This window comes from Heterodontus francisci, chromosome 17 (assembly GCF_036365525.1).
Source record: "Heterodontus francisci isolate sHetFra1 chromosome 17, sHetFra1.hap1, whole genome shotgun sequence".
Classification (NCBI taxonomy): domain Eukaryota; kingdom Metazoa; phylum Chordata; class Chondrichthyes; order Heterodontiformes; family Heterodontidae; genus Heterodontus; species Heterodontus francisci.
In genome coordinates, this window is record NC_090387.1 from 38579109 (window position 1) to 38792682 (window position 213574).

Genomic DNA, 213574 nt, shown 5'->3' on the forward strand with positions numbered 1-213574 from the left:
CATCTGTAAATAAACTTGTTTGAACAGTAGTGGGGTTAAATTGGACCTCATAATACCTGTTTTTCAGATCTATTCGCAGCACAATTTAATGAGATCTTGCAATATTTACAGATTAGTTGAAGAAATTCGAAGGACTGTCTAAATTTTTTAACAAGTTGAGTAATCGCCCGGTCTTGAGGCCTCCAACAACTAGGCACCCCACCCATCTTTTAGCTCTTTGATTTCCCCCTCCTCCCCCATGACACCAACCACCAGGCATTCCGAGGCCCCAATGTCCCTGACAGGAAGCCCACAGCAGCTGAAAGTTAGGCCACTGACCTTGTGCTGCCTCCTTACACAGCACCATCTTCATTATGATGAGGTCCAAGGCACAATATCTGGGGCTTCTCTGACCTCACCATCTGTGTTTGGGGGAATAACATGGGGGGAGGGGCAGGCGCCCAAATTTAATACCCAATATCTATTACCAATTTGGGTTTAAGATAATCTCCGGTTCAGTGGCATCAGTGGTGTGAGACCCTCACTTTGTGGGAGTTCACTCACATTGTCCTAAGTGTGTAGTTACACAATAGTTGAGCCTGCCGAATGTAATAATGGAAACCCATTAGAGCCTGAATTGGATAGTCACCTCTTGCACATGTATTTCTTCAATCCCTGAAGAAATTCTAAGTTAACATTAGGTGAGGTGAGATTTGATTTTAATGGTTAAGCTGCTTTATTTCATAGGCTAATGTACAAAGTCATGATCAGATTCATTTAGTTCAGCTGAATTGCTGACTATTAACAGGCCATGAGGAAACAACAGCAATGCTAGGTCATGAACCTCTTATTACTGGCCTAGAAATTGGATTGTCCTGCACAAGGTTTGCTTGCGGCTAAGTATCCAATATGGCAGGCGTGCTGACCCTCTTCTGAAATTGAGCTGTCCCACATGATAAACTCACCCAGCAACTCGTAGCACTAACAGACCATTGTTTAGTTGCTAATTTGGCACTTCAGATTGTTGGTTAACCTGTGGGGTTGTTTTAGGCATGCGTTCTCCCTGCCACCACCCTCGAATGGAGGAGGATCCCCTTCCTGTTCACTACCTGAACCAAGGCCTCTAAGGAAGCATCAGGAATTCTGGGAGAACGATCTTCTGCAGGTCGAGCAGCCATCTCTTTCCTTCCACATGCTTCCCTGCTGTCTGCATTAAGATGCGTGGCTCCCTTTAAATGGGATATGAGAACGCCAAACTCCAGGTGTGCAGCTAACAAGTAGCATAGGTAGCACTGGTCGCGTGCCTAACATAATGAGCATGCAGCTCAAATATTGCATGTAGAATGTTCATCCTGTGTACCTGTTTTCAGGTACATTTGAATTTCTAGACCCTAAGGACGGTATTTTATGGGGTCTGGAAGAGCAGGAAACGTAGTGGGCGGAGTGACTTAATGAGACAGGAATCAAACTTTCTTTGTTACGATGGTGGTATCATGCTGAGCTCCCACCTGCCAAAAATGAGGCACATTAATTTTGCCACATGGACATTAAATTTCAAATTGTTGCTGGGAAGAAGAGAAGGCCTGTTACAAGGGCTGCCACACAATTGGCTGGAAGATATTTACATATCAATAGGGACAAGAGAGGTTACTCCCCTTATCCATTTAACCCACAATGGACTTTGAGCACCAGACATTGAAGGCAGGGAAGCGCATTCTAGGCCCTGCTCAGATGATACAATCCACAGAGCCAAGACGTGGTCACACCAGCTAGTCAAATGACTAATGTGCTTGGCAACCTGGGGTTTTCTGAATGGTACGAACAGTTTGAGAGTGTCTGTTTGCTCCTGGACTGAAAAGACCTCTCCTGGCTGGCTTGCCACAGCCTCTCTTGTCTGCTCCCATCTCTTTCTCACAGAACTCCAAATCGACTGAAGACACATGAATCCCAAGAGAGAAAAGTCTCCTACAGCAAACAAGGTTTAAGAAGAATACTGGGCCCCAACGAAAAGCAAGATCGACCTACAATCAAGGACTCTACAGTGAGCTCGAAGATCTGTAACAAAAACTCTCTTCAGAGATTGCCTCAAACATTTCCACTTTATTTCTTCTGCTCTGTTCTGCCTCTATCTGCATGTGTGTATCACATATGCATGCCAGTGTGGGCGTATTGTGTGTCTGTAGTCATTAACCGAATTAGAGTTTTAAGTTTAATAAATTTCAATCTTTCTTCTTTACACCTAAGAAACCTGTTTGTGCTGGTTTCTTTACCTTATAATTGGAAAGCGGTGAACAAGGATTCACCAAGGGGGAGCTAAAGCCACAGTGTGTTTAAAATTAAATCTTGTCAGGGTAAGACCAGATGAAGGCTGAGAGGGAACCAGAGACACCTTTCTCACCGGGTCGTAACAGCAGGTTGAGAATCAAAGGTTACATCAGCGTCGTCTTTGTGGCGGGTTGGTGCTCATGCCGTCGCATGGTGGGTTCCAACTTTTAATGCATTTGCATGCCACAAATACTCAATACTAATTGCAATTAAGTCCAACTTTCCAGATTAACGAAGGGGCATTTGGGAATCTCATGGGACCTGCTTCACGGTCATTTGAAGATGACATGCAACAGTCGGCTTTGTGCTGTTGTGTCTGAGATCAGCAGTTTACTTTGTTGAACTCAACGGCGTGAGGAAGGGCAACAAGAGAATGGCAGTTTGGCTGGAGGCTCGGGAACGGCAAGGGCACAACAGGTGGGGGTTGTTGGAGTCGGGTGAATGGAGGAGTGCCAGAGGGATCCAAGGGAGGACAGAGGGTGGGATCAGGTGAATAGAGTGAAGTGGGAAGGGTCTGGTATACTGTGTGTGGTGGGGGGTGGCCATCAATCAAGGAAAATGAGAGGCCTAAATAGAGGAGTCAGTAGTGTCCATATTGGCGTCCTATGGGTCTAACTCAGGGTGCTGGCTGGCAGAAGGAATGATCACAGTCACAGGGGGAGTTTGATTCGGTGGGGGTGGGCGGGGAAACGGGTCCAGTCAGATTGGGATAAGCAAAGGTCTTGTAGGTTGAGTGAAGGAATCTGACAAGAACTCAAAGGATAAGGCGGGGAGGGTCTAGGATCAGAGAGGGCACTTCGACGGGGATGGGTATAGGCTCAGGGCGAGAGAGGCTACGTCCAATTGGTTGATGAGGGTCCAGGGTAATGGGTGTGATTGAATGGTTAAAGAGGGAAGGCGCAAGGTGGTATTGGGAGGGTCAAGGGTGATGGGAACATGCGTAAGGGTGGCAGGAGAAGAGTGGAGGGTCACAACCTCAAGCTGAAAGCTCATGCACCATTTTCTCAGAATGTCTCAAGACGCACGTGGGGCTGCAAAGATTGCAGATTGAATTGGGAGGAGGCCAGAGTGGGGTGGGTGGAGTTATGTGTCTGGACAATGGGAGGAGTCTAGCAACTCACTGCTCATCAATTCTATGAATGAAAACAATGGATAAGCACGTTTTCATTTCACTGTCAGTTTTATATTGGAATAACACCCAATATTCTTGGAAGCTCGGAAGCAGGAGGAGAGGATGTTGCTAAGGAGGGTTCGTGCCACTCAGCAACAGAGGCTGCAATGACAGCAGCAGGCAGAACAATTCACAAAAGGAAGGGCCAGCTGAGCCTACATGTTCAGCCATGTCCTGAAGGCTGACAAATACCAAACTGGACACTAACTTAAACATTCATTAAAGACTGATCGCTGACACTCAACATCATTACTTCCACATTAAAGGCAATGTTCCATTACCCCCTCCATTACCCTGCAACCGCAGGAGGTGTAATACCTGCCCATTTACCTCCTCTCTCCTCACTATCCAAGGCCCCAAGCACTCCTTTTAGGTGAAGCAGCAATTTACTTGTACTTCTTTCAATTTAGTATACTGTATTTGCTGCTCACAATGTGGTCTCCTCTACATTGGGGAGACAAAATGCAAACTGGGTGACCGCTTTGCGGAACACCTCCATTCAGTCCGAAAGCAGGACCCCGAGCTTCCGGTTGCTTGCCATTTCAACACTCCCCCCTGCTCTCATGCTCACATCTCTGTCCTGGGATCACTGCAGTGTTCCAGTGAACATCAACGCAAGCTCGAGGAACAGCATTTCATTTACCAATTAGGCACACTACAGCCTGCTGGACTGAACATTGAGTTCAATAATTTCAGAGCATGATGGGCCCCCCCATTTTACTTTTATTTTTAGTTATTTTTTTCTTTTTTCTTTTTTGTGTTTATTTTATTTTAGCTTGTTCAATTTGTTTCAACTGTGCCTACCCACTTTTTTTTCTTTTTTGTGCTTGTGGCTGTTCAGTTTTCAGTCCATTAACATCCTCTCTGCACTAATGCTTTGTCTTTCAACACACCATTAACATATTGTTTGCCTTTGCTTCATGACCTTCTGGTGAGCTATTCTGTGACCTTGTCCTATCAACACCTCTTTTGTTATCTCTTGCCCCACCCCGCTTAACTTGCTTAAAATCTTTTACATTTCTAATATCTGCCAGTTCTGAAGAAGGGTCACTGACCTGAAATGTTAACTCTGCTTCTCTCTCCACAGATGCTGCCAGACCTGCTGTGTATTTCCAGCGTTTCTTGTTCTTATTTCAGATTTCCAGTATCCGCAGTATTTTGCTTTCATTATTCTGCTATTAGCACTCTCTCTCTGGACTCATGCTTTGTCTATCGCTACAACTATTTAGCACTCTGTTTACATTCTGTTTCATGAAATCTGTCATTTAATCGCTCTCCCCTCCATCCAATCACAGTCCTTCCTTCTCGTTCTTCTTCCCCCTTCCCCCCTCTCACTTGCTTAAAGACTTACATTTCTAACTTTTGCCAGTTCTGATGAAGTCACAAACCTGAAACATTAACTCTCTTTCTCTTTCCACAGATGCTGCCAGACCTGCTGAGTATTTCTGACACTTCCTGTTTTCATTTCAGAGTTTCAGCATCTGCAGTATTTTGCTCTTATTTTAGTGTTTAATTCACTGCAACTTCTCTTCCAGGAATGCCTACCTTGAAGAAGTTCTGCTCTTCTCTCCCACGGGATTTCCGTTTATCTCTTTTACCTTGCTCATCTTCATTGCTTTCCATTTCCCTCCTGGTGCGCGATAGGGTTTCTGCTAAAACTCATTTTCACAGCCACATTTCCTTCCTCAGTGACTGTCTCCGGCTCTGACTTATTCCACTTGGAATCCAACTGAAGTTTCACCCTTTATGTTTCGAATCCACCCAGGATTACAGGTATCTCCAAGACATATAATGTTCCTCGGACTGCTGTTCTCACCTCATCCTGAGATCCACACTCAGTGCCATGCACCGCCACATGTACACACTTGACCTCTCTCCAGCAGCACCGACTCTCCCTCTCTCAAAGCTGTCCTGCTCCACAGTTTCATTTCATCCTTCGCCTTTCTGACGCATTCACAAAAAACTTTTTCTCTTCCTTTCAGGTGTTAAGGAACACAAACTCCAGTAAATCCTAGGTACCAACGCCCCTCCAGATCTTTCTTCCCCTTCCCTTCCCCTAATCTCACCACTTGCCATGTATTCACAATACCCTCTGACCTTCCCCTCCCTGACGCTGAACGATCTGTACTTAGCAAAGGACTTAGTTTTACACCCTTACGCCCCCACCTCAATGAATTTCACACTCAACATGATGTTGAGGTTTTCTTCCATCGCCTTCGCCTCTGGGCTCACTTCTTTGGCCAGGAGTCTTCCCTCCACCCACCACCAACGCCCCTCCCCACACCGACCAGGGGACCCATTCACCCGTCTCCAGTATTCTCCCTCCGCCTGGGCCCCTCCCTCTGGCCTCTTACCTGCTCTTGATCTTTTCATTGAAAACTGTCGGCGTGACTTCGGCCGTCTTAATTTCCCTGCCCCCCTCACTCACTCTAATATCTCTCCTTCTAAACTTGGTGCACACCGTTCTCTCAAGTCTGACCCTAACATTCTGATCAAACCCACTGACAAGGGTGGTGCTGTTGTTGTCTGGCACACCGACTACCTTGCAGAGGCTGAGTGCCAACTCTCATCACTTTTTCCTACCTCTGCCTGGACCATGACCCCACCACTGAACATTGAGCCATTGTCTCCAGGACTGTCACTGAACTCATCTCCTCTGAAGATCTTACCTCTACAGCTGCCAACCTCATAGTCCCGCAACCATGCATAGCCTGCTTCTATCTCTTTCCTAAAATTCATAAACAGGACTGTCCCGGTTGACCCATCGTTTCAGCCTGTTCCTGCCCCATTGAACTTATTTCCTCCTATCTTGACTCTGTTTTTTCTCCCTTGGTCCAGTCTCTTCCCACCTACATCCGTGACTCTTCTGACGCCCTACGTCATTTCAACAGTTTCCAATTTCTTGGCCCTAACTGTCTCCTCTTCACAATGGGCGTCCAATCTCTCTTCACCTCCATCTCCCACCAAGATGGTCCGAGGGCTCTCCGCTTCATCCTTGAACAGAAGCACAATCAGTCCCCATCCACCACCACCCTCCTCCACCTGGCTGAACTTGTTCTCACATTGAACAACAACTCCTTCAACTCCACTCACTTCCTCCAAATAAAAGGTGTTGCTATGGGTACCCACATGGGTCCGAGTTATGCCTGTCTTTTTGTGGGATATTTTTTTTTTAGATTAGAGATACAGCACTGAAACAGGCCCTTCGGCCCACCGAGTCTGTGCCGAACATCAACCACCCATTTATACTAATCCTACACTAATCCCATATTCCCAACAAACATCCCCACCTATCCCTATATTTCCCTACCACCTACCTATACTAGTGACAATTTATAATGGCCGATTTACCTATCAACCTGCAAGTCTTTTGGCTTGTGGGAGGAAACCGGAGCACCCGGAGAAAACCCACGCAGACACAGGGAGAACTTGCAAACTCCACACAGGCAGTACCCGGAATCGAACCCGGGTCCCTGGAGCTGTGAGGCTGCGGTGCTAACCACTGCGCCACTGTGCCGCCCTATGTCGAACATTCCTTGTTCCAGTCGTACTCAGGCCCCCGTCCCTATTGATTGTATCGGCGCCGCTTCCTGCTCTTGCCCTGAACTGGAAAACTTTATCACCTTTGCTTACAATTTCCACCCTTCTCTCACCTTCACATGGTCCATCTCCGACACTTCCATTCCCTTTCTCGACCTCTCTCTCCATCTCTGGGGATAGGCTCGTTAGGGTTAGAGTTAGGGTCCACTACTATTTATTATAAGCTCACCGACTCCCACGGATATCTTGACTACACTTCCTCACACCCAGCCTCCTGTAAGGATTCCATTCCATTCTCCCAGTTTCTCCATCTACGACGCATCTGTTCTGATGATGCAACCTTCCAGAACAGCCCCTCTGATGTGTCTTCCTTTTTCCTCAACCGAGGATTCCCCCTCACTGTGATTGACAGGGCCTTCGACCGTGTCCGACCCATTTCCTGCACTTCTGCCCTCACCTCTTCTTCTCCCTTCCAGAACTGCGACACGGTTCTCCTTGTCCTCACTTTCCCCCCATCAGCCTCCACATCCAACGGATCATCCTCTGTCATTTCTGTCACCTCCAGCATGATGCCACCACCAAACACATCTTCCCCTTCCCTTCCCTGTCAGCATTCCGTAGGGATTGTTCCCTCTGCGACACCCTGGTCCACTCCTCCATCACCCCTGACATCTCTTTCCTTTCCCACAGCACCTTCCCATGCAATCACAGGAGGTGTAATACCTGCCCTTTTGTCTCCTCTCTCCTCACCATCCAAGGCCCCAAGCACTCCTCCCAGGTGAAGCAGTGATTTACTTGTACCTCTTTCAATTTAGTATACTGTATTCGCTGCTCACAGTACAGTCTCCTCTACATTGAGGAGACCAAGTGCAGATTGGGTGAACGCTTTGCAGAGCACCTCCACTCGGTCCGCAAGCATGATCCCGAGCTTCTGATTGCTTGCCATTTTAATTCACCACCTTGCTCCCATGCCCACATTTCTGTCCTGGGCCTGCTACAGTGTTTCAGTGAACATCAGCACAAGCTCGAGGAGCAGCACCTCATCTTCCAATTAGGCACTCTACAACCTTCTGGACTGAATATTCTGTTCAATAATTTCAGAGCATGAGCCCCATTATTTTTTGTTTATTTATTATTTTTATTTTATTTTACTTATATATATATTCTTCCTTTTTAATTTTATTTATTTGTTTTTTAACCATGTGCTAGTCTTAAACTTAATTTTCATGTTTTTGCTTTTGTACAGACCTATTCATTTATTCTGCCATTAGCACTATCTCTGGACTCATGCTTTGACTTTCTATTTAGTACTTCATTTGCATTCTGTTTCATGACATCAGTCATTTAACCTCCCACCGTCCTATCACAGTCCTTCCTTCTTGTTCTACTTCCCCCCCACCCCCTTTCACTTGCTCTAAGACTGTTACATTTTTAACCTTTGCCAGGTCTGATGAAGGGTCGCAGACCTGAAACATTAACTCTGTTTCTCTCTCCACAGATGCTGCCAGATGGTGAGTATTTCCAGCACTTTCTGTTCTCATCTTACACTTATCCTGGCAGTTCAGAGCAGGTCATTGACCCATTTCCTACACTGCACCCACGTTCTCAGATGGACCCCATGGTTGCTCACTTCCTTCCCGGACACTTTGTTCAGGCAGAAGTGTCTTTTGGTGCCATTTGAGGGAAAAACCACCTCTGCCTTTCCCTAACAGCCTGCAGGGAGGTATTGCTGAACTGTGGGGCACGTCTATGTCTGCTCATTGGATGTGATTGGGGGAGTTCAATGACAATAAATAACAATATGGAACTGAATGTGGGGGGAGAATTTTTGGTGGGGGCAAGGGACAAGATCTGTTGCTCGGAAAAAATAGATAATTGACTAAGGGCATAGAGTTGGGCAGCAAAGTTGTGGCCATGATGCTGAGCCTCCCTGTTTGCCCAGGAGGCTCTTTTATAGCCCGGCTATACCTTCTGCAATGTTAACTGACAGCGGCTTTCACCAATTTAAAGTTTCCTCCAACGCTTGATCGCACGCGTCTGCCATGCCCGCGACCGGCTCTTTATATTTTAATGTTAATCGCATGGGAACCGGCTTCCAATACAAAAGTGCCCACTTCCACTTCCACCGTTGGGAATGATGGGCCACAAATAAAATGCTGCCCCAAGTTTTTTAACTTGTCATAATACGCTATGCTTTAAAAAAAATTAAAATTATTTTTCCAAATCTTTCCTGAGGAAAGAATGATCCAAAAAATCCTGAAACGTGACATCACCTGTTTTAACAGTACATCTGTGGCACAACAGTGACCCAGTGACCCTCGTGCATTTGGCTCCAACACTGGAGTAAATATTTCGATTGGTTACATGATTTCACAGCCAATGAAAGTAACCAATTAGAAAAGGGGTGGAGATGCATGATGTCTTTTCTTTTGTATTGCATGGAATTTCATAACAGTTGCCAGGTCCCTGCAAAAGAGGAAGAAACAATAAACTTATATCCTGCACAGCTTTCCCTAACTGACACCGCACAGTTTAATGTTTCTGCCAATATCAAGTACGAAAATAGTATGAATGATTATGGAAATGAATTTGCCCAGATTTTTGAGTGGTATAAGCATGTGGAGACTATTTAACCACCTCCACCACCATCCTCATCCTACCACCACTTTTCTGCTGATTGGATGGTCAATTTTTCAGGCAATTATTTTGGCAGTACCATTTTCCAATGTCAAGTACCTACAGCAGCAGAATGGGTCTCCCATGGGAGTCCCCCTATTACAAGCGGAAGATGATGGGAGCTGTTCAAAACAGTTTAATTTTGTACAATACAGAACCAGTTTATAGCCCCAGGGGGCAAGAGCTCTACTTGCCAAAATAAAAACAGCCATGGATGACTAAAAGGGTAAGAAACAACATAAAACTAAAAGAAAAAACATGCAAAAATGCAAAAAATAGCACAGATCCTCACAAATGGGAGAGATACAAAGAACAGCAAAAGGTGACAAAACAGCAAGAGCTACACAAAGTGAGTCTAAAAAGAAAATTTAGGGGACATCAAACCAATACAAATTTTTAAAAATTTTATCAAGAAAAAGAGGGTGGTCAGGAGCAATGTGGGCCCCTTGACAACTGCTAACGGTGATGTTGTCAATGAAAATAAGGAAATGACAGACATGTTGAATAATTACTTTGTATCAGTTCTTACAGTAGAGGAAGAGGTCAGCAAAAAGGCTAATGGAATGTTGACCTCTATATCTAGAGGATTAGAATACAAGGAGGGAGAAGTCATGCTTTAGCTATACAAAGCCCTGGTTAGATCAAACCTAGCGAGCTGTGAGCAGTTCTAGGCACCACACCTTTGGAAGGATATATCGGCATTGCAGAGAGTGCAGCTTAGGTTTATCAGAATGATACCTGGACTTCAAAGGTTAAATTATGATGAGAGATTACACAAACCATGGTTGTATTCCCCTAGAATTTAGAAGGTTAAGGAATGACTTGATTGAAGTTTTCAAGATATTAAGGGGAACATATAGGGTGGATAAAAAGAAATTATTTCTGTTGGTTGGGGAGTCTAGGACTAGGGGGCTTAGTCTAAAAGTTAGAGTCAGACCTTTCAGGAGTGAAATTAGGAAACACTTCTACACACAAAGGTTTGGAACTCTCTTCCACATACAACAATTGATGCTAGATAAATTGTAAATTTTAAATTTGAGATTGATAGATTTTTGTTATCCAAAAGTATTATGGGATATAGGGCAAAGGAAGTAGGTTGCAGATCAGCCATGACCTCAAGGATGACAGCAGACTGGGCTGGCTAGCTGACAGGCAACAGCAGGGGAATTGGTGGAGTGGCAGTGGTGAGAGGACAAATGCTGTCAACCTGAGAGAAGGCAGCAGTTTTGCCATGCCATTGACACTCCCCAGGGTGGCGCCTCAGCAATCCTAGCAATAGCTTGAGGGCAGATTGCTGGACTGCCATGAGATCCTGCAAGCCCCTTTGAACATTGGCTTCCACAGCCATGATAGCAGCAGTCTGAGTGTGCGTGACCACAAGCTGAGTTTCCATGGCTTTAGTCTGAGCTTCCACAAGCAGCATACACACAGGTGGTTTCTACTGGTGCTGCAATGGAAGCTGAGATGTCAGCTATCAGGCTCTCCATTATAGTAGGGTCCACAAGTGTGGTCCTGGAGTTGGCCACCAATTCCATACTGGAAATGATAGACTTCAAGCTCTGTGCAATGCTGTGTGCAAGGTTGATTTGGACTCCTCCTTGACTGTGACCATAGATTTTCTGGCAGGCCTTCCAATCCACCAAGCATTTCTATGTGCATGCCAATCAGCATTTTTCTGTACACCATCCCATCAAAGTCCTCATCTGAGTCCTCTGGAGCAGAACTCATGTGCAACTTTACCCTTCAGCATGCTGGCGCCTCTGCTACCCTCTTCCCCTGCCCTGACTGCAGGCCACTCCTGCCAAGTATCTCACCATATACAGATCCCACCTCTAAGCTATCCTCTAAATTATGCGCAGTGTCAGTACGTGAACACGTGGCTGTGAGTGTCAGAGCGAGTGACCGTGTTTCTTCATCACCAGGGTCTTCTTCCTCTTCCACATCTTGCTCCTGCCTGGGTTGTAGTAAGGGAGGTGGGGAAGCAAGAGGGGCATCCTTATGCCATCTATAGTTTGTACACCAGAAGAGCTTTTGGGATGAGAGGGAAGTGGAATGTGAGAAGAATGATTAGGTATGAGTATACCATCATCTTCGCTGGTTTCAGCCCCACTGATGGGTACTGCCACAGACATGGCACCATCTCCTCCATTGGGGTGCCAGCCCCTCCCGATTAGGTGCTGCTGCCTCCAGCTGTATGTCACTTTGTTCCGCAAGAGAGAGGGAAATGTGCCAGTGAGTGTGGCACAATGTGTTTGGGTGATGTGTCTGTCATGGTTAAATGGCTGGCAGTGTGTACAAACTGTGAGCTATGAGTGTGAGGTTTACAGTAATGCTAAGTGTGTGAGGGTGAGGTGAAGCTATGAATGTTAGTTATGAGTCATGCTTGACAGAGATCATTGGTAGGTGAGTAAAGGAGGTGTGGTGCAGTGAGCAGTGTGACTAATGGTGCAGTTAGTGGGATAGTTTGAGTGCTTCCTGCATTGGAAGCAATGTGCGCGGGTTAGATTGTGCATCGCAATCCCCTCACCCATTTTTGGGCCTTTTCAAATTTCATGGCCAGGATGCCCTAAGAATCTTCACAGCCAAAGAATTACTTTTGGAGTGTAATCATTTTTGTTACATTGACAAACACGCCAGCCAATTTAGACACAGGCCCAGACCCCCAGTCCCTCAAACAGAAATGAGCGAAATGACCAGACAAACTATTTTGGTGGTGTTGATTGAAGGTTAAATATTGGCCAGGATACCAGGAAAAATTCTCATGCTTTTCTTTGAATAGTGCAATGAAGTAGTTGAGACAGCCTCATCTGAAATAGATGTCTCATCTGTAATGGACCATTCTCTTAGCACTGGAATGGGGATTGAAGCACACATCTGGCTCAGAAGTAAGGATGATACCAAACAGCCAAGTTTACATTTTTACATAGAAATAGAAGAATTGGAACTCAGATTTTCCCATTGGCAGCAGAATTAGGTTACTTCTACCAGTAACTAGTTTTATTGTAACTGTCAAATTTAAATATGGAAATGAACACCCACTAGTGGTGGAATAGATTCCATCAGAAAATGCTAAACACACCTAGTGAACATGAAGAAGGACACTAGTCGATAAAGGTAAATAAGACATTGTAACTACCCCACAACACCGTTCTAGGAGCTGCACCCTACTGAGATCATGTGATAAAGTTAGGTTTATTGTTCATAGGAAAGCCATAGGGATTAGGACATGAAAGAAGTATGAAGTGAGAGAACAGAGGAAGGCTGAATGTCATGGAGAGCTTAGAATTTTGTAAAATCTCTCAGAGTATCAAAGCTTATTGGAATCAATATTTGTTTGGATATGAAACCACACAATTCCCTAATGTAGAGTTTAGCATAAAAACCAATTAGGATTGCCACTAGTCCAATTTTGGCTCGTTGTGCTTTTGAGTAGTTTGTCAGGAAATTTCTAAAATGTTAATTGTTGAGGGGTGAATTTTGTCACTGTCTTCAGTGTACTGGTGATGCATCAACAGCGCAAGAGTTGACAGAAAATGGTAGAAGCCATTTCTGCCCAATTTCCACCATTAAATCGCTCTTGCCAGGTTTTGCCTACAAGTTCTGACTGACATCATTTCTATTTGTCAAGGTGAGAGCCAGTTTTAGGATTCTACACTCGTATGCACTCTGGTAACTTAGACTGAGATTTATAAAGTGCAGTAGCTGGCAAGATCAGCTGATCAAGGTGGAGCATTTTGAGACAGAATTCTGCAGCTGGAAAATTATTTCATAGAAATGATAAATATTTACAGTACAGAAGGAGTCCATTCAACTCGTCATGTCTATATGAGCCAAAAAAGAGCTATCAGCCTAATCCCACTTTTCAGTTCTTGGATTTGTAAAACATTTTTTCCATTCTGCCTACAGAAATGAGGACTTGCTTCTGACTGCTGTTTACAGAACTAGACCACTGGCAGATTCTTGTCCCCACAACCTTCTAATGTAATGAGGGCTTCTTGGGAGAAGAAATGGCATTCTGTATTTCATACCCTTTGAGCTGAATTTGTACTTCAAATTCATTTATTTTATTTCATATGTGAAGTACGTTTGTGTACAGAACTCTTATCTGGGTAACTATCCCCATCCTGCCCATATATCCTGCTGGTCTTTCTCTCACAATTTTTGACTCATGGTATGGATTTTCCCCTCCCACCAACTAACTGGTTTAAATCTTACCCCACTACCCTAATTTACACTTTCCAAAAAGGCATGGGTTCCTCTCCAGTTTAAGTGAAAACCATTCAGTCGGTACAGTCTTCTCTGGCCCCAAAAATGGTTCCAGTGTCCTATGAATCTGAAATTGTTCCTTCTACACCATCCTTCCAGCCATGCATTGACAAATGTAGTCTTCCTCTCCCACTGTCTGGTCCAGCGCATGGTGATGAGAGTAATCCAGAGATTACTACCCTGCAGGTTCTGCTCCTTAATCTAGAATTTAGCTTCTTTAAATCTCTACTCCGATCTATGTAATTAGTTCCAATGCAAACAATGACCTCTGACTGCTCGCCCTCCCATTCTACCTTTTGTTCTCGCTCCATGAAGTGTGGAACCCTGGCACCTGAGAAGCAACTTACCATTCAGGACTCTGGGTCACATTTACAAAAGAAACTATCTACCTGCTGACTAAAAAGTGTCCCCACAATCACCATTCACCTATTGTAATGACCTGGACTGTTTTCCCAATGGGTAACCTTTGCTCGACAGTGCCTTGTAATCATGGTTACCCTCCCCTGTGTCACCCTGTTTGTCCACATCACTAGTACCTAAACAAGCATACGTATTAGACAAATCCAGCTCCATCCTCACTTGTTGCTTCCTTTCCTGTCTGCCAACAGTCACCCAGTATCCCTTGCCAGCTTCTCTACCCCTAGCAACTTGTGGGGTGACCATCCACTGGAACATTTGCCCCAGAAAACTTTCTCCCTCTCATACTCCATCAGAGTATGTCCAGTTGATTCTCAAGCTGTGTAACTTTCTACTTAAGGAGAGCAACCTTCCTACACTTCATACAGATGTATGCACCCTGCATGGTATATGTTGATATGTTGGCATGGTGTCAAAGCTGTCCAGCAATCTGTCCTCCAACACATTGTTAGGATTGCTGAGGTGCGATCCCAGGAGAGTGGCAGTGTGTGGATGACAGCATCTGTCCTCTCACCACTGCCACACTGCTAGTGCCCTTGCTGCTGCCTGTCAGTCAGCCAACCCAGACTGCTGTTGCCCATGCTGAGGTGGAGCAGTTTCCCCAACTGAAAGTCAGCAGTCTTCTACCAGCCGCATGACAGTCACTGGGGTAGCACTGCTTAGGAGAACTAGGCCAGGCAAAGGGATATGGAAGCCAGGCACGAAAAGCATGCACAAGGGTGATTAGTTGACTTGTGTATGCAATAAGGCATTGGTTTTGAACTTTTGTTTCTTGGTGGCTTTTATTTTTGCATTGCGGCCAAGAGAATGCTGCGATGATCAGTAACACAGGGAAGGTAAGACACGGGACTGTTGGTGATTGAGGAATTGGTGTTGCATTCACTAGTATTGCAGTCAGATGAGCAAAGGCTATTGTCCCTGACAACATCCCAGCAGTTGTACTGAAGACTTGTGCTCCAGAACTGGCTACGCCCATAGCCAAGCTATTCCAGTACGGCTACAACACTGGCATCTACACGACAATGTGGAAAATTGCCCAGGTATGTCCTCTCCATAAAAAGTAGGACAAATTGAATCTGGCCAATTACTGCCCCATCAGTTTACTCTCAATCATCAGCAAAGTGATGGAAGGTGTCATTGACAGTAGCACTTACTCAGCAATAACCTGCTCACCAATGCTCAGTTTGGGTTCTGCCAGAGCCACTTGGCTCCAGGCTTCATTACAACCTTGGTCCAAACATGGACAAAAGAGTTAAATTCCAGAGGGGAGGTGAGAGTGACTGCCCTTGACATCAAGACAGCATTTGACTGAGTGTGGCATCAAGGAGCCAAGCAAAATTAAAGTCAATGGGAGTTGGAGGAAAACTTTTCACTGGTTGAAGTCATATCTATCACAAAGGAAGATGGTTGTGGTTGTTGCAGCCCCAGGATATTGCTGTAGGAGTTCCTCAGGGTTGTGTCCTAGGCCCAAACATCTTCTGCTGCTTCATTAATAACCTTCCCTCCATCATAAGGTCAGAAGAAGGAATGTTTGCTGATGATTGCACAATGTTCAGCACCATTCGCGATTTCTCAGATACTGAAGCAGTCCGTGTCCTGCAAGACAACATTCAGGCTTGGGCCGATAAGTGGCAAGTAACATTAGCACCACACAAGTCGCAGGCAATGACCATCTTGAACAAGAGAGAATCTAACCACCTCCCCTTGATGTTCAATAGTATTACCATCAACATCCTGGGAGTTACCATTGACCAGAAACTTAACTGGACCAGCCATATAATCACTGTGGCTACAAGAGCAGGTCAGAGACGGGGAATTCTGCAATGATTAACTCACTTCCTGATTCCCCAATGCCTATCCATCATCTACAAGGCACAAATCAGGAGTGTGATGGAAGACTCTCCATTTGCCTGGATGAGTGAAGCTCCAACAACATTCAAGAAGCTGAACACCATCAAAGACAAAGCAGCCCGCTTAAACGGCACCTCATCCATGATCTTAAACATTCACTCCCTCCACCACCAGCACACAGTGGCACCACATAAAAGATGCACTGCAGCAACTCACTAGGTTGCTTTGGCAGCACCTTCCAAACGCACAACCTCTACCACCTAGAAGGACAAAGGCAGCAGACCCATGGGAACACCATCACCTGCAAATTCCCGTCCAAGCCACATAACATCCTGACTTGGAACCACATTGCCTTTCCTTCACTGTTGCTGTGTCAAAATCCTGAAACTTCTTGCTTAACAGCACTGTCGGTGTAACAACACCACACAGACTGCAGTGGTTCAAGAAGGTGACTCACTACCTCAAGGGTAATTAGGGAAGGGCAATAAATGCTGACCTTTCCAGCAATGCTCATATCCCATGAATGAATATATAAAAAAGATCATGGGCAGCCAGGCAAGAAAGGGCTGTGCTGGTTTCCTCCTTCCTGTTTCCTCCTCCTCTTTCTCATTCTCCTCAGCTGGTGGTAAGGTCTGTGCCCTCATGATGGTGAAATTGTACAGAATGCAGCAGATCTCAACAAATCTTGACATGTATTCATCCGAGTACTGTAGAGCTCCTGCAGAGAAGTCCAGGCAGCGTAAGCATTCTTTAAGCCACCGCAATGGTCCACTCTGTCAGATATTGTGTGGCAGTATGGCTTTTGTTATAAGCTTGGTGCCCATGTGTGTGTAGGCTGCATACTGGAGTCATGAGCCATGTGGTCCTTTTCACTCAATAGCCACCCTCTGGTTTGTCATGATGGCTTAAAAAACAGATGGTACAGCAGCCTGCCGCAGATTGAAGGCATCATGGCTTCTGCCAGGGTTCGAGGCATTGCCTTGCATCATGCATTATGTATAGCTGCAGACCAACTGAATATTGAAGGAGTGAAATCCGTTTGGGTTGCAGTACACCTCAGAATTGACATGCTGTGCCCGCAAAGTGGCATGTGTGCAGTCAATGGCACCCTGCACCATGGGAAAGCCTGTAATTCTCACAAAGCCAGATACTTACTCCATCTGCTTGTCTTTAGCAAGAGGGAATGAAAAGTTTTCAGCTCTCTTGGAGTGCAGAGACTCAGTGACCTTCCTTATGCAACAGGGGATGGTGAGCTGAGAGATGTTGCAAATTTCGCATGCTCCAGCCCGGAAGAAGCCAGCCACATAGAAGGTATGGAGGCATAACATCACTGCGGCACAGAAGGAGTCTATTCAGCCGATCGAGTCCATGCCACTCTCTGTACAGCAATCCAATCAGTCCCATTTCCCCGCTCTATCCCCGCAGCCTGCAAGTTTATGTCCCTCAAGTGCCCATCCAATTTCCTTTTGAAATCATTGATTCTCTCTGCTTCCACCACCCTCATAGGCAGCAAGTTCCAGGTCATTACCACTTGCTGTGTAAAAAAGTTCTTGTTTGCATACCCCCTGCACCTCTTGTCCAAAACTTTAAATCCATAGTCCTTATACTATCAGCTAATGGGAACAGCTTCGCTTTGTCTAACATATCTAAAATCGGTCATAATCTTGTACACCTCTATCAAATCTCCCCTCAATCTCCTTTGTTCCAAGGAGAACAACCCCAGCTTCTCCAAACTAACCTTGTAGCTAAAATCCCTCATCCCTGAAACGATTCTGGTTAATCTGCACCCTGTCATGTAGGCCCCCACCTGCCAAGAATGAGGCATATTAATTTCGTCACATGGACATTAAATTTCAAATTGTTGCTGGGAGGAAGAGAAGGGCCTGTTACAAGGACTGCCAGACCTTGACTGGAAAAAAACATTTACATACTAACAGCCATTGAAGTCAGGGAAGCGCATTCCATTCAGACAAATTCAGACACACACAGGATTGGACAAAGTCAGCATTGATTTACGAAAGGGAAATCATGCTTTAAAAATCTACTGGAGTTTTTTGAGGATGTAACTAGTAGAACAGATAAGGGAGAACCAGTGGATGTGGTGTATTTGGATTTTCAGAAGGCTTTTGCTAAGGTCGCACATAAGAGGTTAGTGTGCAAAATTAAAGCAATGGGATTAGGGGTAATATACTGGCATGGATTGAGAATTGGTTGACAGACAGGAAACAGAGAGTAGGAATAAATGGTTTTTTTTCTGGGTGGAAGGCAGTGATTAGTTGTGTACCACAGGGATCAGTGCTTGGGCCCCAGCTATTCACAACATATATCAATGACTTGGGTGAGGGAACTAAATGTAACATTTCCAAGTTTGCAGATGACACAAAGGTGGGGGGGGGGGGGGGGGTGGGGGGGTGGAATGTGAGCTGTGAGGAGGATGCAAAGAGGCTCCGATGTGATTTGGATATGTTGGGTGAGTGGGCAACTGCATGGCAAATGCAGTATAATGAGGATAAATGTGAGGTTATCCACTTTGGTTGTAAAAACAGAAAGGCAGATTATTATCTGAATGGTGATAGATTGGGAAAGGGGGAGGTGCAACGAGACCTGGGTGTCCTTGTACACCAGTCGCTGAAAGCAAGCATTCAGGTGCAGCAAGCAGTTAGGAAAGCGAATGGTATGTTGGCCTTGATTGCAAGAGGATTTGAGTACAGGAGCGAGGATGTCTTACTACAGTTATACAGGGTCTTAGTGAGACCACATCTGGAGTATTGTGTGCCGTTTTGGTCTCCTTATCTGAGGAAGGATGTTCTTGCCATGGAGGGAGTGCAAAGAAGATTTTCTAGGCTAATTCCTGGGATGTCAGGATTGACGTATGAGGAGAGATTGGGTCGACTAGGCCTATATTCACTAGAGTTTAGAAGAATGAGAGGGGATCTCATAGAAACCTATAAAATTCTAACAGGACCAGATGGGCTAGATGCAGGGAGGATGTTCCCAATGGCTGGGGAGTCCAGAACCAGGGGTCACAGTCTCAGGATACAGGGTATATGCCATTTAGAAACAAGATGAGAAATTTCTTCACTCAGAGGGTGGTGACCCTGTGGAATTCTCTACCACAGAAGGCAGTGGAGGCCAAGTCATCAAATATATTCAAGAAAAAGATAGATATATTTCTTAATGCCAAAGGGATCAAGGGATATGGGGAGAAAGCGGGAACAGGGTACTGAATTAGACGATCAGCCATGATCTTTTTGAATGGTAGAGCAGGCCCGAAGGGCCAAATGCTCCTGCTCCTGTTTTCTATGTTTCTATTCCCTGCTAAGATGATACAATACACAGAGCCAAGACATGGTCAGACCAGTTAATCACATGACTTACCTGCTTGGCAACCTGGGGGTTTCTGAATTGTATAGTTTGAACTGAGAGCCAGAAAGCTGTTTGCTCCTGGACTGAGAAGATCTCTCCTGTATGGCTCCCATCTCCTTCTCACAAGCCTCTGAATCCACTGAAGACACATGAACCCCAAGAGAGAAAAGCCCCTTACAGCAAAGGTTTAAGAAGAATACTGGGCCCCAATGAAAAGCAAGATCGACCTACAAACAAGGACTCTATAGTGAGCTCGAAGAACCGTAACAACAACTCTTCAGATATCGCCTCAAACCTTTCCACTTTACTTTTCTTCTGCTCTTTTCAGTCTGTATTTGCACTTGTATATCGCGTATGCATGGTAGCATGGGATGCAGCGTGTATCCACAGGCGTTAACTGAATTAGAGTTTAAGTTTAATAAATTTCAACTTTTCTTCTTTAAACTTAAGAAAGCCTGTTTGTGCTGGTTTCTTTGCCTTATAATTGGAAAGCAGTGAACAAGGATTCACCAGTGGGGAGCTAAAAGCATAGTGTGTTTAAAATTAAACCCTGTTATGGTAAGACCAGGTGAAGGCTGAGAGAGACCCCTAGACACCTTTCTCGCCGGGTCGTAACAAACCTCTCAAGAACTTCACATCCTTTCTAAGGTGTGGTGACCAGAACTGGACGCAATACTTTAGTTGTGGCCTAACCAGAGCTCTATAAAGGTTCAGCGTAATTTCCCTGCTTTTGTACTCAATACCTCTATTTATGAAGCTTAAGGTTCATATGCTTTGCTAATTACTCTCTCAAAATGTCTTGACACCTTCAAAGATCTATGCATATGAGCCCCGAGGTCCCTCTGTTCCTGCACACTCTTTAGAACAGTGCCATTATGTTTATATTGCCTTTCCCTATCCCTTCTGCCAAAATGCACAAGCTCACATTTCTCTGTAGTAAATTCTATCTGCCACTTGTCCACCACAGTTCATGGCCATGGTCATCTTCACAGCTACTGGCAATGCCGTCCACACCCTGCTCTGAGGCTGCAGTTGTGGCTGCAGCAGGTGGTAGATTTCATTGAGGACTTCCTTATTGAAGCACAGGTGTTTGACACTCTGAAAGCACGTCTCCTGTCCCCCTCCTCCTCTTCTCTCTTCCAGAAGTTTGTTTTCTTCTGTGTTGCCTCTGCTCAATCTCTCTGTCAAGCTGTAGACAAAGGGGGATGCAACTACTGTACCCATGCAAGTGGTTTGTGCAGACTCTTTGAAGTCAGTACAAAGTCCTTCAGCACGTGCCACATCACTCCCTGTAGACTCACCAACTTTAAACAGCTCTGGAAAATACTGAAGATTGCAAAAAGAGACAGTAGAAATCAATCAGCAACTAACCTGAAAGTAGTTAATGAACCCTTTAAACGGAGGTGAGTGGGATCCTTCCTGCTGCTGAATGTGTGTGTGGAGTGAAGAGATGGTGTTAGCTGGAGTGTTGAGCTCCAAAATGGCAACACTGATGCCAAATCAACATTAAACTCTGACTGATGTCACAACCTGCCTACTCTGCATTATTCTGCCAGATGCTCCCTGTATGCGTACTAACAACCTCACCAAACTGGCTTCTGGTGCGGCGAGCACAAGAAGTGTGCGTGCATGCTATGGTTGCCATTTTGGAGGCAAAACAACAATTGTAGCTGCAAAACAGTGTGCTATGGAGTGAAGTAATCTGAGAATGTAGTGATAGAGCCAAATAGTCTTCATTGCTTCCTTGCTTATCATCCAGATTGCTGTCGCACTGTTTTTAAGAGCTGCACTGTGACATGCACCTGTGTTACACAAGATTTATGTCAGTGATTACTCCAACAGTTATGCAAACGGGCTGACTTAGGGAATTTTTAGATAAATATGTATCCAGGTCACCAACGGTTGCAAATCTTTTTTCAATGAATTTTCTTCATCAAGCAAAGAAAATATCAGCAGAGAAATTTTCTGCATCCTTGCCCATCACCAGCATGTGTTGGAAAATTGCAGGAAGAAAATTTACCCTCAGATCTCAAGCCGTGTGACTATTGCTGTCCCTGACCATGTCCCCGGCCTGTTTACTTTTAAAATTGGCACAATGTACTGCCCTTATCCATATCGTTTTTTTCGCAACTTTGTACAATTCAATCCTTGGGTTGTGGAGTGCAAAACCTCTATTACTGCATTCTATTAACATGGGAGCACTGCCTTTCTTTTGGATCAAAGTTTTGTGTCTAACCAAATGTAGACTTTGTTTCAAACAAGTATGACACAGCTCAGGCAGATGATCAATTTGAATGGATGTGTAATATTGACCTGGAGCATTCTAACATACTTTTGAATATAGTTAGAGAGATAAGTGTGAAAAAGAAAACTATTAACCAAAATACAAATTGACAATTTCTGCTGCACCTCAAAATATTCACTTAGGTGACTGTCATGTTTCAGAATTTGTGATTATTTGTCTCAGGAAGGCTTTCAAATTCATTTATATCTAAAAAAATAATGTTGTTAAGGTAAATTCATCGCACAAGAGATTAAATTCACACAACATACCCTGAATCTCAGCTCAGCAAACCAAGCACTGGGAAGAAAGAATTTGGAACGCAGGCTTTGGTGGGTGTGTAAAATGGGCAATATATGATTGGTTAGTCAATAGAAAGGGAAATCTGGCGAGGTACATAATGGGCAATGGATCCAGTATCACCCATTTTATGCCAATGCCACACCCTCAGTGTGTTCCAATGTGAACAAAACACATTTTGAGGCTAATGTTACCAATCACAAGATAAAGAACAAGGGACATTTTAAGTTGCCTGTTTATACCAAAGCTGCTACTGACTTTTTTTACTAAATTGCCAAAGCAGTACATTTCTCCAAGACCTTGAACAGATGTTATTGTGGTCCAGAGTTGGCTACTATGCCAAGATGAACAAAAACTCTTTGTCTTTAAAGCAGGTCTGAGTGCTTCAAACTTATTATACTGACAAAGAATCAGATTTATTTCTGTAAATGCAAGGTCAGAAATAAGGGCAAACTGATGATTTTATAGCGTACTGCATTCCCTATCAGTACTGTGCAGAAGCTTATGCAACAAAGATTGTTCATAAAAGATCGTGCCAGACACATGGCTTGAGTTCTGAGTGTAAATTCTCCACGTCATCACTATGCCATAACTCCAGAGTTAAGAATTCCACTAATGTGAGGATAACTCAACAGATTAAAACCTGGATGTTATCCGAACCAATATCCAGAAGATATAAATCTAGATGACCAGCATATGACTGGTTTATGTGCAAATAACAATCCTCTGTTAATCGTGCCCCCTAAAGGTTTATTTGAATTTGTGAGTACATTGTTTGCAACAATGGCTGGAATTCTGTCCTCAGGATGAAGGTCATGGCGGCAACCCCAGAATTGGGTGCCATTTCCGTTTTGCTGATAATTGGCTGTCGCATGTGACCTTGCGGTGGCTTTTTGTTTTATTCGTTTCATGGGATATGGGCGTCACTGGTCAGGCCAGCATTTATTGTCCACCCCTAATTGCCCATGAGAAGGCAGTGGTGAGCTGCCTTCTTGAACCACTGCAGTCCATGTGGGGTTGGTACACCCACAGTGCTATTAGGAAGGGAGTTCCAGGATTTTGACCCAGCGACAGTGAAGTAATGGTGATATAGTTCCAAATCAGGATGGTGTGTGACTTGGAGAGGAACTTGTAGGTGGCGGTGTTCCCATGCATCTGCTGCCCTTGTCCTTCTACGTGGTAGAGGTCGTGGGTTTGGAAGGTGCTGCCTGAGTAGCCTTGATGCGTTGCTGCAGTGCATTTTGTAGATGGTACACATTGCTGCCACAGTGCATCAGTGGTGGAGGGAGTGAATGTTTATGGACGGGGTGCCAATCAAGTGGGTTGCTTTATCCTGGATGGTGTCGAGCTTCTTGAGTGTTGTTGGAGCTGCACCCATCCAGGCAAGTGGAGAGTATTCCATGAGACTCCTGACTTGTGCCTTGTATATGGTGGACAAGCTTTGGGGAGTCATGAAGTGAGTTACTCGTCACAGGATTCCTAGCCTCCGACCTGCTCTTGTAGCCATGGTATTTATATGGCTACTCCAGTTCAGTTTCTGGTCAATGGTAACCTCCAGGACGTTGATAGTGGGGGTTTCAGTGATCGTAATGCTGTTGAATGTCAAGGGGAGATGGTTAGATTCTCTCTTGTTTAAGATGGTCGTTGTCTGGCACTTCTGTGGCGCGAATGTTACTTGCCACTTATCAGCCCAAGCCTGGATATTGTCCAGGTCTTGCTGCACAGATTTCTACACAGACTTCAGTATCTGAGGAGTCACAAATGGTGCTGAGCATTTTGCAGTCATCAGTGAACATCCCCACTTCTGACCTTATGATTGAAGGAAGGTCATTGATGAAGCAGCTGAAGATGGTTGGGTCTAGGACACTACCCTGAGGAACTCCTGCAGTGATATCCTGGAGCTGAGATGATTGACCTCCAACAACCACACTAGGTATGATTCCAAACAGCAGTGTTTTCCCCTTGATGTCCATTGACTCCAGTTTTGCTAGGGCTCCTTGATGCCATACTCGGTCAAATGCTGCCTTGATGTCAAGGGCAGTCACTCTCACCTCTGGAGTTCAGCTCTTTTGCCCATGTTTGAACCAAGGCTGTAATGAGGTGAGGAGCTGAGTGGCCCTGGCGGAACCCAAACTGAGCATCACTGAGCAGGTTATTGCTAAGCAAAAGCCGCTTGATAGCAATGTCAATTACACTTTCCATCACTTTACTGATGAGCGAGTGTAAGCTGATGGGGTGGTAATTGGCTGGGTTGGATTTGTCCTGCTTTTTGTCTACAGGACATACCTGGGCAATTTTCCACATTGCTGGGTAGATGCCAGTGTAGTAACTGTACTGGAATAGCTTGGCTAGGGGCACGGCAAGTTCTAGAGCACAGGTCTTCAGTACTATTGCCGGAATGTTGTCAGGGCCTGTAGCCTTTGCAGATCCAATGCCTTCAGTCATTTCTTGATATCATGCGGAGTGAATCGAATTGGCTGAAGTCTGGCATCTGTGATGCTGGCGACGTCAGGAGGAGGCTGAGATGGATCATCCGCTCAGCATTACCAGCTGAAGATTGTTGCAAATGCTTCAGCCTTATCTTTTGCACTGATGTGCTGGGCTTCCATCATTGAGTATGGGGATCTTTGTGGAGCCACCTCCTCCAGTTAGTTGTTTAATTGTCCACCACCATTCACGACTGGATGTGGCAGGACTGCAGAGCTTAGATCTGATCTGTTGGTTGTGGGATTGCTTAGTTCTGTCTATCGCATGCTGCTTACGCTGTTTAGCATGCAAGTAGTCCTGGGTTGTAACTTCACCAGGTTGACACCGCATTTTGAGGTATGCCTGGTGCTGCTCCTGGCATGCCCCCCTGCACTCTTCATTGAACCAGTGTTGATCCCCGGGCTTGATAGTAATGGTAGAGTGGGGGATATGCTGGGCCATGAGGTTACAGATTATGGTTGAGTACAATTCTGCTGCTGCTGATGGTCCACAGCGCCTCATTGATGCCCTGTTTTGCATTGCTAGATCTGTTCGAAATCTATCCCATTTAGCATGGTGATAGTGCCACACAACATGATGGAGGGTATCCAAAATGTGAAGATGGGACTTCGTCTACACAAGGACTGTGCAGTGGTCACTCTTATCAATACTGTCATGGACAGATGCATCTGCGACAGGCAGATTGGTGAAGATGAGGTAAAGTATGGTTTTCCCTCTTGTTGATTCCTTCACCACCTGCCGCATACCCAGTCTAGCAGTTATGTCCTTTAGGACTTGGTCAGCTCGGTCAGTCGTGGTGCTACCGAGCCACTCTTGGTTATGGACATTGAAGTCCCTCACCCAGAGTACATTCTGCACCCTTGCCACCCTCAGTGCTTCCTCCAAGTGCAGTTCAACATGGAAGACTACTGATTCATCAGCTGAGGGGTGGAGGGTGCGGTAGGTGGTAATCAGCAGGAGGTTTCCTTGCCCATGTTTGACCTGACACCATGAGACTTCATGGGGTCCAGAGTCAATGTTGAAGACTCCCAGGGATACTCCCTCCCAACTGTATACCACTGTGCTGCCACCTCTGCTGGGTCTGTCTGGCCAGTGGGACAGGACATACCCAAGGATTGTGATGGTCGTATCTGGGATATTGTCTGTCAGGAATGATTCGGTGAGTATGACTATGTCAGGCCGTTGATTGACTAATCTGTGGGACAGCTCTCCCAATTTTTGCACAAGCCCCCAAATGTTAGTAAAGAGGACTTTGTAGGGTTGGCAGGGCTGGGTTTGTCATTGTCATTTCCGGTGCCTAGGTCGATGCCTGGTGATCCGTCTGGTTTCATCCCTTATCGACTTTTTCACGGTTAGGTACAACTGGATGGCTTGCTAAGCCATTTCAGAGGGCATGTAAGTGTTAACCACATTGTTGTGGGTCTGGAGTCACATGTAGGCCAGACCAGGTAAGGATGGCAGATTTCCTTCCCTAAAGGCCATTAGTGAACCATATGAGTTTTTGCGACAATTGACAATGGTATCATGGCTATCATTAGACTAGCTTTTTAATTCCAGAATTCAATTAAGGAATGCGAGGTGTGGGGTCTGTCCTATTCAGGAGCGCGAGGCTGTCCAGTGCTGGGACTGAAGCGGGAATGAAGGCAGCGAGGTCGGCATCAGCTGACACCATGACAGGTGCTGGCAGCATATTAAAAGGGCTGCCAGCACTACATCTATTGCTGCCTGAGCGCAGGCCTCCATCCTGCTCCTGCTGCTGTTGCTCCCCTCATTGTAGACTCAAACCAACCAAGGACCTCACTGGAAGGCCACAGCAACAATGGCAGAAGGAAGACACCGAGCTGTCCCACAGTCAGCGATGCCTCTTTGCAGGTTCTCCTCCAAGCTGCAAGGGCAAGGTGGGAGGTCCTCTTCCCCAAGGACAAGAGGAGGAAAGGGCCCCCGCCTGACAAAGCAAGCCTGGACAGAGATCGCAGAGAAGGTCAGTAGCTGTACGGTCACCCTTAGAACATGGATCAGTGCTGCAAGTGCATCAATGACCTCATTCGGGCTGCCAAGCTGAGTACTTCATACCTCTTCTCCATTTGGAGCTTGTATGTGGTAACACAAGAAGGGTTGTATTTGGTGCAGAGGGACTGACCACCCAGTTGGTGGCAAGGGTGTGAGGCAGCAGTATTTCCTGTCAGAGGCATGGCTGCATCACGGTGAGAGGCACCCGTCTGTCTTTGTCAACCCCAACAAGGTCCCTCAAGAGTGGCTATAGACAGGTGACATGTATGTGCCCCCATCATTGACTGCTGGGTACCCACCAGCATTGACATTGAGCTTGTCTCTGTGGGGAAACTAACAGTCTTCCTTCATGTGCATGCAGGAGAAGATGGCACTCAACAAAGAGAGAGCCAAGACCGGCAGAGGGGTGCCGTACCTCCAAATCCTCATCCTCATGGAGGATGCGGCCTTGGAAGTGGCAGGGCACCAAGGGAGCTGTGCAATTGCTGATAGTGAGACAAACATGTCAACCCAAGAGAGTGAAAGAATAAGTGCGGGTGCACAGGGGTGCAAAGGACATACACAAGACATAATGCTCATGTGACCACCACTGCACACATGGAGCTCCACAACAAGCATGGTTGGGATGAGGAAATGGGAAGCCCTTAACCCTTACATGTTTATGTAATCTCTTGCAGGTCAAGGTCAAGCCAAGGCACATCGAGTTCGGGAGACCCGGGGCCAACCGGCCATCTCTGAGGAGGAGGAGGAAGGATCCTCAGTGGTTGCAACGCCACATCATTCCCTTGCACAATCCACCAGTGCAGATACTCTCGCATCAGGGGGTATGCGCTTGTGATTAGATTCAGGGTCACAAGCTAATGAGCACATCACAGATATGCCCAAGCAGCTGATGGAGGCTGTGACAGCTGAGGCCATTGACACTCGGAGGACTGTGGAGGGGCCAGTCCCATGCTGAGCCCTAGGCTGATGGCGTGCTTCTGGAGTCATCCCCCTACCAGGCATTGAAAACTACAAAGTATTATGAGAGTTAGTAATAAGTAACTTTCTCCCCTCACAATTTGTAAATTTGAAAATCCTTGTATTGACATAATTAGCTGACAACTGGCAGGAAATGTAAAACTGTACATGTCCACAATTAAAAGTTATTGTTACCAAAGCTGAAAGTAGAAGTGCAAATAACAATCAACAGCTTTTAAATGGGCCATGAACTGCATAAAACAGTAAGTTAACCTTTGTGAATTTGTTTGAACAGGATGAAATTTCCCCTTCCCCCTTGTTTAAAAAAATCTACTGCCACCAATGTGGAAATTGGAGCCATGTAAAGCCATCACCAGCAGGCCACATTTATATGCTCTTTGGTTCTGGTAAGACTGACACTTGCAAACTAAGCTCATGCTTCGCTCATCTGAAAGCCATTGATGTTTCTCTGATAGGAAGTTCAATCAACCTCCTGTCTACTGAAAAGAATGTAGGTTTCGCTACTCGTTCTCCTTGACTAGGCTCCCCCAAATTGATAAGAAATTTGGACCATCCCAAATAGAAAAACGCCAGAATACTGGTATTTATTTTGGATCCCTCCAGCACTGATATGCCAAATGGCCTCCTTTTTCTACTATAAACATCTACAGCTCTGTTTTACAAAGCACCTTGGAATTGTTAATACTTTAATGGTTCTTGCAAAAGTTCAAGTTGTTATTGTTAAACACAACACAGTGCACAACTTAGGAATTTAAAAACAAACCCTGAGATTTAGCAAGAGAAAAGGAACAGGCTCAAAGCTGTGACATTTACCTTGACTGAGATTATAGTGGACAGAAATTTCAAATACAACAGAAATATTCTGTATTAAGATACAAACTGAGTTAGAACACGCAATTTTTGAGCAAAAGATGTCGAGTGGTGTTGCAAAAAAAAAAAATCCAACATCTGAAATCTCTTTGCAAAAGCAAATTTGGTTGAAAAAGTTTGCAGAATCAAAGTTAGAAGTTCCAATTTTATTTGTGTGCTGCCCACATTGCAGTGTTAAGAATAAGTTTTATTGGGCTGCATCTCTAATACATAACTAAAAAAAGCTAAGAAAATAGTTCAACAATGAGAAGGAAAATGAATAATATTTGCTGGCATTTCCAAATTTTATTACCTTAAATATTCCAACTTTACAGAGCAGTATCTTAACACTTGGAAGCATTTGGTCATTCAGTTACCTTGAAACTTAGGCTGAATTATAGCAGTCCTCTAGGGGCAGGCAGGACATAAGAACATAAGAAATAGGTGCAGGAGTAGGCCATTCAGCCCCTCAAGCCTGCCCCGCCATTCAATAAGATCATGGCTGATCTGTCCCAGGCCACAACTCCTCTTTTAGGCTTGCTCCACATAACCCTTGACTCCCTGAGATTTCAAGAATCTATCTACCTCCTCCTTAAATACATTTAGTGACCTAGCCTCCACAACTCTCTGAGGTAGAGAATTGCAGAGATTCACTACCCTCTAAGAGAAGAAATTCTTTCGCATCTGTTGACCCTTTTTCTCTGTAGGGTATCAACTGACACAACAGACGAAGAGACACTAAAACCAAAGTCTTGTATAATGTCACTTTATTAGTACTAAAATCACTTAAAGTATACAAATGCTTACAACAGTTTTATTTAGACACCAAATAAGTACAAGTTTCACTTCTTGTACAAGATACTACCCGTCAACACAGCGGTGATCAGTCTCTTGTCACAGTTGATCACTGAGCCTCCAGACTCAGGGTCCTGCCTTTGAGAGTTGTTCCCGGGTTGTCGCTGAGAATACCCTCCAGTGTTAACCCTTACATATTCTTTGAAGGCTCCTTGTTCAACCCATGACTCACATGTTCTTGTTTTGCACAAATCTTCAAGCATTATCTCATCTTTGGCAAGCATTAGCCATTTAGCCACCGGGACAGAAGTCCAGACTTGTTTACAATAACCGCCATTCGTTCCCCTATATCTGTTCCTCTTTTATCTATTCTTGTTCAACAGTCTCGTCTAACGGTCATGTATCCCTAACTACAAGATTCGACATGTCTGTTTGCTTACTTCAGCAAGTTCTGCGCTTATCTTTAGCTGCCTTAGAGCATGCTGGGTTTTAAGCATTACTTGACCAACTTTTCAGGGCCTACACATCTCAGTTTTAAATGCGTGTCCCCTTATTCTGTAACTATGTCCTCTAGTTCGAGATTCTCCCACCAGTGGAAACATCTTCTCAACATCTACCCTGTCAAGCCTCCTTAAAATCCTATATGTTTCAATCAGACCACCTCTCATTCTTCTAAACTCCAACGAATAAAGGCCGAAACTGTTTAGCCATTCTTGATAAGACAACCCCTTCATCCCAGGAATCAGCCTAGTGAACCTTTTCTGAACTGCCTCCAATGCTAGTATATCCTTCCTTAAATACGGGGACCAAAATTGTACACAGTACTCCTGGTGTGGCCTCACCAACACCCTGTACAGCTGTAACAAAACTTCCTATTTTTAAACTCCAATAGCAATAAAGGCCAAAATTTCATTTGCCTTCCTAATTACTTGCTACACCTGCATGCTAACTTATTGTGTTTCATGTACAAGAACACCCAGATCCCTCTGTACTGCATTATTTTGTAGTTTTTCTCCATTGAAATAATAATCTGCCTTTTTATTCTTCCTACCAAATGATGACCTCACACTTTCCCACATTGAACTCCATCTGCCAAGTTTTTGCCCACTCACTTAATCTATCTATATCCCTTTGCAGATTCTTTGTGTCCTCATCACAACATGCCTTCCCACCTATTTTTGTATTGTCAGCAAATTTGGATACTCTACACTCTGTCCCTTCCTCCAAGTCATTGATATAGATAGTAAATAGTTGAGGCCCTAGGACCGATCCTTGTGGCACCCCATTAGTTACGGCTTTCCAGGCTGAAAAAGACCCATTGATCATGACTCTCTGCCTTCTGTGGTTAACCAATCTTCAATCCATGCCAACACATTACCCTCAATACCCTGAGCTCTTATTTTGTGCAATAACCTTTTTATGTGGCACCTTACTGAACGCCTTCTGAAAATCCAAACACACTACATCTACCGGTTGCCCTTTATCCACTCTGCTTGTTATATCCTCAAAGAACTCTAACAAATTTGTCAAACATGATTTCCCTTTCATAAAACCATGTTGACTCTGTTTGATTGCAGTATGTTTTTCTAAATGTCTTGCTATTTTTTCCTTAATAATGGACTCCAGCATTTTCCCAATGACTGATGTTAAGCTAACTGGTCTATAGTTTCCTGCTTTCTGTCTCCCTCCTTTCTTGAATAGGGGCGTCACATTAGCGATTTTCCAATCTGCTGGTACCCTACCGGAATCCAGTGAGTTTTGGTATATTATGACCAATGCCTCCACTATCTCTGCAGCCACTTCTTCTAAAACCCTTGGATGCAGGGCATCAGGTCCTGGCGACTTGTCTGCCTTTAGTCCCATCAGTTTGTCCAGCAGCTTTTCCCTCATGATAGAGATTGTTACAAATTCCTCCCTCCCATTTATACCTTGCTCATCCAATATTGTGTGGATGTTTATGATGTCCTCCACCGTGAAGACCGATGCAAAATATTGGTTTAAATTATCTGCCATTTTTCTATTCACTGTTATTAATTCCCCAGTCTCATCCTCTAAGGGTCCCACACTTACTTCAGCTACTCTCTTCCTTTTTATATACACATAGAAGGTCTTACTGTTTGTTTTTATATTTCTTGCCAATTTACTCTCATAATCAATTTTCTCCCTCTTTATTAGTTTTTTAGTCACCCACTGCTGGTTTCTAAAAAATTTCCAATCCTCTGGCCTACCACTAGCTTTTGCCGATTTGTACACCTTTGTTTTTGATTTGATACTCTCCTTAACTTCCTTTGTTATCCACAGGTGGTTCATCGTTCTCATTGAGTCCTTCCTTCTGACCGGAATAAATGTTTGCTGAGTGTTATGAAATATTATTTATTTATTTTTTATTTAGAGATATAGCACTGAAACAGGCCCTTCGGCCCACCGAGTCTGTGCCGACCATCAACCACCCATTTATACTAATCCTACACTATCCCCATATTCCTACCACATCCCCACCTGTCCCTATATTCCCCTACCACCTACCTATACTAGGGGCAATTTATAATGGCCAATTTACCTATCAACCTGCAAGTCTTTTGGTGGTGGGAGGAAACCGGAGTTCCCGGCGAAAACCCACTCAGGGACACAGGGAGAACTTGCAAACTCCACACAGGCAGTACCCAGAATTGAACCCGGGTCGCTAGAGCTGTGAGGCTGCGGTGCTAACCACTGCGCCACTGTGCCGCCCGGAAATATCTGCTTAAAAGTCTGTCACTGCTCATCTACTGACTTTCCCTTTAGTCTATTCTCCCAGCCCACTTTAGACAACTCTTTCTTCATACCTCTGTAATTGCCCTTAAGTTGAAGACACTAAATTGAGTTGCTCACCCTCAAACTGAATTTGAAATTCTACCATGTTATTATCGCTGCCCCCAGAGGATCCTTAACTACGAGATCTCTTATTAATCCTACCTCATTACACATTACCAAATCTAAAATAGCTTGTTCACGGGTAAGTTCTGCAATGTATTGTTCTAAGAAACAATCCCTGATGCACTCTACAAATTCATCTTCCATGCTACCCTTGCCAATTTGATTTTTCCAGTCTATATGCAGATTAAAATTACCCATGATAATTGCAATGCCCTTCTTACACGCCTCCATTATTTCCTGATTAATATTTTGTCCTACAGAGAGGCAACTCCTCGTGGGGGGCCTATAGACCACTCCCACCCATGATTTCTTTCCCTTGCTATTCCTTATTTCCACCCAAACTGATTCTGCATCATGATCTATTTCACCTATATCATTACTCACAACTGCAATGATCCCTTCCTTTAATAACAAAGCTACCCCACCTCCTTTTCCTTTCTGTCTATTCTTCCAGAACATCAAATATCCTTGCACATTGAGTTTCCAGTCCTGGTCATCCTGTAACCACGTCTCTGTGATAGCTATCAAATCATATTCATTTATTTCTACCTGTGCCGTCAGCTCATCTATCTTGTTACAAATGCTATGTGCATTCAGATAAAGAGCCTTAAGCTTTGACTTTTTACCATTTTTACCTACTCAGGTTCTAATTTCTGCTGTACTCTTTTCTTTGTATTCTCTGCCCCTTCCTGTAACACTCTGATTAATGTATGTCCCTTCATTACCCTGCACCTCTGCTCTCTCATTATTTATCGACTTTTTAAACTTCCTTTCAACTAAAAAAGTAAAAAAAGGATAGTGGAGGTGGCCCATAAAATAGCGATGGACGGTGGGGGGTGGAGACCCTCTTGCCTTCCTGATGCAATTCAATTTTGTCAGGAACGGGAAAGGCCGAGGCCCTTACGGTCTCTTCCCGCCACTGCTGGTATTTTACCAGTGGCTGATGAGTGACCTGCCATGTGGGGAGGCTGCCCAACAACACCAGGTGACCTCCCTGCGGGCTGAGGGTGGGGTGGGGGGTGCCCTCCTGCTTAGGCAATCTGTGACCCACGCGCCTGCACCAACACCCATCTCCCACCCTCAACAACCATACCACTCTTGCCGGGGCCTGCCTGACTGGCCTCATCAAGCCTGCTCCACTTACCTGCACTCTGGGCCTCCAGCGCTGCTCCTGGTCCTGGCCCTACTGCAGTACCAGCAGTGACCACTGCTCCCAGTGGCACTGCTGGGACTACTGAGCTGTCAGACCTATGATTGGCTTGCATCTCGGAGGTGGGGTCCCTGTCCTTAAAGGGACAAGTACCCCTGCGCCAGGCAATTAATGGCCTGAACACCATAAAATGCAGCTGTCTGTCCCCAAAACAGTTGGGGCGGGGTTTCCCTCACCTTTCTGGCCTTGCATTGGGACCCCTGCCACTTGCATAAAATTCAGCCCATATTATTTATGTTCAAGACATTCCGGTGTGTACCATTCCCATGGTGGCCACACAGTCATATCCTGTCTTTTCTCTTTATTAACGCTGACTGTCTTGCTGTATCTGCCCAGCATTATCTGTTTTTTATTGGATGTTATCAATATTTGTAGTTTTGTCTTTTTCCTTTATTTATCAAGCTAGCCTTGCTATTTACAGGTACAAGAGACCGCACAAGCGAAGTGCCATTTTTTCCCTTTGCCATCCTAAAGTTGAGTCGCATCATAATTTTGTTGAAATTAGTGAAGATAAACAGTTCTTGAAAATAATTCACAATTTAAATCTGTTCTTTTCAAAATAATAAAATAAAACTTTTTCTGAATCACATGACATTTCTATGCTGCCCATTATCCTCAGCATCAATGGACACCTTACAATGTCATAGCTCTGTAATTCAGCACCAGAAATGAGTTTTCTTTAAGTACATGATATTTATTCTTGATTTTTCTTTTCTGTGAATGATGTCTCTCTTCCTGAAAATGCTAACTCCTTTCTGGGATACAGTTCCATGGGAACGAGGCATCCTTTAGTACTTTGCACAAGTAACCGTTATTCAGTATCAGAAACTTTTGGCAGGCTTGGTATTGGCAGCAGTCGGGCCCAGGGTCGGGGTGGTGTGGGATTGGTGCGTGCACCACAGCCAACTCGTATTCTGTCTGCACCTTATCACCAGTGTTACGCCCAGGTGTGAAAGGGGTCTAGGGTTCCCTCTCAGCCTCATCTGGTCTTACCCTAACAGGGTTTAATTTTGAACAGACTTTTTTTTTTAGCTTCCCCCTTAGTAAATCCTTCTTCACTAACTTCAAATTATAAAGCAAAGAAACTAACCAAACAGGTTTTCTTAGGTTTAAAGAAAAAAAAAGGTTGAACTTTATTAAACTTAAACTCTAATTCGGTTAATGTCTACAGTTACACGATGTGCCCATGCTAGCGTGCATAAGCGATACTCACATGCAGATAGAGACAGAAAAGAGCAGAAGACATAAAGTGGAAAGGTTTGAGGCAATATCTGAAAATGGTTTTGGTTACTGTTCTTAGAGCTCGGTGTAGAGTCCTTGATTGTCGATAGGTCTTACTTTTCGTTGGGGCCCAGTTTTCTTCTTAAACCTTGTTTAATGTAGGAGACTTTTCTCTCTTGAAGTTCATGTGTCCTCAGTGGATCCAGAGGCTTGTAAGAAAGAGATGGGAGCAGACAGGAGATGTCTTCTCACTCCAGGAGCAAACAGTCTTTTCTCAGTTCAAACTCTTTGTACAATTCAGAAAAACCCTGATTGCCAAGCAGGTTAGTCATGTGACTAGCTGGTCTGACCACGTCTGTTTGTGGATTCTCTTGTCTTAACTGACCCTGGAATGTCCATTGTGGGTTATATTGGAGCAGGGAGTAGCCCCTTTGTCCTTCCAAGCACTGTCTGTTAGTATGCAAATGTTTTTTCCAGCCACGGCTGATCCGTTTAGCAAGTTATTTCCTCGCTCCAGCAACAGTTTAAAATCAATGTGGCGGGGGGTCTCCCTGATACCAGACACACATGCACTTCACATCTCACAAGTGCCAGGCAATGACCATCTCCAACAAGAGAGAATCTAACCATCTTCCCTTGACATTCAATGGCATTACGATAGCTGAATCCCCCACTATTAACATCCTGGGGGTTACCATTGACTGGAAACTGAACTGGAGTAGACATATAAATACCGTGGCTACAAGAGCAGGTCAGAAACTAGGAATCCTGTGGACAGCAACTCACCCCATGACTCCCAAAGCCTGTCCACAATCTACAAAGCATAAATCAGGAGTGGGACGGAATACTCTCCACTTGCCTGGATGGGTGCAGCTCCAATAATATTCAAGAAGCTCGATACCATCCAGAATAAAGCAGCCGGCTTGATTGGCACCCCATCTATAAACATTTACTCCCTCCCCACTGGCGTACAGTGGCAGCATCTACAAGGTGCACTGCAGCAATGCACCCAGGCTCCTTAAACAGCACCTTCGAAACCCACGACCTCTACCACCTAGAAGGACAAGGGCAGCTGATGCATGGGAACACTACCATCTGCAAGTTCCCCTCCAAGCCAAACACCATCCTGACTTGGAACAATATCGCCGTTCCTTCAATGTCGCTGGGTCAAAATCCTGGAACTCCCTTCCTAACAGCACTGTGGGTGTACCTACCTCACATGGACTGCAGCAGTTCAAGAAGGCAGCTCACCACCGCCTTCTCAAGGGCAATTAGGGATGGCCAATAAATGCTGGCCTAGCCAGCGATGCCCACAACCCATGAACGATTAAAAAAAATAACTCATGCAGAGGTTACCAGATAATGATCAGCTGTGAGCACTCTGACTGATTTTCCCCTTCCTCCAAACTGAGGCACTGAGGCCAATCTATCTGGAATCTGTAATTTGCTGAAATGTCTCTGAAGCATTGTAGAAATTATTTTTAAATTAAAGATGTTTTATAAATGCAAGTTGTTGTTATCTTAAAATGTTTTGGCCGTTACGTTCCATACGTTCAAATATCAATAACCTTTTTTCAATAATTTATTGTGATTTCAGCAGCAAACCAAATTGTTGGGCTTGCGTATTTAAGGAGAAATTTCACTGATAAGAACAGTATTTTCAAAGATTTTAGCCCTCCACTGAACCCCTCTGTTCATTCATGTCAGTAGATTACCAAAATCCATTGAGTGGTGTCCTCTTCAATGAATGATGATATAAAATATGAATGGCAGAACATGGAATGGAATGACCACTAAAAATTTTAAAGATGAGGATCTCATGATCAAACTCAGTGAGTGTCCCAGCTGATTTTGGGGGACCTATTTCCACTCCTCTTTTTTCCCTTTCTTTTCCTCTTCCTCCAGAAGTTGACTTCTTTTGTGAGGCACTCATAAATATCCTGAATGGCCTGCCACTCTCCCCTTCCTCTACCTACTATTTGATCTAATGAATGCCTCCTCTATCCCTCTCCTGTCCAAAATGAATATCCAAATGTTTCATGCTCCCTTTTCATGTTCTGTATATGACATTGCATTATTAGCCACGACCCAAGGTAGATTTTTAAAACTAAATAAGGAAAAGGTTTTCCACTGGCTGCTGATTTGTTTTAATGTTCTTTAAATGTTGACAAATAAAAAAGAGAAAAACTGAAACTATAAATTTAAACAACTTGACATTTCAGAAGCCTTGCAAATTATTAACTTTGCAGTGGAAAATTACACCATTCTTTTATTGGTATTTGTTTATTAAGTAAATGTTAAAAGAGGCACTATTGTCAACTGAATAAGGTAATCTCGGCTCATAGCCTGCCTCTATTGAAATGCACATCATGCAATCTGAGCACACAGGCCACACTTGAAACTAGTGTTTTTTAAAGCATGCATGTTTCTTGATTTTTGAGGGCTTTGTGTTTCAGAATCAAAGGTCACTTTTATTCTTAAAATAATATATTACCCTGTAAACATGGTTTAAAATAATACAGCGTACAGAACAGTAATAACATATTCCTATTTGTAGCACACTCTGACTCGGATTTTTTGCTTCAGAGCTCCTGACACATGCCAGGAATGCATATCAAGAAATTCAGTCATACCAGCCTATGATTTTCCAACCTTCTATTTTAATGGCCAGCAATTCATGGGCCAATGGTGCAAGTTTTCCTGAAAAGTGCTCCTGACATATGCCCGGAGTGCAGAAGCAGAAAATCCTAATCTTTTTTCTTTGCATGGGCAAGGAGCTGTCAATTAATCCCTTTTCCCAGAAGCAAAAGACATCAAAAGATATCTTTCACAAGTAAATAACGCTGTCAATCACAATAGACTTCAAAGATCTAAGGCTGGTCTGTGAGAAACTGTTTCCAACCAACCATGTAGATAGTTAGCAGGAATGTCTCAGTGAAATGCTAACACTGAGAATTTTCTAATTAGAACTTGAACATATGAAGAACCTTGAAAAACCTTGCAGCCTTCTGCAGCCAGTTTGATTTTATGACCAAATGTGCTGACTTATGTGAGGCATCCAGATTGGTATTTACTTTAAAAGTACCTATTTTAATCTCAGAAATACCAAAGAGAAAAGGAACAACAAACCAGCAACAAAGCACTCATTTTTGTCACACTGGACAATGGTCTCTAGTGGACTCTCTTCTTAAGGCTGAGTGCAGGTCTTTTTTGAGGGAACCGTAACCTAGAACAGTAACGTAAACAATGCACACACAACCAGTGGGATCATGGTGGAACTGCGTTAGCAGAATGTTAAAATAATAATTCAGATGCTTGGACTGAGGGGGGAGGGAGTGTTGCAGTATAGCGGTGCCAAGATCTTAAGTGTCATAGTAACCTAGTAAGTAATAAATAACTTTGCCATTTAAAGATGCATTAGTAAGGTGGAGAGGAGGCCCAGCTGTATTGGGAGAGCCAGATTTGGCTCCTCCGTACCCAAATCCTCCAAAATGGATGTAGCTGAACTGGTGCTTGCCATTGTCAAACTGAATGGCATTGAGGGCATTAAGGGGACATGGTAAACTTTGGCTTCTGTTTTCTCTTCCTCATAGGGATCAATAGAACAGGAAAAAAAATGTTAGAATGCTAGCAGTAAGATGTTACTTGAAACAAAGCTTTAACAGTAAGATAATGTGGCAGTAAAAATGAGTTCTGTAGCACCACTGGTGTCAGTGCTGCAGCAGCCCAGAGGTTCTGAAAATGGCGGCTGATTCGCTTCTGGCCACCTCCGGCATGGCCCTTGTGGATCAGCATGCTTGGAAGGACGATAGCACAGGTGATGTTGTGGAGGATGCAGCAGACCACACTAACTTGGAGACATGCTCTGGCATGTACTGGAGGCTGCCACCCCCGCACCCCCCATTCTACCACCACCACCACCCACACGAGGTCCAGGCATTGGAAGCATTGCTTCAGTACATGGATGGTCTGCCCCATGATGTTCCTGGTGGTTCTATGGCTCATGTTATATGCCCACTCTCTGCACATGGTCGGGTGGCCGAGGGGGTTCATCAGCCATGTATACAGGGGGTAACCTTTGTCCCCAAACAATCACTTGCTGGTTGTTCTTGGAGGTGTGCATTAAGCAGCAATGGCAGACTGCCTCAGAATGAAGGCATCGTGGCTGCTGCCACGTTAGTGGGCATTCACCAACATAATGTACTGTGCATGGTCGCACACCAACTGCACATTGATGGAATGATAGCTCTTACAGTTGCTGTACCTTTCCCCATTGACATGAGGGGCCTGCAGAGCCACGTGTGTGCAGTCACTGTCTCCATGCATCAGTGGGAATCCTGCTATCCTGACAAATCCAAGTGCCCACTCATTATGCTTCTGCCTGCTTAGAGGGAACATGATGTAATCACCCCTCTTGGGCCTCCGTCCCCTCCCAGATGTATCGATGGACAGCCTGCTGAGAGATGTTGGTATGTCCATTCAAGGGAGGCACTCCACCCATGGTCATTTAATTATAAAAGTCACTTGGCCCTCGGTAGCCATCATATGCAGCCTTTTTAATGTCCATTGTTGTTCATTTAAAAAGTCAAATTTCAGTTCCAGAAGATTCAATGTTGAGTACAGTCTATGCTTAAAGTTTGAAATAGGACATGCCTTTACTGGGCATGACAGTAACTAAGTCTGCCCTGCAGCAACACGGGCATGTGCATGTCTCAGAGATGAAAGATTCTGACTTGCTTTGTTTGTCACCCATTGAAGTTGTACCAAGTTTATAGTTAAGTCTTTATGCCATATGTTGTATGCAATTTAGTTAAAGAAGACATATTCTGCAAAGTCTTACCTCAAATTTTTCTAATTTTCTCTATGATCTATAGACATGGGAGATTGCATTCAGTGGTGGTGCCACCTCACCCCAGGCATTTTGGAAACAAGACCTGATAGGAAGATTCCCTTCTGTTCCAGAGAAGGTAAAGCAAATTTTGCAGCTTCCTAGGCAGCACCTCGAAGGCAGTATCCTCAAATTGAGCAGTTCTGTTCCTGTGCCTTCTGTCTGCCAATGTGCACCAAATGATTTTGATTTTCAATGCCATGCCCCTTTAAATGTGGACAGCTGATCCTTTAAGAGCTTCAGTCCCTCTTGAAATCCTATGCACACAATTTGTGCAGGGAGCATATTAAATGTATTTAAATGTGCTTGCCTTGCACCTTCTGCAGGCACAAGGATAGTGATGCAATGCTAACGAGGCAGGAGTGACCTTGTGGCGAGCCCAGGTGGAGAGAAAACCGTCATTATTGTTTTTTCATCTTTTAAAATATTTATTCTTTCCATTCTTGAGGAGCTGGGTAAATTCCCTCTTGTATATACCATGGTTTATATACCATGACAAAGTTGCCAATTATATACTTTTGGAATGGGCCATATGCTTTCTCACCTCCTATTTGTGCTGTCCAGATGTCGATGGAAAAGTTGGCTATTTTTGGAGGCCCATAATGCACCCAACATGTACCGTTTTTGAGAGTTCACCCCTGTAGTCAGCAGTTTGAGAAATGTTGAAATCCCTATCAGTAGCTTGCTTTTGGTGGAACTTAAATTATTTTGCACATTGTTTCAAAAGGTTTATTCTCGACAATTCAGGCTGATAAAATCATGCTGGCTTCACCAACCACCACCTGCCCCACCTGTGGCAAGAGTATGCAGATCCAGTCACCTAAAGACCCACAACCCTGGAGTGGAAGAAAGTCATCCTAGTTCCCATGCAGGAATAGTTAACATGCTGAAACTATGCCCAACAGAGATTTGTGACAGTTTTCCCATTTTTAGGTGCTGGGATTATGAGTTCCTTTGGGGCTGGGATGGGTGCAGGTGGTACCCACAATCAAAACAGCAAAGATTGGACTCATTTTTGAGACTGGTTCAGGCCTGCAGCCTCATGATTTTTTTTACCTTAGAATAATTACGTGGGAAAATTGCCTTAAATTAATTCTGCCTGAAAAATTAAATGTAACCAAGATTTCTTGAAACTGTACCCACTCTAGCCCACCTCCGCTTCCCCCAACAGCCAGCCCATGTTCTTTTCTTTAGTTTAACATCTGTCATTGGGAAATTGTTAGAATCCATTATTAAGGAAGTAATAACAGGACATTTAGAAAGTCAAAACGCAATCCATCAGAGTCAGCATGGTTTTATGAAGGGTAAATCGTGTTTGACTAATTTGCTAGAGTTCTTCGAAGCTGTAACAAGCAAAATGGATAATGGGGATCCTGTAGATGTAGTATATCTGGACTTCCAGAAGGCATTTAATAAGGTGCTGCATGAAAGGTTAATACACAAGGTAAGATCACATGGGGTTAGGGGCAATTTATTAGCTTGGATAGAGGATTGGCTAACCAACAGAAAACAGAGAGTTGGGGTAAATGGGTCTCTTTCTGGTTGGCAAGATGTAACTAGTGGGGTGCCACAGGGTTCGGTCCTCGGGCCGCAACTATTTACAATATATATTAATGACTTGGATGCAGGGATAGAAGGTACTATAGCCAAATTTGCAGATGACACTAAAATAGGTGGGATAGTAAGTTGCAATAAAGAAATAAGAAATTTACAAATGGATATGGATAGGTTAGATGAATGGACCAAAATTAGGCAGATGGAGTTTAACGTGGATAAGTGTGAGGTTATCCACTTTGGTCGGAAGAATAGAAAGGCAAATTATTATCTAAATGGAGAGAAACTTCAGAGTGCTTCGGTGCAAAGGGATCTGGATGTCCTCGTGCATGAATCACAGAAAACTAGTATGCAGGTACAGCAGGTAATAAGGAAGGTAAATGGAATTTTGGCATTTATTGCTAAAGGAAGAGAATATAAAAGTAGGGAAGTGTTGCTGCAACTGTACAAGGCATTAGTGAGACCGCATCTGGAGTACTGCGTACAGTTTTGGTCCCCTTACTTGAGGAGGGATGTAGTTGCATTGGAGGCAGTTCAGAGGAGGTTCACTAGATTGATTCCAGGGATGAGGGGTTTGTCTTATGAAGAGAGATTGAGCAGTTTAGGCCTTTACTCTCTAGACTTTAGAAGAATGAGAGCAGATCTAATTGAGGTATATAAGATGATTAAGGGGATTCACAAAGTAGACGTAGAGAGGATGTTTCCTCTGGTGGGACAGTCTAAAACAAGAGGTCATAGTTTTAGGATAAGGGGTAGCAGATTTAAAACAGAGATGAGGAGAAATTACTTCTCTCAAAGGGTCGTGAGTCTGTGGAATTCACTACCCCAGAGTGCGGTGGATGCCGGGACATTGAGTAAATTTAAGGAGGAGATAGACAGATTTTTAATTAGTAAAGGGTTGAAGGGTTATGGAGAATGGGCAGGAAAGTGGAGTTGAGGCCGAGATTAGATCAGCTATGATCGTATTTAATGGCGGAGCAGGCTCGAGGGGCTGAATTGCCTACTCCTGCTCCTAGTTCTTATGACCTTATGACCTTAGGCAGTCCCTTGGAAATGAGGTTGACTTTCTTCCACTCCAGGGTTGTGGGTCCTTCGGTAACTGAATAGTCCAATTCTGGATCTGGACACTCTGCCACAGTTGGGGCAAGTGGTGTTTGGCGAGACAAGAGGATGGGATACTCAAATTTCCAAATGCTCTTTCTGCTATGACTCACTAGACCATGAGCTTGGTGCCAGGTTTGAGGTCTTTGTCATCAAACACTCTTTTCCTCAGACGACTGAAGGCTGTGCTGGCACACTGGAGGCGATGCTGAGTTTCGCCGCTGATGTCTGCCCTTGCTGAGAGGAGGCTCCCAAGGTATGAGAAGTGATCCACATTGTCCATTGGTTCGCCATGAATCTTGATAGTCGGGGGCAGTGTTGCACTGTAGGAGCAGGCTGGTAGAGGACCTTTGTCTTCTGGATGTATAGCTGAAAGCCCATTCTTTCATACACCTCCGTGAATGCATTGACGAGGGTTTGAAGCTCAGCCTCTGAGTGTGCACATACGTAAGCATCATCAGCGTACAGCAGTTCGATGACAGAGGTTGGAGTGGCCTTCGTTCTGGACTGGTGGCGTCGTAGGCTAAATAGTTTCCCACTTGACCTGTAGAGTAGATACTGCAGCAGGGAGCTTCATAGAGATGAGGTGGAATGTTGCGGCGAGGAAGATGGTAAAGAGCGCTGGTGTGATGACACAGCCTTGCTTGACATCAGTTTGCACTCGGATTGGGTCAGTGGCAGATCCGTTAGCAAGGAATACAACAATTTTCTCCGGGCAGCCAAATTTGAGGAGGATGTTCCATAATCCCTCCTCGTTGATAGAGTCGAAGGCATTTGTGAGGTCAAAGGCAGCCATGTATAAAGGTTGCTGCTGCTCCCTACATTTTCTTGGAGTTGTCTTGCTGTGAAGATCATGTCCACTGTGCCTCTAGATGGACGGAATCCACATTGTGATTCTGGTAGGAGCTCTTCAGCCACAGGGAGGAGGCGGTTGAGAAGGACTCTTGCGATGACCTTCCCTGTGGCGGACAGCAGGGATGCCCCTCTGTTGTTACCGCAGTCAGTCGTCGCCTTATTTGAAAATGGTCACAATTATGGTGTCCTGGAGGTCCCCTGGCATGCTCTCCGCCTTCCAGATGAGGGAGGTGACACCATGTATTTGTGTCAAGAGGGCCTATCCGCTGTATTTTAGAATTTGGCGGGAATTCCATCTATGCTGGTGGCCTTATTGTTTTTTAGTTGTTGGACGGCCTTTTCGATCTCATGTCGGGCTAGGGTTGTGCTGAGGTCGTGGTGGGTAGCATGCTGTGGAATGTGGTCGAGGGAGTTCACATCAAGGACTGAGTTGTGATTGAGGAGATCTTTGAAGTTCTCCTTCCAATGAGCACTGACTGCCTCTCTGTCTTTGATCAGTGCCACTCCGTTCTTTGCTCAGTGGGGTAGGTCCTTGGGTACTTGGGCCATAAGTGGTCTTGACTGCACTGAAGAATGCACACATGTAATGGCTGTCAGTGAGTTGCTGTACTTCCTGTGCTCTTTCAGCCTACCAGCTGTTCTTTAGGTCAGGGGTATTTTGTTGAACCTCGGCCTTCAATTATCTGTATACCTGCTTTTTAGCCCTCAAATTTTGGTGATGCTTCCAGTTCAGGAAGGCCTTGTGCTTGCTATTTAGTAGCTCCTGGATCTCCTGGTTGTTCTCGTCAAACCAGTCATGATGTTTCCTGGTCAAGAAACCAAGAGTATCTTCATAAGTGCTGATTATGGTAGCTTTGAGGGCAGACCAGTCATTGTGCACATTCTGTGGTTCCTGTTCATTGACCGTCGCCAAGTTGCTTGTAAGAAGCTGCCTGAGTAGGTCTTTCTTCACTGAGTCCTTGAAACCATCGACATTTTCCTGCGGCAGTGCTTCTGCTGCCACTGCTGTTTTTGGACTGCGATAGATTTGGTGATTAGGATTAGGTGATGGTCGGTCCAGCAGTCATCGGCTCCTATCGTGGCACGGGTGATGCGAACATCCTTGTGGTCCTTCGCTCGGATGATGATATAGTCAAGCAAGTGCCAATGCCTAGAGCAAGGTCTTGTATTTGTCTCTCTGGCGAAATAGCGTGTTCGTTGCCGATGGCAACTTTCTTACTTTTGTCATTTTTATATTTTTACCAGTTCAAATTATTGCACTTTCGCATCTAAAAAGACCAATAACTAGTATGCAATGTACATTTTTAAAGCCCTTCACGGAATTATGAAGCACTAGTAATAACAAATGATCTGAATTATGGTGACCTATTAAGACAATTATTTGCTGCTGTATTCATTGCTCAACTTTGATTACCTGAAAAATGTATGATAAACTTGTTCAGTATCTTTATTTTACTTAGTAATGACTAGAATGACAACATTGGTGCACACTTGTTATCTTCACTTTGTTAGCTGTTGATGTATATTTTCCAAGGATTCAAAGCCCTTCACAGATTTACAAACAATATGAAGCAAAAATATGCGAGTTATACTATTTTGTATAATCTCTTAAAATCGGACCAATGAATTTTTTGATCTGAATCGTTTGCAGTATTCTTTCATGAGATTCAATGCCTGCAGGTGAAGAAATTTCAAGGGGTGCTATAGGTGTTGGCTGCAATGGAACATCAATTTTCACTTTGACTGCCTTGAGTGTCCAAACCGAAAATGCAAAATAAAACAGAAATCATTGATTGACAGTAGGTGTGCTTTTAGAGGTTATGATAAGTAGAAATGTTTGGCTTTGGGAAAATGGCTTCTTGAATTTTATGAGGGCATGTTCTGGCTGTCATGATTTACATAGGATATGAAGAAGGGTGCTTTTTGTATTATCATGTGATTAGAGTAGCATTTAAAAGAGAAGTGAATAGAAAAACATATTGTGGTTGACAGAGAATAGGACAGAAATGGTCCAAGGAAAACGGGAGTGAAACTGGAGAAGAAAAAGCTTTGTTTTGTGTGTAATGGAAAAGGCCATTTTGTGTAAGACCCATACTGCCTGGCAAGAGGAAAAGTAGGTCTCGATAACATCATGGTGCATTGTATATTGGTAGGTAGAAGCACTTCATGTAACCAAGCCAACACATCAACAAGGGAAACATTGAAGGAGGGCAGATTTAAGGTGCAGCATCAATAAGTGCATGAGGAAGCTATTTGCGTAGGTAATGGCAATGCCACTGAAAGCGAGGCTTTGTGAGGCAGAGTGTGAGGCTGGGTTTGTCAAAGAAAAAGAAACGTGTATCTATATAGCACTTTCACAGCCTCAGGAAGTCCCAAAACGCTATACAATGAAGTCAATGAAGTACCTTTGAAGTATTGCCACTGTTGTAATGTAGAAAGATGGCAGCCAATTTGCACACAGCAAGCTCCCACATACAATATGTTCATGATCAGATCATCTGTTTTTGTGATGTTGATTGAGGGGTAAATGTTGGCCAGGACATTGGGAGAACTCCCCTGCTTTCCTTCGAAATTGTGCCATAGGATCTTTTACATCCACCTGAGAGACCAGACATGGCCTCAGTTTAATGGCTCATCCAAGAGACAGCACTGCTGTTACAGTTCAGCACTCCCTGAGTACAGTACTGGAGTATCAGCCTGAACTTTTGTGCTCAAGGGCCTGATTTTAAAATTGGGGTCGGGAACCCAATGCCCGGATGAATTCTGGGTCCCGACCCCATGCCTCAGCTGCACCACCCATGTGACTTTTTAAAAAATGTAAATGCCCTAATTGGGCAGGAGGCAAGCTTGGTGCCCAATTAGTGGCACCAGGCATTTGCAGGAGGCTGAAGGTGCCTGCCTGTCCCCAGTGGCAAAGGCAGCCATAATGGGGGCTGTGGCTGCCTTGTTGAAGTGAGTAGGTATCTTCTTACAGGGCCAGCAGCATCAACGAGGATGAAAAGGGCCATGCAAGAAAAATGACGTTTCAGTGCTAGCACTGGTGCAAGAAGTTCCATTCAAAAAAGGTTTTACAGCAAAGACAAATAGACTTTATTTGGTCCCCTGGTGTACCTGACAGCTGTGCACCAGACTTCAAACTAAGTCTACACGTTGACACCTGTGTGAGGTCCCGGCATGTCGCCAATGAGGCTGTCAACTACCGCAGCACAACTGGAGTCTTGAATCAGGGTGTGGACAGCACGACCTGTGGCTGTCAAGGTCAATGCAACACTAAACTTTTAGATCACAGGGTCGTTCCAGACTGCAGCAACATGCCGCAGTTTTCATCATTTTTCATTGCACCATTATATCAGGGAGGTGATCAAGGGCCTCTGCACCAAGAAGATCACCAAAAGGCAGAGCGAAGCAGATTGAGAGAACACTAGCCTTCCTCTGTATTTCAGGCTTCCTCAGGGTTTAACAAGTCATAAACTGCACCCAATTTGTCTGTGTACTCCCCGCCCACAAGCCTGGCATCTTTCTCAATAGAAAGGAATGCCACTTCCTGAATGTGCAGCTTGCTTCCAATCACAGGCAGTGCATCATGCAGGTCTGTGCTGGGTTTTTGGCAGCAGCTATATTCCTGTGGCAGTCCTCTGTGTCATGTTTATTCCAACCAGGATGGCTGATTCCAGACATGGTTCATGTCTCTTGTCCATAACCCAGGCATAGATACAGAGCATGTCTACAATGAGAACCATGCTGCCATCAGAAGTGCCATTGAGCAGAGCATTTCAATTAGCAGATAATTAGCTGGTGGCACATTCAGTGATGACAACTTTTGTGCTTTAATTACAACATTGACCATGAAAAATGCCAGTCACAAAAGACGCATGCTTATTATCTTAACATGGCCTGATTTCAGATGGTGAGACAAAAAATATCTGTTCACATCAGTATTGGCACATTCAACAGGAAGCATGACAACAAAGCTATCTGTTTCCCTGAATTTGTTAATATTTGTCTTTGACACAGTTGGTTTAGTCAACATCCTACTCAAAAGTATTTTGGTTTTTCAAAAGTACTCAAAAATAATTCCCTGTCCACAGATTGAAAGTGCTAGGCACTTTCATATATGTGAGGCAGGGGCCGTGAGGCAGAGTGTGAGTCTGAGTTTATCATTATTGATGGTAAAGGCAGGCTGTTATTAGGCCAGTAGACTGTACAGAAATTACATTTATTGTAGGTTGCAGTATTGGGAGTCAGCAATATGGTGACAGAGAGTATTGTTGGTGAAATCCATGAGAGGTTTATTGAAACTGGGAAGCTGAAATGCTTCAAACTGAAGCTACACATTGACATCCATGTAATCTGTTCACCAATGGTTACATTGCTTCCCTCTGGACCCAATAAATAAAATTCAAAATGTTTTGCTATCATTTCAAAATTATTAATATCATCTGGATAGTGATTGATAAATAGTTTTTATTACTTCAGTCTAAATAAGAAACTACAAAATAGCATAGAAATTAAAATATTGTATCACCTTTCATTATGATTTTCAGTGCAACAGGTGATACATATATATTGTAATGGCACATTTAAACTTCCAACATATACAAAAACAACAGGTGTTATTTCAGATGTTAACTTGCTTGAGCTATTTGTTTCCTTACTTAGACATGACCTTTAAGAATCTGCACAGGCAATTAATTTCAGCTGCAGATTTCCTATATTACATAGAAGATACAATATAGAAACAGGCATTCAATCTAATTGGTCTTTGCCAGTGTTCATGCTCCACATGAGTATCCCCCCCACCTTTCTTTCTCAAACTCCATCAGCATATCCTTCTATTCCTTTCTCCCTCATGCATCCTTATCTGTATTTCCTCATCTAAGTTATTTCTACTTTGCCATTACCCCTCTTTATTTATTTATTTCAACTAGAACAAAGAACCAACAGTTTTAGTGTCAAAGAATGTTTTTCTGAAAAACATCTTCCAGCATGAATCACTTCAAAAGAGACCAATGACCAATGTTCCCTCTAAGCTGCAAGACCGCATGACTACACAGCACCCCAAAAGTTCTCGCACAGGCCAAGTAAAGGCCTGTTCAAGTCACAAAAAAAAAACCCGACCTGAACCCAATGGAACCACATCGGACCCGAGGCCCTCCATTTTCCCCCCGCGCCCAACCTGACCCGACCCGACCCGAGCCTGACCCGACCCGAGCCTGACCCGACCACTGGAATATTCCCTTTACTTACCTTGCGACTCCCAATCTTCAGGAAGCTGCAGCATGAGCATGATGATGTCATGGAGACACTCACTCATTCACTGCGCAGACTCAAGAGTTTCCTTCTTTGACGTCTCCGACTCCCAGCTCAGGTAAGTTTTTAACTTTTAACACTTACCTGCAATTCTTGCTGTGTGTGTCTGGCCCGACCCGACCCGAGCCCGAAGGCCAAACCTGGAAAAGCGGCCCAACCTAACCCGAACCCGAACCCAAACCCGACACATGTTGTTGGGTCCCGTAGGGCACGGGTCGGGTAGCAGGCCTTTAAAGCCAAGCGCATGTCAATCCCTTTAATTTACCACGTGTGCACAGCTGCACAAAAGAAATTTAAAGGGTCCACACTCAATAAAATCAAATTAGAGGGAAAATTACCAATGTCTGGATCCCATTGAGCATTTCCCTATATTATTGCAACCCTTGTGTGAATCTGCAATTTTTAGAAATTCATTAAATTGTCTAAATTATAAATTGCGTGTCTATACACTTCCGTCAAGCGCCTCAGGCAATAACCATATATCTTTCAGGCTGTTCAACCCATTGATCTTCTTTTGTGAAATCAGGGTGTTGCATTTACATGTAATATAGAGATTACATTTCCTGAAATCCTCTACTTTGCCTTTTACATAGAAAAAGGTGTTTCTTTCAGGCCAGGAACCAACAGCTACTTCAACTTCAGACCTCATGTTAGGAGGTTTTGTATCAAATTGTTATAATTTTTTTTCCTGAAAAAAAAATCTATAAAGAGACACTAGTTAATCAGAAAGTCCATCTTTTAAAAGCATCAGATTTTGCATGGGCTTTCTGCCAAACTTGCAAAATTCTTCAAGCAAGTTAATTTTCTAGGCTAATGTGCCAGTGCATAAGGAAAAATATAATTGGCCTAGTTAATTTGAAAAACTATTGTCCACCCCGCTCAGAGAAAAAAATGTTACACAATCACTGCATTCAGAGGGATCTGGATACATCACTTCAAGAATGTCCTTAAAAAAGCAAGTATGAGCGTTTTCAAAATATACTCAGATGAGTCCTCTTCTTGCTACACTGCCATTAACAGTTCAAAGTGAGGTACATTTCACTCAAAGTCTCTGGGATTTGGTAACAATATTGTGAACTGAGTCTCCTTAACCTTGTAACATAAGGCAGGATGGGTCACTTACCAAATCTCTTCTTTATCAGTGCTTCATCCCGGACTCTTGGGTCACCAAAGAAAGTTTCTTATAACTTCTGATTAAGGCATGATATTTGTACAACAATACTGATTGATTACATAGAAGGGGTGCCTTCATTATGGGTAGCAATCTTATGTACACTAACTGTTCCTGACTGAAATGTTGGGTCTGTATTTATCTGGTGAGAGAAGGAGATCAAACCATGAGGGGAGAAATTTCCCTGTTAATCTTGTTCCTTGCAATAGCTGGAGTAATGTGTGCAGTTCTGGTCACCACACTATAGGAAAGATGTGATTACACTAGAGAGGGTACAGAGGAGTTTTACGGGAATGTTGCTTGGACTGGAGAATTTTAGTTATGAGGAAAGATTGGATAGGCTAGGTTTTCTTTGGAAAGAGGAGGCAGACGGGAGACCTAATTGAATTGTATAAAATTATGAGGGGTCTAGGTCGAGTGGATAGGAAAGTCCTATTCCCCTTGGTTCAGTGGTCCATAACCAGGGGACATAGATATAGGTTAAGAGGTAGGAGGTTCAAAGGGGATTCAAGGAAAAGTTTTTTCACCTAGAGGGTGGTGGGGATCTGGAACTCACTGCCTGAAAGGATGATAGAGGCAGAAACCCTCATAACATTTAAAACTTGGATATGCACTTGAAGTGTCATAACCTACAAGGCTACGGATCAAGAACTGGAAAGTGGTATTAGGCTGGATGGCTACTTGACAGCCGACAAGTATGATGGGCCGAATGCTATAAATTTCTACGATTCTATGATTTTATTCTACGACTGTGCACAGTCAGGTTATGGCTTCCTTTTAGAACATAGGGGTCGCTGTTAACAGCCCACTTGGTGGAAATTTTGTGAGAGGGCTGTTAAAATGGAGTGGGGGATTTACCCACTTCTTTCCCGCCCCGCTCCAGCTGACTGTAATTTTAAGATTACCCAATACAAGCTTGCAGAGTCTTCTTTAAATATGCAGATCAAGCTCTGCTGGCGATATCAGATGCCTGATTACAATATTAACATGAAGCCTGTGAGGGAGACCAGTGATGGCTTCCACACCAAACCTAACCTATGGAAACATGAGCTGGGGCCAGAAGATGCTGTGTTTTAAATCTTATTTTATTTACACTATAAGTCAGGCGGAGCAGAAGGGTTCTGCCAGGTCGTACAAGGAAACCTTAGGTCACCCCTATCCCGTATTTCTCCCATTTACTCCCCCATCCCCCAACTGAGACCATACCTCCAGGTCCCCGGTGCTGGCCTCCTGCTGCCTGATTTTAACACCCCGGCAGCCTGTTCCCACTGATTTGCCGGCCGTTTTGATTGGGAAGCCAGCATGTGGCATGCTGAAGTATTCATGCCAAGCTTGCCAGACAGGCCAGCCGCTCGCTTTGCTGCATTCTTTCTCAGGAGTTATCAAGCTCACAGTTTCTGTGTTCAGCTATAATTGTTTGGCCATGTACCCACAGAGAGTAGTCTAAGGGTGGGTGCTAATGGAGCACTTGAATTTATATAGCAACTTTAAGATAGAAAAACATTCCAAGGTGCTTCATAGATGTGTATTCAAAAATATGGGTGCAAGCTAAAGAAGGAGATATTAGGAGCTGTGAACTAAACTTTTGGTAAACTTAGGGTTTTAAGGAGGATGCTAGTGAAAGAGATGAAGAGCTGAAGGGTTTTAGGGAGAGAATTCCAGAATATAGGATGTAGGCAAATGAAGGCACAGCCGCCAATGATGTGACAAAGAAAGGAGGGTGGAGTTTGGTGGGAGGTCATTTGTAGGGCTGAAGAAATTTCAAGGCTATGAAGGGATTTAAACAAGAAGATGTGATTTAAGACATTAGGGAACTGTCCAGCTATGCAGGTCAGCAAGGAAAGGAGTCATGGGTGAACAGTACTTCGTGTGGGATGAGTAAAGATCTGCTGCAGAGCTTTGGATGACATGTTTGATATGCCATGGAGGATGGGAGATCAACCAAAGCAGCAGAAATAGGGCAGAGGTGGACAATGGGGGGAAAAGTAGATAGTCTTTGTGATAGAGATGATATGGGATCAGATATTCAGCTCGGGGTCCCTAAAATGCAACGGTTGCAAACTGTCTGGTTCAGTTTGAAACAGTGGCTGGGAAGGGAGATGTAATCGGTGGCTAGGGTATGTTGTTGGTGACATGGGCTTAAAATGATGGTAGCTGACCCTATGTCGTTCGAAGATGAGGCAAGAGGCAACAAGTAAATGAAGAAGAGGAGGGAGCCAAGGATAAATCCTTGGGGGATCCTGGATATGACAGTATCTGGGAGGAAGGGAAACCATTAAAGTTACAAGCACACATATCTAGCATGCCATCTCCAATTCTGCAACTCCTCTAAACTTGTAAATAGAGAGGAATACTCATACAGACAAGTCACTATGAAATATTCTTGGGAAATAGAGGGAGCTAACAGAGGTCGTGCAGCTTTGAGAGGCTGATTGTAAATTCCTATGTGGTAAAATAGCTTAGTAATATTGTAAAGAAATAGTAAAAAAGCAGTAAAATACATGGAAAAATGCAGCGGGCTGAATTTTACTAGCCCTCTAGGGGTGGGCGGAAAGGCAGTGGGGGGGGCATAAATGGCGAGGGAAGGCATGGGGGTAGAATGCAATTTTATCAGCGGTGGGGTGGTCGAGGCCAATTGAGGCCCTTAAATGGCCAATTCTACCAAATGTGGCGGGGATGCGGGGAGGGTGGTGGTGACCCTCCACTGTGTTAGAGAAATCTCCAAGCCTGTTTGTGAAGAAGACACTGAGACTAGGATGCTTTGGTGGAGATTGTTTATTGCTTGTCACAGAGCTTACTTTTGCTCTCCAAACAACACCCCCAGCCAGTGCTGGCTGGCTCTTCTTTATATATACACATTTGAATACAATTAACTAATTAACACCCAACATCTGTTCACCCTATTATCTTGAACTACCAGGTATTTATCATCCATTGACAAAACTTCAGACCCTAACAGATTCCCCCCTTTTTTCTTTAAACTAATTACATATATATATATGTAAGAAAAAGAAATGTAAAATAAAATAATGACACATTTTCTTTACATTATTTATCATTAACTTTCAACAGTACCAGTCATTAACATGCTGTATATTCTGCCCTTTAAAAAAACCTGTTTAAAGAAAAAGCAATCTTATCGTAAAAATTTTTTTCCACCTTTTCCTAACTTATTATAACACAAGATGGCCTTCTTTGAGGACATCCAACAATTTCTTTGAACAAGCACTTCTTAGTAAAACAATCTGACAACCCTGATGACTTGCGTCAACCCATTTTATTTTGGAAATTTATACTCACGAGATCAATCCTCAACCTCTTTTCTGTGACACTTTTTGTGGAATGGACATTGTCTCAGCGAGAATGGTTATCAATGTAGCATTCTATAAAACTCTTCTCCGATTGCCCTTTATATAAGAGTTCCTTTAAAATACTCGATAAATACATACCCATATCTATCGCTTCTATCAGTGCAGGTGTCTCAGTAGCTGAGTTGCTTTTAACTATCCTCTTTATTTTCTTCGATTCCCAGGCTAACAGACAACATTTATCATTTCTACCCACCAAAAATATAATGAACCCTGGTGTGTTCGAATAACCAACGGGAAGATTAGCGTGTGAGGCGTCACTAAAAATGACCAATTTCATCTCTTCTGGTCACCCAAATGCTGGAAGCTTGAGTGTACATTTATCAAAACTCAATCTCTTCAATGTCTTATTTGCTTTCAGCACTTTCCCAACAGTAGCATGTTTCAGCATGGTGCTCAATTCTAATACATTATAGTAAGCATCCGGCCTAGTTTGTGTGCACAACCAGTTCAACTGCCTGATTAAGCCCCTTAACTGGTCTAATTCTTCCTTGGTTCCAGAGTCTTCCTTTTGTGAGGATCTGACCTGATTTATTGGGATCCTATTAACATTCTCTAGGTAAGGCTGTTGATTTAGGGTTACCCCCAACTTAGTCTGCCTAATATTCGACCCTATATATTTAAAAGCTCCGGAAGCCTGACTTCCAATTTTAAATTCCTGTAGAACTTTATCTACCACAAATTTCTCAAATGCTTCAGATCCTCCGCACAGAAAATCATCCACATGCATCAAGAAAATGCCTGCTAGTTTTTCTTCATAGTACCAATAAAACATTGCCAGATTCACCTTTAGTTGAATTTTTAGCTTTTAGTAGGATGGACCTGACTGAAAAATACCACAATATAAAAGCAAAATACTGCAGATGCTGGAAATCTGAAATAAAAACAAAAAGTGCTGGAACTACTCAGCAGATCTGGTAGCATCTGTGGAGAGAGAAGCAAAGTTAACCTTACAGGTCAGTGACCTTTCATCATTCTGAAACGTTAACTTTGCTTCTCTCTCCACAGAAGCTGCCAGACCCGCAAAGTATTGTTCAGCACTCTGTTTTTATTTATGAAAAATACCACACCCTGGATGCATCATTTAGCCCATAAACACACTTGTTTAGCTTCCATAATTTCCCTTCTATATCTCCAGCTTCTTTTGGTGGCTTTGAAAATATTTCCCTTTGAAATTTCGCCCCTTGCAAAAATGTGGCTTTGATGTCAATGGACTTACATTCCCATGAGTGTGTCGCTAAAAGGGCTAGGAAAATCCTCAAACTTGCTTTTCCTGCTGTTGGGGAGTCCACTCTAACTTCCTGGTTGCCTAGTCGTTCCTCAAATCGCAGAGCTACGAGTCTGGCCTTCGCTTTATACTTACTATCGGAAAGTACTTTATTTGTACAGATCCATCTATGGGACAATGTTGGTTGTCCTTTATCTGGCACCTCCATGTATACGCCAAACTCTCTCCAACTGACAAGCTCTTTTTGCTTGACATCCTTTATCAATTTACCATCTAACTTGTTAGTAGCCACTAGAGCTTCTCTATCGTAAGGGCTCCTACTTCTTGTGGCGCCCCTCACCTGCTCTCTGGTCCTAGCTCTAGTGAAACCATATGCCCTACTCGAGTTCCTACCCCTTTCTGGACTACTGCTACTCGACCTGTCCCTCCTACCAGCAGACTTCCTTTTCCTTGGACTATGATCATTCTTCAGGCCCACTGGCTGAACTTACACTGTATTTTCCAGCCTTCCAAATTTTCACTTCCTTCTGCCAATCTAGAGGTCTGATATCCTGTCCCTTGTCTAGCACATTAAGCCAATGTTTGTATTTTCCTGTGGCCTTTCCTGCCCTTCCTATAATGGTGGCATCCCTCCATTCACTAATCCCTTCTGGCATATATGTCACTCTAGTCTCAACTTTTGGCAGTTGACCTTTGGGATAAATGGCCTTATCTGGATCTTCACTATCGCTTGGTCCACTCTTGGTCCATTATCTGCCACAATCACTCTGTTGCTCGCAAAGGTCCGACATATAGGGACTGGTGGGGATGTGGTAGGAATATGGAATTAGTATAGGATTAGTATAAATGGGTGGTTGATGGTCGGCACAGACTCGGTGGGCCGAAGGGCCTGTTTCAGTGCTGTATCTCTAAAAAACAAATATGTGCATGCGAAGTACATGGTGCACCATCAGTGTCCATCATTTCATCTGATTCTGTCAATGTATAATCAGTGCCAATAAACCACAAGGAATTTACTCTAACGATTTGGTTGCCAAGTTGAAAATCACCATTTCACCATCAGTGCCTATAACTTTTCCTAGGCCTCTCCATTCTTTCTGCCCTTCTCTTTTGTTATACACCATATCCCCAGTATGAAAATTCCTTTCTGATGGCCTGATCTGATACCTCAAAGCTCTCTCGATTTTTTCTGAAACCTTTGCCTTAATAAATGCCCTTCTCCCTGCATGCATGGCATTCAAATGTTGCGCAAAAATTGAACTAATTGTATCCCCTCTAAAGCTGGGTGTTGATCCCACATTACCGAAGGTATTTTCGGATTCCTGTCATAAACTAATTGATACGGGCTGTAGCCCCCAACCATTTGAAGCGTATTTTTCGCATGTACTGCCCACGCCAGAGCAGTAGTCAATTTACAATTTTGTTGGTTGGCTAAAATTTTTCAGAGCATTTCGTCAATCACAGTATGATTTCCCTCACAAATCCCATTACTAAAAGGACTTTCTGCTGCTGTGTGCATTGCTACAATATTCATATTTTCACACATACTCCTGAACTCATCATTGGCAAATTCTCCTCCATTGTCAGTTAGAAACCTAGCCAGTGCTCCCAGTCCCGTTCCTATCCACCTTTCCATTATCTTGCCCACTGTTACTTTTTTGTCTTTACTATAAATTACCATCGACAGACTGAATCTAGTCGCCACGTCTATAAAGTGTAGAATAAAAATGTTTCTTCTTTATCCCATACCTTCAAGTCTATCGCTACGTTTCATTAAATTCCCTTGCTAATGGGAGACTCACTATGGGTTGCGATGGTGTCCTTCTGTATTTTTTACAGAGATCACATTTTCCACTATTATCTTCGATAGGTTTAGTGTAGTCATCATCTACTACACCTGCATCTTTTAACAGAATCTCCAACCTATGACAAGATGGATGTGCAAACTGTCGATGTAGTTTTGAAATAATTTGCCTTTTCTACTTTAAATCCCTACCCCCGGATGCCATTAATACCTCTTTAACATTCTGCTTAGAGATGTTAGGTCTCGCTCAAGGGATACAATAATGTCCCGACTGTGTATACCGCAAAGCTACAGATTTCCCAAAGACAATCGCCTTAACATGTTTCATATTCAATTTCATCTGAGCCTTTTTCATAGACGGTTTACTTAACAACAAAGGTATATCACTGGATGCTATACCTGTACTAATAAAATGATTTACCCTTGCTATTTAACATGGGATTACCACTGTTTTTAGTGATTTCAACGTGTTGTCATCCCCAAATCTGAAACAGGTGGAACTTTTGTATTCTTTGACCTTATTTCAGTCTTCCTTACTTAAAGAATCCATGTAACAGTTTCATCAGTCCACTCCACATACGTACACCCACTGTCTAGTACTGCGCAATCGAACGAATCTCCGACTAGGGCACTCATTACTGGACTGAAGCTTCTCGTGACCAGTACAATTCCTTCTGATTGATCAGTAGCGTCATCCTCGCCTTCCGAACCTTCCACATCATGTGTCATCTCAAAAACCCTGTTATTCCTTTTTGGAAAATAGTGATACTCAGAAACACCTGTTGACCACCCCTTCCTGGGGTTCATCCTTCTGCTATAATTACCCAATTCCTGCCGTCTGTTATTCTCATTCGTTTTGTGTGTGTTTCTCCTTTCGTACTGACGCTTGGGCCACCTCTGCCCCGACAAAATTCAGCTTACTGCATGTCCTGGAAGCAGGTGCAGGGGAATCAAGGTACGTTAACAGCAAGAAAGGAAATAGCCTCCCTGCAGTATACATTTTATATGATTGTTGAGTGTTTGGAACATTGGAAAGGTATTCCAGTCAGATTATGGGGCCCAGCTCTAACTTAAATCTCTTCACAGTCTTTAATGAGACCAGCACTCAACATGTATACAGACCCTTTGTACTATATGTACTTCTGGCACATTCTGATGTGCGGCGGCCTCAGAACCCCATAATGCAGGTGCTGGCATGCTACTAATGCTGATGATTGCATCATCGATACTGGTTTTGTTTTGAAATGCTATGCATGCACATAGTCCAATACTCCGAAGTTTTGTGACATTATTTCCATATCTGAATAGCTCACTTGATTATATCCCATTGCTTAAAAACGTATATGAAAAAATATTTGGAATCTAGAAATATAAATAAAATACTAATAACAACATTTTAATATGAATGCTCAAATAAAGTTATTTTTAAACTGTCAACTGACCCAACCAATGCATAGTTTTGGGGAAATATAAGCATAGATCTCGATTTGATGGTATTTTCAGATTTAAAGAATTAACTCAACCTACTGATTAAGAAGGTTACACATATGGAGCATAATCTTGCCCCAGTAAGCCACACAATGACGTCTACATCTGCTGAGACTAATGCTCTTCTGAATCCGTCTGACAGATCCTAATTAAATTGTGCACCACAAACAGAATGTCACAGGAAGGAATGGGCTTGGTGTGTGACTAGGCAACACACATAGTACGAGCTTAACACAGATGGAATAAGCTTACAGCAGTAATAATTACTGAAGAAATCAATGCACTGTAAGTTTTAACTTGTTGAGTACTGTACGATAGCACTCCAAGCAGATCTAACAGTAACATGAGGTTAGAATTCAGAATTCTCTCTTCTTTTAAGTGTATTATCAATGCATGCTTCATGTACTCTCTGCTTTGTTTTTAATGTGATCTGTAATCTTTGGGCTGATCTTTTCTCCTGGCGCTATTGCAGAGAGCACCAGGAATGCTTTCTGCCTCACTAATATCCTCAATGCTTGAAGTTCTGGAGCTTTATTACTGTTTTATATTGTTATACCATCTGTATAGTACTAGGAACTAATTAGCTAGGAACTAATTGTTATGTGTAAGTGTTCCAGGGGGCCACATTCATGACTGCCTGGAGAGTCATGTGACATGGAACAGGAAACCAGCCTAAAGCAGTCCTACACCAGGCAGCATGTGATGGCTGCATGATTAAACAAAGAGGTCAAGCCTTTCCAAGCTTAAAGTGTGATTATTTCCAACATCTGGGAACCAGAAAACAAGAAGACATAACAATTATCATACATTTTAGGCTCACTATTGTGTGCAGGGCCAGACAGAAAAGGACATTCAGGTGCTGCTTGTGCCTTAAAAATACCTGCAGGCTCAGTTAAAGTCCCATTGGAAAGTCAAATTGAATTTGATTTTTGGAGGTACTGGGGCATGATATTGACCTAGACACTTTGTTGTTCAGTTCTTAATTGAATGCATGTGTGCCAGAAGCTGCATTTTGCCTCTCGGTGGACTTCATATTGACTTAAAATTCTATTCCCTGTGAATCAGTATGCGTTGCTGTACCATGGCTGGGATAGCAGCAGCACCCTCAGTGGCAGTCTGATCTGCCCTGCAGTCTACCTTGGAGGGAGCTGGTAAGAGGATGCCACTGAGATGTCAAGCAGTGGATGGAGGAACAGTGGAAACAGATGTGGGTATGAAAAATGATGCTGCAGTAATAACTTTTAATTAAAAATAAAGCCCTTTTTGATTATACTGGTACGCACATGTTAAATGCAATGATCGGAAATACAGAATTCAAACTGAAGAGTTACAAAAATGGACTTTTCCTTTAAAAAGTGGACAATGTGCTGGAAAAATGGCCACCAAAGGTCAAAAGACCTGCCCCTGTATATCCAAACTGTCTTACTGTCTGGGAAAAACAAAAGGATACATTCCAAGCTAAGCGGTGTCAATTACACTCATCCTGAACCATCAAGAGACATTTTTGAATTGAATGGGTTTTTCTGAAATAAAGAAGGTATGAAGTAGCCACATCCTGGGCTATTGTGGGTCACCAGAGGGAGAGAGAGCTATGTCTCCCAACAGAGGCAAGATGTGAGACCATTTTGACTTTAGAAGTAGCTCTCTGGAGAGAGAGAGAAAGACCCAGGAGAAAAAATCACAAAAGTCTGTCCAGCTAAGAGCTAGAGGAAATCCAGCAAAAGCCAAAGGAGGTGCCCTGATGTGAATTCTACACTTCAACTTGTGCAGCAGAGAACTGAAAGTATTACCTTGTCTTTAGATTGAAGACCCAGCTATCTGAGAAATCTACAAAACCCAGGCCTGCAACTTCAAAAGAGAAATTGACCTTCAAGAGGATTCAACAGGTTTACTGTGAACCTGAAAATCTATCTCACTTCAAACTACTTACCCCATTTCCTCTCGATCTACCACTTCTTGTGTGTGCGTGTGCGGTTGTGACCATTTCGGGAATGAATATTGCTCAATAAATAATCTTCAATTTTAAACCTACAAGAAAATCTGTCACTGTCTGTTTATTTGACAAATAAAACCAAAGGGTTAAAAACCCTAGTAGCAAAAAACACTTGCTGTGGTCAGTTGGGAGTTGAACAGTGGGAACCACATACACCCCTTACCACGTGGCCGTAACAATACCAACTGTCCCTTAAAACAGATAGCACTTAAGTGGGAACTCAGGAATCAGTAGTGCCAAGTTTTTTTTTATGGGATCAGTCAGCCCCTGATCTGTTATTACAGTAAATTTGTGTGCAAAGCCTTCTGGCATCTGTTTGCATCCAATTCACCTTGCTGCACCCTCTTGAGGTGCAAACATCAATAAAGCTATGGGGGAAGTATAAAGGCTAAAGCACAGGAAAAGACATGCTGGTGCAGCAAGCCAGTCCGGTCCAATATGGTGGATCCTGAATACACCATTAACCCCACCCCCTCGCAGCACTTAAGCTCCTGGACCAGGCAGAAAAATAAAGAAAAGGCTTAGGCCAATTTAGGGAAAAACTTTGGAAAATTTTTCTGCAACCCCTGTGGGTAATCAAGGAAGCTGCAGGAAACTACGGTGACTGGTTCCATCATCCTCATTAGATTTGAAGCAGGCTAACACGATACCTATATTCAAAAAGGACAATAATGGAACCAATCATCAGAGGTAAACTAAAAATTATATACTTCAAAAAAAAACTTAATTGACTGTAAAGTGCTTCGGGACACACTGAGGTTGTGATAGGCTCTTTGAGTGCAAGTCCTTTTCCTTCCTCTATTTGTACAATAATAATCTAATATACAACAGACAATTGTAACTCAAAAGGAAACAATTCTGCCTGATCAACCTCCTTGGCCTCCTTGAGTAAGTGACATCACATGTGGACTGTGGTAAGCACTCTTACATGGTACATCCTGACTCCCAAAATACACAGGTATTGATAGAAAAGCTCATACAATAATGAAAATGTTCTTGTTTGCTGTTGGCTTGTGTGTTTGATTTGAAGTAGCCATGCTTATTGCGATACTGTCACTGCAAAAAAAATGCAAAAACTTCTAAAGTACCAAAATATTAGCAGATGTGGTGAGTACAGCAGATGTTCCAGCATGAACTTGGAAAGTAAAACACTGCCTTTTGTTATTTAAAAAGCCAGTAAGGTTTTGAATGACCTTGTAAGGGAATTACACATAATCCAGGCATTAGTTATGGCCAAATGCTACCGTGTTCTTTCTTCTAGTTCCAACCTTTTCCTTTTAGTTTTTCTCCCACCAGCTCTGGATAGACTAATGAGGTAGATGAGTGAAACTGTCTTCTTCAAGTATCTTTTCTTTGGTTTAGTCCAATTCGAGGCATGCTTAACTCTGGACTTCTTTTCCCATATGCTTAAAATACCTCTTTGATTGGACTTGCCTAAATTCTATCTGATTATTTGTAGATAAATCATCAGCTCCCAGAAACAGAGTGGTAGTACTTGAATCTCGCATTCAACTGACATCGGGAGGGAGGCATTTGTAACTACGAGATTTTCCCTTGTTGCAATTTGACACTGAGGTGAACCTCCTGCTCTTTCTTTACCACCAGCAATGACTGTGTTGAAATATTTCCAGAACAACACTGGTTGGTTATTTGAATCACAAAAGCTGTCTATGAGTAAAATAAACCAAACAGTTGGTCTGCTGCCTGCCAACAGGATTACCAGCCAGCAGCTTTAATTCTCTTTATCGCATTCATATTCATTAGGAAACATTTATGTTGTTGCTGACCAATTGATTCTTTCAGACTTTTTGAACTTCACAGTAACTCTATTTCGAAAGCTTGATAGAATTTTTTAATTAAGTTCACTTTGCAATTACAATTCAGAACAATTAAATTTAGTAACACTACATTTGTAGTAAGTAGTAACAGTATCATAGTAACTATTTTTTCCATTGATCATGCATACTTAAAGGCTGAGGACACTTCAGCCATGATTTCCTATTGGGAATGGCAACCTTCTAGAAAACATTCAACTTTAATTTTTTTTTGTTTAGCAAAAATGGTGATAAACCTCTGTAAATTCTGGTGCCCATATTCCCACCAAGTCCTGTTCACCCATCACCTCTGTGCTCGCTGACCCTCATTAGCTCCAGGTTAAACAACACCTCACTTTTAAAGTTCTCATCCTTGTTTTCAAATCCATCTATGGCCTCACCCCTCCCTAGCTCTGTAATCTCTTCCAGCCTCACAACCCTCTGAGTTATCTGCATTTCTCCAATTCTGGCCTCTTCAGCGTCCCCGATTTTAATTGCTCTGTCTTTGCTGGCCATGCCTTCAGTTGCCAAGGCCCTAACTTCTGGAATTCCCTCTCTAAGTCTCTCTGCCTCACTTCCTCTCTTTCCTTTTTTAAGCTACTCCTTAAGACCTCCCATTTCAACAAATCTTTTGGTCATCTGTCCCAATATCTCCTTATGTGGCTCTGTGTCATATTTGTTGGATAACACTCCTGAGAAGTGCTTTGTGAAATTTTGCTACATTAAAGGTGCTATATAAATACAAGTTGTTGCTGTTAATAACAAAATACTAAAGCCGGGTGTGGCGGGAAGGACACTGAACTATAAGTGCACTAAATGAATGGTGTAACTGATCATGAAGGCAAGTATGGTCTCTGCTAGAATGAGTTAATCCTTAGGAGCAGTAATTGTTAATTCTACCCATTTGGAAAGGAAGTTGCTAAAGAGATTTTCAATAACATGTGCTTGTCATGCATCACGAACAGCCAATTCACTGCTGAAGACTATGGAGAAAACATTATATTCATTTGATTGTTAACATGGAGTTGGAAATAATGCACATTGAAGTAGACATGTTGCAGCCAGCGAGGCAGTCAGGTGTTACAATTAGTGTCAATAAATTTGGGAGAGGAAAATCAGCCAAGCATCAAACACCTGATCATTACTCGCGGAGGTACATAGATGTGGGATGTAACTGTCTCAGCTGCAATTGTCTCCTCACAGTTAAATTGCTCACAAACACTTGTCAAAGTTCAATCATAAATTTGCCCACTTCAGCAAATTATTGAAGGGTTCCCAGTGCCCATGAAACCGCAGCAAGAAATCAATGCTTTCAAGTGTACAGGGGGAGAGGAAAGAAAATTGGCAGAAAAAGGAGGGGAGAATATGTGACTGCAGGTAGTTTCTTAAAATGACTGAGGACTCATTAAAAATACAAGACAGATTCCCTGGGAAACTTTCTGAATGGCATCATTAAATAAATGCAGGCTAAGTGAATGGGCAAGAACATGGCAAATGGAATGTAATGTGAATAAGTGTGAGGTGAAAAAACAGAAAGGTAGAGTATTTCTTAAATAGTGAGAGGTTGGGAAGTGTTGATGTCCAAGAGGATCTGCGGGTCCTTGTTCATGAGTCACTAAAAGCTAGTATGCAGGTACAGAAAGCTATTGTGTACAGTTTTGGTCTCTGTATCTAAGGAAGGATATACAGGGGCGGCGCAGTGGTTAGCACCGCAGCCTCACAGCTCCAGCGACCCGGGTTCAATTCTGGGTACTGCCTGTGTGGAGTTTGCAAGTTCTCCCTGTGTCTGCGTGGGTTTCCTCCGGGTGCTCCGGTTTCCTCCCACATGCCAAAGACTTGCAGGTTGATAGGTAAATTGGCCATTGTAAGAATTGCCCCTAGTATAGGTAGGTGGTAGGGAAATATAGGGACAGGTGGGGATGTGGTAGGAATATGGAATTAGTGTAGGATTAGTATAAATGGGTGGTTGATGGTCAGCACAGACTCGGTGGGCCGAAGGGCCTGTTTCAGTGCTGTATCTCTGAAACTAAAACTAAAACTTGCCATAGAGGGAGTGCAGCAGAGGTTCACCAGACCAATCCCTGGGATGGCGGGATCGTCCTAAGAGGAGAGATTACAGAAACCGCGCATGTATTCTCCAGAGTTTCGAAGAATGAGAGGTGATCTCATTGAACTTTACAAAATTCTTACAGGGCATGACAGGGTAAATGTGGATAGGATGGTTCCTCTGGCTGGTAAGTCTAGAACCAAAGGATAAGGGGCAGGCCATTTAAGACTGAGATGAGGAGGCATTTACTCAGAGGGTGGTGAATCTTTGGAATTCTCTAACCCAGAGTGCTGTGAAAGCTCCATTATTGAGCATAATCAAGACAGTTCTGGGCACCACACTTTAGAAAAGACTTGAGGGCATTAGAGAGAGTACAGAAAAGATTCATGAGAATGGTTCCAGAGATGAGGAACTTCAGTTGTGAAGATAGATTGGAGAAGTTATGACTGTTTTCCTTGGAGAAGGGAAGGCTGAGAGGTGATTTGATAGAGGTATTCAAAATCATGAGTGGTCTGGACAGAGTAGATAGAGAGAAACTTTTCCCACTCGTGAAAGGATCGAGAACGAGAGGGTACAGGTTTAAAGTATTTGGTAAGAGAAGCAGAAGTGACATGAGGAAAAATGTTTTTACGCAGACAGTGGTTAAAGCCTGAATGCACTGCCTGAAAATGTGGTAGACGTAGGTTCAATTGAAGCATTCAAAAGGCAATTAGACTTTTAGATGAAAAGGAAGAATGTGCACGGTTACGGGGAAAAGGCGGGGGAATGGAACTGAGTGAATTGCTCTTTCGGAGAGCTAGTGCGGACACGATGGGCCAAATGGCCTCCTTCTACACTGTAACAATGCTGTGATTCTGATTCTGTGATCACTATATATCATTACCAAACCTCTCAACTGCTCCAATGCTACATTGCTGTCAGTCTTTGATCTTTGATCAGCTACAATTATCTGTATTAAACATTGGGAATGAGTGAATATTCACTCATTGCAGTATACTTGCTTCTGAATCAGGTTTTGGGTTTCAGCCCCATTCCAGACACTCTCAGTGAATGGGGATGAGAGTTCCAGTCAGTGAATACTGGTTTGGCATCCAGTGGTGTACTCATGTCTGATAGGAGCGGAGTTGTGACTCCCTATTGCCTCTAGCTAGTTATCCCAGTAGGGAGCTGTCAGTCAGGATAACAAGCTGTACACAACTTCATTATGAAAACAACCAGTATCTGTTAGATGGAAAGCGGTAGAAGAAATGGGCTCCCTCAAGTGCCATTAGGTATGGAAGAGAAAAAGAAACATTGGGAAGACTGAAGCTATCTTTGGCTCCCAACATAAACTCTCTGGGAGGAATTTTATCATGGTGGTAGGGGCCTCAACATCTGGAAAAAAGCGATGCCGAGATCCCCGTGTTGCCTCTTCTCCGGACGGCCTGCCAAATTTAGTGCCAAGCAGGCACTTAAGTGGACAGCGGCAGGCCTTCCACAGGATCAAGGACCCCGTCTCTGGAAGTCCTATCCTTGGAAAGCTTCTGGCCAATCAGAGGCCTCCAGCTGCAGCGCCATCGCACCTACCCGAAACTGAGGAGCGTCATTGGAATGAGGCCTCAGGTAGATCGGGGGGGAGGGGTCTCGCAGGATGGAGGTCACGGCAAGGTTGGCAGCAAGGGTGGGGGCTGGCCCTCAGTGGGCCCCTAACTTCCTGATGCTGGGTCCCTAGTTCAGGCACTAAGTACCTTTTAACGAGGAACATCCCCCGCCCCCAGAGCCGGGAAGCAGCCCGGGTGCTTCCCATGCAGCGACAGGGTCATCTGCCGCACATCTAATTATGGCTGCGGTGGGTAGGGGCCCTTAATTGACGGTTAATTGCCCAGTTAAGGGCTTCACTAGGCTGTGGGGCAGGAAGGCTTCTCACAGGCCTTCCCACCCTGGACCATATTTTTGCGGAGGCGGAATGGTGGCGGGGTCCCTCCCCACCACCATCTCACCCAATTTTATGCTCTCACCACCTTCAAACCTGCTGTGGGGGGAGCATAAAATTCCCCCTATAAATCTATATCATTGAGAATGAATCCAACCTCCTCCCCATTCATTGTCTCAGGCTGAACCACACTGTTAGCAACCTTGGCATCCTATTTGACCATGAGCTGAGTTTTCAACTCTGTATCCTCTCCATCCACAAAGACCAGCCAATTCCACTTGTGTAACTTTGGCAGCCTTTACCCCTATCTCAGCTTATCTGCTGCTGAAACCCTCATTTATGCCTTTGTCCAAACACAACTATTCCAATACTCCTCTGGCTGGCCTCCTATCCTCCACCCTCTGCAAACTTCAGCTCATCCAAAATTTTCACCCATCAGTCCTGTCCTTATTGAACCATATTAGCTCTTGGCCCCCATTGCCTAAAATATAACGTTCTCATCCTCGTGAAGATTTTGCCTTCCTACCAGCACCTAAATATCTTATTTTATGGTTTATATTTTTAACTGTGCCTCTTTAAAATGCCTTGGGAATGTTTTTCTACATTCATAGCACAATATAAATGCAAATTGTTATTGTTGTGTGAAAGAATTAAGGCACTGAAGGTGAAACCATTATTTCTAGCTATTAAAGATGTCAAGGGATATGGGGATAGTGCAGGAAAATGGCATTGAGTTAGAAGATCAGCCATGATCTAGTTGAATGGCAGAGCAGACTCGAGGGGCTGAATGGCCTACTCCTGCTCCTATTTTCCATGTTCCTATGTTGTGAATGAATTGGAAGACAGTGCATAATCTTCTGCTCTTAGAATACTTGCAAACGTTGGGACCATATTCAGATTCTGACCTCACAAGTGCCAGAGGTGCGTCAACAGGGGGGGAAATCTTCTGCAAGGTCCCCAATTAAAAGGGCGCCTCCACGTTTGCCATCCAATTAAGGATGGCGTGCGTGTTCCTGAGGCAGGAGCGTGGGAAAGCATGGCCCATCCAATGGAGGCTAGCAGCCCCCATTCTGAGACCAATGGGAGCACTACTAAGGGCTGGAATGATGGAGCAGTGGTGAAGCACTGCAGCCGCTATTAGTATCTGTGGAGCAGATGCAAGATTAACTGCATATATCCATTTGAGACATCCATCTCCACGATTTCTTCACTGTGGCCATCCTGCAATAGGGGCAGACAGCAGCCTTGCCATTTGCTGTCAGTGAGCTCTTCAATAGTCTCAAAAGTAAAGAGGCTCCAACCTCCCGCTGTGAGATTGCCTCCTCTCACCTGCCAGGGGGCCGACACAGTGAAGGGAAGGGTGGGGGTCCATGCACCACTTGCAAGATCTCATGGCACTCTTTGCTCTCTGTATACTGCTTAATTGACATTTAATTGAACCTAATTGCCTAACCACCACTGCTGGGCGGGTAGATGCTGGCCTGTTGACCTTACCTCCGGCAAGATAGTTTGGAGGCAGTAACGCATGGGAAGCTGACTTAAGCAAAAATTTCAAAGGTTGCTCCTGGTCCCACCTCCAAACTCGCCTCTGCAGGGCCAGGAAGAATCCACCTACATAGACCAGACTATTGATGCAGTAAGCACATTTTCAAACAGAAGGACGGTCTCCTTTATGAGAGCTTGCCAAAGTATTCTCAGAGTTGGCATGAGGTTCTGTTCCAGTTCCTTCTAAAATTCTTAATTTGCTAACTGTTTCTACAACCTGCCTTCTCCAGCACCTCCAAAATGATGCCGTTTTGCAAAGCATGGAACAGCATGGAGCAAGCTACCATGATCCTTAAAATCTTAACTGGTCTATATTTTGGGATACTTTCAGATGATCCAGGCACCTGAAGTGCTGTTTCAACATGCCAATAATGTGCTTCATTATTACTTGGGTGGGTACTGACACCGTATTATTTCTGTGGTTTCTTGTTATCTATAGAAGCTACAGAAATGTCAATTTGGTGTCCTGTGATACCAAACAAATGTCAGGGGCAATGGCTACAAATGATAGCTACCCTGAGGTTTGCCTTTCTGCGTCAAATATTGGTAGTTACTATAAACTGCCTTAAAATTTGGGCATTGCGATAGGTGTCTGGGTAGCAAGCATTAATTTGCATAATCCAGTGCTGATGGTTGCAAGTCATGTTGACCGTACAGTGAATGTAATCTTTTTAGTTTCTTGTAAGTGGTGGGATTGTTCAATGGAAGACGTACGAGAGAATCTTTAACCCCTATGCTGTTCAGAAATAATGACATTCAGTAAAATTGCACAGCCCTCTCACGGTGTTGCCCATTATCTGTGGGGATAAAATTGTTTGCTTGAGCAAACAAGATATAAGTTGCTTTATCATCTACGTATTGTGGATTGACTAATATGGATGATGTCAGCAATGGTGCTCTGGAATGATCAGGAGGCATGGAGGATAAAAGATTTTGTGTCCTTCACAGTGATATCTGTAGAAATGCTTGGCTGCAGGTGATGTTGCAACACTTTGAATACTTAGTTAAGTATTCCCTTGTTATCTGCAGTTTACACAGGCATTGCATGTTTGATAGATGTAGTTATGTTTGTCTATGTCTGTAAAGGATACCAACAAGTGTGTACAAAGTGCCCCTAGTGCAGTCTGACAATCTTTATGTGTCAGCCATGGCTCAGTTGGTCGCACTCTCACCTCTGAGGCACAAGGTTCCAGTTTAAAGTTCCATTCCAGGGCTTGAGCATAAGTATCAAGGCTGACACTCCAGTGCAATACTGAGGGAGTGCAACACTGTTGGAAGTGCCGTCTTTTGGATGAGACGTTAAACCGAGTCCCCGTCTGCCCTCTCAGGTGAAGATAAAATATCCCATGGCACTATTTCAAAGAAGAGCAGGGAAGTTGTTCCCAGTGTCTTGGATTTACATGGGGAAACTCATTGGGCTGGATTTTAAGAGCCCGCTGTCACTCCTAGTGCCAAGCTCAAACAATGGCAGCCCACATGCCGAAGAGCCGCTGTGATCTCCTGCACGGCGGCTCATTTAAATAGCTGGGGTGGCCCACCCCCTCCCCTCCCCAATCATGTGGAGGAGTGGGCTGTCCAATGTCAGCAATGCATCAGCTGCCTGTGCTCAGGCGCTGGTGCCATTTTTAAAGGGTAGCTGGTCCTGCCGGCATATTTAAATTTTTAAAGATACACCCCCCTCAAAATTTATCAAATAAAATAACAATTACATTAACTATTTGCCCTACCTCCCAAAATACTTACTTTTTAAATCTGACCTTTCCACCGCAGAGTGCACAAGGTTTAAAGTTCATCCCTTCCCACCACCCCCTAAACTCATTATGTTTATATGACTCTGTCACTATCCCTCCCCCCACCCCCCGACATTGGAAATATTATCTCGTCCCCCCTCCCGACCAGTGTCACGCCAACTTTCCCCAGACGGGGAATTGAAGGCGTGGGAGCGCTGGCTGCCGCACTGAGGATCACAGTGGGCCCAGAAGATTATGGGTAAGTTCATTTAAATTTATTCATTCCATTGATTTAAATATGTAGAAGCAGGTCCCGTCGCCCAGCAGTAGGAGGGCCACGACGGAGCCTCGCGGCCGCCGGGAGGATCAGGAAACGCCCTCCTGGCATCGAGCTCTGTGGCGGGCCTCTGCCACAACCATCTTCCAACCCCCCAACCCGCCACAGAGTCCGAAACCGTGGGCTTGCTAAAATCCAGCCCATTCTGTTACTGCTAATAAAATGGGGGGGAAAATGCCACTAGTCCTACAATTGCCCCAAAGGTACCTGAACATAGAAGTGACAAAAACAAACCAAAAAATGAACACAAGAAGAAAAGCTAACAGACCGGTATAAATTCTGTTTGCAGTCTTCAAGCAGATTGCTTAAAACCAATTCTGGTAGCAACTCAGATCCTGTTACATGAAGGCCCATCTTATCGAGGCAACTTGATGCAACAGCAATATCCTGGTTGCAACACCAGGAAATTGCATGAAGGTTGTTAATGTTATGGGGCCTCACTTACAAATGAGAACTATCAAACTGGTGAGTGAATGCAGGTGGAATCAAAGAACAAAGAACAAAGAACAAAGATAATTACAGCACAGGAACAGGCCCTTCGGCCCTCCAAGCCTGCGCCGATCCAGATCCTCTCTCTAAACATGTCGCCTATTTTCTAAAGTTCTGTATCTCTTTTCTTCCTGCCCATTCATGTATCTGTCTAGATACATCTTAAAAGACTCCATCGTGCCCGCATCTACCACCTCCGCTGGCAATGCGTTCCAGGTGCCCACCACCCTCTGCGTAAAGAACTTTCCACGCATATCCCCCCTAAACTTTTCCCCTTTCACTTTGAACTCGTGTCCTCTAGTAATTGAAACGCCCACTCTGGGAAAAAGCCTCTTGCTATCCACCCTGTCTATACCTCTCATGATTTTGTACACCTCAATCAGGTCCCCCCTCAACCTCCGTCTTTCTAATGAAAATAATCCTAATCTGCTTAACCTCTCTTCATAGCTAGCGCCCTCCATACCAGGCAACATCCTGGTGAACCTCCTCTGCACCCTCTCCAAAGCATCCACATCCTTTTGATAATGTGGCGACCAGAACTGTACGCAGTATTCCAAATGTGGCCGAACCAAAGTCCTATACAACTGTAACATGACCTGCCAACTCTTGTACTCAATGCCCCGTCCGATGAAGGAAAGCATGCCGTATGCCTTCTTGACCACTCTATTGACCTGCGTTGCCACCTTCAGGGAACAGTGGACCTGAACACCCAAATCTCTCTGGACATCAATTTTCCCCAGGACTTTTCCATTTACTGTATAGTTCACTCTTGAATTGGATCTTCCAAAATGCATCACCTCGCATTTGCCCTGATTGAACTCCATCTGCCATTTCTCTGCCCAACTCTCCAATCTATCTATATTCTGCTGTATTCTCTGACAGTCCCCTTCACTATCTGCTACTCCACCAATCTTAGTGTCGTCTGCAAATTTGCTAATCAGTCCACCTATACTTTCCTCCAAATCATTAATGTATATCACAAACAACAGTGGTCCCAGCACGGATCCCTGTGGAACACCACTGGTCACACGTCTCCATTTTGAAAAACTCCCTTCTACTGCTACTCTCTGTCTCCTGTTGCCCAGCCAGTTCTTTATCCATCTAGCTAGTACACCTTGGACCCCAAGCGCCTTCACTTTCTCCATCAGCCTGCCATGGGGAACCTTATCAAACGCCTTACTGAAGTCCATGTATATGACATCGACAGCCCTTCCCTCATCAATCAACTTTGTCACTTCCTACAAGGGGTGCTTAATAAGCCAAGAATATCCAGCCAGTTCTGGGCGAAGCTGATTGGAAAATCCAGGGTAACAACTAAAAATCACTTTAAATCTTTTACTAGTTTTCTTTTGACTGACATTAAGTGGTTCTTCTATGTCTTCTTCTGATATTCCTGAATTTTTTTTTTCACATTCTTCTGTAAAAACAGAGGGGCAAAATATATGCTAAACATCTCTGCCATCCCTTTATTCTCTTGTAAGATTAGTGACCCCATCCTTTCAAAAGTTGCCTTTTTGCTTTTGAAGGGCTTATAAAAAAACAATGTTTGACCCTTTATGTCAGATACTGGTCTTTTTCGTAATCTCAGATCTTTTATTTTCCCTTTTGCTTTTTTTTCTATTTTTGGTATGTCTCCTTTTTCAAATGAATTAAGCTTTTTTTTTAAATCTACCTGCAAATCTCATTTTATGTCTTCTTCTGCTTGCAGTCCTGTCCACAGAATGGCATGTAAATATGGTGCAATTTGACACTTAATCAGTGTGAAGTGATTCATTTTGGAAGGTTGAATTTGAATGCGGAATACAGTCTTAAAGACAGGATTCTTGGTAGTGTGGAGGAACAGAGGGATCTTGGGGTCCATGTCCATAGATCGCTCAAAGTTGCCACCCAAGTTGATAGGGTTGTTAAGACAAGGCGTATGGTGTGTTAGCTTTCATTAACAGGGGGATTGAGTTTAAGAGCCGCGAGGTTATGCTGCAGCTCTATAAGGCCCTGGTTCGACCACACCTGGAATATTGTGTTCAGTTCTGGTCGCCTCATTACAGGAAGGATGTGGAAGCTTTAGAGAGGGTGCAGAGGAGATTTACCAGGATGCTGCCTGGACTGGAGGGCATGTCCTACGAAGAAAGATTGAGGGAGCTAGGGCTTTTCTCATTGGAGCGAAGAAGGATGAGAGGTAACTTGATAGAGGGGTACAAGATGATGAGAGGCATAGATAGAATGGATAGCCAGAGACTTTTTCCCAGGGTGGAAAGGGCTATCATCAGGGGGCATAATTTTAAGGTGATTGGAGGAAGGTTTCAGGGAGATGTCAGAGGTAGGTTCTTTACACAGAGAGTGGTGGGTGCCTGGAATGCGCTGCCAGCGGTGGTAGTAGAAGCAGATACATTAGGGGCATTTAAGCGACTCTTGGATAGGTACATGGATGATAGTAGAATGAAGGGTTGGTAGTTAGTTTGATCTTAGAGTAGGTTAGAGGTTCGGCACAACATCGTGGGCCGAAGGGCCTGTACTGTGCTGTACTGTTCTATGTTCTATCACAATTTTAATTCTAGGGCATGAGTGCATTGTGTGGGGGCCAGGACAGGTGGGAAATACCCATGATGGCATCCGCGTGAGGCCTGGGCCATCTTAACATATGGGAATCATTACCATGGTGGAGGATGGATTCCTGCCTGAACACTGTGAGAATCACAAGGTGGCTGGGAGCAGGATTTTGTGTGGTCGGAGGCTGCTGGTGGGAACCTGAGGGAACTGTGCCAGCACTCGGGAAAGTGGTCAGACAGATAAAGCAGGGGCAGGGGAAAGCCTAGGTCATCTTGCAGGACCCAAAGGAGCACACCTTAAAAAAATTAAAATGTAAACTTTTCTGGGCAACTTCTGGTCACGTGCTACTGCTTGCTGCTAGGTTTCACTAGTGGGTCGGGCACTTTGTGCAACTTGCAAGACCCGGGGTTACAATGGAGTCGGGGTCCAAATGATGCTATCAGAAATAAAACATCTTAGTGAGACCCCTGTCTGCCTCTGTCAGCGCATTTTCAGACTCCAAAATTAGGCTGTTAAAATGGCAGTGGGCAGAAACGTGCTAGGCACACAGCGAGAAGCACCTGACAGGCATTTTACCCACTTACCTGCCCTGTTCTCAACAGGCTGGGAAGGTTACAATCAACACTTTAGAATAAAAGGTTTTCATACCATTATTCTTGTCCACTTAACATCACATAAACAATTGTTTCATAATCTCCACAGTGGAACAAATGCTTTTGAATTTATGAAAACTAGTTTTGAATATTCAGGTTCAAGATGACTTGTCACATCATATACAGTTACTCAAGCATAAGGCTAATTTGAGTTTGGGATGACAGCAGCGTGGGAAATTGCTTTTTGTATTTGTGCATTCATATAATTTTGAAATACTTGTAACTTTTAATTTTTAAAATGAACGCTGCAAACTTCTTCAAACCTGGACAGCTTTGGAATGTAAAAAAGCACAAGGTCTAAGAAAGTAGGGATAGTTGGTCATATTTTTATTAAATCAGATATCAGAATTACAGTCATAACCTTTCAAAGGCTGAATCATACTCCTTGTCACTTTGGCATGCAGAACACAGTTTTAATTATTTTTATCAGTCCCTATGCATTTCACTGGAAAAATTTATTCTTGTTTTAAACATTCGAGCAGATTTTCAAAGAATGGAAATGAACATCAGGTGATTTCTTTAATAGGTGGCTGATCAGCAACACCAGTGTTTTGTGTGGGTAGAAAGTTGAAAATCTACTCCTTTTATTTTGCAATAAGGGTGAGAATATTTGGCAAAACATACATTTATATTTTCAATCAACACAATGGTAGGATTGACTGCTCTGCACCCAATGCTGCTCTCTTATTAGTTGGTGGGAGTTGGCAGCAATTCTGCCACCATTTCCTCCTCAGACATTGTTACCAACAAAGGTTCCATTCAACAACCTGACTGAGAGCTTCTGGCCCCTTGTGATATTTAATACAATTGAGTTTAAATAACAGTCAAGATCATATTTTTAAATAGCCTTTGCATGGGAATGTAGAACTAGCAGTTCTACCAGGAGATCTATGACAAATCCATGAATAAGGCATTCTGTACTTCTATTCATTTTCTACTAAAGACAGGCCGGATTTTATTCCGGCGACGGGAGTCCCAGTGTTGGGCCAGAAGGTATGGGAGACTGCACCTCGGCCCTCTGTCGGACCCCTGTGGCTGTTCCAGGTGGGCAACCAATTAGCTGCCCACCATCAGGGATGCCATCCCTCTAAAGGACAAGCTCCCGCCTCCAGAGTTACCAGTCAATTGGAAAGCTGGCAGCTCTGCAGTACTGGCAGTGCCACCGGGAGCAGTAGGCCCTGCAGTACCGAGGAATACATGTTAAGTGTTCTGCTTGTGAGCTAACATTACGTGACAGCCTCCCCTTATACTAATCCCCTAATCTGCTGCTTTCATTTGAGCAGAACAAAGACAGTAGCAGCTGCATAAATCAGGAGCAGTGAAACATGGAAAAAGTGAAGAGTAGTATAAGACAAATCATTGTCAAAACTGGGGGGCAATAAACCTTTGTATAAGAAGTATTAACAGCCAATGTGTTCTTTTATATAAAATTAGGGTGTATATATTTTAATAAAATCAGAACTTATGTATTTTTTTATTCCTTCCACAGTGACACTTTCCCAGATCCAACAATTAATCCCAATTGCAATACATTGTTTATGAAGAACATGGAGGATATCCACTATATGTCCCATTTATTCAGAAGCCAAGAACACCTTGTACAGGCTAAAATATTATTCAGACTTATTTACAAATCAATTAATTCACTGAAGCAAATGCAAAATACTATTAGTGATTTGCACTCGATATGACAGGGGTGATTAAATGTACTCTGTTTATCCAGTATCTTTTGACAAACTCTTGGAAAATATAATCGCTCATGGTAAATAGGTAAGTGCTGTTTGTGGAACTCCATAGATCTTTCGTAACAACACAAGGAAGAGAAAACTGTTACACATTGCAATATTCCATAAGTTATACATTGCTAAAATCAATTCATTCAAACAGTGGCCAAATCATGGACCAACACTTAGATCTATCAGGTCTGGGACTAAACTATATGAGGGTAAGGAGGTATAAAATAAGAAGACCTTGTTGAGGTCAATGAGAATATAATTATCATTGCTCCACCCCCTGTAATATCAATGGCGATATCCAATTTGTTAAATTATTGCTGCTTTGATCATCTCTGCTGCTAAGACTGAAGCAGAGAGATACTTGTGACCTGCTCTAAGATTGTTTTCACTTAAACACAAATGTCTTTTTATGGAGTTTAACCAACTTATTCAGTTAATTTAAAAATAATTTTCTTTTAGACAAGCTAACTGACTGGAAAGTTTTCTGTTAAATGGAAGTGAAAGTCATTTAGTTTTGTGTCTATTCAATAATCTCTGGCCAATCACTAATTTTAATATAGAGTATCGATCCAAATATGTGATTCTTTCAGAATTCATGTTGATAAATGCATTCAATTCCATGTCAATGGGATCCTTCATTAGTAAATATTTGTTTGAGGGAATAATTCATAGTATCATAGAATCATGGAAATTTACAGCACAGAAGGAGGCCATTTGGCCCAATGTACCATGCCAGCTGACAAGGAACCATCTAACCTAGTCCCGCTTTCTGACGCTTGGTCCATGGCCTTGTAGGTACAGTACTTCAAGTGCATATCCAAGTATGATTTAAATGTTTTAAATGGAGGGTTTTTGCCTCTACCATCCTTTCAGGCAGTGAGTTTCAGATCCCCACCACCCTCTGGGTGAAAAAACCTCCCCTTGAATCCCCTCTACACCTCCTACCTCTTAATCTAGATCTATGGCCCCTGGTTATGGACCACTCAACCAAGGGGAATAGGACCTTCCTATCCACTCTACCTAGATCCCTCATAATTTTATACACTTCAGTTAGGTCTCCCCTCAACCTCCTCTGCTCCAAAGAAAACAACCCTAGCCTATCCAATTGTTCCTCATACCTAAAATTCTCCTGCCCTGCAAAATCCTCATGAATCTCCTCTGTACCCTCTCGATTGCAATCACATCTTTCTTATAGTGCGATGACCAGAACTGCAATGCAGTACTCCAGCTGTGGGCTAACTAGTATTTTATACACTTGCAGCATAACTTCCCTGCTGTTATACTCTGTGGCTCAGCTAATAAAGGCAAATATCCGTATGCCTTTTTGACCACCTTATCTACCTGTCCAGCCATTATCGCCGTATATTGCCGTTCCTTCACCGTCACTGGGTCAAAATCCTGGAACTCTCTTCCTAACAGCACTGTGGATATACCTACCCCACATGGACTACAGCGGTTCAAGAAGGCAGCTCACCAAGGGCAATTAGAGATGGGCAATAAATGCTGGCCTGGCCAGTGACGCCCACATCCCATGCATGAATAAAATAAAAAGCCACCTTCAGGGATCTGTAGATATGCACTCCAAGGTCCCTCTGTTCCTCTACAAATCTCAGTATTCTACCATTTATTGTGTATTCCCTTGCATTGTTAGTCTCCCCCAAATGCATTATCTCACAATGCTACAGATTGAACTCCATTTGCCACTGTTCTGCCCACCTGACTAGTCTATTGATATCTTCCTGCAGTCGACAGATTTCTTCTTCATTATCAACTACATGGCCAATTTTTGTGTCATCTGTAAACCTCTTAATCATACCCCTACATTCAAGTCCAAATCATTGATATATACAACAATAAAAGTAAGGGACCTAGTACTGAGCCCTGTAGAACCCCAATAGAAATAGTCTTCCAGTCACAAAAACACCCATTGACCATTACCCTTGGCTTCCTGTCTCTGAGCCAATTTTGGATCCAACTGACCACTTTTCCTTGGATCCCATGGGCTTTTACTTTTGTGACCAGTCTGCCATGTGGAGCCTTATCCAAAGCCTTGCTAAAATCCATATAGACTGCATCGACCCTCATTGTCATCTCCTCAAAAAAATTCAATGATGTTAGTCAAACACAACCTTTCCACAACCTTTCTTTGGGGCGGCACAGTGGCGCAGTGGTTAGCACTGCAGCCTCACAGCTCCAGGGACCTGGGTTCGATTCTGGGTACTGCCTGTGTGGAGTTTGCAAGTTCTCCCTGTGTCTGTGTGGGTTTTCTCCAGGTGCTCTGGTTTCCTCCCACAAGCCAAAAGACTTGCAGGTTGGTAGGTAAATTGTCCATTATAAATTGTCACTAGTATAGGTAGGTGGTAGGGAAATACAGGGACAGGTGGGGATGTTTGGTAGGAATATGGGATTAGTGTAGGATTAGTATAAATGGGTGGTTGATGGTCGGCACAGACTCGATGGGCCGAAGGGCCTGTTTCAGTGCTGTAACTCTAATCTAATTTAACAAATCCGCGCTGACGTTCTGATTAATCCGTGTCTTTCTAAATGAAGATTTATCTTGCCCCTCAGAATTTTTTCCAACAATTTTTCCCATTTCTGAGTCTAGACTGACTGGCTTGTAATCACTCGGTCTATCGCTTTCTCCATTTTTAAACAATGTCAGCTGTCCTCCAGTCCTCAGGCACCACATCTGTAGCCAGAGAGATTGGAAAATGATGCTCAGAGCCTCCACTATTTTTTCTCTTGCTTCCCTAAACAGCCGAGTATAAATTTCATCCGGGCTTGGGGATTTATCCACTTTCAAAGATGTTAAACCCCTTAAATATTTCCTCTCTATGTTAATTTCTCTATGTGTCTGCATGGGTTTCCTCCGGGTGCTCCGGTTTCCTCCCACATGCCAAAGACTTGCGGGGTGATAGGTTAATTGGCCATTATAAATCGCCCCTAGTAGAGGTAGGTGGTAGGGAAATATAGGTACAAGGTGGGGATGTGGTAGGAATATAGAATTAGTGTAGGATTAGTATAAATGGGTGGTTGATGGTCGGCACAGACTCGGTGGGCCGAAGGGCCTGTTTCAGTGCTGTATCTCTATAAAAAAAAAATTTCATCTAATATTTCACACTCCTGCTCCCTGATTGCAATGTCTGTATCATCCCTCTCTGTGAAACCAGACACAAAGGGCTGAATGTTATGCTCTCCCCCGTGGCAGGTTTGAAGGAGGGGAGAGCATTTAATTGGGTGGGATGGCTTCCCACCTCCATCCCAATTACATTCATGGCAGGAAGGCCTGTGGACGGCCTTCATGCCCTGCCGGCAATTGAGGCCCTTAAGTGGGCAATTATTGCCCAATTAAGGGCTTCATCCCACTGTCGCCAGTGTTAGTCCAGGGGCGGGCCGGTGGGCCTGCCGCCACACGGGCAGCATGACACGCAAGCCCATGCGGGTTTCTTGCCGGCTCCTGGCAGGAGGGGAAATGGGGGGTGGGATCCCTTGTTCAAAGACACTTAGTGCATGACCGAGGGACCCTACATCGGGAAGGGGGGGCCCACTGCGAGCCACCCCACTGCCCTTGCTTCGGATCCCCCTGCACCCCCTCCTCCGTGACCCTCACCTCATGAAACCCCTCCTGCTATGACTCACCTTTGGCCTGCGTCCCTCAATGAAATGAGGTCTCAGATGTGTGCATTACCGGAAGCAACCATCACCCCCACAGTGGCGCTGCTCAGTAAAAGAGCTGCTGGCATCTGATTGGCCAGCTGCTCCCAACAGTGGGACTTACGTCACAGGGTCCTTAGTCCCGGGGAAGGCACGCTGTTGCTCAGTTAAATGACCGATTGGCACATGATGTGATGGGCCTTCCCGCAAGAGGCGACGTGGGGCTCTGGCCAGCTCTTCAGTCGGTGGCTGAGACCCCCGTCGCCGAAATAAAATACCGCCCAAGGTATTCATTAAGAACCATATGCATGTTCTCTACCTCCACACACAGGTTACCCTTAGAGTCCCTAATAGGCCCTACCCTTTCTTTAGTTATCCTCTTGCTCTTCATGTATGTATAAAAAACTTTGTGCTTTCTTTGCTAATATTTTTTCATGCTTTCCTTTTTAATTTTGCCCTTACACATTTTATACTCCTTTAGGTTTTCTGCTGTATTTTTGTTTTAGAGATACAGCACTGAAACAGGCCCTTCGGCCCACTGAGTCTGTGCCAACCAACAACCACCCATTTACACTAATCCTACATTAATCCCATATTACCTACCACATCCCCACCATTCTTCTACCACCTACCTATACTAGGGGCAATTTACAATGGTCAATTTACCTATCAACCTGCAAGTCTTTGGCTGTGGGAGGAAACCAGAGCACCCGGCAGAAACCCACGTGATCACAGGGAGAATTTACAAACTCCGCACATGCAGTACCCAGAACCGAAGCCAGGTCGCTGGAGCTGTGAGGCTGCAGTGCTAACCACTGCACCACTGTGCCGCCACTGGTGGTGTAGATGCCGGGGTCCATCCTAAGCTTCACTTTTTTTTCTTTACCCTCTCCTTTAAGCCTCTTGACATCCAGGCTGCTCTGGATTTGTTAGTCCAACCCTTTTTAAGGGAACATACTTGCTCTGAATCCTCACTATATCTTCCTTGAGTGCCCTGCACTGATCTGACACTGATTTGCCTTAAGGTATTTGTTTCCAGTCCACTTTAGCTAAATCACATCTCAGCTTAGTAAAATTAACATTTCCCCAATTGAGAACTTTAATTCTTGGTCTACCTTTGTCCTTTTCCAAAACAACTACCCTAAGTCTAGCTGAATTATAATCACTTCCACCAATTTGCTCGTCAACTGATATCCCTTCCACCTGCCCAGCTTCATTTCCTAAAACTAAGTCCAGAACCGCCTTCTCTTGTTGGTCTTGCTACATACTGGCTAAAATCTCCTGAATGTATTTTAAGAATTCTGTTCCCTCTGTGCCTTTCACACATGTTCTATCTCAATTAATATTAGAGTAGTTGAATTCCCCCACTATTACTGCCCTATTGTTTTTTGCACTTCTCAGAGATTTGCCTGTATATTTGCTCTTCTATCTGTCTCTGACCGTTTGGGGGTCTTTAGAACACACCCAGCCAGTAGTGTGATTTTCCCCTTTTTTGCTCTTCAGTTCAACCCATATGCCCTCATTTGATGATCCTTCTACCATATCATCCCTTCTCACAGTTAGAATTGTCTTTAGTCAATACTGTGACTGCCCCCCTCCTTTTTATTCCCCTCTGTAGCCAGGAATGTTGAGCTGCCATTCCTGCCCTTCTTTCAGCCTTATCTCACTAATAGCAATAATATCATACTCCCACATGTGGATCTGCACTCTGAGCTCAACTGTCTTATTCCCTAGATTTCTTGCATTGAAACATATACCATTTAGCAGTGCCAAACTCCCTTATTGTCCATTTTCTAGCCTTTGTTTCCTCTGCCTTCCAAACACACTTACTAATTTTCTGCTTTCCATTTTGAATTTTCCTTCTCTCCCTTCTGAATCTACTCTCAGGTTCCTATCCCCATGCCAAGCTAGTTTAAACCCTCCCCAACAGTACCAGCAAACCCCGCTATGAGGATATTGGTTCCAGTCCCGTTGAGCCGCAATTCATCTGACTCGTACAGGTCCCACCTCCCCCAGAAGCATTCCCAATGCCTCAGGAATCTAAAGCCCTCCCTTCTGCAGCCATGTATTTATCAGCTCTACCTTCCTACTTCTGTACTCTCTAGCAGCTGGCTCCGGGAGTAATCCAGAGATTACTACCTTTGAGATCCTGCTTTTCAGTCTCTCTCCGAGCTCCCTAAACACTGCCATCAGGATCTCATCCCTCTTTCTGCCTATGCCATTGGTGCCAATATGGACCATGACCTCTCGCTGTTCACCCTCCCCTCTCAGAATGTCCTGTAGCCAATCAGTAACATCCTTGATCCTGGGACCAGTGAGGCAACATACAATCCTGAAGTCACGTCTGTGGCTGCAGAAGTGCCTGTCTGTTCCCCTCACAATTAAATCCCCTATCACTATAGCTCTTCCACTCTTCTTTCCCGCCAGCCTGTGCTGCTGAGCCACCCATGGTGCTGTGGACTTGGCTGTGCCTGCATTCCCCAGAGGAACCATCACTCACCAGTATTCAGAACTGAGAATTGAATACTGGTTGGAGAGCGAGATGCACTCAGGAGATCCCTGCTCTGCCTGCCTGGTCTTCCTTGTCCTTCTGGCAGTCATCCATTCCCTCTCTGCCTGCACATTTTTAAGCTGTGGGGTGATCACCTCCATAAACATCCTATCCACAAAACTCTCAGCCTTGCGGGCACCCTGTCGTGACTCCAGCCACTGCTGAAGCTCCAACATTCGGAGCTCGAGCTGCTCTAGCTGGCGATGTTTCCTGCACATATGATTGTCCGGGCTACGAGGAGTGTCCAGGATTTACCACATGGCACAGGATGTGCATTCCATGGGGCTGAGGTGCTCTGCCATGCCTTTACTTTCGAGACCATTAACTAGAAATATCTACCAGCTACTCATCAATCGGCTCTTTACCTGGTTGTGATGTCACGATAGCTGTTTTGCAGATGTTGCTTTTGTGGTTGGTGATTTCGCTGGAGGTTCTCTTCCCCGCTTTCACTCCTTAGCTGCTGTGCTCAGTTTACACCCAGATTGCCGCCGCTGCTGCCGATGAGTCTTTTTGTGAAATATGAAATCGGTCCATTTAAAGAGTTAAGATGACTATGAGAGACCATGTAGCTGCAGCTGCTCTGAATTTAAAGACAGGGATATCTGAGAAATTAAATATTAAATAATGACTTCTTGGCAGAGAGGCTGGAATAATGTGGACATTGACATTGGAATTGGCAGGTGGGAGCAGGGACAAACTTGCCAGCACATTGGGGGCACACCACTTGAGTGCCATCTTGAAAGTGGCAGTAGTGTAAATAGAGCAGGGTGGGGTGAGATGCCCTGGAAACTAAGTGAAGCTATCTGCCATGGGCCGCATTCACTCAGGCTTCGAGACCTCCAATGAGGAGCAGCATCAGAGAGGGAGGGAGCTGCAGCTACTGGCTGTGGGCAGCAGCAACCTGTGGGCCAACAGCAGCATCAGCCTTGGAGGGGGAACACAGGAGGAGAGTGCAGAGGGGCAGGTAACCAGCCTCTTGTATGCAGAAGCAGTAATCCACCAGAGAGGGTCTAACATCAGAGGCTCAGCTTCCTGCAAATGTCAGAGCTGCAGTATCACTGAAGATTGAGCCTGTCCAGGGAGGTGGTCACAGAGCTGTTTGCCATGATGGAGGATGAGTTGAGCCCTATGGGAAATGGTGGCCGCCCAATGCCTGTGGAGCTTATGGTTACCATGGTGCTGAATTTCTACACCTCAGAATCTTCTGGGAATATGTGTAGGATCTCCCGGTCTGTGGCTCATCACTGCATCAAGATGATCACCAATGCCATCTTCAAGAGGGCCAACCAGTATGTGTGCTTTTGTACTGTTGTGGACGCTCAAGCTGGGAGGGCCATAGAGTTGGGGGCCATTGCTGGAATCCCTCTGGTGCAGGGTGTCATTGCATATATGTGGCCAACAAGGCTCCCGTGGACCAGGCAGCAGTCTTCATCAACAGGAAGGGCTTCCACTCACTCAATGTACAACAGGTCTATGACCACCGTAAATGGATCCTTCATGTCTATGCAAGGTTCCCGGGAAGCAGCCATGATGCATACATACTAAGGCAGTCCCAAGTGCTAGACCTTTTCAGGCCCCCCTCCCCCCGGGTGCCTTCAAGAATGGATACTGGGTGATAAAGATTACCCACTGAAGATATGACTACTGATGCCAGTGAGGAATGAAAGCACTGATGCAGAGCAGGGATACAACATCTGCCACGGGACAACTCAAGTGACCATGGTGCAGGCCATTGGGCTTCTGAAGATGCAGTTCAACTACATCAATGCTGTGGAGTCCTTCAGTATGTCCCAGCAAGGGTCTCGCACATTGTGGTGCTGTGCTGTGCTGTGTACAACCTGGCGCTACAGTAGGGAGAGGCTTTGAGGATATCATGCAGCGCGATGCTTCCTCTGATGATGAGCATATGGAGGAAGATGCTGGCCAGGCGCTGCATGATGAAGAACCCCAGGGACCAGTGTGCAGTTCTGGTCACCACACTATAGGAAGGATATGATTGCACTGGAGGGGGTTCAGAGGGAATTCGCCAGGATGTTGCCTGGGCTGGAGCATTTCAGCTATGAAGAGAGACTGGATAGGCTGGGGTTGTTTTCCTTAGAGCAGAGAAGGCTGAGGGGGGACCTGATTAAGGCATACAAAATTATGAGGGGCATTGATAGGATTGATAGGATGAAACTTTTTCCCTTAGCGGAGGAATCAATAACCAGCGAGCATAGATTTAAGGTAAGGAGCAGGAGGTTTAGAGGGGAATTGAGGAAAACTTTTTTCATCCAGAGGGTGGTTGGAATCTGGAACACACTACCTGAAGGGTTGGTAGAGGCAGGAACCCTCACAACATTTAAGAAGTATTTAGATGTGCACTTGAAACACCATAGCATACAAGGCTACCGGCCAAGTGCTGGAAAATGGGATTAGAATAGATAGGTGCTTGATGGCCAGCACAGACACGATGGGCCGAAGCGCCTGTTTCTGTGCTGTATAACTCTATGACTCTATGACCACAGGCAAGGCACAATGTGATACAATGGGCCGAAGGGCCTCCTTCTGCACTGTAACAATTCTGTGATTCTGTGGTTCTGTGATAAAGCTACAGCCTTCTGCAGCCCTGTTGCTGCTTCCTTCATTTCCCTTATCATTTACCTGTAACCATTAAGACAGAAGACAGCAACATGGGGAATGCATTGCCCTCACATGGTGTGGTCTGTCTCATCACACCCTTTGCTGAAGGCCCAGCGGGCTGCAAGAAATGATAAGATTCTTCTTGCCTTGCAACATTACACATTTATTGCAGGAAAGAAAAGATTGTAAGGTAGCGTGCATTAACAAAATTTAAACCTGTGAACCCTAAGAGCCCCCTGGTAGTTAATTGGCTGGCTGCCACTGAATCGCATTCGCTTGCACTCCCCTTTGTCTGAGTGACAGTGGCTCCCCCTTCCAATCCCGGCGGCAGGACCTTGGGACCTTTCGCAAAATTCAGAGCAACATGTCCACAACTTTAGAAACCAAAATAAATAACCTACCTGATTTGTGGTAACGTCGTGAAATAGGCCTCACAGGTCAAATGCATGCTTTACTAAACCAGAATGAACAGTGGAGGACTCATGCAATATTTCAATATTTAAAGTAATTTAAATCAGAATTGATAGCAAACACTGTTGCAGGATCCTTACTATGGAGTATTCTATTGAGTTCTCCAGCTAATTGTGATATAACTTTACCACTGGAGTCTAATGGTCTAATTTAAGGCATTAGAGGTCAAACATGTCATTTCAGGCCATTAACACTGTTAATTTACAGCCCAATACTGTCCATCAATTTGTCTGTTTCCATCTCCATAAACAAAATTTGTTTTGGTTAAATTTCAGACGCAAAATTATCTTTTGTTCATGTTAATCAGACTAGACCAATGAGGCACTGGTGAGGGCTAACATGAACTAATGACCCATAAAATCTGGATTTTAGAAGCTTTCCCCTGAGTAACTGTTAAGGGCCTTGGATTAGGCCTGTAAAATTGGCTGCTGTCTCACCCTGAGGGAGAGGATTAAGGTCTGCTGACTGGTACTTGCTGTCAGGGGTTGTTCATAACACAAAACACTCTTTTTCAAGCCATTGCACTGATTCCTTTCAAGTATGGAAAAAGTTTCGGCAAAAGTCATTGCATGATTTATTAGTTCCAAGTATATAATTCTAAATGTTAGTGCCTTTTTAAAAATGATTAAAAAATCATGTTTGATCATCTAATCTGAATACACTACTCATCTCAAAAATACTTACTTCAAACCAAAGTAGTTTACAGCACAACAGGAGGCCATTCAGCTGGATCTTTGCTAGAGTAAAGTAACTGGAATTAATTTCTCAGGCTATTGTGTGTGATCCATGAGAACATTTCTGGTATAATGTTGGCTGTCATGAAAGGTTTAGAAACTGATTCAGCATGTTGTTATAACATTGTGAGAATGGAATGTCCACTATATCCTTCAAAATACACAATTCTTATGCAAGCATCTGTGCAGAATGATTTCCTGTACTTTTTCACAAATAGTGTTTAGGGTTACTGAAATTCTTATGAAATATTTTGACATTCTAAGAGTGTTCTTCGAATGCTTAAGACATGCAGGGGCCAATTATTGAGTGAGCAGTTACTTCATCAGAGCATAAGTGCCTTGTAGTACATCACATTGACAATGTAGTCCAGAAGGGCTAGACATCAATCGCATCCGATTTCCTGCATGTAGTTCTGGAGTAATGTCAAGGCCAACTTTAAGTCGTCGTCCATCCATGTAAAAGTTTTATTTAAAATGTGTGCCTCAAAAAGAAGCACAGCTGGAGTGTAATAGATCATAAAGATAGATGGAGATTAGTCCTGATGAATCTCCACCCATTTTATGCGAGGAAGTATCTAGTGGCTTTTTGCATCTGGTAGTACAAGCTCCCACCAGAAAATGGAGGGAGCTTATAATAAGTAAGAAATTATGTCATTTGGACCTCAATGCCAATTTTTGGCCTTTACCTTGGAGGCAGATCTGTTCTTGGTGCGCTCGATATAAATTGGAAAGCAGAGAAGCAAGGCTTTTAAAGGGTTGTCCAGCAACTCCTAGGTGTCTTTAAAAGTTGCTTTTTTTGGACTTGACAACAACCTATATTTATATTGCACCTTTAATGTAGTAAATGACTTAATGCACTTCACAGGAGTGTTATCAAACAAAATTTGACACCAGGCTACAAGAGGTTATGTCTCCTTGTCCTGGATTCCACTAACAGTGGAAAATTTTCTCTCTAGCTACCATATCGATACATTTCAATATCCTAACAACCTCAAACAAATCACGCCTAAATCTTCTATAGTCCAGAGAATACAAGGCTAGTTTTATGTAATCTTACTTCATAATTTAACCCTTGTACCCCTGATAACATTCTGAGGAAACTGCACTGCACTCCGTCCAACAACAAAAAAGCAAGTTGTATTTATATAGCATGTTCAACATAGTAAGAAGTCCCTAGGAGCTTCAAAGGAGCATTATAACCCAAAATTTGGCACCGAGCTATGTAAAGCAATATTAGGGCAGATGGCCAAAAGCTTGATCAAAGAAGTAGGTTTTAAGGAGCGCCTTAAAGGAGGAAAGAGAGGTAAAGAGTCGGAGAAGTTTAGGGAGGGAATTCCAGAGGTTAGGACTTAGGCAGCTGGAGACATGACAACCAATGGTGGAGTGATTAAAATTTGGGATGATCAAAAGGCCAGAATTAGAGGAGAGCAGATATCTCGGAGAGTTGTGGCGCTGGAGGAAATTATAGAGATAAGGAGGGGCAAGGCCGTGGAGGGACTTGAAAACAGGGATGAGAATTTTAAAATCGAGGCATTGCTTGACCGAGAGCCAATGTAGGTCAGTGAGCACAGGTGTATTGAATGAATGGCCAATATATCCTTTCTAAGGAGTGGTGCCCAGTTCTGTACAAAGTAATCCAGATGTGGTCTAACCAGGGCTAACATTCCATTAGCCTTGTTGATTATTTCTTTATCCCCAACTACTACATTTTAGTACATGGACATTTGTGTACATGGACCCTAAATCTTTTTACACCTCCACTATTCCTAGATTTCCATCATTTAAAAACATAGTCAGACCTATCCCTTTTTTTGCTCCAAAATGGATGTCCTCACATTTACCTGCATTGAAATTCATCTGCCACATTTGTGCCCACTCACTTAAACATAGGATATACAACACAGAGACAGGCCATTTGGCCCAGTCTATGCTGGCATTTATGCTCCACTCAAATCTCCTCCCATCTTTACTCATCTAACTCTATCAGCAAAACCCTCTATTTCCATCTCCCTCATACACTTGTCTTGTCTCCCCTTAAATGCATCTACACTATTTGCTTCAGCCACTCACTGCATGAGTGAGTTACACATTCTCACCACTCTCTGGGTAAGGAAGTTTTTTCCGAATCCCCTATTTGATTTCTTGGTCACTATCTTATATTGATGGCCTCTAATTTTGATGTTCCCCACAAGTGGAAAATTTTCTTTGTGTCTATCAAAACCTTTCAGAATTTTAAAGACCTCTGTTAGGTCACGCCTTAGCCTTCTCTTTTCATGGCCAGTTCATCCTCTCCTGATAGGTATACCCCTGCATTCCTGGTATCATCCTTATAAATCTTTTTTGCATCCCTTCCAGTGCTTCTATTTCTTTTTTTTTGACAATGCCTCTGTAATTTTATGCTCCTGTCTACACTACCTTCTATGCCATCCATCTTTGTGTCATCGACAAACTTGGACAATTGGCTCTCTATTCTGTTATCTAAGTCATTAATAAATAGTGACTAGATGAGGCCCCAGCACAGATTCCTGTGGGATATCACCAGTCACTTCCTTCCAATTCGAGTACATACCTGTTATCCCTGCTCTCCATATCACCTAACCAATCTCCTGACTAGGTCAATAATTTGCCTTCATTTCCACGAGCATTAATTTTAACTAACAGTCTCTTATGTCGAACCTTACTGAATTCCTTCAGGAAGACCATACAAGATACATCTATGGAACATTTTTGTGTCTACTATTTTAGTAACTTCCTTAAAAAATTTGTTTGTTAAACATGACAATACATGAGAACATAGAACAAGCAGCCAAGCTACAAAGGTCATGCACGCACATTCAGACATTCTGAAAAGAAATTCAAACAGGGCACAATTTGCATCTGTTTTATCTGGATTGTGGACAAATGCCACTCTTGAAATTGCAACAAGGCTGAAGCAAAGCAGAAAAGCTTCTGAGGTGGTGACACAAAAGTGGCAATGTGCTCACCTCCTATTTTACCCTGCCCAGTTTTATAAATGTATATTTTTAAGTTTTGTAAAGAGTGGTTGTTATGAGTCACAATTGATTTTTGATTTTTGCACCATGACAAAGTAATATACAGTTTGGTAGAAATTGACACATGTTGCATCAATTTGTCTGGCATAAAATGGGCAATACTAATTTAGCAGTGGAATAGTCTGCACCCAATCTTTGTAGGTGTTGGCCCCATCGCTAAATAAAAGGGGCCCTTTTTTAGGTGTCCTTGGTGGACAGAATTTTGAAACAGAGGCTGTACACATAAAAAGCAGATGGTTTTAAACTATGCCCATTGTTGAACCCAAATCACTCACAAGCCTAGAGTGCACATTCTTCCAATATCAGTTGATTGATTCTCCTTTATCCTGCAGGTTATCTCTTTCTCATTGCCAACCCCTTTGCTCCATCCATTAAATTGCACAATTTACCACATTATCTTGCTTTATAATTTACCCTATTACTTTGCCTTGTAACTTACACCAGTCTCCAAAAATAATTACAGGATATAGATCTTTCTTTGTAAATGGAAATCCTATCTATGAGTCCTAGAATCAGTAACACTGTGATATTGGGTGGTATTTTATGAGTCCCATGGCGTCTCCGACAGCAGAACTGGAAGTTGGCGGCACTTCTGCTTTTGCCCTTTTTGCCATTTCCCACATGATCATAAATGTAAATTAATGTTTCAGAGGTGGGCACAGGAGATACGTGCAATCGTGCAGCGGGGACGGATTTTCATTGGTGGAACCCGCTGTCATTCTTCAAAGCATCATTAATGCCACGGCTATAAATCATTCTGCATTGCAAGCCTGGAGGATCCGTAACCTGCGCGTTTTTGATCGATTGCTGAAGATAATAATTAATATTGCTGTTCTTTTTTTGCCCTTCCTCATCCTTTGCAGTCACTCCCGTCCCAGCACTAACTCCCACTTAGATTTCAGTTTGATCACCATCACCACCCACACCCATGTCAGCCAGCAGGCAGTGTCTCGCCCAACGATGCCTCCCTGCAGGTTCTCCTCCAGGCTGTCAGGGGAAGGCAGGAGGTCCTCTTCCCAAGGGGTGGATCTGAAGACCCTCCCGCCTGACTAAGGCAGCTTGGACAGAGGTGGCAGAGGAGGTGTCAAACCGTGAGGTAACAGGGAGGACCTGGGTGCAGTGTCAGAAACAGGTCACTGACTTGCTCAGATTGGCGAGGGTAAGTGATGTTGCTGAAGCTGCACTAATGTTTTTCTTCTTGTCTCCAAGAGTGTGTTTGTGACAGTGGGCAGTCAAAGCATGCATTTGATTGTGTGATCAGCCTTGGTGCTATATACCAAATGATTCTGCAGAATGTGTCAGACTGGCTTTTTTTATGTGCTTGGATTTATCGTCCGAATGACAGTCCAGAATGAGTGATGTCGATGTATGTAGACAAAGGGTGTGGGGCATCATTTGATGTATCATGAAATCAGCATTTTCCCCTGCAGTATAAACAGACCCATAACCAAAGGGAGTGGACCAAGACAGGTGGAGAAGTGTCAGAATTAGGAGTCCAGCAGATGAGGAGGCGGCTGGAGTTAGCTGGAGAGGAGGAAGGAAGAGCCATTGCTGATGGTGAAGCAGGATCATCAAGGGGTAAGAATGAAGCGACAACTTTATTGTTGCAGCCATATGTGAACACAGGAGGAACGTGTGCAAAAGTGTCCACCTCATGCTGTGATGATGCTTAATGTGCCTCTGTTTCTTTATCCATTGCTGGTACCTGCACTCAAGCAACGGAATTCCGTGAGGCCCAGGGCACCGCCTCTGGGGAAGATGAAGCCCATGCCCCAGAGAGTGCACCTTCACCTGTTTCTTCTTCCACTTCCACCAGTGCAGATACATCCACACAGTCTGTGGGGGGGGTGGGGAGTTGACATTAAAAGCAGGGTCACAATCTGGTGGGCATGACACAGACATGTCCCAGCAGCTGAGGGAGCATGTTACAGCTGGGCCCCCTGACAATCGGAGGACTGCTGCAGACGAGGCCCCTTCTCAGCCCACGCTGATGATGACCCTCTGTTTGATGGTATGAGAAGTCTGCTGGAAGTGCAGCGATCTCATGGGAAAATATGTCAGAGATGCCTGAGGTCATGCATGGGAGTCCATGCAAGCCATGACACCTGCCATGTCCCAGTCATATGAGCACACATGGCTTCCTCAGTCAAGAGTTTGGCAAATCCATGTCGGGTCTGGTTGAGCACTCGACCATATGCACTCTGACCTGCACTCCATTGCTGTAGCCAGGGGCTCTATACAGCAGAGTCTAAGCGAGAGGGGGATGAGGAACCTGGACGTCCCGCTGGGAACCCCTTCCCCTCAGGGAGATAGGCAGGTGCATTGTGCACCCAGATGGAGGAGGAGCGCATGCCAGCTGTCCTGGGACCTTCCTCTCAGGACACACCCAGGGTAAGAAGCATCTCATCTTCCCCCCACCCCCGGCATTGACCCCCTTACCTCCAGCAGGCAAGCCCAAGGGGACGCTCAAGCACCAGTGTCAGAGAACTCCAGTAAAATGGAGCCCTCAAGGCCCCATTCCTCCAGAGGATACCCACCATGGTCATCCGGGGAAATGGGGCAGCACAATGAGCAGACTGCCTCCACCCTGTTAGGGTTGCACCAAAACGTAGTTGTAGGAAACATAAAATGAAGCAATTATGAGCACAAAGGTAGCACAGGTGTTTAAAATAGTGTAACTGACAATGATAATGCTTTTGAATACATTTGATTTAATCTTTGATACATTCTTGTATATCATTTGAAGTGGTCGAGCTGAAAAGGATAATGATTATCATTGGCTTATGGCTGGCATGCATTTATGCATACACAGCGTTTTTGGAGATGATCATTGTGCTGTTGTCTATGAAGTTTGAGCCTTCCCTCTTCAATGCTGGCTGCTTGTTGCTTGAAGATTTTTCATACTACTCCTTAGTGACATGCCTTCCAATGTAAGATCTGTAGGCTCACGTTTACATGCCTTGAATAGGGGCTGTTGTGGCTCCATTCTAACCCAGATCCATTTTGATGTGCCGGTCAAATCAAAGTGCTGTAATGGTGTAGCACCCTCTGATCGAGGCACTATTTCCATTGAGACGCAGGCAGTTTTCTATGAAATTTAGAACATACAGGGCATTATGAACATTTTCACTGCAGGTTCAATTGTTGCTGGTAAAGGAGGCCTGCTTCTATATTACAGCAATGATTTAAGTCACAGGGTGTGTGAACATTTTTCAAAGTTGCATTTTCTTTCTCCTTTGACCTTTAGCCTCACTCTTAGCTGAAACTTGCAAAGATAAGGTTCTGTCTGATGTCCTTTGCACGTCTTTCCATGGCCCTAACACACATAAAATTCTCATTTGCATTATTGACATCCTCAGGCTCTTCATATTTATCCTCATTTGAGGAGGACTGCTGCTCCTCCATATGCAAAATTTGGCCATGAAGTGCCCCTCCAGGCTGGTCAAAGCAGTGGAAGCGCATTTTCAGCAAGCCAATGGTGTGTTCGATGATGGCTTTGGTGGATGTGTGAGCAGCATTGTATCACTCTTCAGCTGCGCTTTGGGGATGATGCATGTACAAAGGAGTAACCCTGTCACCCAGGATCCAGCCGTCAATTTGGGCTGGAGCTTCTGCAGGAACTAAAGGGTTAACCTCTGCCATGTTTTAACTGTTGGATGATTCTATGTAAGTTATGGTCTGATAAAACTTACACGAGATGCTATGCTTTAATTTAGAATGATTTCAACTGATGTTGCGGTTATGCTCGGGAATAGTTATACTCTGTGTATATATATGTATATAAATATCAATGTATTAGGTTAGACTCAGACCAAAGAAGTTGCATCATTCCAAGCAGAAGGGCCACCCGCGCATCAACACGAGCAGAATTTCTCACCCACAGCTGTTACAAAAATTTCTAAATTCACTTGTAACAGCCCTTCAAAACACTCCCACAGGGGATGCTGAGACCAAGTGGGCCCACATCAGAGACGCCATCTATGAGTCAGCTTTGACCACCTACGGCAAAAGTGCGAAGAGAAATGCAGACTGGTTTCAATCTCATAATGAAGAGCTGGAACCTGTCATAGCCGCTAAGCGCATTGCACTTTTGAACTACAAGAAAGCCCCCAGCGATTTAACATCCGCAGCACTTAAAGCAGCCAGAAGTACTGCACAAAGAACAGCTAGGCGTTGCGCAAACGACTACTGGCAACACCTATGCAGCCATATTCAGCTGGCCTCAGACACCGGAAACATCAGAGGAATGTATGATGGCATGAAGAGAGCTCTTGGGCCAACCATCAAGAAGATCACCCCCCTCAAATCTAAATCGGGGGACATAATCACTGACCAACGCAAACAGATGGACCGCTGGGTTGAGCACTACCTAGAACTGTACTCCAGGGAGAATGCTGTCACTGAGACTGCCCTCAATGCAGCCCAGCCTCTACCAGTCATGGATGAGCTGGACATACAGCCAACCAAATCGGAACTCAGTGATGCCATTGATTCCCTAGCCAGCGGAAAAGCCCCTGGGAAGGACAGCATTACCCCTGAAATAATCAAGAGTGCCAAGCCTGCTATACTCTCAGCACTACATGAACTGCTATGCCTGTGCTGGGACGAGGGAGCAGTACCCCAGGACATGCGCGATGCCAACATCATCACCCTCTATAAAAACAAAGGTGACCGCGGTGACTGCAACAACTACCGTGGAATCTCCCTGCTCAGCATAGTGGGGAAAGTCTTTGCTCGAGACGCTCTGAACAGGCTCCAGAAGCTGGCCGAGCGCGTCTACCCTGAGGCACAGTGTGGCTTTCGTGCAGAGAGATCGACTATTGACATGCTGTTCTCCCTTCGCCAGATACAGGAGAAATGCCGTGAACAACAGATGCCCCTCTACATTGCTTTCATTGATCTCACCAAAGCCTTTGACCTCGTCAGCAGACGTGGTCTCTTCAGACTACTAGAAAAGATCGGATGTCCACCAAAGCTACTAAGTATCATCACCTCATTCCATGACAATATGAAAGGCACAATTCAACATGGTGGCTCCTCATCAGAGCCCTTTCCTATCCTGAGTGGTGTGAAACAGGGCTGTGTTCTCGCACCCACACTTTTTGGGATTTTCTTCTCCCTGCTGCTTTCACATGCGTTCAAATCCTCTGAAGAAGGAATTTTCCTCCACACAAGATCAGGGGGCAGGTTGTTCAACCTTGCCCGTCTAAGAGCGAAGTCCAAAGTACGGAAAGTCCTCATCAGAGAACTCCTCTTTGCTGACGATGCTGCTTTAACATCTCACACTGAAGAATGCCTGCAGAGTCTCATCGACAGGTTTGCGTCTGCCTGCAATGAATTTGGCCTAACCATCAGCCTCAAGAAAACGAACATCATGGGGCAGGATGTCAGAAATGCTCCATCCATCAATATTGGCGACCACGCTCTGGAAGTGGTTCAAGAGTTCACCTACCTAGGCTCAACTATCACCAGTAACCTGTCTCTAGATGCAGAAATCAACAAGCGCATGGGTAAGGCTTCCACTGCTATGTTCAGACTGGCCAAGAGAGTGTGGGAAAATGGCGCACTGACACGGAACACAAAGGTCCGAGTGTATCAGGCCAGTGTCCTCAGTACCTTGCTCTACGGCAGCGAGGCCTGGACAACGTATGCCAGCCAAGAGCGACGTCTCAATTCATTCCATCTTCGCTGCCTTCGGAGAATACTTGGCATCAGGTGGCAGGACTATATCTCCAACACAGAAGTCCTTGAAGCGGCCAACATCCCCAGCTTATACACACTACTGAGTCAGCGGCGCTTGAGATGGCTTGGCCATGTGAGCCGCATGGAAGATGGCAGGATCCCCAAAGACACATTGTACAGCGAGCTCGCCACTGGTATCAGACCCACCGGCCGTCCATGTCTCCGTTATAAAGACGTCTGCAAACGCGACATGAAATCGTGTGACATTGATCACAAGTCGTGGGAGTCAGTTGCCAGCATTCGCCAGAGCTGGCGGGCAGCCATAAAGACGGGGCTAAATTGTGGCGAGTCGAAGAGACTTAGTAGTTGGCAGGAAAAAGGACAGAGGCGCAAGGGGAGAGCCAACTGTGCAACAGCCCCAACAAACAAATTTCTCTGCAGCACCTGTGGAAGAGCCTGTCACTCCAGAATTGGCCTTTATAGCCACTCCAGGCGCTGCTTCACAAACCACTGACCACCTCCAGGCGCGTATCCATTGTCTCTCGAGATAAGGAGGCCCAAAAGAGAGATTAGAACTAAGTTATGGGCTTTGTGTTTAGAATCATGTTGTTAAATGTGCAGTGTGTATTGGTATACTGTAGTGGGGAGATAGTGAGAGATGGTGTTTACTGTCACAACAATAACAGAAGTAGTGTTGCTACGAGACCGGATGCCATTCTGCACTTCAACAAAGAAAGACTCAGTTACAATAAGGGATAGACTTGTAGGCCTCAAAAAGGATGATAATGCAAATAAAAATATTCAGAGATCATTCAAGACTTGAATTGACAGCAAACATTCCCCATTATGTGACAATGACTTAGGCCATCAAGCTGTCTGCAGAGACAATGTACAATGAGGGTAGGGTCATATCTGCTGTAATCTGATTACTATAAATGAATCAAGAAGGGACAATGTACTGAAGGTGAGGTCATATCTGACTAATCAAAGGGTTAAGGTGGACTATAACCTAAAATGGAAGGAAAGAACCCCTGGAGGGGACCATAAATGGCAGGTGCTGGGACAATGCGCGGCGCACCAATTCAAGAACAAACCAACCTACAGTCAAAAGAACACCTCAAGAAAGAAGACAGTGCCACAGCAGCTCAGAAGGCAAGGACCGAGGACACCCTATATTGTGCTGTGTAACTACTGCTGTTGGTTAAGCATTGCTTGTATATCCTTGCTGTATTTGATAAACTCTCTATCTTGATTAAGAAGCCAGAGTTTGTACCTAGTGGGTCAATAGCTCGACAACATCCCACCTAAACACAGAAAAAACTTACACTTCAAAAATGCCTGGGAGCTGTGAGTTTCACAAAATGTATGTGTGGTGACAGCTCCCTGAGAAATGAGAACAGACCTGCATTATTTTTCACCTGTTGTCGCAGTCCAATTGACCATTCAAAGAGTGAAAGCCTTTGCTATTAACAAATGCAGCAGGCTGATCCCAGGGAGCTCAAATGGCCACAGAAGTACAGTCAATCATCCCTTGCACACTAGGGAAACGAGCGATGGCGCCAAAGGCAACTGACTTCCCCTTCTACTGGGAAATAGATTAAATCACTGTCATGATGGAATAGGGCATTGGTCACCTCTTTTATGCATCTGTGAGTGGCAGCCGTGAGATGCCACATATGTCACCCGGTGAGTCCTGGAAAGCACCATGAGCAAAGAAGTTGAGTGCAGCATTCACATTGAGGGCAACTGGCATGAGATTCCCACCAAAACCACATGGTTGCAGGGCCTGCTCAATGATTCTACATATTTCATTGACCATCTCACATGACATCCACCGACATCTCTGACATTGCCTCTCTGATATCTGAAGGTAGTTTGCCCTTGTCTGGAGGATGCGATGATGTGCCAGCGCCTGTCTCTGGTAATATCTTTCCTGGATGGCATCATTCTGAGCAGCCTCATCCTCTTGTGCTAGCTGCTGCTGGTGTTGTGGCATCATCAGCTGAGGGGCAAGAGCCCTCCTCAGTTGCATGCTCTCCTCTTCTTCCTGTGGTAGCAGAAAAGCTGGGTGTACGAGACCCATGCTTTTGCAGCTTTGCAACTGTTGAAATGAGCTTTGCGTTACAAATCAACCTTGTTTTGCCATTCAACTGCAAGGAAGTAATGAGCAGATACGTTTTACGCGCCAAACATTGCACCCAGCCAGAAATCCCACCCATCATTATTGATCACCTCCCAATCGATTTGCAATCCTTGACTGGCCAAATAGTTCGCAGTATCATTTGGCAAAATGGCGGGTGTAAAATTACAGGCAGGTTTCTCCACCTTCCAACCCCCTCCTGCCACCTTCCAGCCTGTACACATCACCCTTGACCCACCCAATATTACCTTACACCTTCCCTCTGTGATCATTGAACCTCCCCCAATTACCTTGGACTAGATTACTGTAAATTTATTCATGCCATCCCTGCCCCCTGTTCCAAATCCCGTAACCATCGAAATGCCAACTCTTACCTTTGATCCTCCAAAAATCCACCTCGATATCATTGCCAAGCCCTGTTCCCTCCCTATGATGCAATAGAATACCCAGACCTAAGTCTTGACCCTTCCATCTACCAAATCCAACTGTCCCCTGACTGTGACCATTCTCTCTGCCAGCCAGAACCCTGAGTTTGCCCCCACAGAACTAAAATATGGACTCACCCCTCCCTTTAGGCTCCTTATGACCATCACTTTAATTTGATGCTCAAAACAAACCTCCAGTCCTCAGCCAACTGCAGCATCAACAACAACTAGTACATACCCTGGACGCTACACCCCTCCCACCCCTGTTCCTCCACCCACCCGAGAATGCAACCTATGTCCTCCTCGGCTACCCTCCCCTGCTCCTCCTGTCACCCAAGACCAGCCCGTGTCCTCCCCACCCGCCCCCCCATGCCTTCCCTGCCTCCGGCCTTGCTGGTGCTGAACCTGGAGCCAAACATCCATTCCAATGTTGGCCTTTCAAGTGCCGAAGAGTTCAAGAAAGAAAACCACTGACCACAGACACAAGTACACAAAGCCGACTGCTGCAACACCACCTTTAAATGAACGTGAACTGGCTGCCACTTAATCTGGCAGGTTGGACTTAATTTAAAATAACTATTAGGGTAATGAGTATTCATGCTATGTAAATGTATGGAAAGCTGGAATCTGCAACAGGACGGGGTGAACCCTGACACGCCGTTTATCAGCTCATGCCTAATTAAATCACTCCATCTGCCAGGAATGCCGCTTTTACAGGGCCCATAAAATTCCCCTCATTGTGTCTCCCCAACTACAGGAAGTGTCTTTTTTTTTAAAAACTTATCAAACTGCTATATTTCCTTCAGTGATTTTTTTTCCAATCACCAGAAATATCCTCAGCAAAGCTGTTGTGATTGTTTTTGATACTCAAACATAAACCTTTCCCTGTCCCCATGCTACATTTACTGTTTCCTATAAGTTTATCACAATGCATCCACCCCAGCTTTTAAAAATGTTTAAGGGTTGGATTAGTTCTACCCTTCTAAAATCTGATTTTTACATGTACCTGTTTTTATCATTCATTTTCTTTGGGAGGGAAACGTGCCCTTTCCCCTCCTTCCTTCTTTCATTCAGCTCACTGCCAACCGTTTCCACTGTTTTAATCTCTGTGTTCAGCATTTCATTGTTTTATTGCAGCTGACTCTTTTTTATTTTAAGAATCTGATGGTTGTTGCAGAATTTACCTTGCGAGAAAAATAAACTCAACAAAGACCAAGCCGAACAAAAGCTTGTCTTTTATCAGTCAATCGGTTTCAGTTCTTAGTTCCCCAAAATCTGGCTCCTGATCAAATCGCTTGTTCTTTTCTCAGATTAAACAATCTCTCCTTTCATTTTCTTTCCCTTATTTAGTTTTCTTTTTCACTGACGCCTGAGTAATTAACAGAACAGCTTTTGCTGAGTTTGTATTTCCATTGAGGCCTATCCATTGAACACATCTGACCTCGTATGAAACATATGTAGGCAGATAAGTACAGGGCATAACTACTGGTGCAAACAATGCCAGCTGTAGTATAGGTGTTCCTGGAGAATCTATACAAATGGCTTTGAATTAGTTCACTTCCATCAGCGATTGTGTGTGTGTGTTGGTTAGACATATATTTTTGCATAATTTTAGTAAAATAAATTGAAGATATGTTGTGGCAGTCTAACCAAAGTAATTCTTGGCAATGCATCCTGCTATTTGAGATGCCTAAACTGGCATTGTGTGTTGTGTAATATATGCAGATATAAAGTGAATATGTAGGCCTCAGTTGATGAAACGCTGGGTAAATGCACTCATCCCCTGTGATATGAGAACGGGGGTGTCCCAGTGTACTCAATTGGCTGTCCTGAGCTGAACTCCAATAAGAGTGTCGCCAACATCTATTGGAAGAGTAAAATAAAGTCAACAGGATTCCCACTCCTGTTTGGCATCCAGTGATCCCAGCTGGAAAACACATTTGTGCAGACATCACATGAAGCAGGATTATGTTGTCGATGGTGCAACTGAATACAGCACTGCTTCTTCTGGCACAATCTATTTATGCAAAGTTGTATTTTCAGCAATGACATCAATGAAAACAAGGTACTGAGCCAGGATGAATATTGACCATGACACACACATGTGCTTGTCGAAGATAGCTCTATGTCTTGACAGAATTGTTAGTTATCATCGGCAACAAGTTTCACATTAAGTAAGTAAAACAAAAATAATAATTATACATATTTTATTGTATAACTAATTTTTATACAGAAAACATATTAGTGTTGTGTTACAGGGGGTCCGTGGAATGTTTATAATATTTTATAAATACAAAAAGGGCAAGAGAATAACTAAAGAAAGAAAAATGGCTCATTTGGGATTATAAGGGTAATCTGTGAGTGGAGGCAGAGAATGTGGATATGGTTCTTAATGAATACTTCATGTCTGTTTTCACAGAGAGGAATGATACCGACATTGCAATCAGGGAGGAGGAGTGTGAAATATTAAATGAAATTAACAGTGTGAGAAAGGAAGTATTACGTGCTTTAACATTTTTCAAAATGGGTAAATTCCCAGACCCGGATGTCAGGTATCCTAGGCCGTTAGAGAAGAAATAACAGAGGCTCTGACCATCATCTGACCATAATCCTCTTTGGCTACAGGTAAGGTGTCAGCGGACTGGAGGACAGCTAATGTTATACTAGTGTTTAAAAGGGGAGAAAGGGATAAACTGAGTAACTACAGGCCAATCAGCCTAACCTTGGTGGTGAGGAAATTATTGGAAAATTATCGAAGGGACAGGGTAAATATTCATTAGGAAAGACAAGGATTAATCAAAGACAGTCAGCATGGATTTGTTTAAAGGAAGGTCATCTCTGACTAACATCATTGAATTTTCTAAGGAGGTAACAAGGAGGGTTGGTGAGCGTAGTCCATTTGATGTAGTCTATATCAATTTTAGCAAGGCTTTGGATAAGGTCCCATGTGACAAACTGTTCACGGAAGTAAAGGCCCATGGGATCCAAGGCAAAGTGGAAAGTTGGATCCAAAATTGGCTCAGAGGCAGGAAGCAAAGGGTAATGGTTGATGGGTGTTTTTGTGACTGGAAGGCTGTTCCCAGTGGGGTTCTACAGGGCTCAGTTCTAGGTCCCTTGCTTTTTGTGGTATATATCAATGATTTGGACTTGAATGCAGGGGGCATGATTAAAAAGTTTGCAGATGATAAAAAAATTGGCAGTGTGGTTGATAAAGATGAAAATCTGTTGACTGCAGGAAGATATCAATGGACTAGTCAGGTGGGTGGAACAGTGGCAAATGGAATTCAGTCTGGAGAAGTGTGAGTTAATGCATTTGGGGAAGGCTAACAAGGCAAGGGAATACACAATAAATAGTAGAATACTGAGAAGTATAGAGGAACAGAGGGACCTTGGAATGCATGTCCACTGATCCCTGAAGGTGGCTAGACAGGTAGATAAGGTGGTCAAGAAGGCTTAGGGATACTTGCCTTTATTAGCTGAACCATAGGATATAAGAGCAGGGAAGTTATGCTGCAAGTGTATAAAACACTGGTTAGTCCACAGCTGGAGTACTGCATGCAGTTCTTGTCACCACGTTATGGGAAAGATGTGAGGGCACAAAGGAGCCTTACGAGGATGTTGTCTGGACCAGAGAACTTTAGTTATGAGGAAGATTAGAGAGGCTAGGGTTGTTTTATTTGGAGCAGAGGAGGCTGAGGGGAGACCTAATTGAAGTGTATAAAATTATGAGGGATGTAGGTAGAGTGGGTAAGAAGGCCCTATTCTCCTTGGTTGAGTGGTCCATAACCAGGGGGCATAGATCTAGAGTAACAGGTAGGAGGTTTAAGTGGATTCATGGGAATATCTTTTCACCCAGAGGGTGGTGGGGATCTGGAACTCACTGCCTGAAAGGGTGGTAGAGGCAGAAAACCACAAAAGATTTAAATAGTACTTAGATATGCAACTGAGGTGCCATAACCTACAAGGCTACGGACCAAGAGTTGGAAAGTGGACTAGGCTGCATGGCTCCTTGTCAGCTGGCATGGACACAATGAGCCGAATGGCCTCCTCCCATGCTGTAAATTTTTATGCTTCTATGGCAGTGGTTGGAGGGATGCTCAGAAGTAAAAAGGTTGAGAACCCCTGGTCTGGATCTATCTACTCATCTTGTGAAAAATGATGGAGCAAAAAGCTTTTTTTTAAAAAGGCGCATCGCACCTTCAAATACCCCAACAAAGAAAAGTAAAAATCAAAATCCAATAAAATCTCTTTAAAATAAATTAACCAAATGACCTGTGGATTTAATATTGGTTGATTGGCATCCTTCCATCTACAAAAGATGATGGACATGCAGCAAACAATCCATTTAGGTGGAGTGTTTTCTCTTGGTGCACCTTTGCTGATGGCTGTGAAGGCCAATCCTTGAGAGTCAGGTTCTGCCACAATTGTCACATATGAAGCTGCTAAGTGACGCTGTGAGTTGTTTTCTGTGTTGGTGCCTGTTGCCAACCTGCTGTAGTCACTGGTCATCGTGGTAGTGCACGCCAGTTCACAGGATGTGTCGCCATTTCCCTCTTTCGCCAGCTATTGACTCTCAGGTGTGACAGTCAACATTTAGGCCCTTCACATCATGCTTGCAAGCATCCTTGAGGTGGAGCTTTGGGTGCCCCACTGGTTCTCTGACCCCGACTGCCTCACCATACAGAAGGTCCTTGAGTATGCGACCATCTTCCATCCCGTGGATGTGTCTGATCATCCAAAGCTGCCTCTGTTTGATTCACGCCAATACATTTGGGAGCTCTGCCTTTGAGACGACTGCCACATTTGTGATTTTATCCTGCCAGGATATACCCATAATGTGCTGCAGACAGCAAAGATGGAAATTATTTAGCTTCTTTTCCTGGTAGCTGTAAGTCACTCATGTTTCACAGCCATACAGTAAGATGCTGAGAAGACAGGCCTTGTAAAGCATCAGCTTGGTCCTAAGGGTCAGCTTGGTGTTATCCCATGTGCATTTCGCAAGTTGGCCAAAGGTCGCAGCTGCTTTCCCTATGCGTGTATCAAGCTCTGCATCACGGGACAGACTGTCTGTCACCATGGTCCCAAGACAGCAGAATTTGCTAACTACTTCCAGTGGGGTGTTATTTAGTGCGATCAGGAGTGGAGATGCAACACCTGTCCCATGATCACGGTTTTCTTGATACTTATATTCAAGGAGAACAAGTTCCAGGTACAGGAGAGACAGTCCTTGAGTCTTTGTAGCTGAGTTTCCGTGTGAGCGACTAGCACAGCATCATCAGCGTAGAGGAGTTCTCTGATCAGGACGCAATATGTTTTTGTCTTCACTTTCAGCTTTGATAGATTGTAGAGCTTGCCATCTGACCTAGTGCGCAAGTAGCCTCCTTCCATATCTGTAGGGAAGGCGAAGGTCAGAAGCATGGAGAAGAAGATGTCAAACTGTGGGGTCTAGGACACAACCCTGTTTCACTCCATTTTTCACTCCTAAACTGTTGGAAGTGGAGCCATCAAACTGTACAGTGCAGTGCATGTTGTCATGAAAGGAGCAGATGAGACCGAGGCGCTTTGGTGAATAGCCAACTTTTCCCAACAGACACATTTATTGAATGTGCTTTGAATACAGCAACCTAGCATGCAGCACCTCCCTGAGGAGAGTGTGGAATGCTACATTTGTTTCAAATACTTGCTGCAAATCCTTATTCCATCAAGGTGCCACTTATGTTAAGATCTCAAATCATATAAATATACTGTAGCTTATTTTGTGTAATTTTTTTTCTCTTCATCTTTCTTTGGACTTTCTACGTTGTCCACCATTCTTAAGTAATTTCATGTGACTCATTTCCCAACCTCAAAATAACTTGAAAAATACATGCATTCAAATTATTTTTATAATGAACCATATAAAACAGGTTTTATAAGCAGCACAGTATATTAAACAGAAGACATTATTTTGATTTGCTAAGTAGAATATAACTCAGTGTTAACTCTAACTCACGTAAATTTTACCCATCATTATATGGTGTCAGAAGTGCTGAAGAAATGTTGGAAAAAGCTGAGTTGAAGATTTAAACATGTGAAAAGAACTGTTTAAAAACTGTCTCCACCTAAACAAATGCAATTCCTAACTGGAAATTGATTTTCCACTTATATTAAAGTATTGAAGAAACTTGTTGACATTTGTTATTTGGTGATCTGAAGGAGCGCTAACTTATGATAGAATTGTGTTGGAATGAAAGGTGGATTTCGGTAGTTTAAGTTTGTCAAAGAATGAAATGTATTAAAAGCCTTCTGTACATCATTTGAAAATTCAGTGACTGCACATGCCATTTGTTAATGCATCAGCTCTGCAGGAGAATCAAAGGCAAACACATAAAACTCTTGAATGCTATTCAGGTCAAAATCTCTTTTATGAACAGTTAACATTTTGGTTTCTGAAGGAGGAGCTGATGTTAAGAATGTGACTTGATACCAATTTCCAAAACCTGCTTAATTAAGCACGAGAGAGGTCTGAAGGTAAATGTGAATTCATTTGTCACTTACAGAGGTTCCATACATATGCTACTTGTTAACAGCTGTCAAATCCTGAAAACAATTGTTTAAGAATGCTAGAAACCTCAGTTGCTGTAAATCTGAAAGAAAAACAGAAAATACTGGAAACACTGAGCATGCCAAGCCGTATTTGTGAAGACCACAGAGACCAATTAATGTTTCGGGTGCAGCTTCTTTTTCAGAACTGTTTTGAGGAAAGGGTCACAACTGAAATGTTAACTGATCTGTCCTCACCACGAATGCTGCATGATCTGCTGAGTATTTCCAGAATTTTCTTAAAAGAAATGTCATTACATTTGCAGAAGCAAACTATCTTTAATCTGACCTCTCCCCTCACACGAATTTACAACTTTGATACTTAATCAAAAGTCCAGTATAATTGGTATTGTTGATTGGAAATAATAGCATCAACAAATCTATAATTAATGTAGAACTAGTTAAGCTTCCATGTCATTGTACACAGTGAGTCAAAATTAAGTGTAGTCTTCAGGTATGGTAGGATTGGAGGGCAGGGGATAATTGAAGTAGGGTAGGCAGATGTAATTGAGCCATCATTTAAAAATCACTTTTTATATAATATTTGATTTTATAATATTATTCATAGTGAAGTGACAATTTGGAGCAGAGGGCAGGATTTCCTGTTTGGGGTCCAGGCACAAGAACCACATCTTCAGAAGCCCGATGGCCTACTCAATGGTTATCTTTGTGAGAAGATGGCTTTGTTTGTAGCTCCTCTGTGCTTCCATTTCAGGGTCATTATAAAGAAGTGAGTAGCCATCTGGTCTAGGGATATCCCTTGTACCCTAGAGTCCATCCACAGAGTTTTGATTGTTGACATGAAGAACTGCGACACCTTGGATTGCCGGAGGATTAAGGCGTCATGGCAGCTGCCAGGAAGGCAAGCGCACACATGCACGAAGCTCTTGTTGTTGTCACATACCAGCTGAACGTTTCCGAACTGGAAGACCTTCCTATTGACGAATCTCACTGGCTGCTCACTCAGCGCCTTGATGACCACATGGGTGCAATCGATGATAACCCTGCACCTGCGGGAATCCAGTAACGGCGGTGAATCTCACTACCCTTTGTGCCTGCGTTTTCCTGTCTGTTTGAAGTTGCATGTACTGCCCAGCTCTCGTAAATAGGGCATCAGTGACCTGCGCGACGCTGTGCTTGAGAAACGTTGCCAAGGTCCGCTGCTGATCCTTGGAATGAGCCAGAGGTGAAGAGGTTCAAAGTCACAATGACTTTAATGACTATGTGCAGGGCATGGCGAGCAGTACTGTGAAGTCTGAGGTCTTCCTCAACGAGAGAACAAATCTCAGTTACCATCTGCCTGGACAGGTGCAGGCTCCTGCGGCACTAATTCTCTGACATGTCCAGGTAACTTCTTCTTCGGCGGTACACTCGATGCTGAGGGTATTGTCTTTGTTGCCTTCCTGCCCCTTGTTCCTCTCCTCTGCCCTCCTCATGCCCAGGGGTCTGTATCTGCTCCTGAGGATGTTGATCCTCATCACTATCGGCCCTATCTCGAGTACCTTAATCTCATGCCTGGCTGTTGCCTTGCTTGCAGTCAGCTGCACTTATATTGCTTACTGGACCCCCATCTTATGGCCCTACGATGCCTGGAGGGTTATGACCCCTCCACTGACCAAGTGCACACAGAGCACTTGCTCTGCTCACCCAACGACACTGTATGTCAACAGATGAATGTCCTTCTCAGCTGTGCACCCTTTTATCGGCTCACCTAATTGAATGGTGCGGCTATGACTGGCTTCTCGCTGTGTTGCCGCCTCCTTCTACTTGGACTGTTCTAGATGCATCATGGATCCCGTGCCTTCCCTCAAAAATTGCAAACTGGTCCTTAACGAGCTGACAACAAGCTCGTTAACAAGCTTAATTGGACACTGATCCGACTCAGGCGGGTTGCCGGGTCCCGTCTTCCACCCTCACCCCAAGCAAAATCGCTGACCATCAGAACGGCGTTGGGAACTAGCATGGTGGGCAGCGGTGCGGAATTACACACCTTCCTGCTTCTCCTCCTGCCCCCATATTGGGGCAAAATTCCAGAGAAATAAAATTGGTTGGAATTTCTCTACAGCAATGGCTGTGAAATATTGAGGTGCTACAGAGCCACCATTGGTTGGGAAGGTGTAATTATGGTGTGTTTGGTTGGTACAATTCATTCAATTCGTCTTAATTCATTCCATCTTCGCTGCCTCCGGAGAATCCTTGGCATCAGGTGGCAGGACTGTATCTCCAACACAGAAGTCTTCGAGGCGGCCAACATCCCCAGCTTATACACACTACTGAGTCAGCGGCGCTTGAGATGGCTTGGCCATGTGAGCCACATGGAAGATGGCAGAATCCCCAAAGACACATTGTACAGCGAGCTCGCCACTGGTATCAGACCCACCGGCCGTCCATGTCTCCGCTTTAAAGACATCTGCAAACGCGACATGAAGTCCTGTGACATTGTTCACAAGTCGTGGGAGTCAGCTGCCAGCGTTCGCCAGAGCTGGCGGGCAGCCATGAAGGCGGGGCTAAAGTGTGGCGAGTCGAAGAGACTTAGCAGTTGGCAGGAAAAAAGACAGAAGCACAAGGGGAGAGCCAACTGTGTAACAGCCCCGACAAACAATTTTATCTGCAGCACCTGTGCAAGAGTCTGTCACTCTAGAATTGGCCTTTATAGCCACTCCAGGTGCTGCTCCACAAACCACTGACCACCTGCAGGCGCTTACCCATTGTCTCTCGAGACAAGGAGGCCAAAGAGAGAGAAGGTTGGTACAGTCTACATTGTAAATATGGGCATAGAAATTAAAAATAAAATAATTGACTAGCTGTCAAAATCATTGGTAAAAGATCCAAAGGTGTTGTTGTGATCTGGAAAGTTCTACCTAAAAAGATGGTGGAAGCTGATTCCAAAAATAATTTTAAAAGGGAGTTGGACAGGTAATTGAGGAATGAGGAACTGACGGCATTACAGGCAAAAAATGGGAATGTGGAACTAAGCACGTCTGCTGTTTCTGTACCGTAAGCTTCTATGATACCAAGTGTCCACAGACATACATTTTTAATATATTAAAATTTTAGACAGATTAGTTTTCAAGCACAAAATTTAAATTGATCAATTACAGCCTTGGTTTTCATTCCCAGCTATCATTATTCTCTGCATAGAAAGAAGAACTTACATTTATATAACACAGTTTGTTAGTTTTCCATGTATGCAAAAGAGTAGTGATTGGGATTCCCATGTTTTTTAATTTTAACAAAGTGTACAAGACATTAAATGGCTAATTTATGGTGAATAAACATCAAGGAATCCAACTTAGCATGTTGCCCTGCATATTATCGCTCTGGAATGTTATATATTATACTTCCCTAGCACTGCCTCAGCCCCCATTTCAGTGTGAACTGATTTTTTTTACTTCAGTAATGTCTAGCTCTCTCAGATGTAACAATGTCTCACTTTAGAACCAATGATAGATATGGATTTGTGTCTGTGAATTGTCAGTTCCCAATCTCAGTTGGGGTTTAAGAGGAGGCTAAATTTCCACATGGCGTAGAAAAACAAAAGGTGCCACACAAGTGTACCTACAGACTGATGATTGCAGTGAAGAAAGATCTTGCATTTATCTCGCACCTTTCATGACCTCAAGTTTTTTACAACCAATTAAGTACTTTTTTCAATTAAAGTTACTGTTGTAAAGCAAAAAAAGGCAGCCAATTTCTGCACAGCAAGGTCCCACAGACAACAACGAGGTGATGAACAGATCATTTGTATTTTTAGTGATATTGGAGAATTCCCTTGTTCTTCTTCGAACAGTACCATGGATCCTTTACATCCACCTCAAAGGTAGATGGGGGCTTTCTTATTTGAAAGGCACTCCCTCAGTACTATACTGAAATGTCAGTGGTTGTCAAACTGGGATCCGTAGGGACTTTCCAGGGGTTTGCAAAATAATCCGAATAGTAAGATTCAGAGACTTTGAGAAGACTTTTCCAGGAAATCAGCTTAGCTGTTTTTATCTATAGATCTTCAAAGAATGACCAAAGAAAGTAGTCCAGAGTAAGTGAATGAGTGATGGTAGGGGAGTGTAGCTGCCACATGTGAGGAGGGGAGTGTGCATGGAGGAGCACTGGGAGTGGCACAAAGATTTACAATGTAAATAATCATCTGATTTTCTTCTGATTGCTGCTAACTTCGTGTTGAACATTGGAGCAGAATTTACTGAATTGGTTTAAAATGCCAGTGAGCATAGTTTAGGTAGGTTATTAAATGTATCAGCTATTGTGTCTATCAAATACTTTCATTAATATATTGTATTGGAATTTAGATAGGGGTGACTAGTGCTACCATTGAGCCAAGGATGACATATTGAATAATATTAATTACAGTTAAAAAAGCATCGAGAATTTCAAAGTATGCAGTGATTTGAATTCACTGTCTTTATTCAGGGAATTCAACAATGGAGGCAACAACGTGACCCCTCGCCGGTTGGCGGCGCTGTGGAGAGGACTGAGCGCGAAGCCGCAGGAGGGCTTTCTCTGCGCATGCTTGATATTTCTATTGTTTCTCTGATGAATTGGAAAGCCGAGAGGGGCGCAGGCGGTTGGATTTATAAACATAAACGGTTAAGCAGTGATGATGGTGTTTGACCCGGATGTGTTTATATGTGTGTGGCGAGGGCCTGACAGCATGATATGAGCTGCGAACGTGTAACCGGCGAGCAGTGAGGGAATAAAACGTTTGGGAGGGAGACACCATGGGCAAAAAGAGTAAAAAAGACAAGAAGGGAAAGGGAGCTGAGAAAACTGCGACCAAAATGGAGAAAAAGGTCTCCAAACGGTCAAAGAAGGAGGAGGTGAGGAGGGAGATTTGGTGAGAGGCCTGGAGTTTGTGGAAACTGTCGCTTCACCCCTGTTTTCAGGCCTCAGACGACTTTTATTGTCGTTGGCAGTTATACTTTTGAAAAAAAAAACACCCATTTGTCCTAGTATTAATTTAAAACTTATGAAGGCGGCGGTGGAGGTGGGGAGGGAGTAGATGGAATCAAGGTGTGTTTAGGGGGTCCACCAGGTTTCTATCTGTCCATTACCAATGTAAACAGTGTTGTGAGCACAGATGCTTTATACATACACATGCATTTATTGTCTTATCAGCACTTTTTTTTCTGTTGCTGTCTGTAAACTAATAAAAAAAAATCTGCAATGGCAATTACTGGTTTCCTTTTAAGGAGCTGATCCTGCCTTGAGGTCAAGTGGGCCCCAGGAATATGCCAGTATTTGCATGGAAGCTCCAGACACAAAGGTTTGAAACTACTGGTTTGAGTTTATTGGCTCTAACCCAGCTAGACGGTGCCCTCTTTATACTGCCTGGCTCCAGATTGACCTCAACACCAGGAGAGAGCTCTGAAGCATTTAAAGCAACAACAACAACTTGTGTAACTTTTAGGTTCCAAAATGACTCTCAAATAGTTTTAAACTAGGAGTTTGGTATAAGCTCCTCCAATGGCATGGTCTGATTTTGGAGTTACTGTTCATTTTAATGATTTGTAGTAGAAACTGTACAAGATACTAGTTTGTCCTCAGCTGGAGTATTGCGTTCAGTTCTTTGTGCCTTGCTTTAGGATGGATGTGAAGGTGTTAGAGATAGTGCAGAAAAGATTCACGAGAATGATTCCTGGGGTGAGGAACTTCAGTTATGAAGATAGATTGGAGAAGCTTGGACTTTTTTCCTTGGAGAACAGAAGGCTGAGAGGAGATCTGATAGAGGAATTCAAAATCATGAGAGGTCTGGACAGAGTAGATAGGGAGAAACTGTTCCCAATTGTAAAAGGAACGCGAACGAGAGGGCATAGATTTAAAGTAATTGGTAAAAGAAGCAAAAGCGACATGAGGAAAAACTTTTTCACGCAGCGTTTTGTTAAAGTCTGGAATGCACTGCCTGAGAGTGTGGTGGAGGCAGGTTCACTTGAAGCATGCAAAAGGGAACTAGACAGTTATATGAAAAGGAAAAATGTGCAGGTTACAGGGAGAAGGTGGGGGAGTGGCACTAGGTGAAATGCTCATTTGGAGAGCCAGTGCAGACACGTTGGGCCGAATGGCCTCCTGTGTTGTAACAATTCTATAATTCTGTAAACTATTTTGCAGTAAAGTGAGCGGCATTGTAATTGCACCTGTTGGATTGCAGCTGCCAGGTTTTGAGAACAGAATCATAGTTGCAGATGATAAAAGACCTTTTGATCCATCAAAGGTCTTTACTCCAGTAGACTATCTTGACATCTAATTATGTTGGGAATAAATCCTTTTTTTTTATTAGCATGATTGATAAATTATTCCCAATATTACTGTTGAGTAAAGGAGTTCTAGTGGAAATTACTAAAAACGTAAATAGAATATAAAAATGCAATTTTTAAAATAGTTTTACACTTATGATATGGTAGCATCAGTGATAAATTTTATCAATTGCAAAGTAAACTCCAGCTATCTAATTCCATCCTTGTCCTTCTCCCTATCCAATTTTGGACCTGGGCAAGTCACAATGAAATTTCAGAAAATTATCCTTCATACCCAAGATTATTTGAAATTGTACTGAAGTTATAGTACCCAGCCTCATACCTGAGTTTTGGAGACACTGTTTGTGCATCCACTTGTGCAAATGAAAATCAGCAGTGACCAGATCGCTTCCTCAAGTTTATCCACTGGTATCGCTGCTGTAAGTGATATTGTTGTACACTGGGAAAAATTCTCACAAGATTGGGAATTCCTGCAAACATTGTGCAGCCATGGCAATCATGGCAAGAATTCCAGCAAGTAAGAACTTGGGAGAACATAAACGTAAGAAATAGGAGCAGGAGAAGGCCATTGGCCTCACCGAGCCTGCTCTGCTATTTAATAAGATCATGGTTGATCTGATCTTGGCCTCAACTTCACTTTCCTGCCTGTTCCCTATAACCCTTGAGACCCCTAGAGTAGTGCATCAGTAAGGGGATTGATAAAAGAGAAGCTGGGAGTGACACTTCGATGGGGGAAGGTGCTTTCAACACTTTATCCCTCTTCAGGGACTCATGTAGTTATGTTTTTTTTCGCTGCAGTACATGCAAAAGACTGGGGGACCGGATAGCTCAGTTGGCTAGATGGCTAGCATGTGGTTCAGAACAACATCTATAGTGCGTGTTCAATCCCATTCCAGTCTAAGTAAGGCAATGGGAAACCACCTCATATACCCTCTTCCCTAGTCATGCTCATCTCTTCTGGTTGGAGAAAAAAAGAGAGAACCTTTCCTTGGGCAGACCACCACCACCAAACAAGCAAAAGAATGCTTGATATACCTGAAACTTAGGGCAGAAGGATCATTAGATTCTTTTTTTCTCATAAGTTTCCAGCTTTTTCAAGTTGTTGGACTGGTATAATGGATGGACTCAATGTAATGAAAGAAACCTGAATAATATTTTCTTTGCACTAGAAAACAAAGTTTGTATTGTTTCTAATTATTTTTTCCCAAGTACCAGTTTCTACCAAATCTTTAATGATATCTTAACTTTACTTGTGTTTCTTGTCCAATTTTTTCCCTTTGATTTTCACCTGTAATTTTGATGCTAAAGATGAACATGATAAAATCCCAGGATTTCTGATTTGGTGATTTAAAAAATATCCGCTAATGATCCTTCGTGCAACGAGGACATCGCTTGTCATTTTCAGCATATCTACTTGTTTTCATGGGTCATAAACTTATATTTCCTGCTGTTTGAGAGTTGTCAGTTTTTTTGAAGCAGTTTGTTTTATGGTTTAAGTTTTCCATGTATGCAACAAAGGAATAACTGGGATTATCATGTTAATTTTCCAAAGTGTATTATCACTCTGGAATAATATGACACTATACTTCCCAAGGAAACCCCTTCCCTCCCCCCCCTTTGTCAACTGAAGTTTTTATAATTCAGTGGTGTCTAGCTCTCTTGGATGTAACAACATGGCCCACTACAGAGTAAATAAATGATGTGGGTTTGTGTCTGTGAATTCTGTTAGTTTCCAATCTCAATTGGGATTTGAAAAGGAGGCTAAATTTCCACATGGCATAGGAAAAAAAGGTGCCGCACTTGTGTACCTACACACTGATAATTGCAGTAAAGAAAGAAAGAACTTGTATTCATATACAAAGGAAAAATACTGTGGATCTGAAACAAAAACAGGAAATGCTGGAAATACCCAGCAAGTCAGGCAGCATCTGTGGAGGGAGAAATAAAGCTAACATCTCAGTTTAATTTCTTTTCATCAAGAACTGGAAAAAGTTCGAGATGTAACAGGTTTTAAGCAAGTACAGAGGCAGGAAAAAGCGGAAGGGGAGGAAAGAATGAAAGAGAAGGCCTGTAATAGGGTGGAGGGCAGGAGAGATTGAATGACAAAAGGGTTGATGGTATAAAAAATGTTGAAAATACTCAGCTGATCTAGCAGCATCTGTGGAGAGGGAAACGTAACGTTTCAGGTCGATGACCTTTCATCAGTACAGCTCTGATGAAAGGCCATTGACCTGAAATGTTAACTGTTTCTCCACAGCTGCTGCCAACCTTGCTGAGTATTTCCAGCATTTTCTGTTTTTATTTCAGATTTCCAGCAACTGCAGTATTTTGTTTTTGTAAAGGGATAATGCTGCAAGGCAAAACAAGGACGATAATGTGACAAGTAAGTAAACAAAGGATGGAAATAGTAGAATTGTTACCAACAGCTGCTGTCTGAAATAATGGGGGCAGTGGTTATGATCTGATATCGTTGAACTCAGTGTTGAGTCCAGAAGGCTGTAAAGTGTCGAATTGAAAGATGAAGTGCTATTCCTTGCGCTTTGAAATTCATTGGAACAGTCTAGTTCGAGGACAGAGAGATCATTGTGGGAGCAGGGCAGAGAATTAAAATGATAGGTGACCGGAAGCTTGGAGTCACCTTTGCAGATTGAACGGAGGTGTTCTGCGAAGTAGTCACCCAATGTGTGTTTGGTGTCCTCAATATACAGGAGATCATATCGTGAGTAGCCCTCCCCTTTCAGCATTCCAAAGGGACGCTGATCCACTATTCAGTCCCCAATATCCCCTCCCCTTCCCATGGCACCTTCCTGTGCAAGCACAAGGGATGTGACACTGGCTCTTTTACTGCCTTCCTTCCCACTGTCCAGGGCTCCAAACATTTCTTCCAGGTGAAAAAGCACTTGTGTTTCTTTCAGTTTAGTATACTGTATTCACTGCTTACAATGCGGTCTGCTGTACACTGGGGAGACCAAATGTCATTGGGTTACTGCTTTGCAGAACACCTGTTTCGTCTGCACGTGTAACATTAAATTTCGGTCACCTGTCATTTTAGTTATCCGCCTTACTCCTACTCTGATCTCTCTGACCTCAGCCTCCTACACTGTTCCAATGTAGTTCAACAAAAGCTCAAGGAATAGCACCTCATCTCTCGATTAGGCAATGTACAGCCTTCTAGACTCAACACTGTGTTCAACAATTTCAAATTGTAACCACTGCCGTTGTTTTTTCGGTCAGCAGCTGTTGATAATGATTCAGCAATTCACATTTACACCTCTTCCACACCCATCTTGGTTTCTTCACTTATCTCAATTACTGCCCCCCCCCCACCCCCATTTTACCTTGTATCAATATCCCTTTCGTCATTTAATTCTGTTTCTTTCTCCACAAATGCTGCTAGACCTGCTGAATATTTCCAGAATTTTATGTGTTTACTTGCATTCATTTAGTGCCTTTCATGACATCAGGGCATCCCAAAGTGTTTTACAGCCAACTACATCCTTTTTCTTAAGTGTATTTGCTGTTCTAACAGCCCCGACAAACAAATTTCTCTGCAGCACCTGTGGAAGAGCCTGTCACTCTAGAATTGGCCTTTATAGCCACTCCAGGCGCTGCTTCACAAACCACTGACCACCTCCAGGCGCTTATCCATTATCTCTCGAGATAAGGAGGCCAAAGAAGAATGAAAGAAATGCAGCAGCCAACTTGTGCACACCAAAGTCCACCCACAAATACTTGAGATAGTGAACAGATAATTTGTTTTACTGATTGTTGGTCAGGGGTCAAATATTGACCAGGATACCAAGGTGGAATCCATTGCTCTTCAAAATAGTGCCACAGGACCTTTTAGGTCTATCTGAAAGAGCAGGCGGGGTCTCGATTTAACATATCCAGAAGACCGCACCTCTGACCATGCGGCACTCCATCAGTACCGCACTCAAATGCAATTTTAGATTATATGCTGTAGTCTCTAAAGTGGGATTTGAACCCACACCTTCTGTCTCAGGCAAAAGTGCAAGCTCTGAGCCGAGGCTGACACTTCATAGTATGGTCATTTACCTGAGAGCATGTTAGGTCGTGCTGGAGGAACTTAACAAAAGGAAACCTGTGTTAAGTTAGTCTGGAATAAATCTGATCTGTTGCGCTTTTTATTCCTTTATTGCGTTTTCATTTTGATAAAATAATATTGTTCGTGCTTAATCATATTGCAAGTTGTAGTTGAAGTCCTAAAAAGCAAATTTTCTAAAGAAATTCTGTTTGTTTTACTCAGGAAGATCTAGAAACTCTTATAGCTGAATTCAGACAACTTGATGCAAAAAAGACCCAAGTAGCAGAGGTGGCCTGTTCTCTTCCTTTGCCACGGTAAGTAATGCAAAGAGACAAGTCATGTTCTTCGATGCCACTGACAGGCTAATCTAAAGCACAAACCTTTGTGTCACTGTTTTCATTCTGAACAAATTACTTAGGTTAAAGTACTACATCACTGCCTTTCTCTAAAATCAGTTCCAAATAAAGCAACAAAGGAATAAGAAAAGGCTATTCAGCCCACTGCGTCTTTCTGGTCTTGTTTTAGAACCTGATCTGACTACTAAAGGAGAAGGCTAACATAAGGAAGTACTTTCACTCCATAAAGTGTAATAGCAAAAATGCTTAGAACAACTACCTTGAAGGACATAGAATCATAGAATTTTATCGCACATTAGGAAGCTATTTGGCCCACCATGCCTGTGCTTCCTCTCTGAAGAGGTATCTATTCAAAACCATTCCTCTGGCCTTTTCCCATACCCTTGAATTTCTTTTCTTTTTCAGATATTTACCCATTTCCCTGTTAAAGGGTATAACGATGTTGTGTTACACCAGTGTTTCTGGTAGGGCATTCCGTGCCTGAATGGACCTTTATGCAAAATATTTCTCTTAACCTTCTTTCTTTTTGTGCTGATCTTAAATTTATACCCTCTAATTATCAAGACACTGGATAGTGGAAATAGTATCTCCTTACCTAACGTAACTAAAACCCTTTAATGATTTTGAACAACAAAAATTACCTCTGATCCACAGCACAGAAACAAGCCATTCAGCTCAACTGGTCTATGCTGATGTTTACACTCAACGATTCTCATCCCACTCTACCCCCATATCCTGCTATTCCCTTCCCCCTCATGTATGTGTCAAGCCTGCCTTTAAATGCATCACTGGTATATGCTTCAACCACTGCATATGGCATCGAGTTCCATATCCTCAACGATCTACTTGCGAACAAATTTTTCCTAAATTCTTTATTTGATTTGTTAGTGGCAAATCTCATATTTATGCCCCCTTGCACTGGACTCAATCCACCAAGTGGAAACAGTTTCTCCACATCCACCCTGTTGAACCCTTTCATAATTTTAAAGATCTCTATTGGTTCTCCTCTTAGTCTTTTTTCCAGAGAAAATAGCCCCAACCTGTCTATTCTTTCCTGAGAGTTGCAACCCCTCAGTTCTGGTAAAGTTCTTGTCATATCTCTAAAGCTTCTCATCCTAAGTATCATCCTCATGAATCTCTTCTGTACCCTTTGCATGAGCTTGATTTCTTTCCCAAAATGGGCTGTCTAAAGCTGAATACAATATTCTAATGACAATGATTTGTATTCTATTATTGAATTTCCATTTTCTCATGGAGACCCACTAATTTGAGGCTCTTCCTGCATCCAGAGCTGCTCTGGTGAGTTAAGTAATTATGGAAAAGTATCTCTTTCTTTTGGGCCTCCTTATCTCGAGAGACAATGGATACGCGCCTGGAGGTGGTCAGTGGTTTGTGAAGCAGCGCCTGGAGTGGCTATAAAGGCCAATTCTGGAGTGACAGGCTCTTCCACAGGTGCTGCAGAGAAATTTGTTTGTTGGGGCTGTTGCACAGTTGGCTCTCCCCTTGCGCCTCTGTCTTTTTTCCTGCCAACTACTAAGTCTCTTCGACTCGCCACAATTTAGCCCTGTCTTTATGGCTTTATGGCTGTTAAGTAATTATGGAAAAGTATCTATAATGTGGAAATCAGCACATGCCTGAAAACATTTCTACTAAATCATCTGGCTCCTGGTCAAGCGACATCTTGATTTTAAAATTCTCATTTTTGTTTTGAAATCTCTCCATAGCCTCACCTCTCCTTATCTCTGTAATTTCCTCCAGCTCTACAACCCTCCGAGATATCTGCTCATCTAATTCTAGCCTCTTGTGCGTCCCCGATTTCAGTTGCTCCACCATTGGTGGCTGTGCCTTCAGTTACCTTGGCCCGAAGCTCTGGAGTTCCCTCCCTTATCCCTCTCCACCTCTCTTTTCCTTTAACACACTCCTTAAAACCTACCTCTTTGACCAAGCCTTTGGTTATCCTTATGTGGCTCGGTGACATATTTTGTGTTATATTGCTCCTGTGATGCACCTTGGAACATAATATAACATTCAAGGTGCTGTATAAATATAAGTTGTCGTTGATTAGGTGTTCTTATACAGTAGCATTTACTTTTGTGTTGGCAATTTTCAGTGATTGTGGATCTGTTGCTTAAATCATGACTTTTAAACCTTGGTTGCATTGCAGTCTTCACTTTTTTATAGCACAATAAGTTTGTGTTGGGCTCCCCATTGTTTTCTGCATGTGAAAAATTTCAAGAGTTTGGATCCAATTACTTGCTCATTCAACATTAAACCCAGCTGGAAACGTCAAAGTGGCGCTCGAAAGAGGGTTTTGTTCACGTTTACATTATCAGCTTTGTATAACCGAATCACAAGGTTAGGTGAATCTCATTTACTTTTATCCTTTTACAGGGAGGTGCAGATTTTGCAGAAGATGGGGACAACACTGAGAGTGAGCCAGAGGGATTTAGCTCTTGTATTTTAAGCTCCCTCAATCAATGCTGGCAAGCATTCTCAGGAATGAAAGGGAACACTTTATTGTCGAATGGTTCAGCAGTAAAAACCCAGACAAAAAAGGAAGTGGTTTAGGAAAGGTCCTGATGTTGAAATTGCTCTGTTACACTGTACAAAGCATGCATTGTCTTGTAGTTTACTTCCCTGTGGTCTGATTGGTGAGTCAAAAAGCAACAGACCCGGCATCTCCAATGGCAAGATCAGAATCTTGGCTTAGTTGGTGGAAAAGTAAGAACAATATTGTTTTCAAAAAGCTCCATAGTGAAAAGCTGATAATGATGGCAAAGCTTCTGAAACTCGGAAAAATTATGTATTAACTCAGAATCACTACAGCATGGGAGGAGGCCATTTGGCCCACTGTGTCTGCAGCAGATCTCCAAATGACCAATTCACCTTGTGCCATTACCCTGCCTTCTCCCCGTAGCCCTGCACTTTCATTCTTTTCAGGTAACAGTCTGATTTCCTTCTTAATGCCTTGATTCAACTGGCCTGCACCACACTCCCAGGCAGTGCATTCCAGACCTTAACCATTTGCTGCGTGAAAAAGTTTTTCCTCATGTCGCTTTTGGTTCTTTTGCCAATTACTTTAAATCTGTGCCCTCTCATTGTCTATCCTTTCACAGGTGGGAACAGTTTCTCCCTATCTGCTCTGTCCAGACCTCTCATGATTTTGAATATCTCTATCAAATCACCTCTCAGCCTTCTATTCTCCAAGGAAAACAGTCTCAACTTCTCCAATCTATCTTTACAACTAAAGTTCCTCATCCCTGGAACCATTTTCGTGATTTTTTCTGCACTATCTCCAATTCTTTCACATCTTTCCTAAAGTGTGGTGCCCAGAACTGGATGCAGTATGTCAGCTGAGGCCGATCTAGTGTCTTATACAAGTTCAACATAACCTCCTTGTACTCTATGCCCCTATTAATAAAGCCTAGGATACTGTATACTCTCTCAACCTGTCCTGCCACCTATGCACTTATATACCCAGGTCCCTGTGCTCCCGCATCTCCTTTAAAGTTGTACCCTTTATTTTATATTGTCTCTCCATGTTCTTCCTACAAAATGAATCACTTTGCAATTCTCCATATTGAACTTCATCTGCCACTTATCTGCCCATTCCACCAACTTATCTATATTCTTTTGAAGTTCTACACTGTCCTCCTCACAGTTCACAATGCTTCCAAGATTTGTATCATCTGCAAATTTTGAAATTGTGCCCAAAGTTGTTTGTAAAAATGTAACCTTCTACAAATGTGAAGAAATCAGTCTATTTGGGGGAACATTTCAAATTGACTCTAATGACACTCCCAAGCCTGGAGGGAAAAAGCTCAAAGAAAGGGTGATGGTGATTTTGTGCTGCTTAGGCAAGCGTTGTGCCATGGTCTTTGGTAAACCTTTTGGAGCTGATCTGTTAACAGAAACAATAAAAATTCCCTAATGACATACTATTCTATGATTGGCTGTAGAAGTGAAATGTAGAACTTGGGCATCAATGCAGAAAGATTGCTCAGGCCATACTAAATTTTCTCAGGAGGCAGCCATCTAAATCACCCTAACATTATTTTGCTATTAGCATGCACAGTGCATTAGGGATGAGTATCACAAGATCTTTTAAAATACATTATTTTGTGTTGTACTGATTTCATTATGATGACAATGTGACTGCATTTCAATTTATTTTGTAAACTTCAGGTCATCCAAAACTCTGCTGCCTGTGTCCTTACTCACGCCATGTCCTGTTTGCCCATCACCCCCATGCTCGCTGACCTACATTGATCCCAGTCAAGCAACACTTTGATTTTAAAATTCTCATCTTATTTTCAAGTCCTGCATGGCCTCGCCCCTCTCTCTATCTCTGAGATCTCCTCCAGCCCCACAACCCTCTGAGCTATCTGGGCTCATCTAACTCTGGTCTCTTGAGCATTACCACTTTTAATTGCTCCACTGTTGGTGGCTATGCTTCAGTTGGCCCAGGCCCTAAGCTCTGAAATTCCCTCCCTAAATTTCTCCGCCTCTTCTTTCCTCTTTTAAGACGCTCTTTAAAACCTGCCTCTGACCAAGTTTTTGGGGAACTGCCCTGATATCATCATCTATGGCTTGGCATCAAATTTTACTTTAGAACACTCCAGTGAAGTGCCTTGGAACATTTCATTATGTTAAAGATGCTGTATAAATACCAGTTGTTGTTATTCAGTGATGGTGATACTGCTGCATGAGCTCCATGTGATTGTGACATACGGAGAGCAGTTTCACAGGCTTGAATTGTGAACCACTCCTATAAGTGTTTTATTATTTATTCTTGGAATGTGGACATCGCTGACAAGTCCAGTATTTATCCTAGTTGCCCTAAGTAGGCTGGCTTCTTGAAGCACTGCTTTTTAGCAGTTTTTTAAATTATTTGTGGGATGTGGGCATCGTTGGCTAGGCCAGCATTTATTGCTCATCCCTAATTGCCCTTGAGAAGGCAGTGGTGAGGTGCTTTCTTGAACTGTTGCAGTCCTTGGGGTATAGGTATACCCACAGTGCTGTAAGGAAGGGAGTTTCAGGATTTTGACCATGCGACAGTAAAGGAACGGCGATATATTTCCAAGTTAGGCTGGCGTGTGGCTTGGAGGGGAACTTGCAGGTGGTGGTACTCTCATGCATCTGCTGCCCTGTCCTTCCCGGTGGTAGAGGATGTGGGTTTGGAAGGTTTGATACAACTGTGTGTCTTGCTGGCTGACCAACCACATTGGTTTGGAATGGAGTCACATATAGATCAGATCAAGTGAGGATGGCAGGTTTCCTTCCTGAAAGGACACAAATGAATCACTTGGGTTTTTATCACAGTTCAGCAGCTTCGTGGTCACATTTACTGATACCAGCTTTTTATTCACAGAATTTTTAAAAACTGAATTCACATTCTCAAATTGCCATAGTGGGATTAATTGTTAATCCAAGCCTCTGGAATATTAGTCCTGTAAAATAACCACTACATTACCCTACCTGCAGAAGTAGTACTTTTCCTTACAGAATGATCAAAAGGAAAGGAGGTAACTGAGGGGAAGTAAATCACTCAATCACCTGGAATAACAGAGGAGTTCAACTTGCTAGCACACCAGGGACATTCAGAAATTGGGGCAAGTGCTGTCAGGCATTGTAAATAACACAAAGTCAGTAGTGATGATGAGGATCAAAGTGATGAAACTGCCATCAAAATTGAACATAATTTGTCAATAAGCAAGTATTAACAAGAAGGGTCACTGACCCGAAACGTTAACTCTGCTTCTCTTTCCACAGATGCTGCCAGACCTGCTGAGTGAATCCAGCATTTCTTGTTTTTGTTTCAGATTTCCAGCATCCGCAGTATTTTGCTTTTATATTAACAATGTTGTACAGTTTTACACTGAATTCTAGAGAGAAGGAGCCTCTTGAAAATGCAGACAAAAACAAAATTAATGTTTTATTTCTTTAAAAGTTCACTTGGTTCAGAGGTAGTATTCTTGCCTCTCAATCAGGTTGTGGAATCAAGCTCCACTCCAGGACTTGAGAACATAATTTAAGCTTATAGTTCAGTGCCGTATTGAGGGATCATTGTTGGAGGTACCATAATTTGGATGAGGTGTTAAACTGGGATCCTGTATGGCCATAACAGATCCTATGGTGCTATTTGAAGAAGAACATGAGTTCTTGGCTAACATTCATCCTTCAACACACCAAAACAGAGTAATAAGTTGTACATTTCATTACCCTTTCGTGGGACCTTGCTGTGCACAAAATTAGCTGCTGTGTTTGCTTACAAAAACAGAGTACACTTCAAAAGTAATTCATTCACAGCATACAAAAAAACATACCAGTGACATTTTTAATAAACAAATGTTTTAACACTTTCTCTTATTTTAGAATTTTATTTTTTAATACTTAACAACAGATTTTTAATAAAAATGTGCCCTGAAATCCTTTATGAATGAACATAATCTTTACTACAGTACATCATAGATTATGGAACCAGCTCTGAGGTCCTAACAGCTACCCTTAATAATGGATTGAGGTATGCAGTGCCTCCAGTGATGGGAGAGTGTAATTACAGCCCAACAAGTTTTCAGTAAAGGATTAGATTAGATTAGATTAGAGATACAGCACTGAAACAGGCCCTTCGGCCCACCGAGTCTGTGCCGAACATCAACCACCCATTTATACTAATCCTACACTAATCCCATATTCCTACCAAACATCCCCACCTGTCCCTATATTTCCCTACCACCTACCTATACTAGTGACAATTTATAATGGCCAATTTACCTATCAACCTGCAAGTCTTTTGGCTTGTGGGAGGAAACCGGAGCACCCGGAGGAAACCCACGCAGACACAGGGAGAACTTGCAAACTCCACACAGGCAGTACCCGGAATCGAACCCGGGTCCCTGGAGCTGTGAGGCTGCGGTGCTAACCACTGCGCCACTGTGCCGCCCATAAGTTGGAAGAACGTGTCTGCAGGCACACTACTTTATAGATTTGGCTTTATTGATTCACCACCCTACCTGGATTCTACTATACTAATGTTTTCTGGTTTGCTGGCTCTGGAATGATATTTAGTTCCTGTATCTGTATGGAGCTGTTCTCACTCACGCTCAACTGTGTTGCAAGATTAAATAGTGTGCCCCCACAAGGTGAGAGCATTCATTAATGAGAATAAAGTAGTGTTATCTCTTGTCAGGTAGGAGATTTTCATTTAGTTTTTGAAATGATGCAGATGAGCAAGTATTTTGTATTGAAATTACATTTTTCTACTTAAAGCAGAGCTGGTTGTAAAATGTGATCTGAAAGAAAGAACTTGCATTTATGTAGCTCCTTTCATGACCTTGGGATGCCCCAAAGCGCCTTTCAACCAATGACGTATTTTGAAGTGAATTTGTTGACTTGGGAAACAGTGGCAGTCAATTTGCAGACAGCAAGATCCCATAAACAGCATTGAGATACATGACCAAATGATCTGTTACAGTGATGTTGGTTGAAAGATGAAGATTGGCCAGAAGATTAGGACAACTCCCCTGCTCTTCTACAAATAGTACCAGGGGATCTTTTATGTCCACTTAACGGGCTGACAGGGCCCCAGTTTAACATTTCATCTTAAGTTTGATGTTTTCGGTGCAGCACTCCCTCAGGACTACACTGAAATGTCAGTCAGTTAACTTGCTCAGGTCTGAATGGGTATGAATGGTGTAACTGCTTGGTTTGTAGAATTACTAGCTACTTGTGCTTTTCTTCAATAGTAGAGTCAGTATTGTTGGGGGGGAGGGGGGAGTGGGTGTAATACTTTTATCATGTGTTTTTTAAAAAAAGAATCAGTTCTCAGCAAGCAGGACTCTACCTGTTTGTTTTCAGTGGTGAGTATTTAGTTCATCTCCCTTATTTGCTGATGGTGTTGTAGTTGTTAATTGATATGAATAGTGCTAGTGAAAAATGAATGTTTAAGTAGTGGATTTACAATTGGAAGTGGGAAATTGATGCAGCTGTTACTGTTTTTCACTGGTAGTAAATCCACACCACCTGCTGATTGGAAAATCCTTGCTACACATTAACCCAAAGAGCTTCAGACATGTCATTTCCATTGTGTTAACTCTGCTGCATTGTTTTTTGAATCCTGGTAGCTATTGCAAACTATTACTAACCAATGTGTCATTTATATTCATCTTATTTGTTCAAACTAAACAATGATGTTTTACGGAGTGGATGCAGAGGTAGTGTGATGGGGGAGAAGGGAAGTCAAATCAAGTTTTGAGCATTTGATGTTTAAAAATAACAGTAGTGAAGCTCACTTTTTAAGGCAGCGAAAAATCCATTGTTGTCAAAAAATGCCTTGCACTTCATCAGACTTCAAGATCTTGATTTTTACAACAACAACGTACATTTATACAGTGTTTTTAACGCAATAAAACATCTCAAGGCCCTTCACAGGAGCATTATAAAACAAAATATGATACCGAATCACAAAAGGAAATATTAGGTCAGATGACCAAAAGCTTACTCGAAGAGATCGGTTTTAAGGAGTGTCTTAAAGGAGGAGAGGTGTAGGGCGAGTATCCCATAGCTTGAGACCTAGGCAACTGAAAGTGCAGCCATCAATAGTGGAGCAATTGAAATCATTAAAAACAGGAGGACAGAATTAGAGGAGTGCAATATCTAGGAGGTTTGTGTGGCTGGAGGAGATTGGAGAGATATCGAGGGGGGAGGCCATCGAGGAATTTGAAAACAAGAATGAGAATTTTAAAATCAAGATGTTGCTTGACTGGGAGCCAATGTAGGTCAGCGAGCACAGGGGTGATAGGGGAACGGGACTTGGTGCGAGTTAAGATACAGGTAGCAGAGTTTTGGATGACCTCAAGTTTACGGAGAGTAAAATGTGGGACACCAGCCAGGAGTGCATTGGAATAGTTAAGTCTAGAGGTAACGAAGGCATGAGTGAGGGTTTCAGCAGCAGATGAGATTAGACAGGGGTTAAGTTGGGTGATGTTACAGAGGTGGAAATAGGTTTAGTGATGGCATGAATATGAGGTTGGAAGCTCATCTCGGGGTCAAATGTGACACAAGGTTGCAAACAGACTGGCTTAATCTCAGACTGTTGCTAGGGAGAGAGATGCATTTGGTAGCTAGGGAACGGAATTTGGAGTGGGAACCAAAGACGATGACTTCAGTCTTCCCAATATTTAATTGGAGGAAATTTCTCATCCAGTACTAAATATCTGATAATTTAGAGACAGTGGAGGAGTTGAGAGAAGTGGTGGAGAGGAGAGCTGTGTGTCGTCAGTGAATGTGGTACCATTATTCAAGAAGGGTAGTAGGGATGAACCAGGTAATTACAGGCCGGTGAGTCTAATATCAGTGATCGGGAAACTACTGGAAAACATTCTGAGGGACAGGATTAATCTCGACTTGGAGAGGCAGGGATTAATCAAGGATAGTCAGCATGTCTAACCAATTTGATTGATTTTTTCGAGGAGGTGACTAGGAGTGTAGATGAGGGTAAAGCAGTTGTTGTAGTCTACATAGATTTCAGTAAGGCTTTTGATAAGGTCCCGCATGGGAGATTGGTCAAGAAGGTAAGAGCCCATGGGATCCAGGGCAATTTGGATGCAAAATTGGCTTAGTGACAGGACGCAGAGGGTGATGGTCGAGGGTTGTTTTTGCGATTGGAAGCCTGTGACCAGTGGTGTACCGCAGGGATCGGTGCTGGGACCCTTGCTGTTTGTAGTGTATATTAATGATTTGGACGTGAATATAGGAGGTATGATATACAAGGGAATATACAATGGATGGTACGACCATAGGAAACACAGAGGGTCAGAGGGACCTTGGGGTGCTTGTCCATAGATCACTGAAGGTAGCAGCACAGGTAGATAAGGTGGTTAGGAAGGCATATGGGATACTTGCCTTTATTAGCTGAGGCATAGAATATAAGAGCAGGGAGGTTATGATGGAGCTGTATAAAACGCTAGTTAGGCCACAACTGGAGTACTGTGTACAGTTCTGGTCGCCACACTATAGGAAGGAAGTGATTGCACTGGAGAAGGTGCAGAGGAGATTTACCAGGATGTTGCCTGGGCTGGAGCATTTCAGCTATGAAGAGAGACTGGATAGACTAGGGTTATTTTCCTTAGAGCAGAGAAGGCTGAGGGGGGACCTCATTGAGGTATACAAAATTATGAGGGGCATAGATAGGGTAGATAGGAAGAAGCTTTTTCCCTTAGCGGAGGCGTCAGTAACAAGGGGGCATAGATTTAAGGTAAGGGGCAGGAGGTTTAAAGAGGAGTTGAGGAAAAATTCTTTTCATCCAGAGGGTGGTTGGAATCTGGAACACACTGCCTGAAAGGGTGGTAGAGGCAGGAACCTTCACAACATTTAAGAAGTATTTAGATGAGCACTTGAAATGCCATAGCATACAAGGCTACAGGCCAAGTTCTGGAAAATTGGATTAGAATAGATGGGCTTGATGGCTGGCACGGACACGGTGGACCGAAAGGCCTGTTTCTGTGCTGTATAAGTCTATGACTATGACATGTGAAAACGGATGCGTGTTTTCAGCTGATGTTATTGAGGGGCAGCATGCAGATGGAAAAGAGGAGGGGACCAGGGATAGATGCTTGGGTGCACCAGAGTAAATGGTATGGGAGCAGGAAGAGAAGCCATTACGAGTGATTCTCTGGCTACGATTAGATAGAATGGGACCCGGTGAGAGCAGTCCCACCCAGCTGTACGACAGTGGCTTTGGAGGAGGTTGGTGTGGTCAACCATGTCAAAGGCTGCAGACAGATCGAGAAGGATGAGGAGGGAAAGTTTACCTTTGTCACAGTCACATAGGATGTCATTTATGACTTTGATAAGAGCTGATTCGGTACTGTGGCTGGGGTGGAAACCTGATTGAAGGGATTCAATCGTGGAGTTCCAGGAAAGATGGGAACAGATTTTGTTTTACGCGGGGCAGAACGGATTTATGTGAGCCTTGGAGCGGGTGACATACCTGGATAAGATTGGAGATGTGGAAGCCCTGCCAATCTTATTGACTGGTTTATTTTAAATGAGGCCCTTTCTGTCCAGAATGACTACCTGGCTGGTAGGCAGGAGTTGGAATGTACCGGCAGGAAGCTGGAGCCAGGAACCTATGGGAATTGTCCCTGACATCGTCAATGGTGTGGGATGGGGGCAGGGATTTTGCTGTTCTCGGTGGGACAGGGAGGCTCGCGTAGCAGTCGGGGGGTGGGGGCTCGGGGGTAGTGGGGAGGCTCTGGTAGTGATTGGGTTGAGTGGGAGGCTTTGGTAGCAATCGGGGACCGGAAGGAGACTCTAGCTGCGATCAGGGAGTGGAGGGAGGCTCTCGCTATGATCAGGGATTGTCAGTGTGCGGTGCTCTGGCCACGATTGGGTGAGGCACTGATCATCATCAGGGGGTTGTGAGGCTGTATGTGGTCACAATCGTGGGCGCAGGGAGGCTCTGGTTGAGATCAGAAGGAGTATTGTGGGGGCAACGTACCCTCTTTTTTTTTGTCATGGATGGCCTATTCATTTAAGTGTGGAGTACTTATAAATTTTTTTGCGTGGCTCTGCATGCATGGTATCTTAAAGGGCACAACTTCTGCGTGGTAACTTTCGAATTTCTGGCTTGCTGTGTGGCTGTGCACCCTAGAGGTAACATTGGTGGGGAGGGGCGGGGGGCATGTGCTTCTGGCTAGGAGGCCTCTGGCTGCGATTGGGGGAAGAGGGAAGCTTCTGGCTATGATGGAGAAGGAGGGTGGGTTCTGGCCTGGATCGGGGAGGAGGGAGGCTCTGTGTGGGATCACGGGAAGGGGGGACTCTCGTGATCGAAGGGTGGTTTCAGCCGGCAATTGGGAGAGGGAAGCATGGGGCAAGGGAGGCCTAAGGCTTCCTTGTGAGGCCTGGAGCTCTCTGGCCTGACATGGAAGCTGTTGCTGTTCTCCCACTCAGGTCTTCAACTAAAATTGCAGATCATGTCCTGATGTCATCATATGCATATTTAAAGCAGGACCCCACATCCTGCGGGTTCACCACTCGTTTGCTCAGAAGAGCAGATTAAGATCAGGACATGAGAGGAAGGCAGTGGAATCAGAGGCGGCTAGTGGCTTCCCCCCACCCTGACTTCCACCAGGTGGGGCTGTGAAAATCATCCAAGTATCTGAACTCTAGAGTTTTCTGAAAATGTTTTTGTCTTCGAATCCTTATGTCTGTTACGACTAACTTTGTTTATAAGAGGGTGCATTGAGCCAAACTAATTCCTTCCCTCTGGAGCAGTTTGGATATTTGAGCTGTGTTTTATATTGTGATGGGATGCTCACCCTTCATGGGTGGCCAAAATGGAAAGCACGCCATTTCCCAGTATTATCGTTCTTCATTTCAAGGAGCATATATATTTGTTTTGCTATTGTAAATTTAAAATTTTTTTTCTTTCTTTGTTTTTCTGATAGGTTAAATGGATCATTGTCACCTTACCCTGAGAAAGATGAATTAATCCTCTTTGGGGGTGAATATTTCAATGGTCAAAAGGTAAAGTATTTCATTGTTTTACAAAAAAGTTTTGGGACTTGCCTCGGCAGTTAATATTTGTGGTGGTGGATCAATAAGAAAGAAAGATCTTGTATTTATATAATGCCTTTCAGGACTTCAGGGCATTCCAAAGTACTTCACAGCCAAAGATGTACGTTTGAAGTGCAGTTGCATTGTAATTTAGGCAAACGTGGCAGTCAGTTTGCACACAGTGAGGTCCTGCAACCAGCAATGAGATGCACGATCAGATAATCCGTTTTACTGGTGTTGCTGAAGGGATACATTTTGGCCAGAACACCAGGCGAACACCTGTGTCATTCTTCAAATATTTCAATGGGATCTTTGTGTCCTTCAAAAGGGAATTGGATAAATATTTGAAGGAGAAAAATTGCAGGAATAAGGGGAAAGAACTGAGGAGTGGGACCAGTTGGATTGTGTTTTGAAAGAGCTGGCACAGACTCGATGGGCCGTAAGGCCACCTTCTGTGTTGTATTATTCTACAATATAACATTCACCTCTGAAAATGCAACAGTGCCTCAGCACTTCATCTAAGTGTCAATCTAAGTCTCTACAATGAAACTTGAACTCAGAACCTTCTGTTTCAGAGACAAGAGTGCACCATGGCTGATCAGCAAGGGGTTATAATGTTAGACTAAATATTTCTAGAGTTGATGAGTGCAAAAAGGACTAACTTTTTCTCTCGACAAAAGATAATTAATAAATAAGTCTTGTCAGAAATACTCAAAACGTTGGTATACCTTAACTTCCAGTACATCCATATAATCTTCTAAGGAATGGGGAATGAAAGAGTTTTTGGATAAGTCAAAATATTGTCTTACTGCAGAGATGACAAGTCATTTCATTTCAAAAATAGTTCATTGTGTGAAACACTTTGAGACATGATATAGCAGGATATCAGTACAAATATTATGACTATGTTTAATATTTGGGCAATTCACTTAAAATATGAATGCATCTCCAGCTGACATTTGTGAAGGTGTTACAAGTGATGGAGTCTCAGAAAGATTTGCTTTTGAAGAGCTGTGGAAAGGCTGATCCAATACTATAGTCAGTGATTCCAGCTGTTGATGCAGCAGTTTCCAAAGAGTCCCTAATAATGAGCAATATCTGCTAGTGTGCTGGGAATAGACCAGATGAACTATTTTAAATTTTATGAGTGGTGTACATTTAGTCATATGTAAATTGTTGAAAGTAAGAGTAACCCAAAGAAAGATCAAGCTATATAAAGCATTTATAGCACCTTTCATGACATCCCAAAATGCTTTACATCAATGAAGTACTTTTGAAGTATAGTCACTGTTGTAATGTAGGGAAATGTAATATGTTTCAGGGATGATTTGGAGTATATTGTTTTCTGGGATAGGAGTGAGTGGAAGGAAAGACTGATGTTAGAGGATAGTTGTAAAATAGCTTGGTGTAGTTAACCAAATTGTCCTACAATTGAACTTTGAGGAAAGATGGGAAGATCATTTGGCTTGGTGAGGACGGGGAGAAACCTATTGGTCCATTCAGCCAGTTCCACATAATTATGATGTCTTGTGCATCACAATAAGGTACACTCTGCATTCTACTTGGAAGCTTGAACTCAGAACCTTCTGCTTCAGAGGCAAGAGTGCTGGGAAAGGTGAAAAACCATATAAAAAGCCAGGCCAGGGGAAAAATATCTGGAAAATTTCTTTCCGACCCCTTATGGCAATCAAAACTAATGCTGTAGACCACTCTGGTCCTGATTAATGGACCTAGTTCTTGTACTAGGTGACTCCGTTCCAATCAGACACCGGTCCAGTTCTCACTTGAAGGAATTCAGGAAATCAGCATTCACTGCACGTTCCACAGATCGACTATTCTCTCGGAAAAGAACCCCATTGTAATATTTAACCTAGTTCTACCTGTATGTAGCTTAAGATTGTAATCCTTGATCCTCCCTAACCTATTTAGTTGAAACAAATTGTCTAGACAAACACACACTAATCATTATGTTAGAAACCTCGATCATATCACCCCATAGTCTATGCTTCTCAAGTGTTTAGACCCAGCATTTTGAGCCTATCTTGGTATCTAAGGTGCTTTAAATTGGTAATTAATCTTGTGGCTCTCCTCTGCACCCTTTCCAAAGTCTCAATATTACCCATCCTGTGGGGAGACCAAAATTGGACACAATATTCCAACTGAGGCCTAACCAAGGTCTTGTACATATGCAAAATAATATGCTTTCTTTTATGGTGAATTGTCCTGTATATTAATCTTATCACCCTATTCACTCTAGCTATTGCTTCATGGCATTGGTCATGAACCTTTTAAGATCTGTGCACTAGTAAGCCAAGACGTTTTTTCTTTCTCCATGAGCTTTCCCTGCAGGGTGTATGTGTGTTCAGCGTTTGCCTTGCCCATGTGCTTAACATTGTACTTTTAGAAATTAAACAACATTTGTCAGTAACAAGCGCAATCCCTAGTGCATCTAGAATAAAAGCAAAATACTGCGGATGCTGGAAATCTGAAATAAAAACAAGAAATGCTGGAAATACTCAGCAGGTCTGGCAGCATCTGTGGAGAGAGAAGCAGAGTTAATGTTTCGGGTCAGTGACCCTTCTTTGGAACCAGTTCCGAAGAAGGGTCACTGACCCAAAACGTTGACTCTGCTTCTCTCCCCACAGATGCTGCCAGACCTGCTGAGTATTTCCAGCATTTCTTGTTTTTATTACCCTGGTGCATCTAGATCTGCTTGTAGTAGCCCTGACTTGTACATATCTAAATATTGTCTGCAAACTTGCAGATCATTTCCCCAACACCTACAGCTAGATCATTTATGATCCTGAGCTGAGCTTGCGGCTCCATTTTCTCTCCATCACAAAGACCATCTCCATGTTCTCACCCAATTCCGCCTCTGCCACAGCTCATATGCTGCTGAACACTCATCCATGCTTTTGTTGTCCAGAATATACTATTCCGATGCTCTCCTGGCCTCCCATCTTCTAACATCCATAAACTTAAACTCATCTGCTGTTATCCCAACTCACAGTTACCCATCACCCCTGTCCTCACAGACCTGCAGTGGCTCTCAGTCCACCTAAGCCTGGATTTAATATTGATCATCCTCATGTTCATCTCCTAAAAATTGGGAAACAAATTGTGACTGTGCTTTCAGCATCTCGACTCTAAGCTCTTGAATTCCCTCCCTAAACCTCTTCACTTCTTTCTTCTCCTTTAAGATGCTCCTAAAAACCTACATCTTTCAGGCCAATTGTTTAATCACCTGTCCTAATGTATCCTTCTTTAAATTGGTGTGAATATTTGCTGACGTTCATGTGAAGTGTTTTTGCATATTATAGTACATTGATAGTGCTATATAAATTCAGTTGTTGAAAATAAATTCCAGCATTAAAATTGAATGGTTCTTGGCCCATGAGAAATTTCTAAAAGAGGATATAAACATTTGTATCTACCTCTTGCAGCTCGGTGTGTCCATGGTGGTATTGGTAGGAGTGATTGCCGCACAGTACTTGCGAAGACCAAGAGCTGAATTTATGGGCTCCCTAGAGATGGGAATGAAGGCTGGTGTGGGGCCATAAAATTGCATTGGAATGTGGGGGGACGGTGGGGGTGCGTGCGGAGTGCCTGTCGCTTTACCGTCGTCTTGCTGACGCCTTCCAGTATACTCCGGGGCAGGGAACACCAAGAACTGCCTTCCCACCCCAGGACAATTGAGGTCCTTAAATGGCCAATTAATGGCTACATGGGCCTCTTCCCATCTCCAGCTCAATTTCATTGAAGGTGGAGGGGCCTGTTGCCGCAAAGAGACACCGCCAGTTAAAACCTGGCAGCCCTTAGAGTTGGGGGGCGGGGTGGTGTTGCTCCTTTGGGGGCAACCCAGGCACCCCACCCCGCTGGTGATTTCTGCCCCTTCCACCCCAGGAAGACACCCACGCACCGTCCACTAACCCCACCCTCACCACATGCCGGGGTTGGCCTAATTGGCCTCAGCGTCTCCGACCCCACTCACCTCTCCCTGATTCTTCTCTCTCCTCATTACTGCAGGGCGTTCTGCAGTACCAGCAGTGGCCACTGTTGTCAGTGGCGCTGCTGGTACTGCAGAGCTGCCGGCCTTTCAATTGACCATGAAACTCCAGTGAGGGTCTGAAGGAGGGCTTAGGCAGGGTCTTACCCCACCTTCCGGCCTGTCGCCGGGACCCCTGTCGCCAGAACAAAGTTCAGCCCAAAGTCTTGTCTTTACATTGGTTGCACCATCCATCATATCATGTGGTACTACCACTGTGCGAAGTGGGATAGATTAAGAGCAGCTCTGGCAGCTCTAAACTGGACATCCATGAGGCACTGTGAACCATCAGCGGGCAGCAGAATTGTATACCACCACAATCTAACCACATGACTAGGCATATCCTTGATTTCTTTATCATCATCAAGCCAGATGTCCAACCCTGGTTCAAAAGTGGGTGTGGAAGAGCACAGAGAAGAGCACGTCCACATGTGAAAATGAGGTGCCAACCTGTGAAGCCACAACAGAGAACTATATCCATGCTAATCAGCAAAAGCAACATGCTTGAGATAGAGCGAAGTGATCCCACAAACAACAGATCAAACCAAATGCTCTTCAGCCCTGCCATATCCAGCCATAAATGGCAGTGTACAATTAAGCAATTAATGGGAGGAGGAGACTCCCTGTCCTCAGCAATGGTGGAGCTCACCCTGTGAGTGCAAAAGACAAGGCTGAAGTGTTTGCAGTCATGCTGAGCCAGGTCCAGAGTGGATGATCCTTCTCTGTTTCCTCATGAGGTCCCCACCACGACAGATGCCAGTCTTCAGCCAATTCTGAACAATATAATGGTGTGCATGTTCAAATATTGCAAATAGCTTTCACAGTCTAGAAACATTGTGATGAACTGATGTCGGAAGCATCTTTAGGGAAACCATATTTTGACATTACAAGTTTATTATGGTCTGAGTCATTGTACCTCACTTCTAAGAGTTCAGCTTGATTCCAAAATTAGTGATTTAAAAAAAGGATCTTGCATTTATATGGTGCCTTTCACAAGATTAGTTTGTTCCAAAGTGCTCTACAGCCAATCAAGTACTTGTGAAGGGTTGTCACTGTTGCAAAGCTCCACAAAGAGCAATTTGACAATGACCAATTTTTATTTTTGTGATGTTGATGAGGGATACTATTGGTCTGGACACTGGAAGAACTCTCTTGCTCTTCTTTGAAAAGAGCCATGCGATCTTTTACGCCCACCTTGGAGGGCATGCAGAACCTCGGTTTAAAGTTTCATCTGAAAGATGGCATTTCCATAAGTACAGCATGGCTGCTTGTGCGCGTTGTACATTGTATGTCTAGAACCGTCATTATTGTTAGTTGTGAAATTTCCAGCCGAAAAACAAATGCTTGGTATGTCAACACGTGCTAAAAATATAAAAATAGTTAAAAGCAGCAAGTCGCATTTGTCACGTGTGCCACAGGGAGCAGCCAAGTGGCATTACTATAATCTTCCCTTGACATTCACCCTCTTTCTGCATTTCTCATTTGTCGTCTCATAGTCTGTAGGATTGAGAAGTGACTCCTTGTTGAGCAAGTGAAATGGAGAAATGTCAGAAATTACACATTCCTTACATACATCATTCCATACATGCACTTCATACATTTGACAGTAAAATCTCCGCTCAACTGAACCAATGTACTAAATTTCAATTAATAAATCACAGAATTACAGACTTGTTGCAGCACAGAAGGAAGCCATTCAGCCCATCATGTCTGTACCAGCTCTTCTAATGAGCATTTCACCTAGTACCACTCCCCCGCCTTCTCCCTGTAACCCTGAACATTTTTCCTTTTCATATAACTGTCTAGTTCCCTTTTGCATGCTTCAAGTGAACCTGCCTCCACCACACTCTCAGGCAGTGCATTACGGACTTTAATCACACGCTACGTGAAAAAGTTTTTTGTCGTGTCACTTTTGCTTCTTTTACCAATTCGGGCAATTAGCATTCAGCCTTTGATTTCTATTACTACTCCTGAATGCCTGACTGTGTTTACTTCATTGACTGGGAACAGGCGATACATCCATCAGATATGTCATCTGATCAGGTCCTTTTGTAAGATAATGTGAATATTTGTGAGGTTGCATTTTGTCTTGCACAAAAAAGCTCCCTGAGAAAGAGTATGTCAAATGATTAGTTTAAAAAAAAAAAAAATTTTTAAATGAGTACTTTACATTGAAGTATGAAGTTGTAATTTAACATAAACCTGTAATTAAAATAATACTAAAAACAGCTGGATAGGATTTGGCTCAGTACCATTTCCTCTTTCCAGTCATTCTATCTTTGGAAATTCGAGATTTGACTGGCAGAAAACTGGCAAGATCAGGTTGGCTGCCAATTTCCCTTTCCATTAAAGTTGGGTTGGGTGTAAAACTGGTGACCGATCTGATCTTGTCAGGTTTGTGCCAGGTGGGTTAGGTTAAAACTAACCCAAGATATTTATCTAGATTGAGAGAAAATTGGAGTATATTTGTTAAGCTGTTCGGCATTGTCAATCATTTCCTACTATTGCCAATCATTTCCTACTATTGCAGACTTTTCTCTACAATGAGCTATATTTGTACAACATCAAGAAGAACTCATGGACAAAACTGGAAATCCCTAATCCGCCAGCTCCTCGCTCTGCCCATCAGGTAAACTTGAGTATAGAATTGTGAACAGTAAGAGAACTTGAGTGTTTTTTCCCCTCTTAAAAGAGATTTGGACCTTCAAGGAATTATGATGGTATGCAAGCAAGTTGCTGATCATATGTAATATTTTACCTGTCAAAAAAGCTTTCATTGTTTTTGTTTTTATCAAAGTGGAGACCACCCAGTTTTTTTGTGTTTGTTTCAACTTCATATTCAATGATAGTGGGTTTGGCAACACAATTTTGACTTCATCCTAAACCAGCATTTTGAAAAATATTTGGGGAGGATTTTTTTTCGGAAAAGGAAAGTGAGAACGGTTGCATTTGTCTGACGCTCTTGGATCTTATCATTCACCCCTCAACTAAAAAATGACCTGTACAGGGTTTTGGTGACACCGTATATGGAGTACTATGTGCAGTTTTGGTCTCCACATTTAAGAAAGGATATACTTGCATTGGAGATGGTACAGTGAAGGTTCACTAAATTGGTCTCTGGGATGAGGGTGTTGTCCGATGATAGGCTGAGTAAATTGGGCCTATATTCTCTGGCGTTTAGAAGAATGAGAGGCGATCTCATTGAAACATACACGATTCTGAAGAGGCTGGATAGGATAGACACTGAGAGATTGTTTCTGCTGGTCGGGGGAATCTAGAACACAGGGGCACAGGGATAAGGGGCTGATTGTTTAGGGCTGAGATGAGAAATCACTTCACTCAAAGGGTTGTGAATCTTTGGAATTCTCTACCCTAGAGGGTTGTGGATGCTCCATCGTTGAATATATTTAAGGCTGGGATAGACAGATTTTTTGGTCTCTCAGGGAATTAAGGGATATGGTGAGCAGGCAGGAAAGTAGAGTTGAAGCCTAAGATCAGCCATGATTGTATTGAATGGAGCAGGCTCGATGGACCATATTGTCTATTCCTACGCCTATTTCTTGTGTTCTTGTGTTTTGCCTCACATGCTGAATATATTGGTGTCAAATAATGGTCTTAATCAAATGCTATATTTCAGTGTTGCTATGTTCCATTAAGTGAGAGCTTACAGCATGAAATTAAGCTTCACTCTTGCTAGTGGAGAGGTTCCTTGCCTCAATTTGGTACCTCTTGGCTGAGATCACGAGATCAGAAGACTACGAGTTTAAACTAAAGGCACTAAGATAGATTTATTTAATAAAACATATAAGAAGAAAATTTGGTATCCTTTTCACCATACATTGTCATTATAATGTGCTGCACTGCCTTACTTTCTCCAATAATGCATAAAGTGTTCAGTGTAACACAGGGTGTTGTACAGATGTAACTGGAGCATTTATTTTGTTACCATGACAGGCTGTGGTCGTTCCTCAAGATGGTGGACAACTGTGGGTGTTTGGAGGAGAATTTGCATCCCCTAATGGTGAACAATTTTACCATTATAAGGACCTTTGGGTGCTGCATCTGGCGAGTAAGACCTGGGAACAAATCAAGTAGGAACTTTTTTTGTACTTCGTTACACTATTATAGAAAAGAGTTACCTTTTTTTGTTTACTGCGTTAGTACTATATTGTTTAACCATTCTCTTACCATGGATAAATCATCTAGTCTTGGCACAATTGGGCTGCCGCCACTACAGATAAGATAAAATGCCTGCACTAATAGTTCTCTGGCACTTAAATTGAAAACTGGTCTTTGTTTTTCAATTGACCAGAATCTAAATTTTCTTATGTAGACCCCTGCTTCATAAATGGCTTATGAGTATCAGGAAATGCAAAAATGAGGCGAGAAAAAAAGATGGGTTTTTTTACATGAAAAGTATCAGATATTTCAGTAGGCTTTAAATCTGCTATGCCGTGTTTATGCTTTAAGGTAATCTGTTTTATTTACAACTTGCCCCACTTCTGAGGTGCCACAAATGTCACTGAGACAAGTAATCAGTTCATCTATTTTGGTAGTGTTGGTTGAGGGAAAATTTATGCCCATGACACCAGGAGAATTCTCCTGCTCTTCTTTGAATAATGCCATGGGATCTTTAACGCTCACCTGACCAGACAGATGGGGCCTTGGCTTAACTTCTCATCCAAAAGACAGCATCTCTAAATGCAGCACTAACTCAACACTGCACTGAAGTATTAGCCTTGATGATGTGTTCAAATTCTGGGTGGGGCTTGAACTCACAGCTTTGTACTTCAGGCAAAAATGCGATTACTGAGCCAAGCCATATTGTTTCTCGGATACATTAGGCTACTTGCATCACGTGAAATTCTATTTATGTTGTCACTTCAGCCCACCAAGAACCTTTTGCATGTCCCATTTACACAGCCCTTAACTAACCAAGCTGTTCATGTCAGATGTTCTTGGTTTTATCAATCTACTTATTGTATTCCTAACTGCTATAATGTGTAATTCCCTACTGGAGCTGCTAGTGGGCATATCTACCATACTCAGATCATTCTAAGAATTTTGACCCTCTAGCTCTGGCCATACAGGGATCAGTCTTCTGTATATTATTAGAGCCTTGCCAGTAGGAATTTAGTTCTTGTACTTTATCACATTAATCTGGCATGGACAATCTCCTTTGGACAATTTTCTTGTTGGGATGCTCATCCAGAAGGAAGTGCATATATTTTACAAATAAAATCTAATCATGGAGACATTAGTTACTTCCTCTGGAATTTCAATCTCAATTGGAGATTTACTTAGACATTTCTGAAAAGAGGATCTACTCTGCTAAGATTGGGGGGCATCTGTTGGTCATTAATCTACCCTGAGCTACCATTTGTTCAGTGTTCCCATGGGAGAGATTCCCAAGATAGAATTAATTGACCCCAGCAACATGCTTTCCCAAGTGATCTACTTTTACAATCCTTTTCCTTTTGGGCCTCCTTATCTCGAGAGACAATGGATATGCGCCTGGAGGTGGTCAGTGGTTTGTGAAGCAGCGCCTGGAGTGGCTATAAAGGCCAATTCTGGAGTGACAGGCTCTTCCACAGGTGCTGCAGAGAAACTTGTTTGTCGGGGCTGTTGCACAGTTGGCTCTCCCCTTGCGCCTCTGTCTTTTTTCCTGCCAACTACTAAGTCTCTTCGACTCGCCACAATTTAGCCCTGTCTTTATGGCTGCCCGCCAGCTCTGGCGAATGCTGGCAACTGACTCCCACGACTTGTGATCAATGTCACACGATTTCATGTCGCGTTTGCAGACGTCTTTATAGCGGAGACATGGACGGCCGGTGGGTCTGATACCAGTGGCGAGCTCGCTGTACAATGTGTCAATATTTTACAATATTTCTAATATAAAATATTGCCAGAAAAGTTAGGTTTCGGGGAAGCCACAAAACATGATAAAGCTTTCTGTCTTCTCATATAGAGGGTAAATGTTGGGCCAGATGTTAGTTAATGAATGCTCCAGTAATAAGATAAAAACATGGCTGGGACCTAATGATTATCGTATTTAATCAACAAGCAGACCTGGCAGAATAGTGACTGTGTGATGCAGTTGCAAATGTTTTAGAGTGATGGATTTTCACATTGGAGAAATGTTATTATTTTCAGTGGGTTTCAACCATGTTTCTGCATCCCTTAGTTGGAACTGAAGAGCGCAGTAAGGTTTTTATTTAGAACAGTAAGGATTAACTTCCATGGCATTTACCACAAAAATTTGAATAGGCGATGACTAATATGTTACAGAAAATAACCACTGTGGGACATGCCTTAACTTCAAAACAGATATGCTGAAATTGGTATTGTGCTGTGCCCTTTGCTAGCTCAATTAGTAACAAAACAGGGAAGTTTTTGCATGAAGAGGTTTTTTTTTGTCCGGGAAGCCGCTTTAGATTATTGTTCAGCCATGAATTGAATTGAATGGTATAACAGGATTGAGGGGTGGAATGGCCTACTCCTGTTCTAATGTTCCAGTGAGAGATCAGTAACTCTTTAAAAAAAAAAATTCAAACTCCACAGTTATTAACTGAAAGAATTACACCTCAAGATTTTTAAACATAACTTTACGAGTTAACCAAAGCAAGCACTTTACACTATATTTTGTAATCACTTACACTTCAAACTTAAAATCTCAACTGAACGTAAAATCTTATGCTTTAAACCCAGAAATGTAAGCAGAACATTCCCCGTTTGACGTTTACTTCCACCCAAGGGTTCCCCTATACTTTATAGGATCTTGAGGGTTCAGTTACTTCTCCTGGTACCAATTCATAGTATACCACAGCTCTCAGGAATTCACTTCAGTTCTCGTTAGTTTCCTAGCTATCTTCCAAGGTGAGATTTCTTGACGATTCTCCGTATGGCATCCAGCTAGGTGAACCCTCAAGCTCTCCTTCAACACCTCATGAATCTGAATTTCCCCAGTCTGAGCATGGGCCTCACTTGCATCTCATGCATAGGGACTTCGAGTCAGAAAGCGCCCTTTGCTACTGAGTCCAGCTGCTTTCAAAGCCAAGTGACTTTTTTGTGAGAAATCACAGTGATAAAACACCTAACCAAAAGATATCTCCCTGCATAATCTATCTCCATAGCATGTGGTAAATCTGGGATGTCGCAGATAGAAATTTAAGCTAATTAACTCCAACTCCAAAACATCCCTTTGATTCTGGGAACCACATGAATAATTCACATTGCTAACAAAGACAGGGCAATTCTCTTCAGACTTACTGATTTCAATTCCCCAACTAAACCTGCTGTTTAAGATTCTCACCCCTCTAACTCTGACATTTTAATACACATGGAAAGATCTTTGATGTGGATATATCTTGGGTGGTCTAGAAACGTCTAAATTCCAGAGTTTCAATTACCTTATATCTACCAATTTAATATCCTCAAAACTAAAAGTGGCCTCTCAAAAATATTAGTATAAACCATGAACTAGATGATCGTAACACTGTTCCTTTGTTGCTGCTTAAAAATCCAACATGACAGAATAAGCCTATATAAGCAATGGACTACTTTGTAAGAGTTGCTTGAGCATTCTATTATTTTTGCAAACATGACCTTCAAAATGATTCTGGCATTGTTGTATGCTGTAGTGTCCTTCCTCCAGTGTAATCTGTGCACAGTTGTGAAAATTAGTGTTGGATGTCTCCAAAGTAAGGACAGAATAAGAACTGAATCTGGTGTTTCACACTTTGAATTAAGACCAAATGCATTGTTCAGCTAAAGCAGGGTTATAGGGTAGGAGATAACTAGGGACGTGCATATGCAATTTAGCCCCCATTTTCAAATAGTACGTTCTTATTTTTATATATCCTGTTTAAATGCCTATTTTCATATTTATAATGGAGCACTGTAATTGCATTCTCCAGCCAATGATGGCACTGTAGTGCCTCCATTGGGTGAGGGTGGAATTGTAACCTGACAAGTTGTGAAAAGTCAGTTTCTGTTAATAACCTAAACATAGGAATTTATAGTGGAAAAAGTTGACAGGAATTACTTGTAGATATATTACTATATTTAAGTGGATTGACTCAAATTTCACATTCATTAAAAGCAACAAATCAAGGAACACTTAAATACTTATAATAGAATGGTGTATATTTCATTGTATATAGAAAAAAATTCCATGCACAAAAAAATTCCTCAAAAATTATGGCAAAGGCTTTGAATGCTGACAGTTTTTGATTTTTCCCTCTTTTAACTTTCCTCCCTCATCCTAATATTTTAAGGATTCCTGGCAAGGAATTGTTGAGCTGAATTTTGTTGGGGTAGTGGTGGCCCCGATGGTGGGCCAGAAAGCCGGGGGCAACCCTGCCTCGGTCGTTTACGGGAGCCCTGACTTGGTTCTGTTGCCATCATGCAATTAACTCTCTGGCTTTGGGGCTCCTGACCCTTTAAGGGTGGAGATCCCGCCTCCAAGAGCTGCTGGCCAATCGGAGGGTCGGCAGTTGTTCAGTCCCCGTAGAGCCACCGGTTGTTTGTGAGAGCAGTGGAGGATGTTTCCACAGGCTTGGGTGATGGTGGGGGAAGGGCCCTTGCCGCCGAGGGGGTCCCTCTGTGGGCCACAGCATGCCCAATCAGGAAGCCCCCACCCCAAGCCTGCAGGATGGCAACCAGCTTTTACTAGGTGGTCTCCTCATACAGCGGAGGAACCCCCAGCTGCTGGTAGAATGCCAGCTGCATTGGGAAGAGCCTCTGGATGGGATGGCCGTCCTCGACCTTCTCCACCGCTGATAAAATTGTACGGCGACAGGCATTACACCCTCCCTGCCTTCCCTCATCATTTTACGGCCCAGCTCCACCGCCTCCCCACCTGTCCCTAGAGAGCTACTAAAATTCAGTCCATTGATTCCCTGATCTGTCCATTTACTTCTCTAGGAGTCCACTCTGGTCTTCCTCTCATGGCATCTTTCCAAAGGCTCCCATTGTTGCCTTGGGGCAACTTTTATGGTGTTTTGGGGAACTGTAAACATGCACCCTCCTTATTCCTACCAAAATGCACCACCTTATAACTTAGCTGTATTGAAATTAATTTGCCAATTACATGCCCATTCTGCAAGTTCTTTAATGTTTTCTTGTATTTTGCTGTAGTCCTCCTTTATTGTCTCTGCCCTCAATTTGATTTTGTCCACAATTTTTGAAATTGAACTTCAACATCCTGAGTCCAAATCGTTGATGTAAATGGTGAACAACAGTGGTTCCAGCACCAATCCTTGTGGAACACTCCTGTCCACCTTTTGCAGTCTGAGTAACTACCTTTAACCCCCTACTCTTTGTTTTCTGTTTTGTAGTCAGCTTGGTATCCATTCTGTTGCTTGTCCCCGACTCCATATGTTCTAATCTTAGTCATGAGTCTACTATGCGGTAGACTTTTTGAAAATTGGAATATATTGGCGATGAAATTCGTTCGCATAGTACCGCTTCTGATAGCACTGCACAGGCCTACTTGCATGAGGTGCTGCTAGCTGCTTCTTGCGTGGTGTGACACAACTGGAGTGCCGCACGCCGATGCGTCCCCTGCGTGCACCCAAAGGCATTGCAAGAGCGAGAGCAAATGTCGCTGAGGTCAATGAGTTGATGCAACGCACGGATACTAAAATTGGCCAACGAATGTGCAGGAAACGCCTTCCTATTCACTTATGAAGCACCAAACTTTAGGAAGAAAGATGGGCCCTATTCTGGGGCTACTTAATGGGTCACGTAGCAAGTTGTAGTTGAGATGCTTTTAACTTACTTGTGCTCAGGGAAAGTTGGTGGAAGCAAGTGATCGGTTCCTGGAGAAGTTTGAAGGTTTCTGCTGATCACAGGAAGGCAGAAAATTTATTTTCCCTGCATAGGTATGGAGGGCAGTAGTTGCAGTGCCAGTTGCTCTGCAACATGAGGAGGAGGCAGAGAGAGCAGCCTCTGTGAGGAGGGAGGAGGAGAAGGAGGGCTCTCTTTAGAGGGACCTACCTCGAGTGGTCTTCTTGGAGCACCACAGTCCTGTGTTGCATTGAGCCAGGAGCAGTGCATCAAGAGGCTTCTCTTCACAAAGAAGTTAGTGATAGAGTTGTGTCACCTCCTTTATGAAGACCTGGAGCCTCAAACCAGGGCAAGGGCAGCCCTCCCAGCGCCTGTGAAAATCACCGTTGCACTTTTGTTCTTTGCAACTGGTTCCTTCTGGGTGGGAGCTGGTGACATTAGCAACGTGACAGAATTTGCTATCCACAGAAACATCCGGGAGGTGACAGCAGCGCTCTACAGAAGGAGAAGGGACTTCATCCTTTTTTCCCTGAGGAGGGAAGACCAGGATGATAGGGCACATGGGTCGCCAGGATAGCAAGCTTCTCGACTGCATACATGTGGCAATGTGGAGTCCCCCACATCAACAGAGAGCAACGCTGCAACTACAAGGACTACCACTCAATCAGTGTACGGTTCTGATGAAAGGTCACAGACCTGAAATGCTAATTCTGCTTCTTTCCCCACAGATGCTGCCTGACCTGCAGAGTATTTCCAGCATTTTCTGTTTTTATTTCTGATATTGGAACCTTGCTAATCTCATTTCTGATTTTTGGTTATTGTTTGGATAGTTTTGAGAATTATGGGGAACAATTTAAATTTGCTTGGACCATTCCCAAGAAACAGAAATGGAGCTTCTATGAGTGGGTTATTGGATAACATTGAAGTGTCAAATATTTGTGCAGTAAAATTTTCATAAGTGTTGAGAATATAGAACTCACTGCAGCATGGAGTGGTTGAAGCAGATAACATTGATGCATTCAAGGAAGGCTGGATGTGTACATTAGGGAGAACAAGATAAAGGGATATAAAGGTAGGGTAGGAAGTGGTAACTAGAATGGGAGGAGGCTCATGTTTGCACTGAAGTAGATCAGTTAGGCTGAATGACCTGTTTCTGAGTTGCAGGTTCCATGTAATCTAAGATGGAAAGGAATTTACACTTGATATGTTGAACCCCAAAAAGTTGTAAAGGTTCTGCCAATATAGTTCTGCAAATACAGATTTACTGTATTTCTATAAAGTCCTTTAAAAGTTCCAAATTGCCACACATTTTTAGATAAGTCTGTCTAGGAGATGAGATAACATCTGTGGATGTTAAAAACATATGCTTATTTGTTTGAAATTCCTGAAGTCCCTGTTCAACCTTGCAGTGCAAGGCACTTCCATCTAGTCTTGAGTAAATACAGTACCAACATCAGAACATCAGAACATCCATATTGCCTGTTTAAATATTTGAATTATTGTTCTTTGTCAGTCTCCTAAGTTGTTTGGAGAAGCCTTGCATTGGAACAAGTTCAGGTCTCCTGGAGATGTGTGGGCGGTCAACAGCCCTGAAGATTTGTTTGGTTGGAGATAATACAAAAATAGCCAGTAATTTGCTATGATTCAGAGCTCTTTCCTGTTGGCTGTTGAAAACTGTTTGCGTTGCCATCAGCTGCTTGACAATGCTGCACTAATTGCATTGTTCCTGCAAAATATGAGCAACTGAATGCATGCAATACTGGATTACTACCATGGAAAAATAAACATTAAAAAAATTAATCATTCAAGCAATATAATTTTAAAAATCCTATTCCATGAACAGAAGAAAAACTCAAAGGGTTCAGAACACTGGAAGATATACGCAATGTGCTAGAATTTCTGCTTCTTCACACCAGTAACATCAGCATAATCTGGGCTGAAACGACTGAACCAGTGTGAAAGTTTGGGGAATTTTAAATGTAAATGTGTTATGCCCAAAAGCACTTGGGCTTGAGTTTTCACAATGCTTGGTGCCAGTATGATTCAATTCACCTGGATTTGTCCACAACACTGGCCACGCCCCCAGGTTGACATTGTGAGTTTCCGTCTTTTCATATCAAGAAATTGTTAATTGTTAACCAAACAGTGTGCACCAACGAAAATAGCAGATGTTTCCATTTAGTTTTTTTTATAAATCATTTTCAGTGATTTTAAATGAGGCGACTCAGGTGCAGGACGAATACTCTTATTAAAAATGTTCTTATGTGATAAACCTATTTTCAGCTATATTAATAAAACTGCGTCATGTTACCACTCTTAATACATCAAGGAATACTTTTTAATGGAACAAAAGAAAAACAATTACATTCTATTACGTTGCCTGACTGTGCAAGTTCATGCAATATTTTACTTGTCATTATATGAATTTTTAGCGGACACTTGACAAACTAGTGCAACCTCTAGTGTATTTTGGACACAATTTCCTGATTGCACCCAAAACAGAAACTCTACCCCAGTATTTTATCTTCAAACAGAATGATGATCACTATGTATATAGTATCTGTGATATTGCAAACAAAATGTTACAGATTAAGATGACAAGTTTCCCCACTTGATAAATTAAGAATACCCTTGTTTTTAAATAAAATCTTATTTTGTAGGAAGATAGCAGATATTGTGTTGAGTTTATTATCATTTTATGTGTTCCAATTTTAAAAATGTATTTAGTCATAATACCCTGCATTCCTGCACCTCATGCCGCTCACTTCCCTTTGTGCCCCAACTGTTGGGGCGCAATGATTCATTGTTTAGGGTGTTTCACCACTTCCACCTTGTCACCTTGCAGCCAATCCTTTCCTTGTGATTTGGCCTTTCCTAGTATCATGCTGTCTTTGTGGCGATGGCAGGCTTCCGGCACTGGGCTGAAAAGACAGGGGCAACCCTGCCTCTGCCTTTTCGAAACCCCCCGTGCTATTTTCGGTTTCAGGCACTTAAGCGCCTGGTGCCGGGATCTCAGTCCCTGTAAAGACAGTGATCCTGCCTCCAAGAGCTGCCAACCAGTCACAGGGCCGGCAGCTCAGCAACATCGGCAGTGCCACTGGGAGCGGTGACCACTGCCGGTACTGCAGAGGCCTTGGACACAGGCCCAGCGCCGGAACCCTGGACCTCAGGTAAGTGAGGCAGAGATGCCGGAGCCAAGCTGGGAGGCCCCGGCGATGGGGGCTGGGAGGGTGGGGTGAAGTCCAGGGAGGGGTTCATAAAGGAGGAGGTTTTCCCAGTGGGGGTCCTCTGTGGGCCGCAGATTGAGCGCAGAGGAGGGACTCTCCCGAAGCACGCAGGGAGGGCACCTCATATTACTGGGTGCCCTCCCCACATGGCGGAGGCACCTCCTGCTCCTGGTTAAATCCCAGTGGCGGGGGGCAGAGGCCCTTAAATGGCCTTTAATAGGCCACTTAAAGAGCCCAAATTGGCCTCAACGGGAAGGCCGTCATCGGCCTATGCTACCACCGGCAAAATGGAGAGGCGATGGGCCCTCTGCCTCTCGTCTCCCATTGCAGTTGTGAGTGCAAATGGAGTGAACCTATAAATCTTTTGCAGGGAATGGGGCAGTTGACTGGGACCAGGGCTGAAGAAGTGGGGTCAGAAGGAGACGTTAAATATTGAGTGTGGCTAGGACTGAAAGGATTTTTTAAAAACTTATGGTCAGTGCTTGTAGTAGGGTGACAGGCAAAGAGAATTCTGGCCAGTAGAGCCACAGTAGCTGGGACAATGGGATGGAAAGATCCTCCAATAACTAATAGCAAGTGGAATAATTATCGTGCAACCAAATATTACACTGTCCCATTGTAACTGTAAATATAGCAATTTAACAGTTTAAATATTGACATACAAGCATTACTGAGAAATTGTGACTCAGGGATTAAGGGTAATTGGACAGGAAGTGCAGGCATTTGCAAGACTTAATTTACTAATGAGTCTTCTATGGTGTTAAACATGGGGAGTATACAGTTTTTAGGCCAAACAGGTCTAGAGAATTAATTTGAGCCGAGATGATGGGGAGAAGGTGGAGAAGAGTGAGAAGAAGAGGAAGGAGAAGGTAATGGGGATGCAGAGGAGGGAGAAGGATGAGAAGGAGAGGGAGAATATTAAAATGACCCCTTCCCTATTACTTCCCCTTTTGAGCTGCATGCTTAGCCACTGTATCTTTCCTTCATCTCCCTACCCCATCTCTCATCACCCACCTCTTCACCCTTTCTATTCCCGTCTTCCCTACTCACTCCACTACTCCTCCTTATTTTCCCATGTCATTCACCCCCACTCCATCCTTCCCTTATGTGATATTCATAATATCAAAATCCCTGTCCCTTTTTGCTGGGCTTCTGGAGAGGAGATTGAAATTTACTCTTCTCTCAAGTTGTATGTGCTCTACAATACATGGGAGTAGGTCATTCAGTCCTTTGAATGTGTTCCACTATTCAGTTAGATCATGGCTGATTTGTTCCTCCGTTTCACCCACCTTTGATCCACATCCCTTGATGCTTATGCCTAATAAAAAATTGTGGATCTCTGTCTTGAAAATTTTAACTGACCCACCATCCACAGCTTTTTGGGGAGGGCATTCCAGATTTGTACTACCCTTTGTGTGAAAAAATGGTTCTTCATTTCATTCCTAAACAGCCTGGCTCTAATTTTAATACTGTGCCCCCTCATTCTGGGTTCCCCCACCAGAGGGAATAGTCTCTTGTACTTACTATATTGAACCTTTTTATCATTTTAAGCACTTCAATTAAATTGTTCCTCAACAGTCTAATATTCATAGGAAGATAAACCAAATTTAGGTAACCTTTCCTCATAATTTAACCCTTTAAGCCTTGCTATCATTCTGGTGAATCTTTGCTGTTTCCTGTCCCTGGCCCATGATACCTTTCCTGACATGCAGTGCCCAAAACTGAGCACAGCATTTTAAGTGGGGTCTGACCAATGCTCTGCACAACTGAAACATAACTTAATCCCCTTTATATTCCAGCCTCTTTGAAATAAAGGCCAACATTACAAGGATAACTTGGCTTTGGAGGGGTTTCAGTGCATATTCACCAGAATTATACCAGGGCTTAAAGGATTAAATAATAAGGAAAATCCATTAGTCTTTTGATTACATATTGTACCTCTGCACTAGCTTTTGGTGATATTCCAATTTGTCTTTCTTGGATTAAAAGTGGATGACCTCACACTTTGTACTGAACTCCACCTGCCACAGTTTTGCCCACTCACTTAACCTGTCTATGTCCCTTCGTAGCTTCCTGTTCTCATCCACACAACTTACTGTGCTACATAATATAGTGTCACCTGCAAACTTGGATATATATCTTTCTGTTCCCTCATCCAAGTCATAGTGAAAAGCTGAGGCACCGGTACAGTTCCTTGGGGAACTTGTCACATCTCGCTAATCAGAGTACTGTCTTCTTTTTCCCTTCCTTCTGTCTCCTACCAATTACCAACCCATGTTACAAGTTTGCCTCCAATTTTGTGAGCTTTTATTTTTGGTAATAATCTCTTATGCAGAACCTTATCAAATGCCTTCTGGACGTCTATACAGACAACATTCATAGACACTCCTGAACCCACCATGTTCGTGACTGCCTCAAAAAAAAAATCAACTAGATTAGTCGGACATGATTTCCCCTTCACAAATCTCTGCTGATTCATCAACTTGTATTTATTCTCGTACTCAGTCACTGTATCTCTGTTGGTAGAGTCTAGTAACTGCCCCACAATTTTTTTTAATTCGTGCAAAGCCAGCCTTTATTGCTCATCCATAATTTCCCTTGAACTGCTGCAGTCCGTGTGGTGTAGGTACACCCACAGTGCTGTTAGATGGAGATTGCCAGGATTTTGTCCCAATGACAATGTAGGAACAATTGTACATTTCCAGTCAGGATGGTCTGTGAATTAGAAGGGATCTTGTAGGTGGTGGTCTTTCCATCGGCTTGCTGCCCTTGTTCTTCTAGGCGATAGAGATCATGGGTTTGGAAGGTCCTGTCAAAGAAGCCTTAGTGTGTTGCTGCAGTGCATCTTGTAGATGATACACATTGCAGCCAGGTGCCCCAATGGTGGAGGAAGTGAAAGTCTAAGGTGGAAGATAGGGTTCCATTCAAGCGAGCTGTTTTGTCCTGGATAATGTTGAGCTTCTTGAGTGTTGTTGGAACTGCACTCATTCAGGTCAGTGGAGAGTATTCCATCTGTCATGAATACCCCCACCTGCCAAGAATGAGGCATACTAATTTTGTCATATGAACATTAATTTTAAACTGTTGCTGGAGTGAAGAAATGACTTGTGAAAGAGATCACCAGACCTTTGACTGGAGGACATTTGCATACTAAGAGATGGTGCTTGTGGAGAGAAAGAACGACTCCCTGGTCCAATTAACCCAAATGGATTTTGATCACCAGACATTGAAGGTGTCAGGAAGCTCGCATTCCAGGGTCTGCTAAGGTGATAGAATCCACAAAGACAGGACTGGTTAAGCCAGCTGGTCACATGAACAATCAGCTGATCCAGGCTTTTGAAGTAGACACAGGACAGTTTGAATTGAGACTGCAGAGTTTGCAACTGAAGCTGGAACAAGAAAGCCTCTCTCCTGGCCGTCTCGCTCTGGCTTTCTCCTAAGCCACTGGATCCACGGAAGACATATAAACCTCAAGAGAGAAAAGACGCCTACATCGAAACAAGTTGAAGCGTGCACTGGGCCCCAAAGAACGGCAAGACTTATCAGCAACCAAAGACTTCACATTGAACGTAAAGGACTGTAACTATAATCCAGATAGTGCCTCAAACTTTTCCCCCTTATTTTCTACTTTTTCTGTCTGTATCTGCATGTGTGTTTATCGCGTAAGCGTGCTAGCGTGGTCGCGTTGCATATTCGCAGTTATTAACTGGATTAGAGTTTAAGATTAATAAACTTCCACCTTTCTTGTTTAAGTCTAAGGAAACCTGTGTGATTTCTTTGCCTTACAATTGGAGTAGTGAACAAGGATTCACTGAGGGGGCGCTAAAAACAGTGTTTCTAAAGTTAAACCCTGCTATGGTTAGACCAGGCAAAGGCTGAGAGGGAACCCCTAGACCCCTTCTCACCTGGTCGTAACACCGTCACACTCCTGACTTGTGCATTGCAAATGGTGGAAAGGTTCTGGGCAGTTACTTAACTTCTGACTTGCTGTAGGAGCCTTTCTTTTTATGTGGCTGGTCCATTTAAGTTTTAGGTCAATGGTGACCCCTAGGATGTTGATGATGAGATTCAGCGATGGCAATACCATTGAATGCCAAGGGGAGGCAGTTAGATCTTCTCTTGCTAGCAATGATCATTGCCTGGCACTTGTGTGGCGCTAATATAACTTGCCACTTATGAGCCCAAGCCTGAATGTTATTCAGGTCTTGCTGCATGTGGGCACAGACTGCTTCATTATTTGAAGAGTTGCAAATGGAAATGAACACTGTGCAATCATCAGCGAACATCCCTACTTCTGACCATATGGCGGAGGAACGATCATTGATGAAGCAACTGAAATTGGTTGTGCCCAGAGCACTCCCCTGAGGAACTCCTGCAGCAGTGTCCTGGGGTTGAGATGATTGGCCTTCAACAACTACAGCTGTCTTCCTTTGTGCTAGATATGACTCCAGCCACTGCTGAGATCCCCTCGCCTTCCTCCCGATTCCCAATGACTTCAATTATACTAGGGTTCCTCGATGCTGCTTTGATGTCAAGGGCAGTGACTCATAGCTTGCCTCTGGAATTAATCTGTTTTATCCATGTTGGACCAAGGCTGTAATGAGCTCTGGAGCTGACTGGTCCTGCTGGGACACAAACTGAGCATCATTGACCAGGTTATTGGCGAGCAGGTGTAGCTCGATAGCACTGTTGACGATCCCTTCCATCACTTTGCCGATAATTGAGAATAGACTGATGGGGCAGTGTTATGACCAGGTGAGAAAGAGGTCTAGGGTTCCCTTTCAGCCTTCACCTGGTCTTCTGTAATAGGATTTTATTTTTAAACACACTGTTTTTAGCTCCCCCTTGGTGAATCCTTGTTCACCACTTTCCAATTATAAGGTCAAGAAACAAGCACAAACAGGCTTTCTTAGGTTTAAAGAAGACAGGTGAAATTTTATTAAACTTAAGCTTAAACTCTAATTCGGTTGACACCTATGGATACACGATGTGCTAGCATGCATACACGATACACACATGAAAGTAGAGACAGAAAAGAGCAGAAGAAAAAATAAAGTGGAAAAGTGTGAAGCAATCTCTGAGGAGGGTTTTTTTGTTACTGTGCTTCGAGCTCGCTGTAGAGTCCTTTATTGAAGATATGGTCTTACTTTTTGTTGGGACCCAATATTCTTCTTAAACCTTGTTCACTGCAGGAGACTTTTCTCTCTTGGGGTTCATGTGTCTTCAATGGGTTTTGGAGTTCTGGGTGACAGAGATGGGGGCAGACAGGAGGTCGTCTTCAGTCCAGGAGCATTCAGCTTTCTGCCAGTTCAAGCACTGTCTCTACAATTTAAAACTCCCCAAGTTGGCCAGCAGGGTAGTCACATGACTGGTATAACCAGTTCTGGCTTTGTGTGCTGGGTGGGTCAGCAAATGGTCCTTTGTCTACAAATACTGTCTGTTAATATGCAAAAATGTCTTTCCAGACAGGGGCCTGGCACCCCTTGTAACAGGCCTTCTCCTCTTCCCAGAAACAGTTTGAAATTTAATGTCCATGTGGCGAAATTAATGGTGGGGGCCTGCATGACAGGCAGTAATAGGCCAAATTGGATTTGTCCTGATTTTTGTGGACAGGGCATACCTGGACAATTTTCCATTTTGTCGGGTAGATACCCGTATTATAGCTGTACTGGAACAGCTAAGCTAGAGTCATGGCTAGTTCTGGAGCACAACTGTTCAGCACTACAGCTGGGATGTAGCCCATAGCTTTTGCTGTATTCAGTTCATTCAGCTGCTCCTTGATGTGTAAAGTGAATTGAATTGGCTGAAGACTGGCATCTGCATAGATGAGGATCTCAGGAAGAGGTTATCCACTGGGCACTTCTGGCTGAAGTTGGCTACAAATGCATAGGCCTTTGTCTTTTGCACTTATTTGTTGAGTTTGGCCATCATTGAGGATGGGGATGCTTTTGGAGTGCCCTTCATTTGTGACTAGATGTGGCAGGACTGCAGTGCTTTGATCTGATACGTTGGATGTGGGATTGCTTATCTCTGCATAGTATGCTGCTTCAGCTGTTTAGCATGCATGTTGCAGCTTCACCAGGTTGGCACCACATTTTTAGGTATGCCTGGTTCTGCTCCTGGCATGCTTTCCTACACTCCTCATTGAACCAGGGTTAGTCTCCTGGCTTGATGGTCAAGGTAGAGCATGGGATATGCTGGGCCGTGTGATTAAAAATTGTGATAAAATACAATTCTGCTGCTGATGACCCAAATGCCTCATCGATGTCCAGTTTTGCTAGAGGTGTCCTGAATCAGTCTCATTTAACATATGGTAGTGTCACACAACACAATGGAGAGTCTCATCAGTGTGAAAATGGAACTTTGGGCTGAATTCTGTGGCTGACAGTGAAGTTCCGTCGCCGGGGCCAAATGTAGGAGCCGACCCCGCTTCATTCGGCAGCAGGACCCGGGGCAGCATATTACTGCGCCAGTCAATTTAGAGGGCGCCACTGGGACTGCTGTTCAGTTAAGAATGGCTGCTCACCCCCAAGAGCTACTGGCTCAGTCAGAGGGCCAGCAGCTCAGTAGCACCACCACTAGCGCTTCCCACTTACATCTGTGACTCTTCTGAGGCACTCTGTCACTTTAACAGTTTCTAGTTCCCTTGCTGTGACTGTCTCCTTTTCACTATGAACCTCTAATCCCTCTGCACCTCCATCCCTCACTAGGATAGTCTGAGAGCTCTCTGCTTCTTCCTTGAATGGAGGTCCAACCAGTCCCCACCCACCACCACCCCCCTCCGCCTGGCTGAACTTGTTCTCACATTGAACAACTTCTCCTTGAACTCCACTCACTTCCTCCAAATAAAAGGTATTTCTATGGGTACCTGCTTGAGTTTTAGCTATACCTGCCTTTTGTGGGATATGTGGAACATTCTTTGTTCCTGTTCTACTCAGGTTCCCTCCCTCACCCTTTTTCTGGTTTATTGATGACTGTATTGGTGCTGTTTCCTGCTCTTGCCCTAAACTGGAAAATTTCATTGACTTTGCTTTCAATTTCCACCCTCCTCTCACCTTTACATGGTCCATCTCTGACTCGTCCCATCCTTCCCTTGACTTCTCTGTGTCCTTTTCTGGGGATAGGCCATCAACGAATATTCACTATATGCCCACTGACTCCCACAGCTGCCTTGACTACACTTTCTCATGCTCCGCTTCCTGTAAGGACTCTGTTGCATTCTCCCAGTTTCTCCATTGCATCTGTTCGGACGATGCACTGTTCCATACTAGTACTTCCAATATGTCTTCCCTTTTCCTCAACCGAAGATTCCCACTCCATCCACCCCCCACCGTGGTTGACAGTGAGCTCAGCCGTGTTGGTTCCCTTTCACATACTTCTGCTCTTACCCCTTCCCCTCCCTCCCAACACGACGATAGGGTTCCCCTTGTTCTCTTTCACCCCACCAGCCTGCATATTCAACTGATCATCCTCTGTCATTTCTGCCACTTCCATCATGATGCCACCACCAAAAACATCTTCCTCTCCCCTTCTCTTTCAGTATTCCAAAGGGACCGTTCCTTCTGTGACACCCTGGTCCATTTCTCAGTCACCCCCAACACCCACTCTCTTTCCTACAGCACCTTTCCATGCAAGCGCAGAAGATACAACACCTGCTCTTTTACCCCCTCCCTTCTCACTGTCCAATGTCCCAAACACTCCTTCCAAATGAAACAACAGACTGAATTTTCGCTTTGGGGGTGGGAAACAGGAACCGGGACTGTTTCTGGATCCCGAACCCACCCCCAGGGGCAGGGTGGAACCAGTTCCTGACCTGGGATTTTGATCAGGGTGCCCCCTTAATTGACATGGAGATAGATTCCCTGTCCAATTAATAGGGGTGGGTGGGCTCTCGAAGCTGGAGGACCAAACCTGACTGCAGTAAAAGGTAAGTAACTGGGAGGGCGCTTAAACTGGAAGGTGCCCTCTCAGCCACTTTAAAAAAAAATTATTAAAAAGTACAAAAAGCAAGCAGGCTACCACTGTGGTTGGGGTGAAATCCCTCTACAGGGCAGCCTTTGGCTGCACCCCTACCCAGACAGGCAGGGAGGACCTGAAGGCCTGTCTGCAGCACTGGCACCCTGGCCTGCTGCTGCACCCAGTTGCATCGGGAAACTGGAGGCTGGCTGGAAAATCCCGACAGTGGGACCGGAAGTTGTCGTAACTTCTGCTCCCGCTGCAAATCCGGTTTCCATGCGATTTTGTATTTAAATTAGCCATGAGGCGAAAGGTACGGGGATCATGTGGCGGGGCAGCCTTTCATTGGTGGAATCCGCCGTCACTGCCCCAAGCACCATAGTCGTCACAGATATGAAACATTCTGTGCTTGCAGCCTCGCGGATCAGCGGCCTTCCTTTCATGGATCTTCAGACTAACTTAAATTGAAGCTTTTATTTATAACAAAATGTTTTTGCCTCTCTTATTTTGTAAAACTCACCACCAACTTCATATCATTTATTTTCCCTACAGCCAAATTGAATGACATGGCAGCCATCAGGCAGTGTTTAGCCCCACGGTTCAGTGATGCTTCCCTGCAGGTGTTCCTCCAGGGCGTCAGGGAAAGGCAGGAGGTCTTCTTCCCTGTGATGGAGTGCGAAAATCCTCCTGCCTCACCACGGCGCCTGAATGGAGGTTGCAGAGGAGGTCTCGAATCATGGGGTAACTCAAAGAACGTGGGTGCAGTGCCGCAAGCGAATCAATAACTTTCTCAGATCAGTGAGGGTAAGTGGTCCTGGCGAGGTTGCTCCATTGATTTCTACCCTGGCTCTGTGTCATTCAGTCAGAGGGTACGCAAAGAATGCAGTCGAATGCGTGAGCAATCTTGGTGCCATCTGCTAAATGATGAAGATTGTCATTGTTTATGTGATTGGACTTGTCGTGTGAAAGTCAATGCAGAATGAATGATGTTGATGCATGTATGCAATGGTTGTGATGTATCATTTGCCATGTCATTATATCTGCACTGTCTGTTGCAGGAGAAACAAAGCCACAATCAGGGTGAGCATGCTAGGAAGGGAGGAGGGGTCCTTGACATCAGGCTGCTGACCACAGCTGAGGAGGAGGCCTCTGAGATTGAGAGAGGTGGGAGGCAGGGCAAGTGGAGATGGCAAAGCCAGTGTCACAAGGTGTAAGGATGAAGTGACATCTCTGCTCTTGCAGCCATATGTGGAAACTGAAGGAAATTGCTCGAACTCATGTGAAGCACATGCTTAAAGTGTCCCTGTTTGTGTCTCCACAGCAGGTGCCCACACTCCAATAACAGAATGCTGGGCAGCAAGACAAGCCAGTGCCCCAGAGGTTGCACCGTCACCTGCTTCTTCTTCCACCTCTGCCATCGCATTTACATCCACACGGTCCGCGGAGGGTTTAAGATTAGAATCTTGGTCACAAGTTGGTGTGCACAACACAGACACGTCCCAGCAGCTGAGGGAGTATGTGCCAGCCGGGTCCCCTGACAATCAGAGAGTTGCTGAGGACCAGGTCCCTGCTAAGACCCACGCTCATGATGATCCTCTGTTTTTTGCTGCAAGAAGTCTGCTGGATGTGCAGAAAAGCCATGTGGAAAATATGTCAGATGCCTGAGGTCATGTGTGGATTTGCGTGTGCCATGGAGGAGTCCATGCAAGCCATGACGTCTGCCATGGAGCAGTCCATGCAAGCCATGACGTCTGCCATGTCCCAGGCATTTGAGCATATGGCTTCCTCAGTAGAGAGTCTGGCAAGCTCTGTGGCGAGTCTGGTTGACCACTCGAGCCATATGCGATCTGATCTGGACTCCATCGCTGTTCCATTGGACTCCATGCAGCAGAGTCTTAAGCAAGAGGGGGACAAGGAACCTGGACCTCCCTCAAGGTGCTCCTCCCTTCAGGGGGGGAGATAGGGAGGTGCCGTTGTGCACCCAAATGGAGGAGGAGGGCGCACCAGCTGCCCCAGAACCTTCCCTGGGACACTCCCAGGGAAAGTGGGATCACGTCCACCCTCCCCAACATTGGCCCCCTTGCCTCCAGCAGGCATGCACATGGGGAATACTCAAGCACCATGGCTGTACACCTCCAGTTGGATGGAACCATCAAGGCCCTGTTCCTCCTGAGGTTGCCCGCCATGGTCATCCACAGCAATGGGCAGCACACTGAGCAGACTGCCTCCACCTCAGCTGCTAATGTCGGGGTAGCACCTAGACGTAGTGGCAGGAAAAGAAAATTGAAACAGTTTTGAACACGAAGGTGGCACGGGTGATGTAGAAATGTTCATGAATGCAAAGATGTATTGAAACATTTTTATTTTTTGCAAAATTTGATCCACTTTCTGTAATGTTTTGCTTGGTTACAGATGGATACGAAAAGGTTTTTTGGAGGTCTATGGCAGGAACACGATGCTTGCAAAGCATTTCAGGAAATGCCCATATCTCCTTGGAATTTTTGCCTTCAATCTTCATTAAGGCTGCTTTCCACTGATGATTAATAACTTTTTCCAAAACTGTCATGCCATACTTTTGTTTTCTACGGTCATAACTTAATGCTGCTGACAGTGGTGTGTAGCCGCATTCATCGTAGCCCATCGATGTCAAATGGCAATCAAATGAAAGTACAGCCATGTTTCGTAAGATTGCAGAGATGAATAAGACCTCATGCAAAAGGGAATTTCTGTGGGGAATTGTTAGATTTCTCCTCCCAGTGCTCCTTGATGATGTGGCTTATTGTTGGCTGAAATGTGCATAAATGAGATTCTCCCTGATGTCCCTTGCATGACTCTCCATGGCCCTTTTATCGATGACGACATCGTTGTCATTGTTGACCTCCTCCTCATCCTCTTCATAGTCATCCTCATCTGAGGAGGACTGGTGTTCTTCCTGTTCCTCCACCTGCAGAATTTTGCCACAAGGCACAGCAGACAACGATTATTCATGACACCCTCCTTGGCTCGTACTGAAGAGTTCCTCCAGACAAATCAAGGCAACGGAATCGCATTTTCAACATGCCAAAGGTGTGTACTCATTAATGTCTCTGGTGGATGCGTGTGCGGCATTGTACGTCTTCAGCAGTGCTTTGGGATGACTTACTGGTGTCATCAACCATGTACAAAGTGGGTAACCCGTCACCCAGGATCCATCTGTCCACTTCGGCTGGTTCCTCAAAAAGTGCTGGCAGCTGGAAGTTCCTCAAAACGTAGGAGTCATGACAGCTCCCTGTGAAACATGAGCAAACATGCATGATTCTTCACCTGTGGTCACAAACCAGTTGCACATTTAAAGAGTGGAAGGCTTTGAAATTAACAAAGACAGCAGGGTGGTCCCAGGGAGCTCTAATGGTCACATGAGTACAGTGATCACCCCTTGCACTCTAGGGAAGCCAGCAATGGCCCAAAGGCCGCAGACCTTGCTGCCTGGCTGTCCTTGTCTACAGGTAAGTAGATGGAAACATTGACACATCGAGAAAGGGCATTGGTCACCTCTTTGATGCACCTGTGGATCGCAGACTGCGAGATGCCATATATGTCGCCTGTGGATCCACGGTAGCAAAGAAATTGAGTGCAATAGTAACCTTAAGGGCAAGTGGCATTGGGTCTTCAATGAAAACAAGCGGCTGCTGGTAATACTGAAGGATCGTGCACATTTCTGTCACCATTGCAAGTCATATTCTCATGGTTCCTGGCATTGCCTCTCTGACATCTGAAGGTAATGTGTCCTTGTCCTGAGGATGCAATGACACGCCACGCCCATCTTCGGTAATGCCTTTCCTGGATGGCTTCATTCTGAGCAGCCTCACCCTCTTGTGCTACCTGCTTCTCCTGTCGAGACATCAACCATTGATCACCTCAGTCTCACCCTCTGCAATTCTTCACGTGTTCGAGGACAAATTGCATGTATGAGACTCATGTATTTACAGCTTTTCAATTGTTGAGCTGAGATGTTGTAAAACTGTCCTACTGCCATTCAGCAGAACCATGAAAGTCATGAGCAGATTGCTGTTATGTGCCTTATATTTGCATGCAGCAGGAGATCCCACCCACCATCATTTGCCTCCTCCCAACCAACTTGCATTCCTTGATTGGACATATGGTTTGCATTCTTCTTCCAGAAAATGTTGCATCTATGATACCAGGCAAGTTTGCCCACCATTCAACAACCTCCTGCCACCTTCCAGCCTGCACCCATCACCCTTGACCCACCCAACAACCTTCACCCTCCCCTCTGTTACCACAGAACCGCCCCCAATTACCGTGAATTGGCTCATTGTCAATTTATACATGCCATCCCTCTCCCCTTAACCATCCAACTGCCGACTCTCACCCTTGAACCTCCAAAAATACACCTTGATATAGTTACAGGAACCCAATCCCTCCCTATGAAAACCTCGAATAGCCAGCCCTCAGTCTCGACTTCCCCCCCCTACCATATGCAGTTGTCCCCTGTGACTGTGACCGTACCTTCTGCCAGCCAGTACCCTGATGTGGACACACAGGACTCCGACGTCAACAGCAATCGTCCCTCTGTTTCGGCCTCATGACCTTCAATTTTCTGACGGGAACATATCAACCCATCACCCCGTGCAACCGCACACAGCCAGCCTCATCATCAAAATCAGCAACTGCAAACCCTGGATGCTGCCCTCCTCCACCCCTTGCTCCTCCATGCATCCGAGACTGCACCCTTCCCTCCCCGACTACCCTTCCCTGCTCCTCCACGCACCTGAGACCCCATCCTTCCCTCCCGACTGCTCTCCCCTGCACCTGATCAACCCCACCCTTCCCTCCGCGACTACCCTCCTCTGCTCCTCCATGCACCTGATCAACCCCACCCTTCCCTCCTCTGCTCCTCCATGCACCCGAGACCCCATCCATCCCTCTCGACTACCCTCCCCTGCTCCTCCATGCACCCGATCAGCCCTGCCCTTCCCTCCCCGAACTACCCTCCCCTGCTGTTCCATGTAGCCCCCGCCATGCCGTCACCACCATCCCCTGAGATGATTCACCCTTGCTGGTGCCGAGCCTGGAAACAAACATCCATTCCAATGCTGGCGTTAGTTTAGTGACTGAGTGAAAGAGAGAAGAGCATAGACCTGAGACTCAACTGCAACTGTTGCACGCTGCATTGAAACATTTGTGAATCGGGTGGCATGGGAATACCACTTGCTGTTCAGTTAATCTGGCAAGTAGAACTAAATCCTAACTATGCTTAGGATAATGAGTATTCATGGCATGTAACTGAATGCAAAGCTACAACCGGCCACACGCTGGAGGAACCCTGGAGCACCACAAACCCTCTGATGACTTAATTCCTCTAAAATATCCTGCCATCGGGAATCTGAGAAAGCATCTTCCGCCTAATTACATCACTCCACACGCCACCAAATCTGCCGCAGCGGATTGCATAACATTTCCCCCTTTAAGTGGGCAATTAATGCCCTGCAGGTAGCTACCCGTGCAGGTAGCTTCCTGGCTCCAAGGTGGGGGGGGTGGGGGGTCTCTCGTTAAAAGGCACTTAGTGCCTGAATGAGGGACATGGCATCGGGAAGGGGGGCCCCTCTGAGAGCCACCCCCCTGCCCTTAATGCCGCCCTCCCTCCCCAGCGACCCCCACCTTGCGAAACTCATCCAACTGAGACTTACAGGTGGCCTGGTTCCAGCGCTTCAGGTGAGTGTTCTACTAGCTGCAGCCACCACTTCTGCAGTGGCGCTGCTCGGTTAAAGAGCTGTTGGCCAACAGTTTTCTCAGCAGGTGGGATTTCCATCGCCGCGGTCCTTGATCCCTTGGGAAGGCGTGCCGCTGTCCACTTAAGTGCCTAATTGGCACTTGATCCAGTGGGCCTTCCCCAGAGGAGGTGACGTAGGACTCTCATCAGTGCTTTTGCCAGTGGTCGAGACCTCAGTCGTCCAGATAAAATCCAGGACAGTGCAGGCTTCTGACCCCCATTTGAGCCTGTCGGTGGGGTTCAGAAGCCCACAGCGAAAATCCAGCCCCTTGTCTTTTTCAGTTTTTCTTTCTTGCATTCTTCAGATTTTTAAAATACAAGTTTAGTATCACCTGAGCAGTACTTTGTTATTTGTCTTATCTCTCCTTTGTTCTGCACTGGTCTTGGTGCTTCACTGTTTTTTGTTCAATTGAAAAAAATGGTAAGGCACCAGAGGAAAAACTCAGCTATACTGTTGGAGAAGTTTTGTGAGTCTGCTTTTTGTTTAGCACACTTTGATAGCTGAAAATTGCAAATTAAAACGGATGATGTTTGTGGAATTGAATTGACTATTTTGCTCTAAATATGTCAACCCAGTGTTCTAAATGGAAAAAGGAAGGCCCATTGGATGCGGAAGAGAGGTGATAGAGCTGGGAGAGGAGCTGATGTTTTGGAGTTGTGCAACTCTTGTAATAATAGCCGTGCCTATGAGATTTCTGCAATTCATAAGATTTTACATGCAAAGATCCCAAAGTGATTTTAAAATACTTGATTGGCACTATTTGTTATTTGTAGCAAAACTGTAAACATTGATGTAAAGAACACATTTACAGTCTTGCTATAAATATCCAGTTGCGGAAACCATCCCCCTTGGTGGCATCATACTTTCCAACAGGAAGCCTTTTCACTGGGGGTAGAAATTTTTTTCCGATGAGCCACCTTAGGTTGCACTGTTATGGATAGTATAGCTAAACAGTTACTGAACACACATGAATGGTTTTGTAGGAAAAGACAGAAGAGCATACACATTGAAGTTTGTGAAAATCTTAAAAGGAAAATCATTCAGGTGTCATGTTGGAGAGGATTTCTTCACAATTTTACATTGTAACCTTGTCATTTGGGTTTAATATGAATAATTTAACCCAGCGTTTCTATGTTGTTTCTGTTTATTCATCTTGGGTCCTGTCCTGTGGGAACCCTGATTGGATACAGCAGCTTTATTGTATGTGGTATCCATACCAAGAATTTACAACAGCTAGGAAGGGTGGGTGTAACCTCGGAGTATTAATACATTGAGTAGTTTTCTTCAGTTAGAATGGTGTTGCTTGTAATAAGTTTAAATGATTCAATGAACGTGTAGTCAACGAGTGATAGTGATCATTTATATAACTTTAGTATAAATTAGTAAAAGACACGTTGCTTCCATTTACCGCATTGTGAATTTGTCCTTCTATGATGAAAATCTTGCAGCTGCTGTCTCATTTCATCCATTTCTGCTATTGAATCTCAGGCACAGCTTGTGGGTTGGAAGCTATTCAGAATCTTTTGGCTTTACTGTGTTTTGTGATACTTTAACTGTCATGTAACTATTTTGTTATTAATAGGGCAACAGGTGGACCATCAGGTAGAAGTGGACATCGGATGGTTGCTTGTAAGAGGCAGATCTTAGTGTTTGGTGGATTCCATGAGAGCACAAGGTAATTTACATTTTGAAGGTGAATACAATTCTAGGTAAAACATCTCTTTAACACATCAATAGCAAAACCAGCTAATGTTATGTATATATATGAATTGAAAAATGTCACCAAAGATTCTTCATAGTTTCAGCATTGTTGAAGTTTCATTTCTTGCAGATGTTTTAGTCCTTTCCCCCACATTCTTAGATTTTCATAGTCTTTGTTCTGTAACATTCTTCTTTGGCCTCCTTGGCTCGAGAGACAATGGGTAAGCGCCTGGAGTGGCTATAAAGGCCAATTCTAGAGTGACAGACTCTTCCACAGGCGCTGCAGATAAAATTGGTTTTCAAGGCTGTTATGCAGTTGGCTCTCTCCTTGCGCTTCTGTCTGTTTTGATTTATTTAGATTTAGAGATACAGCACTGAAACAGGCCCTTCGGCCCACCGAGTCTGTGCCGACCATTAACCACCCATTTATACTAATCCTACACTAATCCCATATTCCTACCACATCCTCACCTGTTCCTATATTCCCCTACCACCTACCTATTTTTATTTTATTTATAGATACAGCACTGAAACAGGCCCTTCGGCCCACCGAGTCTGTGCCGACCAACAACCACCCATTTATACTAACCCTACAGTAATCCCATATTCCGTATCACCTACCTACACTAGGGGTAATTTACAATGGCCAATTTACCTATCACCTGTAAGTCTTTGGCTGTGGGAGGAAACCGGAGCACCCGGGGAAAACCCACGCAGACACAGGGAGAACTTGCAAACTCCGCACAGGCAGTACCCAGAATAGAACCCGGGTCTCTGGAGCTGTGAGGCTGTGGTGCTAACCACTGCGCCACTGTGCCACCCACGATATACTAGGAGCAATTTATAATGGCCAATTTACCTATCAACCTGCAAGTCTTTTGGCTGTGGGAGGAAACTCATGCAGACACAGGGAGAACTTGCAAACTCCACACAGGCAGTACCCAGAATTGAACCCAGGTCGCTGGAGCTGTGAGGCTGCGGTGCTAACCACTGCGCCGCCCCTGCCAACAGCTCAAAGTCATTATAAAGACTGCAAGTGAAGTGAGAACTGGAGTTGACATGAATGTTATACAGCTGTAAGAATGGTATTTTAGTTACTTGCAATGTGTGTAATGAATTGGTGTGATTGATTTATCCACTGAGAATATTAAATTGTCCATAATTTATTCAGGTACAATGACCACTTGCAAGGTACAATAAAACATGAGCATAGACCTAACCAGGAAAAAAAGTACAAATATACACAAGGAATGTAAAACCACCAAAGCCCCTGTAGACTGCATTACCATTCACGTAGTGGCTGCATGAGGAATTCCTTTGACAGATAAGGAAGAGGATTCTGACAAAGTTGAGGTAATGGATAGGGTAAAAATTACATACGAACATACGAATTAGGAGCAGGAGTAGGCCCCTCGACCCTGCTTTGCCATTCAGCAAGATCATGGCTGATCTGATTGTAACCTCAACTCCACATTCCCACCTACCCCCAATAACCTTTCACCCCCTTGATTGAGAGGGAGGAGGTACTGGAACAGCTGGCTCTGCTTAGTGTAGATAATGGCTTATATCTCAGGTTGCTAAAGGAAGTTGAGTGGACATCGCAGAAGGGATTTCCATAATCTTTCAATCTTCCTAGGTATGGAGGAGGTGTCAGAGGATTGGAGAGTGGCAAATGTGACACCCTTATTCAAGAAGGACAGCCCTAGTAACTACAGGCCATTTAATTTAACATCAATGGTGGGTAAGGTTTTAGAAACAATTATCAGGGTAAAAATCAACAGGCACTTGGAAAGGTTTGAGTTAATTAAGGATAGCCAGCACAGATTTGTAAAAGGCAGATCATGCTGGACTAATCTAATTTAATTTTTTGATGAAGTAACAGAGAAGGTGATGAAGGGAATGTGGTGGATATTATCTATATGAATTTTAAGAAAGCATTTCATAAAGTACCACATAACAGGCTCATTAACAAAATTAAGGCACATGGAATAGGATGGTCAGTGTCCAATTGAATATAAGATTGGCTTAAGGACAGAAAAGTCATGGTAAATGATTGTTTTTCAGATTGGAGGATGTGGTTCCCCAAGGGTCAGTGCTAGGACCACTGCTTTTTTTGCTCTATATAAATGACTTAGATCTTGGAATATTGAGTAGAATTTCAAAATTTGCCTTTGATACTGTTATGACCAAGGTGGGAGTAACACACTGTTAATTCAATCTCACTACTTCACAGGTCATAGCATATTAGTAAAGTTTCCCATCTACTGGAAAATAGCCAAACTAAACACTTTATTTGTCCCCCAGAATAAAATACACCAAACCAGGTTTCTTAAAACAACAACAAAATTAACTATTTGTTAATAAACTAAGTCTTAAACAATAATGCGATAAATCTATATATGAAAAGATTCTTTTCAAACTTCTTATTCTTCCTAACCCTCATGCACACGTACACATTAAAAAAAAACAGTTTTAAAAGGATGTTTTGGATTACAACTGTTTCTAGGAATAATAAAATAACTGGGTTGTAACATTCTGGTAGGATATTTCTGGGTCGGTGAGGTGTGCCAGAGTCGACTAGTCGGATACCACTCTAAGTTTCTCCAGGCGAGGTTGATGAACAGTCTATGATGGGTAGGCGTTCATGGTACTTAGTCTGCAGCAGGCGTCACGCAGATCTTTCAGTGAAGGTGTAGCGACAGGTCTACTTAGGTTTTGAAATAACAGTCTCGCAATAGAAGCTTTCTTGAGCTTTCAGGATCTCCCAAAACGTAAGACGCAACAGGAATTACTCCTGAGGCAGGGATTTTTCAGAGACTGGAGGCAATAGGAGTCTGCTACCTTTTAAAATGCAGGGTTTTCTCTCAATAAAGGAGCCTTTCTCCACAGAGAACAGAAACTCTTCTTTTCCTGGGTCTTTTTCTCTACAGGGGTCTTTTTTCTCTCTCCAGGCAGACCACAGCCGCCACCTCAAATGTAGAATTTCTTTTTACAAGCGAGGGAAGCCTTCTTTTTCAGGGAGAGGTCTTTTATCTGGCCTGCAAAAGGAAGTCCTAGCTAGTTTGTTCTGCCTCCTGCCCGTCCAGCTTACTGGTCTCCACAATGCAAAAGTGAAACCAAAACTCTTAACAATAAGCCATGTGACCTGTCATTTCCCTTGCTGTTGTTTGAAACAAGTGTCTTGCAGTCTGTCCCACTTAGTTGAAACACTGAGGCCGGAATTTTATGCCACCCTGACGAGCAGGATGGTGGTTTAAAATGGAGCGGGAGGTACTGGGAGACCTTCCCGACCCCCTCCTGCCTCCGCCGCCACTTTACGCAGGGCAGCGGCGGCAAAAAATGGCCCGCCCGCCCCAGGCCAGTCAAGGCTCTTAAACGGCCACTTAACGGCCACCTAAGGGCCTTTGCCCGTGTCCATGTGAATTTTACATGCTTGATGGAGGACCAGCTACACTACCCCAACCACCCCCAAGACCCCTTTCCCCCCAGTCGACCACCATTGCCTCCCCGGGGCCCGACTGATTACTCCTGGCGAGGCAACTAAAACTGACCTTCCCTCCCGGCTCCCAGGTATCGTGTCTTCATGCTGGTTTGCAGTCCCAGCAGTGGCCACCGCTCCTGGTAGCGCTGCTGGGACTAAGAGCTGCCGGCCCACTGATTGGCCGACAGTTCTATTAGGCGGAACTTCCTACCTAATGTGGGTGGAAGTCCTGCCTCACACCAATTGAAGCCCGGGAACCCGCAAAAAATGGTTTGGATCCCCAGGTGAGGCGGAAGTGGGTTTGCCACTGACTTATCAGTCGATGACTGGTTCCCGTCCGCCTACTGTAAAATTTCGCCATTCCGGCCTAAGTTTCAGCATTCATTGTTCACAGAAAAAGCCTTTCTCCATTTTTCAAAAATACACAGAATTCTAAGCTTTCAAATAAAAAAAACGCTTATGACAAAACCAAACTTGGAGGAGTGGCAAGCAGTGAGAATGATACTAACCACCTGCAGCAGGACATAGACTAGCAGAATGGCAAGACAAGTGGAATTTAATACAGGCAAGTGTGAGGTGATGCATTGTGGCAGAAGGAATAGGGTGAGGCAATATATAGACTTAATGGCACAATTCTAATGAGTGTGCAGGAGCAGGAGGATCTGGGGGTGCATGTGCATCGGTCTTTGAAGGTGGCAGGACATATTGATGGGATGGGATCTTGGGCTTCATAAACAGAGGTATTGAGTACAAATGCAGGGAAGTTATGCTGAAACTTTATAAAGCTCTGGTTAAACCTCAACTAGAGTATTGCGTCCAGTTCTGGTCATCACACTTTAGGAAGGATGTGAGGGTCCTTGAGAGACTGCAAAGGAGATTTACAAGGTTATTTTGAAAAAGCTGGGGCTGTTCTCCCTGGAGCAATGAGGGGTGATATTTAAGAGGTGTACAAGATTTTGGCAGGCTCAGATAAGTTAAGCATGGACTCGATGGGCCTCCTTATATGCCATAAATGACTCAGTCACATCACCATCATAATGAACACATCTGCCTGGGTTGAGAGAGACACTATCTTGCAGTACATTTTTTTGTAACTGAACAACCAGAACTTTTTTCAGCAAGGACCATTGCACCCAGAATGTATTTGTCTTCCATCATTGGAGACACTTGCTTTTTGCAATTGGGCATTGTTGATGATGCCAATATTTATTGACCATCCCGAGTTTCCTTTGAGAAGGTGGTGGTGGGCTGCCTTCTTGAACCGCTGCAATCCCTGTTATGTAGCTGCTCCCACGCTACTATTGGGTATGAAGTTCCAGGATTTTCAGCCAGCGACAATGCAACAACAGCAGTATTTGTCAAGTGACGATCGTATGCAACTTGGGATGGAAACTTGGTGGTAATGGAGTTCCCATGCACCTGCTGCCCTTTGTCTTCTATTTGGTGGAAGTTGTGGGATTGGGAGGTGCTGCCAAAGAAGCCTTGGCATGTTGCTTCAGTGCATCCTGTAGATAGTACATGCTGCAACCATGGCACTCTGATGATGAAGGGAGTGGATGTTTAGGCAGTCGCTGCTGAAGCCAGTGGATGGGGTGCTGCTCAGGTGGACTGCTTTGTCTTAATAGTGTTGTGCTTCTTGAGTTATTGGAGCTGTACCCATCTAGGCCAATGGAGAGTATTCCATCACGCTGTTGATTCATGCCTTGTAGCTGATAGAGAGGCTTGGGGGAATTATGAATGAGCCACTCTGCACATAAAGGCCGTAGGGTTGTAATTTGGGCGGCACAGTGGCGCAGTGGTTAGCACCGCAGCCTCACAGCTCCAGGGACCCGGGTTCAATTCCGGGTACTGCCTGTGTGGAGTTTGCAAGTTCTCCCTGTGTCTGCGTGGGTTTTCTCCGGGTGCTCCGGTTTCCTCCCACAAGCCAAAAGACTTGCAGGTTGATAGGTAAATTGGCCATTATAAATTGTCACTAGTATAGGTAGGTGGTAGGGAAATATAGAGACAGGTGGGGATGTTTGGTAGGAATATGGGATTAGTGTAGGATTAGTATAAATGGGTGGTTGATGTTCGGCACAGACTCGGTGGGCCGAAGGGCCTGTTTCAGTGCTGTATCTCTAATCTAATCTAATCTAATCTAATCTCGGGATTATTCCCTGTGCCACGTGCCAGTGAGGCTAGAAATAAGATTGTGCAGCTAAACACGTGGCTGAACAGCTGGTGTAGAAGGGAGGGTTTCCAATATCTGGACCATTGGGATCTCTTCAGGGACAGATGGGACCTGTACAAGAAGGACGGGTTGCATCTAAACTGGAGGGGCACAAATATCCTGGCTGCGAGGTTTGCTAGCGTCTCTCGGGAGGGTTTAACCTAGTGTGGCAGGGGGGTGGGAACCAGAGCAGTAGGACAGCAAGTGAAGTAAATGAGGGGGAACTAGTAAATAAGGCCAGTAAGACTAAGAGGAAGAGCAGGCAGGGAGATGTTGCGGAGCACAGCGGGACTGGTGGTCTGAAGTGCATTTGTTTCAATGCGAGAAGTATAACAGGTAAGGATGAACTTAGAGCTTGGATTAGTACTTGGAACTATGATGTTGTTGCTATTACAGAGACTTGGTTGAGGGGAGGACAGGATTGGCAGCTAAATGTTCCAGGATTTGGAAGCTTCAGGCAGGATAGAGGGGGATGTAAAAGGGGTGGGGGAGTTGCATTACTTCTTAAGGAGAATATCACAGCTGTACTGCGGGAGGACATCTCGGAGTGGTCGTGCAGCGAGGCAATATAGGTGGAGCTCAGGAATAGGAAGGGTGCAGTCACGATGTTGGGGGGTTTTCGACAGGCCTCCCAACAGCCAGCGGGAGGTAGAGGAGCAGATATGTAGATAGATTTTGGAAAGATGTAAAGGTAACAGGGTTGTAGTGGTGGGTGATTTTAACTTCCCCTGTATTGACTGGGACTCACTTAGTGCTAGGGGCTTGGATGGGGCAGAATTTGTAAGGAGAATCCAGGAGGGCTTCTTGAAACAATATGTAGATAGTCCAACTAGGGATGGGGCCGTACTGGACCTGGTATTGGAGAATGAGCCCGGCCAGGTGGTCCAAGTTTCAGTAGGGGAGCATTTCGGGAACAGTGACCATAATTCCATAAGTTTTAAGGTACTTGTGGATAAGGATAAGAGTAGTCCTCGGGTGAAGGTGCTAAAATGGGGGAAGGCTAATTATAACAATATTACGCACTAACTGAAGAATTTAGATTGGGGGCGGCTGTTTGAGGGTAAATCAACATCTGACATGTGGGAGTCTTTCAAATGTCAGTTGATTAGAATCCAGGACCAGCATGTTCCTGTGAGGAAGAAGGATAAGTTTGGCAAGTTTCGGGAACCTTGGATAACGCAGGATATTGTGAGCCGAGTCAAAAAGAAAAAGGAAGCATTCGTAAGGACTGGAAGGCTAGGAACAGACGAATCCCTTGAGGAATATAAAGACAGTCGAAAGGAACTTGAGCAAGGAGTCGGAGGGCTAAAAGGGGTCATGAAAAGTCATTGGCAAACAGGATTAAGGATAATTCCTAGGCTTTTTATACGTATATAAAGAGCAAGAGGGTAACTAGGGAAAGGGTTGGCCCGCTCAAGGACAGAGAAGGGAATCTATGTGTGGAGCCAGAGGAAATGGACGAGGTACTAAATGAGTACTTTGCATCAGTATTCACCAAAGAGAAGGACTTGGTGGATGATGAGTCTAGGGAAGGGAGTGTAGATAGTCTCAGTCATCTCATTATCAAAAAGGAGGAGGTGTTGGGTGTCTTGCAAAGCATTAAGGTAGATAAGTCCCCAGGGCCTGATGGGATCTACCCCAGAATACTAAGGGAGGCAAGGGAAGAAATTGCTGGGGCCTTGACAGAAATCTTTGCATCCTCATTGGCCACAAGTGAGGTCCCAGAGGACTGGAGAATAGCCAATGTTGTTCCTTTGTTTAAGAAGGGTAGCAAGGATAATCCAGGAAATTATAGGCCGGTGAGCCTTACGTCAGTGTTAGGGAAATTATTAGAGAGGATTCTTCGGGACAGGATTTACTCCCATTTGGAAACAAACAAACTTATTAGCGAGAGGCAGCATGGTTTTGTGAAGGGGAGGTCGTGTCTCACTGATTTGATTGAGTTTTTTGAGGAAGTGACAAAGATGATTGATGAAGGAAGGGCAGTGGATGTTATCTCTATGGACTTCAGTAAAGCCTTTGACAAGGTCCCTCATGGCAGACTGGTACATAAGGTGAAGTCACACGGGATCAGAGGTGAGCTGGCAAGATGGATACAGAACTGGCTCTGTCATAGAAGACAGAGGGTAGCAGTGGAAGGGTGCTTTTCTGAATGGAGGGATGTGACTAGTGGTGTTCCGCAGGGATCAGTGCTGGGACCTTTGCTGTTTGTAGTATATATAAATGATTTGGAGGAAAATGTAGCTGGTCTGATTAGTAAGTTTGCGGACGACACAAAGGATGGTGGAGTTACGGATAGTGATGAGGATTGTCAGAGGATACAGCAGGATATAGATCGGTTGGAGACTTGGGCGGAGAAATGGCAGATGGAGTTTAATCCGGACAAATGTGAGGTAATGCATTTTGGAAGGTCTAATGCAGGTGGGAGGTATACAGTAAATGGCAGAACCCTTCGGACTATTGACAGGCAGAGATCTGGGCCTACAGGTCCACAGGTCACTGAAAGTGGCAACGCAGGTGGATAAGGTAGTCAAGAAGGCATACGGCATGCTTGCCTTCATCGGTCGGGGCATAGAGTATAAAAATTGGCAAGTCGTGCTGCAGCTGTACAGAACTTTAGTTAGGCCACGCTTAGACTATTGCGTGCAATTCTGGTCGCCACACTACCAGAAGGACGTGGAGTCTTTGGAGAGGGTACAGAAGAGGCTGACCAGGATGTTGCCTGGTCTGGAGGGCATTAGCTATGAGGAGAGGTTGGATAAACTCGGATTGTTTTCACTGGAACGACGGAGATGGAGGGGTGACATGATAGAGGTTTACAAAGTTATGAGCGGCATGGACATAGTGGATAGTCAGAAGCTTTTTCCCAGAGTTGAAGAGTCAGTTACTAGGGGACATAGGTTTAAGTTGAGAGGGACAAAGTTTATAGGGGATGTGCGAGGCAAGTTCTGTACACAGAGGGTGGTGAGTGCCTGGAACTTGCTGCCGGGGGAGATGGTGGAAGCAGGTACGATAATGACGTTTAAGAGGCATCTTGACAAATACATGAATAGGATGGGAATAGAGGGATACGGTCCCCGGAAGTGCAGAAGGTTTTAGTTTAGGCAGGCATCAAGATCGGCGCAGGCTTGGAGGGCCGAATGGCCTGTTCCTGTGCTGTACTGTTCTTTGTTCTTTGAGACAGAGAACCAAGTGAACAGGGCAATAGAGTGAGAGAGCAAGACAAGTGAAGGAAGAAATGAGAGAGATGGAAACAGAAGTGAAGGGAACAAGAGAGAAGAAGGAGACTGAGCAATGGGAAGAGATCAGAAATTAAGGAAATGGAACTCTTAAGTGTGAAGTAGTTTGGGAGTTGGACAGAGCATTTAATCATGAATTTAACTGAAAATCAATTTAGTCGTATTTGGCCCACTCCCTTGTTATTAAGTATGATTTGGCCTACTGTCCTAAAAGGTTGGACATCTCTGGTGTAGGCTACTCATTGCATGTGGAGTGTAACAAAGAAAAGTCTGTTAGATGACCTAGCTTGAGCATAGTCTTCATTCTTTGAAGGCGTTTTTATGCTGTCATCTGATAATTTCTGATGGAAATGCTCTGGACTTGGAGTGGAGGAAATAAATGTCATATGTGCACATGATTTCATAAAAGCTGGAACGATAAAAGGCTTTCAGCTGATCAAACTTGTACACAAACTGTGTACTATCTACCTTATTGACTGCCTTTTTAAAAATCTCGAAGGAAAGTTCTTCATGTAAGGACAAATGATCCACTGATGATTTATTGCAGGGAGTTATAATATGATATTACTTCCTTGGGAGAACTAATTGCATGTGTGAAGGAGACAGCTTATCACACCTGACATTAATTGTGCAGGTTTCATTCAGAGTAAACATAGCCAGCACTTCCTTTGCTGTATCCTGCTTAAATGACACGTGTTCAATTTCTGTATTGTGCAGTTAAAAATTAACAAGATTTTTGTTGTGAGTATTGGTACATTTTGATGTATTTACTTCACAGTATAATACTATTTAAGTAGTAGCATTGAATGCTTAGCAATAATTGTACACACCATCAGTTGCCGTTTCATTGCACATAGAGGGATTGTGCAACCATGACTGTTATCAGCATGTGGCTTTCATTTGATGTGCTTTTTATTTCAGTGGAAATTCTGCTAGATTACTTTTTTAATACATGTTTTAATGGTCACATGCCTTCAGCTGATTCTCAATAAAGATCAGGGTTGTCACCAGGATTTATCAGACTTTTCAATCAGATCGTTCAAGACCTTATTATACTTGCATAATATATAAAATAAGACTTAAAGTACTGTCAAAATATAAGATATTAATTCCTTTGATTGGGAAGTGTATTAAAAAATAAGCACAATCCATACTTGCCTTTCACCCAACCCCTGTGACTTCAAAAAGAAGTAGAACCATAGAACCATAGAACCATAGAAAAATTACAGCACAGAAGGAGGCCATTCAGCCCATTGTGTCTGTGCTGGCTGAAAAAACTAGCCGCCCAATCTAATCCCACCTTCCAGCACCTAGTCTGTAGCCTTGCAGGTTCCAGCACTTCAGTTGCATGTCCAGGCACATTTAAATGAGTTGAGGGTTTCTGCCTTCACCACCGTTACTGGCAGTGAATTCCAGACACCCACCACCCTCTGGGTGAAAAAGGTTTTCCTCATGTCCCCTCTAATCCTTCTACCAATCACCTTAAATCTGTGCCCCCTGGTAATTGACCTCTCCACTAGGGGAAACAGGTCCTTCCTGTCTACTCTATCTAGGCCCCTCATAATTTTGGACACCTCAATTAAGTCACCCCTCAGCCTCCTCTGTTCTAAGGAAAACAACCTTAGCCGATCTAATCTTTCCTCATGGCTGCAATTTTCAAGCCCTGGCAACACTCTTGTAAATCTCCTCTGTACTCTCTCCAAAGCAATTATGTCCTTCCTGTAATGTGGTGACCAAAAATGTACGCAGTACTCCAGCTGTGGCCTAACCAGCATTTTATACAGTTCCAGCATTACATCCCTGCTTTTGTATTCTATACCTCGGCCAATAAAGGAAAGCATTCCATATGCTTTTTTCACCGCTCTACTTTTCCTGCCACCTTCAGTGGCCTGTGGACATGTACTCCAAGTTTTCTCACTTCTTCTATCCCTCTCAATATCCTCCCATTTATTGTGTATTCCCTTGCTTTATTTGCCCTCCCCAAATGCATTACCTCACACTTCTCTGTATTGAATTCCATTTGCCACTTTTCTGCCCACTCACCCAAACCATTGATATCATTCTGGAGTCTACAACTATCCTCTTCACTATCAACTACAAGGCCAATTTTTGTGTCATCATCAAATTTCCCAATCATGCCTCCCGCATATAAGTCCAAATCATTAATATATACCACAAACAGCAAGGAACCCAACACTGAGCCCTGAGGAACACCACTGGAAACCTCTTTCCATTCGCAAAAACATCCGTCGACTACTACCCTTTGTTTCCTGTCACTGAGCCAATTTTGGATCCAACTTGCCACAATTCCCTGTATCCCATAGGCTTTCATTTTTCTGGTCAGTCTGCCATGCGGAACCTTGTCAAATGCCTTACTAAAATCCATGTAGACCATATCCACTGCACTACCCTCATCAATCCTCCTTGTTACTTCCTCAAAAACTCAATCAAGTTCGTAAGACATGACCTTCTCTTAACAAATCCATGCTGACTGTTCCTGATTAATCCATGCCTTTCTAAGTGGCAGTTTATCCTGTGTCTCAGAATTGATTCTAATAATTTACCCACCACCGAGGTCAGACTGACCAGCCTATAATTATTTGGCTTCTCCCTCGCACCCTTTTTAAACAATGGTATAATGTTTGCAGACCTCCAGACCTCTGGCACCTCACCCGTAACCAGTGAGGATTTGAAGATTATCCTCAGCGCATCCGCTATTTTCTCCCTGCCTTTCTTTAACAACCTGGGATGCAATCCATCTGGCCCTGGCGATTTATCCACCTTCAAGGATGTCAGACCCTCTAGTACTTCCTCTCTCATTATGTTTACCGTATCTAATATTTCACAGTCCTCTTCTTTTACTGCAATGTCTGCATCATCCCTCTCCTTTGTGAAAACAGAGACAGAAAACACATTAAGAACCCTGCCCACATCTTCTGCAACTACGCATAAGTTCCCTTGTTCCCATCTCTGATAGGTCCTACCTTTTCCTTAGTTATCCTCTTGCTCTTAATGTACTAATAAAAGATCTTTGGCTTTTCCTTGATTTTACCTGCCAGTAATTTTTCATGTCCTCTCTTTGCTTTCCTAATTTACTTTTTTACTTCACCCCTGCATTTTCTATATTCCTCTAAGCTTTCTAAAGTATTAAGTTTTTTGTGACCATCGTAAGCTTTTTCTGCTTTAACTTACCCTGTATGCTTCTAGATAACCAGGGGGCTCTAGATTTGGCCGTACCACCCTCTATCTTTGTGGGAACATGCCTACACTGTGCCTGTAGAATCTCGCTTTTGAATGCCTTCCACTGGTTTGCCACTGATTATTCTTCAAGTCGCTGTATCCAGTCCACTTTTGCCAGATCGCCTCTGAGTTCGTAAAATTTGCCTTCCCCCAATTTAGAACTTTTACTCTTGTTTTATCTTTGTCCTTTTCCATGATTATGCTAAAACTGTTATGGTCACTATCTTCAAAATGGTCCCCCACTGCTACTTTATCCACTTGCCCAGCTTCATTACCGAAGACTAAATCTCGAATTGCGCCCCCGCACGTTTAAGTGTTTAAGTTTGCAAGTTATTCCAGGAACATTTTAAAATTTGGGACAATGTGACAAGAATGAAGATGACCTCAAAAATTAGGGCATTCCAATTATATCTAGATAATTGAGAATTATGGAGGTTATGCATGCTATGTAGCATGAATAAAATAGTTGTATAATCTACATTGAGTAATGCAGGCATAGTTGATTCATAGTCCTGAGTAAGAGTGAAATTGCTAAGGTATAGAAAGATTTCAGTTTCACACAAGTATGGAGAAGTTCTGCTTTCATTCGTGTTGAATGTTTTCCAATCTTTATAGTAAAAGGAATATCATATTATTGTTGAAGTATATGGGTGCCGTGTGACATTGGCGGTGGTTTGATGCTCAATGAACCTTGTGACAGCTTGGAAACTTTATGCAGGTCATTTCTCCATTCTGTTTTCTGTTTGAAGTTCCTGTTTTCATTCTCATCACATTTGTATTGTTTAATCTTGAAATTTACAAAACTTTTCTTTTCAAGGAAAAATTCATATTTCCACTTAACTGCAATTATAAATATAAATGCAGTGGAAAATATTACCCTAAAAGGGTTAGCTGCTCATCATTTAGACAGAAAAGGTTTGATAAACAATTCTTTGTTTCAGGGATTTTGTTTATTACAATGATGTTTACTCCTTTAACCTGGATACGTTCACATGGTCAAAGCTGTTTCCATCTGGGACCGGTCCATGCCCTCGTTCAGGCTGTCAAATGGCTTCCACTGCAGATGGCAACATAGTAATTTATGGAGGTTATTCAAAACAGGTAATTTATTCACTTTTAGGGCTCTTCTATTTGTTCAATTTAGCATAAAACAACACAAGAGATAGTTATATAACAGAAACAACCCTTGAAGAATTTATAGACATCTAAGATAATTTTCTTCTAACTGATTTGCTTAGAAATGTTTGATTAGAAAATAAATATTTCTTGAGATTCTAGATATCTCAAAAATCAAGCATCACAGTAGTCATCAACATTTCAAATGTATTGGTAGGTAGTTAATAACCTTGGGAAAACTGATAAGGCCATTAAGGAAGGAAAATATAGTAGGTTTGGTGAAAGCAGCAGTAGATCAATGAAAATAATATGCTTTTCTGATTCGAATTTGTTGTCTGTTTTAGTTACTGGTAGTCTGTATCTTGAATGGTAATAAGTGCTATCATCTTTCTGCAGCAGTATTGTTCGGCTCACCCCATGGTTAATTTGATTAAAGATTGAAATATAGATATGAAGGAAAGTCTCAGCAAATTTCAGCTAGGGAGGTGGTAGGAGCTCTACAATTGGTTTCAGTGTCCCTGAGTTAGACAATGACACAATAAAGGATATAGGCCCTGACAACAGCCCTACTGTAGTACTCAAGACCTGTGCGCCAGAGCCAGCCACTCCCTTAGCCAAGCTGTTCCACTAAAACTATGACACTAAAATCTACTTGACAATGCGTAAGACAGGATAAATGTAACCCTGTTGGTGTCCTCCCAATCATCAGTCAATTGGTGGAAGGAGTTATTTATTGTGCCATTAAGGGATACCTACTCAACAATAATCTGAAAAAATTGAGATGGTTGATAAAGATAGTGCAGTTAATTTGTGTATATGGACAAAGAAGGAGGTGGATAGCATAAAAACAGATGATGAGGAAGTACTTTAGGGTGGCACAGTGGTGCATTGGTTAGCACCGCAGCCTCACAGCTCCAGCGACCTGGGTTTAGTTCTGGGTACTGCCTGTGCGGAGTTTGCAAGTCTCCCTGTGACTGCGTGGGTTTCCGCTGGGTGCTCCGGTTTCCTCCCACAGCCAAAGACTTGCAGGTTGATAGGTAAATTGGCCATTGTAAATTGTCCCTAGTGTAGGTAGGTGGTAGGAGAATGGTGGGGATGTGGTAGGGAATATGGGATTAATGTAGGATTAGCATAAATGGGTGGTTGTTGGTCGGCACTGACTCGGTGGGCCGAAGGGCCTGTTTCAGTGCTGTATCTCTAAATAAAAAAATAAAAATACTTGGAAGGTTGGCAGCATTCAAAATAGAAAAGTCACTCGGTCTGGATGGGATGCATTCAAGGTTGTTGAGGGGAGTAAGAGTGGAAATAACAGAGGCTCTAGCCACAGTCTTCCTTAGATGTGGGAGTGGGGCCAGATGACTGGAGGGTTGCAAATGTTACATCTCTGGTCATAAAGAGGGAGAGGGGAAAAACAAGTAACTACAGGCCAGTAGGCCTAATGCTGGTGGTGGGAAACCTTTAGGAACTGTAATCTGGGACAAACCTAATTGTCACTTGCAAAGTCATGGATTATTCAATGACAGCTTTGTTAAAGGCAAATCATGTTTGAGTTCTTGAGTGAGGAAGGGTCAAGAACCAGAGAACAGCGATTTAAAGTGATTAGCAAAAGAACCAAAGATGACCTGAGAACATGCAGTGAGTGGTTAGGATCTGGAATTCACTGCCTGAGAGTATGCTGGAGGCAAATTCAATCATGGCTTTCAAAAGGGAATTTGGATAATTACCTGAAGAGAAAAAATTGGCAGGGCTAAGGGGAAAAGGCAGGGAAATGCAGCTAGCTGAGTTGCTCTTACAGAGAACCGGCATGGACATGATGGGCCAAATGGCCTCCTTCTGTGTTGTAGTCGTTCTATGATTCTTTAAAGTAATGGAAGGATTGATGAGGGTGGTCTGATTGATGTTGGGTGTATGGACTTTAAAAAGACATTTGATGAAGTACCATCATAATAAATTTGTTAGCAAAGTTCAAGTCCATGGTATTAAATGGGCAGTGGCAACCTGGATACAAAATTGGCTATGGGACAGAAAGCTGCGAATGGAGGTGGATGGTTGTTTTACAGAGTGGAGGAGAGTATGCAGTGGTGTCCCCTAGGGTTGTTATTAGGACCAGTGCTCTTTTTGATATATATTAATGACCTGCACTTAGGTATATAGGGCATAATTTCAAAGTTTGCAGATGACACAAAACTCAGAATAGTAGTTATCAATGGTGGCAGTTCTTAAGGTTGTAAGGATAAACCCGGCAACTACAGGCCAGTCAGTTTAACCTCAGTGGTGGGAAAGCTTTTAGAAATGAAAATCAAAATTAACTTGGACAATTGTGGATTAATTAAGGAAAGCCAGCACGGATTTGTTGAGGGAAAATTGTGTTTAAATAATTTGATTGAGTTTATCGATGTGGTAGCAGAGAGGGTAATGCTGTTGATTTGGAGTGCATGGACTTCTAAAACAGAGTTGATAGAGTGCTACTTAACAGGCTTGTCAGCAAATTTGAAGCCCTTGGAATAAAAGGGACAGTGGCAGCATGGATATGAAGTTGGCTGAGACAGGAAACAGAGAATAGTGGTGAAGGAAGGTATATAATGGGATTCCCTAGGGGTCGGTATTAGAACCTCTGCTTTTCTTGATCTGTATTAAGGAACTCGACTTCGGTGTACTGGGCGCAATTTCAAAGTTTCGAGATGGCACAAAACTTGGAAGCATTGTGAACTGTGAGGAGGATAGTGATAAACTTCAAGAGGACATAGGCAGGCTGGTGAAATGATGTACACGTGGCAGATAAAATGAACACAGAGAAGTGTAAAGTGATACATTTTCTTGGAAGAACGAGGACAGATAATGTAAAATAAAGGGTACAATTCTAAACTGGGTACTGGAGCAGATGGACCTGGGGGTATATGTGTACAAATCATTGACGATGGCAGGGCAGGTTGAGAAAGTAGTTTAAAAAGGCATACAGGATCCTGGGCTTTATAAATGGAGGCATCGAGTGCAAAAGCAAGCAGGTTATGGCGACCATTTGTAAAATACTAGTTCGGCCTCACCTGAAGTTTTGTGTCCAATTCTGGGCACCACAGTTTAAGAAGGATATAAAGCCATGGAAGAAGGTGCAGAAAAGATGAACAAGAATGGTTCTGGGAATGAGAGACTTGAGTTACATGGATAGATTGGCAAGGCTGAAGCTGTTCTCCTTAGAGAAGAGAAAGTTGAGAGGAGATTTGATTCAAAATCATGAATGGGTCTGGACAGAGGAGATAGGGAGAAACTGTTTCCATTGGCTGAAGAGTAGAGAACCATAGGACATTGATTTAAGGTGATTGGCAAAAGAACCAGAGGTGACATGAGGACACACAGTGAGTGGTTAGGATCTGGAATGCACTGCCTGAGAGTGGTGGTGGCGGTTTCAATCTTGGCTTTCAAAAGGGAATTGGATAATTATCTGAAGAGAAAATAATTGCAGGGCTACGGGAAAAGGCAGGGAGCGGGACGAACAAAGTTGGTCTCAAAGAGAGCTGGCACGGACACGATGGGCCTTCTTCTATGCTTATATGCTTGAACCATTCTATGATTCTAGGAGGACATAGTGGGCCTCTGGATTACTAGTTCAGTGAGGCAAAGCAATATAAATTAAATTGTGCAATTTTATTTAGGGAAAATAACCTGAAAAAATCTAGAAAGGTATGGTGATATCAAAGCATACTCAAAGGGGAACTTGTCCTTGTGAAAAGTATTCTTTGGGAAATGAAACTAGGAGAGAGATAATTGTCATCTTTATCATAAGTAATTCTGCTACTGATTTAACTCATTTCAGTGGATTTTATGTTGTTATATGTTCATACGTGTCTCAAGAATTGATTTTAAAAGGGCTCCTCTATTGGAATTTACTGTTTGTTGCACAGTATATCTAGGAAAACTATGTGAATAAAATATTGTTTTATTTGTACAAGATGATAGATCCAGGGATGAGAAATTTTCGCCAAATGGCAGATTTCCGACATTCGCAGAAACTCGCCTTTGGCTTCTTCCTATCCAACCAGATCATCTTGAAAAAAAATTGCAACTGTCAGTTTCACAGTTCTGATTTTTTTTAAAGCCCGCCGGAAAACCACGAAGCTGCGCGAAGGTCGGAAGCAGCAGTTCCTAGTTAGTGCTCACCTTGCAAATCCTTACAATAGCATTCTGAGTTTCGTGGAGAAGCTTTGGAATCTGGAATTTTACTTGATTGGGAGCTTTCCTTAGCTTGAAACAACTTGACCTATAATATTCCAGTATCTCTCTTTGATTTCTATTGAGACATTTTTTTGTCCAATTGAAGCCTGGCAGATGATGATTATCTGTGTCCCTAAGGTAGGTTTACCACTTTTGTGATTTTTTTTTGGATGGAATCAGCTGTTTTGACACATGGCAATCCATCACCATGTTTAAGTCTCCCATTCAAACTAACGCATAATCTATATGAACCTAATAGTTTCTGCCTAATAAGGAACTCTCTGTGCAGCAATATCCCTCTTAACTAAGCTTTTAGGATTGCTCAGGTACATGCAGGGGTACTGCTGGAGTTTAACCAGCTAAATTGTGCAGATTAACTGTATTAAATGCTGAAATGTTGAAAGGCTAAGGTCACTTTGGTGATTTTATACATATGCATTCGTCCACCGTCTTGACAGTAAAAGAGGGTAAATAAAGGGAAAACTACAGATTTGAAGTGGGCTGGAAACATTTGCATTCATTACAGATCATTAACAGTGCTATAATTACATAATTCTTTGTCAAAAAAAATTCAGACTTTTTTTTGCCTTCGGCCACTAATTTTCAGACCTATTGTTTTTTGGCCACTCTCACCCCTGTACAGCAATATACATTGTCACGTGCTAATCTACGCCTAAGGGTTTGTTTGCTGTCTTTTTCCAAAATATTAAAACAAAAGTTTATTGATTATTGAAATAATATATAACCTCTGAACAGCCAGATGCAAAATAAAATGAACCTATGTCTGCTAGTCTTGAGCTAGTCTTGTTTTGATCAGCCCGTGATAGATGAAAAATAATTCTGAGTAGATGAAAAAACATTCCCCAAGAGCAATCCATGTTAGTTTATTTAGATCGTCATACTGATGGTGGGTGGGGGTGGGGGGAAGGTCGAGAGTTAGGGTTGGGTATTCAAGGTCATCATCGGGAGGGGATTGAGAATCTGTAACTATATCAAGGTGGATTCTTGGAGGTTCAAGTGTAAGAGTCGCCGGTTGGATGGTGACGGGAGAAGGGACGGGGGGAGAGATGGCATGTATAAATTGATGATGAGCTGGTAATGGGGGGAGGCGTGAAGGTTAAGTTGGATGGGTCAAGGGTGATGGGTGCAGGCTGGAAGGTGGCAGGAGGAGGTTGAACCGTGGGCAGACTTGCCTAGTATCGCAGACGCAACATTTTCTGGAAGAAGAATGCAGACCACATGTACAATCAAGAAATGCAAGTAGATTAGGAGGAGACAAATGATAGTGGGTGGGATCTCCTGCTGTATGCAAATGTAACAGTGATCTGCTCATGACTGTCAATTGAAAAACTGCAATGACATGAGTCTCATAACGCAATTTGTCCTCTAACGTGAAGAATTGCAGAGGGAGAGACTGAGGAGGGATCTTGGCAATCAACAGATGATGCCTCACCAGGAGCAGCAGGCAGCACAAGAGGGTGAGGTTACTCAGAAGTCATCCAAGAAAGGTATTATCGAAGACAGCAACAGAGATATGTACAATCTTTCAGCATTACCTGCAGCCGCTTGTTTTTGTTGGGAACCCCATGCCACCGACTCTCACGGTTACTATTGCATTCAATTTCTTTGCTACCAGGGATCAATGGGTGAGATATGTGGCATCTCCCAATCTGTGACCCACAGGTACATCAAAAAGGTAGCCAGTGCCCTTTTTCGACATGCCAATGATTTAATCTACTTACCTGTAGACGAGGACAGCCAGGCAGCAAAGTCTGCGGCCTTCAGCGCCATTGCTGGCTTCCCTAGAGTGCAAGGGGTGATCGACTATACTCGTGTGGCCATTAGAGCTCCTTGGACCAGCCTGCTGTCTTCATTAATTGCAAAGGCTTCCATTCTTTAAATGTGCAAAGTTTTGTGACCACAGGAGAAAAATCGTGCATGTTTGCACACGTTTCCCTGGTTACTGTCATGACTCCTACCTTTGAGGAACTCCCAGCTGCCAGCAGTTTTTGAGGAACCAGCTGAAGTAGATGGATGGATCCTGGGGGATGACAACAGTATGTCATCCCTGGGTGCTGGTGAAGAGAGGTACAATGTCACTCATGCACGCAGTAGAGCCATCATTGAGCACACCATTGGCATGCTGAAAGTGCGATTCCATTGCCTTGACTGGAAGGGCTCTTCAGTACGCACCACAGAAGGTGTCACGAATAATCGTTGTCCACTGTGCCTTAACAACCTTGCAATTAGATGCGACAACATTCTGCAGGCTGAGGAACACAAATTCTCCTCAGATAAGGATGGCTATGAAGATGGTGAGGAGGATAACAATGACATCAGGGAGAACCTAATTAATGCACGTTTCAGCCAACACGAAGCCACATCAAGGAATGTTGGGAGGAGAAACATAGCAGTTCCTCACAGAAATTCCCTTTTGCATGAGGTCTTATTCATCTCTGCAATCTTCACGAAACATGGCTGCATTTTCATGTGATTGGCATTTGAAATCGTCCATGGGCTACGATGAATGCGACTACACACCACTGCAAATAGTGTTACGTTATGACCATAAAAAACAAAAGTAAGGCATGGCAGGCTTGGAAAAAGTTGTTAATCATCAGTAGGAAAGCAGCCTTAATGAAGATTGAAGGCTAAAATTCCATTGAGATATGGACACTGGACATTTCCTGAGATGCTTTGCAAGCATCATTGCATTCCTGCCATAGGCCTGCAAAAACGTCTTTGTAGCCATCTGTAACCAAACAAAACATTACTAACAGTGGATCAAATTTTGCAAGAAATAAAAATGTTTCAATACATACTTGCATTCGTTGACATTTCTACCTCACTCGTGCCACCTTCGTGCTCAAAATTCTTTGTTTTCTTTTCCTGCCACTCCATCTAGGTGCTACCCCAACATTAGTAGCTAAGGTGGAGGCAGTCTGCTCAGTGTGCTGTCCTGTTGCTGTGGATGAAATGGTGGGCATCCTCAGGAGGAACAGGGCCTTGATGGCTCCATCCTACTGGGGATCTGCAGCCCTGGTGCTTGAGTATTCTCCATCGCCAGCTGGAGGTAAGGGGGTCAATGTTGGGCGGGGGGGTGGAGGATGTGATGGCACATTCCCTGGGAGTGTCCCAGAGAAGGCTCAGGGGCAGCTGGCACACGCTCCTCCTCCATCTGTGTGAACGATGGCACCTGTCTCTCTCCCTGAGGGGAAAGAGCACCTCAAGGGAGGTCCAGGTTCCTCATCCTCCTCTCGCTTAGGCTCTGCTGCATGGAGCCCACGGCAGCAGCAATGGAGTGCAAGTCAGATCGCATATGGCTCAAGTGGTCAACCAGACTCACCATGGAGCTCGCCAGAGTCTCTACTGAGGAAGCCATACGCTTTCATGCCTGAGACATGGTAGACGTCTTGGCTTGCATGGACTCCTCCATGGCACGCACGAAGCTACGCATGACCTTAGGCATCTTCTCATAGCAACAAACAGAGGATCATCATGAGTGGGGGGCTGAACAGGGACCTGGTTGTGGCTTAGTTTCTCCTGTAACAGACATTGCAGATTTAATGACATAGCAAATGATGCATCATAACCATTGCATACATGCATCAACATCACTCATTCTGCATTGGCTTTCACATGACGCATCCAATCACATAAACAGTGCCAATCTTCATCATTTAGTAAATGGCACCAAGGCTACTCATGCATTAGACTGCATTCCTTGCATACCCTCTGCCTTAAAGACACAGACATGGAAGAAATCAGTGGAGCAGCCTCGCTTACCCTCGCTGATCTGAGCAAGTCATTGATTCACATGCGGCACTCCACCCATGTTCTAAGAGTTACCCCACGGTTTGAGACCTCTTCCACCATCCAGGCCACCTTGGTGAGGCGGACTCCATCTGCAGGGAAGTGGACCTCCCGCCTTTCCCTGACGGCCTGGAAGAGAACCTGCAGAGAGGCATCAGTCAACCGTGGGGCGGAATGCTGCCTGCTGGCTGTCATTTGATTCACTTTGGCTATAGGGAAAGTAAATTATATGAAGTTGGTGGTGAGGCCACTTAAGGGCCTTTGTTAACTCCTATTCCAAAGTTCTCCTGGCCGGCCTCACATCTTCCACCTAAATAAACTATTGCATCCAAAATTCTGCTGCCTATCTCATAACTTGCACCAAGTCCTATTCACCCATCACCCCTGTATTCACGGACCTACATTAGCTCCTGCTCTGGTAAAGCCTCGATTTTAACATTCTCCTCTCGTTTTCAGATCCCTCCATGGCTCATCCCCTCTTTGTAACCTCTTCCAGCCCCAAAACACTCAGATCTGTGCACTCCTCCAGTTCTGGCCTCAAGTGCTTCCCTGATTTTAATCACTCCACCGTTGGTTTTAATATGACTTTAGTTGCCTGGGCCCTAAGCTCTGGAATTCCCTTTCTAAACCTCTCTGCATTGAAGTATTCAGTACAGCATTCTATTCCCACTTAAAACTGATTTTAATATTTTAACCACTGGTTGAGCACCACAGTTTATTTTCAGAGTTCCCATAAATCAATATATTTAGTGCTAATCTACTTAAAATAACTGAAACAAATGTAATCACTTTTCCCCATTCGATACAAAATCTTGGGAACTATTATGATTTTATTAAAGTATGACCATGAGTGTGGAGAAGTTAAGGTGCTTAAAAAGACCAAAAATTCTGGAAAATAGAAGTGAGAATTTAATCACAAATGAGTTATGACCATATTAATAAAGATATTGAGAGAAGATTTTATAAATGAACCAGGCAGGTTATTTAATTTAACAATAGCAGATGATGTAATAACCTGTGCAAGCCTTTCGATTAGTGAGCTCATGTATGACACTCCATCTGTTTCATAAAGCAAACCGCCATTGGTCCTTCTCTGTTATGTTGCATTCTGTTTGGAATATTTCCCACTCTCTGCAGCATTTCTCAGTATTCGTTGTGACCATATGCAGCTTTAAGTGCTGTTTCAAGAATAAATGTATATGCATGCTTGCCTACCTGCCCAGCGACTTGTAGTTACGTATGTTTTGTGCTTGTAGGACAATTAATCTTGATTACTGTTTGAAAAATGGTAATTTTGTGAATATCAAGACAGAACGTCAGTCTTGAGGATTGAAACATATTATTGCTGCATGACATCTTTGTTTTTGGCAGACTTCTATGTCACCTGTTAACTTGAATGATAGCCACTTCATAGGCTTTTTTTTTAAAAAAAAGACAATCCAAAGATTTTTTTTTTGTTTAATATATGTGCATAGTGCTGGAGAGCCAGTGTTTGAAATATGCTTTAAAGCTTTAATACTTCTAGTGTATTATAATTGAAGAAGAATTGAATAAAACAACTTGTCATATCTATTATATGGATATATATTCATGTATAATAGATTATTTGACTGTATCAGATGACAACACCAAGCATTTTCATAGTTCAGCTGAATTTTTTATTACTTTTTAAATTTAGATTAATTTCTATCTAATAGTATTTCAGAATTGCTTATTTGTTGTTTATCATGTATTATGTCACATTTTTGTATGCAAACTAAAGGATACAATTTTAAAGGTGTTGCAGGAACAGGGAAACATGGATATATACATACACAATTCTGGAAAATAGAAGCAAGAATTGAATCACAAATGAGTTATGACTATATTAATAAACATATTAAGAGAAGATTTTATAAATGAACCAGGCAGGTTATTTAATTTAACAGAACAATAGCAGATGATGTAATAACCTGTGCAAGTTGAGAAGGCTATTAAAAAGGCATATTAATTTTATAAATTGAGGTATAGAGTAGAAAAGCAAGGCAATTATGTAAATTTTTTATAAAACTCTGGTTACTCTTCAGCTGGAGTAATGTATCCAATTTCAGGCACCACACAATTAGGAATAATTCCAAGGCCTTATAGAGGGTGCAGAGGAGATTTATTAGAAATGTACCAGGGAGGAAAGATTTCAATTATGTGGAGGGTCTAGAAAAACTTGAGTTTGTTCTTCGTAGAGCAGAGAAGGTTAAGGGGAAATTTGATAAAGGTATTCAGAATCATGAAGGGTTTTGATAGAGTAAATAAGGAAAAACTGTTTCCAGTAGCAGAAGGGTCGGTAGCAAAGGACAGAGTTGGCAAACAAACCAGAGGTGACATGATGAAAGAAAATTATGCAGTGAGCTGTTATGAAGTGGAATGCACTGCTGGAAAGGATGATGGTAGCAGATTCAGTAATAACTTTCAAAAGAGAATTAAGTGGAAACACTTGCAAAGCTATTGGGAAAGAGCAGAGGAGCGGGACTATTTGGATAGCTTTTTAAAAGAGTCGGCACAATGGGCCAAATTGTCGTCTCCTGTATCATTTTGTGATTCTATGATATATATCAATTTGTTTAGGGATAATTGAGTATTGAGCCTTTCGATGCTGCTTTATAGTAAAGCCTTTTTGGTAAAAATTGCAGCTTGTTGCACCAAAGTAGTAGTAATTGGAGGATCAGACTTCACAGTAGATTATTTTTTGTTTTATCACAAAGCTCTTGTGATGGAAGGAGTATAAATATAAAAGAATTGCCATTAGTGAGGTAAGAAAGAGCTTTTCATGAACCTAGACTTTCCGTTTCTAATTTTAATGCTAGCAGTAAAGAAAACAAAAAAAAAAGTTACTGCTAGCATTAAAATTGTGTTGATTGGAATATCTAGACTACACTGTTGGTTGATGCATGATTTTCAGTTTTTAACAACAGTAGGCTGTATGTTATACATAGGAAGAAAAAATGTGTAAGGGAGACAGAATCACAGTGACTTAACATTGCAAAGCTCCAGTCAAGCAATATCATAAATGTGGGCTAGAAACAGAATGCACTGGCAATACTCAGCAGGTCTGATTGCATCTGTGGAGAAAGAAAGATGCTGCCAGACCTACTAAGTATTTCCAGCATTTTCTATTTTTATTTCAGATTTGCAGTATCCACAGTATTTTGCTTTAAATGTGGGCACCTGTGTTGTAACATTAGGAGAGTCTACAATGAATTCCTGTTCCCAGCTCTTTTTTGAGCAGCCCTGTATCACAAAGCTAAGAGATGTCTGAGAGATGTTGATAACTAGAGGTAGTCCACTTCGAAGTTTTATAAATCATGTAATAGTTCTGTAGATAACACTTCCCCTTTCGGTTAAATCTTGTGGCATTAACCATTTCTGCGAGGGATGGGTTTATGAAACATACTTTGACCCTATATTATTTTTGATTTGTTTGTTTGTAGAAAAAACATTTGTCCACAATTTTATCATTTAGTTTGCGTTATATTAGTCACAGTGAAGACGAGTATTTTTCATGCATAGATTTATAACGTCTGTGTACTTTTGTGCTTCTATTTTTTGAAAGATTTCCACACCTTTGTGGTAATCTTTTTATATGGTGCATTCTTTGAAATGTTGATAACTCCAATAGTTTTTGCATCAATTCTCTTTCATTTGAGAGTTTGCCAAATTGTTTGTAAACTTTTCTAATATTGCCATTACCCATAATAATCAGTGTTCAGCTAACATATAGGCTTCATGTTAAATTACACAAATGGCATATAGCCCTTCCCCACTCACTGCACCCTCTTGCAGTAAGATTATACTCGTGTGCAGCATTGGTTTGACTGCTGACCTGCCAGGCCGTGGAGATATTGTCTGTTATATTCATACTTAACCTAGGTTATCTATCGAACGAGAATGCTTGCAAGTGTGCCATAAGGACACTGATTTTCAAATTCTGCAGTTTAATACACTAAATATTCGTGCAGATCCTCCTCAGTGCTGCAATTCATCAGAAACAGCAAGAAAGGGCTGCTCAAAAGCATAGACAACCCCTGTGGATTGGTTAGTGCTGTTGCTAGGCAACTGGAGGCCGACATATGATTGCTGCGACAGAGGATGGCAGCTAAAAGTAAGGGCAACATAGAATCAGAGAAGATTTATGGTACAGAAGGAGGCCATGTGGTCCACCCTGTCTGTGTCAGCCAACAAAGAGCTATCCACCCTAATCCCACGAGGCATAAATGGGTCATTTTCTGGTTGGCAAGATGTAACAAGTGGTGTGCCACAGGAATCAGTACTGGGGCTTCAACTTTTTACAATTTATATAAATGACTTGGATGCAGGGACCAAAGGTATGGTTGCTAAATTTGCTAATGACACCAAGATAAGTAGGAAAGTAAGTTGTGAAGAGGTCATAAGGAGGCTTCAAAAGAATCTAGATAGGATAAGTGAGTAGACAAAGATCTGGTAAATGGAGTATAATGTGGGAAAATGTGCAATTGTCCATTTTGGCAGGAAGAATAAAAAAGAAGCATATTATCTAAATGGTGAGAGATTGCAGAGCTCTGAGATGCAGAGGATCTGGGTGCCCTTGTGCATGAATCACAAAAGATTAGTATGCAGGTACAGCAAGTAATTAGGAAAACTGACAGAATGTTATCATTTATTGCAAGGGGAGATTGAATACAAAAGTAGGGAGGTTATGATTCAGCTATACAGGGCATTGGTGAGACCACATCTGGAGTACTGTGTACTATATTGGTCTCCTTATTTAAGGAAGAATGCAAATGCATTGGAAACTTTCAGAGAAGGTTTACTAGACTAATACCTGGACTGGGCAGGTAATCTTATGAAGAAAGGTTGGCTAGGCTAGACTTGTATCAGCTGGAGTTTAGAAGAGTAAGAGGCAACTTGATTGAAACATATAAGATTCTGAGGGGTCTTGACAGGGTGGATGTGGAAAGGGTGTTTCATCTTGTAGGAAAATCTAGAACTAGGGGTCACTTTTTGAAAATAAGGTGTTGCCCATTTAAGACAGAGATGAGGAGAAATTTTTTCTCTGAGGGTCGTGAGTCTTTGGAACTTTCTTCCTCCAAAGGCGGTGGAAGCAGAGTCTTTGAATATTTTTAAGGCAGCGGTAGATAGATTCTTGATAAGCAAGTGGGTGAAAGGTTATTGGGGGTAGGCGGGAATGTGGAGTTGAGGTTACAATCAGATCAGCCATGATCTTATTAAATGGCAGAGTAGGCTCAAGCGGACGAGCAGCCTACTCCTGCTCCTAATTCGTATATTCCAGCACTTGGTCTGTAGTCCCATAGGTTATGGCCCTTCAAATGCATGTCCATATACTTTATAAATGCAGTGAGGGTTTCTGCCTCTGCCACTCTTTCAAGCAGTGAGTTCCAGAACCCCACCATCCTCTGGGTGAAAAAAATTCTCTTGACCTCTAATCCTTCTACCAATTACTTTAAATCTATGCCCCCTGTTATTGGTCTTACTACTAAGGGAAATAGGTCCTTCCTATCCACCCTATCTAGGCCCCTCATAATTTTATACACCTCAATTAAATCTCCCTTCAGCCTCCTCTGCTCCAAAGAAAACAACCCCAGCCTATCCAATCTTTCTTCATAGCGAAAACTCTCCATTCCTGGCAACATCTTCCTAAATCTCATCTGTACCCTCTCCAGCATAAACCCATCCTTTCTGTAAAATGATGATCAGAACTGTACACACCACTCTCGCTGTGGCCTAACTTGTGTTTTATACAGTTGTAGCATAACCTCCCTGCTCTTGTACTCCAATGCCTTGACAAATAAAAGAAAGTATCCCTTGTTCCTTCTTGACCTATCTACCCGTCCTGCTACCTGTAGGTAGGATCTGTAGACATGCAATTCAAGGTCTCTCTGCTTCTGTATAGTTCTCAGTATTCTGCCATTTATTGTGTACTCCCTTGCCTTGTTTGTCCTCCCAAATGCATACCTCACACTTCTGCGCATTGAATTCCATCTGCCACTTTTCTGCCCACCTGACCAGTCCATTGATATCGTCCTGTAGTTTACAGCTTTCTTCATTAACAACCACAACGGCCAGTTATTGTTTTGTCTGCAAACTTCATAATCATGTTCCCTACGTTTAAGTCTAAATCATTGATATACCACAAAAAGCAAGGGTCCTAGTACTGAGCTCTGCAGAACCCACTAGAAACAGCCTTCCAGTCACAAAAACGCTTGTCGACCATTACCCTTTGCTTTCTGCCACTGAGCCAATTTTAATCCAACTTGCCATTTTGCCTTGGATCCCAGGGCTTTTACTTTTCTGACCAGTCTACCTGTGGGACCTTGTCAAAAGCCTTGCTAAAATCCATGTAGATTACATCAAACATGCTATCCTTATCAACCCTCCTTGTTATTTCTTCAAAAATTCGATGATGTTAGTCTGACACGACCTTCCCTTAACAAATCCATGCTGACTGTCCTTTGTTAATCTTTGAGTTTTGAACTGATTAATACTGATGCTCAGAATTTTTTTCCAATAATTTGCCCAGAACCAAGGTTAGGTTGACTGGCCTGTAATTCCTCTATCTATACCTTGCTCCATTTTGAAACGAGGGTACAATATCAGCAGTCCTTCGGCACCACACCCGTAGCCAGCGAGGATTGCAAAATGATGGTCAGAACCTCAGCTATCTTCTCCCTTGCTTCTCTTAACAGTCTGGAATAAATTTCATCTGGCATTGGCGATTTATCTACTTTCAAAAATGCTAAACCCATAATATTTCCTCTATCTATATATCCCATCCAATATTTTACCCTTCTGCTCCTTAACTACAATGTCTGCATTGTCTCTCTTGTGAAGACAGACACAAAGTATTCATTAAGTACCATGTCCATATTACGAACAGGTGGGAGATGATAGGGATAATTCCCCCTTTTTCTCCTCTCAACTGACCAAAGACAGCATTTTTATTTTTTTAAAAAGGTGTTTTTTTTATAGCCCCTGAGCGTTTTAATTATCAAGAACAGACAAATGACAGGTTTTCTTGTAAGTTTTAAAAAAAGATAAATGTTTATTATACAACACCTGAAATAAATGCAACAATACCCACTCATACAGATACACAGTCAAGAAAGGATAGAGATTACAAAGATGACATGCGTTAGGTCTGATGATTTGTAATGAGTTCTCTATTAAACTTGCTTTTCCCCGGGGTGAAGACTTGACATGGTGCAGGCCTGTAATCTTTTCCCTTGTTCACTGAAGAAAGACTTGGGAGGTTCAGGAAGACAGATATATGGTTGCAGACTGCTCTTGCTACATTCCAGCCAAAGGTCCAGGACGAAGTCCTGGTACGATTTCAAAACTAAACTCCAGCCTCTGCCTACATGTAGTTTAAAGATGGTGATTTTGGGCAGGGTCCTTCCTCTTCGCTGGAATAGATGGAATCCTCAATTTTGAACTAATAACTGAATTAACCAACACTGATTCCACTCCGAGAGTTCCAGAAAGCATCCCACAATCCTTTCTCCTGATAGGTCAGTTTGAATATGGGCCACTTTGGCGCGCCTCAATTCTGTTTGAGTTTGTTTCATAAATTCATTATATAGTTCATAATTTCTTCTTGCATGAGTGTGACACCCACGTCTTCTGCCACTACACACAGGTTCCCTCTTATAGGTCTCTAATAGGCCCTACTCTTTCTTGAATTATCCTCTTGCTCTTTAAATATTTATAAACATCTTTGGGTTTTCCTTGATTTTACTTGCCAATATTTTTTCCCTGCCCTGTCTTTGCTTTCCTGATTTTCTTCTGAATTTCACCTCTGCACTTCCTGTATCTCCCCAGGCCTTCTGTAGTATTGAGCTCTCAGTACATGGCATAAGTTTTCCTTTATTCCCTTATTCTACCCTGTATACTCCTTGACATCTAAGGGGCTCTAGATTTGGGAGTTCCACCCTTTTTCATTGTGGGAACATGTTGTTCTGAACCCTCACTATGTCTTCTTTGAATGCCTCCCACTGCTCTAACACAAATTTAACTTCAAGTAGCTGTTTTCAGTCCACTTTAGCTAAATCACATCTCGGCTTTGTAAATTTTTATTCCTGATCTATTTTTGTCCTTTTCCGTAACTATGCTAAATCTAACTGAATTCTGATCACTTCCACCAACACGCTCTCCCACTGAGACCCCTTCTGTCTCCCCATCTTCATTCCCTAAATCTAAGTCCAGAACTGCCCTTTCTCTTCCGAAGAAGGGTCACTGACCCGAAACGTTAACCCTGCTTCTCTTTCCACAGATGCTGCCAGACCTGCTGAGTGATTCCAGCATTTCTTGTTTTTGTGCCCTTTCTCTTGTTGGGCTTGCTAGGTTCTGGCTAAAAAATGTTCTTCTAAATGTGTTAAGATTCCTGCATCCTGTGTACCTTTTATGCTGATTCTGTCCTAATTTATATTAGGGTCGTTGAAATCTGCAACTATTACTGCCCTATTGGTTTTGTACTACTAATAATTTTGCCTGCATTTTTGCTGTTCTATCTCCCACTGACTGGAGGTCTATAGTACACTCCCAGAAGTGTAATTGCCCCTTTTTTGTTCTTCGGTTTAACCCATATGGCCTCATATGATACTTCTAGCATATCATCCCTATTATTACACTAGCAAAAGACTTTTTAAAAAATTTTATTTGGAGATACAGCACTGAAACAGGCCCTTCGGCCCACCGAGTCTGTGCCGACCAAGAACCACCCATTTATACTAACCCTACAGTAATCCCATATTCCCTACCACCTACCTACACTAGGGGCAATTTACAATGGTCAATTTACCTATCACCTGCAAGTCTTTGACTTGTACCAAATTGGGAACTGTCAGTCACATGATTTATTTATTGGAGCAAAGTGACATTGGTAAGAATTGCTGTGTTTCAAGTTGGCACACTTCTTAATTTTGTTTTACTGGAATGGGTTTTAATTACACATTTCCATCATAGGTATGAACCTGTGGGAGTGAGTGGCACTGTGCCATGCTTGACAGGTTTGTACATGATGGAGGACTCTTCCTAACCACTTCTTACTCCTTTTGGAAAGTTACCAACCAGGCAGTACCTTACCAGATGTTTCCTACTGCCTATTGCAAGAAGACTCATAATCATCACACCTTTTACTTTTTGTGAATTCGGAGCACTTTAGAGCTGTATAGTTGACCTCTAGCATTTAAACTTGAGGCCTTAGCAGAGTAAAGCAGGCAGGTTATTTATTTTACTGTGCCATTGACATGTACTTTTAAAAAATTAAATCCCCTTAATACTGCTTTTCCTTTCTGCTTTGGCTGCAAAACACAGCTGGAATTTATGATTTGTTATTGTTCCCTTGTGTAAAGTTAACTGATTACATACTTAATTTAAAAACATCTGAACATTGATTTGCTCTGATCTTAAAATGGGCTTGATGCGCACCTTATTGTGCATTTATAATCATTCTCTCCATAAATAGTAAATTGATGTATCAAACACCTAATGCTCAGTATCATCTGTATAGTTGCAAACATTGAATTATCAGCTTAATACATTAGTTAATTGCCATAACACTCTTGGAGATACTGTAGTCTTTGAAGTAGTGCAAAGGTTTATAACTTGTGTTGTAATAGAGACACTGTGTAAACTACTTTCTCTGACAGGTTTCTGAAGCTTTAATTACTTTGTATTTATCCCTATAAGCGAATTGCTGTTGTCAGACAATATGGGGTGGATTTTGTGGAGTACATGTCTCCCGGCACTGGGCCAAAAAGGCAGGGGGGATCACCACCTCGGCCTTTTCACGCCCGTCCCAGAGCAGTCTTCCGGTCTTTTTACACCTAAGTTTCACGAGCCGGGTTCCCCGTCCCTTTAAAGATGGGGATTCAGCTTCCAAGAGCTGCCCGGCCCTCTGATTGGCCAGTACTAAGAACAAAGAACAAAGATAATTACAGCACAGGAACAGGCCCTTCGGCCCTCCAAGCCTGCGCCGATCCAGATCCTCTCTCTAAACATGCCGCCTATTTTCTAAGGTTCTGTATCTCTTTTCTTCCTGCCCATTCATGTATCTGTCTAGATACATCTTAAAAGACTCCATCGTGCCCGCATCTACCACCTCCGCTGGCAATGCGTTCCAGGTGTCCACCACCCTCTGCGTAAAGAACTTTCCACGCATATCCCCCCTAAACTTTTCCCCTTTCACTTTGAACTCGTGTCCTCTAGTAATTGAAACCCCCACTCTGGGAAAAAGCCTCTTGCTATCCACCCTGTCTATACCTCTCATGATTTTGTACACCTCAATCAGGTCCCCCCTCAACCTCCGTCTTTCTAATGAAAATAATCCTAATCTGCTCAACCTCTCTTCATAGCTAGCGCCCTCCATACCAGGCAACATCCTGGTGAACCTCCTCTGCACCCTCTCCAAAGCATCCACATCCTTTTGATAATGTGGCGACCAGAACTGTACGCAGTATTCCAAATGTGGCCGAACCAAAGTCCTATACAACTGTAACATGACCTGCCAACTCTTGTACTCAATGCCCCGTCCGATGAAGGAAAGCATGCCGTATGCCTTCTTGACCACTCTATTTACCTGCGTTGCCACCTTCAGGGAACAGTGGACCTGAACACCCAAATCTCTCTGGACATCAATTTTCCCCAGGACTTTTCCATTTACTGTATAGTTCACTCTTGAATTGGATCTTCCAAAATGCATCACCTCGCATTTGCCCTGATTGAACTCCATCTGCCATTTCTCTGCCCAACTCTCCAATCTATCTATATTCTGCTGTAGAATATACTGCAGAGGCCTTGGACCCAAGTCCAGTGTTGGAACCCCAGACCTCAGATAAGTGAGGCCTGGTCATCAGGGCCGTCCGGAAGGCCCCAGAGAGGAGGAGCGGGATGGTGGTTATTCAGTCCAGGGGGAGGGGTTCCTGGGAAGATCGGTGGTTCCCGCTGTGGGTCACAGATTGCGCCGCTGGTAAGATCCCATCGGCGGTGGGAAGAGGCCCTTAATAGGCCACTTAAAGGCCTCAAATGGCCTCTGGGCAGGAAGGCCATTGTCGGCCTATCCCACTCTCGGGAAAAACGCTTGGTGACGGGGCGGCAATGGGCCCTCCGCCCCCACCGTCGCAACTTTATGGGCCCCCTAGTGTGGGGGTGGGGGGCCATAAAATCCAGCCCCTTGGGCAGAATCTTACCAGTCCTGCAGAGGCAGGCTTGAAGGCAGGACGGGCAGGGAGGTAGGATGGGAGGGCATCAAGTCAGTGGGCCGACAGATTCCCGCTTTCAGCCGATCCTGCTGGAGGCGAGATGGATGTGGCAAGGGCTACCCGTACAGCTGTGGTAGGTAGGTAATCTGCATATTTAAGTGCCCAACCTTGGGCAGATTGGGTTGCTGCCAGGATATTCCTGGCAACGGACGGGCCCCCTACTTAGGCCAAAGCCCAATAGGTGCCTGGAGGAGTCTTGTGGGCGACTGGCCGCAGGGGCCATGAGGTCTCCACCCCCACCCCCCCTCCGCCCCACCGGAGCTGCATGGATCAGTGGGCCACCTCTGCGACTGCAGTCCATCATTTGGAGGGGTTTCCCTCTACAATAGTGGTCTGGCAGCTGTGTCTACAGTTTATGCAAACGAAATTAAGACATCTTCAGAGGGCGTCTCAAGATGAAGGCGCTATCGCAGTCCCCTTCCTACAGTGGCAGTGCCTACCTAGGCTGGTGGGCTGTTATCCTTCCAAGGCTCCAGGCTCTCTGACTAGGCCTGCAGCCTCAGGAACCCACCTGCTGTCCTTAATTGGACAGCGGAGGCGGTCAATTAGGAGATTGCCTCCTGGATGATCACGCCGGCGGACACGCTGCCAGCAAGTACCAGGTCAACCCCCGGAAATGGTCCCATCTCGTGATTATTTTCAAAGATGTGAAGTTTCCTCCCATTAGTTCCCTTTGAAAATGGGCATGCTGCCTAAATTTTCTTTTTATAAATACTGGTATGGCACTGTCTCGCTCGCTTCTCATTTCAGTCAGTAATAACAACAACTTACATTTATATAGCATTTTTATGTAATTAAACGTCCCAAGGCATTTCACAGGAGCGTTATAAAACAAAGTATGACACTGAGCCACAAAAGAAGATATTGGGTTGGATGACCAAAAGCTTGGTCAAAGAGGTAGGTTTTAAGGAGTGTCTTCAGGGAGGAAAGCGGAGTGGAGAGGTGTAGGGAGGGTATTCCAGAGCTTTGGGCCTTGGTAACTGGCACAGCTAGCAATGGTGGAGTGATTAAAATCAGGGATGCACAAGAGACCAGAATTAGAGGAGCACAGATATCTTGGAGGGTTGTGCGGCTGGAGGGGATTACAGAGATAGGGAGGGGCGAGGGATTTGAAAACAAGGATGAGAATTTTAAAATCAAGATGTCGCTTGACTGGGAGCCAGTATAGGTCAGCGAGCACAGGGGTGATAGGGGAGCGGGACTTAGTGTGAGTTGAGACACAGGCAGTAGAGTCTTTGGGTGAGTTCAAGCTTGCGGAGGGTAGAATGTGGGAGACCAGCCAGGAATGCATTGGAATAGTCAAGTCTTGAGGTAACAAAGGTGTGAATGAGGGTTTCAGCAGCAGATGAGCTGAGACAGGGGCAAAATCGGGTGATGTTACAGGGGTGGAAATAGTTGGTCTTCATGATGGCACGAATATGAGGTTGGAAACTCATCTCGGGGTCAAAAGTGACACCAAGGTTGTGTAATATTTCCCTCCCCCTTAGTTTACATTACCTCAACATGTCCCTCTTGGTTCTTTTTGCCCACTTGTGCAGATTCCCTGTCAATCTACTCTAATATTTTGTCCCGGGTATGAGTCCCTTCTGAATGGGCCTATATCTTCTCTTTGCTCCAAACTAGATATTGTCAGCTGTGCACACCACTCTAGTGGCCCTCCCAGAGATGCAATGCTAATTATTCAAACCTCTCTCTCCCATCCCATCTCTGCACCTCCCATCAACCCCCCTCTTTCTCGTGTAAGATTCTCCAAATGGGTATGTGCCACAAGCCTGTAGTTGCTCAGGACACCCACCTGAAAATTTTGTTGACCCACTGTGTATACAAATTGGAGGCCTATATCCTACTTCAGGCCCCATTATGAAATTGGTTCCCAACTGACTACAGCATGCCCGGTCAGTTTGCTCAGACAAAAAGCGGCCAAACCAGCAGACCTTAAAGGTCGCAGACCTTAAAGACCGCAGGAGGCTGCCAGTAAAACGGTAAGTACAATATTTTTTACTTGCCTGAATGTGGCACCAGGAGGAGCAGGAGTGCTCCTTCTGATTCCACATTAAAATTGCAGACTGCTGCCGGCCACCACGAGCCACCTCCCGGTCTCCTCCCCTGGTTGGATTCATTATTTGAAATTGATAGGGATGGTAGAGAGGTCATGCCTATAAATATTGACGAGTAAGGAATTAGGTTGGATGCCAGGAACTATTTATTTTGGAGCATCATCACCTTCTGGAACAAACTGCAGCGATATGGGGCAGGATTTTCCATTTGGGATCGGGACTCCGATGTCAGCAGCATTTGTGGGTACTGACCCCGCTTTGAGGGGGAAGCAGTCGCAGGTTGCGATTTTCCCAAAAATTGGCCTATTCGGGTTTGGCAGCCAATTAGCAGCGGCGGGCACGGGAAGGAGGTGGGAGGCTGAAATTGCGGGCCGGATTTATTGGGTTGATGGCTGCCATTACTGTGGCTGCCGTCTTGCAACGCTATGACAGACACAGTGAGGAGGAGCAGTAGCAGAGGGCAGGCACCAGTGGCAGGGCTGCCTCAAGGTTTAGTGATGCTGCCCTTGAAGTCATGATGGAGTCAGTGCAAGAAAGGCGAGGTCTTGTTCCTGGAGGATGGCTAGAGAAGACCACCTGCCGAAATCAAGCAAGCCTAGCTGGAGGTGGCAGAGCATGTGAGCAGCCGCAGTGTCCTGAGGAGGACCAGGTGCAGTGTCGTGAGAGGATTAATGACCTTCTTTGTTCTGACAAGATGAGTGCAACATGACATCCAGATGACAGGCCCCCACGTCTGCAACCACCAGAAAACAACCAGCCTGAGGGCAGATGGTGCTCCTGAACATGGGAGAAATTTGTGCCCAGGGTAATTTCTGAGCCATCAGCAAGACTCAATGCCGTAGTGATATTGAGTTGCTAACAGCAATGATAAATGTAGCGACTTAATTAAATAGAGTCATCGAGAGATACAGCACCGAAACAGACCCTTTGGCCCAATGAGTCCGCGCCGACCATCAACCATCCATTTATACCAATCCTACATTAATCCCATTTTCCCTCTCATATCCCCACCTTCCCTCAATTCTCCTACCACCTACCTACACTAGGGACAATTTTTACAATGGCCAATTTACCTATCAACCCGCAAGTCTTTGGCATGTGGGAGGAAACCGGAGCACACGGAGGAAACCCACGTGGTCACAGGGAGAACTTGCAAACTCCGCACAGGCAGTACCCAGAACCGAACCCGGGTCGTTGGAGCTGTGAGGCTGCGATGCTAGCCACTGTGCCGCCCCCAATGAGCTGCTGAAATTGGTGAAGAGGCCAGCATTGCCTTATCTGTCTCTCTTTTGCCCTTGCAGGAGATGAGGGCACAAAACGTGAGGGAGAAGACGTGCACAGGAGGAGGAGTGCCCCAGCTCACCATCCTGGCTGTGACATTGACATTGTGAAGATGACACCACATGGTGAAGTAGGAAATAGAGAGATGGGAATATTTGTAGGAGAGGGCGAAAAGATATTGAATTCTGTAGTTGAAGGGGATGGAGTGTACTCCTTGGACAGCATGTCCAAACTTCAGCTGTGTTGGGAAGCTTCAGCTCTGCCGAGGCATTCTTATGTCTCCCACAGGCCAGTCGTGGAGAGGGAGCATGCCAGTGCCACTGCAGCATCACTGGGGTCCTCAGATGACATGGAAGCTACAGACCTAGTACCCACATTATTTAAGCACACCCTCCATCAGCTTAGTTTAGGAAAGTAAGAGGCGACTTGATTGAAATAGATAAGATTCTGAGGGGTCTTAACAGGGTGGATGTGGAAAGGATGTTTCCTCTTGTGGGAGAATCTAGAACTAGGGATCTCCCATTTCAGACTGAGATGAGGAGAAATTTTTTCTCTTAGAGGGTCGTGAGTTTTTCGAACTCTCTTCCTCAAAAGGTGGTGGAAGCAGAGTCTTTGAATATCTTTAAGGCAAAGGAAGATAGATTTTTGATAAGCAAGGGGGTGAATGGTTATTGGGGGTAGGTGGGAATGTGGAGTTGAGGTTACAGTCATATCAGCCATGATCTTATTGAATGGCAGAGTAGGCTCGAGGGGCTGAGTGGCCTCCTCCTGTTCCTAATTCATATGTTCATATATATGTACATCGGTGGGTTTCTTGTGCATGGTTGGAGAGGGTGGCACTGGGTGAAGAGCTTGTCACTAGTGAGCAGGAGGTGAGAGGCAGAGGCATCTGTGGGCAGTCCCCCTTAGAGGATGGAGGACAGACACAACCATCCTCAGCTTCCGGAGTCACAAGCAAGGCGACATTACTTTGACCAGCAGCGTAAGATGTGCGCCCACATGTCGGAGTTCCCTGAGGCAGTGTGGAGTCACGGGCACAGAATGGAGGAGTCCATTCAGCTCATGTGCACCACCATGGCTCAGGACTATGAACGCATGAGCTCCTCCATTGAGAGAGTGGCCAATCTAATGGAGAGCCATATGCACAGTACTCTGAATGGTTGCAGGAACAATGCATGGACATGCATGCAACCCTCTTGACCGGTCAGTGGTGCTGATGGCACATAGATACATGGAGTGGATGGCAGTTGTGCCCAGCTGATGGTCCCCTCCAGCAATCCAGAACGCCATCAAAGGGCTCAGGCAATCACTGATGAGGGGGAGGGTTCCACCCCTCATGGCACCATCATCATCATCGGCGACCTTGGCCCCTCTGAGTCAGGGACCATCTATACAGCAGGGCCCTGTGACGGAGGCTGCCCCTGCATTGATGCTGGTGCTGCAGCCTCTGGAAATGCTCACACTAGCATTTCCAAGGCGAGGACGACTGTCCCTGACAGCTCAGCTGCAAGCAGACACATGCGAGCAGGCTGCCTCCACCTCATCTGAGGCCAAAAGGGGAGCACCGCGTGGAAGTGGCTGAGAGTGAAGGTCTCTGCTTCAGTCATTGCACTAAGAAGTTCACTTGGGTGACTTCCATTTGGGATTGTGTAAATTGTTATTTATTAATTACATTGGAGATGTTGAGCCATGATCCCAGATGTGTGAGCTTCCATTCTTTAATGGCAAAACTGGAAAAAGTGGTGAAGGGAAGCAATGGTCTTTGAATGGGCCCTGGAGTGATGTGTACCATGCATTTTTAGTAAGAATCGAACTATTCAAAGTTGTGTGTTTAATGGGTGTGTTCTTACAGGCATATCAAAGTGAGTGCCAGAGTATGCAGTCCTGCTGGATGAGTAGCACTCACATGAAATATACCTGGATCAAATATGCCCTGGGTTTCACACCATCCTGAGGTGGCCGTGGCTACTCCCAGCCCAGCATGGGCATCATTCTGCTTGGCATCTTCCTCATCCTCCTCCGATGAATTGTCAATCCAGTGCTTCACCTCTCTGGTGGGCTATGTTATGGAGAGCACAGCAGACCACCACAATGCACAACACAGTTGCAGGAGTGTACTGAAAGGCACCACCCAACCGGTCTAAGTATTGAAACCGCATCTTCAGAAGCCCAATGGCCTGCTCAGTGATTGTCCTTCTGAGCAGATGGCTTCGGTTGTAGCGCCTCTGTGCCTTCATCTCGGGGTCACATAAAGGTGCGAGTAGCCATCTCTTCAAAGGATAATCCTTGTCCTCTAGGAGCTGTCTAGGGAGTTTCAGTGGTGACATGAAGAGCTGCAGCACCCTGAACTGCCAGAAGATGAAGACAGTGTGGCACCTGCCAGGATCATGAGCACACACATGCATAAAGCACTTGTTGTGCTCATATACCAACTGAACGTTTAGGGAGTCGCAGCCCTTCCTGTTGACAAATCTCACTGGCCGCTCATTCAGTGCCTTGTTGGCCGCACACTATCAATGCCCTGCACCTGCAGGAATCCAATGATGGAGGTGAATTCCACTGCCCATTGTGCCTGCGAGGTCCCATCTGTTGGAAATTGTATGTACTGTCCATCTTTCTCAAATAGAGCATCAGCAACCTGCCAGATGGAATGGTGTGCTCCCACTTGCAAGCCGCCACCAAGGTCCACAGCAGATCCTTGGAAGGAGCCAGAGGTGCAAATATTCAAGGCCACAGTGACTTTAACTGCTACGTGCAGGGCATAGCAAGCAGTACTGAGAGATCTGAGGTCTTCCTCAACGAGGGAACAAATCTCAGTTACCATCTGCTTGGATGGGTGCAGTCTCCTGCGGCACTGATTCTCTGTCAAGTCCAAGAATCTGCTTCTTCGGCGGTACACTCAATGCTGAAGTTATGGCCTTCATTGCCTTCCTGCCCCTTGTTCCTCTCCTCTGCCCTATTCATGCCCAGAGCTCTGCACCTGGTCCTGAGGATGTTGATCCTCATTGCTACTCATAACTATCTCCGAGTACTTTAAACCCACGCCCAGCTGTTGCCTTACTTGCCATCAGCTGCACTCACATGCTCACTGGACCCCCCTCCTAAGGCTCCACGATCCCTCGAGGGTCACAGCCTCCCTCAACTGATCGAGTGCGCTCAGACCACTTTCTCTGCTAACTGCTCACCCGATGGCAAATATGTGCAATGGATGAGAGTCCCTGTCACCTTTTTATGAGCCCATTTCATTGAATGGCACTCCATGAAAGGATTCCTGCTGTGTTGCCACTTCCTTCTATTTGGACTGTTCCAGATCCAGTGTGGATCCTGTGCCTTCCCACAAGAATTGCAGACTCGCCCTTAACAAGCTGACAACAAGCTTGTTAACAGGCTTAAATGGGCATTGCTCTGAATCAGCCGGATTGACAGATCCCGCCATCCCCCTTTCCTCCTTTCTCAGCAAAAGCACTGACCACCAGCACAACGACCAGCCTTGGGAAATTATGGCACCCCACCTGCCTGCCTCAGTTCCCGCCCCTATTTGGCCAACAAAATCCTTTCCATGGTCTGTCCTTTAAGCAAGAACTTGATGAATCCTGAAAGGAAAAAAGAACATCTCCATTTATAGGCTGTAAGTTGCTAGCTAGATGCAGTTATGGTCAAACATGGGCAACCAGCCTCCTGGAGCTTGCCTTAGGGAGTCAGGGAGGAACTTCCCAGAGTTCTTCCTGATTTGGCTGCAAAATGTTTTTTTGCATTCCAGGAGGCGGCATTTCTCAAGATTGCATGAACAGCATGTAAGGTTTGCCTGTTGACTTGATGGACCTGATAATCTTTATTTTTCTTTCTCTCGTTCTTTCATTCCCTTCCCATCTTCTATCTCACTCAATATCCTCTTTCTAGTATTCTCCTTTTCAATCACATTTTCCCCATCATGTTCTCTCCTATTGTCCCTCTAGCCCCTTCATTCTCCTTGTCTCTCATCAGCCCTCTTTTCAATGCTGTCATTTTCCTTTGTCTTTCTGTGCTTCACTATCCCCTTTTCTCTGCAGTCACTCAAGCCCTTATTTTCTTAACTGTGTCTCATACCACCATCACCCTGCTGCTTGGCATTCTCATTCATTGTCCATTCCTCTGTTTCTAATTACCCCCTTTCCCTGCTCTCGTTCTCCATTCTCTGAGTTCTTAGTCTAGAAATTTGGCTCCCTAGCACCTGGGATTTTGGTGCTGTGGGTGCCATTTTGTGTTCAAAATGGCATATGTGTCACACATGCACATTTCTGGTGAGGGTCATGCCGGAGGCCATTTTGCTAAGGGAAAAACGAGGGTATCCTTTACCCATGTCAGAAGCAGTTAGTTAACATATGCAAAAAAGGGGCCTAACGCCTGCTTCTGCTCCCTATTGCAATTTTTCCAGCATCAGTGTTGATTGCCTTTGGGAAAACCAACACTAAGCAGAACAGAATGAAAGAAAGGTTAGTACTCGCCTTAATCATGGCTGATACTGATCCTGACATCTCTGACCTCACTTCTGATTCTAACCTTCAGGTCCCCCAACCCAGCCTGACCCCAACCTCCTAGCAACCCTGTGGGGCGGCACAGTGGTTAGCACTACAGCCTCACAGCTCCAGGGACCCGGGTTCAATTCTGGGTACTGCCTGTGTGGAGTTTGCAAGTTCTCCCTGTGTCTGCGTGGGTTTTCTCCGGGTGCTCCGGTTTCCTCCCACAAGCCAAAAGACTTGCAGGTTGGTAGGTAAATTGGCCATTATAAATTGTCACTAGTATAGGTAGGTGGTAGGGAAATATAGGGACAGGTGGGGATGTTTGGTAGGAATATGGGATTAGTGTAGGATTAGTATAAATGGGTGGTTGATGGTCGGCACAGACTCGGTGGGCCGAAGGGCCTGTTTCAGTGCTGTATCTCTAATCTAATCTCTAAACCCCATCCCCCCACCATGATCACTGTTCTTTCCTGATCTCTTAAACCCCTACACCCCTTCCCCATCCCCCCACCCCCCCCGAATCGCACTCCAAGGCCTAGCCAATAATACTGGAGAACTGGATGTTCTTTCCTGACCTCCAATCCTGCATTCCACCAAACCGCACTCCGAGGCCCAACTGTACTTCCTCCAGACCCCCCACGATCTTACCCAATTATTGCACAACCTAAACATTGGCGCACAAACCAGTGTGGGCTCCTACTGTTGCACCTTCTACATGATAATGAGTGTTAAATATGATAATGAGTGTTAAATTCCCAAAAAAACTGTTATGGAAGGATAATGCTGGAGCCTATCTTTTCTCAGTTTCACATTTATTGTACAGAGTAAAAGGATTACAAACAAGTAGCTGCTCACTCCAAACCCTTCCCCCAGTCCCAGTAAGTGTCCACTTATAAGTACTCAAGTAAGACCCCAATTAATAACCTCCACCTGCATATAATTAAACAATTGATACAGTGGCGCAGTGGTTAGCACCGCAACCTCACAGCTCCAGCGACCCGGGTTCGATTCTGGGTACTGCCTGTGTTTGCAAGTTCTCCCTGTGACTGCATGGGTTTCCTCCGTGTGCTCCGGTTTCCTCCCACATGCCAAAGACCTGCGGGTTGATAGGTAAATTGGCCATTGTAAATTGTCCCTAGTATAGGTAGGTGGTAGGGGAATTGAGGGAAGGTGGGGATGTGAGAGGGTAATGGGATTAATGTAGGATTAGTACAAATGGGTGGTTGATGGTCGGCACAGACTCGGTGGGCCGAAGGGCCTGTTTTAGTGCTGTATCTCTAAATAAATAAATTAATTAACAGATTAACAATGAGGTCCAAGGTCCAAAATCCTCAGACCTCTCCATTTGAGCGTGGGCTGTTAGCACTGTGTCCAAAAATGGTGCTGACGAATTTCTAAGCCCCTGTCTCTTATCGTCCTCCACTCTGTCACATAGTATAGGTAGTGTCTTGTTCTATAACCGTAGAGCAGATACTGACATCTGCTTCCTTTCCACTACAAGTTTGCATTGTGGCAGTAAGAATGCTGATCCCTGTTTCCTGTGCTAAATGTGCAATACAAGCCCCGTCAACAAATAAATATGGTGTCACCTTTTGAAATATCATGATAAATTTAATAATATAATTTAGCTAGGTTGGAATTGAAGAAAGGGTGTCTAATATAGCTAACTTGTTTTTCTCACATGAGTATTCAATGAGCAGTTGTAAAGATTATATTTCAATCACATAAGAGCAACATGTGGCTTGCGAGACGCCGACTGCTAGTGACTAGCCAACCAGTATTTTAAATTTCATATTTGGTTGCTGTAAAATTAATTGGGGATGGTGCAGGAAGAAACAGATATCAGAATCAAAGGACAAAATTAATTCAGGATACCCGTATCAATGAAATGGAGAACTGAATTTCCATTAGCTCACTCATGTCATAACAGCATTGGAGTTGTGCCGGAATCTGTGATTACAGTCAGCGTTTTGACAACTGAAGTGAGAGCCGAAGCAAAGGATGATGAATTGTTTTACGATAAAGTGTTCAAATAAAGAAACATCTCATTGAAATGGAATGGTACACTGCATTATGAAATGGTAGTATTCCAAAATGTTAACGTAATGTAGTTGTCAATGTCATGGGTTACATAGAATTCTGATAACTTTATAGCCATTACATTATACTAATTCAGTTTATTGGAAAATTCATGATTTAAGGGTTTTTGAGGATTGTGAATATTCTCAGTATTCTTCAGTTCCAGAATACTACAGAATGACTATCATAAGGCACACTTTTCATCTTAGGGATTCTAACAGATTGTACAGTAACTTGAGGCAGACTTGATCAATTTCCTCAGTTTAACTTTCCTGAAATTGGCAGTTTAAGATCATTATTAATAGTTGCTATCACATTTTAGAAGTCAGCATCGGTATGTAAATTAGAGATTAAAAATAAAGTCAGTACATTCTACCGTTTTCTCCTCTTGCACAGTATTTGTTACATTATACCCATCCGTATTAAAGAAGGACAATCTTTACTACAGACTTAGTCACATCGGCTGCTGAAGTCATCCCATGTGGAAGCCTGCTTCAACAGGGGCAAAACAGACAGGGCTGATGTTACTTGTTTCCACGTAACATGCCTAAGAACTGCTATTGCTTAACTAACTGAAGTAGTAGAGTTGAAATAGCAGGTAATCCATGAACCTGAGCTAGTGAACTGATTGGGAATAGAGCATTCGATCAAATAAACTCTAATTTTCTTTTGATTTTAAAGTATGAACCACTTTCACAAACATTTTTTTTATCTTGGGGCACAGTTACATGTGTGAGGATGTTAAAAAGTTATCTTTGTCAAAGTATTAACAAACTAATGAGTACACTTTTTCTGTTTGGAGCAAGGATGTTTTGCCCCTTAAAGCAGCAAATACTTGTATGTTTAAAAAGTTAAATCGAGTTTGGCATTTTAGAATATTTGTTTGTAAATGATTTGCATTGTGAGTTTTTTTTCTTCGTGCAGCGAGTAAAGAAAGATGTAGAAAAGGGCATTGTATACACTGATATGTTTCTCCTGAAAAATGAAGGGAAAGAAGGTGCAGGTATGTACATGGGGACTGATATGTGTTTTTTGCCATATCATAGCAACTGTTAACTTGATGTAGCAACTGTTAACTGTTTTTTTTAAATAAAATTTCTTTACTGTAAAATTTATAGTTCTCGGATCAGAAATACAAAGTATTACAGCACAGAAACAGGCCATTTGGCCCAAAAGGCTCCACGTGAGCCTCCTTTCAGCCTCCTTCATCTAACCCCATCAAAATATCTTTCTGTTCCTTTCTCATGTGCTTATCTAGCTTCCCCTTAACTGCATCTATACTGTTCACCTCAACTCCTTGTGGTCAAGAGTTTCACATTCTAAGCACTCTCTGGGTAAAGACATTTCTCCTGAATTCCCTATTAGATTTATTGGTGATTATCTTATATTTATAGACCCTAGTTCTGGTCTTGCCAACAAATGGAAACATCTTCCATACCATAGCAAATCCTTTCATAATCTTTAAGATCTCTATCAGGTCACCCCTCAATCTTGTCTTTTCAAGAGAAAGGAACCACAGCCTGTTCAGTGATTTTATAGATATAACCTCTCAATTCTTGTATCATTCTAGTAAATCTTTTTGCACCTTCGTCAATGCCTTTATATCCTCCTTTTAATATGGAGACTAGAATTGTTCTCCAAGTGTAGTCTAACCAAGCTTTATACAAGTTTAATATAACTTCTCTACTTTCAATTCTATCCCCGTAGAAATGAATCCAGAGCTTTGTTTGCTTTTTTTTAATGACCTTATTAACTCACATTGCTACTTTTAGTGATCTGTGTATCTGTATCCAAGATCTCTCTGTTCCTCTACCCCATTTAGACACTTATTTTCAAAAGTGTATGTTCTTGCCATATTCTGCTGACCAAATGTATTACATCACACTTACCAATATTGAAGTACATTTGTCAGTTATATATCAATTCTGCAAGCTTATTAATGTTTTCCTGTATTTTGTTGCAATCATTTTCTGTATTAACTACATCCTGATACATTGGTGTCATCTGCAAATTTTCAAATTTTACTTCCGAGTCCAGATCATTCATGTAAATAGTGAACAGCACTGGTCCAAGCACCAATCCTTGTCATCGTTTGCCAATCTGAGTAACTACCTTTAACCCCTACTCTCTCTTTTCTGTTTTGTAGGCAGCTTGCTATTCACTCTGCTACTTATCCCCAACTCCACGTGTTCTGACCTTCAGTCATGAATCTGCTAGGATTTCCATTCTAATTAGTGTGCAATTTTTATACACATTAAGTTCAAAGTTTTAACGGACATATACCATTGCATGTCAAGAGCCAAAATTTGCACTGAAAAGATACGTAATTGTAATCGACCAAAGCATTCTGAATTAGATCACTGACTCATAAAGTTACTTATACTTTTGCAATCATCTGAAAATTTCAGTGTGGAAGAAGTGTTTCTGGAAGAGTGAGCCTTGGTTGAACTGAATTAAGTTAGATTCACCATGTGGACTGCTTATGTGTCTTGCCCATTTAAAATAAAAACATGCTTACTAATGGCAAACAGCAGTTTTATGTGCATTTGAGGGAAAAAAATGACAAAACTCATGTTTCAGAAAGAGCAGTTGGGTAGGATAAAATGCCTGTCACTTGTTACGACCAGCTGTGAAAGGTGTTGAGGGGTCTTTTACTGTCTTCACCTGGTCTTATTGTTACAGGGTTTAATTTTTAAACACAGTGTTTTGAAATCCCCCTTGGTGAATCCTTGTTCACCACTTTCCAATTATAAAGCAAAGAAGTGAACACACCAGGTTTTCTTAGGTTTAAAGAAGAAAAGTGAAATTTATTAAACCTTAAACTTAAACTCTAATTCGGTTAATGCCTACGGATACACGTCGTGCCCCACGCTAGCATGCATACGTGATACACAGATGCAAATAGAGACAGAAAAGAGCAGGTGAAAAATAAAATGGAGAGGTTTCAGGCAATATCAGAAGAGTTTCTTGTTACTGTGCTTCGAGCTCACTGTAGTCCTTTTGTAGGTAAATCTTGCTTTTTGTTGGGGCCCAGTATTCTTCTTAAACCTTATTCACTGTAGGAGACTTTTCTCTCTTGGGGTTCATATGTCTTCAATGGGTCTTCAGTTCCGTGAGAAAGAGATGGGAGCAGACAGGAGAGAGATGTTCTCAGCCCAGGAGCAAACAGCTTTCTCAATTCAAATCACTCTGTGGCAAGCTCAAATTCAAAAACAACTCCAACAGTCAGTTAGTCATGTGACTAAACTGGTCTGACCATGTTCATTTGTGTATTCGGCCATTTTAGCAGTTAACCTGGAACACTTTCAATGTCTGGTAATCAAAAGTCCATTGTAGATTAAATTGGAGCAGTGAGTGGCCCCTTTGACGGTTCCAAGTACGGTCTGTTACTATGCAAATGTCTTTCCAGTCAGGGGCTTTCTTGTGATAGGCCTTCTTTTCTTTCCAGCCACACTTTTAATTTTTAATGTTCATGTGAAATAATCTTGGCAGGCCTGCATGACACACTGCTTGATCATTTTGCCTCTGTAACTCACAACTTCCTCCCCATCTAAACAAAGTGAGAAATTGTCTTTGGTTTGTCTGTGATTGTTAGAATTCCCGTATTGCCCAAGTATTTTAGCGATGGTGTTAGTACATTAACTCAACAATATATTAAACACCAGAATACTTAAATAGAACAAAATTTTATTACAAAAAACATGTCCTGTATTAGATTTGATTGTGATCTTTAATTTAGAGGGCATCAGTTCCCACAGCCAACAGCATTTCCAGGGCAGGGAGGTGGGAAATTGATTCCACTGACCTCTGTTGGAATTGTATGGGGGGGTGGTGGTGCGGGTGGTGAAGACAGATAGGGTCAGGATGACCCCAAGTTTATTTTGTTTACTGATGCTTCTTGTTTAGGTTTGCACGTAAAGAATAGCAACAAGGGTGTAGTGCCAGTGCATTTTCTGATGCTGTTGCTCATGGAAACCCACTATCTTCAAGAGAAGGGCAATGGCAGGATATTGGAGATATTAAAAAAAAATCTTCATTCGGATTTTTGGACAGTTTTGCTTGGCTTAGATAAATGAAACAGTTATCCTTTATAACTGACATATGTAATAGTATTTGATATGAATTCTTTTGATGATCTCAAAACCTCAATGTATTTATCACTTGTTTTTCCTCAGACAAATGGGTCTGGGTTCGCATGAACCCTACAGGAGTGAAGCCATCACCACGATCAGGATTCTCTCTGGCTGTGGCCCCCAACAATCGTGCTATTCTTTTTGGTGGTGTGTATGATGAAGAGGAGGAAGAAGACATCCAAGGAGAGTTTTTTAATGACATTCATATTTATGATATGGTGAAGAATCGATGGTTTACTGGGAAGTTAAAGGGACACAAAGGAGAGAAAAAAAAGCGAAGACGTGGAAGAAGAGAGGGAGAAGGAGCAGAAGTGAAAACTGAAAAGCAAGAATCCCAAAGTTCAACAGAAATAGTGAAAGAAATTGTTACTGAAGATGGTACTGTCATGACTATAAAACAGGTCATAAACAGCCCTGAGGCCAAACCAGACACAGAAAGTGAGGATGAGGAGGAGGAGGATGGGTCTGAAACTGGCCCCATCATTGAGCCATGTCCCCGGTCCAGTGCCATGGCAGCTATTAAAAATGGTGTGTTTTACATCTATGGTGGCATGTTTGAAGTGGGAGACAGACAATTTACTTTAAATGACCTTTACTGTATTGACTTACACAAGATGGATGAATGGAAGGTTCTGGTGGAAACTGATCCAAGTAAGTTTTTGATTTCTGCTGGTACCAGACAAAATCCGTATGTTTTCATTTCAACCATGTGTCAGCAACAAGTAGAATAAAATAACTTGTGGAGCTATTTATTGTGACTTTCCAGGTGGTTCATCCCACTGGATTATAATAAGCTGAAGAACTGTCATCACAATATAGCAAGATAACAAAGCTGGGTGAATGAATAACGAGAATATCCCAGTACTGTTTAAAACTAAGTTCTGGTCCGTAAGGTGCTACTAAATGTAGTTACTTATAATCTAGGAGGTAATTCATACACCGGAAGATTAATCTTTCTCCAGTCGGGATAAGCATTACAGGTACTGATGTACCAAATATGTCAGATTGTATGGAATATTGTTCCCTCCTCCTTTTAATTTATTTTCAGAAATTACAGGGAAGTAAAACCTATGCTAACCCTGAGTGAACATTATATGCCACATTTTTAAAAAAAAAGTCTATAAAGCACATTGGAATATTTGTTGCAACTTTTACATTGAAGTAATGTGAGATTAATTGGATATAAAGCCCAACATAAAGAATCGGTCTTCTCAGATTAATTATTGACAGACTTCCACAAAACATTAGCATATTTATTCTGTCCTAGTCATCATTTGAATGATTTTAAATGCAAAATTGCTTCATGAGGATGTAATTTTACCTTGTTACAGAAGAGTAGATCTGGAAGAAGGTGAGCATGTTGCTTGAATACAGCAAAGGGGGATTTCGTGGTTTAAGAGAATGTCGATAATGACAGGATAGCTTATTGCACATAATGGAAGTTTGGTGTAGCTGTGCAAGTGTTATGGTAATATTTGTTATACCAGTCAGGTCACACCATGAGATTCAGAATACATCTCAGGATTACAAGTCCAGCATGAGCAGCAGATGGAATTCCACAGACTCAAAGTATTTTTAAAGAATATAACTACTTGGAAAGAACAGTCAAAAAACACAAGTTCATTGACTGTTTAAACTTATTGTAGGATTATTATTTTTGATTGTCGCTATGTTCAGGGAACCAACCCTATTACTACTTCTAACCTTGAGCAGACGTAACCACAGAAACTGGTACCAAATTTCCTAAACATTTTATTCAGTTGTCAAAAGACAAGCAACAGGTTTAGACAATACTGTCAAATTAAAAACAGCTCACAACACAGGTTGACCAAACCATTTTGTTCTGGAAGAGAACGCTTTGTGATTCTTGTTTGTCTTTGTCATTAGCCTCTTCTTCTTGTTGTCTCTTCCTGATGATTGCTTCTCCTCTCCTGAGAATAGATCATTACATTTTCCTTTCTATACAGTTTTGAGATAGCCAGATCAAACTAAATAAGGAGATTCTCTTTTTTTGAGCTTTGTGGCCCCAGCCTAGCATAAAAAAGTTTCTTCTGTCATCTTGCTGATGGCATTCGATTTCAGTTCCCTTGGATTGTTATTACCAAAGTTTGTACTATACAATTATCAAGACAAGCTGAGTATATTTCCTTTAATAACATGTCCAAAGTTAAAAGTGACCAAGCTGACAAATTCCAAAAATTGTATATCATACACTATCATACCTGAGAATGCTGAAACATGCAAAACCTTCAAAAGCACACAGTTCAATTGACTTGATGGCTGCAGTGATTTAGCTGATCTCAGCTGGGGTTAGAAGAGGTAAATCTGCCAGAATTGCTATTTTGGTCACTATTTAATCTTTGCTGCAAATGCTAGAATGTGGATGTTGGGAAGGATGGCCTCAATCAGCCATGATGCCACCTGTTGTAGCTCATTGTTGAGTTTTATGCCTCAACCACTATGAATTAATTTTCAGCAAGAAAACTTAAAATTCTTTCAGATATTCCTAAGTGCTAATTTTTTTTGTTCTCAGAAGACATATCATTAGATATCTACACATACATTTATCTTATGTGCAATATAGCCTGTTTTATTTCCAGAGTTGATTTGTAAAAATTACAGATCCTGCAGCAAGCTGTTTTAAGTTTGCACCTGCATTGAGCAAAAATAACTGTAAAATCAAATTGACAGCCCATCCCATTTGTATCTGGCTGTCAAATGTGGCACCTTTGTGGTTTTCAGGTCCATAAACACACTTACATTGCCTTATTTGAACCATTTGGGGCTGAGTTTTCATCCCGAGGCGGAGGTGGGTTTGAAGGCGGGCCTTATCGACATGTTCCCACCTCCGACTACTTTCTAGGGAGGCAGCTTCTGGGGAGTTACAGCTACCTGCCCGCCAGCTGCAGGTAGAAAATTAAAGTGCCAATTGAGGGCACATGCCATCTGGATTTTCCTGATGTGGCTGGAGCCCGTAGATGGCACGGTGGTGGCTTCCCAGAGGCAGGCTGGGTTGGGGCCAGTGGCGCATCCTACAAAGCAGCCCAGTACTGGGCTGTGAGGGCCATGGTCATGGTCGCAGGTCATCATGTTGTGGGGTTCCCTCTCCACAGTGATGACCTGGCAGCAGTGGCCACAATATACTTTGTACTGTTTACAAGTCTTCAGAGGGTGCCTCGATCTTGAGGTGTCCTCACGGTCCTCCACCTACAGCGGGGGCGCCCAACTTTCCCAGTGGGGCTGCCGGCTTCCCAGTGCCTTGGGAGCTCCCCTTGGCCCTCCTGGCTGCAGAGCTTGCCCAACATCCTTAATTGAATGGGATGCCCGGAGGTGAGCTCTTAATTAGTCACCTCCTCAAAAATCTCCATCGTCCCGCATGCCCACCTCCAGGTTTCCATTCCGGATTTCAGCCCAGCATCTGGATTGGGACCCTGGATCTAAAATTCAGCCCCTGAATTCCACTTAGCCGTGGTGTCTTCAATCATGACTGGAAATACTTCTTCCTGGAATAAGTCTAAGAGCTTCTGAGTATAAGTAATTCAATAAGATGAGAAGTATTAAAAGGTTATGAAATATCAACCTCATTGGCACCATCTAACCTGCCTCCACCAGCTATTGTCTGCAGATTTTTACGACATGGACCTCATCTTTCATCACTCTAGAGCATCTATTGAGCTTCATTGAAATGTTTGCAAGCTGGGCTATCTGCCATCCCAGTGAAGGAGAAATAGGACAGGAAAAAGAAATGGGAAAACAAATTCTTTCCTGAAGAAATAACTGAAGAAATTGCTGCACATCTGCTGACCTCCTCTCCCAGTTAATGCACAAGGCCCTGTTCCAGGGTAATATCTGGCCTATTTAATTTACTTGAACTCAGAAATGCAGGTAAAATCAGGTCTTGTCAGGTGGTATGCACTTCAGGATGGGGAGGAAAATCAGACCTGTTCTGTATAATGGCATTGCAAAAGTTTTTTTGGTCTAAAAAATCTCTTGGATTCCCTTATGAAATTTTTTTTTTTAAGGTTGTATTTGTTTCACTCGCATTTGCTTTTTGCAGAGACCCAGGAGTGGCTGGATGAAGAAGAGTCAGAGGGCGAGGAAGAGTGTGAAGGAGCTGCAGGAGGAGAAGATGAGGAGGAGGAAGAGGAGGACGATGATAGCAGTGAAGAAGAGGGTAAATACTTTGAATAAACCTGCATTGTTCTTGTGTATCTGGGTAACTAGTTTCTATTGTGTCTATGGGTTTTTTTGAAAGGTCACTCATAAGGTTCCTGTAACAAGAGCCAGCATGGCTCATTGATAGTGCTCTTGCTTTTATATCATGGGACCACATGTTCAAACCCTACTCCAAGTGTTGCCCACATAATTAAGGCTGACAATTCACTGCTATACTGAGGGAATGCAACATTGTTGGAAATTCTGTCTTTAAGCCAGTGCCCTGTCTGACTGTTCAAGCAGATGGCACTTATTTAAGGAAAAGGACACTAAGGTCGGTGGAGTTGTGGATAGTGCCGAAGGATGTTGTAGGGTACAGAGGGACATAGATAGGCTGCAGAGCTGGGCTGAGAGATGGCAAATGGAGTTTAATGCGGAAAAGTGCGAGGTGATTCACTTTGGAAGGAGTAACAGGAATGCAGAGTACTGGGCTAATGGGAAGATTCTTGGTAGTGTAGATGAACAGAGAGATCTTGGTGTCCAGGTGCTTAAATCCCTGAAGGTTGCTACCCAGGTTAATAGGGCTGTTAAGAAGGCATATGGTGTGTTAGCTTTTATTAGTAGGGGGATCGAGTTTCGGAGCCACGATGTCATGCTGCAGCTGTACAAAACTCTGGTGAGACCTCACCTGGAGTATTGCGTGCAGTTCTGGTCACCGCATTATAGGAAGGATGTGGAAGCTATGGAAAGGGTGCAGAGGAGATTTACTAGGATGTTGCCTGGTATGGAGGGAAGGTCTTATGAGGAAAGGCTGAGGGACTTGAGGTTGTTTTCATTGGAGAGAAGGAGGAGGAGAGGTGACTTAATAGAGACATATAAGATAATCAGAGGGTTAGATAGGGTGGATAGTGAGAGTCTTTTTCCTCGGATGGTGATGGCAAACACGAGGGGACATAGCTTTAAGTTGAGGGGTGATAGATATAGGACAGATGTCAGAGGTAGTTTCTTTACTCAGAGAGTAGTAGGGGCGTGGAACGCCCTGCCTGCAACAGTAGTAGACTCGCCAACTTTAAGGGCATTTAAGTGGTCATTGGATAGACATATGGATGAAAATGGAATAGTGTAGGTCAGATGGTTTCACAGGTCGGCGCAACACCGAGGGCCGAAGGGCCTGTACTGCGCTGTAATGTTCTAATTCTAATTCTAGAAAAGCAAACTATTCTAGTGGCCCGAACAACGTTTATCGCTCAACCAACATCACGAAAACAGATTAGTTGGTAATCTATTTCATTTGTTGTTTGTGATGCTGTGCAGTCTGTAAATTGACTGCCAGTTTGCCTAAAAAACAAGAGTGACTACTCTTCATTGATTATGAAGCACTTTAGAACATCCTGAGAGTGTGAAAGGCAAGTTCTTTCTTTCCTGTATAAATGTCAGTTTTCTTGTTAATTAACAACTTCCTTTTTTTCTGCTAAAGGACTATTCCAAACTATTGAAAATAGATCAGTTTCTATTGTATACTCACCAATACACTCTGTTGATGGGTGTTCCAAACCATGTATTACTGTATTGTGGAAAAATTAAATTTACAATATAATTTCTTTAGTGCCAGAACTTCACTACCCTTCAGATTGAATCCTCCACATACAGACTTTTTATTATTATTTGTGTATTAAGTGACATATGAAAGACTGACCATATGGTGTGAGCTAACTCCCTTTTTAACATTGTCCCAGCAAGTATTGGGTCCTTTTTACTTTCCAGTTTTGGGTGTGTGGGGGAGAGATGCAGAGCATTCTTTTCTATTTGAAGTCTTTGCAAGGAATTTCCTTCAATATTTTTTGTTAATATTTTGAGTTAGCCTTTAAACGTTTGACATCAAATCCGTGCTGTCATTTGCGGGCACTAAACCCCTTAAATGCCAAGAATTACATCAGTGTCTTTTGAGATTCTGGTGTTCTCAGCTGTGTTGACACTGAAAAGACGATCACGAACTGAGAGTCTTCTTTGATGACAGTACTCTGGTTTCACACTTTCCAAGTATTGGTTAGGTTCTGTGATCCACGCGGTTAAATGATAAGGAATAAGGGCGGCGCAGTGGTTAGCACTACCGCCTCACAGCTCCAGGGACCCGGGTTCGATTCTGGGTACTGCCTGTGTGGAGTTTGCAAGTTCTCCCTGTGTCTGAGTGGGTTTTCTCCGGGTGCTGCGGTTTCCACCCACAAGCCAAAAGACTTGCAGGTTGGTAGGTAAATTGGCCATTATAAATTGTCACTAGTATAGGTAGGTAGTAGGGAAATATAGGGACAGGTGGGGATGTTTGATAGGAATATGGGATTAGTGTAGGATTAGTATAAATGGGTGGTTGATGGTCGGCACAGACTCGGTGGGCCGAAGGGCCTGTTTCAGTGCCGTATCTCTCATCTAAAAAAATCTAATCTAATCTAAGAGAGAAGTCCAGACCTTAAAGTTTGAGGAATGTATTCAGCTGTCTCAGACTGACAGAATCTCTGACGTTTCCTGGCTGGAAATCCCTGGGTGTATATTTCTCAGATGTTGCATCCATGATATTTTGGGCACTGTTCATTGTTAGTCAGGCAGATAGTCTTGCATATACTGAACTTTAGTTCAGGGACAGTTCTGAGATGCAGTAGGGAAGGCTCTTTTCAGTCCTTATTAATGTATCCCTCCAGAAGACCTGAGTTTCTGCACTCCATAAGTCTAACCCTGCTCTTTAATGGCAATTTTCTTGCATTTTATCATATTCCTGCATCTCATAAAAATGACCAGCTCTGTTTTAAGGCAACCGATGGAAATGATTTAGATTTCTAAAACTGAACTTTCAGGTAATTGTTACTAATGAGCATGTCTCAAGACATCATTAGGTAACAAGTATTATTTATTTACTTGTACATGATGCTATTTTGGTTTTCTTTATCAGAAGATATTGAAAATCAAATAAGCACAAAATTAAATTTTGCAGTTCACCAAATGTGAAGTCAAACCAATGCATGTGTAGTTTTTGTCAGAGATTTTATTCATATCTCCATATTTAGCTGAGATGGGTTTACAAGTCCTAAGCCACAATCTGCAACCATTAAAATATTTTTAATTGAAATTTCAATAAGATACAGTTTACATTTTTCCATAGCACCATGGGTAACATGGATTTTTATGGTAAGTTTTTCTGGGCCAGATTAGATCAATTTAAGCAACAGAAAAAACTTGAAAAATTGGATAACTTCTTTGTGTGATCCAAAGGGTGAAATTAGCACTATACAGTGGTTTTCATTGACTAGCTTTTGAAGACTCTGAAGTGTTACTGTTAAATCCAATTCGATTTAAATAATTCCTGACCAAAATTATAAATTAATGAGAGCTTCTGAAATGTGAAAAAGAAGGAACATTTTTGCTGCCATTCAGCTTCAGGTATTTTGTCAATGCTCTTATGTTCTGGACAATGTGACAAATACAGTTCTACTGCTTATAAGTGCCATAATTGACCCAGGAGTCCATAACTTCATTACTGAATCTGAAGAAGATAAATATCTCTATTTTCTATAATGGTGAGCTTTTATTTCCATTAACATCAAGATATTGCTTATACTGGGACATAAAAGGGGGCTCTATGTGGGGATCCAGTTGAGCAGAAGTTGGTGTCACTTCTGAGATTGTAAGAGAATCTGAAATTGTTAATCATTTATTTTGCTTTGTCAGGAGATGACCATCCTCCAGTCCAACCAGCAGAACCTTATTCAGAATATATGTCACGCACAGAGTCATACTGGATTAAACTGGCCAGGGATAATATGGGCCAGAATGCCAAAGAAAAAAAGACTTTGAAGGTGGCACAAGCAATGGCAAAGACTTTTTATGATGACAATATTTGATTGTCAGAAGTTGTGCAGAACTGAACCCCTGCCAGTATTCATTTGTTAATATGGTGTAACTATTGTCTTTGAACTCAACTGCAAAATTTATTGTTCATTTAATTAATTACAACTATTTTATCTTTTCTACTTTGTAAGTCTTGAAGCCAGTTTCAGACAGATTCAACATTGTTACCTTTGCAGCAATTTTTTCTGAATCTTAAGTTACAGCAGATCCAATAGCTTTAGTTTCTGAGCAACCCATTGCTTACAATGATTGTACTACATTCTTAATGTGCTTTGCATTCTTCTAAATTCTTAATGGCAAAGTGAAGGCTATTTGTGATTGTCCCCTTAACCTCACTGTGATATAGAAGAAAAATAAAAGTAACCTCTTACTTGGCTATCAAATTTAATCATTTGCATATGTATTTCTGACACAAAACTAAAGGTTATGCTAATCAGTGAATGGCAAATACTGCCCATGTCATTTGCACACAGCAGTTAAAGACAAAGAAAACAATACAAAAATAAAGTTAAATTGTATTTCAATCTTAGACTTAACCAATAAAATATACATGTTATGATTTATGCTCTACCCCAGATATTGTTTCCTTTTCCTGGAGCAAAGGACCACTTCCACACTCAAGGTCACGCCTCCTCTGAACCCAAACATATTATTAGGAATATAGGAACATAAGTAGGCCATTTAGCCCCTCAGACCTGTTCCACCATTCAACGAGATCATGGTCAATCTGCAGCCCTACTTCATATTTTGTTATTCAAAGGTATTATCCATCTCAAATTTAAAATTAACAATTGATCTAGCATCAGTTGCTGTTTGTGGAAGAAAGTTCCAAATTCTACAACCTTTTGCGTGTAGGAGTGCTTCCTAATTTCACTCCTGAAAGGTCTGGCTCTAATGTTTAGACTATGCCCCCTTGTCCTAGACGAACCCAACCAGTGGAAATAGTTTCTCTCTGTCTACCCCAGGGGTGTCCAACCTTTTCACATGGGGAGCAACTTAACAATTTTTGTCTTACATCGGGGGCCGGTGAGACAATTTCAGA

At 43.5% G+C, this 213574-nt stretch overlaps 1 protein-coding gene across 1 annotated transcript; it reads left to right on the plus strand.

Moving 5' to 3' along the window:
* The first annotated feature begins 106741 nt into the window (after window positions 1–106741).
* Window positions 106742–213088, plus strand: klhdc4 (kelch domain containing 4). The gene is made up of 11 exons (XM_068049892.1): window positions 106742–106951; window positions 112653–112744; window positions 125236–125314; window positions 131920–132018; window positions 133344–133480; window positions 157718–157810; window positions 170947–171106; window positions 201272–201350; window positions 204523–205131; window positions 208538–208654; window positions 212353–213088. Exons 1-11 carry the CDS (start codon window positions 106853–106855, stop codon window positions 212523–212525), a joined length of 1737 nt encoding a protein of 578 aa, XP_067905993.1. The 5' UTR covers window positions 106742–106852; the 3' UTR covers window positions 212526–213088.
* Window positions 213089–213574: the final 486 nt, after the last annotated feature.

Excerpts from the sequence above, each read along its gene's own strand:
- klhdc4 (XM_068049892.1), top strand. The coding sequence starts at position 106,853 with ATGGGCAAAAAGAGTAAAAAAGACAAGAAGGGAAAGGGAGCTGAGAAA. Across the intron at positions 112,745-125,235 it reads TGTTCTCTTCCTTTGCCACG|GTTAAATGGATCATTGTCAC; the intron begins GTAAGTAATGCA and ends TTTTTCTGATAG. Across the intron at positions 205,132-208,537 it reads TCTGGTGGAAACTGATCCAA|AGACCCAGGAGTGGCTGGAT; the intron begins GTAAGTTTTTGA and ends TGCTTTTTGCAG.